At 47.4% G+C, this 261,671-nt stretch overlaps 15 protein-coding genes across 29 annotated transcripts; 11 read left to right on the top strand and 4 right to left on the bottom strand.

Annotated features, from left to right (window-relative positions):
- Positions 1 to 3,003: 3,003 nt before the first annotated feature.
- On the top strand, positions 3,004 to 14,816 carry AOC3 (amine oxidase copper containing 3). 2 transcript variants are annotated; one of them, XM_013951478.2, is made up of 6 exons: positions 3,004 to 3,100; positions 3,388 to 4,017; positions 4,129 to 6,003; positions 12,830 to 13,115; positions 13,537 to 13,666; positions 14,203 to 14,816. In XM_013951478.2, exons 3-6 carry the CDS (start codon positions 4,437 to 4,439, stop codon positions 14,485 to 14,487), a joined length of 2,268 nt encoding a protein of 755 aa, XP_013806932.2. In that variant the 5' UTR covers positions 3,004 to 3,100; positions 3,388 to 4,017; positions 4,129 to 4,436; the 3' UTR covers positions 14,488 to 14,816. The 2 variants fall into 2 exon arrangements, with proteins under 2 accessions (XP_013806932.2, XP_013806933.2); XM_013951479.2 differs by lacking the exons at positions 3,004 to 3,100; positions 3,388 to 4,017; positions 4,129 to 6,003 and adding an exon at positions 9,053 to 10,722.
- Positions 14,817 to 16,438: 1,622 nt separating this feature from the next.
- On the top strand, positions 16,439 to 18,914 carry G6PC1 (glucose-6-phosphatase catalytic subunit 1). The gene is made up of 5 exons (XM_067311925.1): positions 16,439 to 16,870; positions 17,064 to 17,173; positions 17,596 to 17,704; positions 17,893 to 18,008; positions 18,131 to 18,914. Exons 1-5 carry the CDS (start codon positions 16,641 to 16,643, stop codon positions 18,634 to 18,636), a joined length of 1,071 nt encoding a protein of 356 aa, XP_067168026.1. The 5' UTR covers positions 16,439 to 16,640; the 3' UTR covers positions 18,637 to 18,914.
- Positions 18,915 to 20,176: 1,262 nt separating this feature from the next.
- Positions 20,177 to 29,161, bottom strand: LOC106491766 (alanyl-tRNA editing protein Aarsd1-like). 2 transcript variants are annotated; one of them, XM_067311900.1, is made up of 17 exons: positions 29,063 to 29,161; positions 28,381 to 28,494; positions 28,173 to 28,239; positions 27,679 to 27,777; positions 27,219 to 27,308; positions 27,032 to 27,085; positions 26,012 to 26,134; positions 25,778 to 25,937; positions 25,194 to 25,251; positions 24,665 to 24,821; positions 24,461 to 24,577; positions 23,570 to 23,700; positions 23,326 to 23,392; positions 23,041 to 23,132; positions 22,345 to 22,399; positions 21,755 to 21,849; positions 20,177 to 21,583 (listed from the first exon to the last, which is right to left on the bottom strand). In XM_067311900.1, exons 1-17 carry the CDS (start codon positions 29,068 to 29,070, stop codon positions 21,448 to 21,450), a joined length of 1,623 nt encoding a protein of 540 aa, XP_067168001.1. In that variant the 5' UTR covers positions 29,071 to 29,161; the 3' UTR covers positions 20,177 to 21,447. The 2 variants fall into 2 exon arrangements, with proteins under 2 accessions (XP_067168001.1, XP_067168000.1); XM_067311899.1 differs by lacking the exons at positions 27,219 to 27,308; positions 27,679 to 27,777; positions 28,173 to 28,239; positions 28,381 to 28,494; positions 29,063 to 29,161 and adding an exon at positions 26,645 to 26,830.
- Positions 29,162 to 29,701: 540 nt separating this feature from the next.
- RUNDC1 (RUN domain containing 1) lies at positions 29,702 to 34,513 on the top strand. Its single transcript, XM_067312146.1, has 5 exons — positions 29,702 to 30,067; positions 30,887 to 31,045; positions 31,316 to 31,514; positions 31,783 to 31,890; positions 32,624 to 34,513. The coding sequence occupies exons 1-5, from the start codon at positions 29,726 to 29,728 to the stop codon at positions 33,487 to 33,489; spliced, it is 1,674 nt and encodes a 557-aa protein (XP_067168247.1). The 5' UTR covers positions 29,702 to 29,725; the 3' UTR covers positions 33,490 to 34,513.
- Positions 34,514 to 34,734: 221 nt separating this feature from the next.
- Positions 34,735 to 37,016, top strand: RPL27 (ribosomal protein L27). The gene is made up of 5 exons (XM_067311907.1): positions 34,735 to 34,834; positions 34,967 to 35,049; positions 35,133 to 35,302; positions 35,894 to 36,004; positions 36,926 to 37,016. The coding sequence occupies exons 2-5, from the start codon at positions 34,969 to 34,971 to the stop codon at positions 36,972 to 36,974; spliced, it is 411 nt and encodes a 136-aa protein (XP_067168008.1). The 5' UTR covers positions 34,735 to 34,834; positions 34,967 to 34,968; the 3' UTR covers positions 36,975 to 37,016.
- A 690-nt stretch (positions 37,017 to 37,706) lies between these two features.
- Positions 37,707 to 41,459, top strand: IFI35 (interferon induced protein 35). Of its 2 annotated transcripts, none has more exons than XM_067311940.1 (10): positions 37,707 to 37,754; positions 38,037 to 38,068; positions 38,286 to 38,381; positions 38,854 to 39,012; positions 39,377 to 39,490; positions 39,829 to 39,973; positions 40,203 to 40,327; positions 40,425 to 40,614; positions 40,798 to 40,904; positions 41,176 to 41,459. In XM_067311940.1, the coding sequence occupies exons 2-10, from the start codon at positions 38,054 to 38,056 to the stop codon at positions 41,365 to 41,367; spliced, it is 1,143 nt and encodes a 380-aa protein (XP_067168041.1). In that variant the 5' UTR covers positions 37,707 to 37,754; positions 38,037 to 38,053; the 3' UTR covers positions 41,368 to 41,459. The 2 variants fall into 2 exon arrangements, with proteins under 2 accessions (XP_067168041.1, XP_067168043.1); XM_067311942.1 differs by lacking the exon at positions 37,707 to 37,754 and adding an exon at positions 37,763 to 37,809.
- A 743-nt stretch (positions 41,460 to 42,202) lies between these two features.
- Positions 42,203 to 49,802, top strand: LOC136994334 (uncharacterized). Its single transcript, XM_067311766.1, has 5 exons — positions 42,203 to 42,380; positions 42,460 to 42,563; positions 43,482 to 46,424; positions 46,765 to 46,973; positions 47,466 to 49,802. Exons 1-5 carry the CDS (start codon positions 42,203 to 42,205, stop codon positions 47,533 to 47,535), a joined length of 3,504 nt encoding a protein of 1,167 aa, XP_067167867.1. The 3' UTR covers positions 47,536 to 49,802.
- On the bottom strand, positions 48,564 to 57,739 carry VAT1 (vesicle amine transport 1). Its single transcript, XM_067312159.1, has 6 exons — positions 57,368 to 57,739; positions 56,117 to 56,324; positions 55,517 to 55,687; positions 55,342 to 55,431; positions 54,099 to 54,340; positions 48,564 to 53,044 (listed from the first exon to the last, which is right to left on the bottom strand). The coding sequence occupies exons 1-6, from the start codon at positions 57,737 to 57,739 to the stop codon at positions 52,943 to 52,945; spliced, it is 1,185 nt and encodes a 394-aa protein (XP_067168260.1). The 3' UTR covers positions 48,564 to 52,942.
- A 3,094-nt stretch (positions 57,740 to 60,833) lies between these two features.
- On the top strand, positions 60,834 to 81,457 carry RND2 (Rho family GTPase 2). Its single transcript, XM_067312119.1, has 5 exons — positions 60,834 to 60,943; positions 61,030 to 61,117; positions 74,449 to 74,558; positions 78,671 to 78,805; positions 79,974 to 81,457. Exons 1-5 carry the CDS (start codon positions 60,842 to 60,844, stop codon positions 80,220 to 80,222), a joined length of 684 nt encoding a protein of 227 aa, XP_067168220.1. The 5' UTR covers positions 60,834 to 60,841; the 3' UTR covers positions 80,223 to 81,457.
- Positions 81,458 to 115,767: 34,310 nt separating this feature from the next.
- On the bottom strand, positions 115,768 to 144,866 carry BRCA1 (BRCA1 DNA repair associated). 2 transcript variants are annotated; one of them, XM_013951467.2, is made up of 22 exons: positions 144,553 to 144,866; positions 142,327 to 142,380; positions 141,906 to 141,986; positions 141,298 to 141,386; positions 140,153 to 140,298; positions 138,535 to 138,640; positions 137,510 to 137,555; positions 136,865 to 137,010; positions 132,975 to 136,349; positions 132,214 to 132,299; positions 130,518 to 130,692; positions 127,240 to 127,369; positions 126,909 to 127,075; positions 126,101 to 126,426; positions 123,661 to 123,748; positions 122,389 to 122,466; positions 121,877 to 121,917; positions 120,699 to 120,782; positions 120,240 to 120,294; positions 118,750 to 118,823; positions 118,174 to 118,234; positions 115,768 to 116,981 (listed from the first exon to the last, which is right to left on the bottom strand). In XM_013951467.2, the coding sequence occupies exons 1-22, from the start codon at positions 144,630 to 144,632 to the stop codon at positions 116,878 to 116,880; spliced, it is 5,592 nt and encodes a 1,863-aa protein (XP_013806921.2). In that variant the 5' UTR covers positions 144,633 to 144,866; the 3' UTR covers positions 115,768 to 116,877. The 2 variants fall into 2 exon arrangements, with proteins under 2 accessions (XP_013806921.2, XP_067168271.1); XM_067312170.1 differs by lacking the exons at positions 120,699 to 120,782; positions 136,865 to 137,010; positions 137,510 to 137,555; ... (4 more) ...; positions 142,327 to 142,380; positions 144,553 to 144,866 and having other exon boundaries at positions 132,975 to 136,216.
- A 272-nt stretch (positions 144,867 to 145,138) lies between these two features.
- Positions 145,139 to 165,993, top strand: NBR1 (NBR1 autophagy cargo receptor). Of its 3 annotated transcripts, none has more exons than XM_067312213.1 (22): positions 145,139 to 145,159; positions 145,535 to 145,645; positions 147,937 to 147,999; positions 149,338 to 149,356; positions 149,755 to 149,777; positions 150,609 to 150,827; positions 151,357 to 151,431; positions 152,667 to 152,884; positions 153,965 to 154,129; positions 154,654 to 154,854; positions 156,402 to 156,561; positions 157,039 to 157,326; positions 157,785 to 157,937; positions 158,430 to 158,505; positions 158,969 to 159,079; positions 159,622 to 159,807; positions 159,940 to 160,074; positions 160,681 to 161,038; positions 161,343 to 161,437; positions 162,019 to 162,097; positions 162,899 to 163,004; positions 163,661 to 165,993. In XM_067312213.1, the coding sequence occupies exons 2-22, from the start codon at positions 145,544 to 145,546 to the stop codon at positions 163,835 to 163,837; spliced, it is 3,009 nt and encodes a 1,002-aa protein (XP_067168314.1). In that variant the 5' UTR covers positions 145,139 to 145,159; positions 145,535 to 145,543; the 3' UTR covers positions 163,838 to 165,993. The 3 variants fall into 3 exon arrangements, with proteins under 3 accessions (XP_067168314.1, XP_067168313.1, XP_067168315.1); XM_067312212.1 differs by lacking the exon at positions 145,139 to 145,159 and adding an exon at positions 145,205 to 145,259; XM_067312214.1 differs by lacking the exon at positions 145,139 to 145,159 and having other exon boundaries at positions 145,467 to 145,645; positions 163,664 to 165,993.
- A 314-nt stretch (positions 165,994 to 166,307) lies between these two features.
- TMEM106A (transmembrane protein 106A) lies at positions 166,308 to 174,449 on the top strand. Of its 3 annotated transcripts, XM_067312075.1 has the most exons (9): positions 166,308 to 166,368; positions 168,168 to 168,407; positions 168,837 to 168,900; positions 169,346 to 169,505; positions 169,924 to 170,064; positions 170,644 to 170,687; positions 171,272 to 171,325; positions 172,770 to 172,939; positions 173,990 to 174,449. In XM_067312075.1, the coding sequence occupies exons 2-8, from the start codon at positions 168,188 to 168,190 to the stop codon at positions 172,888 to 172,890; spliced, it is 804 nt and encodes a 267-aa protein (XP_067168176.1). In that variant the 5' UTR covers positions 166,308 to 166,368; positions 168,168 to 168,187; the 3' UTR covers positions 172,891 to 172,939; positions 173,990 to 174,449. The 3 variants fall into 3 exon arrangements, with proteins under 3 accessions (XP_067168176.1, XP_013806937.1, XP_067168174.1); XM_013951483.2 differs by having other exon boundaries at positions 172,770 to 174,449; XM_067312073.1 differs by lacking the exons at positions 172,770 to 172,939; positions 173,990 to 174,449 and adding an exon at positions 172,224 to 172,763.
- A 1,293-nt stretch (positions 174,450 to 175,742) lies between these two features.
- On the top strand, positions 175,743 to 178,293 carry ARL4D (ADP ribosylation factor like GTPase 4D). Its single transcript, XM_067311891.1, has one exon. The coding sequence runs from the start codon at positions 176,227 to 176,229 to the stop codon at positions 176,827 to 176,829; it is 603 nt and encodes a 200-aa protein (XP_067167992.1). The 5' UTR covers positions 175,743 to 176,226; the 3' UTR covers positions 176,830 to 178,293.
- Positions 178,294 to 195,263: 16,970 nt separating this feature from the next.
- On the top strand, positions 195,264 to 211,019 carry DHX8 (DEAH-box helicase 8). 5 transcript variants are annotated; one of them, XM_013951471.2, is made up of 23 exons: positions 195,264 to 195,382; positions 195,774 to 195,859; positions 196,470 to 196,542; positions 196,972 to 197,057; positions 197,703 to 197,812; positions 197,921 to 198,232; positions 198,526 to 198,670; positions 199,299 to 199,502; positions 200,025 to 200,112; positions 200,461 to 200,558; positions 201,092 to 201,239; positions 201,667 to 201,848; positions 202,266 to 202,460; positions 202,686 to 202,871; positions 203,419 to 203,629; positions 203,958 to 204,139; positions 205,022 to 205,162; positions 205,438 to 205,593; positions 206,461 to 206,598; positions 207,039 to 207,167; positions 208,280 to 208,476; positions 208,617 to 208,796; positions 209,325 to 211,019. In XM_013951471.2, exons 1-23 carry the CDS (start codon positions 195,271 to 195,273, stop codon positions 209,542 to 209,544), a joined length of 3,579 nt encoding a protein of 1,192 aa, XP_013806925.1. In that variant the 5' UTR covers positions 195,264 to 195,270; the 3' UTR covers positions 209,545 to 211,019. The 5 variants fall into 5 exon arrangements, with proteins under 5 accessions (XP_013806925.1, XP_067167931.1, XP_013806926.1 ...); XM_013951473.2 differs by lacking the exon at positions 195,264 to 195,382 and adding an exon at positions 195,404 to 195,533; XM_067311830.1 differs by lacking the exon at positions 202,266 to 202,460.
- A 6,083-nt stretch (positions 211,020 to 217,102) lies between these two features.
- Positions 217,103 to 235,770, bottom strand: ETV4 (ETS variant transcription factor 4). 3 transcript variants are annotated; one of them, XM_067311879.1, is made up of 13 exons: positions 235,655 to 235,770; positions 235,185 to 235,283; positions 235,004 to 235,100; positions 234,813 to 234,860; positions 228,884 to 228,937; positions 225,119 to 225,245; positions 224,346 to 224,504; positions 223,718 to 223,962; positions 221,404 to 221,478; positions 221,229 to 221,297; positions 220,835 to 221,004; positions 219,672 to 219,773; positions 217,103 to 219,018 (listed from the first exon to the last, which is right to left on the bottom strand). In XM_067311879.1, exons 2-13 carry the CDS (start codon positions 235,227 to 235,229, stop codon positions 218,797 to 218,799), a joined length of 1,413 nt encoding a protein of 470 aa, XP_067167980.1. In that variant the 5' UTR covers positions 235,230 to 235,283; positions 235,655 to 235,770; the 3' UTR covers positions 217,103 to 218,796. The 3 variants fall into 3 exon arrangements, with proteins under 3 accessions (XP_067167980.1, XP_067167982.1, XP_067167981.1); XM_067311881.1 differs by having other exon boundaries at positions 224,346 to 224,420; XM_067311880.1 differs by having other exon boundaries at positions 235,004 to 235,097.
- Positions 235,771 to 261,671: the final 25,901 nt, after the last annotated feature.

The following is a 261,671-nucleotide window of genomic DNA, read 5'->3' as shown; positions in this document are numbered from 1 at the left end:
TAAGAGTCTAGAACCTGCTCCATGGCTACTGCTGCATCTCTGCTGAGCAGGTGTCTACAGTATCGTCTTGGGGCAGGCACCTTGAATACCACAGCTGGTACATATATTCAGTGCATGGTGCATTACTCTCTTGGTTCCTCTGTGCATGTGATGCCCAAGGAAATATAGACCTGTCCTTTATCCCCCCGAATCAAAGCTGTCCTCACCTCTACCCAGAGGAATGTCCTTGTTTTCATTCCATGTCTGTCTGTGTCTGTTATACTACAATCTGGGTTGCAGAGACCTGCTCTCCAGTGTTTAGCACTGTTGTTCCCTAAACACTTTGTCCGCCAGCTGGTGGTTTCCAGGCCCCTTTTGTGAGCCTGCTCCTTGGGAAACACAGAACTGTGCACCTGGATGGAGGGAGTTTCATCTCCCCTTCTGACCTGGGTGCCACTAGGTGGGGCCCTTGATCCAGTCTGAGGAGCGCTGCCTGGCCTGGGCTGAGCCCTGGGCTCCTGGGTGCGTTCATCCAGCCCTAAAATCTTCATCCTCTGAGAAATAGGAGCAGCAGCTTGTGGACAGACACGTCCTGCAGGGCTGACTGCTGCATGGTGCTTCCTGTGGTATGGGAAAGTCCTGCTGGTGTCCAAGCTGCTCGTAGGAAGGCAGGAATAGAGCTGAAAACACAGGTCCCCTGGGGCCAGAGCTCAGGAGGATTGTTGTTGACAGGGCCCAACATGGTGCGGCATGAGGGGTACCTCCTCACCACAGCTAGAAGAAATAAAATACCCAGGTGCCCTGTGCCAGCAGTTCTGCGGAAAGAAGGAGCATCCAAGACAGTTGTGTTGGCAGGTGTTGATAGGGAACATGGGCTCATGCACAGGACCAGGGAAGGATTTGTTGTCTGCGATCTTCACCCCTCAGTCTCTGTGGAGTGTTTTTCTGCTTTGCTCTCCAAAAGCGGCAACATGCCATCAGAGCTTGAATTCAGCTTCTTGAGACATCCCAGCTTAAGTGCAGTTACTGTTAAAGCTTTTGAGAGGAGAATAAAGGCACAGCAGTTGTGCGCAGACACAAACACTGCCAGAAACACAGCCAGCCTGAATAAGGTTCAAGCAGTTTCCACCCTTCTGTTTTACACAAGCTGACCACATGAGATGCAATAATGGGAGTGGGAGTTTTCCAAAGTCTGAGATCTGGTTTGGGGTATGCTTAAGACATACCAATGCCAGGACTGCTGGTGAGGGGTACTTTGTACTGTACTCTTTACCCACCTGCTTGGCAGTCACTGACTCTGAGTTTCCCTCAGCTGCAAGATGTCTGTCTTTAGTTTTGCTTCCTGTAAATTTCAGAGACTATTTTTGCCATCTCTACCCTTCTGTGTGAGCGAAGGACAGCAAACTCCTCCCTTCCCTGTTCTGTTTGGGAGATGTGGGCAATTTACCAAATATAAGAAGTATGGATGGGCAGTACCTAAAAGCAACCATGTGGCCAAAATAAATATCAGTAGGATGTGAACTCTCCGTGTTAGGTGTGGGACAGAGTCATGGGTTAATCAGACTGGTGGGATGAGGTGTGGGAAGAGGTATGTGCACCAAACACATCATAAACAAGTTAGCTGCTGTTAGTGAGACCTGTCATTTTTTAAATTCTAGGTTAGCTCTAAGCTGCTTCAGGCAGTGTCTTTTAGAGAAGGTACTCAAGCAGTTCAGTGGTACATGTGGCCCTTAAAGATCCCTGATCACTTTTCATCACTAAGGTGTTGACACAGGTTTCCCAGCTCAGCAAACTCAATTAATTACTGTGCTTCCTGAAATTTCTACTGCAAGATGGAGGTGTATTTAGGGTTGTTCTGTTTGTTGTGAAACAGAGCTCCCATAGAATGCAGGTTGATTCTGGTGTTGCTTGTAATATGCTTTAAAAGTCTTTGTTTTTAAAAGTACAACAGAAGTAGATGGTATTAAATAATATGTGGTATTAATCGTGACATCCGTGGCCCATATCCTGTAATGGGGCAGAGGCAGCACAGAAAGAACTTCATTTGTGCCAGATGTATCCTGAAGACCTGGGGTGTGTGCTGTGGGTTTGTTTGTCATAGGGATGTCATTATAGATTAGGGTTTATGTTTTTTTTCCTTCTGTTTCAAACACCAGACATGCACAGAAATAACAATGTTCCCATACTTTATTTTCAGACATCTCACAGGCAACTTGTAGGACTGAGTCACGATTTGTGGGGCAGTAAGGCCTATGGAGTTTATCCAGTTCTCTTAAACCACTGTTATACTGCTCAGAAAAAGATCTTCTCTAATTGCAGCCTGTGCCTTGACTGTTAGGGACTTGTGACGTAAAACCAAAAGACAAAGTTTGAAGGAGCAGTCAAAACTAAGAGATCTGCTCTTTTGTACTTCTTTAAGGAAATGTGAACGTGGACATTGTACATGCAGTCTCAGAGGTTCCTGCAGCAGTCTCAGCTCAGCTGTGTAGGTGTTTGTTGCAGCAGAACACTTGTTGAATTTCTAGGAGGCAGGAGGTGTGTCCTGGCTCTGCTGCTAATCTGCTCGACTGGGGCAACAGCACTCCCTCTCTTCTCTCTGCGCTATTTGTAAGATGGGATATCATGTACCAGACTTGCACCGAAAGGGAATTTTGCTCTCCAGCCTAACCCCAAGTGACCCTGGAAGCCTTGTTGACCTCAGACTGAGAGACTGACTTGAAAGTCGAAGTTTCCTTGCTTAATTTGGAGCTATTTAGAGATATCTTACTCTGCCATTAGAGGCTGGTTGCAAGTTGATGAGAGGAGCGTACCTCTGAAACCTGTAGCTGTTACATCCCTTGTAACCAAGGCTCTTTTCTCATGCCCTGTCTCTTCCCATTGCTTGTCTCTGTGTCACCAAGGGGCCATGTAACTTGACTGTTGTGGTTCACATGGGCCTCGCTGGTGTGACTGCCAGTGAGGCAGGAATGGTGCTTGCTGGCATGAAGTGAACATGCGTGCGTTTCTCTTGTCTTCACAGCTGCAGCCTCGGCTAAAGAAGTCTGAGGGCTGCCAGTGGTGGTGAGGATAATGGACTGTGTCCTATAGCAACATGGCCTTCTGCCTACCAGTGTGGTATTTGGTAAGTGCTGCAGGAGGACAGTGAGGAGAGACTGAGTCCAGGGCAAGATCAGCTGCAGAGGAAGAAATTGAGGCAGTACCAAGGGAGGAGGGCCTGTCTCCCACCAAGAAACTCTGATGGGAGGAGAAAGGGAAGGCCAGGGTGAGGTGAGGTGAGGCTGGCAGCAGGAGTGGAAATGTCATGTTGAATCTCTAGCCCTGCTTCCCTTGCATTCCTTATGCTTCTCAGTACCAGCTCAAGGACAGGCAGGGATTGTACCTAAAGCTGTGCATCTTGTTCACCCCAAGCATCTACCCTGTGGCAGAATAGAGTACTGAGTCCTGTTGCCTGGCCATCGCCTTCTGCTCAGCCCTTCAAGAGTGCTGTGAAACCAGTAAGGAGACCTCATCTATGACAATGGCTGAAAGCAGTTTTCACAGCCTTTGACTGGTAGGAATCCTGGAGGTGGCAGCTCAGCCTGGGGAGCAGGGTAGACTGGCAGCATAGTGATACCTGGCACTGCCATCACATCCCTGCTTGGATGCCAAAGGCAGAACAGAGATTGGGGTGTTTGTCCTGGTCCTTGAGGGAATTTCTCAGAAGCTGCACCTCAGTTCATCTTTGCATCTGAGGTAGAGACAAAAGCTGCTTGATCTTGTCTCAGTGGAGTGTTGGGGGGACTAACTGGTTAATAGCTATTCAAAGGTGCAAACTAAGAGCTAATTGTTCACTGTGCAGTGGGACCTGAATCTCATCCCAAACTACATCTCTCCATGCCTGCCAAAGTTTTTCTACTACTACACAGATGGATGTGTTTTCAGCAAAGGCTTCCATGTGGAAGATTTTTTTTTTTAAAGAAAGCAACTCTTAACTAGCTTGAAATCATGCTGCCAGGGAGAGTGTTTACAAGGAAGCAGCCTGATAAACAAGGAAATTCGGTGAGTTGTAAAGAGGTGAAATTCTACAGTGTGGCAGCAGTTCTCAGCTTGTAAGAGCTTCACAATGGTCCCAGCCACCTCAGGCTGACTACATGATCTTCATTTTTACAGGCAGCCTCAGGAAGTCGGGTTGGACTGAAAAAGTAACCGAATGATGTGAAATTTGTCTGAGTCACTGACCCTGCATCTCCACTAGTTCTTTCAGGGAACTGTTCTTGGAGGAAGACGGAGCACACTGCAGCTGAGAGCGAAGAGCTGCCCTTTCTGGTCACCACGAATTTCAGGTCTCCTCCCCTAGCCTCTCCCAGTCTTTTGTACTTTCTGTACTAATCTATCCAGTGCAGCATAAACTGACAGAGGCAGCAGCTAGAAACCCTGCTCTGGAAGCTCTCTTAAAAGCCGCAAAATCTGCAGCAGAGATGAACATGAAAGCCGTGCTCATCCTCCTCGTTCTGGCTTTGGCCACAATATTTGCCCTGGTCTGCGTGCTGCTGACCAGGGGAAGGGCTCCCAGCATCTGCCAGCACCAGCGCCTGGAGCAGGAGGACACCGACAATGGCCAGAGCCTAGTTTTTGCCGACCTGACCCCGGAAGAAATGGTCCAAGTGGTGCGGTACCTGCAGGAAAACCTCGGGGTGCCTCTGGTGGACGCCTCGCGTGCTTTGCCCTCCGACAACTGCATCTCCTACATCGACATGCAGGTCCCCGCCAAGGCGGAGGTGCTGCGGTTCCTGGATGGCGGGGGGGCTCGCCCGACGCGGGAGGTGCTGGCTGTCCTGTACTTCGGTAACCAGCCAGACCCCAACGTCACGGAGTATGTGGTGGGTCCGCTGCCAACGCCAACGTACCACCGGGACGTCACGGTGCAGAAGTACGGGGGGAAGGTGCCGTACCACCGCAGACCAACGTTGGCTGTTGAATACAAACAGATTGCAGGGTTTTTAAGGAGTCAAGTGTTCCCCACAGCTCCATCTTTCATGCATCAAGTAATTGAATATAACGAAACCAGTTTAGCAGTCATGACAACAGCTCCCCGTGGTTTCCAGTCTGGAGATCGGACCACCTGGTTCGTTTTGTTTCAGAACGTGAGCGGGTTCTTCCTGCACCCCGTGGGGCTGGAGGTGCTGGTGGACCACAGCAGCCTGGACATCTCTCAGTGGGCGGTGAGCAGAGTCTTCTACAATGGGCAGTACTACAGGGACATGGCGCAGCTGGAGAGCGCCTATGTGCAGGGCCGCATCAGTGTGGAGAAGGTGAAGAAAGCCCCACGGGACGGGGACTTCTCATCCATGAAGCCGCGAGCACCTCCTGCCACAATGTTTCCCGTGCAGTATGAGCCCCAGGGTCCCCGCTACAGCGTCAGGAACAACCACGTTGTCTTCCAGGCTTGGAGCTTTGCCTTTGGGATGAGCGTGAACACAGGCATGCGCCTGTTTGACATCAGATATCAGGGGGAGAGGATTGCCTATGAGATCAGTGTTCAAGAGGCCTTGTCAGTGTATGGCTCCAACTGTCCTGGAGGGATGTCAACGAGGTACATGGATGGGAGCTTTGGCATTGGGCGCTTCAGCTCTCCCTTGGTGCGAGGTGTCGACTGTCCGTATTCAGCAACTTACATGGATGTGCACTACCTTGCTCAATCCCAGGTCTCCAGAATTGGTAAAAATGCCCTCTGCATTTTTGAGCAGAACCTGGGCTCCCCTCTGAGGCGCCACTACTCCAACTTGCAGTCCTTCTACTATGGGGGACTGGTCAACTCTGCTCTGATTGTTCGGTCCATTGCGACTTTGGGCAACTACGACTACGTGTGGGACTTCATCTTCTACCAGAACGGGGCCATTGAAGCCAAAGTCCAGGCCACGGGGTACATGAGCTCATCCTTCCTGCATGGGGATGGTCTGAGATATGGCAATAGGGTTTGGGAGCACACGCTGGGCACAATACACACCCATTCCATCAACTATAAAGTGGACTTGGATGTAGGAGGTAGGTCTGGGTCTTGTCTTCCTTAATGCGGGTCATTATATCGATAAGCCACAGAGCTGTGGGAGGGGATTGGCCTCCTAGTCTGTAGAGCTCTTCATAATTGTCATCATAACCCTGCTTTTTCCCTCTCCTAATCTCCTCCTTCACTGCAAAATTACTCTTCTACACATAAGGTTGTCTGTCAAAGGCACAGAGTTGAATGCAATGGGAATTGTCCAGGAGCTCTTTGCTCAGCCCAGGGAAAGTATGAAAGGTAGCAGCTGAAAAACATTTGCGTTTCCTTGAGGCCTCACAGCTGGCACCGTGTGTGTTGCCAGAAGCATGGCCAGGCAGACAGGGCAGAGACACCCCTGTCTGCAGGGCTGGATGAGTGAGCCTGCTCTTGCTAGGTCTGGTGCTGCTCCTGGCACTCTCTCCTTGTAACTTGGGAAAATCCCTTCCTATGTCTCGATTGCCCAGTGTAAAGCAGGGCAGCTGAACTGGTGTGCTCCGGGGCTGAACTTGTGCAGCTCTATTCCTGCTTCTCTTTTGTGGAAACACTTGTAACTTGGATCCTGAGACTCGGACTGCAAAGCCACTGCAGTGAGCCAGTGAATTTCCCCTGCTGCTACAGTCATATTTTCTGGCAGTGGATCCCTGCAGAAGAGCTATTTCAGTCTGCGGACCAGCTCTCTGCTGCACCATCTGGTGGACTAAACAATTAAGTGCTGACATTGACTGCCCCTGGGAAGGCTCAAGGATGTTTGGGGTGAAAGATTCAGTTTTGCTTCCTATTTGAAGGCTACTCTTGTAACTGCAGTTCAGCAAACTGCTAGGGCAGTGGTGATGCTGAGAGCATAGACAGACAGTGTTAGATGTCTATTATTGAAACCTTGCTCATGTAAAAGGTAGAAAAAAGTTTTACATCTGCACAGGACCAAAGAGATCACTAGTAGGTAGTGAACATTAGCCCAAGAAGAAATGCCAGTCTAGTAATGCACACTGTCTGCTGGATTTGTGCAGAGCAATCAGAAACCTATATATGTTAAGCTGCAGTTAACTCCAGTGCAAGCATTCGATCTAGGCACACGTTCTTTGTGTGAAGTGGTGTTTGTACTGAGATGCTGCTACTGTCATTATGGTTAGAAGCAGGGCTGATATTGGTTCCCCCCTTGTAAGCAAGGCTTGAAAACATGCTAAAACACGGTTCCTGCATGGTGGCAAGGCCCTCTTCTGTGACTGCTGTGTCCCTTGGCTCCCTGTTTTGTTTACAGACCCTGAGCCCTGGCTACAGCAAAGTACTGTTGGGACGACTTGTGTAAAATCCCAGACGTGTGCCATTTATCAAGGGAATGAGAATGCTCATCCAGAGCACTGAGACTAGTGGCAATACAGGGTGCTTGAAGAGCCCTAAAGAATGCACAAGTTCAGCAAGTCAGGAAAGACAAAACTGCAGCACAACAAAAATATATCGTTCTCCCTTACAGGTTTTGTATGTCCTGAGCTGAGGCTGGTATGGGACCTGCGGGGAAAATGGGCAAGTATTTCCTGGATGGAAGTGTGAATGAAAACATAAATTGTTAAATTAACATGATCTTGATAGCAGTGGTAGCCAGGGCAGTGGTGACTTCAGCCCCAGCCCGGCCCCTCCTCCTATGCCTCTAATGCATCGGAAGAGTGCAAAGTGCTTGGACCATGATCTCTGGCTAGAATGCCGTCCATGAATGCTTGTAGCGTAACACTGGCTGCTGCCTCACGCAGAGCTTGGGCCTGGTTTGGGGCCGCGCAGGGTCAAGCTTGCAAAAGCTGGTGGGCCGGTCCAGGAGCAGCTGAGGGCAGACCTGGGCCTGCCGCTCCTGGGAGGGCACCGCTGGCCTGGACGGCGGAGAGCGGCCAGCGCCGGAGCGGCTGCACCGCCACGCGGGCGCAGGGGGGCAGCCTCCAGCCCCCCGCGTCCTTGCGCGGTGCCTCGGAAGGGCTGCTTGGTGCCGTCCTGGTTGCCAAGGCAGCTCTGCGCAGAGAAGGGTTCTTGAGCTGCCTGGGCTGTGCAGGTGGGAATGCTGAACTGTTTCCTGCAGGTCACTGTTTTTGTCCATCTCGGCTCTTGTCCAGGGATCGTGTCAGCTGCAGTGGTGTTGGGGTGGAGGAAGAAGGGCTGAACGGGGACAAATCTCGCCTGGTAGTGCCTGTGTAGCCTCTGCTCTTCCTCCTGCAGCCCCTCCAGATGCAGCCTGTGGCTTGCAGTTGCTGCCCAGGGTTCACCGAGCGTTGCCTGTTCTCGCCAGGGAGCTTTCTCCTGTCTCGGCCAGCAGTCCCCAGCTGCTGCCAGTCTGCCTGCAGCCAGAGCCAGAACCGGAGCAGCCAGGCCTCTTCCCTTAGGGGTGGGAAAGACTTGGAGGCAGTGAGAATGGCAACAGCGAGAACAGACCGTGCAGAGGCACCCGAAGTGCCAGCCTCGGCAGGCTGTTTGGGAGAGAAACTGATCCCAGGGCCCTCATGTGCGGAAGGCGTCAGGCCTGCTGAGCCTCCCCAGCAGCGGTGCCGCGCTCACGTCAGCCTGTGCCCTGCACCTGGCTCCAGGCGTGGTGTCGGAGCCTGTGCCTCGACACCGCTCCTTGGAGCGTGCATGCACTGTTGTGGCGCAGCACCAGCCGGTGCGCTGTTGACAGCGGGAGTAGGGGCGATGGAGGGAGGGTGGCGGGTTGCTCGCTCAGCGGAGTTTGTGTTTTGAACTGGGCGTTGTGTCCTATCAGCTGAATGCAGGTGTGCCGATGGTGCTAAAGGTGAGGGCTGGTGAATCTGTGCCTGCATGAGGCAGGATGGGCTGCCTTGCTGGGAGAAGCAAAGGCCCTTGGGCAGACCAAGGCCCAGGCTCTTCCTGGTGTTTTCTCTGCAATGGAGAAACCAGTCGGTAACTTGGGGAGCAAGTCAAGCATCAGCTCTGTAGCTCACTTCCTTAGCGTGTCTGCGGTGGGGAGGAAACAGGCTGAACTGGCTGGGACCTGTGATCTGGGAACTGAGTCACATGTGAGCTCCAGGATTCGTCCCCACCTCGTAAGTGATGCCTTTACACCCACGGTCAGGAGCAAGACTAGAGTCTGGTCTGCCTGTGAGAGCCGTATTCTGGATGCTGCAGCCAAACCCTACAAACTGTCTCTGCACTTGGAGAGATGAACCCAAGACTCCCCTACGTTCTCCTGGTCGGGGCTGCAGTGATAATTTTCATTCTCTCCTGCATGTTGCTGAGCAGGGGGAGGCAATCAGCAAGCTGTGAATCCCAGCCCCGCAATGTGGAGAAGACTGGGTCCAGGAGCCAGAGCCTGGTTTTTGCTGATCTGACCCCGGAAGAAATGGTCCAAGTGGTGCGGTACCTGCAGGAAAACCTCGGGGTGCCTCTGGTGGACGCCTCGCGTGCTTTGCCCTCCGACAACTGCATCTCCTACATCGACATGCAGGTCCCCGCCAAGGCGGAGGTGCTGCGGTTCCTGGATGGCGGGGGGGCTCGCCCGACGCGGGAAGCGCTGGCTGTCCTGTACTTCGGTAACCAGCCGGACCCCAACGTCACGGAGTATGTGGTGGGTCCGCTGCCAACGCCGACGTACCACCGGGACGTCACGGTGCAGAAGTATGGGAGGAGAGTGCCATATCACTGCAGACCGATGCTGGACAGTGAGTATGAGCAAGTGGGAATGTTCTTAAAGACGGTGGCATTTGCTGCAGCCCCAACCTTCCTAAAGGAAGTGTTTGAGTATGATGGCACCAACGTGGCGTTTCAAACCGCAGCCCCCCGCGGATTCCAGTCTGGAGACCGTAGGTCATGGTTCATCGTGTTTCAGAACGTGAGCGGGTTCTTCCTGCACCCCGTGGGGCTGGAGGTGCTGGTGGACCACAGCAGCCTGGACATCTCTCAGTGGGCGGTGAGCAGAGTCTTCTACAATGGGCAGTACTACAGGGACATGGCGCAGCTGGAGAGCGCCTATGTGCAGGGCCGCATCAGTGTGGAGAAGGTGAAGAAAGCCCCACGGGACGGGGACTTCTCATCCATGAAGCCGCGAGCACCTCCTGCCACAATGTTTCCCGTGCAGTATGAGCCCCAGGGTCCCCGCTACAGCGTCAGGAACAACCACGTTGTCTTCCAGGCTTGGAGCTTTGCCTTTGGGATGAGCGTGAACACAGGCATGCGCCTGTTTGACATCAGATATCAGGGGGAGAGGATTGCCTATGAGATCAGTGTTCAAGAGGCCTTGTCAGTGTATGGCTCCAACTGTCCTGGAGGGATGTCAACGAGGTACATGGATGGGAGCTTTGGCATTGGGCGCTTCAGCTCTCCCTTGGTGCGAGGTGTCGACTGTCCGTATTCAGCAACTTACATGGATGTGCACTACCTTGCTCAATCCCAGGTCTCCAGAATTGGTAAAAATGCCCTCTGCATTTTTGAGCAGAACCTGGGCTCCCCTCTGAGGCGCCACTACTCCAACTTGCAGTCCTTCTACTATGGGGGACTGGTCAACTCTGCTCTGATTGTTCGGTCCATTGCGACTTTGGACAACTATGACTACGTGTGGGACTTCATCTTCTACCAGAACGGGGCCATTGAAGCCAAAGTCCAGGCCACGGGGTACATGAGCTCATCCTTCCTGCATGGGGATGGTCTGAGATACGGCAATAGGGTTTGGGAGCACACGCTGGGCACAATACACACCCATTCCATCAACTATAAAGTGGACTTGGATGTGGGAGGTAGGTCTGGGTCTTGTCTTCCTTTGTGTCCTTACTTAATATTTTTATACCCCCAATACTGAGCATCTTGTGGACCTTATACAGGCGTTTCTTTCCAGGTGTGGAGCAGGACACAGCTGTCTCTCTTCTGTTCTTAGAGCAGTGAAAACTGTTGTAATGTGGGGGGGAGGTTCTACTTTCTCTGTCCCATGCAGTTATCCCTAAGTTCCATGTAGGGCTGCAGCTTCCCAGGCTGGATAAAGCTGGCACTGTGATATGGCCAGCTCATGCCCATTAGTAGGACGGAGGTGGTTGCCAAAGCCTGTGGTTCCTGCATTGTCAGTTCTTCTGCGCGCAGCCCGAAGCAGTCTGCTGCGAGGTCGCTGGCATCGGCACTTCTGCTCTGCCGGTTCTACCCGCATGAGCTGGGTCCTGTGCTCTGGCCCAGGCTCCTGCAGGCAAACAGTCCCTGTCCCAGCTCTGTTGGTCTTGACACCTCTGTGACTCTGCGGAAGCCAGGATTTTTTCCCTCTGGTACCTTGCCCCTCCTTAGCCTCTTCTGACACCCAGGTGTCCTGAACACCAAATGATAATCTGAGTTGATCAGGCTGCTTGGCTGGGGTGGATGTGATTTCCAGCTCGCATTCCTGTTTCTTTTTACAGCTTTTTCCAATTGTTCTTGCTGGCTGTGTGCGGGTTGGACAGCCAGCTGCTCTATTCCTGGAGCTACAGGCAAAGCAGTAAGATCCTGGGCAGGCAGCCAGTTGTGAACATACAGCCAGCTGCGAGCTCAGCTATGCTGCACTTTGCCAGGGGTGCGAGGCATCCTTTGCTCACAGCAGCAACTGGAGCACACGCTGCAGTTTATTAGATCTTACGCCACCATTTATGTACTGCACCTCTGTCACAAATGTGCCCTGTCCTCCCCATCCTGCTGAAATAGCATCTGCTACATGCCCTTGTCATATATTTAAAAAATTTCCCAATTCTATTATCATTGGGAAACACAAATTTAAAGACTGTTCTGTGTGGTTTTGGGGTGAGTTTGAGTACTTGGATCAGGACAGAGGATTGCAAAAATGGAAAAATATGGAAAAGGCAGGCAAAATATCCAACTATCACTGCTATCACTGAAAAGGAAGGTGTGGGGTTAGAAGTTTTGCTCACTTCATAAAAGGGAAGAAAGCAAGAACCATGGTGGCTGCTGGGTGTGGATATTTTTCTGTAGGTTTTGGCTTCTGGCACTGACCTCCATTGCAGCATGTTCAGGCAGGTCTTGGCCCAGGACTCCAGTCCTGCTGGCTCTGTAGCACAAGCAAGTCCCAAGGGTCTGGTCAAATCTTCTGGGATGGCCAGAGGTTCTGCTCTGAAGTGGCTTTTATGCAAACTAGGAAACTCTGCATGGGACAGAGGCGAGCAGGACGTGTGAGGGAGTTATGCCACCCGCCCAGACTGGGGAGCTTGGCAGCGGTTTGCAGCTGGCCTGCCTGACCTGGCGGCTGGGGGGCCAAGCACAGGCCCCTCTGCCAGCTCCCCCTGGGCACTGCCATGCTGGCCCTGGCCCTGGAGTGCTCTCAGCCAGCTCCTGCCCATCTTATCCCCAGACTTATTTGCTCTCATGCCTCTCCTGTTGGTCTGAGCCTCTGGCTGACGAGCCTTGTTTGTGGAAAGACCTGAACTGCACAGAACTGCTCCAGTTCTGTGATGTGCAAATGTGCTTGGAGCCTGTGTTCTCTGCAGTGCTCCCCTGCTTGCAGGATGCTTGCTAATGAGCAGAACAGCAATGGCTGGGCCATCGGGTGCTTGGGTTAATTAGGCTGGGCTTGTACTGGGAAGCAAACTTGTTCTTCTGCACTGGGATGGGACTTCCATCTTCTGATTCCTCAGAAAGGGCGAGAGTCTGCGTGGGCAGTAGTGTATGCCCCAGAGTGGTGGTGTCTGGGTTAGATAAATGTACAGTCATGCTGCCATGGAGCTGCAGAGCAGCAACTGCTCTCACATGCAGAAAACAGCACTCAGAACTTGGGGTGCGGAAGGGAGGATGGGGAGAACAAGCCCTGACTGCAGTTGTCTGTGGGAAGCAGGGGACTGCAGGGAAGCTCCTCAGTGGCTTTCTTTTGCTTTGTAGGGGTGAAAAACTCTCTGGTGGCCCATGACATGGCATTTGAGATGGCACGGGCCCCCTGGAGCCCAGAACAGCAGATAGAGCGGCCACGGCTCACCAAGAAAGTCCTGGACACAGAGGACCAGGCTGCATTCCAGCACCAGTCAAAGATGCCCAGATACATCTACTTTGCAGCCAACAGCAAAAACAAGTGGGGTCACCAGCGTGGTTACAGGATCCAGATTGTCAGTTTTGCAGGGGAACATGTGCCCGAAACCAGCTCCATGGAGAGGGCCATCAGCTGGGCAAGGTCAGGCTGCTCTCCTAACAGTGATGCCAGGTTCTCCAGATTGCGTGGACCTAGCAGACGCTCCCTTGGACTGGGGTTAAAGTCTTGAGATCTGCAGATTCTCCGGGGAGTAGCGTTTAGCTGTGCCCTGCTCCAGGGGGCTGTTACCTGTGTGCTCCCTGGGCTTTCAGCACCCTGGCAATGCTTTTGCCATCCCTTCCTTAGAATGGGTTTCTGCTTCACCTATGATGGGTGCCCACGGCATACACTGTCCCTTGGACTCCAGGACAAACCCCTTGTCCCCCTTCCCATCATCAAGGGTCCCTTTGGTCACCCTTGTAAGAAGCTTTGCAGGTCCTAGCGCTGTCTGCTTGGGAATGGCATCTCCCTGCCCTTGCCTGCAGCTGCCACAAGAGGTTCCCATCTCTCTTCTGGTCCTCAGGTACAAGCTGGCTGTCACTAGGCGAAAGGAAGAGGAACCCACCAGCACCAGTATCTACAACCAGAATGACCCGTGGACACCCACTGTCGCCTTTGCTGACTTCATCAACAACGAAACAATCACCAACGAGGTGAGCCGGGGTCTGCAGTGCTGAAGCTTGTAATATCTGGCCACGGGCTGAGCGGGAGCATTGGAGCTGCCCCAGAGAGACCAGCCGAGTGATCCTAGGCATTGCTCGCAGGACAGTGGGCTCAGCTGGGAGAGCAGCAGAGTCTCAGGGAATGAGGAAAGTGGGTTCAAGCACCCCTTTTCTGTGTATCTGGTCGTCACTTTGATCGGAGCATGCAGATCCAGAGTGGGGGCTCACTTCCACTCATGGAGAAATACCAGCAAAATGTGAGGAAAATCTCCACAAGGATAGGGATTGGCCAGGGGGATCAGAGCAAAGGTCCCTCTGCCTGGTGGAGCAGGCAGGTCTTTGGGGAAAGGAGGGAAATCTTTCCCAGGAAGGAGGAGCTCAGAGTGTGGGAATGTGGGTTGGGCTGGATGCCTCAGAAGGTCCCTTCCTGCTCTTTCTATAACTTTCCATGGCTTATGTGCAGATTTCGGTCATTCCAGCTGTAGGTTCCGGAAATAATCAGCCGTGTAACTCCCTTCTCTGCCTAGGACCTGGTTGCCTGGGTAACCACTGGTTTCCTTCACATCCCACACTCCGAGGATATTCCCAACACTGTGACGGTGGGAAACTCTGTTGGCTTTCTCCTGAGACCTTACAACTACTACGACCTGGACCCTTCCATATACTCACATGACGGCGTGTTTTTCACCAGTGAGCAGGACTTTACTGCCTGTGAAATCAACTCTGTTGCATGCCTGCCCAAAAAGGCCTCCTGTTTGCCAAACTTCCCCCTGTTCACCTATGACGGTTTCCAAAATATAAGCAGGCTTTGATGTTATAGGATGGGGTTAGGAGACACAGTCAAAGGCACTGAGTTGACTGTTCTGTCCCCTATTTTCATTTTTGTAATGAAGTTGTCTCAGTTTCCAGTTGTACAATAACTTTGCTTGTTATCATTGCTTTTAAATAGTGCCCTTTAAAAGGGAGGCATAACCTTCTTGGCATGCTGCCAGATGGGAGCATGCATTGCCCTCTCTATTAACTGCCAAATTTGAGTCTGTTGCAGGAGGAAAGTGGGGAAAAAACGCCATCCCTCTGCTGTAGCAGCAAATGCTGTGTAGTGCCTATCTCAGGTTTAAAGAAATGAAATCTAATTGCAGTCTGGTGCCATCTCAAGTGTCGTTCCTCATCTTCCACGCCGTGCCTGGCCCTGGCTGCTGCTTCTCGCCGGTGGAGCTGGAGGTGCTGGTGGACCATGGGGACCTCGACGGCTCCCACTGGCTGGAGCGGGTGGCCGCGGCTCCACGGGGTCCTGGGCGTCACCGCAGCTCGCTGCACCCGCGGCTCTGTGCAAGGCCTCACTGCGTCAAGGACCGGCACGTCGCCACAGCCCTCTGGGCCCCTGCGTGTGGGGAAAAGAGGGGACAAACAAGGCAGTTAATGTGTAACGGCTGTACCCGGCGGGCTCCCCGGGTGCCGGCCTTGGCTGCTGCCCGGCACGCTCAGCTCGTGGACCCTTGTCCGGGTGCCACCGGCCACGTGCCCAGTGCCAGGGCCGTGGGAACCGGCACCCATCCCCGCGGCGCCAGGCCTGCCTGGGGCTCGCCAGCAGACTCTGCCTGTGCCGGCAAACGGCAGAGCGCTGGTGCAGGAGGGAGAGCAAGCAGCATCCGCCGGCAGCCGCCTCATTCCTGGCTTGGCACTGACCAGAGCACGGGGGGCAGCAATGCATCCCGGCAGCCCCGTCCGCTGGAGGGGGGTGAGTTTGCACAGGCAGGAGCTGCTGTGAGCATGGAGGAAGCGCAGCCCCACGCGGTGTCTCCGTCGCCCGGCCCAGGGTGGCCGTGAGCGCGGCACGAGGCAGGGATGCTCCATTGCCCGCGCAGCACGAGGATGCTGTGTGTGGAATGAGGATGCTCCGTGGCCATGCAGCGTGGCACGAGGACGCTCCATCGCCAGCCCCATGCAGCACCAGGGCCGCCGGCCACCAGCCCCAGGGCACCCGACCTCCCTCCTTGCCCTTGGCGGCGCGGGAGAGGAAGGGCTGCCAGCAGCCCGTGGCTCTCGGCCCCAGCCCAGCCGGGGAGGAAGGAGGCTGCTGGTCCTGTCTCCTCTTTTCTTCCCCCCTGGCTGTGGCCCCAGTTTTGTATTGCAACCCCCCCTGCCCCCAGCAGGGCTGGTGCCTGCAGACCCCCGGCACCTTCTGCCCATTTCCTGCAGTGAAATCTTTCAGGGAGAATTTATTGCCATCTCAAAAACTACTTGTGATGCTGGAGCCAAGTTTGTTGAATTCCTCAACACTGGCCAAAGCCGGTCGCGGGTGAGGATCCCGAGCGGAGCGGCCGGGGTGCCTGCGTTGCAGTAATCCCCCTTCTGTGCATGCTGCGCCCCGTGCGCTTGGAGCAGAGGCCGGGGCAGCTGCTCCCACCGCTGCCGGAGCCCCCGCACTGCTCGTTTCACTCCTGCGGCTCCGCCACAGCACTGCCAGCCTTTTACCGTTAAATGCCGTAGGGCAGGTCTCTAAATCGATTAACCGCCTTAAGAGGACGTGTGTTCCCAAACAGCGCGCTTCAGCTTCCCCCCCCCCCCCCCCCCGCCCGGAGGGGGACGTGCCGCTCCCGTCTCCAGCTGCAGCTGCTTCGCCCTCCCTGCACGGGAGCAAACGCTGGGGTGGGCTGGGAGCAGCGGGGCTGCTTTGGCGGCGCAGGGACGTGCGATCCGGCGGGGGCGGCGGAGGGTCAAGGGGGCTGCGGGACCCAGCGCCACGCGTTCCCCACCGGCTCCCCCACGCCGTTTTCCCCTTTTACGTAAGTTGTTCCTGACATGTTTGTAACAACCCCCCAGTGATGCACCTTTGGCAAAAGTGGTTCTGGGTCCAAAGATCAGCGCAGGGACGAGTGACCTGCGGCGGCAAACAAGAGCTGCCGGATATAAAACGGCAGCGGCGACGCGGGGGCAGCCGGAGCAGGGCTGCGGGCAGCCGAGGATGGAGGCGGGCATGAACCTGCTGCACGACGCGGGCGTCCGGGCCACGCACCAGCTGCAGGTCCGCTTCCAGGGCTCCCAGGACTGGTTCCTCTTCGTCTCCTTTGTGGCCGACCTCCGCAACACCTTCTTCGTCCTCTTCCCGCTCTGGTTCCACTTCTGCCGGCCCGTGGGCATCCGGCTCCTCTGGGTGGCCGTCATCGGCGACTGGCTCAACCTCATCTTCAAGTGGTGAGTGGCCCCATCGCGGGGCCGGGGCAGCCGGCGCCTGCTCGACATCAGCCCCGCGCTGCTGCCGGTGCTGGTGGGATGCCCTGCACCACTTGCTGCTGATGCCAGCAGCTGGCTGGGGTGCGCACCGCGTCCGCACCCGTGCCAGTGCCCGTGCCCACTCCGGCAGCCCCGGGTCCTGCCTTCCTTCCAGGCTGCTCTTCGGGGAGAGGCCATACTGGTGGGTGCACGAGACGGACTATTACCACAACTCCTCGGCCCCGCAGATCCAGCAGTTCCCGCTCACCTGCGAGACCGGCCCCGGTAGGAGCCCCCGCAGGGCCGGCGGCGCGCAGGGACCTTGACCCGCGGCACAGCACCAGCGCCTGCCACGCAGCCCCTGGCCTCTCCTGCCCCGGCTGCCCTGGCTGCACTTTGGCCACAGTGCTCGGGGAGCTTTGCACGGGGCAGGGGGGGGCGGCGCGGGCTGCACTCGTGTGCCCTGCGTGCTCAACGCGTGCCGGCAAGGGCAGCCCTGTCCTCTGCCCCGTGGACGGGCTGGGAGCTGGCGGTCGCTCCCGAAGCCCTGGCCCTGCTGCACTGTACCATACTGTGCTGTGCTGCACCATGCTGTGCTGCACCCCCTGGCGACACAGTCCCCCAGGTCCTGGGCACCCCGGCACAGGGCAGCTCGTGGTTTCTGCTCCAAAGGGGGGGGTCTCACCCGGAGCTCTGCTCTTGTGCAGGGAGTCCCTCAGGCCATGCCATGGGCGCCGCCGGCGTGTACTACGTCATGGTGACTGCCCTGCTCTCCATCGCTGCCGGGGAGCAGCAGGCGAAGACGCTCAAGTACTGGTAAGCCATGCACCGAAATCACCTGTGCAGGGCAAAGGGTGCTCTGACAACCGAGGGCACAGTGGGGCCCAGAGCACATGCGTGTTATAGTGGGCACCAGGCAGGGAACCCCGGCTTGGCTGGCCCCGGTGCTGCCGCCGGCCCGTGAGCACTGGCCGCAGCGCTGACGCAGCCGTTGGGTTTTGCAGGGTTTTGTGGACGGTGCTTTGGACGGGCTTCTGGGCCGTGCAGGTCTGCGTCTGCCTGTCCCGCATCTTCATCGCTGCCCACTTCCCGCACCAGGTCATCACGGGGGTCATCTCAGGTGAGCGCGTCCCCAGCTGTGCCACTGTGCCATGCCATGCCACACCGCACCGTGCTGTGCCGCTTGTGCCGCGCCGCCGGCTCCTGGGCGGGTGCTGACAGCCGTATCCCCTCTGCCGCCAGGCATGGCCGTGGCCGAGACCTTCCAGCACGTCCGCTCCATCTATAGCGCCAGCCTGCGCTGGTACCTGGCCGTCACCGCCTTCCTGCTGGGCTTCGCCCTGGGGCTGTACGCACTGCTGCGGGCGCTGGGGGTGGACCTGCTGTGGACGCTGGCCAAGGCGCAGCGGTGGTGTGCCCGCCCCGAGTGGGTCCACCTGGACACCACCCCCTTCGCCAGCCTGCTCAGGAACCTGGGGGCACTGTGCGGGCTGGGGCTGGCCCTGCACGCCCGCGCGCCTGCCCCTGCCACCCGCGGCCCCCCGCCGCTGCCCTTCCGCCTGGGCTGCGCCACCGCCTCCCTCCTCGTCCTGCACCTCTTCGACGCCTTCAAGCCACCGGCCCACGCGCAGCTGCTCTTCTACCTCCTCTCCTTCTGCAAGAGCGCAGCCGTGCCCCTGGCCACTGTCGGCCTCGTCCCCTACTGCCTCTCACGGCTCCTGGCCCCCAGGGGCAAGAAGGACGTCTAGGGCGGGCGGCCCCGCAGGTAACACCGCTGCCGCGCCGGGCAGGGGCGCCCCAACCGCTGCTTTCTGCCCCAAAATCCACTCGGACTGAACCCGCGGACGCTCCCCCCGGCGCACGCGGGGCCGCGGATGAGGCAGCTCCCCAGCGGAGGGGCACGTGCTGGCTTGGGGGGGGCAGCGTTTGGAGATGGAGCCCCAGCTTGCACAAGCTGGGCCAGCCCTGAGGCTCGACCGCCCCCACGGTCCTCCGCGTGCCACCACTCACTGCCATGCAACGTAGCACGGGGTATGCACATGCATGTTTTATATATATATGTGTGTGTGTATGTATATATATATATATATATATATATATACATATACATATATAAAGTGTGTGTGTATATAGATACATATATACATACGGGTGTATCTGTACTCATGGCTATTTTATTAAAGCCAACAGTGTATTTAGTCTGTGAGTTGGGGTGTCCTGATGGCTGGCGAGCCGGGATGGGGGCTGATTGCCGGGAGCAGCGTGCCACCCCACAAGGGCTGTGGCAGGGAGGCAGACGTCTCTGCCGGGGGCTGCGCATCTGTCCCCTGGCAGCGCTGGGGCGGCAGCGCCGGGTTCCCCAGCTCCTCCCTGCCTGTCACCCTCAGGTGCTGCTGGAGGGGACATGCTGGGGTGTCCATGGTGGTGCGGCTCTGCATTTGCTCCCCGAGTGTTTCCCCACTCACCCCCATGGTCCCGGCTGGCGAAGGGTTTTGCCCAGCAGGCGTTAGTGCTTGTTAGCTGCCAGGAGCCCCTGCATTCTCTGGGAGCTCAGCAAATGCCTCCCAGGCTCTGGGCTGGTCCCTGTGTCACCACAGCCTGGAAAATGCAGCATGGAGGAAACAGAAAGCCCTGAAGCCTATGTGGAAGTGCGCAGATCTGTCCTGGCCCAAGTCCAGCCGTGCCATGCAGGGCAGGGAGCAAAGCTGCTTTAGCACAGGTTTTCCCAGGCTCCCAGGTGCGCTGTGTGCAGACGGAGGACACGCGCGTGTCCCATGCCATTAGGGCAGCGAGCGCAGCTTTGGGACCAGCCAGCTCCTCTGGGGCTGGGCTGAGCCGCAGTGACATGGAGCCAAACTCCTTGGGGCAGCCAGCTCGGCTCAGCCCGGCCCTGTCCTGCCTGCCCACAACAGGAGCTGCTGGCCAACAAACCCTTGACCTTTAGCCTAATCCTGCTGTTCACAAACAGCTCAATAACTGGCAAAGGAGATGTTTTGCTCTTTTCTGAATGACAGCTGCAAGCAGCTATGGGAGAAACGGTATGTGTGGTGGTTGTTGCTATCCTGTAGGTTTATGATAGAGGTTTCCTCCTCTTCCTTTAATTTCTGTTTATTACCAACACTTAGACTAAACCTGTCATGCCAGTTCTGTTGGGGGGGGGGGGGGGGGAACCTACCTGCCATGTGCTTTTTCACACTGTGCCTCCATACCATCCCTTTTGTTTCTGCAGCCAAGCTTGTAACAGCTTCCAGGAATCATCCTGGCAGAAAAGGCAAACTGAAAAAACACTGTGGAGTAGTTTTTTTATTAATCCCAAGGGCTTCTTCTGCATAGATGTTGCTTACTGTGTAGAAGAGTAAGAGTAACTATTGCAGAGGTGGGAGCAAAGCCACCACTTGGGAGTAGAGAATGGTACAGTAAGCTCAAGCTTATGGCAGCAGAAGTGAAGGAAATGTTTAGGCACACACCTACAAGAAATGCCCCATGTACAGCTGCCTGCAAAACAAAGCACTGGAAAGCTGCTTCTATCTGCATTTAATTGTCATGCACAGAGTTAGCACGTATGTGTTAATGTGGTTCTGCCAGGGCCACCTACAAATGAATGAAATTTGCAAGAATGTACTGCAGTAGGACTTTAAGACGTAAGCATGAAGTCAGGGTTACCTGACAACTGCTTGCATCAGCTTCATAGCTGGGTCAATAGCTGGCTGCCGAAGGGAACTGTGGAGTCCAGAGGGCAGCAGGCTGCATATTAACCAGCAGTGAGGGGTGCTAGCAAAAGCATTAACACAAACATGTTCAGTCCTCCAGCATTTGCAGAGATTTCTAAGTAAACAGGAAAAAAAAGTCTGTTCAAAAAAACATGGTGACTTGTTACGTGCAGAACTGGTGCTACTTCCCTTCCTTGCTGACAGGTTTAGCTGCAGCATCTTGTCATCTTGCCTCCCAGTTTCATCTCTGAGGAAGTGACAATAGGCAGCCATAACAGGTGAACAGCTTAGTCTGGTCTTTTAAGGGGGATGTCTAGATTTCAGCAACCCTCTAATTCCTGCCATTCATTCCTTCTTCTCCCTACAAAATTTCAGCAGCAAAAGCTTGATTCGTTTTCTCTGCAGCTGTTGGTGAATATCATATTTAACCCTCTGCTTCTTCCCAGTATTCTGATTTTTTAAATGCATCCAGCTTATTATGAATAAATATGCTCATAAAGTAATTACTCCTCAGCAGCTTGTATGAAGTAAAAGCCACAGTGCACTGCAAACAGGAGGGACCCTCTCCTGGTTTGTAGGAAGCCCACCAAATGATTATATAGTGACTTCTTTTAATCACTTAAGAATATTACTACTCGTCTGGGGAAATGAAAGAAACCTTGCAGCATCATGGGCCAGAGAAAATAGTGGATGGCAGATCCCCCCCTCCCCAGCTTTCCATGACCACCATATCTGCTCACACAGAGCGTATGCCCAACAGCTGTTATTTTTATGTCTTCATTCTCCGGGAGGAAAGTTGGTGGAGATTACGCAGAGCAGGGAAGACAGCCGTACTTTGAGAATTGCTTCTTACACTTCAGGGCTTTGACGGCTGATGAATTCCTGGAGCAGTGCTTGCACTTCTCCTCGCTGACTCATCTTGGTTGCCTTGCCCTGAAAGCGGCCTCGCTTCCCAGCGCCTTTGCCTCCCAGCAGCTCTGCCACCCTGCAGTAACAACAGCGTATGCTTGATGCCCTCACTTGCAGAGAAGAGGGTGGCCTTCCCTAACCTGCTCCAGAGAGCAAACAAGGATCCATGCCCTAATTATACTGCTCAGCTGCTTGTTTGCTACATTAGAATTCTTACTAATTTTAAAGAAGTCACAGAACTTGTTACCTGGGACCTAAATTCTCAACTGCTTCAACAGGCCCAGCGAGAAGAAAGAGTCCTGCTTCTTTTTCATCTCCCACAGTCAGGAACAGCAGGGTTTCCTGTGGACAGAGACATGGGCCTTGCTCCAGACCAGCCAGTGTCCTCCTTGTCCGGAAGGAGGACAGAGACTCTGACAAGTCCCATCCAGACATGTAAACAAGTTACAGGCCAGTGCTTGCTACTGAGGCAGAGACTCAGTTTGAAGAAACTAAAAGGGAGTGGGGCTGGGGGCTTTTGAACCTGTTATGCTGAATCACATGTTATGGGGGACAGAACAGGGACTGGGGTATCCTAAATTAAAACAGCTGATGTGGTTCTGTACTGCTCTTCGGCAGACAGTCTTTTCTACAGTGCTCTGAATTTTCACTGTTGTATTTGTTGGCCGTTGAAGATTTCCTGCCTACTGAGGCTGCTGGGGTTGATAACCTTGTGTAACTTTTGGAAGGAAAGACCTCACGGCTGTTGTACAAACAGAAACCTGGCCAGCCCCTGCCTGTGCTACAACGTGGATGAAGAAGTTCCTGGCGTCAGGTTAGTCTTTATCAGTAACTCACCTCTGTCCCAATCTCATTAGCGATGATGTTCATAAATTCAGAGTCACCCTCTTTCCTGTATGGATAAAAAGTCACTTCAGGGAAAGGCAAAAATCCCACCTAGAGCCCCAAATATCAATCACAAACCAAAGACAGTGACTACCCAAGCTTGTTTTTTGTTAGTTTTCTATTTTGTTTGTTTTTCTTAAGAGTAAAATTTCCCACTGGCTTCTTCTGCCATCAGAGAAGTTGCAAGCTAAAATCTGTGCGAGCAGTCTATGCTCAGGCCTGGGGTTTCAGCCTCTTGTTGTTAGGAGGGAGATTAATTTTTTCTATATATCTAAATCCTTGTTGTACATTCCTATGGACATATATGGAAATTACTTAAGTCTTTATTTTTAACAGATGGAGCTCTTCAGTTTTATTGGAAAATATCAAGGTTAGAGAAAGATCAGATAGACACAATTATTTCTTTGCTATAAAACCAATAGAATTCAGTGACTGAATTACTAACTTATTTCTTTAATTACACAACCTTCCTACACCGCAGGTAGCTTAATATTCTATTTACCTTGTTTATATTCTTCCCTGAGGAATATTTGACTTCTAAGCAATAATTGTCATAAACAAGCTTGAACAGGTGTCAGAGAGATGCAACTGCCATAAAACATGAAAGATACCATGGCCTCTTACTCTTTACTCTGAACTCCCCCATACCTGTGTAACACAAACAGCTCACTTTGAACAGGTTTGCTTTTGAAGTCCCGGGCTATCAAGACAGCAATGTCTCTAAGCAGGTTCAAGTTATTCTGGAAGAAAAGCAAATAAGCTGTATTGCAGATGGAGAAGTCAGTGTGAGGACTGAGCCGTGTTCCCAGAGATGGGAGCAGTTTTTGTAGTATTCAAAAAACTGATGCCTAAAATTCTGTTCTCAGTTGTCATGACTAACGCTCAGGCCAACAGGACCCAGCCATAATCTGCTTTTCTCAGCCATCCTCATACCTTCTGAAGCAGTTTCACAGAACTCTGCAACCTCTTCACAGCCTCTACGTGCTCACCTGGTCCATTTCTGAAACAACAGGGAGAATTTGGATTGCTACTCTGAAGGACAAAGAAAGGATTTATTAAAGGAGCAAAAGCAGATAATGTATCATTAGAAACATTGGGTAGATGTAGCCTTAGGCTCGTGCAATATTTGTCAGAAGGAACAACAAAGATGAAAGAAGGAAAGTGGAAAGGATATTACTTGAGCAGTGAGGTTAGAGCCTTCTCAGTGCTGTGACTTTGTTCGATTGACTTCAGCACTCTATTTCCTGCCAGGAAAACCAGGTTCGTTTTGTTCTTTTTCCCCTTTTCTGTGCCAAGGAGTTTAATAACCTTAAAAAGAAAAACACCCTGGTCAGAAAAGGAGAACAGTATTTTGCTTATACTCAGAGAGGTGGACAGTTCCTACTAGACTATGCCTTGTTGTGAATAGACTCTCTGCCAATGAAATTAAACTCATTAAAATCTGCTGTCAGGTGTACACAAAAAAAAAGACGGTGATAAGGTGGAATTAATTCAATTTGCTGGACGTAGGACAAATTGTCTCTGCTGGGATACAGACTCTGATTCCTCACGCAATAGCATCCAGGTATGGGATCTGAAAGGAAGACCCATTTGACCCACTACACTGTTTCCCCAAATGACTGAAAAGACAGAAGCACTTAAAGGCAGCTCTAGAACCTTATCTCTGTCTCCCTGCACAGAGGTTTTCTCAATCACAACAAATCCTCATGAAATGTCAGAGCTTTAAGCAAGGGAACAAATGGCTAGTAACGTGGCAACACACCATCATACTAGCACTGTACCTCACACCTTCCATAAAAACATCAGCAGTTCAGAAAATATCATTGCTACAGGCAAGAACCAAGTTCTGTTACAAAGAACCAAGGCAGCGTGTTTCCAGGACTGACTGGACAGAGACTGCAGAGCTGTGTATGGCCCTGCTGAGCCTCACTCAGCACAGGGCTTCCTCCCCACCACTTTATCACCTAGGACAATTTCCGTCAGATGCTAGATCTCAGGGATTTTTGCTGTGCTAGATCTGAACATGTGCAGTCACGCTCCGGAACGTAACTCAGCTGCAGCCCCCTACCTGCAGGTCACTCAGGTTAGAGACATGAGTCCCACAGCACATGTTGGAGTCTATGCCTTCGATGCTTACAACTCGCACTGGCCCTGTGTGGTCATCTGGCAAACCTCGGCTTCTCACCTAGCAAAACGAGGAGCATGGCAAACAAGATGACATCCGTGCTGCAGTTATTTTGCTCCCACATCAATTCCCTCCCCCATTACTCACTGTTTCAACTTCAGGGTCATCTGCAGCCAGTTCCCTCACTGTCACGGGTACCCTCTCCCGGATTTTCTCATTCACGCTCCTCTCCAGGGCCTCTATTTGCTCTGCAGTCATTGAGGGGGTGTCCAGCTCAATGACACTTCGCTGGCGGCCCAGCTCCCTGCACAGATGAAGAACATCTGCCACTGTAGCTAAGAGCAGCTGGAAGAGCAGCCTCCCTCTGGGCGGCACCATGTGCCATGCAAGAGGAACTGTTGGGAATGTGGTGACTGAAACAAAACATACTTCCTTGCTCTCCCTGTACAAAGCGCCAGATGCATACTAAAAATTTGGAGAGGGAAAAGACAGAGCAAACACTTTGCACAGCTTCTCTCCAGTTCAGTCACTTCTTCCAGGCCCTCTGTGATCAAGTGGAATGTCCAAGAGTAAACTGCTCTATGGATTTATTGGTGTTCATCTCCTCATGGTGCAGCACAGTGGCACACACCAAACAAGCTAAGACTGGGGTTAAAAGGGGCCTTTCCCTGCTCACCATGAAGTTGTCTTGAATCCAAACATCAGATCTGCAATGGCAGTAATGAGATGCTGCCCTGGAAGAGAAGTGCAAGCAACAGCCTTGAGTTCCATTGGACGCAAGGAAAGAGATTTTCAGTCAAAGTATATTTTTACTGCTGACAATCTCCTAGACATTTGCAAACAAGCCCATGCATATGCTCAGAGCCATGGGGCTTATGCTACTGCTTAAAAGCAGACAGAAAAGCCAGCAAATGCCTCACGGGCCTTGGGCACCCGAGAGGGCCATGGCGCACTCTGAAGCCTTCAGAGCAGTCTGCGCATTTCCTTCCAAACCTGCTCAAAGTCAATTTGTTTACAAGCCAAGGAGGAGCTTGCCAGGGAGGTGCTGCCTTTCTGAGTGGTCCCAGGGCCAGGCTGTGTGTAGAGAGCTGTCAGGCTGCGCATCCCCAGCCCAAGTTGGGGCACAAGCAGGCACCAACTGGACCCCCCCAGGGCCCGGGGTGAGGCAAGGCCAGGCTGCCCCGGGCCCGGGCTTCGCGGTGCCGCCACCCCGCAACGGGGTGCTGGCGGCAGCCTCTCGGTCGGGCCGGGGGCCGGTACCTGAGTGCTGCTGCATGTGGTCGAAACGCCGCTCCCAGTCCAGCGAGAGCAGCACCTGGGCGCCCGGCTCCAGCGCCGTCCGCACGAAGTGCACGGCCTCGGCGCCGCGGCGGGTCACGCGCAGCACCGGCACGTCGCCGATGAGGCCGCGGTCGTCGGGCTGCGGGCAGGGAGGAGTCAGCGCCGCCGCCGCGGCCCGGCCCGCCGCCCCGCCGCCCCGCGGCCCGGCCCTACCTGCCCGCCGCCCTCGGGGAAGAGGATCGTGTCCTCCAGCACCACCTGGAAGCCGCGCACCGGCTCCCCGCCGCCCTCGGGCCGCAGCTCCGCCGCGCCGCACGACACCACCCTGGTGGCGAACTGCAACACAGAGACGGCGGCGCCGTGAGGGCCGCGCCCGCCGCCGCGCCCGCCGCGCTCGCCGCGCCCGCCGCTACCTGCCGGGCCCAGCTGTCCCGCTGGCACTGGAACACCATGGCGGCGGCGGCACCACGACGGCGAGACACAGGGGACACGCGCCGCGACGGCGAGCCGCAGGGGACACGGGCCTGGCGGCTGGGACGGCGACGGCGAGCGAGAGGGGACACGCGCCTAGCGTTCGCGGGCGCCCTGTCGCCAGTGGGCGGGGCCTGCGAGGTGACGTGCGCCGCGCGCCACCGCCCGCGCGCCGCCCCCGGGAGCGCGCGCGCCCGGCCCGGCCCGGCCCGGCCCGGCCCGGGGCTCCGTCCGCCCGGCGGCGGCAGGCGGCGCGGCCGGCGCGCTCCCTGCCGTCCCGGCGGCGGGCCCGGTGCGGCGTGTCCCGAGGGGGCGGCTCTCCCGCGCGTCCGGCGCAGCGGCGGCTCCAGCAGGCAGCAGACAGCGGCAGCTCACGTTTATTGACCGTCCCCCCGCGTAACCGGCCCGAGCAGAGCGGACAGCTCCGCCGCCGTGCCGCGGGCTCCGCTGGGCCGAGGCGCCGAGACCACTCGCAGCCCAGGCCTGTCGGTGCATGCTCCGGTGCACGGGGGAGACCCTCTGCCGGCTGCGCTGTCCGGGAGCTGGGCCTCAGAGCTCGTCCTGGAGGGAGAGAGGAGCCAGCTGGGGGCGAGGGGGCCGGGGAGGCGTGGGGGGCGCCTGTCCCTGCTCCTCGCTCTGGGGCTGCGCTGCCCCAGGAAAGCAGCTGGAGCTGCTGCAGGCTGGCCCTGGGCGAGCGAGGCCAGAGGCAGGAGCTGCTGTAGCTTTTTTCCTGGGGGGAAGTGGCCCATTAGCTCTACTCACGTCAAGATCGTCCATCGCAGGGGGGGGGCCTTTGTCCGTGACCTTTTGTAGGAGCTGGGTGGGAAACAAACAGTCGTGGCAACGCTGAGCACCCAGTTTCTCCCGCCACCCGCCCCGAGCACCCACCCCACATGGCACCCGGGGACCCGGAGGCCACGGCGCTCCCAGGCCCTGCCAGCCAGCTCACCTCCGCATACTGCTCCACCATGGCCCTCTCCACCTCCTCATCTCCCTCCCAGTCTCGCCAGTTGTCGAAGTCCACGGAGAGCCAGGCTGGCTGCAGGCAGAGAGAGGATCCCCTCAGGGAGCAGACGGTGCTGAGCCAGACCCTGCGAGGGCAGATCCTCATGGCCGGAGAGGACTGCTCCGTGGGGCGAGCACAGGCCATTCCAGCCCCAAGGCGTGGGGACTGGCCAGGAATGGGAATATGCGTCCCTTCAGCTACCTGACCCTGCTTGTGGCGAGGGAAAGGCCCAGCTCTGTGAGAGCTCTGCATTGGGGTGCCAGCATGGGGACCTCAGTGCCAGCCTGGGGGCAGGTTTGGTCCCTTAGGAGCTGGGAAGCACTGTGTGGGTGCAGTGCATGTGCTGAGGCTGCACTGGGGAGATGGCTCCAAGGTGGGGTCCTGGCTGCTGGGCGCCACGCACCTTAATGTTCTCCTTGGTAATGCGTGGCCAGGCCACTTTCTCCTTCCACTTCCTTATGAAGCACGTGATGGAGCGGTCGGAGCGCTTCTCCTGTGAGTCCTGCGAGAGATCAGGGTGTCACCTGAACATCTGCTCAGCTCCACTCTCTAATCAATGTGCACAGGTTTAAAATTCAGCCATGTTCAAGCTCTGGGACACAGAAGGCCATGGAGAAGGGATGTTTTTGGCCCAAGGCTGTACTAGGAGTGACAGACCCAAGATCAGGGCTTTCCGGCTTGTGCTCACCCCACTCAGCCACCCATCGCCTCTGGGGAAATGGGCAGCACTGCTTGGCGGCATTCACCAGCACTGGAAACCTCTGCAGCGTCAGCAGCACCCTGCCTCCCCGGGACAGTTCAGCTCTGAGCAGTGCTGTTCAGGACTGCACAGGTTGTGTTAATTTTTTAGCCTGACGTGGGTTGTCAGGGAACGGTTTGCTGAGGGACAGGCCTCACCTTGGAGTTCACCCTGGCATACAGGTTGATCTCATTGTAGAATTCCACTCCGTCTGCATTTTTGCAACTGCCAAAATACAATAACACAACCTGCCTTAGGACAAGGCTGGGGCCACGCATGACCTGCTCCGGTGGGGTCCTCCCTGCCCTGCAGGGCGCTCGGAGCTCAGCGCCGTGCCCTGGGCTCCGCGGGGCAGTGGCAGCTCACCTGAACACCAGCCGCTGCTCCTCGATGACGACTTTAACGTCCTGGCTGTCCTCTACGCAGAACTCGAGGAAGACGTACCGCGGGCGGTCGTACCACAGCGTCTTTGCGGGTTGCCTTGGAAAACATGAGATCAGCGAGTGTTTCCATGTCTTTGCTCCATCGGCACGCCGCAGGGACTGGGCGGGAGGCACGGGGCGGCGTTTTGGGGTAGCTAAGGTACCTTGGGTACCCTGTACGGGCCAAACACCCGGCCTGGCGACTGCAAGCAGCGAGAGGGAGAGGAAGGGTGCGTGCTGCGGGGCGGCTGCGAGCCGCCTCGTGCTCCCCGGCAGCACGTGTGCCGCAGCCGGCAGCCAGCGCGGTGCAGCGGGCGGCTCGCCCTTGCTCCGCCGGCACCAGCGCGTCCCCGGACCCTCGGCACCCGCCCAAGCCTCCCCCGCCGGAGCGGCCGGGCAGGGCCCACAGCCGGGCAGCCGCCCCGCCGGGGCCACCGATGCCCCACGGCGGACGGTGCTCGGCACAGGGGTGTCGCGGGGCCCAGGCTCCCCGGGACACGGATAACCGGGCGGGGGGCGCGGGGCGTCGCTGCGGGGCCTCCCTCTCCCGCACCGGGGGCCCCGCTCCAGGCGGTCCGGGGGTCCCGGGGGGCTGCTCGGCCCCGGCCCCGGCCGGCCGCACTCACCGCGCCATGTCGCTGCTCGCCCCGCCCCGCCCGCGCTATTTCGGGCCGGGGGCGCGGCCCGGCCACCGGCCGGGGCGCGGCCCGGCCACCGGCCAGAGCGCCGCCCCGGGCCCCCCCGCCGTGAGCGGCGCCCCTGAGCCGGGACGCGGGCCGGGGCCCTGTCGCCCTCCCGGTGCCGCTGGGCCGCCGCCGCCGCCGCGGGGCCCCGGCGGCTCCCCGGGGGCGCGGGGGGCCCCGGTGCCCCGGGGGGGCTGCGCGCCGCCGCGCCGCGGGGAGGCGCTGTGGTGCCGCGGTGCCCCGGGGATCTGCGCGCCGCCGCGCCGCGGGGAGGCGCTGTGGTGCCGCGGTGCCCCGGGGATCTGCGCGCCGCCGCGCCGCGGGGAGGCGCTGTGGTGCCGCGGTGCCCCGGGGATCTGCGCGCCGCCGCGCCGCGGGGAGGCGCTGTGGTGCCGCGGTGCCCCGGGGATCTGCGCGCCGCCGCGCCGCGGGGAGGCGCTGTGGTGCCGCGGTGCCCCGGGGATCTGCGCGCCGCCGCGCCGCGGGGGGCGCTGTGGTGCTGCTGCTGGGGGGGGGGGCGGTGCTGTGGCCCCGCCCCGCGTCCCGCCCCGCCCCGCCCCGCGGCGGCAAGATGGCGGCGGTGCGGCGGCGCCGGTAGCGGCGGCTATGGAGGCGGAGGGTGGCCCGCTGGGCCCGGGGGAGCGCTGGGCGCCGGTGGGCGCCGTGTCGGCGGCGGCGGCGGAAGAGGAGGCGGAGGAGGAGGAAGAGGCGGTGGAGGAGGCGGCGGCGGGCGGGTCGCCGCGGTCGGTTCCGCGGCTGCGGGCGGAGCGGCGGCGGCTGCACGGGGCGCTGCTGGCGCTGGCCTCGCACTTTGCCCAGGTGCAGTTCCGGCTGCGGCAGGTGGCGCGGGCCGGGCCCGCCGAGCAGCAGCGCCTGCTCCGCGACCTCGAGGACTTCGCCTTCCGCGGCTGCCCCGCGCCGCTGGCGCACGGCCTCGGCGACGCCCCGGTGAGTGCGGCCGCGACCGGCGCCCGCGGGCTGCCCGGCGCCCCCCGGCCCGGGGCGCGCTCCCGCTCCTCGCGGCCTCTCTGGGGGCCCGGTGCCCGCAGAACGGTGGCGCTCGCTTAAGCGAAAGAAAGCACGGTTATGTTTCAAACAGCGTAATTCGGTGCCTTTCCCTCCCATGCTTTCTGCCTGCAGGGGCTGGTAAGTGCTTTCGACCTGCCTAACTCTCCCGTAGCTGTAACGGTGATGCTCTTTGCAGTTGTGCTATGTGGTGGGAAAGTCTGGTGGCTGAAGCAAGGAGGGGTCGTTGTGGCCGCTTCTCCCCACGACGCTGCTGGAGCTCACTGGGTGGCAGGGCAGGCAGTGGGCTCCAGGAGCAGGGTTTGGAGGCAGGTCTGTGTGATGTCCTGTTGTATATGCGTGCAGGTCTCCAACTGCTTGGAGCCAGCTCTTGGGGGCATGCGTTTAAACCTTGCTTTTTGTGTTACTGCTTCACTCTGAAATGTAGTAGTATCTCAGAAGCTCCTTGAAACATGACCGTAATTTTGCTGCCTAGACCAGTGCTTCCTGGATTTCGGCTTTGTGGGATGGCACAATGGGTACAGGAGGTCCAAAGACACCCTTCCCTTGTAAGATGAAGTGATGTGACTGGTACCTCTAGAGCCTTGATGTATAAGCAAATCTTTTTGTCAGGAATAACACACAGTGTTTGCTAGTTAAGTGCATGAGCTGAAGCAAACAGTCCTTATACCATGATCCTGTCCTCTAGGCTTGCCTATGATGGTAAATGTTCACTCTTATTTGCCAAAAACTTTGTTTCAGAGTGAGCGAGAGAAGCAGGAACGAATTGAGGCCCAGAAGGAAAAGCAGAGAGAGCTGATCCTGCAGCTAAAGACACAGCTGGATGACCTGGAGACATTTGCTTACCAAGAGGGCAGCTATGATTCTCTGCCACAGTCTGTGGTTATGGAAAGACAGCGGGTGAGGCCCCCTATGTCCTTCTGCTGGTGTCCTTTCTTAGCATTCATGAACCTCTTATAGACTGTAGGGTTTGGTCCTTATTTCTTGCTGGCAGCTGTAATACAGTATGAGTAGTTAGTCTGCGTGCATAAACCTGACCCACATCATCTGTCACAAATTTCTATGTGCAACAAAGGTTGGCCTGTTTGCAAAATATGAATGGGTAAAGGAGTATTTTGGAGCTCATGGGCCACATGATGAGATTGTGCTGCTCACTGTAGTGTTTTGCAGATGATTATAGATGAATTAATAAAGAAGCTGGACATGGACTTGAATGAAGATATTGCAACACTCTCTCCAGAGGAGCTGCGACAGCGTGTGGATGCTGCCATAGCGCAAATTGTTAATCCAGCCAGGGTGAAGGAGCAGCTGGTGGAACAACTCAAGACACAAATAAGGGATCTTGAAATGTTCATCAATTTCATTCAGGGTCAGTGCTGAGTTATATTTAGACAAACAAATGAAATTGCTTTGTAATTCCCCGACATAGTTATGAGGTGGGAGGTCACAGACATCAGAGGACATGGGAAGGTTTTCTGGGTCATGGGGAAGTACAGATCTCTAAGATGATGGTGAGGAGAACTTGAGACTGACTGGCAAGGTGTAGAGAGGTTTAAGGGAATATTGACCTTAACACTTGGGGTATGCAGTCTACATTCACAGCAGTGTGAAATAATAGTGTGGATTTCTTCTTCTAGATGAAGTTGGAAGCTCTGGTAAGGCAGAAGATGGACACTGTGAATGTTCAGGCAGAAAAGATGGCAGTAGCTCCTACAAACCAAATACACGATCTTCTGGAAATAGAGGTGGGCCCTGCTTGGCTCTGAGCTCTCAGCACTGCTCCTCCTGCCATTCATTTGCTGTTCAGCTAGCATGAACTGGCACCTAGTCACTTTATATTGCTTTGCTTTTTTTTCTGGCTGTTAATTTCTACTCTTTCCTAATCCCTGGATGGATCCAGTGCTCACTGTAATTTGAGACTTTACCTATCATATGAATTTGCTGAGCTAGCAGAATATACTGGAGGAAATGCTACTATACCTTTACCTTTTATAATCTTAGGCATCTGTCTCTAGTCAGAGACAGAATGCTGGGCTGGATGGACTTCAGGTCTTACCCCGTGTGGCCATTCTTTATTTAGTAATGGTCTCAGGAGTAAGAAGAGGATATTGGCCTACTGAGACAAGGAGCTTCTTGAAAGTAGCCAGTGGTCTCCTTCAGCAAAGGCTTTGATTTGATTGCATGTCCCTGCTGGAAAAGCTGGTGTGGGATTTCTTCCCTGTTGTAGGATTTAAGACAGACCTGATTGTTGAGAATGGGCCATGCAATGTTTTGTACTTTGTTTTTTGGTTGGCCTCAGTGCTATGAAACTGGAAAAGGCAGCATCAGTTCTGCTGCCAGAAACTCCTAAGGAGAAGCAGAATCTCTGGTGGAGGAGGAACAGACACTTGTACTCCTTTTGTGTGTATGAACGAGCAGAGATAAGTTGATTCCTTAATGAGAGCTTTTTTTTTTCCCCCCTCTTTTCTAACTAATCAGTGAATCCAGAAGATGCCAGAAAGATGCGAGAAACAGGCCTGCACCTCATGCGTCGTATGCTTGCTGTGCTACAGATATTTGCTGTTAGTCAGTTCGGTTGTGCTACTGGTCAGATTCCTCGCACCCTCTGGCAGAAGGACCAAGCCAACAAGGACTATTCCCCCTTAATTAAGAAACTGGAGTTGTCTGTAGACCGGGTGAGGCAGCTAGCAACGAAACACCAGCAGGAAGATCATGTTATCAGTTACTCCAGCATGCAGGATATTCCCTTAGGAGGGAGAGATGAGCTGACTCTAGCTGTGCGGAAGGAGCTGACCATTGCTTTACGAGACCTGATGGCTCATGGGCTCTATGCCTCCTCTCAAGGAATGAGCCTGGTGTTGGCACCCATTGCATGCTTAATTCCTGCATTCACACCGTCACCGCAGACCATGCATCCCTGGGAACTGTTTGTGAAGTATTACAACACTAAGAACGGACAGGCCTTCGTGGAGTCTCCGGCTCGTAAGCTCTCCCAGTCCTTTGCCTTGCCTGTGACAGGAGGAGTCGCTGTTACCCCCAAACAGAGCCTGCTGACAGCAATTCACACGGTCCTCACTGAGCATGATCCCTTCAAGCGCAGTGCAGACTCTGAACTGAAGGCCCTAGTGTGCATGGCACTAAACGAGCAGCGCTTGGTCTCCTGGGTAAATTTGATCTGCAAATCTGGAGCTCTGGTACAATCTCACTACCAGCCATGGAGCTACATGGCAAACACAGGCTTTGAGAGTGCACTCAACATTCTCAGTCGCCTGAGCAACTTGAAGTTCAACCTCCCAGTTGACCTGGCTGTCCGGCAGCTGAAAAACATCAAAGATGCTTTTTGATCTACAATAAAAATACATCATCCACTTTCCTCAAGTAGGCAGCTGCTGGGCTCAAGAAGCCTGGCTTTTTTTAAAACCAGATTTGGCTCTTTGAAATTAATATTTGCTTTTTGGGTAATCTTACAGTGTCTTGATGCTGGAAATCTGCGTTTTACAAGGCTGCCAATGCAAAAATGCTGGAGGTTGGGGGCTGTACAGCACCTCACCTTGCCCTGTTTCTGCAGCTCTGAATAGCAAAATTGCTTCACTGATCAGCAGATACCCCTAAACATTTAATGTTTTGGGCTGGCTGCCTGGAATGTACCAGAATCCTGTCCAAGGGAGAAGGCCCCTCAGAATACAGTGCAGCTAACTCCTGTGCTGTATCTGCATGATCATTTCTTAAATCTGTGATCTAAATGATGACACTGTGAGACACCTCTCGCAGGAAGAGTAAGGCAATCTGATGGATGCTTGGCTGCAGTGCATTGGCTGCTTAGGCTTGATGGTTTGCCTGGGAGTGAGTGATTTGCTTTTCCCAATGTGAATGTACAAGAAAATTGGGGGCAAATTCTGCTGAGCCACAGGTGCCTGTGAATGTGTACCTTCTAAACTAGTGGCTCCGGAAGTCCACAGGAATGGTGATGTTCTCCAGGCTGCCAGGTGATGGGACTGACATTCAGGTTGCTTTGTGCAAGAATCCCAGAGCTCCTTTTTGAAGCTTGTGTGCAAACATCAGGGTACCAGTAGCCTGGTGTTTTACAGCAGGCGTGTTAATTGCTTTAGCAAATGTATGTGTGGGACGAATCCTTTTCCAGTTACTATGTTTTAATTTGTGTTAGATACTGGCCTTTGGTGCTGCAAGTACGCTAGCTCACTCGGCTCTGTAATATTTATAATCAGTTTCAGGATTTTAATTTATCTGTGATTCCTGGTGGTACAGGCGGACTTCCTCTGTGCTTTGTGTAACAGCAGAGCTTTCTGCTGAGGGCGAACTGTATCGTTGCAACGAAATCGAAATGAAATCGAGACAGCTGCTCGCCTACCCTTGGAGTGCGATAACTCCCCTCCCTCGCGGCGGGCTTCCTCGCGGCAGGCCCCCCCGCGGGGCCGGGCCGCCCCTCGGTCTCGGCGCCGGGGGTGCGGCGGGGCCGGGCGGGAGGTGCCGGGGCCCGGGCGGGGGGGGGGGGGGGGGGGCGGGCGGGCGGTACTGCAGCCCGTTGCCAGGCAACGGTTGGGGAGGTCGGCCCCCGCATGCGCGGTTCGCTCTCCGCCAGGGAAGCGGAAGTGACGTGAGAGGTGAAAGGTTGCCGGGGCAGGGGGCCCTTCCTTTTCCTGCCTAGGCGCCATCGGCGGCGGAGCCTCGGTGAGTGGCGGCGGAGCATCCGCCGCCATCGGCGGGGGCGGCGGGCCGGGGGCGGCCGGGGGGCGCGCGGCGGGCCGGTCCGGACCCGGTCCTGTCCTGTCCTGTCCTGACTGCGGCGTGCTGTCTCCGCAGAGATGGGGAAGTTCATGAAGCCGGGGAAGGTGGTGCTGGTGCTGGCCGGCCGCTACTCGGGGCGTAAGGCCGTCATCGTGAAGGTGAGTGCGGGCCGGGCGCCGCGGGGCAGCCCGGGGCGGCTCCTGGCCGAGCGGCGGCCCGTGACCGTCGCGCTGTGTTGCAGAACATTGACGACGGCACCTCGGACCGGCCCTACAGCCACGCGCTGGTGGCCGGCATCGACCGCTACCCGCGCAAGGTGACCGCCGCTATGGGCAAGAAGAAGATCGCCAAGAGGTCCAAGATCAAGTCGTTCGTGAAGGTGTACAACTACAACCACCTGATGCCCACCAGGTGAGCGCAGTCACGGGAGAGCTGCCAGCGGGGCGGGCACCTGAGCTGCTGGTGCCGCCCCTAAAGAATGAATGTGGGGCGCACGTTCTGCAAAAACCTGGTTTTGTTCGGTGGTGGTAGGCTTGAGGGATGGCAAAACGGGAGTGAAGTATTCATGCACTTCAAGTGGTTAATGCAGCCGGCTTTTACTGCAGCCACATTTGCTTTCCATTGACTTGATCATGGAACCTCAGCAGGTGAACTACTGAAACAGTTGTGAGAACTTGATGGTTGTAACAGAGCTGTCATGACCCAGTAAGCTTGCTTTTTCCTTTTTACTTGCAGCTTCTGCTGTTACGTGCTGCTAAGTACAAAATGCGGGACACTTGCTTGTCTTCTGTCAAGAATGCACCTTTTTCCTTTATATACTGAATTAAATGTTTCTGGATGCTTCAGTGGTCTGGTGCTTTCCTGAAATAGGAAAATTTGAAATGCTGTAGTTTCTTAATCTGGCACTAGTTTGTGCATTTGACAGGCTTCAGTTGTTCATTGTGTTCTTGTCCTTACACCAGATGCCTTGATTGTTTCCAACCTTGCTACTCTCTTCCCCAGGTATTCTGTTGATATCCCTCTGGACAAAACAGTTGTCAACAAAGATGTGTTCAGGGACCCTGCACTAAAACGCAAAGCAAGGCGTGAAGCAAAGGTGAAATTTGAGGAAAGGTGAGTTGTCAGCTTGTCTTTTCAGTGGCAACAGTGCTCATTCCTTGCTTTAGGACTCGTGATCCTGGTTGAATTCCAGGGTGGACACCTCTGTCCCAACTTCCCTGAGTACATTTTGTTGGGTATCTGAGTTCTTTGTACATCTTGCACTTGTTTACACAACTGTCCCCTCAAGAAACTAGACCCTGTGGGCTGAAAGGCTGTGCGTTTCACTGAGATTGGGGTGCTTTATAACAGCAGTGCACTTGTGTAGGCATCTATGCCTATGCTGCAGCCTCATGGGGCTCTTCAGGTGCCAGATGATTTCTTGCCATCTTATTGCCTTGAATTCATTGGGTATCTGTCGCTGGCTTTAGTGCAATGGGACAGCACTGATGCTTTGCCCAGAAGTGTTTGTGGTTAATGTCTTTGCTCCTCAGCAGTCAGTTTGGAAACTCCTTCAGTAAAAGGAGCTGTGCCACCCCAGCAAAAAGCAGGGCTCCGCTGCTGACAGCGCAGGAGTGCTCTGTGCAGGGAGCTGCATGTTTTAAAGCACATATGCACTGAACATCTCTGCCCGTAAACGTAGGCTGTTTTTTCTCAGTGCAGCTTCTGATGGGTGTGCTCCTAATAAAAATGCATATGAAACTGCAGTATGCTTTTGTACTATTTCTTGGTGTGGAATCTCCTGTAGTTTGGGTGTCCTTCATGTGAAGGCTTGGTGAGAAAATCTGGAAGCTGCTATTAACTGCCACTGGGCCTTTCACCGGTGGTTTAACTGTCAAATGGGGATGAAGAGATGAGGTGAACTACTTCTGGGTAATCGGAGCACTGATTATGCCTGTGTGGGAGGATATGGATGGATAAGTGAATGTTTTGGGCTGTTCCCTTTTTGCCTGTTGGTATAGAGTGTCCTCTAATGCTCATACTCCTCTTTTTCAGATACAAGACTGGCAAGAATAAGTGGTTCTTCCAGAAGCTACGATTCTAAACTTGTATCAAGGCTGCATCAATAAATGTTTACTAAAAAACATTTTGTTGCTTGTATAAAAAACATTGCTAGGCATTTTTCTTGGTGATAAAGACTTTCTTGCTTTGTGTTTCCTTCAATTAGCTGCAAAGCAATTGCAGTCCAGGCAGGTTTAAAAGAATTTCATGGAGCATTATATGACCTGAAATAGGGGTGGAACATGTCTCTCTGGGACTGTCCTAAGGCTTTCACTGCTTTGCAGAGGAGCAAGAGACAATTGTTTGCCCTTTCTGGTGCTGAAGTATGGTGGTTTTACTGTTACTGCTACTTTTATTCCTGTCAGTATTTAAAAATCTCCCCTTGGAGAAGGGGGATGTGAGATTGAAGGGTTAATTCCAGATGTTCATTCCTCCTGGTTCTGGTCCTCTGGGAAAGAGAGGGGCTTGTGCAGTGCATGTGGGCTGTTAAATTGTTGTTACCTGTGTGAATGTTCTATCTCTGGTTAGCGGCAGTGGTGGAGCCGCACGTGCGAGGCAGGCGAGCGCGTTGGGGGCAGGAGGGGAAAGGCGAGACTGACCGAAGGGGGTTGGTTTGGCTGAAGTTGTGCTGCGCTGCAGGACGCGGAGCTCGGGAGCAGCCTCGGCCCCCGGCAGCGCCCCTGCGCCCGGCCCGGGTGGCGCTCGCGGCCCGCGGGTCCCAGCAGCACCGGGGGCGGCGGGGCCGGAGGCGGAGCCGCGGCGGAAGCGAAAGCGAAACGGGGCCGAGCGGAGCTACGGGCCGGGAGGCGGCCGCGCCGGGCGGGTGGGTGCCCGGAGGCAGCGGGGTGTCCCGGGCCAGCGGGCGCCAGGAGCCGCGGGTGGGCTGGGGCGCCGGGCTGGGATGCCGGGCTGTCCCTGGAGCACAGGAGCCCCGGGGGAGGGGGGGGGCGGGGTGCTGTGTGGAGGCGCTGGGCTGCCCTCGAGCACAGGAGCTGCGGGCGCGCAGGGCTGCTGTGGGGAGTAGCATGGGGGCAGCTGGGTGCTCCCCAGGGTGGTGGGTGCCAGCGGTGCTGCAGGCTGACATGCCAACGTTTTCCTTCCTCAGGCCCAGGCACTGCAGGAATGGACCTGAAGGAGGTAGCCCAAGCTCGCTGCACAGCCTGCGAACGCGGCATCGAGCCCCTGGGGGCTGTGGGGTGGGATGAGGGTGCTCTCAGGGCAGGGTGCGGGGTCCTTCATGGCAGTGCTGAGAGGGAGCCCCGAGCGCGACGGGGGGCTGCTGCGGCATGCAGACGGGATGTTCTGGGGAGCGGCGGGTGTTGGGGCAGGGCTGCTAACCCCTCTCGGCCCTCAGGAGTCCTTCATCCAGCTGTCCGTGCCTGCGGAAGCAGAGAACAGCCTCCTGGAGATGACCCCGGAGCGAGTCCGGCAGGAGATCGAGCGTTACAAGGTACGCTGGTTGCAAACCCCCACGCCTTTCCAAGGCTGGAGCTGCCACGCTTCCTGAGCCAGCCTCTTCCAGCACTTTGCTATCAGCATCAGCCCCAAAGCCTCCCACTTTATCTCCTCATATGGCCATGGCAGCTGTCCTGCCCCAGTGAATGTGGCAAGCAGAATATTCCCATCATCTTGGTGGTGGCTTTTCACATGTTATCCTACCTCCTTGCAAGCTCTCTGCATTTGGACTCTGACAGATTTCTGTTTTTTGTTTTTTTTCCCCCCTTGGACTGTGAGCTATCTGCTCTGCTCCTGTATGAGCTGGAGGTGGTGGTGGGGTGTACATCCATGGTTACCTGTCCTGGAGTCTGGGGCTCCACTTGGGGGGCAGCCTGCCTCCCTCCCAACCAAGCGGTATGGGCTGGGGTTGGACACAGCCGCTCGTGTCTGCAGGGCATCTCACTCTGTCTGATGGTACATCTCAGGAGCTTTGCAGTGCTCTGGAGCAAGACTGCGTGGAGCTACAAACAGCCAAGGAAGCTGCAGAGCAGAGGACACGGGAGCTGTGGAAAGAGGGAGAATACTTTCATAAGCATCTTGAGCAACAAATGTCTGTGAGCAGGGTCTGTGTGGCATCCTGCCAGGTCAGTGGTTGGAGGATTTGTCTGGGGCTTGGAAAAGTGGCAGGGGATGGCCCGGCCACATCACTCACCTCACTGCTCTAAGATAACTTTGCTCTGAACCATGTGGAGGTCTCACGGACCATCACAACAGGCTTGTGCTGAGCAATGGGCCTGCGCTGCGGTGGGTGGGAGGAATGGCCGTGGTCAGGAGCAAGGAGCAGTGGCAGGGCTGCAGTGGTCCGGAGCAGGAGTAAGGGATGTATGGGTGGGGGACACACATCAAAGAGCAGTGCTCTGCTTCGATCAGGAGTAATGCTGATCAGGGGTAACCCCCTCGCTTCCCTCCCGATGGTTCCCTTAGTGCTCGTCGTGTCTTTCCTTCCAGGAGACCATTCATTTAGCAAAGGAGGAGAGGAGCAGACTGAGGCAGGAGAAGCAGATGCTGGAAAAGAGACTGGAACAAGTGAAGAGGAGGGGCCTCGCGGAGGATTTGGCGACAGTAATTTGGGGGTGGGGGGGACACACCTGACTCTTCGCACACGGCCGCTCGTGTCTGCTCTCAAGGGAGGCAGCCTGGCTGAGCGCGGCAGCTGGCAGGGCCGCAGGTGACCACAGCTGGGCAGGGGGACGACTGGCCTAGCTCCTATGAGCAGGTGGGATCAAAGTGCCAGGTGGCTTTGGGACCCTGGGCACTGCCAAATCCTAGGAGAGCCTCTGCTAAGAGTCTCCAGCTGTTTTTTCTGAGCCATGAGCTTGTTTCTCGTCGGCGTCTTGGCAGGGACAGGCCCTGTGCAGGGTCAGGTCACCTCCAGGCGCTCTCTGTGTATTCTGCCCTAGCTGCTGCCTTCCCTGCCAGAGAGGAAAATGGTGTTTAAGGGCCAGGTGACGGACAAGGAGGACGTGAGCACGCTGACGCTGACACCGCTGATCCACTACCCGCTGCCGGGTGGCTCAGCCCTCATTACCTTCGAGAAGCCAGAGGGTAAGAGCTGGAGAGCGGCGCTGCCACCGGCAGGTGCCCGGGTCCGCGGGGCCTGCCCTGCATCCCTCCTGGGCTGGCCTTGCGGCTCGCCCAGCCCCGGCCCCGGCGCGAGCGCCATGGCCCCCTGCACGCACGGGCACGGCTGGGCCCCTCTCCAACGCTTTATCTGCCCCATGTCCTGTCCCGCTGCTCGCTGATCCCGGCACCGCGGGGCTTCCCCGGTTTGCAGTGGCCCAGAGGATCATGGAGCTGAAGGAGCACGTCGTGGAGCTGAGCCACGGGGAGGAGCTGGACAAGTGCCGAGTGCAGGTGCGGGCAGAGCCAGTGGAGCTGCTGCTGCCCTCGGCCCTGGAGGTACGGCCTGCGTTGCCCGGCTCTGCATGGCCCCACGCTGCCCTGGCTGGCACGCACCCCCTGCCAGCGCGCCGACTGGCCCGTGCCCCCCCTGCAGATCAGCCTGAGCCGGAGCTGCCGGCGGATCCTGGTGTCTGGCCTGCCCAGCCTGGGCATCCCCGAGGAGACGCTGCTGGACAAGCTGGAGCTCTTCTTCAGCAAGACGAAGAATGGAGGTGGTGAGGTGGAGACCTTGGAGTTCCTGGATGACACCAGCCAGGTGATGCTGAGCTTCGTGCAGGATGGAGGTGCGTGGGGTGCGCCGGGCCACCAGCAAGGGGGGATCCAGCCAGCTCTGGGGGCCATGCATGTCAGGGGACGGGCACAGGAGAGCGAGCTGGGGCCGGTCTCGGGGTCTGTGCCGGGAACTTAACCTCTGCCGGAGCTCAGCAGTGGCCGGGGCACCTCAGGGCTTTCCTCTCCTCCTGCAGTGGCGGAGCAGCTAATAGCTAGAGGATGTGTCCAGTTCCCTATCAGGAAAGCAAAATATGAGATCAAAATATCGCCCTACGTGAGCGGAGACATCACCAGTCTGCAGGTAAGGACACAAGCCCTGGAGCTAAACGGCACCCTGCCAGCTCAGAGCGAGCCCAGCAGGGGCTGGGGGCTCCCGAAGGTCTTTCCACCCCCCCGGCCCATCAGCAGCAAGCCGGAGGTTGCTGGTGGCCTCAGCCCTGCGCTCCCTGAAATCGGAGTAGTTTCCAAACCCTCTCCAGAAAACGCCCCAGGAAAGGGAACTTTTTCTCTGTGTGACGCTTTGCGCACGTGGTGCAAGGCCTGGTGCAGCTCCCCTCCTCTGCCCTTGCCAGCTCCGGCCGTCCCGCTGCGCCAGGACCGTTCTTCTCTCGGGGATCCCGGATGTGCTGGATGAAGAGCTCACGAGGGACGCCCTGGAGATTCACTTCCAGAAGAGCAGCCGCGGCGGGGGAGAGGTGGATGCCCTCAGCTACGTCCCGGAGGGGCGACAGGCCGTGGCCGTGTTCAGGGAAGACGTGGGCTAGCCCTCGCCAACGCCGCCTGGGAGGACCCCGGCCGCCGGCCGCTGCCGTGCCGCGGTTGCTGGCCCCTGGGCCCCGTGCGGGAATAAAGCTCTTGCAGGGCAGCTCGGTGTGGCGGCTGTGCGGGCTGGGCGGGCGGCCGGGGCGCTGCGCGGGGCAGGTGGGCGGCCGGGACCCCGTGAGCGGGGCCGGGGATTGGGGCCGCGGGAGCGTGGGCAGAGCCGGCCCCATGCGGGCGAGGGGCGGCGGGGAGCTGCGGGGGTCGGGAGACCCCCGGGCACCGGGTCGGGCCAGCCGGGCCCCACGGCCCTTGCTCAGCCGTGCCCGTGGGGCCCCTGCCGGGACACGGAGCCGTGCGGAGCCGAGCGGAGCTGAGCGGAGCTAAGGTGAGCGGAGCTGTGCTGTGCTGTGCTGAGGTGAGGTGAGGTGAGCCGAGCTGCGCCGGGCCGGGCCAGACCGAGCCGGGCCGGGCCGGGCCGAGCTGATCCGAGCCAAGCGGGGCCGGGCCGCGGCCCCGGGGCGGCGCCGGCGGGTCGGGGCGGCCCCGGGCGGCGCCGGTTTCGCTTTCGTTTCTGCGGGCGGCGGCGGGGTCGGGAGCGGAGCGGGGCGGCGGCAGGTAGCGGCTGAGCAGGGCCGGGGCTGCGGTCGAGCGGGGCCGCGGGGCGGTGACGGGGCCCGGGGAGCGGCCGGGGCCCCCGGGGCTGCCGCGCTGTGCCGAGGGCGCCCGGCCGCCGCCTCGGGGCCGGGTCCAGGCCAGGCGCCGTGTGCTCGGGGCCTGCGGCGCGGCGGCCTCCGTCCTCCCGCTCCCCACGGCCTCGTCCTCCCGCGGCGCGGCGACATGGCGGGCCGCACGGTGCGCGTGAGCGGCCTCCCCGCCGACCTGCCGCCCGACCGGGTGGCCGACAAGCTCACCATCCACTTCCTGCGCGCCCGCCACAGCGGCGGGGAGATCGCCGATGTCCGGGTGCTGCCCGGCGCCCCGGCCTGCGCCCTCGTCACCTTCGAAGAGGCTGCAGGTGAGGCGCGGGGAGCCGGGCGAGGCCGCGGTGCCCGGCCCGGCCTGGCCGCTGACGCCTGCCGCTTTCCCCCGTGCAGTGGCCCAGCGGGTGCTGGAGGCCCAGGAGCACGTGCTGTCCGTCGGAGGGAAGCGCTATCCCCTGGAGGTGACCGCGCACGCCCCGGAGCTGAGCCCCGACGAGGTAGCTGCGAGCCGCCCACCCCGCGCCGGCACACATACGTGGGAAGGGGCACCGTGCGCCTTCCTGCCCTCCTAATGAGATTTAAAGCAAATTCATTTTTATTCATATTCAAATGAGGAATTAATCTTTTTTTCATGCTAATAACACAGGGACAGCCGAGCAGGCTTTGCACTTGGTTGTCTGGTATTTGTGCCTGTCAAAGCAAGGGAGAATAATAAGACTGGCGGGGAACACTTCCCCAGCCCATCTGGTGGCCCATGGGGGGATTCTGTTAATGCCTCTGCCATGTCATTAGCTGGATGGGCAAAGTGAGTATTTTTCCTCTCTCTCTCCCTCTCAGGAGAGGTTAGGAGACACACTGGTGCCCAAGAGGCACTGGTGAGTTCTTGTGTCTTCCTCCGGTTTCAGGAGGGTGGACAGTAGCCATGTCTCATGTCTTCAGGTCTGGGTGATGAAAGCACAGGTGTGACGGTTAGCCAGCCTGGCATTGGAGACCTTTCCCCAGGTCTGTGGTGCCAGACTGCTTGAAGGACTACAGCTGGAGGGTGAGGAGCGCAAGAAAGCAACTGCATGTCAGATGGAGAAGGGATTGTATTTGAGCCAGAATAGTGAATTTCTTGGTTTTGAACTGTTTGCACAGCTCGCAGCATGTGCAAGTGGGGCTGCATCTCTGTGCAGTTTGGGTAGAAGGTCCAAAATCTGCTTGAGCTGGCTGGAGCTTTCTGTCCTGCCTGTGTTATGCTCCCACCTAATCTGAAAAGCCAGATGCTGGGAGATGGGGGTGGCAGGTTGTGTCATCTCTTCTGTCATAATAATGCAGGGACTGTGGCAAGTGCCAGGTGCATTTACCTCCCCTGCACCTTGGAGGCGGATTGTTGTTGGTCCTTGCTTTTTCACCCCCTTGCCCTGTTTCTGCAGATCTTCATACATGTTTACATGATAGTCGACTATGGGAAGCTTCCTGCTGGCAAAACCCTTCTGAGGACCTTGCATAAAGGCTACAGCAGTGTGCAGATCAACTTTGACTCCAAGGACACACACTGCATAGTCAAGGGACCATTCACTGAGCTGCAGGCCTTCAGCAGAGATCTGCTGTGCAGCCTGAACATCAAGAGCCAACCAGTTGGAGAGATTCTCCTGCCAGGATCCAGCCATGAGGCCCAAGGCACCAAGATCCATGATCAGCAGCAAGTGCCCGTCTCTGTTGAATCAGCACCAAAGACAGTGAAACTGGCACACTGGGACCAGGCGTGTGAAAAGGCAGCTGAGGTCCCATCACATCGGGTTCCAGTGGATGGGGAAGCCATGGAGCAGCTGGAGGACTTTTCCCTAGTGATGGACTCAGATATTTACTTGTACATGCAGAGGTTCTGTGCTCACGAGTACCATCGTGTGCTACACCAGCATCATGTGGATGTGGTGGACGTTAGCAGCGATGGCATTGTCATACTGTACCTCCAACCGTCTGCAGGTGTGTCTGGGGACATGGATGCCTTGGGACAGGCCCGCCTGGCCCTGCAGCAGCTCTACCAGCAGTTGGAAGTGAGCCTGCGCAAGGAGAAGATTGACAAGAGAGGATTGGATGCGGATAACCAGACACAGAGGACTCCTCTGTCACGTGAGCTGCAGAAACTGTATCCCCAGCTGCTCTGCCATGAGGATGAGAGGCAGCTTTATCTTATTGGAAACCTGGTTGATGTTTCCCAGGCCAGGCAGTATCTTCGAGATTTCAGCACCAGAAGAAAGGCTGCGCACACAGTCAGCAAGCTCAGCAGCTCCTTGCCGTCACACCCGGTGACCTCCCACACCACAGAGGCTGCACTGCACAAGCCCAAAAGCCCCATGGATGCCTCACCCTCAAGGCTGAGCCCAGGAAGGTTGGAGCTGAAAGGCGAGCCCAAGCTCGCTGCCAACTTCAGCACTCCGAAAGCTAGCAGGTCTCAGGCCAGCCCAGGGATTTTGCTGAATCAGGACTCTCCACTGGTGGGACAAGCACAGCTTTCTGGAAAGCACTTATCAGAGACAGATGCCCTCAGTCCAAGTGACCCAACAGCACTGAACCAGCAGGTGCAGCCTTGTGTCACTGCAACAAATGTGGGCTCCGGGTCAGCAGGAGGGTCTCAGCAGAAGGACCCCAAAGAATGGGCCCGTGTGAAAGGAGGGGCTGTGCTTACAAGACCCAAGACCCTGTCTCCCTTTGAGAGCAACGAAAACAGTATTTTGCAGCATTCTGGAGACTCTAAAGGCTCAACTCTCATCAAGCACCGACCCCTCACTAGCCTGTCTGGTACCTTTCAGTCCCTGAATCTCTTTGACACAACAAGGACCTCTTCCACTTTGGATGCTAAACCCTCTGAATCTAAGACCTCGCTGCGACGCTCCAATAGCTTCTCCCTGCCAAAGTCAAAGGAAAGCAACAAGCCTCAAGACACTGCCAGGGCCATCAGTGGAGGCAGTAGGGTGAGTGAAGACATGAGTCTGGACTCTCTGCAGTGGTCTTACCTGAAAAACGTTTGCTGCTCTGCTATTGATGAACTGTGCAGGGATGGAGGTGTGCAGATCTCAGAGCATCGTGCTGGGGACTGCACTGTGCTGACATTGCAGGCAGAGGACAGGAACAAGCTTTGCAAGGCTAAATGGAAGGTGGAAAAGCTTGTGCAAAAGTGTCCTGACCTCGTGTGTCAAAGTATGAGTTACTCAGAGCTTGCTATAGATGGGCCAGATGACAATGCCCTGAGTGAACTGTGCAGCCTCTTGCAAGGAAGTTCCCTCAAGGTTGGACTAAGCAAAGACAAATACAAGCTATATCTTGCCTGCCCCAAGGAGATGCTATCAGGAGTGACTGAGGCCTTCCAGGTGTTTTCTTCCAGGAGACTGTGTGCCCTGAAGGCTTCCTCCGTGTCTCCAGGACCAGCAAGAGCTCTGAGTGCAGAGCCGCCAAGTGCCATCCAGCCAAGCAGAAGCCAGGATGCCATGCTGGGTGCAGCCCTTCCTGAAAGCCTGGAGTCCCTACATATGGGCCTGCAGCACCTGGACATTAATGATAAAGCAGCCCACTCAGTTGAGCTCAGGGCTTTCCAGCTGCAAGGGCCTGAGGAAATGAAAGCTCCCAGCCCTTGGCAGTTCCAGCAAGCATTGGGACAGGAGGAGACCAATGACTATGCAGATCCTGGGGCTGTGCAGGGAGGAAGCAGCCGTCTCAGCCCTACTGGAGTGGATAACCAAAGTCCTGCTGGCCTGAGGGAGTCCCAAGAACTGCTGAAGACAAAGCTGTCTACAGGGGAACCTGACATTGCACGGCTAAAGCAGGTTTTGCCAGACAGATTCCAGTTTGCAAGACACAAGAGCAGAGGAGGCCGCAAGGAAGAGAGGGGACATCTGCGGTCACCAGTTCCTGCAGCAGATGGTGCTCCTCACTCCTTGCCCACCTGGCTCTACAGGACTTCCACCCCTGAGCTGCACCAGGCTACAGCAGAGCAGTCACCTGCAGCAGAGCCCAGAGGCCAGGAAAGGGCCCTACTCCCCCTTGGCAGGACCAATGCGGAGGAGGAGCCTGACCTCTCATCACTGCAGACCAGAGGTCCCAGCCCTGGACAGGAAACCTGCAAGACCCCTCTGAATCGGTGTGATGCCTGCCAGGACTCGTGTGTGACATGTCAGGCACCCTGTGGCCATGCCTTGTGCAGGACATGTTTTGCAGCAGACAGTACCCAGCCGGCTTGCTGCCGCTCCACCTCTGTTGCCCCAGGCTGCAAGCTCTCGGGGACATTCAGGCTCTCCTCCCTGTCGCAGAGTCTGCCTGGTTACTATCGAGACCTAACACTTCAGGTTGTTTACAACATCCCTGATGGTGTGCAAGGGGTAGGTACCCAGCCACAAGGGCCTTCCCCATCCTGCTGCAGGCAATGTAATGGGTTTGGGGAGTGTGGGGCCGGGGGGGGGGGTACAGCTATAGGTCCAGTCATCATATACAAAGTGGGAGAGGTATTGCATTGTGGAAGGCAAAATTTCTACACAGGGTTTGGGAGAAGCTTGCTGCTTTTGAAGAGTGTATGAACTCCAGCTTTAATTTAAGGGAGTATCAGCCTACAGGGCCACAAACTTACTTCTGGATATTTTTGAGCTGGACAGAATCTCAGAAGCTGGATCTGAGGGGGCCACACTCAGGTTGTTGTTTAAAGTGTTTTCTTCTCATTACAAGGTTGGCGACCCCTGCCCAGGACACCCTTACAGAGGGGGAACTTTCCATGCCTACCTGCCTGACAACAGGGAAGGGCAGAAGACAGCAGTGCTGCTGAAGAAAGCATTTGAGCATGGGCTAACCTTCCAGATCAAGTCCTTCAATGGAGAGGGAAGAGTGACATGGGGCCATATCCCACACAAAACCTCCTGGGATGGAGGCAAGGCCAGGTATGGCTCAGCTAAATCAAAGCCTTCAGGTATTCCTTAGCAATGACAGGGGCAGAACCATGCACCTCAGCTTAACAAATCCCAGGACCTGGGGCTCTTCCAGGTTCTCACAAGGGCAGAGTTGGTACCTTCTTTGCTCCATCTCGCAGGGCAGCTGTGATGTGGCAGATCAGCACTGGCACGCTCCAGCTGAAGCTAAAGCCCTTACCCATCCTACGCTCCTAAGGCCCCCATGGAGCACGAATTCTGGGCCCTGATCACTTGCAGCTCTTTTTCCTGACTTCTCTCATGACATCTCCCTGCACTCAGCTCCAGGTGCCAGCTGTGGCAGTGCAAACAGCAGCAGCTAGCTGCTGCTTGTCCAGGGAACAGGACTTCCATTCTCACCCCTATTACAAGGATAGGGCAAAAGTAAACTGTCCTCCCGCCCCCCCGCCAATGGTTTTGGCACCATCACCAGCATTTATACTGCTTCTCTCTCTGTCCCCACAGGAACGGCTATCCAGATGCCCAGTATCTCCATGAGGTTTGCACAGTCCTGAAGAAATTGGGCATCGCCTAAGACTCCCTGTCTGAGCAGTCACATCCCCTTCCTTTGCTTTCCCTTCTTTCCCAGCTGCCATAACTACAGCTCAAAGCTGACAGCTCAGGCAAAAACAGTTGTTTGTCCAGAGTTCCTTGCATCCCCCCAGGTAGCCAGAAATCTGTTCATTAGTGACGGCAGCTCCTTCAACCCCCCGAGCCCCACCTTGAATCTGAGCTTCACTGAAACTCCAGCTCCTACTAGATCCACGTTTTCACTAGCCAGTTAAGCAGGAGCTGGTTTCAACACCGGAGCCAGGCTGAGCCTCATGTGGCTTTCAACAGGGAGCCAATAACTCAAATCCAGGCAGGAGCCTGCTTGCAGCCCAGCCCCACCTTCTGCAATTCTGCTCCTCCTTTGGCTAATACAGGCATGTTCCAGCCCAGCCACCACCCGAGCCTGTGGCAAAGCTGAGCTGTCATTAATTTCAGCTGCTAACTTAGACATTTCATTCCTCAAGCAGACAGCCCCAAACCACAGCCCCTCCCCAGCACCTGCTCTGGGGCCAGCAGGAAGCCTTATGTTCTCTTGGAGGGAACATTAACAGGTTTCAGCTCCTAGGACAGCTGCCTCCCACAAGAATATACAGACATGGACTGTCTCGACATGAAGAAATGCAAATAAACAAGCTTTATTCCCCCATTTTTAGTAGTGGTTGCTCATCCCTTGTCTTATGGTCACCCCAGGCACCTATTTCAGTCTAGTCTGGCCTCAGAGACACCCACAAATTAAAGTGCAGAGGCCAGCAATGGGCTTTGCAAACAAAAATGGCTATAGCTGCCCTCCAGAACAGTGTTACAAGATGGATGCAACACTCAAGGCAACAATTAACATTTGTCCTTGAGAGCAGAGGCATCCTCTCACCCTGGGAGAACTGTTAAAAAAATCGATAAACTGAATGTGTCTACTCACTGCCTGCCTGCAGAAGCAACAGAAGTGCCCTAGAGGCTGAGCTGGGTGCAGAGGGTTCTGCTCTAGCAGGAGATTGAGCAGCATGCCACCGAGGGTTTTGTTATGCTTTTAATTAACATTTGAAACACATAAGGCATATGGTAACATTAGACAGAGGAGCATTACACATTATAGTCATGTAAACAGCATTGGCACACTTGCTTTCTGTCCAACTTGGTTACACGCACAAAGCAGAATAATATTTTTTAAACAAAGATTTTCCAAGTGTCTGTAAGGATGAGTGTCACTCATATCACAGATCTGCAAATCAACATGACTCAGATGGTACAGACCAGACCATATGTTGTAAGAGGCTCAGAGTCTAATGCATTTCACATCATGCTCACATACTACTTGCCAGTCACACTTTGGCATCACCAGGGCTTAGAACACCAGAGACTTAATTTGGCAACAACAGTGGTTTTAAACCTATGATAGCAGCTGTAAGCGGGCCAGGATCCTGCACTGATTAAAGCCTGATGCCCACAACACTTCTTACTTGTCACTGGTCACTCAATTTTCATATAACACAGATGTTCTGAAATGAAATATACAGCTAAACTCCTGCCCCCCCCAAGTATCTTCAATCTTCACTAATGCTACAGATCTTAGTAGGGGTTGTGCTCCTCTGTGCAAGCTGAGACTGCTTCCTTTTCTCTTCTACAGTTAGCATGCAACACAAATGAGCTTGAGAGAAATTAGAGTCAAAAAACTTGACTAAGGCTGCCTGGTGATAGCAAAAGAGTTGCATTTTGTCCAAGTCCAGAATTGCCAAAACCGTCAGTCTGAAAAGGTGACTACAGTAATGACACTGGAGTGGCATTTGAACAGTTACCCCTGTGCTTAGTAACTTAAGCACATACACCCAATGCAGTGCCTACACAGCAGCGCAAGAGGCAGAGGGCAGGGCAAAGGAAGCCTTTGCTTCTGTGCTCAAGAACTCATTACTCATGCTCTTCACCTGGCCTCCTCTCCTCATGGCACAGCCTGTGGGGTCAGACAATCAGTAAAATAAACATTAAACTGCACTTCTGATATCTGGAATGGCATGCACAACTTAAGCACAGGAATCTCCTGTTTCCCTGATCGTACGAGTTTGCCCTAAACAGTTAAGCAACATCTGGAATGGAATGATTTTTTTTTATCCTAGGTTTTTTGCTTTGGTCCTTGGTATGCAACCTGCTGGTTAATTTTAATGAGTTAAGACACTTAAAGTTGTTTGACATAGCTTTCATACTTATTGGCCCATAAAAATGTTTGTCCATAAAAAAGACTACTATAAGAAAAAACCTAGAGCATTCATTAGTGAGGCAGTGAAGAACAAGGTTTTAATCTTAGTCTTTCTGTAGAAAACATTGTTGCTACTGAGGGACAAAAAACAGTCAAAGTCAGTAACTGAAGACCATAGTAATTACTCATAACTCATAGCCTGAAAAGTACTTTAGGAATCTGTAGATAGAAAATATACTAGCAACTACCCTAGGAGAGCTGGGAGCCCTGACTGTTTCCAGAGAGCCAAGGTACAGGCAACAGGTAATGCCTCACTTGAGGACAGATTCTGAGCCAAACAGTCATTATGGGGGAGACAACTGCTTTACAATACAACTCTTCTGGATTCAGGAGCACAGAAGATCCAGGATGGCCCTGGAAAGTCTGTAGTACGTGTAAAGAGGGTGCCACATTCAAGGAAAGTCAAACTATATCACCAGTGTTCACAAAACAGAGCTAGCAAGAATCACAAGAGGTTTTTGGGAGTACTTTGAAAGGCCTGAATGGGAAAGGCTCCGGTGACTTCCTAGTCCTTACAAGCATGTAGAGAAGGCACTGAGATACTGTTTTCTGTGGTGTATCACAAGGCAGCACATGTCAGAGGTGTCCTACAAGAAGCTTCAAGATTCCTGCTTTCTTCCTTCACACTGTATCAAGATGGACTAGACTGTAAAGCCTTGCTATGCTGCCTAATCTAAGGCCATCCAAGTAAGGCACTGGGCATGCACTTTGAGAGTAAAGCAGAAAAAGATGTTACTGTAAAACACAATTGGATAGTTCCCCCTTTATAAATCTGCAGAATCTGAAGATTGCAGTGCTGTGTGCCATTTGAACACGTTGCGTTTTCATCAAGTTGAAGTCAGGTTTCACAGAGGAACAGGTCCAGACTTTTCATCTCATCAATTTAGACAGTCGTTCTGTTGTCAGACATGGTAAAGCAGCATTAGACACTGTTTGATTTCATCTAAATTAGCAGGATAGAGGCAGGTTGAGAGCAGAAGCAGCAAGATTTTGGATTCAGAAAAGGTTGTGCTGTGAATTTCATTAGCCTGTGTCTATGAAGTTCACATATCAAGTGCAAGAAATGGAAAGATACGGATCTGTGACTGCACACCAGCCCTTCTCTGAGGTCCTAGGTGATGGGGCTGTTTTAATATTTAAAAGTTAACCAGAGCAAGTCCTCTGGAGTCTATGTCTATGCATTTCTAATAGGTAGCAAAACTAGGGACTGAACCCCAGCACCTGAAATACAAGCTGCACTGATAGATGGGAGAAGCACCATTTATTCCTCCTGTGGAGGATACAGCTGACAGAGGAAGAAGCCACATTATCTTGCTACTCACAGAGAAAAACCCTCATGGCACTGTTTCACTGCGTTCTTGAGCAGTGCAGGGCTTCACATACAGGGCCCTAGCCAAGCAGGCCCTTCCTTCCTAGAGTTTGGTTGAGCAGCACTCCTAGTAGCAAGCATTTGCTCTTGGAGCCCGAGCTCTTCATTGATGGGCAGCTCTTCTTGGTACCCTCATGTTTACCTTTTCAAATCCAAAATGAAGCCTAAAACCCTGCAGTACCTGCAATCCATGACAAAGTCTCAAACTGCTAAAGCAAGCACAGAGAGCAACACAGTCACCCAGGGCTGAAAACAGAGTACAACAGGAAGGAAGGGCACCACCCAGGACATTAAGTGCTCACAGAATTAGGTTTGGGCCTCTGCACAGTTACATTTCCAAGTGCATGGAAGAAAGAGAAGAGAAATAGAGTTCTAGTCTGGGAGGAGCACCCCAGGCAGTTCCTAAAGCCTTGGTGCTGTAAGAGAGCCTAAGAGTCCCAAGACTGGCAGTTTCAAGGGGAAGAAGAGGCAAGCCCTACTGCAGCACCAAACCACAACACATGAGCTGGTTTGAGTGGCTAAAGAGATAGCTAGAAGAGAACGGAAAGCGCAATTGAAACTACTCAAGATGCCCAGGCCAAGATGCTTGACACAGAGCTAGACAGTTTGCCATCTGTACTTGTAACTCAATGACAGCTTCACTGAATGACTGTCATGGAATCCTGAGCTAGCCCAGGATTCCCTGCAAAGCAGGTTTACAGGATTGGTTCTTGCCAGTTACCTCCCAAACCACATCATCTTCTCCCCAATGCCCAGGGCATGGCACGGCACAAAGCAAGCATTAACAGATGCTCATCCCCGTCTTGCTGACATCTGATTTCACACTGCAGTCCTTGGAAATACAAACATGAGGGTGAAGTTTAGCCTTAATAATATCAGCTTGGAGTCCAACATTAATAAAGCACAGAGCCAACATCAATTGTTCCAGTCATTTCTGAGACACAGTTGAGTCCTTATGGTCTCTAAAATCAGACACAGTTTGGCCTCACTTTACAGTTTGGGATCAGAAAACGGACAAGATCACGGTACCTAACTGAAATTTTTCTTCAGTATTTAGACACAAACCAGACCAGCCTCTCAGGTCATTTGCTGACTGCACAGGGAAGTGACTGCAAATTAAGAGTGCAATATGCTACAGACTCCAAAATGCCAAGCTGATTATTTACAAGGCAAGGACGAGATGACCTGTTACTATCGCACTGGTATTAGAGGCCTGTGAAAGCATAGGAGAAAGAGTGTAATAAGTGTAAATTGCAGAGCAGCCAGTGCTAGAATAATACTAGGCCAGCCACACTTCTCCTCTGGCTACTTAAGAAGCTTCCACAGTTTGGCCCATTCTTTTGCTGAACATGCTTCTCAAAGGTGACAGGGCGAGTGGTACTATGTGGGCTCAGTTTCTGTGAAAATACTCAGCAGCTGCTATAATATTTTACACTTTCATTTTACAGTGATAGGCTAGGCAGTTGCTAATTACTAGCTGCCTGGAAGCTTCAGTTGCACTGCCAGAGGAAAATAAGATTAGTTTGGAATTTCAGTAGAGAAACAAATGATTAGAAAACTGTGTGAAATAAACAGGCTTCAAAACATAAAGCTAGGGCAAGAGGCATATCTGGCAAAGGGCCAGCCATGACAAGAGCATGCAAACCTCATCTGAACTTTAACCACGATGCTCCTGTATTGATGAAGATGAAAGCTATTGATCTGTCCATTTCCAGGTCCCAAAGAGATCAGGGAGTTAAACCATGAATTCACAATCTGCACACATCTCTCTCCTCGTTAGTTCTCTTCTTTCTTAGATTCTTCCTTCGGTACTTCAGGAACTAGGATGACCTTCCCAACATTCTTCTTCTCTTGCATCTGCCTCATGGCATCTGCCACCTAGAAACAACAGGAATCCCATGAGACCCACATCCACCATGCAGTGCAGTCATACCCTTCCTGGGCTCCCTTGGTCCACCCACACTAGTCCGAGGGGATCCATGAGGCGGCTTTCCCAGCAGTCCAAGCAAGTGCCAGACATCTGAGCACATCTGTGCAGATGCATTTTGGACAGAGCTGGGCAGCTACCCGAGACTGCCGACAGGAAACTCCTCAAGAATTCATGCACACCACAGAAAGGATGCTCTACTGTGCAAGCTGTGGAAGACAGCAGAGGCGTGGAAAGGAAGCTCTAGTGACACACAGAGGGAAACACTGCAGAGACACAGCCAACAGCCAGAAGGACAACACTCCTACCACCTACACAATTCTAGGACAAAACATTTACAGATTTTTAAGCAAAACAGCACCTGGGCCAGGCTTGGAATCAACACAGTTTTCCTTAAGCATTTGCCTCAGACTCAGTTGCAGATCAGTAACACCAACAGATCATTACCGAGCCCTTTGCTCCCCTGCAATAGCCCCTGCCTCAGCAAAAGATTAAGAGAAGCAACTGACTCTATTCAGACACAGCGATGCAGTAGCATCGAGCACACCAGAGCTGCTGAAAAAGCTGCAGCTTCCCTTTCAGCATCCTCATTCTGCTTCACTGCCTGGGCTCCCTTCCATCCATGAAAGGGCAGCAGCAACCTTCCCAGGTGTCCGCATAATTACAGCGTGCAGACTCAGGGCAGTCTCCAGTCTGATGTATAACCCTATCGCTTCATGGGCTGCTGCTGCCCACAGAACACAGCTGAGCACCTGCTCTATTCCACAGGGACGCTGTCTGGCATTGTCCAGCTCTGTGCATTGGAGCAGAAGACTGTGGCCACCTTCCTTCCCCTTAATATCTTAAAAGGGAGGAGGGTGCTGAATGGCTGAGAACAGCTGGCTGTTAGCAACTTACAACAGTTTAGCCCCCACGAACAAGGTGCTCACCTCGAGCCAGAGCTTACTGTGCAGAAAACACAGTACTTTCCGGGTGCTGGCAGCCTGTACATTAGCTCAGACTCACCTGTTCAAAGGGCCATACAGAGTCTATCTTGGGCTTGATCTTGCCTTGGCTGTACAGATTAATCAGCTTGGTTATAACACCTCCAAGAAGCTCATACTCTTCATCCATGTTTCCAAGGTCGTAGCCACACACAGCCTTGTTATGGTGTAGGAGCTGCAAGGCATTGATGCTGAACTGGTTCCACCAGGTTTTAGCCATAGCCATGAGGTTCTTCTTCTGCCCAGTGATTAGGTTTGATACTCCTAAAAAAAAGACAAGCCACAGATGAGTTGGAGTCAACACAACATGAAAGGCAGCAGGCATCCCATATAACAGGTCAGATAATACCCACAGTAACAGCTGCTCACAGAGGACACAGTGATGGAGAGCAGCTGTGAGAACTGGACCATATCAGGATCTGCCCAATCAACCATCAGTGAAAGCATGGACCTGTTCTGGTCACAAGGTATGCAGACTGTGGAGTATCAGCACCCATGTACTGCAGAAATAAAGAACAACTCCTCCTCCCTTAGGAGGGTGGCAGCAGTACAGCCAGATTGAAGCACTGGCAGAGGCAAGAGAGGGTTACGTGCCCCATTCAGCCACACTGGCAGGACAGAACTCCCTTCTGCCATAGCCAAGCTTCCCAAGGGAAGCTGCATGCTGCAACAGTTAACTGCTGGAACAACAGAGGCAGCACTCTGATGCAAACGTCTGGAATCCCACTGGGGGCTGTGTGAGTGCTTTGTCTACAGGGACAAAATCACAGTGTTTCAGGGCTGGGGAATGGAGAGATAAGTATTCAGTAACTTCAAACCTCATCACCCACACATCCCTTAATAAAAAAGCCAGTTTCTATTAGTGGTGTACATTAAGTTAGCCCAGACAAAGCAGCTGTGCCAGTGTTCCTCCATGAGGACATTCCAGCTTCCCCTGCAGGCACTTATTCACACTCGATGAGCGATCTGCTCATGGGAGGGCAGAGCACTGCAGTCTACGACCAGAGCTCTCAGGACAAGCCACAAGTCTCCCTCCCTTCAGTGCCCCACCCAAGTGGGGCATCTTAAAAACCCTGATGAAATAACTGAACTCTAACTAAGACAGCAGCAAACAACTGTGATGCTCCCTCATGGCCTTGTGACCAAGCCCAGAGCAATGCAGAGCATTCCCATGCAGATCACACCCACCCTGCTATCACATGGTCCCTCACAAACGGGAGCCCAGGCTTTGGACACACTGCTCAGCAGACAGCTCTCACACTCACCATAAGTTATGAGTTTGCCCATTGGCTTCAAGAGGTGAAATGCTTTGGATGTATCAGATCCTCCCAGGGGGTCCATGACAATGTCAACACCTAGAGGGAATTGAAAATAGCTAGAAGTTTCTTTGTACTTGAAAGAAATGCAAGACAGTTGTAGAAATCCTCCACCACACAGTACCTTTGGGAGAGATTTTCCGGACCTCTTCTACATAATCTATCGTTCTGTAGTCAATCGGGTGAGCAACGCCACTCTCCCTGAGTGCATCATGTTTGGAGGCAGATGCTGTGCCAAAGATGGTGACGTTTTCTACTGTCTTGCACAGCTGAACAGCAGCAGTTCCCACACCACCTGAAAATAAGCAGAGAGAAGGACTTAGAAGCAAAGAGGGAATCAGAGCAGCTGAAAAGCCTCTGGACACGTAAATTATCCCTGCTTGTACCAATCCTGCAACTCCAGTAGGGCATGGAATAAAGGCTTTGTCTGAGGCAGACCAAAACTTGCAAATCAGGCCAGGGAAGAATAAGTCAGGCTTCTGCAAAAGGGGTTTAGCCCCTTAACACCCCCGCCAGGGCTTCGGAGGCAGCAAGACCAGTCTGACTGTGCAGTAGTTTAGTTTCCAGGGGATATGCCGGTGTCTGGGTCAATGTGACACCTGCATCTCCGGCAGATGATATTTTGTCAGCACTATTGCCATTGCCTCGTGACCTGTGTCCCCCCCATTAAGAAGCTGTGTATTGAGGCCAAGAGTCATGGCATGGGCTGGCAACAACTATTTACCTGCAGCCATGTGGATGAGGACACTCTGGTTGGGTCTCAGGTTTCCAAAGTCAAAGAGGATCATGTAGGCAGTAATGTAGTTGACAGGAAAAGCAGCTCCTTCCTCGAAGCTCATTCCCTCAGGCATCAACCAGGTCTGATTGGCCGGCACATTCACGACTTCTTGCCAGAGTCCTGATCTAGCCAGTACCATCACCCTATCACCAACCTAAAACCAGAAAAACCACAGGCTCGTCTGAAACGAGCTCTGGGCTAGCAGAAGAGTCACCACACCCTTGCCCTCTGCACACCAGCACCAGCCACATGCGCGGCATACCCAGCGCGCAGGTCCCCAGTGCCTGCGCCGCTCCTGGGCTTGGACGGGCGCCTGCAGCCTGCGCACCACTAATCAGGCAAAGCACAGCATGGCACTTCGCTACGGATCTGGTCACGTGCCAGATGCTCCAGAGGGACTGCAGGCTCCTGCAGCTCAGGCTTACGCCCGACATGCTGCCCAGCTTCCCCATCCCCAGACAGGATCCCAGCAAGGCAGAGGCAGGGGGCTGTGCCCGGCCCTGGTCCAAGCTGGGAGCAGGAGTCTGAAGGACCTGAAATACTTCTGCTGCCCCTGCAAGGATCACTCTGCCAACAGGCAAGAGCCTTGGGGCAATACTTAAATCAACAGGATCTATCCTGGAAAAAGCACGTGCAACTGCAAGCAAACCTTCGTGAGCAAAGCCTCAAGCGGGAAGGCCGAGACGGCCCTGAAACCCACTCTGGCCCTCCAGGCGGGGGACATCTCCCGCGCAGCGAGCACCGGGCGGGCGGAGGCAGGGCCAGGAGGGCTCGCGGCCACGTGGGCTCGGCAGTCACCCCTGGACGGGCCAAGGCATTTCCTCGAGGGGAGGGACCGTCCCTAACGAACCAGGGTTTTCGGGAGACCGTTCGGGAGCTGCGCCCCCAAGGAGCGTCCTAAACCACCGCGACCAGCGCGGCCGAGCCGCCCGGTACGTCCCGCGCGGGACCGACCGGCTGGGAACCGGGCCGCGCCCCGGCCGGGCTGCTCTATGGCGAGCGGGCTGCAGCGGCCCCCCCGCCCCGCTCCCGGCTCCACCGCCCCGCCGGGCCGCCCCCCCCCCGCCCCGCCCCGCCGGCCCCGCAGGGACGCGCAGGGCCGAGGGCTCCGCTCCCGCCGCCGGGGCGGGGCAGGGCAGGGCAAGGCAGGGCGCGGCCCCCCGCCCGGGCCCCGCCGACCCCCGGGCCGCCCCTCACCTGCCGGCCGCGGACGCCGTCGCCCAGGGCGCGCACGGTGCCGGCGCACTCCATACCGGGGCAGTAGGGCGGCGGCGGCTGCCGCTCGTACAGCCCCTGCCGCGCCAGCAGGTCGGCGAAGTTGAGGCCGCAGGCGCGGACGCGCACCGAGACCTCGCCGGGCCGCGGGTCGCCGCCGCGCCGCGCCTGCACCTTCACCTTCTCGTAGCCGCCGAAGCCCGTTAGCACCAGCGCGCGGTGCTCGGCCGCCGCCGCGTCCCCGCCGCCCGCCGGCGGCTCGGGGGCGGGGGCCGGGACCGGGGCCGGCTCGGCGGGGGCCACGGCGGGGGCCGAGGCCGGGGCCGGCTCGGCGGGGGCCGGCGGGGCGGACATGGCGGCGCGGAGCAGGAGCGGCGGCGGCGGGCGGCGAAAACCCGGAGCGGGGCGCGGCCGCGGGAGGCGGAGCGGGGCGGGGGCCGGGGGCGGCGAAAACCCGGAGCGGGGCGCGGCCGCGGGAGGCGGAGCGGGGCGGGGGCCGGGGGCGGCGAAAACCCGGAGCGGGGCGCGGCCGCGGGGGGCGGAGCGGGGCGGGGGTCCGGGTTGGGGAAAACCCGGAGCGGGGCGCGGCCGCGGGAGGTGGCCCGGGGCGGGGGCCAGGGGCAAGAAAAACCCGGAGCGCGGAGCCTTGGCAGGCGGCCCGGGGCAGGAGCTGCCGCTTCGCCCCGCTCTGCCAACCCTCTCGTGGCCGCAGGCTGCAGAGCGCGGCAGGCGCTTTGCTTTGACGCAAGACTCCGAGCGAGCAGGCGGGGGTCCTGCTCGGCTGCCCCACGGTGCTGCAGGCCCCCGCGGCGTGCCAAAGGGCGCTCTGGGCCGGCGGCGTCCCTCCGACCCCTGCCCGTCTCTGCAGCTGGCGCAACGAGAGCCGGACGCAATGGGTCCGCAGGAGGGGTCTCCTCAGGGAGAGGCCGAAGAGGGGCTGCTCCCCTCTAGTGCAGTGCTGCAGAGGCTGCAGAGCCCCCGGGCACGCCGAGGCCACGGCTGTGACGGAGGGTCGTGTCCTGTGGACGTGCTCTGACTGCGCCCTTGCCAGCAGCAGCCGTGTCAGCCGGGGCCTTCTTGCTCCAGGCCTGGCACTGGCTGAAGGATGCTGCTTCCATCTGACAGCGCTCATGGACTGCTGTAACGAGCTTTGGCTTGCTGAGATAAATTAAATTGCTCACCCAGACATGCGGACTTCATTAATGCCAGCAGCGAGTCAGATCAGCATCAGTCTAGCGCAGAACGTAAACAGGCTGGACACATGAAAGGGGATTTGTCTGGGACTTTTTTCCCTTCTCTTAACCTCCCTAATTGCTGTTGATTTGTGTCTTTGCTGCGTGCGTTCAAACTCCGCTGCTACTCCACCTCTTCGCCTTCTGGGGGAATCCATCAAATAACACACTGTTCAGGGCTCAGTGATTTAACTATTGAATGTTAACAGTTAGCAATATTCTGCAGTTTTGCCTGGCAAATTTATAGCTTTTTCACATATTTGACAACTTCAAGGAGATACTTAAGAATAGATCTGATGAGAAATGAGGGTTCAGGCGTCCCCCTTATTCCCATTCCAGGCTTACCAGGGAAAATCCCAGAATGGAAATAGGGTGTTGCAGACCAAGACGAATGGCAAAGATGCATATGAAGCAGCAATGCACCCACCGTAAAGACACGGACGGAGCTTCATGTGCGTAACGGGATGGGCCTGAGCTCCACCGGTGCTTTCAGGGGTGACGCTCGGGCACCTCTCGTTAGGTGCACGCCTGCGTCCTGCAGGGGAGCAGGGCCACAGGACAGAGAACAGGACATGGGTTCACTTGCTTCATCGCGTCTAAAATTAGGTCCAGAGCCCGTGACTGGCTGTACAGGAGTGGGCTGGGGGGCTTGCTGTGGGTGCGGGACCTGGGCGTCGCAGGCACCAGGTCTCGGCTGTGGGGTTTTTGGGGAAGGCTGGCTTCTTCCCAGACATTTCCCTAGTACAGGTCCTGACGAGGCCCTCTGGTTGCTTTGCACATCAGTACAGAAAATAACACGAGTATCACACAGCCAAGTTAATTTGCACGAGCAACGCAAATCCCCAAGAGCACGGCTCTGCGCGGGAGGATCCAGCCGCCAGAGAAGCATCGTCAGGAGCAAATGTGTGGGAGCCATCTGTCGCCTTGCCAGACGCGGCGATAGTCGCAGCAGGCTCACAGCACGTCTCGCTCCGTGTCCTCCTCTGACAAGTTGCACTGTGACTGTAGGTTGACTAACAGATATTTTGCAAGTGTTGCCTGCCAAAAGGTGCATTGCATCAAATGGGACCCGAGGTTCAGCAGCGGCAGTGCCCCAAGTGGCTCTGAGCAAAAGGTGCCGGCAGCTGCTCTCCCTCCCCAAGGGATGTCACACGGGCTGGAGGGGCTTTGCAACGGCCTTGAGCATTTGGGTTGGAGAAAGTTTTCTGTGTCCTCTGAAGCAGGGTCACAATAATCTGCTGCCTGGAAGCAGAAACACTGTGCAAAGCGGTTAGCAGAAGGGTGTTTGCCAGGGGAACATCTGGCTCTACACTGCACCTATGGCCACCCAGCACTCTTCTACCTTCAGCTGCCAGCCCAGCGCCTTTCGCTTTGCTTATGTGTTCCTCCACATAAAAGCTGAGCGACATGCACACGTACAAAAAGGCAGAGAAACCCCACAGGCCTTACAAAACAAGGCGCAGTCCTACGCGATCTCCTCCTTGGGGAGGGGATGAGGAAACGTGCGTGTGACAGATCTTCATGGCGTTGCTCAAGGCAAGACGAGGAGGCAGCGAGGTGCTGCAGCAATGCACATTGCAAAGCAGCAGAAAGAGGAACCGACTGGAAAGCCTGAACTTTATTTAATTTGACCAGTTGACCATGTCATAGACTTGCCTTGGCTTTTGCGGTGCGTCGGCTAACTTGGCCCCGTGGTAGGTCCCAGGACCCGGGAGCTCTGTGGCCAGCGGTGCGAAGGGCGCAGGCAGCCGGCTCGCTGGCATGCGGCACGTCCGGCCGGCGCCTGCCCGACGGGTGCTCAGAAACCTGGGGCACGGCGCGGCGGGCCTCCCTCCTCGCGCCACCTCCCCGCTCTTCGCTCATCCTGGCCTCACGCCCAGCACCAATGTTTATAGACGAAAAACGACTGTGATTTCAGGAAAAACCACCTGCCCCCTCAGCCCATCAATAAACCCAGCTCCACCGCCGAAACGCTGATTCCCGCTGCTGCAGGCTCGCTCTTCCCCGTCCCTGTTTCTCCCGCATTTTGTGACGGGCGGCTGCTCCCCGACGCGGGAAGGAGCCTCCGCCGCGCCCGGCGACGCTGCCCGCGGCCCGGGGGGGGGGGGGGGGGGCGGCGCGGCCCGGCCCCGCGCGGCGCCCGGTTGGCGGCACCGGGGCGGGGGCGGCGCCGGGGCGGGGCGGCGCCGGTAAAGCGGCGGCGCGGGCGGCGCGGCCCCGCACCATGGAGGGGCACCTGGCGCGCTGCAAGATCGTGGTGGTGGGGGACACGCAGTGCGGCAAGACGGCGCTGCTGCACGTCTTCGCCAAGGACTGCTACCCCGAGGTGCGGCGGGCGGGCGGGGGCCGGGGCCGGGGCGCGGCTCCCCTCCGCTCCGCTCACCTCCCCTCCCCTCTGCTCCTCTCCCCCAGAGCTACGTGCCCACCGTCTTCGAGAACTACACGGCCAGCTTCGAGATCGACAAGCAGCGCACCGAGCTCAACATGTGGGACACCTCAGGTGGGCCGGGGGCGGCGCGGGGCTCCCCCCGGGGGCCGCTCGGGGCTCCCCCCCGGGGCTCGGGGCTGCGGGCGGCGCCGGGCGGTTGCGGCGGTCTCGCCCCGGCGGGGGGCGGCGCGCTGCCCCTCGCGGGTTCCTGTCGCCTTCGCGCGGGGTTTCCGTGCTGGCCGCTGGCGCAGCCTCCCCGCGCCTCAGCGCCTCGCCGTCCCTGGCCGTCCAGGGACACGAGTGAGTAGTAACAAAACCAGTTCTGGGGCGCGAGGTGAGGCGGGGAAGGAATGGGGAAGAAAGCGAGCGGCGCCCTGCGACGGGAGACCTCACCTCGGCGAGGAATGCGCTGTGGGAACGCGCTTCCCTTTCATCGCTCTCCCTGTAACAAAGCGCTCGGCGCTTTTTGATTTTGTTTCGGCCTCTTTGTGTCCTCAGCCGCGCTTCTGCGGGAAGCCGTAGGTGCAGCTGTCCCAGCCCTCCAAGCGCCCTCCCAAACTTGGTGCCACATTTCGGTGGGGGCGTCGGTGGCAAGTGAACTGCCTGATGCAGAGATGATAAAAATATTGGCATCTAGCAAAGCTTATCTGTGCCTTTTACTGTACCTCCGACAACCGTCTTGGCCGCTGTGTGCACGCGGTGCAGCCAGCGCTTGGCTCAGTTAGTGCATGTGTGTCAGGCTTGCTGGTTCTTTCCCCTTTGTTTCTGGAGTCTTAATGAGAAATGAGGTCTTCTGGGTGTCCAAGAGCAACAGTGAATTAACACATGACCTAAGGATTTCTTTGCTCTTGTACATTCAAATTCCTTGCTATAATTTTGCATCTATCAGAGCTGTCGGATTGGCCCAGCTTTATCTAGAGCAGTGGCTTTACTGAGTCTTGGACTAGCTCTAATGTTTAAAATGTGTTTCTTGAGTCTGTGCTGGGGGCTTCCCGGCCGGGGAGACATTGCTTGTGCCTCTTTGTTCATCTGGAGGTGGAAAAGGGTCTTTCCCTTTGCCCGCGCGAGGCATGCCGTGCCGTGATGTGACCGGCAGATGCTCTCGGTGCCGCAGCAGTGGGAGAAGCGCTGAAGCGCCGAGGCAGCAGGGTCGGCAGGGCCGTGGCTCTGCTCCGCCAGGAGCCGTGCTCAGCGTGGGCAGCCAGTGCTGCCGAGTTGGCGTGGCAGCATGAAGCCCTTGGACCCTGCAACAGCACAGCCCTAACCCTGCCCTGGCCCGAGGCCCCCGCGGCGAGCCGGGACTGGGTGCGCCCGGTGGCCGGCTGCGTTTGGGCTGCTCCCGCCGATCGCCTGTCCCCGTGCTCGGGGGTTTCCCGGCGGCAGCCTGCGAGAAGGGCCTGGGGGCATCCTGTTGGACATGGACCAGCTTTGCTCTGAGGGCCGTATCTGAGATGAGAAACTTCAGCCTCAGAGTGTGCGGAAGCATGTTCGATGCCCTGGTGGTTTTTAGGAATTCTCCAAAATGTTTGGCTTTGATCTTGCACGTGTTAGAAGGAAAGGACATGGTAAAGGGGCTTTGAAGCAGTGTATATGTATCTGACACCTGCACCTGATGCTGTTACGCTTTCATTTTTATCTTTTTAAACAAAAGCTATGTGTTTGTCTTATATTCCTCTCTCTGTAGCCGGAGGAAAGGGACTTTGATTCTTTCTCCCTTGTCCTTATGAAAAATGTAAGCCCTTTTTAACAGCTTGGTTGCAGATAGAGGTCACTAGACAGTTTTCCAGATAAATTGCCTTTTGTTGCAGCTAGAATTTGAAATTCACAGGAGCTAGCTCTTTGCTCAAGTCCTGCGAAGCCATACACAACCATTTTCCCTAGTAATCAAACTATATTTTTAGCTGCAGACTGCAGGCTGCTGTTGAATTTCCATCACCCTTTGGCGACACTTGTAAGCAGAAGCTTTGGTGGAAGAAGTTTTGCTCAAGACTAACTGAACCAGCCGGGCTGCCGGGCCCGGAGGGGGCTCACTGCCCCCCTCGTGCAGGACAGCAGGCGCCAGGGTGCCCTTCCCTCGCTGCTGCTGCGCTGCCCACCACCTCTCTGAAGCGGCTTCGCAGGCAGGGGCTTGGTGGTGGTGCTGAATCCCTTCCTGCCAGGCAGGGCAGGGGGTGCTGCAGAACCAGGTGTGTTTTGAGCACCTGCCGTCTCTTCGATAAGGATCTGGAACTGAAGCTCGCATCCCTCCGCCCTCCAGAAACCTGGACGGAGACCTGGGCAGGTGAGCTGACGCCTGATTTAATTTTTTAATTAACCCTCGCAGTTGGTTGTGAAAGGGTTTAGGGACTGCAGAGGCTGCGCGGGGTGAGCTGAGCATCGCTGGAGTGGGAGCAGCCCGCCGGGAAGCTGGCCCCACGGTAAATGCAGGCTGTGCTGCATTAGCAGTCAGTAAATCTAGTTAGAGACGTTATCGTGGGGTGAACAGAAGCAAACGAGAATTGAATGGCTCCGAAATTGTACGGGGGCCTCTGATTCCCTTTAAATGTCTTTTAACCCTTTGCCCACTGAGTTTTTCTGAGGCTGGAGGTGACTCTAGGGAACCTCCAGCACCAAGCGTCCTTCACGAGGGTGAAACCTCTGCTGCCTGGGGAGGGCAAAGGCTCCGGCGCGCTGCAGCGCCCTGCGTCTCCGTCCCTGCCCGGGAGAAGTGAGCGCAGGACCAGCTGGACCCCGCTCCCGTCACCTGCGGGTGCCCGTTGCAGTTTGCATTTGTTTCTATTTGAGTCAGTGCCATGTCCAGGCAGCGTGAGAGTGAAATTGCTTCAGGTGCTGTTTTACAGCACAGCGGGGATGTCCCATTCCCCCTGAAAGCCTTTGCTGTGTGCAGTTTTTTTCAAGCCTCCATTGAAAGGCAATTTGACCTCTTTGTGTGGGAGGGAAGGAGGGCAGGCGAGGATCCGCCTGTCATCCAGGGCTCCGGCTGCAGGAGCTGCAGCGCTCCAGTACCTCCACTCACCAGCTTTACGGAGACACGTGTCTTTGCTGCTCTTCGGGCTCCCATTCTGGCAAATTCTTCTCTTTGCTGTCTGTTGGCTGAATGTCCTTGGCACAGAAATGACTTCTCCGCACAGCCCGGATATCTTGGTGGCACAGGGAAACTCCTGTTTGACAGGATGCCTGTTGGCTTGGGAATGCTGTTCCCAAAAGGGCTGGGTGCCTCCCGGACACGCAGCACCGAAACCTGGCAGGAAAGGTTTCTTCCTCGCCTCTGTGCAGCCGGGTGCTGGAAGGGCGGGTGGTTTTCTGACCGCTAACAATGCTTTGCAAAGAGTGGGCGAATTGCACATGCTTCAGAGGTGTGAAAGGGAGTGCAATGACTACGAGGCGCTGCTGGGAGTGGGGCTTTTCGGAGTGATGCGGTAGCTGTATTCTCGGTAAGATCAGGGCTGTTCAGCCTGGGAAATCCTGCGTCTGGCACGGAGCAGCAGATGCCTTCGGCAGGTCCCTCCTGCTCAGCAGCGCGCGGGGACTTGCTGCCCCCATCAGTTGTGCGACTGGCCCCTGGCCTGGCCCAGGCACCCGCACTCTCCCCACCGCCTAAGACGAGGCTTAGCCCGTGTATGGGCTTTATTTCTCGGGAGGAGGCGGCTCGGTGTGCAGCAGCCTGGGCGCAGGTCTCTGTGGGGGCTTTTGGCTCAAACCCCTTCATGCCGGAGGCTCCTCCTGCCTCCTGGGCTGATGGCCTCTGGCGCAGGCTGGCAAAGCTGTGACGTGACCCAGGGCTGTTTGTCTGTGTTTGGTACCGCCGTCTTTGCTGATGCAGATCGCGGTGCAGAGCAGAGCTGCCTGCCCCGGCAGGGCTGTCTGCGCAGGGGCAAACGTTCGTTGCCCTCTTCTGGCGCCGCTGGCGGGGGCTTTTCCGCCCTCTGCGGAACGTCAGGAGCTGCTGCTGCTGGGATCTGCAGTGTTTCTGCTGCCGTGACCTGTGGCATGGCTTGGATCGGTGCCTGGGCTGGTGAGGGTCGAGCGCTGAACGGGCCGAGGTTGGCGGTGGCAGCTGAGGCTGCTTGTGCCTTGGTTCCCAGCGCCTGGCTCTGATGCCACAGCCGCCTCTTCCTCATGCAGGAGAGGCTCTGTCTTGGGAAGGGTTCGCTGCTGCTTGCACTCTGAGGCAGAGAAAAATGTGAAGCTGCCCTTTGCATACAAAAATAACTCCTCCCATGCTCCCTGTCGAGGCTGGGAGTCTGCAAGTAACATACTTGTGTCCCATTTCAGCACAAATACATAGTTAAGCCTAAAAATATGTGCAACTGGGTCATATTCTCAAGCAGGTCAGTAAACAGCGGGGCAAAAGTTCGAAGAGTTGCAGCAGAAACAGCCACAGAAATGCTTTTGCTTTAGCGGGAGGCTGAACCTGCAGCGGGCTGGAGTCTAGCTGCTCTCGGCAGGTATGGCGCAGCCCGGGGCATCGCCCTGCGGGGCTGGGCATGGTGTGCCGCGAGATGCCACGAGGCTCCACGGTGGAGGCTGCTCCTGCAGCACCTCCTGCCGTGCCGGGGAGTGCCCGGGGCCGCACAGTCCCCTGGCTGCTGTGCCGAGCTGGGAGGCTCAGCGCCCGCCGGCCAGGCTGCTGTGCGTCCCGGGAGTCACAGGAGGAGGGTGCTGAGTGCCAGCAGTGATGACCAGCTGGCTGCTACTGCCTCCTGGGCGAGGAAGGGCTTTCTGTGGAGCGGATCTGTCCCCAGCTCTGACCCAGACCCTTTCCCATGGCGCGGAAGTGGCGGCTCTGGAACGCGGCTCTCCCCTGCGCAAGGAACGTGTCCCGTGAGCATCCCTCTCCCCCCGCCGTGCCCGTGCGCCTGGGCAGGGCTGGTGAGATGGCAGCAGGCTGCATGTGAGGCTCCTCGGCGCGGCAGGGAAGTGCTGTGGCTCTGCCGTGTGTGGTAGTGACGAGGATGCGGCTTTCCCTTGGTGCCAGGTCCTGAAGATAAGATCTCCACTCAATTAAACCGCACAAGTTTACAGGCCCAGCCTTCTCTGTGGGGAGAAACCTTATCTGGTAGCCAAGCAGCCAGGAGGGATCTGCTGCTTATGCACAGCAAACTTGAAATGTGCAGCATTGCATAAAGATAATTGCATTTGTTCAGCTCTCAGACAAGTTCCCTAAAGCCCAGAGCATGTGGTGGATGTGTTGTGGGAATCTTGCCACTCCTCTTCCTTGCTGCAGCCTGTTGAGTAGATGACAGGCAGGTTGTGGTGGTGCCAGCTGCCCTTGTGACACTGCAACGGTGCCAGGAAGGGATGTGGAGCTCCCGGTTGTCCCTCTTGTCAGCTGCCGCAGGCTGGATCTCCAGCGTCCTTCTGCAGAGCCTGGACCGGCTACTCGGACTGCCTCTGCAGCCACCGCCATCTCAGACTCCGCAGGGATGCTCCCCCGAAGGTGCCGCTGTGACTCTTTCAAGGAGCCTCCAGAGCTGCCTCCAAGTTGCGGAGTTTGCACATGTGTCTGAGCAAGCGCCTCTAGCCCTCTGCGTGCTGCACATCGGCGTGAGAGTGGGTACAGGGCTGGGCAAGGCAGCAGCGCCCTGTGCCTGCCTTGCTGGGGGAGTCCTCTGCCAGTAAATCCAGCAGAACAGCCTCCTGTTAAGTGACAAGTTTGCAGTAATGAGATCTGGAGAGGGGCCCAGAAATGCCACCTCAGCCCGTGCAAATACCATTCCCTTCATCCTGATCACGTCCATCCTGAAGACATGCCAGCTGGGCTGTTTTGTAATTTACTCATTGACTTTTTTAAGTGCATCACAAGAATTAGGAGCAGAGGTTAATTGTCCAAGCTGATTAGCTGTTGTTTCAGTCATGCACTTTCCAGATGATTGGTTGTTCTGTGTCATGGAAGAGTTTCCTCTTTCTCTGGACTTAGGGGTTTATGGTGAAGTTGCACAAGCAAGAAAAATGGTACAGCCAAGCCAGAAGAAAAGCTTATGTAAAAGACTTGGGGCTGGTGGCCACACTGCTACTTCTGTGTCCCTCAGAGGATGGGACTACAGGTGCTTGCAGCAGTGGCTGGTGGTTCCCTCTGCTGCTTTCCGTCTCCCTCTGTCACTGATGGGATGCCCCATCTCTCCAGGAGAGACGCAGTGTCCTGTGCACTGTTCTCGCTGGCAGGCAAGGCCTTTTGCGCTTCAAGGCAACTGGCTGGCCCTAGCTTAGCTGCCCAGAAGAAAGTGGCCCTCCTGTCATGAGGCTCTGCCATGCTTGAACTTCTGAAGAACAAATTGTGGTCTTCACTTGGGTAAAACCTTTCTGAAGTTCTGCCTGTAGGGATGGCAGAAGCTTTCTTTGCAGAAGCTTTCTTTGCAGCAGATGCACTGTCAAAAGCCCTGCCTGCTTGGCTGGGATGGAAATGGCCTCTCGGAGTGAGACTGCAGCTGGCTTTGTCTTGCTGCAACGTTGCTGTAGGTAATGCCAAGGAACCCAGGGCAGCAGATGGGCACCTTGCGGCTTGCAGGGTGGCGGTATGTTGTTTATCTGCCTGGCGGTTCCCATGCAGACAGTTGTGTCTTCACCGCCAGGTGGAACCTGGCACGACCGTGGTTCTGTTTGACTCTTTTGCTAAGTCTGCTCTGCTCTCAGTTCAACTCACTTTAATCTCTAATGTCACTAATCGCTTCTTGTTTCTGAACTGTGACCCCTGAGTTCCTCAGATCCTGGCTTCAGAGTGTGCTGCTTGCTTTTGTCGGAGCCCCTGGTTACTCATGTGTCTGTGTTTGTCACCAGTGCTTTAATTCCTGTCTCTGCCTCTTGTCACTGTTCTGGGCTGGACTGTAATGAGCACTGTATTAGTGTCAGAAATACATTTCTTGAATCAACGGGATCTGCATTTTCTTCCCCTTTCAGACAATAACCAGCCAGGCAGGGGTCAGGGATCCTTAACCCATCTCCGAGCCCCAGCTGAGCCGGGACCTGCAGGGTGCTCTGGAATATGCTGCTGCTCATTGATCTTCCAGCGAGAAATTTCTCTGATTTTTCTTTCAGGAGAGAGGGTCTGGTTTCACACTGGGAGGATGAAGTTGGTTTCTGAACTCCTGACAGTTCAGATCATTGTCTCCTTGATGTGCAGCTATTGCAGCATCAGAAGCTGCAGTAGCCAATTTCCTGGCCCCTGCTTGTAAAGCCCATCTGCACTAATGGTACAGGCAGTGCGAGGGGCATTTACATGTTCTGGTCTGTTGTGTGCCAGGGATGTGGAGCCATTTATCTTCACATGTTGCTTTCTGCCTTTATAAAGGCATCTCACGTCTTCAAGGCAGGGACGTGGGTCTGCAGAGTTTGCCATGCTCCTGGTTCCATGTGAGCGACAGACTGGCTCTGGGAGACTCCTCCTGGGATGCTGGAGGCAGAGCTCCCTGGATCTAAGTGGGTGACCTTGCAGACCGCTGCATGGCGGAGGAGGAGATGTCTTGCGGGTTCTTGCAAAGCAGGATGTGCCAGCAGTAATTCCAGAGGGACTGGCAGCTGGAGGCATGTGCGGGACACCTTAGAGGTGGAGGAGACCATGGGCAAGGCTGCTGTCAGTAGACATGAGTGCATGTGAAGCTGCCTCCTTGTAAATGAGTATCCAAGCCCAACTTTAGTTGGGGAGGCTCCTGTGCCAAGTCTGTGATCTGCCTATTTCCCTTAAATGCTGTCTGGGCCTTTGTATGGCCCAGTTTAGCTCAGTAAAAAGAACATGGAAGAAAAATTTCTTTCAGTCTGTACCCAGGAGGATGAAGGGACTAGCCACAACCTCTGGGGCTGTTTCACTGATGCTGCTCTCGAGTGTTCCCCAAAGCTGGATTCCTTCCTCCCTCCACTGTAAACTCTGACATTATTTCTCTGGGCTTATTTCCCCCTTTCTAGCAATGGGGAGGTATTTTAGGGTGATTCTGTGTCCTCTTGGTGCATCTGCAGAGGAAATGGCAGCTCTGAAGTATCCTGGATTTCTTAGAAAACCAGCTGAGATTTTTGCAGGCTCACCATGGGGACTGCCTGGCCTTTTTTACTCAGGGTGTCTGGGACAGCTGCCACTTCTGCCTCTTTCATTCACTGTCAGGTTTTCAATCCAGCATTTTTATGCTTCCCCCTTGACGGGCCCTGGGAGGAGACAATAGCTGGGCTGTTATACCGGAATATGTGCCTTTCTCATGCAAATGAGCTGCATGCATTGGGCGAGTGCATTCAAAGCGGTACTGGGGCGAGCCTCTCCCAGGGAGGCGGGTGTGGGGTGCGAGGAGGGGAGCACCCAACTGGCACCGCTCCCAAGCTGCCCCAGCTATTGCCCTCTGTCCTCAGTGGTGGCTTTCTCCATGGGCTGCTGCGCACTGCTGCAGCCCAGGCGGGAAGCTGCTGGGTGGATTGTTCCATGCCCAGCACGTCTCTGAATTGCACAGAGATATTTTTCAGTTTTAAAGGTGTGATATAAATAAAATATCATGTTATTATTAACACCTTCATCATCATCTGCCCTGCCAGAGAAGCAACTCATCATGAGAGCCATTACATTCACTGGCACTTCATGTAATATTAACCAGGACGGCAGTGTCTGGAACACGAACGTGGGGAAGGGAAGTGGTGATTGATCCTGTGCGTCCCTGGTCCCCAAGCAGACTCCTACTGCAGCTGCATTGCTCCGCTCCAGGCCTGGAGCGCTCCCTGCCCAGCCTGCGAGGGTGAGGAGGGGGCTTGGAGTTGTGCCCCTTTATTCATAGCTTTTGCGTGTAGTACACCATTGCCTGGATAAATTTATTTGCCAGCTGGAGTTTTGGTTTCACATCCAGAGAGCCCTGCTTAACCCCAGGAAGTGCTGAGCACATATTCCCTGATGCATAGTGACTCCAAAGGGTTTGAGCCCCAGTCTTGGGAAGTGCTAGAGAGCCAGGGGACTGGTGAAGCTCTGCAAGGAATGGCTTGGATCCGTGGCAGTGGAAGGGGTTGTCTCCTCGCATCTGATGCTGGCTGAGAAGCGGTGCAGACCTCTTGCCATGGCTGGGGGTCAGGACACTGTGGCAGCTTGGTCCTCTGGACAAAGGCTTGACTGCACTGGTGGTGGGTTTTCTCTAGCAAAGAGAACATCCTCTAGAGTCTCTTTAAAGTCTGCTGGGAGGTAACCCGATGCTCTTTGGGCTTGTTGATGCAGCACTTTGGAAAGTTGGGATGAATTTCTGCTTCCTTCTGTGAGGATGCTCTTGGCTGTCCCTACAGAAAGCAGCCTGCGCTGCAGCAGTTCTGGCTGTATGGGAAGAGCTTACAGTGAAACCTCCAAGTCAAGTGCAATGATGAATATTGTAGGCCTTGGCAGTGCTCTTCTGTTTCAAGCCAGAGCTGGCTGGGGGTGGTGGGAGCCCCTTGTGGAGCAGATCATGGCTCTACATGCATATTTGTTTTTCTGGTTTGAAATGTGCTGTTGTTGGATGGAGGGTGCCCATGTGAGGAGGCTCATTATCTCTCAGAACAGCTAATAAGGAACAAATGAAGATTAACACTATGTTGTTATAGATGAAACAGCACATTTCTGTCCCCTGCCCAAGAGCAGTCTCCCTGGCTGAGTCACAATGCCAGGCATTTCGAGGAGCTGCCAGCTGATAAGGAAGAGGAGCTATTCATGGCTGGATCTGCCTCTGAATTTCAGACAACAACAGTGTGGATTTTATTTTTAAGCTGTTTTTGGCAGCCAACTTGCTCCAGTTTTCTCTCTTTAATCACGACCAGATGCACATAGGTCCTGTTTCATGCAAACCTGGGTGCCAAGTGGGAGAATGACTCATGTGGTAAAGGAAGGCTGGATCTGCAGACACACAAGCCTTGGGTGCATGTGTGCTTGGAAGTGTCAGACTGTAGGTCTCTAGGGTGTCTTGCTGGAATATCTGAGAGGTACTGAGTACTCAGAACTAATAAAACTGGAGACCTGGAGCTGAAGGAACTGAGGCTTTTGTGTTTTGGTTTCTTTTCTAAATGTCAAACTCAATGAAAAATTAATAGATGCAAAAGCTAAAGCAGTAATCCCCCAATGAGAATTCCCTGTTCAACAGACATCTCTAAAGAAAGCTAGGAATTACCTAAGTCTGGAGCACAGCACACCTCCCCTGCTCTGCTGGACACCATGGACCATCCACCTCCCTCGGTCCCCTGGGACGGTGCAGAGCTGCTCTGCAGCAGAGGCTGTAAGCATTGGCTCTTACTAGCTGCCAGGAGGACTTGTGAGTTGAGCTGCCCGTGAAGGTGCCAAGGGCCACTCCCGCTCTTTGGAGTTGGGAGCAGAAAGTTAATGAATACGAAGGCAATTTTGATCTCATTAAGAAAATGAGGCTCTTGACTTAGAGCAACCCTTCCCTCACCTCCTCCCCATCAGTGCAGGGATCTCTGCTCCTGCGGCTCATGGATGGGGAGAACGCATCGCCTGGCACCGGAATGGGGACAGCGGCAGCCCTGTGATTGCACGGATAAAGCCCGGGCCAAGCTCGGCTGCTCATGGTGCGCGGGCTCTCACCCGGCGGAGTCTCCGGACTGCTAAGGGAAGCAGCAGGTTGCTATGATACAGTTTGCAGTAGCAATGCCTGTGTTAAGGGAGCCAAACCCACCTCTACAACAGGGAGCCTTCCTGGGCTGCGAGGGGACAGATTTATCTGCAATGTTTATGTAAAACTGAGGAACCGTAGGGAGAGGATGTGTGTGGGAACGCTTTCCTGCCAGGCGAGGCGGGGCCCCTGCCTGGGGCAGGCACCCTTCTGTGCACGGGGAAAGGGTACGGCCCCGATAAAGATCCGGCGAGTCTGAGCATGCAGAATCAGTGCTGGATCTGCATCCTGTCTGGTAACCTGCAGCAGGCAAGAGGCTGAAAACGGTCTGTCTGAAGGGGACCTTGGTACTGCCTCTGCTTCAGTGGGAACAGGATCACCTTGCTGTGCTGCAGGAATACGGGAGGGAGCAGTTCACTTATGCCAGCCTGATCCTGAAGCATCAGCAATCTCCAAGTCTGGGACGCAGGGTCCCCTGGCCCACCTTGCCTTCTCATGCACCAGCCTGGATCTTCTGTCCCCAGAGCTGGCGAAGGCACAGCGGGGATGGGCTTGTTTCCATGGAGAGAGCATGACTTTCCCTCTAGGAAGAGGGCTGGGTTTTCTGCAGAGGATCAGAGTCTGTTTCTTCTGTGCTGGATCTCAGCTGCTTCTCTTTGCAGTGACTTTGCATGAAAAAAAAGATCTTGGCCGCAGCTTTGCTAACTGGCAGTGGGGGTGCGGATGCCTTTATCCTCTGCAGGCTGGCAGCAGCATGGCTGTCGTTAGGAGGAGCTGGACGTACCTGTTGTAGATCTGGTAGTGAATCCAAATGCGCATCAAATCTGAGGGCACTTGCCCCAGTTTGTGGTAGGGATGGTGGGACTGCACGGGCACAGCTGGCATGGTGCCAGCTGGAGCATGCCCTGAGTGCTGCGGACTGCACAGGTCCCTGCACGGACTGCCTGGGATATCCTGCTGCGAGCTGGTGTCAAGGGGGGAGCGAGGTGGTCAGTCTCCTTGGAGCTGGGTAGGATTTGAGGAGACAGCACATCTCAGCACTCAACCTGTCCCCTGTGGGCTTTGGGTGGAGGAAGAGGTGGCCGCAGCAGGGTCTGCTCTCCTGGCTTTGTCCTGTGCAGCGATCGGGGAGTTTGTGAAGCGTCTGGCGTGCAGCAGGACAGCGCTGAGCGCGGCTGTGCTGTGGGCGCCGTGCCCTCATCCGTGCTGTGCATCAGCTGCGAGCCCCAGCGCAGCCTGAGAGTCCGAGGCCCCTGCGGAGAATCGGCCCTTTCTCTCGCACGCTTAGCCGAGGCAAGGACGGAAACATAAGCCACCATCATCCATAATTCATCAGGTGCCGAACTTCATCAAGGAGCCATTTGACACCAGGGCTGGGTGCTCCACCCTCCTCCCAGGGTGGGAAAGTGCTGGCTCCGAGTATTCCCAAGGGGCCGCGCAGGAAGCGCATCCTGTTTCCTCAGCCTCAGGGTGGGCGAGTCTTTTTTCGGAGGAGGCAAATTCAACAAGGACTCTGGTGTCTCTGCTTCCCCTTTTGATAAATAAACATCTGCTTCTCATCCCTCCAGGAAGTTTCAGCCATTGTAAAGCCAAATATAAAACTGAAACAGTGTTTTTAAGTAGCAATGAGCTGATTGCTCCATTACTGTTTACTGAGGCATTTACAATCATACACAGAATGCACTTCAAATAAAAACATTATGGGACAATGACTTTAATGGCTGAGATTTGCATTGAAGGTGTGTGTGTGAGAGAGAAGCCGTGCTGGATTCGGACTGGGCATTCTGCCTGCTCACTGAGAAATCCTACAGAATACAGAATCATCCTCTCTGATTTATAGCTTGTTCTCCAAATCCTGGCACATCTTTCATGTACAAAAAAGAATCTGTCTGACTTTTTCCAGTGTAAATCCAGTGCAGAAGGCAGGTCTTTTTTTACCTGTCTTAAATTCTCACAGTCTCTGGGAGCAAGCTGCCCACTATAAAAATACCCAGGCAGGAGGGAGTAGGAGCACAAATGCATTACTGCTATTTTGCTCTAGTGAGAGGGCTCCATAAAAATTAATGCAATCCATGTCTGTTTGAAACGCACACAGATGAACCAGCTACTACAGCAGCAGCATTCCTTGTCCGCTACCTCCTCTCGGCTACACCTTGCTGCCATTAGTGCTACAGCAACTGCATGACAAGTAACAGAACAAGTATGCAAGGGTAGAGAGAGAGGCATGTGTTGCTCAACAATATCACAGCCCTTCCAGGCTCCTTTCTCTGTGGAGAGCCAACACGCCCTGGCAGCACAGCTCCACTGCCTCTTGCTGACCAGATGCTTACTCAGGAGGGAGAGGAATGCAAAAGTTGCATTTATTTCTAGTCTCCAAAGTGATAAATCTAAGAACGCAAGGACAAAACCTTGGGATATCTCAGGACAGCTGTCTTGCTTTTACTTGGTGTAATTGCAGCAGGCTCTCTAGTTCCAATGGTTTCTTGGTGTTTGCAGGGAAGAGCCAGGAGCCAGCAGAGCTTTAGGAAAGCAGGGTTGCATGGAGAGCATGGTTTTCTCTGTGCACCTCTATGGCATTTGCCCTAGTCTATGCTGTTCTGAATGAGTAGTTTCATCAGAAGGACCTTGACCCTCAATAGCAAGTATTTGGGGTGTTGGCTGGGTGCTGATGTGCAGTTTTTGTCTTGTATTTCTCAAGAGACCAGCTTGCTAACCATGATGTCCCCAGTTCTTACTGGAATTAAAGATCTCTTGCTTGACAGAGAAGGCTAGGGCTTCTAGCCTGCCCATATGGGTGGTCAGTGGAACGAGACTTTCTGCTCACAACTCTCCTCCCTCTCCTCTCTGCAGGCTCAGCATATTATGATAATGTCCGTCCTTTGGCCTACCCGGACTCAGATGCGGTGCTCATTTGCTTTGACATCAGCCGCCCAGAGACCCTGGACAGTGTGCTCAAGAAGGTCAGTGCCTGGCGTGTGTCCTCACTTGTGAGATGGGGTGTTCTGCAGCAGCATGCATGGCTAGTTTGGGGTCCTGCTCTCAGGTGCTGTGATCAGGGCCAGACCTTAGCTGGAGTTGGCATACTCAGACGAGGATGGTCTGCTGCTGCCAATCCCCATATCGTCTGTAGCAGAAAGCAAGATACTTCCATTTGAAAGGAGCCCCGTGAATAATGTAGCTCATGGTAGCTTGCAGGGGAGGTATCTGTGTGTATGCACATGTACAAATGTGGGGACAGAGGGAAATGCAGGGCATTTGTTCTGTTTTTAATGAAGACCTTGGAAAGTGTCGTGCATCCCTTGTTAGCGTAACCACCAGTCAGTGTGTTATGAATTGCTTGCAGCAGTTGAGAAGTGGCCCCTGGTGCCTGTTTCCATGCAAGCAGAGTACTCAGTTTGTTGGCTGTCCCCTCAGTTCAGCATCTGCACAGTAGAAAGGACAGCAATCAATCAGTTCCCTACAGCTTGATAACAAGAATAAAGAGCTGTGGGCACTGAATTTCAAGCCCGTACTTGAATAAAATGAAATGGCACAATGCCACTGGACTGGAGAGCACGCAGGGCCTCGAACGCTGTCAGCCCCGACAGAGCTGACTAGCCAAGGTCTGCATTAGCAGCTGAGAGTTTCTACCTGCAGGTTAACACCTTGCAGGAGAGCTGCTCTTCCTGGCGGGCAGGTCTGCCAGCCCCCCGGGAGCCCTGCAGGGACGCGGCCCATGGTGCAGCACCCCTGGCTCACTCCAGCAGGCCTGGGCATGCTGAGCCCGGCGGGGAGAGGTGGCATCCGTGCGACGGCACAAAATCCAGCAGCGCAGAACGCTGCCCAGGGGAGCTGCTAAATGTCCTCCTGACCCTTCACATCCCAGAGCAGCACCCCTGGTCCTGGCCACTCGGTGCTTCATTCCAGGGCATTCAGGGAGCTGCGGTTTCAGTGCGCTCTCCCTGCTGTGCAGGAGGACTAGTTTGCCACTGCGTCCTGTCCCCGAGGTGAGTCATGGCTGGCATCTAGCTCATGAAGCTCCCTGAGATACTGAGGAGTGACAGGCACTGCCGAACTGTAAGTGATTCCTGTTGTTTTTCTCAATGAGCCCCAAGCTCCTGGGGCTGGACTGGCCACTGTCTGAGCAAGTCACATCGTGGTGACTGCCCTTTCGACCTCTCTGCATTTTGCCAAATGTTGTGCTGAAGCAAATACCTCTTATTCAGCGGCTGGAAGGGCTGAGAAGCGGAGCTGGGGCTCCAGTGTCCTGGTGAGGGGACAAAGACCCCTCAGACAACACGGTCAATGGCTCAGTGTTCAACTCCAAAGCAGTTCCCGGTACGGAGCTTGCCGGGTAGAGGCAGGCATGCTTCATGTGGACTCAGAGAATTCACTCCTCAGCTTGGGAGTCAGCAGAATAATAATGCAAGCAAATCACTTGCACCTTAATAAGCTACAAACCCACTAATAATTAGCTGGAGCTGGGATTTATTTATGTGTCTCTCTGCAGATACTCTTTATGTGAGACTCTGCACTGCTCATTGCAAGGTCTTCCCTGTGCAGCCTTACAGATGCTTCAAATACTGTTAGGCAATGTCTTTTTTGGTACAGTGGCTTATAATAAACCCTAAATCACAAGGGATTTCTTAAGTGCCTCTGAGTAGATGCCTGGTTTCCTTCGGCGCAGGCTTACAGCCTACAGAGGTGAGGAGAATTCCTAAGACACCATGCAGTTGAAATGGGGTTTAGCTTTTGATATCAGGCCACTAAGGAGAATAACACTGCCTCTTCCAGCTGTGGGCAAAGATGCTAATTCAGCAGAGGAAATCTTTATTATTGCTGCCCGTCTGGGATGCAAAATTGGAACTGGCTTTTGATTTGTAGGACCCTAGTTTATATAAACAGCATGTACAAGTGAAGGGGAAGGAGCCACCTGAGAGAAGGCAAACAAACAGCTATTCATTTTGTACAAAGCTGGTTTTCATGGGGTGGTGCCTTCATTCGGACAGGTCTTGATAGTGCAGCAGATCTTAGCTCCCCACCAGGGTGTTGGTTGTGTGAGAAGAGGGTCACACCACTCCACGGACCAGGGAATCCTATGTCATTACGGACACCTGTGACCTCCTGCCTGGTTAGAAGTGACCCTATATAGCTCCATCTCTTTGGGGATTTTTACCCTTGGGTAAATTAGGATATTTGCATTCCAGCTCCAAAAGCATTATAGCATCCTCCTCTTCCTGGTGCTTTAGCCCTTGACAGCGTATGGCTGTGACACCAGAGACCTCCACAAGCTGGGCAGCCTGGCGTGCTGCCGGCAGGGTGGAGATGTGTGTGAGTCCCACTAGACAAGTGTCCCTGGCAGCAGGGGAGGGCAGTTCCTACTGAAGCAAATATGAGCCAATCTCCTGGTGGAAAAGAAGTCTTTTCCTTATTTTGCAGTTGCTTTGTTCAGATATTTGACCAAATGTAACTTGTGTCATCCTTAGCACTTCCTTTTCCCACCAGGTTATGGACACCAGGTGGTGGGCTTTTTTTCTTCTTCTAATTGCCTAGGGTATATGCTTTACAGTCAGCTACTGTGGCAGGAAATTGCTAATTCCAAGTGACACCTTTAGCCAGGGGTATCTCTGCTCATCATCTGCCCGCTACTTCAAAAGCACTAGACACATAAGCAGGGTGTTAGCACACTGATGGCAACTGTACAAGTCTCCTCTGGCAGAGGTCACAGGTGATAGTTTTATTTACTGCTGCAGACACTTAGCTGCATATTGAGCATTCATTTTTGGAGCTCTAAAAAATCCATTAGTGCCAAGGAAGTGGATGTTTGCCCTGACCTTTCATTACTTCAGCTCTTTATTTCCCTAGCTGTAACTACGCTCTGAATGTCTTAATGTCTTTAAAAATGTGGCTTCCAATGATAAACAAATAATGAGTGTGCTGTGCAAATAACTCCCTGCTGACTGTGCTCCAAAAGACTTGGCAAGGGTGACCTTTGGAGTCCCAGATCTGTGCACCAGACCGTGTGGTCATTATTTTTCCATAGTCATACCCAGGAGAGGTCTCCAGAGTCCTAGGGCAGGAGGTGGAAGCTTAGGTTGAGCCTGTTTGCAGGGCATACTGGAACAAGTGCGCAGAAAGTTATCTGAGAGGCACTGTGATTATTCCCATCCCTGCCTGTGACAGTCATTAAAGTGCCCTGATGAGCTAATCACCAGCTGCGACCCCAGTTTGGAAAAGCCATACACACCACAGCGCTCTGGCTTTGCCTCTGAAGCCTGCTCTCCAGGCCGATCCCATTAGAGCCTCATGTTGTAGTCAGAACATTGAAAGCTGCCTGTCCCTGCGTTTCCTGTCTTCAGCACAGTGTCCAGAGCTGTTCCCAGCTGGCACACTCACTGAGGATGAGGGCACGCAGAGCACCGCTAGCCTTGGTGGCCACCATCCTCTGTGTCCTTGACTTACAGCCCTTTCCCGCTTCCTGAGATCTGGGCATGCAGGCCTCAGCGTGGACAAAAACTGCTGCAGGACTGGGATCGGGCACTACAGGCCTGAGGCACACGAGCATGAAACAGGCATCGCAGTGGCTACAAGCAGCAGTCCGGGGCTCTGGCTGATTCTGTTCCAGGTCCCACGCGGAGACGTGCCAGGTCAGGCTTCTCGGCAGAGTGTATGCTGATGGTTAGAAGGTGCTGGGGGCCAGGGCTCCTGCACGTCGTTCCTCTGATGAGAGAGGGGAGTGCAGCTCACTGCTGTGCACAGCCGAAGCCATGAATCAGGGCTTCGTGGTCCTCTCCTTGGCTGGGAGGCACGGAAGAGCTGTGGCTGGAAGGTGCTGTCTGTTATGAGCTGATGTCATGATTCTCCTGGCCTGCTCTTTCCTCCAGGGCTGAGGGGGTTTAGACGGGGCTCTTGGCCTGGTCTGAAAGGGGCTGGGTGCAAAGCACTGAGACCCTGCGATTGCCTTTGAGTTTCCAACCTTTGTCCTTTCGCAGGCTGCCTGTTGCCAGAATTATCTTGATGTGGAGGGGCCAGTCGGTCTCCTGCAGTGGCTGTTACACAAGCTGCCTCTGAACGTCTTCTCTCTCTTGTGCAGTGGCAAGGGGAAACTCAGGAATTCTGCCCCAATGCGAAGATTGTGCTGGTTGGCTGCAAGCTGGACATGCGGACAGACCTCAACACACTCCGGGAGCTTTCCAAGCAGCGCCTCATCCCTGTCACGCATGAGCAGGTGTGTCTCGGCAGCCAGCCCCGTAGGGTTCCTGGGGAGTGAGGCAGGGGCTTTTTTCAAGGCGTATTAGTACAAGGAAGCTCAGCAGCAAGTGACCCTCTGTGCCAGGTCTTGGCCTGAAGCTGTTTTGATCTTGGCTAATGGAGCAGACTCTGAGCTGCTCATCTCACAGCACTCTTCTCCCTGCCCTCGGGGAGAACTTGACTTATTCCTGATGCTCTGCTGAACAACCTTCTGGTTAGTAGCTGAAATGTCTTTCCTCAAAGGTGGTGGAGATGCCTGATTTGACAAGCTGAACCATCTAAACGGGGGGGCACAGGACGTGTTTCTGTGTTTCTTAGCTTAGCGTAGCTCTTTCTGCTCTGTAAGTGGCTTTTCTGCTTAGGTTCTGTGTTGGGGGCAACCACTGCTGGCGAGGAGGCAAGTCATGGCTGGAGGGTCTGCTGCTGGACTGCTCTGTTCCCAGCTCCTTATTGTGAAGACCCATAACCACTTCTGGGGGCCAGATGGTGGCCCTGATGAGAGGGGTTGTGCAGACCCTCAGCTGAGGGGGTAGCACAGTGCTAGTGACAAAGGTTAAGCACCTCAGGGTCCGGCACCCTCAGAAGTCTGCTTCGTGCTTGGGCCCCACCAGTTCAAGGAGCAGGTGCCTGGCTGGCTGACAGCCAGACTTCTGGTGGAGAGCTGGGCTCAGGTTCCTTCTCCCACAGGGGAGGGGTGAAGCCTCCTGCTGTCAGGCCTGGTGGTGGTAACAGCTTGCTGCTGAGGAGCTGTAATGACCTGCAGTCGCATCCTGACTTGGGCATGGAGAGGTCTTCCAGGCTTGCCAGCCCTGCAAGGGCTCCGTGCAGGGAGCCGTGGGGAAGTGGGTACACCTCTCCTTCAGAGCCAAAGCTCAGCGCTGCTGGGAGACCAGCACGCAGGCATGTGGCACCTGGCGTCACTGTCTTCTCAGGAGGCCACGCTCACACTTAGTGCTCCTGCACACACTTGCGCTTTATTTGCAGAGGTGATGAATAAACATTGTGAGAGCAGCTCCCCGCTGTGCCCATGCTTTGATTGGGCTGCCAGCACAGGCCGAGCTGAAAGCGATGTAAAAGGATGCTCTCTGCAGAGCGCTGACGTCCTAACCTCCTTTCCTCCTCTCCCCACCCTCTCTGGATCACAGGGCAGTGCGTTGGCACGGCAGATCGGGGCAGTGGCCTATGCAGAATGCTCCTCCAAGGTCTCAGAAAACAGCGTGCGGGACGTGTTTCATGTGACCACGCTGGCCTCGGTGAACAGGGTGCACAAGAACTTGAAGCGCAGCAACTCCAAACGGGGACTGAAGCGGGCATCGCAGATGCCTGGCAGGACGGACTTATTGAACGACACAGAGATCAGGAAAGACCGAGCCAAGAGCTGCTCCATCATGTGAAAAACAGGCTGTAAATAATGTGTGTGTATTGTCCATTTTGTACAGTAACTGGCCCAGACAAGGGCATGGTGCTGGCTGCAGGGCCAGCCTGCCTTTCCAAAGCCTTTCTCAGTCTCTAGGGCTGAGCAAAGGTCCTAGCTGCAAACCAGGGTGCATGAGTCACCCCCCCACCATGGAGACCTTTGGATTGGCTGTTGCTGTGCTGATTGCTTGGGGTAAAGGAACCACTTGGCAGAGGAGTATTCAGGTGCTGGAAAGTCTGCGATTGGGTGAACGAAGCAAAAGGGATGGATCCCAGGTGCGTGTCACTCGCCTGCACACATGGCCTAGGCTCCATGTGTACGTGCAGCTATAAAGACACACGCAGCATGGGGCAGTGGGCTGTGTGGGATCTGGAGTGGCGGGTGGGGAGTGGAGGAATTGTGAGCAGCAGAGTGTGTTCGGGGAAAGGTGCTATTGCAATCATCCTTTAGAAGAGAGGTGACGTTTGTGTCGGTGCTGCCTTCAGCTAGGCTGGACGGCAGGTCACCAGGGAAGGTGCAGGTCTGGGCCGGAGCTGGGAGGGAAGGCACCCTGGGGAGGAATCTTAACCTGATGAGACACCATGGTAGTCTGCCCCCTGCAAAGGAAATCAGTACATTGCTCTTTTTGAGTTATTTTAAATACTCAAACTCCACTTGAACAGTGGTGAAATACAGCAGGGTGGATCTGGCTCCAGGGGAGAGGTCTATCCCAGCAGAGGCATCCTGAGAATTGTGGTTCCCTTCAGCAAGCAAATGCTCCTCGGGAGCTTGTGTCCCAGCTGCTGACAGCCTCGTTAGTCACCGAACTGCTCCTGCCATGGGCAGCTGCACTTCCGAGGCACATCGCTTCCGAAAAAGCAGACTGCAATAACTATCCATATCCTGTTCTCCACCCATTTCCAGCTGCAGATTGTGTTGCATGGTGCTGTGTTTGTCTGGTTCAGATAACCAAAAAGATTATATGTGTATCTGCACCCTGCCTCCACTGTGGCAGTGGGAGGGATGGTGCTTCCTGCTCTTCTTGCCATGCTGTACAGCCTGCTGCCAGCACTTCTCATTGCTTCTGCTGCTGCCCTCTCTAATGCCTTTGACAACAGTGTTAGCCTTGACTGGATGTCACATAGACACTTTAAGGAAAAAAAAATCTGCTCCATTGCCAGATTCAGCTGTCAGTGGGCTACAGGAAACAAATAAACATCACTGGAAAATGCACTGTGCTTGACTCAGTTTTTAATAGCCAAACCAGGCATCCTCTCAAAATATCTTACTGCCTCACTTCTGTTTGTGTCCTGACATAATCTCTCTTGAAATACACTCACACTTGCACACATGTGATGCACTTAGCTGCATGCATTCATTTTGGAGCTGAGCCACCTGCCTGAAAAACCTCTTACTCCATCCTGGATCCCTAAATACTGTGCAGCATTTGCAGCTTGTCTACGCCTGAGCCACCAGTTTGAGTTGGTGTGAGGTGCCCCCATCTTCATTGTGCTGCAAGTGAAGATAGCTTTTGAGTTAATATTTTGTATCTGCTCTCCCACACAGGGCTCATGAAGGCTAATTGGGCAGCTGGAGCAGCTGAGTTATAGCACAAGAAAAGCCCAAGAAATGGCTGGCTGGGGTTGTGCTGGGTGCAGGCTGCGGGAGGATGCAGTCTGGGAGGAAGGGAACTGAGCGAGGAGGCACTATGCCAAGACCAGCCTCCAGCCCCACCAAGCTTTTCTCTTTCTCGGCAGGGTCCCCAGAGCCCTCACAAACAGCAGGGAACAAAACCAGTCACTCTTTGATCAGTACCAAGCAACGGCTCACAAGTGTCATTACTAAGTCCTCTTTAACCTGTGTGCATTTGAAATTACTCTGTCTTCCTTCTCTCCATGTAAGCACAGAAGTATTTGGCAAGCATGTCACCCTTTTTGTGTCATCTAGTATCTTTTAGGCTAAGACTGCTTTTGAACTTAATCTGGTATTCTCTACAAATGCATTTCTGGTCCACTGATTAATTCAAACTTCCAGTGGCTCTATATTAACTTGTTAGCTCACCCTAGAAGCAAATCCCCGGTACTGGGTAGTGATCATCGAACCCGAGCTGTGCCAAGTGTCTAGGCATATGAAGGAGCAGGCTGTTGCTATAAAAAGCGGCTGTAGGCCTCCCTGGTATGTCAGCTGGATGTCCGCTCCCCTCCAACTCCAGCCAAAGGAGAGGGCTGGAGATCAGCAGGAAAACCAGCGAAGCCGGCGGAGGCACTGCAGGCACTGGGCTGTGGAGCGGGACGGCCGCGGTGCCTGACAGAGCGGGCGGACGAGTTCGGCAGGCCACAGCAAACACCCCTTTCGCCCACGCAAGGAACCGCGGAGCAGCAGGACTTTCCGAGCCGGGCACAGCTGCTCGCACTCCCTGGGCATGCCGCGGCAATGCTGCTGGGCAGAGCAGCTCCTCTGCCAGCTGCCAGCAGCAGTGCTGCCTGGCGGCTCCGCGGCAGCCGGCGATGCTTTTCCATTTCCCGGGGTCACTGGTGTGCAAAGGTAGCTTGGCCCCCAGTGGCCCTGGCTGTTAGCTCTGCTGCAACCGCGACTGTGCTCCGCTTGCTGCCGCTGGGGAGTTCCTTTTTTTTTTTTTTTTTTATAAACTGAACTTTTCAGGCTCTTGCAGCTTAAATGGCCCTCAGGGATGGACTGTGGCAGTGTAGAGACATGTCCCAGCAGCAGCTCTGCAAGAACCAGTCAGAATTAATGGCAAGCAGAACCTCTCAGGAGACTAAGGCAAGTGAAACAGTCTCCAAGACCATTTATCATAAAGTAGCTGAGCTGGATCCCTGGGTAGGGGGAAATAAAGATGTTAAAGCCCATGGGGGTAGGTCCTTATATCCTCAGTTCCCAACAGCAGTCTCCTTTCCTCAGGCATATGAGCATTTCTGCAGCTGCAGGTAACCCAGATGCAGAGCCCTGGACAGCAGGCCAAAGGGATTTTAGGGATTTTTTTCCTTCCCTCTAGGTTTGCAGGAGGATGGAGCACAGCAGTTGCGCTGTCAGTGCACTGCTGCATCCAGCTGCCTCTGCCTGATACCCAGGACAGCTTGAAACACTTGTGGCATTTGCCGTGCGCTGCCTGGAGCATCTTAAGGTGGGAAAAGGGCTTTCGTGATGCCTGGCTTAGGAGGGACAGCCGACGCGCTGCCCGCTCAGAGACGCGGAAGGCAGGAGGCCAGGCTGGCAGACCTAAGGAGGGTTACTGCAGCTCGAAGGCTGCCCGCGGTACGCGCCCTGGCAGCCGAGGTGAAGAGTCCTGCAGCAGCGCAGGCTGAAAGCAGAAAGCTGCACTCGAACTCGCACAGCGCCTGGTACCGCGGCCCGATGGGAGAGGCATCAGGGCTGGTCTGTGGGGCCTGCGCGGCTGTCCAGCGTGCCAGGGCTGCTGAGCACCCTGCAGACCGGCTCGCCCAGCCGCCTCCGCCTCGAGAGAGCTGTGGACGCCCGGGAGCTCGGCAGAATGCAGCTGCACGGTGCCCGAAGCCCTGGCAGTCAGAGGTAATGGCTGTACCCCACACTTTGGGGTCTGGGGTCAAGGTTAACAGGCACCGAACCAAAAGCAAATTGACATTCAATAAAGGCTCCCCCAGCGTATTGAAAATGCACGGAGATGTGGCTGGGTCACTGCTGACACGCAAAGCTTTATAGATCAGAAGAACAAGGCAGGAAAGGGCCTGACCGCGTGAGTCAGCAAGGGGCTGGGCGGGCAGCGGGCAGCTGGAGCCAGCAATCATCACAGCTTTCGCACAGCAACCTGCCTGCACCAAGAAACACAGGGGAGGAAGGAGGCTGGAGGTCCTGCTGACCTCAGAGCAAGCAGTCAGCACCCTGCTGCCACCTTTGCAGTGTATCCAGAGCTCATCTGCCCCGAGTGGGAGGGAGCGGTGAGGAGAAATGTGTAGCAGTGGGGGGGGGGGGGGGCGGACAGAGCACTAATAGGGCATCCAGGAGCCGGAGCCACTTAACTCCTTCGGCATTGCTGTTGCCTGCAGGCACCTTGTTTTTAGAACACTTCAAAGCTAATATGGCAAATGCCTGAACGTGCTAAACTGGACAGAAGGGATTAGTACAGCTGGCTGTCCATCCTGGGATTGGAGAAGGAGCAATATGTGCCCAGGTCAGCCACTGCACAGCTCCTGCAGGGCTTTGGCGAGGCGGTTGCTGGTGGCATGCTGCAGTGCCTCTCCATGTCGGAAGGTTTTGCAGCCGCTGCTGGTTGTCCCAGGTCTGCAGGCTGATGCAGCCTCCCTCCTCCAAGCTTGTCTCCCAGGCCCAGGAAGCATTGCTTGGCTGTGCACAAAGCATCTGTAGCAGCAAGGGCTCCCAGAAAGTTGTTCTGGGCATCCCAGTCCTTGGAAAGCAGGTCTTGTGCAGGTGTGGGGCCTCAAGATCACCTACTTCAATTTACTGATCTGTTCCTATCGTGTTGAATTCCTTGCTGATGTAGGCATACTGGTGTCATGCAGTGCTGTCAAGGCCAGAGAAAATGGAACGGATTTGTTGACCAAGGCTCGCAGCTAAGAAGTAATGGGCTGCATGAATAAGGTCACTTTACAGTAAGTGGAATCTACAGTGCCACTTCCCACAAGATCCCCCAAAGTAAGGGAAGAAGGTCATGAAACTCAAAATTGTCTTTAACAGAGGGCAGCTGTATGTACGTATATATGGTCTTCCTGCTGCTTTCCACAGAACACATTCAGGCGACATGTCTCAGGCATATTCAGCACTAAGCAGTGCTACTGCAACTGCAGTGCCAGAAAAGCAGCTAGTGTTTGGGGTAACATGAAAAGGGCAGGATCTTTTGTTGAAAACTTCTGGTTCTGGTTCTGTGAACATGTTTATTTTCTGTACTGAAGAGAAATGTCACTGCTATGCCCCCACTCTCCTCAGTGCAGCTCTAGCTAGCTGGAAGCCTGCGGTATGGAAATGATGCTGGAATGAAAGTGATTCGTGCCCAGCTGCTTCTAGGACAGCCAAGAAAAGACTAAAATGAAAAAACATGTCGCAGCCAAAAAATGTGCATTCTGCCAGAGTGAACAGGACCAGAGCTCAGATACAGATCTTGCCAGAGAGAACAGGACGGGAGGTCAGACGCAGATCTTGCCAGCGCCAGAACAGACACAGAAACGTACAGCCTGCGAGAACCTAGCGGAAGCGGAAACATAGGTGCTGCCGTGGCTGAACGGAACCCAAAACACGCATCTGCCACACTCACATCTGAGACCCAGCATCAACTGTCTGAAGCCCTCTCCAAAAGCCTGGGCTTCTGATTTCAGAGCGAGCTTGAATCCTGGACAACCGAGTGTCCCCGTCCCCTCCTCTCCCTCCAAGAGGGGACCATAAGGGTGCTCTTCGCAGTCCCCTTTCAGCAGGCAGCTTAATATTCGGGCAGTCACTTCTCGACCAGCTTGCTTGACTATAAAGAGTATTTGGACTCCCACAGTGGTTCATTTAACCAGACTTTTCAAAGGAGTCTCTCTCACCCTCCCTCTCTCTCCTTCTCAAAAGAGGAATAACCAAGATAAAACAGGAAGCAAAATGAAAAGAAGTAGAGAAGAGGCAAAAAAAAAGAAAAAAATCTGAAGGAGGAAAGGAGAGACACACACAGAACAGACCAAACGAAGCCATTGCTGTGTCCCTGCTCCTCCAGACCAGACCAGCAGCCTGTCTGGGAGCAGTGTGGGAGATTTCTTTTTAATATATAGGAGGGCGTAGACAGAAAAATACAAGGGGAAAGCTGTCTTTTTTTTTCTAACATGGGAACAGCTCTGAGGAAGCTGTTGGGGTTAATGGCAGGTAATTTGGTAGTAAATAAAAGGCAACAGTGCCTCTGTACACAGGATGTAACTAAGCAGCGTCTTGGCACCTAAAGGTCAGAGAGCCCAGCACTCCCTTTGCTTTAAAAGTGCCGTAAGGGATGAGGCCGCGGTGCAGCAACAACAAGGAGCGCTCGGGCTTCGCAGGGTGCGTGACGCTAACTCTCGGCTTCAAACACGCACAGACCTAACCTGAACGCGCGCGGCCTCACAGCATATTCGTCCTGCCTTCCCACGGGTGCAGGAGGGCCCCCACACATGGTAAGGGGGCAGGAGCCGCACGAATTGCAAGCTGGGGGACCTCGCAGTCAAGCTAGCTTAGGAGACTTGCCATCTAGGCTCCGGCACCATCCATGGAAGGAGGCAGTTCAAAAAAGGGAGGTTTCCAGCCCGAAGAGAGCCCTTGGTCAACTGGCAGTGCTGGGACTCTGCGAAAGCTGGCTCTGGCTCGCACGGTGCGAACCCTCTCCTCCCTCTAAGCTGCCCGAATGCCAGCTTTACGCCTTGTCCGCTGGGTTACGCTGCCCGGTCTGGGCCAGTGCGAGCCTGTGGTTCACAGACATAAACCGAAGGAGGTGCTTCTCGGGAGCCCACGGCAGGAGGATGGTCACCGCCGGCCCGAGGCATCTCCAGACCCGCACGTGCTGCCTTTGGCACATGAGTCAGCACAGAAAAGAGGGAAACAAAAACAAGCAGATGGAAGAAGTGGAACTGACACATAAAGGACACAGCAAGAGAGGAGGACACAAGGCTTCTAATTAGAGAAAAAAACAATTTCAGGTCACAAGCTTGGGTATGGCAGAGCCAGGAGAAGCAGCAGCTCTGGCCCCACAGGCAGTCAGCCCTAACCCAGCCCAGCACAACACCTGGGGGTTCCTTACTCCTGCGCGTGGCTGAGGGCCCTGGCTGCAGTCCCTGACCCCGAGACGGACAGATCCGAGCCTGACCACTGAGCTTCTGGAAGGATGTGACGGGGCTCGTCTAGGATATCTGAGCTCCACTCAGGAGAGAGTGCAGAGCTTCTTGGGAATGCAGACCAGGCACCGGGGCAGCATTGCTCCTCCTGCCCGGCACTTCTGCAGAGCCCCGAGGCTGCAGCTCACCCCCGGTAGAGACCAAGCACTTGGCCAATGCACCCACAAGGTCCTGGGGCTTTATCCCTGCAGCACTTTTATGAGATACAGAGACGGTTGCTTCTCTTGCCTCATGGTATAAGACTAGCAAGCATATAAATGGTTAATTCTTCGAAGCAATGTGAAGCCTGATGTGAGAAAGCTAGCAGCACAGAGCCACCCTGGTCCCTCCTTCACAGAGAGGGGTGCTCGCCCTCCTTAATGCTGATAACATAGCTTTCCAGGCTGAGAAGGGTATTTGGTTGTTGATTAGCAAAGGCTGCTAAGTTATCTCGCATGCTGAGAAAAGTGCATTTGTGTGTGTGCTGGATTCATTCACAACAGCACTATTGTCTGCAGCCAGTAAGCCCTGGCTACCATGGCGAATTAGCGGGCAGAAAGCGGCGTTCCTGCGGCACCCCTGGTGTCACCCAGGGAAGAGGGACACGCTGCCAAGCAGCTTCCCAGTGCTGTGCCTGCCCCCAGCTGGGAACGAGGACTTTTCCCTCTGCATTCGTGCAGGGTTTCTTGGGTTTGCATCCCTGACACAACACAGGAGCTCCTTATGCTCACTGGAGGCAGGTCAGTTAGGACAAGCTGTTGCGGCATCAGTGACAGGAGGCCACAAAGCAGCACAGCTGCTCCCCGGCACTTGACTCGGAGCACGTACTGCAGCCAGCAGTGCTAATGGGCGAGCCTCTAGCCCCTTATTTTCTCCTGTCAGTCCCCTACTGCTGACACCCCAACTGTTACCAGACTTGGAAAGGCTACTATAGCCTGCCAAAGTGTGTTCCTCTTTTACCCTAACTGCATTCTGCTGCTTTTAGCCTCTGCTGGGGATGAAAAGGGATCCCAAAGGCATCCAGTCACTTATATAGGCTTCCCATTTGATTCAGAAGCTGGCAAGGTCATGAGAAAAGCATATCTGCAGATTACCATAGCATTTCTCCTTCCTAGGTGGACCAAGACAGGGAGAGCAGAAACAAAAGATTTTTTCTTCTGCTAAAGAACAGAAGCCCCTAAACCTGAACCACTAAGAAACTTGCAGTTCCATTCAGGCATTAGGTTTGTATTTTATCTACTCTGGCCCTCCCTGTTAACACAAGATTTCTAAAGTACCCTTTACAAACCACCTCTTCCTACAGAAAACCAGAAGGAATTCAAAGGACAGAATTGCCAGGGGGAGCTGTGGTGAGAATATTTAATAGGTCAGAGCAGCTGGGAGACATTGTAATTGCAAAATCAGGTGATACTCATTTTCTTAGAAAATCAAACTGCAACAGCCTTTCCTTTCTACAGCTTTACAAATGTTTTAGTCCCAGCACTGAGTTCCCAACAAATCCGGGCTGAATCTGAAGTTTGGTGTCTAAAACAGAGTACTTCTGGAGGGATTTCCAAGGACAGCCTAACTCCCCATCAGAAAGCAAGGGAAATCAGTCACCTAATCTGTACCTGTGCCTCTAAGGCTTCTGCATCAACATCATATCCACAAGGCCTTCTCCAGAAGTACTTTCTTTGGTTTTCACAGGCTCTCAAAATCTCTTTCTTTTACCAGAATCCCTGAGGGGCTACAAATATGGTTCAGAATACTACAGAATTATTTTATCCTACAGAAAAAACCAATATATTACAAACAATCAACAAACAGGTTTTTAGATCCATCTAGTCTGGCCTAATAAATGAAAAGATGTAGGGACAACAAAAAAGATATATTTCTGATGCGTATACCCACCAAAATTTTTAATAACACACCAGCTGATATGGTAAGGAGAAAGCTGTAATTCTGGCTGATCTCCGCAGCCCAACAACTTATCAGGGAAGCCCTAAATAAAAAATAATGGATATTCTCTTCAATATTAAAGACCTATTATACATACTGCACATCTAAATCTGCCTCTGAGTAATAATGAAGATAAAGATTCCAAAGAGAAAGAGTTAAACTACTGGATTAAACACTAGAAATATAATTAAATTTGACACAATGTGGAAATTGAAAACAATTATTGGATTACAAAGACACAGTGCATGAGTCACCAGGAAAGATACTACAGGAAAATAGTAATAAATGGTAGGGACTTCATCACTTTGGTGAATTACTAAAGTATTTTGAAGGAAAATACTATATGAAATGCCATACCCTGAAGTTCAGGAGAGGACTATCTCTATGAATTAAGGCCTTTTTTTCGGTTCCAGTTTTCAGTTACAAATGTTTTAATGATAGCTTAAAATATACAAGCAGTCATGTTCTCACAGGGGCTGTATGCAGAGATGTGAACCAGGAAAAAACAGCAGCCAGGAGCCAGGATCACTGGTGGAGTGTCACTGCCCAGTTACACCCTGCCTGTGCAGCGGGCAGCCGTGGGGCTGACACCAGCCTGAACGTCACTGCCTGTGGCAGGCAGGCACTCTTTGGTTTCAGCTGGATAAACGGTACTTGGCTGTTAATCATTGCAGTTGCCTTCAGGCCACTCTGGTAACTAGATTTTTATCAAGCCTAATGATAACGCTGAAATCCTTGAAAGAGCCAGTTTAGCCTATATACTTCTGAAGTAACTGAAAAAAAACCCAAAAACCTATTCACTGCAAGTGACAACACCATGCCCAGGCTGCCTGGCACAGAGTCGGCTCATTCGCAAGCATCCACAGCAGCCGTTTAGCTGGGCGCAGGGGGTGTCCCAGAGGCTGGTTGCTAACACCCACCACACGCACGGCACAGGAGCAAACTTCTGGCCCGGAGCTGCCCCAGGCTGATGGTCCTGTAGTTTCTATTCCTTAGCCACTCTGGTCAGGTTTTGGTTATGATCGCTTCCCCTCCCCTTCTCCCTCCCCAGCATCCCTGGAGCATTTGCTGGTACAAAATCACAGCGTTATAACTGCAGAATAGCTTGCTCTCTGGGTCAGGATTGCATGGGGTTTTCCTGAGTTTTGTCCAAGGATGGCTCCTCCTCCCTCTCTCGTGGCTCCGTGGGAAGCTGCCCCACCTCGTAAATCAGCTCCTGAACAAGTGGGACCCCCAGACCAGCACAGCATGGACTCTGAGGGGCAGATTAGAGTCTGGGAGGAATTATTCTGCTTTATTATAATCTTATCTCATCAGTGGGTCTTCTAAAGCAATCAGCAGGCAAGCAAGTGAAAAATAAGAACCTTAATGTGAGGCTTAGTCCAGCAGAGAGTGACAATTTGATATATAATTCATTTCTGATACAGAAAACATTGCACTGGTTCTTAGTATAATGCAGATCAGGTCCACACTACATTTGAGTGGTGCATAGGCCAAAATGGTGTATTCACTTTTAGGAATCAATCTCTGCTGAGAGTTTAAAATAATGAAAGAAGAACAACTCTTTCCCCAAATGTATTTGAATAATCCTGTAACTAATTCAGCTCCAGGGCTTTCCTATTGCTTTTTCTTTACAAAACAATTCTCATTTCTGGCAGTCAAAAAACATTTTTCACATGCAGTTTTCTCGATAGCAAAGAGAGAGTGAGGTTTGCATGAGCACTGGTCCAGCACAGGTCTGTCTGCACAGGCTGTAGTATCAAGCACCTGCAACTGCAATTCTGCCACAGGCTTGCAGGCTAGACCAGCTTATCTTGTAATTTCTGCAGATACAGACACATGCAGGATATGTTATATACCCTTGGTGTCATACAGAAGGCAGGTAAACTGGTACAGGGACAGGAGACGGGTGATGCAGTGATTCCATACAGATAATATTTTCCTATTCTCCGACTCAATTTTGGACATGTCTCAGCATGACACCGACATCTGCTGTGTTACTGAAGATGCTGTCAAACACACATAACTAGCTGCAATTAATGACTACCCTGCCTCATTTCTGTGGTATGAAATGGAAGTATTAACTTCAAGTAAAACCAAATCTGGCTTCAGAAAATTTTCTTTTTCCTTTCCAAAGTATGTTTTGCAGTTTCTAGTGGATGCAAGATTTTCTATTGATTTCTGGGTTTTGAGTTGTTGTGCAGCGTCACCATATGCAGTCAAAATACAGATGTACTGCATTCCAGTAGTAAGCATATTTCTTTGAGTAGATAAAAATTATCCTTGTGTTTCAGCTTGCTGAATATGCGTCTTTGTTGGACAACTTGAAGTGATAGCACCAAATCAATGTAAGATCATTACTTAGTCATAATCATGGTAAACATTTTATTAGTTTGGTGGTTATTCAGCAGCTGCTTGTTGCTTCCCCATTTCTCATCCACAAGGATCTGGAGAGATGGTTAGGTTTTGATTTTTAGAAATGCTGCATACTCTGGGTTTTCCAGAGACTCGAAATGGAGCTGTTGCTGTCACCAGTCACATCCTACCTGTCACTTTCCAAGTCTGCAGTAATGGAATTGCAAATTCTGATTACAGAAACAGGACATCCAGAAGTATGCTCAGCTGGTAGAGATGCTCAGTAGGAACAAGTTGCTAATTGTCCCTCCACCAGCTTTTGTGTGTGTTTTTTTTTTTAACATGTCTGAGATCAGAGGATGTGTCCACATGCCAAGAGTTGCCAGAGCAACCAGCAGACTATCCTGGTGGTCTGCAAAGAGGGTTCAGGCACAGGGAGGACAGAACCTGAATTGTGTTCTTACCCTAAGGAGCTTCCTCACACCAGAATCAACTGGAAAGAACATGGTTCCTCTCATTATGCATATGGATAAGTAAATGCTGTTTAGCTATTTCTGTACAGCCTATTCCTACTAGATGCACTGAAAGAGATTTTGCTGTTGGGATTGCTAAAATGACAGCTTTATGTTAAAAGTTTACCTAACATCTGTATTTGAACAGCCCACCCACTGAATACTTAGCTTTGATTTCTAAAAGAAAAGCAAAACCTCCTCTCTTAACATAGTTTGACCATTAACACTCCCTTTCTATTATTTAAATATTGTCATGGTCGGTTGATAATACCCTTGAATTCTGCTGGAAGTCAGTAAAGTGCTATGCATGATCAAAATGAATGATGTGGCATATGGCCCAAACTCCTGTTCTGATTTCTCTAGTATAAGGATTTTGTTGACTTAATCATACATGAATTTTCTTGTTAAGCTTGATACCAGTTTCTAGGGACTGTTCTGGGGAAGCAAAAGGGGCCATATCATAGGGAGGCATTTAGGGAATTATGAGATGCTGCAAAATACATGTAGAGATAGAATTGCGAGAAAGAAGCTGTGCTGATCATGACACCCTTCCAGTCTGGAAATACTGCTTTGTTGAACACATTCTGGGCTCAAGCAGCAGTGTTCAGAAGAAAAGACTGAGAGAATAATATCCCAGATAATCCATCCATCTCTTGGCCTCTCCCTGCCCTGTGGGGCCCTGGGGTAAGGGTGACAGGTTCAGACCTAGGGGGCATGGTTTAAGTTAACTCCAAAGCACAAAGAGGGACAACACTCAGTTTGGTCAGAGGCCCCAAAAGGAATAAGAATAGCGGTTCTGTCCCCCAAGGCTGCATTGTTCCTGTTCTCACTGTCTGCACCACAGCGGCAGCCAAACATGAAGGTGGTGAAAGAACTCCTGCCATGCTGTGAACAGCTGCTCCCAATAGGACAACCAGTGTCTCACCCTTTCTTATAAAAAACCCCCAAAACATCAGGATCTAGTTGTGGGTCCAAGCCACAGAAACAAGAAGGCTTGTAAAAAACAACCACTACATATATTGTTTCTAAAATTCTTATAATTTTTGAAGCCTGAAGCATGTTTTTTGAATACTGATGGTTGATAATCCTGAATAAGCTAGTTTAGACAGTACATATGAATCCAATGAACTACTAGGACTGTTAATAGCATGCAATGTAACAGCCAGCTTGTCAGTTCTAATCCCCTCTTCCTTTTTAACAGAGCTATGAGTTCAGAACAGGTTCTGACTTCTCCTGTTAGAGCTGATTAAATGTGTGTGCAAGTAGGTGCTTTTCCATGAGGCAGCACTGGGTCATCTCTGCTCTGCGACAGTCCTTCCAGTAACTTTGCTGATGAGAGGCAATTCATCAGTATATGTGAAAATGACAAGAACTTTAATAAAAACTCTATTATGATTCCAAATTGGGTTTTAAGTGTTAATTAATGGGCACCTTCTGAGGCAGGATAACATGTTACAGCGACGATTTCCTGTCAGTCCAATCCCATCTTTATTAATTAATCTAGTATTTAGTGTAATAGCATTGACCATAATGAACCTAAATTACTAAAATGAAATATATAAAGCCTTTATTCATCATTAATAGCATCTTCCTGCTGTATTACTTTAATAAAGCTCCATAACCTGTAGAATTAACAATCAGAGGAGCCAAGGGAAAAGGAAATAGAATGGAGGATCAAATAGAAATAAATGAGAGCATTGGAAGAGTTTATTCTTTCTGTTTCAATTTACTTTCAAGTTCATGAACTGCAATATGGGCATAAAGTCTTTCCAGATTTAACCACTAAGTCAAGGTCCTGTTGCATTAAAAGGAAGGGCTACAGTAGGATTGCTGAGACTCAGTACACCTAACATTTATTTGAATATAAAATGTCTTTTCACTTTCTGACACTGAAGTGAAACTTGCACCAAAGACTCCTCAAATGGACAATCTAAAATGGAAATGTGACCATGGCTCACTGCACTTAAGATACAAAATATATTGGGTAAAACAAAGATTCTAACTGGTCACAAGAGATTTTCAACCATGAGGGGGCCAACTGCTCGTGCCAGATTATTAGCCATACTTCTAAAGTGAACTTAGCTAAAGGGATGCCATTATTTGGAAGGGAAGGGTTGCATGACATTTCCTCATAGTCTTGCACAGTTATGCTGGAATAAGCTTTGTTATCTTATAAACAATGTATTGCCATTCCAACGTGACATCTATGATACTCCAAACATCTGCTCTTTCCTAAGTGTCCAGGATGGCCTCAGAAGCCTGTGTGGATGCGGCACTAACAGAGCTTTTATTACTTTCTTTGTCTGGCTCCAGATACATCAAACGCCCCTCCGGTTCCCTTACAGTCGTGGCTGTCAACTTCTGTTGTAACAGCAGCTGTAGGAGTCTAGGAATGAATGTTTGATATATGCTGCTGATTTCACGTGCAGCCAAATGTAAGCGGTCCCTCCAACATCACATACATAGCTCTTTCCTGCTGACTTTCTGTTTTTAAGCATGCTATTCTTTCAGCACAAAAATGCATTTGCTTTCAATACATTTTGTAATGTTTATATCCAGTTCTAGACTGTTTAGGCCTCCACCCTTCCAGGAATGAAATGAGATCATTTGCTCCAAAATCGTTAGCCTCACGTCTTTGGCTCTGATTTGACCTTGCAATCTCCACACTCTATTACTTAACAATGCATTTTTTTAATAATGGCAGTATGAGCAAATGCCCATACATTTGTAGGCGCATGTATTACTGTAAGTTTGCTTTTATTATTTGATTATCACAGCACCTAGACAAATCACAGTCTTGTTACATGTGGTACCAGTTTGTCAATTTTTGCATGGCAGAGGGCTGTTAAGCCCAGGCAAAAGTAGAATTTGCATCTATTCCCACATATATCTTATAAAAGGACATAATTGTTACTGCTGTAGAACTGTGTGGTCTCTAGATAAAAATAACAGTGCCTTCATCCTTCCCATTTGGTGTGCTAAACATTTATTGTTGCTGTACTTCCGCTAGGCATCCTGCCTTCTTTGGAACAGTAGCGCACTTTTGAATTAAATGTTTCCATTTTTTAAGCCTGCAAATCTCTAGGTCCTCTCAGGCTAAGACATTTGAAAAACCGTCCCTTCCTTTCAACAATCCGTTATTTATTAGTACTATTACTATTCACAGACTCCTTGTCTTTAATAACAGTGGCCACTGCACTATGTCTGTTGAAAACTTCAGGCAATGAGAAAAAAAGAAATCCACAAGGAAACACGAGGCTAGCAGAAAGGCTGCAGACATGATGCTCAGGCTGGTGCCGAGTAAAAATCCGGTTTTACGCTGAGATTCCGAGCTGGCACTAGCAACGCAGGTCCCAGCTTGAAGTGTGGTCCTGAGTTTGACTCCATGATTAAACGGATTTTGTTTATGGACCTTTTCTGCCCTGGGGAAAGCCTCTGCTTGGGTGATATATATGTGAGCAGAGTGCCTAACTAGAATGATGTATTGCACCAATTCATCAGTCCAGCAGCCAATCATTCTCAGTGATGCATCTTTATAAGAGTATTTCTCCAATGACAGAGCCATGCAGCAACCAAGTGGCCCAGGACCAGGACTGGTATAATTCAAACTCGACAAATGTTCCTTGCACGGAGACACAACTTGGTACCAAGCAGAGGCAGAACATTGTTTTGCTTCCTTGTCGTAGGGATGGTTCCCAGCAAGACAAAATTCCTACTTCTACATTGTCCCCAGGCAAGCAGTCTATTGCCAGAGCCATTCCAAAACCTGTTTCACTACCCTTTTCCCTGTGAATACAGGTTAATTCTTGCTGTCCCAAGTCCAACCTTGCAACTCTGTCACCACTGGAAAGAGTCCAGCTTAGATGTATTAAAATATAGTCAGGTGTGACATAAGAATAGTTAGAAGTCTTTAACTGGCAGGAAGCGCAGTAGGTAGGACTCAATATTGCGAGTTAAGAAGAGTTATGTTCCTACAGGCTGTGAGTTCAGCTCTGACGTCCTAACCAACACGCTCGCTTCCCCTCCTTCCTAGTCTGTGCAGACTGTGAGCTCTAGGACAAGGGGACTGTTTTCACCGCATTGGTACCACATTCACACAGCGGAGTTCTGGGTGGAAGGGCCCAGGTGCTACCCAGATACAAACAATAAAGCCAAAAAAGGTCAATGCTATTTCAATTCCTCTCCCCACTTTTCTCTGTGAGCCCCTCTCCATTCCCATTTTCATGGTTTCCATTTTCTCAGGCTCCCCTCTCTTTTCACTTCTCTGACCCTCTTTTCTAAACATTTCTCTAATCAGCTAGAACTGGGTAAATTCTTCCATAGACTTGGCTGCTTCTAGGGTTAAACTGGGCACTCTGTGAAAAATTGGCCCGTTTTCCCTGGAAAAAAAAAAATCTGTCTAAGCAGCAGCTCTCAGAAGCCCCCCTTTCTTTGATTTTCCATAAAAGTCCACACTTATTAGGGGCTGAGGACGTGGGGAAAGTGATGGCTGAATCATCTGAGATCTGGGGGAAAAGGAAAAAAAAAAGGCCTCTCCAGCCACAGAAACAAAAGGACAAAGAGAAAACTCCACAGATGGGAGCCCGGCTGTGGAAGGGAATATACAACAATCAGCAGCAGCTGAGACAAAGAAGTGAGACCTTCGCCCAGAGCTGGCTTATCGGGAAAATAATGCAGCATAAAAGGATCAAAACCACATGTCCATATATTCAAACATACTTTGTAAAAATACAATTCTGCTCTCTATAATTGCAAGGACTGATATGCCTTCCAATATAAAATTAATTTTGAGGGTTGAACTATGAATATACCAAGTTGTTTTTTTCTCTTACATTTTATGACATACTAGATTAACCAAAAATGCAAACATGCTTAAAAAATATGGGCTGTAGTTTGCAACTGTGGGCGTTTTTATTTATTCTTTCAAATATTTTTATTTTCCTTCTGTGCTTTTGTTGTCACGTGACTCAGCGTCAATCTCATATTTAGTGCTGTGACTGCACCAGAAAACTAGCACACAAACATGCAATCTGTTGCATTTCAAACAAAAAAAAGTAGTAGATATGATACATATACAGAAAAACATCTGTATATTTTTATAAGCTGCCTTCGGAAGTGAACCAAGCAATTAGTATTAAGAGTTTCCATTAAATCTTAGATTTGATGGTTACTAGCAATGCATATTCTAAAATCTGTCAGAAAGAAGTTATCACATATTTTGAGGCCACTTTGTAAGATCTACTCTATTTAGTAAATATTTGCCTTAACAAGCGCTTAACAAGAGTCTTTTCCAAGATGATCAATCTGTGTTTAGGCTTGCTGGTGGAGGCGAGCTGAAAGCGATGCCAGCGCACACAAGCTGAAGAGAAACCCCAGGGACCCCAGACGAAGAGATCCCTGGACACAGGAGCCCCCGCACCAGGTCACCAATCTGGGCAGAGAAGACACCCCACGCTACAGCAAATTATGGCTGCTGTGGGGCACCGCGGCTCCCTCGCACAACGGACACCGTCAGGGCCCTCGGCCGCTGTGGGGCACCGCGGCTCCCTCGCACAACGGACACCGTCAGGGCCCTCGGCCGCTGTGGGGCACCGCGGCTCCCTCGCACAACGGACACCGTCAGGGCCCTCGGCCGCTGTGGGGCACCGCGGCTCCCTCGCACAACGGACACCGTCAGGGCCCTCGGCCGCTGTGGGGCACCGCGGCTCCCTCGCACAATGGGCACCGTCAGGACCCCCGGCCGCTGTGGGGCACCGCGGCTCCCTCGCACAACGACATCGTCACAGCCCTCGGCTGCGCTCCCTGTGAGGCACCACCGCGCATGCGCGGCGGCCACCAGGGGTAAAAGGCGGGAAGGCGGTCGGCCCCTCCCCCTCGGCGCGCGGGCCACGCCCCCTCCGCCCGGGCTGCCGGTGCTGGCGGCGGCCGCTGCGGGGCGCGCGTGCGCGTGCGCGGGGAGGCGCAGCGGGTGCTCCCGGGGCAGGAAATGGCCGCCGTCGCCCGCGCGGCCTCGGGGCGTGGGGATCCGCCACCCCCCCGCCCCTGCAGAAAGGTGTCCCGCTTCTGCGGAGATTCGGGGCAACCTTACGTCCTGATCGTCAAACAAGGCACTAAACCGCCAACGAGCCATCTTCTTTGTCTCCTGAGAATATGCATCTCTATTGTCCCATATTTACAGGCAAGGATGCAACTTCATTCCCAAACTGGAAATACCTTCCACTCTTGGCCAGACTTTTTGGGTCAGGTCCAAGTGAAACATTAACAAATAACCACCACCTCCTTGGCACAGTTTCCACCTCCATCCCAAGACGCAGTGCAAATGTCTTTGTACCCACCATGCATGCTCACTCTGCCTCAAAATAGCAGAAAAAAGCTGAGGCATGACATTTCCCCCCGTCCATCTTCCAGTTTATATTTCATTGACATTTTTCAATATTCTCCAAGCAAATTATTCATCAAGCCAGATAACCTGTGGAGAGAGGGCATTGCAACACCTCTGTAGCTGTTGGGCCATCAATAACCTCCCACGTGGATCGATGGATATTTTCCATTAGTGTCAGTCAGCCTGAGATGAGGATGGAAGAGCAGCAAGGATACCGAAATGACTTTCCTCAAGAACTGCGTGGGATAGAGGACTGCTGAGCGGCTGCCTCCTTGCTCAGCTCATTCGTGGCACAGGGATGCAAAGACAATACACGGATCGCGTGACAAGGCCTGGAGTCCGCTAACTTCAGGAGCGGCTATTACATTAAATCTATGCCCTCTCTATCTGTAGCTTGTTCTTTAATAAGTAGCTTATTCATGCTCACCTATTTAAATATATTTACAGGATTACAGGGAGCGAGTCCCCTGTCAGCCCCACTGTGACACAGCTTTGACTTGGCATCGTGAGGAGCCCCTTCGTGTCCATGCCCACAATCTCCTCTTGATAAACTCCATTATTGGAAATTCAGGAACAGTTAAAGTATCAGCAGTAATTTTAGGCAGAACAGGATAGTGTAGAAGAGTACGGAGATCGGTAAAGTCCTTTTGAGATCTAGGGAAGGGCCTTAACACAGAATGAAGCAGTTGGGAGTCATCATTGAGCCTACAAATCTTGGGAAACCAAATGATCCTCCTCTGTCTTTCCCTGCAGGTGCTGTTTTGAGTTATTAGTGAATAAAAAAACTTTTAGCAGCCTGGAAGTCCGTTACCAGGATGCTAGAGGTTAAGCCTTCTTAGAGAGAGGTCTGTGCCAGACTTCTTAATAAAAGCTAGCGTTGTGACTCTGACCTCCACTATTTCAGCTTAGATTTGGGTTTCTGGAACGCTACCATGTCCCAGACACAGTTCACAGAGTCCAGAAATTAACAGATTAAGAATTGTTCGCAGAACAATGAAATAGTCTCATGAAAAAAGCATGTCAAATATAATAGAAATTCTTAACAAACCTCAAAATACTTGAGGTTTTTTTTTTTTTTTTTTTTTACTGAAGGGCAGGCAACTACATTTAGGAGGTATCTGCACAGAGAAGTTACCTGCTGCAGCCTGATGTAATGTGGAACAAGTGCAAGCTAATCAGCGAAGGACAAAGTACCCATTCTGTATTGCACGGCATGCTTCTGAAAACATGTTATCAGTTCAGTGGGTGAATATTTATTACCGTTCATTAGCACAGCAAAGTATGTGCAGCAGTGGTCAAAGAGCAGAAATCACAGACGGAGAATTCCAAATTATTTTCTTGTGATTTGTTTGCATTATCTCTTTAGTTCATAACAAAATGGACTGCTTAGCAATTTCCAAGTGTAATACACAACAGTAGTATGCCTTGGTGGAAACGCAAGAAGGTATAAGTGAGAGCAGGCCTCCCTCTGGATCCCACTCATATGGGCTCCCTGATAAGCTTTAATTACTGACTTGACCTTGGTCTTTGTCTGAAGAAAGAATATAAGTATGAGATGCTGTGTAATTGCTGTCAGAAGTGGTTTAACTCATTAAATGTCTACATGAGGAACCTTTTTCAGTTCCCAGTGTTGCCAAGTGGGCTCTAAGGAAATTAAAATCGTAGGTCTTTGTAATCAGCCTTAAAGCCAGCCAGGGGATAATTAATTGATGTATCTGACAACATTAAGCTAGTACATACTCCTCTGCATCACTGGTCAACATTAACTATAAGGGTGTCACAAAGAATAGCACTGGAGCATTTGGGGGAAGAGATGCTGGAATAAGGAGAGAGCAGAGGGCTACAGAAATCGGTGGAGGGAAACACACCTAGCACCTTCTTCAGACAAATAGGCAGCTTCCTCCTGAATGCATCCAAGTCTGAATTTATTCACAAGTGTCCGGTGGCCTTGCCCATCACAAAACCATGAATTTATCCTAACAAACCACCCTGAAGATCAGGAAATACTGTTTTCCATACCTTACAAGTGGGAATGGATGCACAGAGGGATTCATTCAGGGTCAAAAGAAGATTCTGAGTAGAATAAGAAACAAAACTTTTTTTTTTACCCAGAAAATTGAAGAACAGTGTCCCCCCTGCAAGAGTGAAGCTGGTTTCAGTGAGATAACAAATTTTTAGGAACTTGCCTGAGACTCCTGGAAAGTACCCAGAGATAACAGTGAAGAGTGGTGTAACAACCTGAACAGAATCGCAGGGAGTTTTCCCATTCAGAAGGCTAATCTCATTCTTCTCGCAGCAGATTTGGTCTACCTGGGTATACCTGGGACGTTCAGCAATACCATACAAGCCTTCGGTCTGCATGTAGCAGCCTATCTGAAATCCCTAGCAATAAACAGATGTCTTTTCTTGTGTCGGGTACGTTCACCAGCTGTGCAGATGTGTAGGCACCCCTGGCATGCCTGTGCTCAGTGAGTGCAGAGAGCATCCTCAAGGCTTCCTGTCAGTCAGTAACCCCGGAGGTCCAGCGTTGGACCTGACCATCAGGAAAAGCATGCTGATTGATTTTATACAACAGCTTGGAATTGAGCTAAATCAAAGTGTATTCTAACATAGATGGGGAGATCCCTGAGATAATTACTGAGTATACTGAACACAGTAGTGTTTACCTACACATTAATGTGTCTACCCATATATTTATCTGTGAGATTATCAGACACTCTCACACTGCCTTTTGCTTCCTCTCATTTGTGCCTGATTATTTCTGTATGCTCATTATGCAGCTTCTCAAGCTGGGCTCTTACCTTTACACCCCAGCCTACCCTAGGACTTAATTCTGGGGTTAAGATCTCTAATTAGCCAGAAGTAATTTGACATTTTCATTAAAAATGCCAAATTCTCTTTCGGAAGGAAAATGTTTCTACTCCATTGTAGCATTAGGAAAGCTGTACAGGAAAAGATGGGCATTGCTGGAGTTCTCCATTTCTTAGCATTCATTTTAGATGCCCTTTGGGTGCTGAGGTGGTTTTCACTGCCTTTATCTCCGACAGCCAGTGTTTTTTACTTGCAGAAAATTACACTTAACAAGTATAGAGATATAAACCCAGCTGCCATCCACAGGAATGGTTGGAGTGTTGCATTAGCTTTGCTGCAGTAAGGCAATTCTGCAAACTTTGCTGCAAGTCATGGTTTCTAGCAGCTGTTGTGTTTCTAGTTCCCTCTGTTGTGCTGCCTTTTTACCCCTCAGTTACTTGTCTCCCCTGTAGGTGTTGTCAGAACGATACTACTTCCCTTCAAAACCCCTATTATTTCAGTAATAAGTAAGCAAAATCTTATCAGTGATGAAATTTGTACTGATTGTTTTTCCATAATTCTCCAGACAGTGATCCGTCAGCCTGCTCTTATGATGGGAAAGGCACATTGTGCTGACTGGGCTTGAATCCTTCTCTGCTAAGGTTTTATTGGTTTGTTTGTTTGTTTGTTTTTCCCACGCTGGAGTGGTATTTTCACTTTGGAGCTAGAACCGCAAAACAGCTTATTATCCCTGAGCAGTGGAGGAAGCTGGAGACAAGAATCTAGTTAGTAAATAGGTCAAACCAATTTGTGGAAATGTAGGTGCCACCCTGGCTGGGTGTGCATAGGGACTGAAGAGCAGTTTCATATTTAGTTTTGTAACATTCAGTGCTGACTGCTCTGAAAAATACGAATGAAATATGAAGGAATAAGCTTTCCTATACATGCAGGTTTCTGAATGGTTTGGGTTTTCTTCCTCTTATCTAAAGAGGCTCAGTTCCTCTAGGAGATGGAAAAAAACATCAAATCTACTGGTTCCATGCACGCTTTCCATTCAACATGAGGCCTCTGCCGATCTGCATTCTGTTGGAGTGCAAACCCTGAGCAGGAACAGAAGCCCAAGCGGAGGACTTGCTCTTCTCACTGCAGCTCAGGCTCCTCTCACATCAGGCATTCACAGTAAGGGGTGCTGCTTCTCTCCCGCTTCAGGATCCCTTTACCAGGTACTGCTTGCTGACAGATCTGCAAACTGCTGATGGCCCCTGCTGGTCCCCGCTTCCCAAAGTGCCTACAGCCCAAGGGGGCTGGCTACACTTGCTGACCTGTGAGGTCTCTTCCCATCCTATGTTCTTAGGAAACGCAGAGGAGCCCTTATCAATAGTTTGGTAAATGCTCCTAGAAACTCTTCTTAGAAACCATTTTTCCTTTTGTCTTCTACATACTCTCCACTTGCTTAAAAGAGCCAGGCAGGTTCCAGTCTGCTGTGGTTACAGAAAGCAGCTGCTCCGCTCAGGCTGAGAGGGGAATTGAAGCCTTAGCACTAGTAGCAGCTCGTGGGCAGGATGGCTTCAGAATAGCCACGACACAAGAAACAGGCTCCAGTTCCTAGCAGCCCCAGGCATGAGGATATGTCTCTGCGAGTCTTTCCTTCTTAGCTGCCAGGGCCTTTGCTCTCTGTGTGGGTAGGAACTCCATGTGCAGCTGTCTCTCGTGCAGGAAACCCCCCAGCCCCTGGCAGAGTACAATGGTTCTGGAGAGCAAAGCTAAGACATTTGCAGGAGCAGAAAGACCTTTAACCAGCTGCCCCATGCCTTTGATCACCACAGCAAGCCCAGCAGGGAGCATCCCATTCCTCTCCTCTTCTCCTGCTCACTGTCCCAAACTATTCAGTCCCTGTGGGTGTAAGATGAGCTCTGGAAGACACCAAACTTCCTAGAAAGATAAGAAACTTTCAGAGCAGAAGCCTGCTGAACTAAGGGGCCAGCAGTGAGACAGGAAAACATCTCTGAAGAAGCGGACTCAGAAGAATAATGCCTGAGAAAGTTACTGTCTTTGTCCTTGTTTGCTTAATGAAACCAGTCAGCTGCTCATTGATCTGCAGGCAGCTTTTCTGAAACTGGGCATGGGGAGTAAACGAACATAACCAGGAAGAGATTTTCAAAGGCATCTGACTGCTGTTGTGGGCAGTGACATATGGAGGGCCATTAAAGCAATTCCATTAACTTACGGAAACCAGCTACGTTTCCTTACTGGGCTGCACAAGCACTGCAGAACTGTTTACCCTCTCTCTCCACTGCTTCGGCACCGCACACACACACATCCCACCATCACTCCACCAGCAGCTCCCATTCATACGTCAGAACCTAGCTGCTTTGGAGTAGCCTTTTGGGGGACTGTTTTCCTTCGTTCTGGCCTGGGCCGTGCAAATGCAATAGATTTGCCCTACTCTGGCACACTCCCAGCACCAAGCATCATTGAATACTATGGGTACGGGCCATTGCAACATGCCTGGGAGATGCCATCTGATCCTGGGTAACTAAATCCTGCCTTGGAGTTTCAGCACACACCCTTGGTCCCCTGAGACCTCCTACAAACACCCTCTAATGGTAATCACTTTCTAGTGCAAAGCCCTTTGATGTTAGCACACAGCTCCCTAGATGGGCAGGAGATAAGGGGAAGAAACACAACAGCCACCTCTGTGCTTCTTGAGTCTTAGCAATAATTGGAGCACTAACTGAACTCTTGGCTCCCGTGAGGTTTGTGCACTCCCTGGGTGTGGTTGACTTGCTTCACTCATGTCTCATGCGGCCCAAGGATCGTTTGGCATTTGCTAGGGCTTTACAACAATGTAATTTTTGTAATGTAATTACACAAAGCATTAGAGGGCTTTTTTTGAAACATGCAGAAAGGCTGGGCCCTCAAACAACTCTGCTAGGCTGCACATACCTTTTAGGTAGTCCCTTCTCTACTCCAGCAATTTTTTTCATCTGTTACTGAATCAGATATTAAGCACAGGACTGGTTTCACTTATTTTGTGCTCAGAGGAAGACCAGGATTAGAACAATAAGATATGTAATAGGGATGTGTAATGGGGAAAAATGCAGCATGTCAACAGTGATACGCAAAGGCAGGCTGGTGCAACACTACTGTTGAAAAATGGGAAGTAAGTATATACAAGGTGAACACAGGGGCAAGACTACTATAGTCTGGTATTGCAGGGTCAGGCTGCAATTGGTGTGTGCGTGTGTAGGAAGGGATAAATGCAAGAACCTCCCGTTGTGCTCAGCTCTAGCCAGTACCATTAACCTTTCAGGGTCATGGCAAATAGATAATTTGAGGAAGGAATACCTAGCTGAGAGTGTGCATCAGCCCAGGAGTGCACAGAAAAGCTACTGGAGCTGCTGGCAATATCACTGCTTTGTTTTTCAGTGAACAGTTTCTGTCTCTCTCCTATTTATAAAGCTCTTGCTTCTGTTTTATCAATGCGCTGTTCCAATAAAGTGCTCGAAACCCCTGTATCTCCCAAGTGACAGACAGCCATTGTTCTGAGGCGAGACGCAAATTGCAAGTGAATCATTTGTCTTTTCCATGCAAGTGTTTACTCTGACCCCAGCTGATTCCTACAACTGTCACCTAATTAATCACTTTATTTCATTTAATCAATCAGCCTATTGTAATTAATTGAAATGTATGTATGCGGGATGGCAAATGGTTCTCTCAGGAAGGGCTGTGATGGAATGTGCTGTCAGCAGCAATGCTCTGGAAAGCTCGTTCCACTTATACCAGCGAATAAATACCAATGCTGATGACTTCATGGTCTGCATGTTAATGCAGGTAATTAAACATACTTATTGTGGCAGGTAGCAACATACCAGGCCCTAGCCTGGGGAGGCTCCACAAACAGAGCCTCCTCTCCATCTCCAGCTATTGCCTGTGCTGCGTGCATGTATTCTTGGTGCTTGATTCACCTCTACAGAAAGGTGGGAAGGAGAGGCGCAGAGGAGGAGCCAGGCAGGCGAGATAACAAGGGGCAAGACACAGACAAGATTCCTCCTCCTTCTGTCAGAGACGGGTAGTAGGTTAACACGTGGGCGATGGGACAAGATGCTGGTGAGCCTGGCGCAGCCTGTACGAGGCTCCGCAGTTTCATCGGAGTCTGCAGAGCAGCTCCCGCTGCCAGGCAATGCAGGTCATGCCTGGGAACTGCGGGACAGCTTGGGGAAGCTCTGGAGCCAGTGTCCAGCACGAGGGTACCAGAGGCCTTGAGGAAGGCTCGAGGTTCTGGGGGGAGGAGGTGATGGAGGAGTCCTCAAATCCTCGCTGGCAGCATCACTGAGGAAGCACTAGCCGGAGCTCGATCATGCACTCATTGCTGACAGTAGCTGAAACATGGTCCAGTGGCTATACCCGAAAACTACGTCCGACACTCGGAGTAGTATCTGAATAGCATTTTCACACTAAATAAGCCTACCAGATATGCAGTCTCTCTCTCTCCCTCCCACAAGCCCTTGAACAGACGTCCCTTTGAACATGGCCCTGCAGGCAACCAGAGCCCCTAACCCGCGAGGAATCACGCCATTGGCTATGGGGCACAGGCACGAGGCGGGAGCACAGCGGAGCTAATAAGAGGAGCCTGGCACATTAGATGGGCAGCAAAGGCGTATGAAAGCGGAGGCACTGCAGCGGGTGTCAGGTGAGGTTTCAGCAGTGCTGCACAGGGAAGTCGCTGCCAGCCCTCCCGCAGCACGACTGAACCCGCCTGCGCGGCTGGCAAGAACCGACTGGGAATCAAGAGGCAGTTCCAGCAAAGATGCTGGTTTCCATGGATTTCATCTGATGCAGGTGTAAGGAGAATTACACCGTGTCCTTTTGTATGGTAACTCCCAGCACAGAGGCTGAGCCATAGGTTTTTAACCGCTGACTGTTTTTGTTATAATCCTCCAAAATTGTGGAGATATAAAATGATCTACACATTAGGTATAACTGCATGTCTTTACTGCAGGGGTTAACATGGTATGGATGAGATTTGTTAACCTGTGCTTGCTTTCCCCACAGCTGGCCAGATTCTCAGCAGTTTGGTTTTCATTTACCATAGCAGAAAGCCTCGCACTTTTTACAGGATTGATAGAGGAAATGCTCAGCCCCTGTAGTCTGGTTGCCAGAGTCAAATTAACATTACGAAGGGGTCAGTGGCTTTTAGGAAACTGCATCGTGATCAGCAAAATAAAGGGCTGCTACAGTAGAACGGGGGTTTAGCAGGCAGGTCTCTACCAGAAGTTCTTTATTAGCATTGCCAGCATGCACCAGTACAGGCACACAGCCAGCTGCTTGGCTAAGGGCAGAAACAAGCCACCCCTCCTTCCTCTTCTCCTTCGTGTCTCAAGGTGGGTATGAACTGCAGGACACATCACACAAACCTCAGCACAATTCATCAACCACACACGGGTGCGTGCATGAAAAAGAGCGCTTCACATGTCTAAGTTCAACAGCTCTCGAGAAACAGTGCAGAAGGCCACATGATGCACTGAGCAATCTAACGTCCATATCCTTTGTAGGGACTCAGCCATGAGTTTTCTTCCTGGGACAGGGGAAAAGGGGCTTCTTTCATCTGCTCATCTCGAGTATAAGCCTGAGGCTTTTGCTTTTCTCTCACCAGCACTGATGAGTTTCCCCACAAGAGATTGCTAAGGAGCGAGAGCCTCGCTCCATCAGAAGTCCTCCAGGCCAGGAACGAGAAATGTGTGAGAGCACAAGTAGAGGGGGAAACTGCCACCCGCTTCCAAAGAAAATTTCTGAAGAGGTTCTCATGAATAGGAAAAAATAAACAAAGGAATTAAGAGCTCGTGGGAAATGGTTGACCCAGCATCCCTGCAGGAGACATACAAAGAGCTGCCCCGATTCACTGCATTCACATCGGATCAGTCTGCCCTTTGTCCAATCCTCCCTGGCAAATGCCTGAAAAGTATCTCAGCAGCAGCTTTGCCAGCTTCACAAGGATCAATCTTCCTGCAGGGTTTCTTGCTGTTCTGCACCTCTCCACCAAATGGGCTCCCACCCAGAGCCTGACTTGACTGGGAGAGCTAAGCCAGGCCCTAATACAGCTAATGTTGTGAGCAACTCTGTACTGTGCAGAGGAGCCGACTCGAGGTAGCAGCAAGCAGGCACAGTACCGTGTTGTGCACCAGCAACAGCTCGGGTTGCACCGGTGCTTTTGTCACACTTAAACTGCATTTTGGCAGGATTCATTAGCAGGACACAGCCACATGCTGATAGCTGATCTACCTCGGGTCCACCATCCAGTTCCTTGAGGGTTTTCTGCTCAGTAAAACCCTGCACAGCATGACATGTCCAGCTTTCCAGCCTAATACACACCTACTGCAGGATGGCCCTGACCCAAACACTTCATCTGCTTAAGTTCAGTACCATCCCTTCAAATCTTCAACAGGCTGCTGGAACAGAGCCCAGCAGGTAAACCAGCCGCAGCCTCTGCCCAAATCCAGGTAGCACAGTTCTCCCCACCTTCAGGGCTTGGCATTAGTGTTTGAGCCTCTGTTTGCAGATGTGTCTTCATCAGCTAGCTGAGCTGGTGGCACATACATGTGAACACAAGTGAGCATACTGTGCACATCTGCAAGATGCATGCACAGAAACTCTTTAGTAATGGTGCATGCAGCAGCATTAGCACTTCTGGACATTTTGGATCACAGGGAAGAGAATACAGAGGTTGCTTGGGAGCTGCCCAGACAGACGCAGTTTCAGATTGCGTTAGCTGACAAAGCCATAACATTTAGGAATCTATCTGGTGCATGGATTGTGACCAGACAGAAACAGAAAAGACTGTAACAAGCACGAGTGGATTGACTACATGCCCCTCCTGTCCAATCAGGACATGCACTCCTGCATGGCAGGTGCAATTGGCCAGGACAGCTAATATTCCAGAGTCACAAGAATTAGTTGTGCACCTGAACAATTTATGGATAAACTGTCCAGGAGATATAGGGAAGTCAGCTCTCATGTTGCAGGGTACCATCCATACAGGGAACTGGAAGAAAAGAAGTTAGTTCCCCTGTACAGCTTAGTCCAGCTGAGCATGGCCTTTCCTCTGTACTTTTCATCCAGGCACTGGGCACAGGCCAAAAAAAGAGGGGAGGGGGGCAGGGTAAGGGAAGGTTTCTCTTGTAACCTGCATGTCACCATAATGTCAAATGTCCATGCCAGGCCAGATGCCTGTTCTGAGTTGCATCCAGGTCTCCTGTCTCTCTAAGAGCTAAGCGCTATAGTTATTGAGCCGGCATGGCAGCAAACAAGGTAGAAGGGGAACCTGCTACTGATTTGACCAGGAACATAAAGGTAAGACTACTTTGCATCCTGCCTTAGGGAAAGAGACTTGTGTTCTGCTAGAAATCACAACTTTACAATCTCCTGAAAGCTTTTCTGTAATTAGACATTGCAGCTGTAGCACTCAACATGTGAATAAGTCACAGCTTGCAGAATCTGCCCTCCCTCGTATCTCTGTGAAGATAAGTACCTGTTGCCTGCCAAATATTATCCTCCCGACATTCTTAACATGAAAGGCTCCCAGCCCAGTGAGCTCCAAGCAGAGCAAGGAAATGCTCTGCTGAAGTGCACTTTACATCAAAGCAGCAAACAAATAGGAATTGATGCTTTTTAAGTCTAAGCTAAAGCTTATAAACTGCTACTAGGCACATAATAAATAGCACACCCTTTCAAATAGAGATGAACCTGTGATAGATAAGATTGAGTTCAGGGTCTAAAATGTGTGTATGACTCAAAAGCAACTGTACAACCCTCCTCTACTCTGTGAGGTCCAGTTAACACTCTAGTCCGTGACTAAAACTACCTGGTTCAGATCCTGGCCCTTTCACAGACTGCAAGGAACAAATCCTTATGTTCAGTCCTAATCTTGCTGCTATCTGGCCGTCAGCTGAGGTTGAAAATGGACTGCATGCATGCAACAGGCAAAGCAAGAGACACTCTGCTGTTCCTGCCTAGCGCAGGACGAAGAGACTGGTTCATGAAGGACAGGCACCAAACACTTCTCTGCTTTCCTCAAGTGACTCCTAAATTCAGACCACTGCTGCTGGGAGTGCTGGCCGAGTATCTATTAGCAATTTGTCTTTGTTGAGTCTTGGCTATTCTGCCTATTACAACGGCCCTAGCATCAGGTAGGCAGAGCAAGCCCCAATCCACACTGACAGCTTCCCTTTGCTCCAGCAGCTCTTACCAGATAGTCTGACTGCCTCCAGGGAAGTCAGATTTCTTGACCTTTCAAAAACTCACTGCTGTGCTTCACGGGCGAATGACTTGTTAAAGCAAAGACAAATGTGCAGGTGTTGTTGCACAAGTCTCACACAGCATCTTATGAACCCAGCTCAGGACTGCAGACCAGCGTGCCGACTGCCTCGGCCGAATGGAGCCCGGGCACCCGGCCTCCCTGCGCTCTCTGGCCTTACCCTACATGCCGTCCCTGCTTGCCTGAGACTGCTACTATCTTTAATCATTTCACAAGCACTAGACTTGAAGTCCCCTCAGAAAAGCCCTTCTCATCTCTTTCCTTGAAAGGCATCTGTCCTTACTGCCTATTAAAACAAAAAACAAACAAACAAAAACACACAAACCACCAAAATCCCAGTATTTCAAAATTCATCTTCTTCAGCAGATTCCACTTTGTTCCAAGTCAAATGCTTAGGGGCACTTAACATATATCTTAAGCAAAGACAGACTTGTAGTGCAACTTGTGCTAAAAAGAGTCCCTGCACAAAACCTGAAGAGTCTGAACACGGCTCTCGCAGCCCCCGGAGCAGTCAGGTGCCCAGTGAAAGCCAGTGAAGACCCAGAACAATGCCGGGAGAGAAGGACACAGCCCATCCTTTCCCTGCGTGGCCTCAGCTCACATCGTCCGTCCTGTGAGCACAGTGAATCCACGGGCATCCTCTGGATCGTTACAATTATGCAAAAGGCTTTTATTCATAATACTAGCAAAATAAAACTGACACCAGACCCAAGATGAAAACAACCCACAAATCACCAAGAATAATTACAGGAACACACTGAATATTTGATTTACCATTAACTCTAGTAATGAGTTAGACAAGTGTTCTAATTGCATTCATGATTAAGCTACTATCTTATGAATGGCTTCAGATCTGCAGGGAAATAATCCTTTGTGTATGGATCCTGAAAACAATCTTTCCTCTGCTTTAGAGTAAACAAGTTCAGCAAAAAGCAGTACATGGAGCCATCGCTGCTCCTCAGCGCTCTCAGCAGGTCAGGAGCTGGCATGCGTGCGACTGTTCAGAGTGCAAAAGGAACAGTTGCAAATATGAGGCACCCACAGAAACACCAGTCTTACAGCAGCAGAATAAAGCCGTTGTGGAAGATACTGTTGCTGAACAAATTCCTGCCATCCCAAGCCACAGCAAGCCCTTGCTGGTCTCCTCTCCCAGGGAAGGAGCAGCGTCTGGCAGACACCATCTATATGCTACAGTGCTCCTGGTCTAGCTGTGAGCAGAAACAAGTCACGGAGCAGGGGCAGTAATATCTGTCCTCAGGTAGGTGGGAACAGGAAAGGATCAAACATGTCTGTAAAGAGTTTTGAGATCCGCCGTTTCATATGACTGCTGTATGACTGAGCCTTGTAACTTGGACAGTGCCAACACATCATTCTTGCTGGGGCCCGCAGTCCTGAGAGCTGTGAAACACTTCCCGCTCTGGAAAATGAGGTCTGGTGGTTAAAGGAAGCTGACTGAACTTTATTCCTTCTGTCAGCTTGCACAAGTCCCAGTGCAGAAAAGGCTCAGGCATTCTCTGTAAATCAGTGAGGACTGATGCATCTCTGCCAGGCCATGCAGAGAAAGATTCCAGGCAAGGAGTGCTGCAGCCCCACTGGAATCCGCCCACCCCTCCCTGCCACTCTGACATCCTCCAAATTCTGCCATGGAGCCCATAAGCAGGGAGCTACTGCATTAACGATGCATTTTGGCAACAAGGCCTCTTTCCAAACAAGACTGACCAGGTGAAGCTGCAAGGCAGGCGGTGCAGGCTAGAGAGCCCCCCTTCTTTAAAGTGTCAAGCAGGAAAGAGAGAGATCCCTGCAGAGCCAGTCAGGGCCCAGACTGCTGCTGGGAATCCCAGCTGCTGGTTTCTCTTGCCTTTGCCTCCTACATATGGTAAATAGATTTGCCACTTGAATATTCCTTTAGAGCAAGCCCCCAAGCTCATTTACAATGCATAATGACTACAAATCTCTGCTAGTAGATGCATTTAAAGTCTCTATATTATAACAGAGCAAGAGCAAACCCCTCCTCCACATCCCTTTGGAGCTGAAGGGACAAGGTGCCATCCATAATCTGGCAGGAAGGGTTGGTAAGGGTCCCCTGCAAGCAGCCACTGTCACCAGTGACCCTGCCTGTGCAGTGACAATCTGCACATCATGCCACACAGTCTTGGGTGGGAACAGCAGTGCTCTGCCACTGCCCTGCGCATTCAGGCTGTAGTGAAGACTGACATAATTTGGCAGCTCTGTTAAAGAGGATTCACAATTAGCTCCCCCACCCCCCACCCTTTTCCAGGCTAAACAAACCCAGCTGGAATTTCTACCATACAGATCCTCCCTGCACATCAACCTGCAGCATACGTGCCACGCAGGTGTTTCCAGCCGCAGCAGCTGCAGCAGCCTCAGATTCCTGCACATTAAAGGACTCTGAATGAGGAACTGGATTGAGAAGGAGAAAGAGGAGAGGAAAAAAAAACAGAGTGACAATATGACTCAGCCTCATGCCCTTAGGTGGGAGATGTCTGCTAGGCAGGGAGGCAGGCACCACCATCACTGCAGGAACATTTGAAATACAGATGTGCTGCACCATGCTGCAGGGGGAAGTCTGCTGTTTTGTTCTCTTAAGGGCGAGAAACTCCCTTTGAGTAGCAGATTCCTACATCAAAATTCAATATTGCCAAACACAAAGAGCTCTTAACTATCAAGTAATTTTATTTTTACTCTGATGCTTAATTACCCCCTACAGACCACAAACCTCTCCCCGTTGCTTCAGTCTGCAGCCTCCATAATACGAGGCAAACAGCAATTATACGCTTATTCCAACAACATTAATGTAACCTGAGTGGGGCTCTGTCTGTGCACTACTGCATGCTGCCTAGCAGCAAAATATAAAGGACAGTCTGAATTGGTAGTAGGCTCCTTGCTCACTACTGCTCTCCACATCAACATGGCTGATAAGGATGCATGACAAAGCTACACCTAATTAACATACATGAATTTTAACCAGGAATCCATTTCCATATATTAGAAAATAAGCCCTGGACAGCTTGTGCCCCCCATGGCTTGCTGACAGTTTCTCTGGAAAGATAAGGCAATACACAAATACTTCAACTCATTTGTTCCGGTAGAAAGGCAGGAACAGAGCCCCAGGACACCTCTGCAGGGCCTGAGGCTTTAGGCTGTGCTTGATCTCAGGTGCTTTAGTAGACAAGATCCAAGGTAAATATTTTTGACCAACTTGCTTTGTCTTACAGCTGTGATTCCAGCTCTACGTAGCTGAAGGCCTAGTGGAGCAAAGAACAACAGAAGTTGCGTGCAGTGGGGGGCCAGGCACTAGGCAAAAAGCATTAGGCAGAATCAGCTGGTAAGGATTCGGAACAACACCTTCAGGGGGAAAGGGATGGGCTGCAACAAGGCTAGTGCCTTGGCAGCGAGACAAAGCGAATCTGTTACTGCCCAAGTGCCAGGTTAGCTCTCATTAGCAGTGGACGTGCTTGGTTCCCCTAAAGAAGTAGGGAACGCCTCTCCCTGGCATTAGGAATTAGTTAGCATTTAATAGCCTAGAGAACAGGGAAGAAAACAAGCAAACTCTCCCGAAGAGTACAGCCCAGCAGCTTCTGCCCAGAGCAGAGAACCCCCTGTGGCCACCTGGACATTCCTGTACCAAACTCAGGGCTTGCCCTGTCTTCCTGGCACATCCCCTCATAGTCGGCATCCTTCAAGACATAGCAGCAGTAATAAGGTAGTTTAATAAGTACTGAGTACTACTAAAGAAAGAGACCCATTTTCCCCAGGTGCCCACAAAAGAATGAAAACTGATATCAGTGCCATGAAAAGGCAAGCGACACATCCCACTTATTGCAGAATAAGCATCACCACAGTTACAGATGTCTAGTTTACAACCCATTTAATGACCTGAAGTTTGAAAACCTATTTTACACAAAAAATAATTTTAAGTTTCATTTTACAATGTAACAGCTAGTTGCATTAACTTACATGAACATCCAAGCTCATGCCACTACAGCCCATCCCTCTCCTACCTCCATGACATTAGATTGGAGTGCAGCATTTGCCTCAGAGAGCCTATTTCCAATCGGTTTAGCTAACAGAACAAACTAGCAGTTAGTCCTGCCCCCTTATCTGCTTCACATCTTCATAAGTGTAGTTGAACATTGCACTGAACTATGAATTAGTAACTGACATGCAAGCAAATGTAAAAAAATTGCACAACCAGACAAGAACAGTTTCTCAAAGAAATTGTGAAGCAGAAAATAACTGCCAGCTGTCCTTGGTTTGGAAACAGTAACTTTTCAAAAAAAAAAAACCAGTCCCCAGAACTCTTGAATGAGAGTATTCATTTCTAAAGCAAAGTCTCTTTACCATGGGAGGGTAGCAGGGAAGAGAAAGGATGGAATGAAGACAACCCCCAAACCTTGCTGATTTTACTATCAATTTCCAGTTAGCTCAGATGCTCTCTCCCAGACAAGCTTGGACTTTGCCACCTTCTTACAACTATTTTTTCACAGGATAACCCTCAAGTTCCCCTTAGCAGCTTACCTGGTAAGTCACATCCCAGAAAGTCTCCAGAGCAGCTTGCTAGCAGTTGCTTCACCCTCTGCTCTCAGAAGTGGGGGTGCCATTACACATTGCATTTAAATTCCATCTCAGGTGAATGATGGAGCTCCAGAGCATCAGCCTCCTCTACCTTACCCAGTTGCTTCATCTAGTCCACTGACCCATCCAACTCTTTTAGCAAGCCAATTATTGTCAACACCTGAAGGTTATATCAGTTTGCATAAAATAAGCTGCTGTTCAGCAAGTAAATCGTTAGCACAGTGATAACCAAATCTGGTGGGAGAGGGGGAAGGGAAGAAAACTAACTGTTGTGCTCTCTTATAATTTTGTTTTAGCATGTAGATATTAAAGAATATTGGCGCTTTAAGAATTCAAAGACTTTTTTTCATCTATTGTACACAAAGGAGAAAAAAGTTACAGAATGAGCAAGACTTCGATAACTAAGAATGAATCTCAGGCTGCCTTAATTACGAACAATTCAGACTTTTACTACAGACCTCTGCCTTACTGGTAGGCATAGCAAGTTTTATTGATAAGGAACTTTGTTTCACATATGGTGTATCTATAATTGTCTGGGATTGAAGCTTTCTAATTGATAGAAAAAATGTTTTGAGGCTAAGCTTACTAAAGAACTAAAGAAACTTGATGTGTGTCTCCTGTAGTGTTGCAGTGTGTAAAAAAAAAAAAAAAATTTCATGAGGAGTGGCAGAATGTCAATGGTAATTTATTAAAATTGTTTTGTTCATCTGGTTTTCAGGTTCAGTTAAAATTATTCTTGCTCTCTCTACCATTTCCCAGTCCCTAAATTCAACTCTTATTCTGTGAATTCTCTTTTGGGTCCACAAGCCTCGCTTTTTTTTGTCTCTAGAAGTTCTTCTCAGAAGCACTGTCCACAAAACTCCCAGACTCCCAGGGCAACTTAGGAAGTGTGGATGAAGTTCACTGAACCTGGTCTTCAGTTAAGCAGCATTCCTACTGGGAGGAACGATGGGAAGATTTCATTTTTAAAGGGAAGTCAGAACAAGCCATGCAGTGAATTCAAAGCTTCAGGACATCCAAAACCAGATAAAACATGCCAGACAGCAAAGCTACATTTTCAATTAAGTCCTGTGGAAGCTGAAATCTAAATAAGTAATTCTCAACTGGAGTCTCAAAATAATTGAGCTTTTCATTCAAAGCTTAAAATCAGATGCAGCTTACTACAAAAGTTCACACATGGCACTTTATTAGAAAGTTGCCAGAGACATAATCAACCCCAAGGGAGAAAGACAGCATCCCAGGTGCGTTATGCCTGCTGACAATTATCTAGCAGGAGCTAGTACCTTACTTGCTAGAAAGGACAACTCTTGTGTCCAGATCAGAGAGACAAATTCACAGTGGCAGCTGCAAGACAGTCTTGTTTGGCCTTTGCCTCTTATCTAAGAGGCAGCATTTAGCCCTCGTAGCTTTAATCTTCTGAAAGGTAGATTAAAAAAAGCCAATGTGGGCTCCAGAGATAAGAGGAATGTCAGCCTGAAGGTGAGGCTGTGTTGAGCAGCCTCGACAGTTATGAAACACTGTCACACATAGAAGAAAACAGTGATGTACGTCAAACTGAGCAAACGCTTCCAGCACTCATGCTACCAGTAGCAAGCACTAGTTGGACTACATTTGCCTCCAACTGGCAGCTGCAAGACACTTGATAACACATCTGCTTCTCATGCTGATAGAAAATACAGTTGTGCCTCCAGCTCTGAAATTCTAATCTACATTTATGAAATCTCCTCCAGCAAGTCTCCTTCCCCACCACAGCAGGAGGTTAGACACCAGGAATATTGTCATATATGTCTCAATGCAAAGACTGAATGACTGATCCACACAAGAGCTGGACAATTAAGTAAAATACTTGCCAATCTCATTTTATTTACTTTGAGTGTTCCAGTATTTACAAACATACTTTATATAACTTTCTAAGACAACCTAGCAGCTTAGAGCCCCAAACAGTTTTCTGAACTCAGCTACAATTTTTTAAAAGCAACTTTATGAAAACAGTTTCTGCTCTGAAAGTACAAAATTATTTATGAAGTTGAATTGCTTGGCAACAGAAAGAAGCAATACATTTTATTCATTAAAAAGTAATATATTTTCTTTGTGGTCTCATTTTGCAGGCAGGGATTATTAGAATCGATTCTTTTAGGGCTTATTATAGGTCACTGGGATACTAAATTGCATCTGTTTAGTATCCCTTCATAGGTTCTGCATGTACTTTTCAGAATTAAAACTGACACAATTTTGGTTTAGACTTGCGTTTTGAGGATTGGTTTATGCTGAGAATCAAGTGTTGACTTTTCAGGGAACTTGTAGATAATTTTTCTGGTTAGAACATGTAGGCACTTTTGTATACAACAGTTTCAACAGGAGAGCTCTTTGTATAGTTTCCAAAACAACCGTAATCCCTGGCCTAAAATTAACCAGGTTGATGCATTAGTGATCACAAAATTAAATTTCATTGTGTTGGTATATGCTCATCCTAATACAGGGTATGTACTTATGCAAACAAAAATATGGATGTTACTCAGTGGTGCAAGCTGCATTTTGATTCAAGTCCTGAGCCCCATATAACTCTTGTGAGGACATTTTGGAGACAGTCACTTAAGTATGTAAACAGGAACTAGCTGGGATGGTAAATTATGCATCACCATTTCTCTGAGGAGGCCCTGTTCTAAATTTTCTAGTTAGTTTCTGATTTCTTTGATTTGTATCAGATGAGTTTAAGGACTATTTTGAAATTAGAAATGTTAATCTTTTAAGAAGAGTAGGTAATTCCATATTTGTATAGTAATGCTGCTTAAGTAATTTTATTGTTACTAAAAATGTAGTTGTTTTACTCCAAAACAAGAACATGACTCAAAGATAATCTCTGCATAAGTAACTTAATCCTTAAATATACCAAAGTACCAGCACTGATGAGAATTTCAGAACAATGGCAAAAGAACTGCAGACCGCCCTTAGGACACGAGGTAAGCATCAAACTCCTGGCACTCATAGCAAGCAACACTGTCTAATACCCACTCTCGAGTCACCACAGCAACATTGTTCTTTTGCTGGATTGCTGCAAGACAAAGACATAGACGGTAAAACCAGTATCGGTGAATCAAAGCAAGTTTAAGGTGAGCATACTGATGTCTTCCAGATTAAGCTATTTGCTTTATCTTTCACATTTTCAAAACCTTGATAAAAAGCAAGATTCTAAAAACCCTATACTTCTTAACAATGCAGGTAATATAGCTGCTCCATAGAGAATGGCTGTTTGGCAAGTAGTCAGGCAGGAAGTTTTGAATGCCATAGAATAAGCTAAGAGTGCAGGCTTTGATATCTTTTAATTTAGGATCTTGGTGACAGAGTCTCAGTTTCTGTCTGCTCAGGCATACGGAGTATGTGACAAACAATGAGTGTCAGAGAGAAGCAACAGAATATTACTGAAGTGCTCCCAGACTCTATGTTTATCACAGTTTTGAGAAATGGAGAAGAGGGGAAACAAAAACAAACAAACAAAAAAAACACTGAAAAATGCCCTTCTGCCAAATTAATGCCCAATAGTTAAAAACATTTGTAAATTCAGGGTTTTTTCTTTTCCCATTTTCCCAGTGCCACGGAAACAGCTTTTTATTTACATTATCTTCCTGCCCCATTTTTCTTTTGGGCTCTGCTGTAGCCTAATAACTAAATTGCCTCTGTCTCATGGAAAAGCAAGTTAGTGCGGAAAACTTGAACTTTCAGTCTCATCATTCCTCTAGGATCATTTTGATTCCATGAAGGGGGGGGGGAAAAAAGTATCAATTAATCCCATGTAGTTGGATGTTCTTTCCTGACGAAGAGAATACTGTCCCACTGCACCATCTGAGGCTTTCTGCTACATCTTACTAGTCCTCCATGGGCATGCCTCTCCACCTTTTAAAAAACTAGCTGCAATCAGAACACTTTCTGTTAGGCTGACTCTGAGTATATGCAGGACACCTGAGCCAACAGCATATGGACAATAGGATCACATTTACATCTCATCATAACAAGTTGCCATACTGCCTGACAGACCACCTTTCAGGACTCCATCATTGACTCTTGAGATAAAATAGTTTGTCCTTTCAGACTTTTCTTCCACAACATTCCTCCACCCTCAGATGTAGTAGGATTTTATTCTGATTCCACTACAGAACTTCTCTGGTATTTAAGTACTAAAAACACAGAAGTGATAAATCATTCAACATGTGTACCATAAAACAGTACATGACTCTATGTAGTTTTACCTCTGTAGCCTGTGTTTTCCATCCAAGCAGCTGGCTGCACAACCACGACAGCAGTAGAATTCTAGGATTTCAAGAAAATAAAAATGCTACTGTTACCTGTTTCACATTAAATCACTCTCCCACCTATCTGCAGAGTGGTAACTGGGTTGACTCTCTGCTTCAGTGCATCATTTCAAAGAGGACTTTAAGCGGTCGTAGGGGGAGAAAGACATCAGTTTAAGATTTTTCTACAAAGTCTGTCCAGAAATGCTGTGTTAAGGCACTAAAGGCTTTTTGCCCTGGAAAGTGGAGCTCAGTGCTGATTTCAAGGAAATTAGTTATGTGACTTCCACAGAGTGCTCTGATCAGTTCTCCACTAAAAGCTAGCCTGCCTCTTAATACAGAGTGGCCAGGGTTTAGAACAGAAGAATTGCTGTCGGGCAATCTGGCATCGCTACTGCGCAAACAGCTCTCACTTAACATACCTGTACACACCAGTCTTTGGTAAGCCCATGAAGGCCATGTAATCTTTCAACATTTTGGGTATTATGGATAGTGAATAGTCTATAGTTAAGTGTAACATTCATTAACACTTACTGTTTTGTGCTTGAACAGATGAAGTTGCTTCACTACAGAGGCACCACAAAGCTCCACCATCCATTCTAGATGTTCTGAACAAATCAGATAAAGAGTCTGTTACTACAGTGTTTTATATTACTTTCAAACTGATACTGTTCCCTAAGCCCTAATCATCCATGCCTTTGTTCCAAGATACAAACTGTACCATCTGAAATAAATGTAAGCCTTAGCAGAGAATAAGTCTTTTCACTTTCTAGCCCACTGAAGGCATCAATTACATTGAACTTCTTCAGCAAGGGTAACAATATCATGATGGGATCAAGTGCAGCAGGCAAGGTGCAGTGGAATTCCAAGTCCCAGATACTTTTGTGAAGTACTTCTCTCACCCTTTAGTCAGGACAAAAAAAAAACCCCAAACCCAAAACTAAAAGAGATAACTAACAATTTATTTCTTCTTAAGGACGTAAGGCATGAAATTAAAATTGGAATCACAAGTTAGAACTATGATTATCGCTCATTAACAAAGGAACCAAAGTATTTAATTTCCATCAATTTGTTGAATTGATAGTGAAGAAAGTAAGCAAGTCTCTTAAGTAGAAGAGCCATAATTGATCATCACTACAGCAGGTGAAAGCACTGCATCCTCTGTAGTAATTATTGTAAATGTCAAGAGATGTGGGATAATTCACCCAGCCAAAAATGAAATTATATTGGATAAATCAGACAGTATCTGTTGTACAAAAAAGAATAAAGCAAAAAAGGGAAGAGAGGTACAAATATATTTAAATTAAAAAAAATTCTAGTTTAAAATTTCAAAATATCTACCCTTTATTCAATTTTAAACTAAAAAACAAAACAAACAAAAAAAACACCCCTAAAAAAAAAAAAGCTATCCTGCTCAGCTTTTCCCTTGCATTTAAACTACTGGTTTTGCTGTGTTTTGCTTTTATACATCTGCTGCTAGAGAAAGAAGATTACTCAGAGGATGTGTCAATTGCTAGAAAGACAATACTTAGGAACCTTTTACTAAGACAGAAAAAAACCTCCAAAAACTAGTGTTCAATAGCATATAAAACAATTATCAGACATCATGGTACTAATGTATTTTTCTTCATTTCTAGAGAATCAGAGTTAAATTAGATAAAAGGCCTTTTTTAAAAAACAAGAAAATTGGCAGAGCAATTCTATGATTAACCAAAATAAAATCAGAATTGGCAAAGTTTCCCACTAAAATTTAACAAAAGCATCAGTTATCTTTAAAAAGAAAAGAAAAAAAACCACACACCCCTGCTGAGGACATCCAAATATAAGAGAATACCATTGCTATCTAAGGGAGATAGAACTGGATAAAGCTGTACCTCATGTAGGTACTTTGAAAGTTTTTGTGTAAGAGAGGTACATGAGTATCCAAAAAAAAGGTCAAATGCAAAACTCTGGAGAATGCACACAATTCCCCTCCGAATATTTGTCATGCTGAGAGTTCATTCAATTCCAGCAAAATGACACACCTGTGGTCATATCAGTGAAAGGTCCATAGCAGCAGATCTCAAAGTCTTTAAAGATCTGAAGAACAAAGAACATGTTAACAGAGTACATATGGTACCTTTCCAGGACAACATTTAACATGCTGGCTCATTGCGCCTCTAGGACTGGTTATCAAGCTATCATTGTTGATTCACAAAGCATATCTGAAGCTTTCTGTAACTTACAAAACAAAAGAATCTTACCAACCTGCCCCCCACCCCCACCCCCTGCTGGTGTCCTATACTGATGTTATAAAAAGATATCATTCACTCTAAGCATAGAGAGTTACTTAAGGATTTTTATCCATGAAAGATGAGCTCTGTCAGCTCTGTACATATGGTGCAGCAGAGGAATCAGAAGAAGTTCCAGAAATTCAGCTAGCACAGCCTTTTATCTGAAACAGTTAAGGCAGGACAGAATTTTCCTCCCTGATACACTCATACCCTTTCAGTCAGAGATTGTCTAGCCCTCTTTGGGCCTTGGTGGTTTCTCCCATTGATCACATCTCCTCTAACTTCAAAGTTATCCTGAAACATAATAGCAACAAGCAATCAGAAGTCAGATTGAGAAGACTGTCCTGGTCAGAGCCCTGGATCAGAACAGAAAGAAGCTGTCAGATTTCAAAACTGGAAACGTTACAATTAAATGTGCATGGAAAAATAATCAAAAGGCTTTTCCAGAAAAATAATGGAATGCAGTAACCAGACTCCTGCAGCACTGGTCAATTTTTTGAAGAAACAAGTTATAGTCAATGCAGCAGACTGTCTAAAAGAAGTGGCATGCTCCAAGATTAAAATTAAATTATAGAGTAAAGTCTCATTTGATAGAAATTAAGTATCAGTACATAACCTCTAAACTTCATTTATTTAATTTTCAACAACTATTTTCTTTCAAGGCATTCATTTAGCATATAGATTAACAACAAATACATTGTTGCATTTGATAATTTCATATCTACATCTGTCTCAGTCAACTCCTTACTCTCCACTACTCTCTTGAAAGCTCCCTAAAAACTTTCATGCAGTCTAATCTTCTATAAGAATATAAAAACCAGCAGCATATTTTCAGTTTAGCTTGAAAAAAAAGTTTTGGTTTTCATTATAATAGGATCCTCTCCTCAGTGCTTCAAAGCAATATGGGAATGCTTTGCAAGACAATGCTAGCAGCTGTCCCATATTCTAGTATTTCCAGTTAATTCTGTCACAACTGCCCCCTTCCTCCCAGGGCATAGGAGGACCATCAATACTTAAACACTTAATATAGCTTTGTTCCAACCTAATTCCTTTAGGCAGACAATAGACATTTTCCTCTATGTTGTAACCTGTCAACAGCAGTAGAAAGTTTTTGAAAAATATGTCTATAAACTGTTCCAAAAATAAAGGAGAAACATTATGTCTTCAATAACACTGAATACCTATAGCCCACCGAACTATGGCTTTTGCTCCTAGCATTTGGTAAAACCAGGATCTCAGTTTTCACAGATGAATTTCTAACTAGCACAAACACCTCCCAGCTGCCATGTATTAAATGTTTAAACAATGTTTGAGACTACTAATAGGTCCATCGCTGTAACAACACCTTTTACACATTTGACATTTCACTGTTAAGATAAGAGACCTACCTCATCAAGTATTCTTCCTTCTTTAAAAGACTGAATTACCCCTAAACAAAAAGATCAGAACAGGGCAAGTCATTTTATCCAACAAAATTGTTCTTCCACTGCCAATAGTCTAGCTTCACTGACATATTAAATGCAAGGTATTTTGTATTAAGGGAAATAAATTATTTAACTGAATACTCTATGATGCATGAAAGTACTTAATGAATTTTTTTTAATCTTTCATAAATAATGCTAATTCTGCATTAACCAATACCATGCAGCTCAAATGTTTAAATTAGGAGGGGGAGAGGAACAACCAAATACAGCTATTTGAAAGCAGAAAAAGTATTCAGAGGAGAAATAAGCTTGATGTTGCTGTTAACGATTTAAGTATTTAGATGAAGCTGCAAAACATCAGATGCCAGCATATTCAAGACATCAAAAGATACAGTGCTGTTTTTTTCTGGAACAAGCGAAGAGCATTTATGGTAGAAGGGCTGAGATCAGTTTGCTCCAAGAAAAGTTATACTTACACTGATAACTAACTACCCATTTTCTTCCTGCAATACCCAGAAAATACTTCAATGTCCGTTCACACACCAGATCCATATCTGCAGAGCAAACAAGTATATGGAGATTTCTTTCAGTTTTGCCATTAATGAAAAACTGTTCAGATGATTCGCACCTAAATGCAAAACCCTTTTTGTTAAGTGCAACAGCTAAATACCCGAGCCATCTACGGAAAGGCTGAGAAATTCCAGTGCCCTAACATTCCCCTCCCAAGTCTGCTAAATGCCATTTGTATGAAGATAGCACAGTCTGTCTCTCCAAAACATATGGACAGGGTGTTTATGATAGGCTTCTTGAAGACAAAAATTGAGTCCATAGATTTGGAGTGAGAAGATTTTCTGGCTCCCTTTCTACTTTAGTTTTCAAAAGCAAGAAAGGCTCGTGTGATAGATCATATCCAAGCATGCATCATCTAGAAGTGCTTCTATAAGCAAGACACAAGCCGAGTATATAGCACATCCAATCCCAGACCTGGCAAAAGAAAAAAGAAAAAAAGAAAAAAAACCCTTTTGTTCAAAAGCTAATGATATATTCAATAATGAGCTTAAATATAACCTATGCTTAGACATATCAACTCAGTTTCTTCAAACTTTTAATAATAGGATTCATGAGTCCTAAAAAGAACACAAAACAATTTAAGTATCTTAAACATGCAAATAATTGTTACAGTGAAATTGTAGTGCTGCTTTGTTTCTATGGAAGCATGCCTGCCCTATCAGTTACCATTAGAAGTACACATACAATTAAGCTCCATTTTTATCTTCTATTACAGACCATTGTTTCTTTTCAAAATTTAAAAGAAAATGGCATTTACAATCCCTGCAATGGGTTAGGAACCTAAGGCAGCATTCTGTTTTCAGAATGTCTGTATCCTATTTTTTCAGGAACTGTGTTGCTTTCCTTGTGGTTCTTTCTGAATGACTTGATGTTAACTTGCTGTTAACACCTGAAAACCATGAGCAAACAGCTGGAGAAATAACCATTACTTAATGTTAACTTCAAACCACACAAGGAAGCAAAACACACACTCACCCTGATTCTGTGAAATGGAATAAGAGATTTGTGTTCCCAAGTTTAAACAAAAAATCCTGATAAAGAAAAAAAACAATGAATCCCTTCTCCTAATCAGACTATTTAAACTATATTGCTGAATTGTCTGCTTGTTGGTTAGCCCAGAGTTAATTATTTTATATGGCCTGTAAATACGGGTTTTGTTCACACATCTCCCAACAAACCTGTTTTCATGATGACATGGGTTGTTCCTTCAGTAATGTGATTAGATAAAGTGCTCTGAGTTTTTCTGGCAAACTTCTGGACCACCAACTGAAAAATAGTTAAAAAAAATTAATAGTTAGCAGAACAGATTTGAAAAAAATTCAGTTTATGAGAGTATAACATAAGGTAGTTATGTTAAAGTAATGGTCTTATTTGTGGCCAGCACACAGAATGTACATTTCTGTTACAGATACAGTAGAATCACTAATTTTGACAGCCTTCAGCAGGCTAAGGTAAAGAAGAGATCTCATTAGTCAATAGCCTAAGAACCAAAGAAGTCATATCCTCCTGGAAATGCGTCTTAGAAACAGGTTCAAGCTACTGATGGTCACAGAACAGGAAAATATGAAAGATCAGTAATATGACTGTCTACGTGAAGCTTGCAACTAAGACACCTGTTGTTGATAACTGGATGGTCTTTTCTCAGCAACAAATAAAATTAACAGTCAGATAGCAAAGGCATTAACCATGCAGCTCGTTGGTCCAGCACCATTTACCAACCAATATCAACTGATTACAACTTCATTGGCCCCACATGGCTTCCACTAAGGAATAAAACTTGTACTAAAGTTTCTACAATATAAAACATACTATAACCAAACTGTTTTATTCTCATGTTGCTTTAAGCAGAAGGCCACATGATTCAAGAAATACTAAACTACAATGACTAATGATATATACTACCTCTACCAGCATCATTAGCAATTCAGGACTGATTAATTACTGAAATCCTCACTATGGAGCAGAGTTTGGATAAAGCAGCAACAGCTGAGATCAGCCTAATGCAAGTTTCAGAGTTTATTATGTGTAATATTATGAAAGCTGCTGACAAATATAAGTTTAACATGTTTTAACACATTTTAATACACAAAAAGGTTTTCAAAGTTATTTCCTTTTTAGTTAAATCAGCTGTGCATGCCATTTGTGCAGCTTAAAGCTAGCACACACAGCTAAATATTTATTTTTTGTTTCTGAACAGCCAAGCAATGAAACACTGAACAAAAAAATTTCTGTATAGCTGAATTTTTAGTAGTTATTAATAGTGATGTTATTCCTTAACAGAAGATGGTTGACAAAAAACGAAAAGTGTAGGAAGGCATTTTTCTCCATTCTCATGCACAATAGTGGCCATCAGACCACAGAATACTGTATGCAAATAACTGAGGAGAGTGCAGATCAATCAATCCCTTGTGATTACATTCTTAAGGCAAGTAAACTTTAGAGAAAAGGACTGTAATGCCTAGCATTCCAAGTAGTAGTATCACCAGGTTTTTGCAGAGATTGTGTAAATAAGCTGTGACATGTGATTTTACCCAAGAGAGAACTAATTCCAAAAGTCAACTGGATGACTTACTACAAATTTAAGCAGCACTGCTTTACACCATTTGTTCTGAATAAAGCACAAAATATGAAGCAACTGAAACAGCATGATATTATGAAGGTGATATCTAAAGTTCTTCTGACCTGTATATGCATCTCACTTTAGACTGAGAAGTGCAGGCCTTACAGCATTCATTTGCCATGGCAGAAAATACACCACCAAAAGCCACTAACTGTTAGACTGCAGTCTATTTTTTAAAATGCATTTACCAAATTATTTCAGCCAGGGATATCCAAATCTGGATAGGTAACAGAGTAGCTTAACTGGTTGCCTGGTAAGAGGAAAAAAAACAAAAAACAAAACCACCCACACATTTAATTATCCCATAGCTGACATGCTGACTTTTACTAGGAGGCTGTCACATTGTAAAACCATCATACTTCAGCAGACTCTGTGCAGAAAACATGCATCTTTATTCAAGATGACATGTGAACGCACGCTTAAAGGTTATCATGTGCTGAAGTCCCCAGTCAATGAGACTTCCTTATGCATGTTTTTGTTCAGGAAAACATTTAAGTTATTAACACAAATATTTTCAGGTCTTTAGAGTGTTCTGAATAGAGAGGGTCTGGACTGGAACAAGGAATGTGGCAATGTCAAGATAGAATTATACCAGAAAGGTATGGAAGAGTGAACATTTGCATTCTATGGATGTCTGTTATTTTCAAGAATTCAGAAATAGCAAACCCATTCGAAAATTAGAAAAAAAACAGGGCTTTCTAGAAAGAAGGTCCCCTTGCTTTGGAATAATGCATTTTTTTCCCCCTAGTCTCTATACAGCCATTTAAAAAGTTCAAACTTTATTAAGCTTAATAATGCCATTTATAGACAGCATTCTTCATATTTCAGGAGAGAAAAAAAAAAGTCTAATTTGAGTTGCTGTATTACTGATCTATAATTCCTGTAAGATTAGTTTCTACTTAGATCTCTCTATGCTGAGGCTAAACGTTTCTTCAGGACTATAGTAGTCATCAGGCATGACTAACACGAGATCTCTAAAAATTCTGAAATATACTTACATGTTCACTTCGATTCAGACCCGATGCCACAATTGACATTTCACGCCTGTTAGTCACAACTGGACTTGTAGCATTTTCTTTCCCAGCTGTATTGTGCAGAACAGATGTAGGAAAACACACACTTCTCCCCTGTTTACATCCTTGATTACAGCTTCTATTAGCATTCTGAGCTACAGCAGAACTATTTGTTGCTTCTGCAGTTTGAGGGTGGAGAAGCCTTATGGAGGAGGAAGAGCTGTTTGGACTCCTGCTCACATTTCCACAGAGATCTGGTAAGACAGATGCACTGTTTCGCTTGGCCCCAGATTTCTCGTCAGCTGCATTTTCTGAAGGAAGAGAGGAATCACTCCTTGAAACAGTTTCATGCTACTTGTAGTCATGTTGGAAGACTGTTGCTCCACTTTTCACGTTTACATGATGCAGTCATTTCCTCTGCTTATTTGTTTACAGCTTCACCTTTGCCTCTGTCATTACTTTTTTCCTGATCTATAGCTGAGATACTAGAATGCTGTGAAACTCTGTTAGCAGCATAACCTGCAAGAAGCACTGATTTATATGCAAGACAAACAATAACTTCCATTACTGTGAAAATATTGTCTAACCCCATCCTGTTGGCAGCCATACATTTAAACAGCTAGGTGATCAAACAAAAACAATCAAAAAGTAGCATCTTTTTAAATTGATGAGGAATATATAAATTCACAAGAAAAATTTTTTTATCTTGCTGGTATGTAAAACATATCAACAACATGGGAAAAAAGGAAACCCCCCCCCCCCCAAATTGTATTAAATCCCTCTTAAATGTTACCTGATTCAAGCTGACACTGGCTACGCTCTTTCACTGCTTCTGGCAGGGTTTTCTTCTCTTGAAAAGGAGCTTTGTTCTTCAGAACACTGTCACACTGAAGGCCTTTCTCGAGATCTGGTCTCTTTAACAAGCAAGATTTAGGAGAGGGAAGCAATAGTACTGGAGACCTTGAGAGAGAAAAATTAGTTGTCAATTCTTTTTACTCTTCTAAGTATTAGAAGACTATAGCAACAGCTAAGTTCATGCAATTTCTCAAAACCTGAGAGAAATTTGTTTCAAAATTTTTCTTTTTTCTAATACAAGACAAGAAATAAAAACAAAAAGCATTTACCCTTCTTCTAGCTCTTTGATTTTAATGTTGGAAGAATCACTTGACTTAACATGGAAATCATCAGGTGAAAATCCCTTTGAACTGCTGCATTTGTGAATTGCAAAATTTACTTTTGAGGTTGACTCTGTCCCTTTAAAAAAGAAGAATAGTTCTTAAACAAGCAAAATAAAAGCAATTGTTCTTAACTGTTTCTTCAGATGAGAATTTGAGATTCAAGGATTATAGTCCTGATCATGAAAAATGCAACTATATTAATTTGACTACTGTAAAAGTTATGTCTTCAAAACTATAAAAAACAAGTGTCCCCTAATGAAAATCTACACAAAATACTATGCTATTGAAACATGGCTAACAACTACATTTTATTTCACCTATTAAATCATTTACAAAACCAAGACGTCAGCTGATGTATTAGTTGGAAAAGAGCAGCATATCAAATAGGCCAAAGGCAAAATTATACTATTCGTGCAGTTTATTTATGAATCTACTCAACACTTTACCATATCTTTGTTCACAAGCAGTAGAAAGGCAAATATTTAATAGCTGAAAGAGGCTTGTAATTTTTAAACAAATCATCAATAACTGTAATCCTTTAAGCTTTTACAGGTCTGAAATCCATATTCTAACATAACAATGTAAACAAGTACTGTTTTAATTAAATTGTTTTAAGTAATTTTCCAGTCTGAAAGAAACTAATCATTGATTTGCTGACTTAATCCTCAAACATTCTATTTATAGCAGAAAATTGTTATGAATTCGGCTTTTGGGATTTAGAAATGTCACAGGCATTTCAATTTACTCTACAAAATAACAGGATATTCCCAAACTGCAGTAAGGTTCAATGGCATGCAATTCAACCACCCTAATTAACTAAACCCAGATTATAACCAGTCTCCTGGTATTAAATATACCATTAAAGTTTTATCTTTTGGATATCTTCAGAAGTTAAGATAGAAGGATGAAAACACACTGCAACTGTTAAGTCAGTAATGCAGAATCAGAAGATGATCACAGAGAATTTCTTCCACAATAAGTGGTCTTACTTCCTGTTAGGAGCCCAAGCATCAAAGCAGCAGCCAGGGTAGGAAGATGCCTTTGTCTCAGATGTTTGAATTAATTGAAGGAACTACTATGCACCTTTCAAGGGTTTAGCCTCTTCACCTTTTCTTGGCTCCACCTTTTCCAAAAAAAAGTTTCTTTATGCAGACTTCACTGTTCCCCAGACAGGCAGTTAGCACCTTACTATTTACAGCACCAAACCAGTGCTTTCTAATATGTTGTTAGTACTAGGCCTCTATCCTTACTCCGTCATCTCTCTTCTGTCTTATGAACTCATCCAACCTTTCTCCAGCCTTGTGGCAACGAAGTCACAAGTTCATAGAACAAATGTAAAAGAATGTATACAGAAGCTTTCAGAACAGCATACAAGACTTAAGTCACTGTACTAAAGAACAAGATGAGAGAGTGAAGATGCTTACTAACAAAATTCGTAAACCTGAGTGTGTAAAATAAACTGAAATATGTATATTTTTTTTAGTTTAGTAGTTAAGAAGCAGTTGGTTACAGCTGTAAGAAAAAAAAAAAACGAAGAGAAATGCTATTAGTTAGTAGGAGCCCCTTTTAACTACAAGAACAGAATCCTCGTTTAAAAAAGAAGAGAGTCTACAGATGAGGTTGACCTTATCTAACGACACAAAACCATTAAGAACCAAGCCATACAAATTCTAAAGTCACGCTTTCTAAGCCTCAATGTATAAGGAACTACATGGTAACAAACCAGCAATTAGCTGAAACTTCAAATAAAAATCTTTGTACTGAACAGGAATGGCATGCTGCTGCATACTGCAAAAGGACTTCAGTCTTCAATGTCTAGTAAATGATCTAACCTGACATATAGAAAAAATACATCGAAGGAAACATATTTTAAATCACTACCATGGCAACAGAGCCTATTGTTTTTCATGCACAAGCTTCTCAGTGACGACAAAAACTAACTTATTAACATACAAACAGCAGAGCCATTTGTATAGCTGCACCATACTGGCTGACAAACAATTTCAGTTTTAATTTCTTAAGGCTGAGGTTAAGTCTAAAGGTCTCATACATCACACTGTACACCACCACCTTCCAGGAGACCAACAGGAAACTACAGGTTGTTTTGAGATATTTGACTAACCCACATGGCAGTGATGAAAACCCTTTGAATTTAGATAGAACAGGCTCCACAGTGAAAATCATACAGTGTAAAAGCATGATAAGATACAAAATGGTTTGAATTCCAGGATGTCCAGTTATTCTAGTTGCCCTCAGCAAATAAAGATAACTGACTGAAACAAGACCCTAAAAATAGAAAAACATTTTTTAGCAGCAAGGCAGATAGTAAAGCACTGGTGCAATCAATCTAAGTGTTCAAGAAGCATAACATCTTTAGATATCTTTACATCAGCGCTGGGTGACTTTCTAGAACACTGATCCTAGTTCAGCAGTGAACTTCTACACTTACTATCGGCTTTGTTCGAAGAATGCTCTATGCTCTGTCACGTAAAAGTTGTCAGACTAGTAATCTCAGTATTTCTTTCTCACCTTAACAAACAAAAGCATTAAATAAAGCCCTCTCACCACTGCTTACATAGCAGGCAGCAACTCACCCTATCCTCAGTATGCAATAAGCCTTTGGTGATTACTGAGGTATTCTTCAGCCTTTATATACTGTCTTATGCACTTTCCAATCAGCAAACTTGTGTTCAAGTCTTGTTCAGGGGATTTATGCCCCACTATAACTTTTTCTCTTCTTCTCTGTCAGCAGCCTGACCTGTACTGTATTACTTTTGACAGCCAACACATACCTAAACTCATTTCTGTGTTCTTTGATATGCTAAAGGACAATTTCTACTACAGCAATAGAAGGCCATATCCTTTCAGTTTAGCCGCTCTCCCAGCCCCTTACCCATTCCGGTGAAAGAAGACAGAGCGGAACTGGAATTGACAGAACAGCAACACGGATTAGTTCTGCCAAGCCACAAGGCCTACACAAAGCACTTATAAAATTAAACTGCATAATCTTACACAAATCTGGAACAGGGAAGTTTTTAGGCTATGTAGTGCATAAGTCATAAATAAAAAAAGATTTATCTCACTGAATAGCTGAACTTAGGTAAAATTCTGCTAATGCATTACTTTAAATCAACACTGCCATTTTTCATTTACCACAAATTGAACTAGGAATAGTCACATAGTTTTTAGTTAGAAAGCTAGAAAAGGTTCTCATTGCTATTTACCTCTTACTTGTCTCATCTGTTCTGTTCTGAGTGCTCCTTCACTACTAGAATGTGGCAGCTGCTTACATACGGGTGAAAATTCAGAGTCCTGACTTTCATGCTGCTTTAGCACTGCTTCAAGTACAGCCATTTCTTGCTGAAGTTTTTTTAGATTGTTTTGCATAGCATTCTTCTGCTGCAAAAGATACAAGATTATGTCAACATTAGCTAACTCATTTTTGAATTTTAGAATTATTTTCTGTAACAAATACTTGAAAATTATATACAACAAACTGATTTTGAATTAATTCTTTAACAAGTGTTTAGGAGGTAGTTTTTACTGTAATGAACACATGATATATCAAAAGAAAAAAGAAATGCACAGTCATTTTGCTGTTCAAATTATTTCAGTTTAGATTTACCATAGTTCAATCAATTACTGTCGGGGGGGGAGGGGGGAGAGGGAATGAACTTTGCCAAAAATTTCTTTCAAAGTCATTTTGCTCCAATTGCATTAGCCAGTTAATATAAAAATGAATAGTGAGCATCAAGTATTGAGCCCCTGCACTTTCCATCATTATTGAAAGTCCTGAAGACGGTTTAAATAGAATAAAGTATTTCATCCTACTCTCCTTATCTCTGAAAACTACAGTACTCTACTAAAAAACATGCACTGTACCTTCTCATAAGAGCTGGGGGTTCAGAGTATCCTTTTAAAAACCTAAAGTGTTCACTATACTGAATAAAGTGGTTTCTACAGCACAGAACACTACATTTCTAGCTCCAGCACTGACACCATGTGGAACTTTCTTGTTACTGAATCAATGCAAAAACAAACAACCCACCAAACAGAAAAAAAATTCATACTGACATTATTCTATTCAACCCAGACAAATCCTAGAATCTCTATCAATTAAGCTACTTCAGGAAGCAATGCTCTGCAAATTGACCACATTCTGCACTGATGTAGTACAGAAGAACTACCCATAAAGGAGGAAGATGTAGTTCAGTCTTCTCTGAAATGCATAAAATCCCATCAGAATATAAACTGTGAAGAGAGAGAGATTTAGGATAAGACCTGCCTGTACGTTCCGGAAGACCAAGGAAAAAAATATCAATCAGCTAATACATAAAGTCAGGCCATTGAACAGCTGTCAGAAAATTAATATCATAGACAAGATAATGTGCTAGACAGAGACCTTCCATTGGATACCACTTGTTGGGTCTTATAGATATACTATTCTAGTATAGAATGGTTTGATTTAATCAGAAGGTAAGACTTCATGCTTCTAAACATAATAATGTTGGAAATCCAGTCCTTACCACAAATAGTTATAAATTCCCATCAGTTAAACCTATAAATATAGGAAGCACAGGTTTCCAGCATCAGTGAAGCATGGCGATTAAGTTCATTAATAAACAAGTCCCACAATTAAACATCATAATCAAAACCACGGAACAAAATATGGCCATCAGAATGTGATGTTAGCATGGAAGACAAAGTTGGACAAGTAACACAGAAGCAGTTCTATAGTTCTTGATTAATAACACCTTCGGAAGTAACCTAGCTACAGAAGGAATGATGCTGAAAGCAGTTTCCCACTGTGTTGACTTCACAGCTTTTGTGTGCTTGCCTATATCCTAGAATCCAAACCGGCAAATCATACTGAGAAGGTACATTAAGTACTTTTAGAATTTAGTGCATGAACTCACTTACCTGTGTAGTAAGGATTTCAGCCTGAGAGAATGGTCCAGACGAATCCTCTACATGACTTGTTTCACTATCATATCCGGATGCTTCACCTTGAAGGAGGCATAAGAAAATCTGAAAGTTAGTTAAAGAAAGACAGAAAACAAACAAACATTACCAACAGTTTCTCTTACCGCACAGCTCATTTAGCCAACTGTTAGCTATAAAAATAAGATTTCAAAAGTTTCAATAACACTTAAGTTAAAAGCACAGCTCTACTTCAAGTGAGCATTTTAAAGAATACCATGTCACACATACAACAAAGTAAATGGAACTCAAGGTAAGTGTTTCAAGAGTGATGAAAGAGTCCTAAGAATTTATGAGAGTCATAAGTTTGAAATAAGCACTACAGAATTCTACAGCCAAATATATTTTGAAAACATAATCTGGGAAAATAGCTTAAGTAGGCTCTATGAAACTTCGCCGACAGACCCAAATATGACATTGCAACAAGAAAACCAGCCTTTCACTCAAAAATTAGCTTCCATCAGATATACTCAACCTGACCTCCAGTGCCCCATTTATTCATTTTTGCTCTGAACAAAGAAAACTAGGGAAACTTAACTTTTAGGAAATAAACCATTGAGGGGTTTTGCTTAGATCCGATACATTTCTTTACAAGAGCAAGCACCATTTAAAAGCAGAACAAAGTTCCCATATAATTACCAAGAGCTTAAGTACAATGACATTACAAACACAGCAGCAGAGATAAAAATCTTGTTTTGTACCTAGGTTTGCTCCCATGTTTGGGTCTTCTTGGTATTCATCTTTCAAGTTAGTTTTTCTTTTCTTCAGCCCTCCATTACAACTTTGAAAAGTTTCTTTATTGTCATTCTGATTGCTCATTTGTTTGGATGCAAGAACTAGCGTTAAAGGCTTCTTCAGTTCTTGTGCTCCATCAACTGACTCTTCAGACAAGTTGGACTGGGAAGAAAATAAGTTAACAGAACATTCTGATTCCTGGCTTGGAGAAACACACCCAGTACTTAGGGCAGCTCCTGGTGTTTTCTGCATACTACGGTCATTATGACTTCCACTGTGAGGCAATGTGCTGGGATTTACTGAAGAGCCTACCACAGATGTCATCTGTTTATTGAACTGCAAAGGCGTGCTTGCTGATTTGCCAAATATTAATGCCTGAAAACATGGTAAATTTTCATCCTCACTAGATTCTTCCTCTGAAGATTGAAGCTTCTGCACTCTTCTTCGAGATCTCTGAATACCTTGAGATATAGGCGTAGAATTTACACTTCTACCATCCAGTTCTTTTACCAGGGCACTGTCACTTCTTTTAACGAACACAGCAGATCTCTCTTTCCTATCAGTTTCACAAAAGCTGCTGTTCTCTTCAATATCATCATCAGAGCATAGTAAGCCATCAGGGGTTTCAGACAGGCCTGGAAAATCAGTACTAACTTTAAGAGGATGTTCTAGAGCCTCTGAAATTAAACACTCAGGCATCCCTATGCTGGCAGTTTGCGTTGCTTGTTCTTCATTGCTCTTTGCTTGTTTTCTTTCTCTTATGCCATCTTTCTTTTCCATGTCTTTGCAGTTAAATTCAGCAGGACTTTGCTGACAAACTGTAGAACAAACCATTGATGGCTGAAAATGTAATAATGGTCCTTTGCCTTCATCAACTTCAGCATTTTCTGCTTGATTACTTTCTGAACTGAAGCCTATTTCATTAACTGTGTTTATTCTTTGGAAAACATGCTCTTCTGTATTACTCTGATCACTTTGGCCTTTATTACTTTCGAATGGATTCTGACTTAGCTCACTTTCTATCACTGTGTCAGCTGACACTGTCTTATTATTTGCCTGCTCTCTTTTTTGCTGTTCATTTTTATTCTCAACCACAGTACCACCTATTCTTATTGGTGATGTCAGATTCCCTTGATCTGCAACCTGTGAAACATTTTCTCGATGTTCCCCAGTGTGCATACGTTCAGTGTTACTGACAAAGCAAGACACAGGACTAACACAAACAGATTCATAGGTCTTAAGCTTTTCTTTCTCACAAACCCTATTCAAGCTTTCAGAAGCTGTTTTCTCTACTTGCAAGTTTTCAGTTTTTAAATATTTGCTATGCTTATTTTCTACCTGATCAGCACATGATATCTTTAAAGTTTCAGAAGCAGCATCTTCTATTACGCATGCCTTCATGGGACTAGGATAAAGGGTAAATGATAGTCGTTTTGAATGCCTAAATATATTTCGCAGATACTGTGTGTCTAATTCACTATCTTCAGCTTCCTTGGTCAGTTCCAAAACATTTTCAGTCATTAGTGATTTTTCATTTCTAAAGTCCTCTGGAACATTATCTGTATAGTGTCCATTGTCCTGAGGAAAAGTAGTACATGCTTCAGTTGCCTTCTCTTTGGTCACCTGGGAAGCAGTTTGCACAGCATTCACTGAAGGAGGCCCAAGGAGGAAAGGGCTACCTAGTATTTCACCTTCTTGAGAGTCTGTATCAGGTACAACAGAACCAAAATTTGAATGCTGACATGAAGATGTAGGATTGAAGGGACTTTTTCCAGTGTTTGCAGTGTCAGATGAATTCTTTAGACTAATCTGTATTTCATCAGCTTCCAGTTCAGCACTCTTCAGATTAGTGGCTGGCCTATAACTCAGTATATCCTGCTGCTCACCCAGGTCTTTGCATTCAGAAGAATGAACCAACACATTCCTTTGCACACCAGAGAAAGACCCTCCACTTCTGCTGTCATACTTTCCTGCTCCCTCAGTTAGTATCCTTCTTTTTCCTGTTTCTTTTGTCATTTCTTCAGCAAGTAACTGAAGTCTTCTGCTGCGCCTGACTTGTCTGTGCTCAGAATCAACTTTTCTTGGCTCTTCACTGCTTGGATAGCTATCAATCTGTGGCTCAGCTGGATCAGGGGAGCCTGAGTTTCTACCAACTACTAATTGTAGAGCATGCATAGCTCTAGTCGAATGTCTGCATTTTTTTGCTAAAGAACTTCTTGTTTTTTTAGTGCTCTTCTGATCACAGTTATTTGGTTCTAGCGCTCCATTGGATTCACCAGTCACTTCTTCAGTAGCATTTTTCCATATGGATTCTCCTTCCCCAAGTTCTGCTAGTGTATTATCCTTTCTTTTCTCAGTCACAGAACTCTCATTAACAGCAGAATTTTCATCATGTTTTTTCTTTTCAGTCTCTCCAAGGCACCAGTTAACACTTTGAGGGCACCCATCTGCCTCTCCCAGATCTTTTTTCTTGATGAAGTACTCAGGTTGCAGGACACAGGCAGTCTTCCTTTTACGTTTTAGTTTGTCCATTGTAGAATTATTCAAGCATTTTTCATCAGCAGCCACATCTTCATTTTTTGCAGTAGGTAAAATCTCTCTCAAGATAATAGGGGGATTTGACTTCCTCTCTCTCTTGTATGTTTTTCCAAATATTTTGTCTTTGATGCTATCTGCTGCTGGTTTTGACAATTTCTTATTTTCTTCAATGACTGTAATTTCCATGCAGTTTACCATAAGGTTAGTCTTCTCTGAAATACAGGAATCTTTATCTGATAAATATGCATCTCCTTCAGCTGAAGTATCAGTTGCTTCAGCAGGACCATCCTGGGAAGAACCGGAAGACAGAATCTCATTGCTTTTTGAAAACCATTCATTGACTTTCTGAATGCTTCGCTTTAATCTCTTCCTAGAAACCTGATTCAGGGTATCACTGTGAAGCGTCTCTGGCTTCTCCAGAGGAGGTTCTTCTTCAGGAAGAGAATCATTCTCAGGTTCACACATTTCCACATCTTCCACACATTGCACAACAATATCTATTTCCTTGCTTTTATCCACCTTGCTCTCTGAGCTATCTTCTAAGTCAGACTCTTTGCTTTTACTATTGCATTGAGTTTGCTCTGCATCCATTTCTTCCATGTTTTTAAAGAAAGACGTGCCCCCCTTCCTCAAGGGGCTGGCATTACCCACTCTCTCACACTGCTCTGCAAGTAAGTCTGCAGAAAGAACATTTAAAGGAGAACTCTGGCATTCAGTCACATTCACTTGGCCAGGTTTGGCATGTTCAGTGATGTTCTGAGTGCTTTTCTTGCTCAAACCTTCCTTTAAGGAATCACTTTCACCTGAAGATGCAAAAGTATCGTAAATTATTAAGCACTATTTTAATGTACACAAGAATAATGACAAGCTTAACAGCATCTATTTTGTTTTAAAGAACTGTTCTTGTTATTGTCCCTCCAGCCCCAAAACATAGAATATTACACTGCACACAATTCTCCCTCTAGAGAAAGGAATAGAGAGCAAACTACATGACATATATTCATCCAACTCCTTGCATGAATTGCCAGACAGTGGTCACAAATATGTATTATGAGGGATAATATATTGGCCTAAGTAGGATAGAATTAGTTTTGCACTTGATCAAGTTATTTTTCCACTCAGTTTCTGTGCACAAAATGCCCATATTTTAAGTGTCTAGTCTACAGGCATAGTCTCGTACTACATTGTCACTAGCTGTAGGCATCAATAAAATTACAAGATACAGGACTGCAAAATAATGTGAAATCAAGATACTAGCTTAAGATCTTTCTGTCAAGTTTTCCTCTTGATCATTTTGTCACAGAAATAATGAACACACCTATGACATTTGGCAGAATTACTTCTTTGGCACGCAGCTTAACAGGCTGTATTTTGCAAGAATATTCATTCCCCTTCTCAGAACTCTTAAGTTCTTCTAGCTTTTCTTGAGATGAAAGCTGAAGCACTTCTTTGTCTCCTAACCTGCTGGAAAGGATTGTGAAGAAAGATCTAATTGCATTACAAGGCCAACCACAATTTGATATAATAGGAGATAATACTCGATTTTCCCTTTTTGCTCTTGGAAGTAGGTTTCAGAGAAACCAGATTGCTCAGTAAAGACAATCATGCAAAAATGGCACTTGCCACACCAGCTTCCCCAAGTTTCAGATCATTTCTTTAAAAGATCCCCCCCCACCTTCCTGCATTTAGTGTTTATTTTCTAAAGCATACTGAGTATTTTTTTCCTCTAGATGCTCCAACATCTATGCAAGTGACAAAACATTTAGAAAATAGCTTTAAAGCACATCATGTGACAAACTGAAGGGAGCCAGCTGCCCATTCTACCCTAATGCACTCAAAGTTAAAAATCATTTGAGAGCTTGGAGAATTCTATCAGTCCTTTGCTAAGAAACTAAAGCATAGGAATCAGAATCCTGAACTGTTGTCTTTAGAAAATATGAATTGCTTAGTTACCCTTACTTACCCAGTATTGCCTGCCTGTTTGAAAAGCTCTTCAGATGAATCAGAGCCTAAAAACAAATCAGCTGTTACTCTGGTTGGAAAGATTTGAGACAAATGACTTGTCGGATTCAATGTTTATTATCACAGGAACACATATGCTCGGTTCTTTCTAGGTATAGATGCTTTTAGCTTTTATCATGTGAAATCCAGTTCTGTACTGGTGATTAGACAAAATACCAGTATGGTATTTTATCCAATTATAGTGAATTCTATGTATAAGAATCATGTGGCTCCAGCATAAAACACTTTTTCCAGGCAGAGATGTTTTTAATACAGTGACTGGTAACAGAGAAAACTAAGAATTAACCTCTGTTTTCCTAATTTATACAGAAAACTGTTGCTAGTATTTAGAATTTAGAACTGGCAATCAGAGTGATAGATTGGAAGCTCTGTTTCAGATCCTTTGATTGATCTTGGCAGAAGCAAGAAGGAAAAAATATGAGGCAATGAATACTATCTGTAAAAAGGAGCAATACCTTTTTTGAAGGAACAGGGAGACCAAACTACACATAGCACCTATCCTGTTTCAAGTGGGAGTCCACACCAGATAAAGTCCAGACCAAATACAAAAAAGCCAAGTTAGACAGAAATGAAATATTCTTCTCTCATTCTCCATTAGATCTCTTTCTTACCTCTGGTTATTAAATAGAGTCTCAAGCCCTGGTGAACAAAGCTTAATATTCTTTAGAAAACACTGGGTATCATTAATTATAACAACTATAACTATCTTCATATCTATAAGCATCTTTTTTTTTTTGGGTCTTGTACATTGATGCTTAAATGTTTCCTATGGCAAGGTGTTACACAGCATAATAAACTCTGTAAAACCTTCAGTTTACAGGCTTTGACTTGTCCATGTATTTGTCCCTTTGTTCTCATTTTGGGAGTTAATTAGTGTTTATAAAAAACACTGAACTTCATCACCTTTCATTACTTTGCAAGTATTATAGAAAAGCTCAGCTGGTGTGTATCCACAGAAGCTCTTACCAAACTCTATATATATCCCTGTATCAGAGTCACATTTCTGGTTTCTGTTTCTCAAGGGACACCTTTTGACCCTGGTATCTGTAAGTTGTGGATCCGTGTTAGCTTCCTGCTGATAGAAGAATATAAAGGAATAGTTATTTATATCCATCATATATATGTTATAAAACTAATACATAACTAACACATACAATATACTATAATATATATGTATTATATATATGGGAGGGTGTAAAGACGACAGGGCCAGACCTTTCTTAGTTGTGCCCAGTGACAGGATGAGAGGCAATGGGCACAAACTGAAACACGGGAAATTCCACCTGAACATAAGAAAACAATTCTTTATTGTGAGAGTGAGTTGAACTCTGGAATAGGTTGCCCAGAGAGGTTATAGAATATCCATCCTTGGGGATATTCAAAACCCAACTGGACAAGTCCTGGGCAGTCTGCTCTAGCTGCCCCTGCTTGAGCAGGGGTGGACCATATGATCTCCCGAGGTCCCTTCCAACGTCAACTATTCTGTGATAACAGTAAGTTAATTTCAAAAATAAACTGTTATTATTCAAGTTACAGCAGGATGATACGTATGGACTAAAGGGAAGTATTTAAATTGGCAGCCTCTGTACAAAAATCCAGTACATGCATCCTACTGATATAAGTATTATAAGTTATATTTATCCTACTGATATAAGTAACAGAATATATTAATTGAAACAATTCATGTACATGCATTTAACAGCTCAAATTGTTTCCATTAATGGTTTTATATTTAACATTCTATTCGCATCCAGCAGATAAGACAAGAAGGTTTAACAATGCACCATGAACCACTAATACACAAAGCAATCACCCTCTGTTGGGAAATGTGGAAATGTCTTAAGAATTAAGACTTATATTCATGGTCTTACCACTAAAAAGAAAAAAAAAAAGGCTCTACCATTGCTTAGACTAGAAAGCTTTTAACTTTGCTAATAAAAAAGAATAGTTCTTAAACTGCACAGAATCAGCAATGGTACTCAAGTAGAAAAAGCCAACAATTTCATTGGAATATCAAACCTCAGAGATATAGAAAATACAGCTTTTCTCTTTTATTTCTGCATTTTATTTTCAAGCTTCTAAAAGGATGTTATAATTTCCGAAGGATATTATAATTTCCATGAACTTTGTTTTTAATAAGTTTTTTTTAAAAAAGGGGGGGAAAAAATATGTGTGTGTGTGTATATATATATATACACACACACACACACACACACACACACACACACACACACAATATATATGTTACCTTGCTATTAGTTATTTGACTACCTCATTAAACAAATAGTAAAGAAAAAGCTTTCAACCTTCATTTCAGTGAGAGGATATATTATGGCCATATTATCTTCTCTTTTAAAAAAAAATAAAGTCATTTTATGTGAACAGCTTTTTAAAGTAGGTTTCCAAAAGCAAGACAAGATATTCAGATGTCCCTGTCCAGGAGTCATACTCAAGTCAAATAGGGATCTGAAAGGAAGCCAGAAGAGAATCTCCTATTTCATTAATTTATTTATATATATTTACACACATTCCAAATAAAACACTAAGCAATACACAAAAGCAAACTGGGTAAAAGAAAGATTACCAAGGTACAATTTTCTTGTCCATTTTCTTTAGCTCTTTTTTTCCTGTTTCTGAAACCTCTACTTTGGATGATAGAACTTTCTTTACACAGGGCCTCAGCAGCATTGGCTTCTATGGATGTTTTAGAAAAGTGATGACTGTTTAGAACTGAAAAATGACAGTAGAAAAAAAATACAGAAGTATTTTCTTATACTGAGCATGACAGCAGGTATTATATATTCAGCAAATAGCCTTGTATAAAACCTATGTAACTAGCACATGTACAGTTAAAATGCATCACAGAAATCCTGAAAGACACTTGGCTAAGTTATGATTATATTATTATTGATCATATTACCAAGATTATTATTACACTAATGAAATAGTAAAGACTTTTTTTTGAAGAAGAAATTTTTTTTACAAGTTGCCTTGAAATATTAAGTAAAAGCCTGATCTTGTTAATTGACTTTCCCAACTAATTTTGCTTATATGGATAATCTGGCAGGAACAGGATCTAACACTAATGGTTTTAGAATGACTGAACAAGTTGGAAAAAATATTTGAAAAGAATTTCCAAAAGCCTTCAAAAAAAACTGAAGAAAGTCTAGTTTTTATAGCACAATTTCGTCCTTGCTATGAAAAACAAACTTTTTTTCCAAAATATAAACAAGCACGTCTGACTTGCCAATACTTTATACAAAGCACCGAATACTAGAAAGGATAAACATGCATTCCAAAAGAATACACTTGAATGAGATAAGTTAATACATGCTATTATAATACTCCCTAATTCAGGCTTTCTAGACCTGTAATTTTTTAAAAATTAAAGCTGCAAGATTGGGTGTAGTAACAAATCAAGAACAGATCTTTGCCACACAATTAGAGATTATCTGCTACACATTCAACCATATTTCAGGCACTGAAAATAAGATCAGAAGCTGGAGTCATCAAATGCACAGAAAAAACACTCAAGAAAGCTCAAGATGCTATTTGTAGGCACACTTAGGGAACTTTTAAGGGAACTTATGCTTCTAAATCCAAGAAAACACTTCAGATATTTCCTCCCATATGGCATTCTGCATAATGAGTAAGATACCAGGCAAATAATTATGATATAAATGCCAAAATCTTATTTCAAAAAGGAGCCAACACTCAAATAATACTTACACTTCACTCCCGTGTCAAGCTCAAAAGCATGGATCGTTTCCAACAATCCTTCAATTAGTTGCTTAAATCTGGAATTTTCCTGAAGACTTCTGAAATAACATCACTATATAAGATATCTCTAAGACAAAGCTATGGGTAAGCTACTAGTAGTTCTCCTAGAACTTAGACTAAACAAAAAAGGAATATAACTGCAAAGGGGAAGATGAGACAAAAAAATTGTTGCCAAGGAATATCAATACAATTCCCCCAAACAGCCATTACTACTGGAATTAAAACATTATCAACAGAAAGTGAAAATTTCATTGTATTTTTCCTCACGTAGCTTTAGCACAGAGGAACTCATTATAATGACTGAACAGCAACAATACAGTCTATACTTGACAGCACAAGCATTTGCTAAGAAAGGTGTCTCTACCTGCGATCACTGAAAAAAATTTATATTGAGGTAAGACACTAAAGAGTTTTAAACATGTAAATATTTTGTTTGATAATCATCCTTCGTTTGTTTTAATTTCCAGCTAAGACAGTTTTAGGACAATGAATCATATTTTCCTTAGACATCACACATATTCTTCTCATCCCCAAGCCCCTTTCCAAAGATATGTTACCTTTTGGTAACTTCAGTCTTGCACAGAGGACACTGTATCACACCTTTTTTCTTTTTGCTGAGGAGTTTAAACATACAGAACCTAGGAAAAAAGAATAGTCATGATAGTAACTAAAATGGAAGGATTTTTTTTCTTAAAAGCTGTGCCTGTCTGTGCACCACTTAGTATAAATTCTTCATTATCAAACTGAATGCTTGTATTCTTGTTCTGGTGTTACGATGAATTCATCAATTCCCTTCTGACACATCTGTGAAACTGCAGTACTTTCTTACTCAGAATGGATTTTTCCCCTTCAAAGAGCTAGACATTAATTTATCAAAACACAGTAAAAAACATTAGCAGTTAAAAAAAAAAAAAGTAGTATACATGGAGAATAAGAACAGATTGATTAAGCATTGCAGTTATAAGTTTGCAAACCTACCTGCAGAATATGTGATCACATTTTGTGGAAACTGGCTCTTTTATCACGTCCAAGCTACCAAAAGAAAAAGGGAGAAAGAAAACAAGAACACAGAAGTTATGTTTAAAACAGCAGCAACAAAACAAGATTCAGAAATATGGTCACTTCGTCGAACATGGGGGGGGGGGAACAAACATGGTGGGAAAGAGAAGTAGGACACATTTGACTATTTTGACTTGAGATCCAAGCATAATAACAAATGTTGTCGTTACATGATATATTCACAGCCACTAGTTCTCTTCAGCCTTTTCTTCCTCTGGCAAGATGACAGTGTTTTCTGGAGGTGCCAGTTCAGCAAGGCAGGGGGCTGGCTGTTGGAAGCCCCTACAGGCTAGGCTTCCTTTTGAACACCTCTCATGGCAACAGCAAAAGACAGCATAGTTTGGAGGTGGGGGGGAGGGAGGGGGGAAGAGATTCAGGATCCCACTGGCCTCTTTGCTATGCATGTATAAACCATATGCATAGATGTGCTGACACATGGTGCATATTTAGATTATTCTTTCTTTTTCTGTTTTTCTATTCTAAAGCCATTCCTGTCTAGTACAGGGTGAAAATTAACATTCAACCTGATGTGAAAGCTCTAAGAAAAGCTCTAAACAATTCACTTGCTCAACTCATCTTAAAGTACAACTTACCTTGAACACATATTAAGAAAAAATTCCTTTTTTAAAAAATACTGCTTTACATCTAGACTTGCACTCTGCTACAAACCCTAGTTGCACAAGAAAGTTCTCACAAGTTCCATAGACTCTGTATGTACATGAGAAAGACAGAATTCACAGTCACAGAAAGGCTAGAAAAAAAGAAGAAGAAAAAACTATGGCCAAAATAAATAAAACACTATTATTGCAGAACAGCCTAAGTAATAAATGCTCATAGGAAAATATACAGCAACAAGAGCCAAAAGCAGCCCCCAAATTATTCATGCCTGCATTATTCATTCCCCAATCTCCTTCATGCATTTTTTGGATGTTTTAATATTTAAATTCACTACAATAGAAAAGGAAGATTATACCTTTACGCCTTAATGTCACATGGAAATAAAGCAAGACAGGCCCAACCTCCACAATATTCACAGCCTTTTGTCCAGTTTATAATTAGAACAACACTGGTAAGTGCTTTAAAATCCTGGTTTTTGAACTGCCATTCACAACATCTGTCTTGCTGCTTAAGCTAGAGTACGCTCTTTATTTTTTATTTAAAACAACAAAAACTACTGCAGACTTTGAAAATCTCCATTCTGTGCTGAATTCAGCTTCATCCCATCAGTCAGCAGTACCAGACTGCATAAAATCACTTTAAGATATTTTGCTGTCTCAGCAATTTTCACATGCAATAAAGAACAGCAGATGCAGGAAATAGTTTCTATTCTCACTCCTGTAACATTGTTCGTAAAGTCAGTGAGTAACCAAGCCAACAATCCAATGGCAACTCTTCAGCAAAAACACTGTGATGCCTCTTCAGTAAGGATATAATGTGGATATATATTTTTTTTTGTGTAGCTTTTTAAACATTGTACATTCTCTACTCCATGCCATTGTGATAGATGTTATCACCAACACGGAAATTATTTTGGTTTTACAAAGGCGGTAAGAGAAAATATTTCCAAATAGATTTAAAATGAAAGTATTTAATAGCATTTGCCACCATAGACAAAATAAATTTCAGCAGTTTGGTTCAAGGGAAGGAAGAAGCTTTTAAAAGCTTATCAGACATTCCAAATGTCAAGGCTTTCAACTACAACCTATGCTATTTTAGTATTCCGTATTAAAGAACTAAGGACCTCACTTCTGTTGCAAAAACAAAATACATAGATCCCAGCTGCTTTACAAACAGCATTCTGATCCAATCAGCTAGTTTTTTTTCCCAGCTGGATAGACGATGGACACTTTTAGGTTATAATAATAAAAGCAGCATTTACTAGAACATATGAACGAAATACAGGTTCTGAACTCTTTGAAAGTGTCTGTGCTTTCTCACTTGAGCCTTACAAAATATCAACTTACTCTTAATATCAACTCAATACTTACTCTTAAAATAGTATTCCTTACGCTTTCTAATGACACATAGAACTGACTACGCATTTGAACAGAAAGGAAAAAACAACCAGAGATTAAAAAAAAAAAAAAAAAGCAAAAGACTTGCTGACTATCCTATAGCGAAGTTCGTATCATTCCCCTGCCATACCATATCGGGCACTCCAAGTTTTTCTGCATAGCTGAAAGGACGTTTTGGACATCTCCAACGGCAATCACAGATAGGTCCATCCCTCACTTCCAAAAATACTCTGCAAAAATAAAACAGAAAAGGTGTCGGCACGGCAGCCGGGGAAGGGGAGCCCCCGCGGCAGCGTCACCGCTCCTGAGAGCGGAGGGAAACCGTCCGACCCTCGCGGGCAGCAGCCCCTCCAGGGCCAGGAGGCCTCCGGTCAGCGGGCCGGAGCACGGAACCCGCCGCCCCGGGCCATCGCCGGGGCAGGGCCGAGACGCGGCGCCGCCGCCGCCCGGAGCCGCTCACCCGCCGCGCGACCCGCCCTGCTGCACTACATTTCGCGCCCTTTCCATCACCTAGGAAACCAGCGCATGGAAGCAGCCAATGCTACGCCACGATTGCAGCACGTGGCCCGAGAGCGCTCTCTTATTCGCTCTTTTACGCCGCGTGACGCTCCCATCCCGCCTGTGGCGGGGCGGTGTAGAGAAGGGGATGGCTGATTGGCTCTGCCACCCCCACGTGACCCCTACGCTTACTGACTTCATCGCGTGGGGGCGGGCACTGTGACCGGTGCGGCTGGGGAGTGCGTAGGGGCGCCAGCAGTCGCGCGGAGGGGGAGAAGGCAGGCTGGGCGCGGCGCGGCAGTTGTGGGCGGTGGCGGGAGCCGTAGCGCAGCCTCGGAAGTGAGTGTCCGCTCGCGCCGCGCCCGCCCGGCTCCGGCCGCCTGGCTCTGTTTATTGTTTTGGTTCCAGAGCGCCTGGCGCCGCCCCTTGGCCAGTCAGGGCTGCGCAGCGCGTGAGTGGCAGGCGTGGCGGCCAGTAGCGGCGCGCCGAGGGCGCAGGGCAGGCCGGGGTCGGTCCGCCATGTTAGGGCCGTCACCCCGGCGAGGAGCGGGCGACGGCGGCCGGGCCCCGCGGTGGCGGCCGGGCGGCCTGACGCGGCTCCTTTGCCTCCGCAGGAGCGCGGCATGGAGGCGCAGGTGAACCTCTGCGTGAGCTGCCGCGGCGAGACCCAGAGCTTCCTGGTGTCGAACTCGGCGCACACGACGTGGGCGGACGTGGAGGCCATGGTGAGCGCTGCCCCCGCGGAGGGCCTCCCGGGGCCCGGCCGCTGCCCTCCCGCCTTCTCCGCCGCGCCCCCCTTGCAGAGCCCTTTCACTCTGCTGTGGTCGTCGCTTTTGTTTTGGTGTTGACAGGAACTTCTACTCCTGTTTTATACTCGCTATGGAGCGAAAACACTCTTTTGGATAGAACTTTTAATGGGTCGCTTCTTTTTTCTGTGAGCAGGTGGTCCTAGCTATGTGCTTTGCTCTTTTCTACCCTCACAGATATTTGGTTTTGGCACTGTTTCACTGTAAAGTACTTGGCTGTGCCTACTGTCTTCAGTTCTTATTCCCATTCAGGTAGATCTGGCGAAATAACTTTTTTCTGTTTCTTGTAGAGAATTTTCATGAAGACCTACCTTTGCTCTCTGGGACACTGAGTTGCTAATATACTTTTTTTTTTCTTGCTTGCTTCCTGGTGCCTCATGTGTACTACTTTGGATATAATTGTTTATTTTGTTAGTAGGTCATGCACACTTAGACAGCTTCTTATGATGTTCTGCATATTATATACTAGGTAACTATTCCAAAGGATTTCTGTTTGGATGTTTATTTCCAGTGCTGTTTAGCGAAAACTCCTCCGAGGGTGAGATTGATATTGTGCAGTAGGGATTCTCTTGTTTATGATGAAGTTGCAGTGATTTTTTTATTTTTTTCCCCACCTCCATTCTGTAGCAACTGTTCTGGTTTTTATTTAGCTTGATTAAAACCTCTTAAGATGCAACTTTGAGAACAATGTTTTATTTTCTGTCTCTTTTTTTCTTTTAACTGATGTATTCAATGTATGTCATTGGAGGTTCCTGCATTGTGTATTACTCGCTTTCAGAGTCTGAACTGTATCATATTTGCTCCTCGCTGTGTTTCAATCCTGTAGAAGAGGATCTGGTTCTGATTTAAAATACTTGGTGGCAAGTAGATGCTACCGGAACGTCTGAAGTAGTTGGAATCCTAGTTGCATCAAAGCTGAAAGCAGATTGCTGTGTGAACATGGCGTTGCCCTTAATCTTATGTAGTATGAGAGTCAGGGTGCGTTTGTTCCAAGTGTGGTGTTCCATTACAATAATGTCACTTCTCTACCCAAGGAAGTACCATTGCATCTCTCTGCACTGTTGTGTAAATGTATTGTCTTAAGGCAGTATGAGATTAACTGTCTTTCCTATTTCTTTACTGTATTGTTACATGTGTCTGGTGTCCGTATTGTTAAATGTGTACGGGATTACCAGGTGTCTGTTTCTAGATTGTCTATTACCATAAACTGTTCTCAAAAAACTCAATGTAGAGAAATGCTTGAAACTGCAGTTTCTTCTTGGTTCTCTTAGTGCACTCTCACAAATACTAATTTGGGAGATATTATTTTTGAAGAGTCTGCCTGTAGCACATACATTCTATAATGATCGTAGCTATTCCGTTGTGCTCACATGCTGCTATGTAAGTCCCAACCATCTGTTAATCTTCTAAGGCTGCTAGTGTCCTTCTGTTAGATCCAGACTAGCAGAATGTATCTCGTACATAGCAATCTTTTTCTGAAAGACTCTTCTTTTGAGGAAAAATATGGCTTGTATAGGTAAATGATATAAAAGCACACATGAGCCTCAAAGACTGTTATTCAACACAGGGAAACAACTGCCTTTGCTTATGGTTCATTTGATATTGTTGCACCTGTCCTATTAATGCAAAATACAGAAATAGCTTTTTCTCATCATTCTGAAATAGGTACGTATAACACATTACATATCTATAGCGCATCAGCCAGCGAATAATAGCATGAGCTACTTTGCTCTTTTTGGTACTTGAATTAATCCTAGTTTCTCAAAACACAAATAGGTTTGTGAAATAAGGCTGCTCATGTGTGTATGCTGTCTTCCAGGTGGTCTTTTTACGTAAAAGTTAGCATTCAAGGTTATTGGCTTTGGCCTCTGTGTATTGGAGTGTTTATCATGACTGAGTTCATTAACCCAGAGCAAGTCCTCTTAAAATGGAAAGGTTATTAAATGCTCTTGACTTTGGGAGTAAACATTAACTAGGGAAGGAAAAAACAGGAAAGAAACTTATTTCTCACTTTCATTATAGAAAGTTAGTAAAGTTTGGAGGCAAGGCATAGGGGACAGTGTTGTTGGACTTCAGTTTCAGTTGAAATAAATGATGTTTTACTAGGCGCATTCTTCTGAAGTGGCAGGAGGGTTAAACCATTTTTCCGATTAATCATGATTAACTGAGAACTGCCATAGTCCTGTCTCATGTATTCTTTTTACTTGCAGGTGAAGGTTTCATTTGACCTGAACAACATTCAGATCAAATACGTTGATGAGGATAATGATGAGGTATATATATGTATATATGTATTGTTTTCCTGCACATATCAAAGTATGGCTGGTGGTGTGAGCCTTTCTGCTTCTTGATAGTTTGTACTGGGTCCTTCAGGAGCTTAGGTTTCACGGATCAGAGGTGACTTTTTTTGTCCCTTTGAGAAGAGAATAGCTACTAGTCCTCTGTTTTCCCTCTTAGTATAGTATTCTTATTTTAAAACATTCTTTAGAAGTTGCTGCCTTTCTCTTTCCCACCTCTGTAGCCCAGTAGAAACAGTCAGTGGTTCTATGTGCTCTGAGGAAGGGATGCTCCTGTTGAGTTGTGTGGGTTTTTTGTTTGTTTGTTTTTTAGTCAGAATCAGGTGGTTGTAACTGTTTGTGTTCACAACCATGGCAAAGCCCTATCTCTTCAATCTATACCCCTTCCCCTGAAAAATGTAGGTTTCCTGTCACTTGTATATGTTTACTTCAGTGATCTGGTGTGCTCAAATCCTCTGCTTGTTTTATTCCAATGCTGTAATCTCTAAGCAGATTACTGACTCAAAAGGAAACTGGTTACTTTTAGTTGTTCACATTGAGTAACTTCCTGCTTGGTATAACCTTGCCAGCTGATAGTCTTTGTTTATTTAGAGATTTAGATTAGAATGTAGCTCTAAAACTGAACATTACATCTGCAAAATCTGTGTTCTGCTGTTTGATTCATAGCTCTAAGTTGTGGAGATCGCAGCTTTTTTCACCTGAGGGGAAATGACAGGATGTTTCCAGAAACATTTCAGGGAAAGATTCTCTCCTTATTTTCTAATCTGTATCTATACAAATATATACTTGCATCTGTTAAAGGTCTCTCTTAAATACTAATAGAGTTCAGAATCATGGAACACTGTAGTGATTAACTAGGTTCTTGTACTAGTGATTTCTGTGTGCATGATTGATAAATGGGCAGCAGTAGATGATGGGGTTGGCTTGTATCTAAATCAAGAAAACAAAGTGTTGCATGCTGGGTGTTAGTAGCACCTGTGTCCAACTGGTATTTATGTGTATAGGGAGCCCAGTGATATTCGCAGAATCTTCTCCAGCTTATGTACAGTAGATGAAAGCATGCTTGTTCTGGATTGCAGTAGTGCCAGGGACCTCACTCATTGTGCAAATCTAATAAAGAACATGTTCTGCTCCAAAATGTCACAATATAGGTTAATAGTTAAATATGGCAGTGTTAAATAACAAATATATGAAGAAAGATAGTGGCATTTTAGAAAATCTGAATAAAAATAGATTTATTTTGAAAACACATTAAACTTAAAAAGGAATCACACGAATTATATCAGTGGCTCTTACTGCTTTTTCTCTTTGCAGGTCTCTGTGAACAGCAAAGGTGAGCTACTGCTTTCCTGAAGTGAAACAAGATTTGTAAACAGACCCCAACTGTTTAGGTTTTTGAAGAAGCAGACGAGAATGCTTGCTGGGTGATTATGGGTTTTATGTATGACTCGGGGTCAAATCCTTCCCAAAGGAAAGAATTCTTGATCCATAGGAAGTGAATTTTTGAAAATGAGGAGTTGCTGAATGGAATGTTAAATCTGTAGGCTGTGAACGCATGTTTGCCTGTCACCATATGTATAACCTCTGTAAATTGTTTAAAAATAAAGCTAGTGGTGAAAGAAGGTATGAAAGACATTCCTCAACATAAGGGCTCCCAAATATCATATACTAAAATTACATGTATTATTTAAGATAGGCAAAAATTCACATTTTTTCTTTGTTTTTCTTTAGAGGAATATGAAGAAGCTCTGAAGGTAATTGGCCTCTTTGACCTTTTAAATACATTAAACTTTCTCCTGTGAAAATTAGTGTAGCTGAGAAAATCCAGCATTACCTGTAGAAATCAAACTGCTCCATCTTCTAGCTGTGGACATTAACTTGAATGTTTCACTATGTTTTTTTTTTTTCCCCCCCCATCCAGACTAATTTTGATTTGTATGAATCAGTTCAGTAGGTGGTTGTGATTCAGGGTCATGAACACACAATTCATTGGCCAAATGACTGGCTTTCTCAAATGCTTAGACAGTAAACCTCTATGTTTGAAGATGTTGGGCTCCTACAGGATCCCTTTAAAAATCTTGCCAAACAAAGACTCCAGCTTTGTACTTCCAGGCAATAAAAATGTCATTGGTAGAATGCTTAGTTACTTAAGTAGTTAATTTTTAGACCAAATAAGAAATGTATTTCTCTTATTAATTAGTATGGTACTAATGTTTTCAGAACTTTTGTTCATGCTCTCAATTTCTAATCAGAGAGTCACTTGAAAATGCTCATAAATAAAAATTTACTGTGAGTTCCTGGACAAAAGTTCTCTGTTTACTGGCTTACATAAACAGCTTCATTATAGACTCAAGTCCTGCAGAATATCTGCCTAATTAACTTTTCACTTATCATAAACTTTCTAGTAAGCAAATGTATAATTAAAAAGGTAGAATAAAATATCAACTGACTGTAATTTGACATGTTACTCAATTTTCTTGTTTCCCCCCCCCCCAATTTCTTCAGTGCAGTATAGTGTTGCATTATAATAGAATTTTGTATGTTACTTGCAATTGGAGAAAATAGTGCATGCACTGTTCACTTAGATTGCAGTTAAACAAGGAAATCGACTCCAGATGAACGTGTACGAAGGAAACCCTTCTCCAGAAGGAACTTCATATTCTTGTCCTCTGCAACTGTGTGAAAACGCTGTGTCAGAAAAGTTGGCTGTCCTTAAAGACAGGAGGAAACCTCTCTCGCACTATTCCATGATAGCTCCGGGATTAGAGGAAGACATAAAAAATGAAAAGGAGGTAATAAATCAGGTAGGATGCAGAGCTGGACTATGTATTCATTTAAAAAAAAAAAAATGCTAAGTGTAACTCACTTCACAGACTGGTTATCATCTTTACCCATATATGAAAACTTTGTTCACAACTTGGTTGTGATTTGCAGCTATCTGTACTGATTGAAGGTAGCAAAATTGAATGTCTTCAAGAGGACGATTTGATGCAGGATTTAGAAATACAGGTTCTTTAATGCTGACTGTTTTTCAATATTTTGAAAAACAAAACAATCTGACTCTTGAAGCCCTGATTACCAGCTGGTAACTTCTGGTTGACTTTCTTTGGCTTTGATGTGTAATTCCACTCAAATGCTAATAAGGCAGAAATCTTTCAGGACAATCCTAGTGGCTTGCTTGTGTGACTTTTTCACTGTTCTCCTGAAATCTTGAAATGCTGTTTGGGGAAAGCTACTTGAGGGGAGAGCTATTTGAAAGTGGTTACTTGCTGTATTGGTTTGTTTACAACTTTGCATACTTACCATTTGTGACTTTTTTCCCCTCCCTCCCAGCAAAAGTTGAATCACAACAGAAAAGGAAGAAGAAATGAAAATCCTCCAGAATGGTTTACTAGCTACTTGGAAACAGTAAGTGCGTTTTCTTCTGGATTTTAGTGTTCTTAAAGGATTACATAAGAGATTATAGGTGGAAAAGATATTTGTGATGCTTAACTTTATACAGCTGATCACATTTGCTCTCAGTACTTTTGAGCAAGTTCTTAAAGTGCATTTAGGCATCTAATCCCATGGCTTTTGTGGGGATAAACGGAAATCGGGCATGGACTATCTAGATGCCATTACACTCTTAAAGTATAGATGCTACCTTAAAAATTGATACATGATATTTCTTGTCACACCTGGATTGTGTTTGGTTTATACATTTGATAGGTTCGAGTATAGTTTTGAGTAGTAGTATTTTTGACAAAGGCTGGAGTAGTTTAGATGTTCTTCCATTTGGTGTTTTGAAATTCTTCTGCTGGAATCCATGTTGTATTTCAGACAGCCATAGGAACTTTAATGGGTAGTCATCATGAGATAGAGCATGAAATAAGGTGTTGCTTTTGGAGAATCTTGTTTGACCAGTTTCAGTGGGGTAATACTAATACTTAGGGTTTCCTGAGATTTGAAGCACAGCATTTAATGACCTTGCTTTCCTTGACTGTTCACTTTAAGAAAATACTTTCCAAGAGGCCAATGAGTATGACCTATAGATTGGTAAAATGTGTGTTAATTTGTTTTGAGCAGCAATAAATATCACAGACTGAGAAGCAGCTAGCTAAGAATGATAAGAATTAATCAGCTAGTGACTTCTTGAAACTTAAAGGTACGATGATGCAATAGTATATGCATTTATCTTTAAGTTTTTTTTCTAGAGTTTTCCCTTCCTTTGCAAGCTCTGAGTACAAACTAAAGAGTTTGCGTACATTGGGGAAGTAAATGGTTGTATTTAAAATATTCTTAGTGGATGAAGTCAGGACTTAGAGATGAACAGAGACTCTAGAAAGGAGTGTTGAAGATCTGTTAGTTGTCTAGGAGATTCGTGTGCTTCATTTTGTGCAAAGCTATGGAATTATTGTAATAATTATACTGTGAGCATGAGTATATGAACTTCAAATTTGGCTTGATAAACCTGAGGGCTAGTATTTTCTAAAATCCACATCTTTGAGGAACGTGATACTTGTTCAATTTGATCTGGAATGTGCTGTAGGGGGGTGGACTCTGAACTGCTTTATGAATTATGAGGTGGGAGATTTGGGGCAATGCAGTCAAATTTCTGAAGCTGCATAGGTGAGTCCCATTCATGACTACCTTGTTTTTTTCAGTTCAGGGAACAGGTAGTTAAAGAAACTGTTGAGAAACTTGAGCAGAAGCTATATGAAAAGCTTGTTCATCACAGTCAGCCTGCAGATTTTTCTGAGAGCTCCATTACAGCAGCACCTCCAACTTCGGAGACCAAGTCAGAGAATGGCAGCCAGTGTGACTGGCTGATCTCCTGCTGCAACTGTCAGGCCCGAATCATTGGAGTCCGCTATCAGTGCAGGTAAAAATCTGATAAGAGATGGGTATGTGGGAAATCTAACACTTAAGGCATGTGAATGAGAATTTGAGAAACTCTTCTGGTGTCATAGACTTCCATACGGCTAGTCTGTGTAGCACGATATGCATTTTGGGATCCCTAGTATGTGTCTCGTAAACAGCTTATGTTCTCAACTGTTGCGATTAATCCTTATCTATATAAGAGCAAGATTGATACTGCTTTGATAAAATATGAATATTAAAATAATGTAGAAGAACTTTAACATTTTTTTATATCCTCAAAAAATGTTCTTACTTTTTAGCATTTAACACTAATGCTGTAATTGCAAAGGAAAATGTTTCAGTTCAGTGAACTTTAGGGGGGGAAAAGTGGATGGGGGACAACTTCTTATAATAACCAGTTTTTAAAAATCCATTATTTGGCTCTGCCAATCAGTGAGATTGAGAGGTCATGCTTTTTAAATACATTCCCTGTTGTCAATTAGTTAATAAGAACTATGTTTTGATAAGTAATTAATAAGTGAGGCATCTAAAGTGAGGTTTTATTTGAATGAGGCAGTTGCTGTAAAGATAACTACTTCAAGACTAGGCAACAGCAGTGACTGGGATGCCAATAGGGGTTTTCCTTTGGATGTTTTTGTTATTAGCAGCAGGAGGCAATCTGTTCTTACCAGTGTTATTCCTGCAGCGCTACCTGCTTTACATCGCTGAAAGATAGATGAAAGCTTCAGTTGACTTATCCTTCCCTTCCCAGTACAATGCTGTTTCTGGCATTGGATTTCAGTATAACGTTTGCTATCCTTTATAGCAACAATCCATTGTCCGTTGCTTGTGCTAAAGAAAACATCATGTTTTTCAATGTGTACTCAGGAAGAAAATGGGTACTGTCTTCCAGCTTTGACAAGAGGAGAGGTTCCAGGTATTGATGTCCATCTGAGAGCCAGCTTCTGTTTCACTCAGTTGCTACTTACAGTGATGGTTTGATACTGAGTTCATTTCTTGGGTTAATTATCCTTCCATATCTTTCTAGTGCACTAATTCTTTGTCTGTCTCTCAGTAATCTTCTGCCTTCTCTGCTTTGCAGCCTTTGTCCAGCCTACAATATCTGTGAACAGTGTGAAGCAGGAACATATGCACATGATCCCAATCATGTCTTGTTAAAGCTGCGAAGACCTATGCTATGTATTGCTGAGAATTACGGCCTTGCACAGTTTTCACCTCGCCTCCCTGCTACTCTGGAGCAAGTTAGGTAAATGGTGGCATGTGTCAGTCCTTGACAAGATTATCCTGATAGCAAAGTGGAAACACTTGTATTGGGGTGCTATTCTGTTTTTTATGAATCTAGATTTAGAGAGGACTGTAAGAAATGGAAATGGTGCTCTGAAAATGTAGTGTAAGTGGCTGAAAATAGCAATGTACTTTATAAATAGCTTAAGTCCAAGACTCTTATGGAGCTTTTTTTAAGAAAATAGAAAAGATAGTTATTCTGTGTAGTAGAGACTTTTGTGTAGTAGGAGGGGTTGCAAACTTTGAGACCTTGCTGTTTCTTTGAGCAGTGTATACTAATCTGTCTTTAGGTTTGCACTTTCACTGAGGCCATGCTAAGTATCTTCACCAGCCACTATGAAGATATTCTTTAAAATCATGAATATCCAGTCTAGAAGAATGAGACATTCCCTGAAGTGTTCTCTTTGAGACTTAAGACTGTGTTGGCTGAAGTTAAATTATAATCAACTTAGTATATTATAACCAGGTGGCTTACTCTCTCTACAGGCTCCAGAAACAGATGGACAAAAGATTTCTGAAGGCAGAAAAGCAAAGATTACGAGCAGAGAAGAAACAACGAAAGGCAGAAGTCCGAGAGCTCAAAAAGCAGCTCAAATTGCACAGGAAAATTCATCTGTGGAACTCTGTCCATGTCTTGGAAACTAGTGGTTCGTCTACTCTGAAGTCTGAGAGTCTCCAACCCTTCATGTAAGGGATGTTATCTGAGCATTTTTTTTTAGTTACACTAAGAAATGATGGAACCAAGTTAAAGTAACAGAAGATTATGAAATCAGTCACTCATTTAAAGTATCATTTGCGATTGGACTCCATGAGAATTTTGTCTAAGTGAAATTTGCAGGGTGGAGGGTTTTTCCTGGGAGGAGTGTGGGACAAACAAAGAAAGCAACTGATGTTTATTACTGAAAACTTAAACAGGTTTATGCAGCTATAGGAGGAAGGGGTGTGCCCAGGCTTATATACACACATGCTCAAACACAGAGTATAAATCAAGGTTGTTGGTACCTTTAAAGAGTCTATCTTCCTAATTCTTTCCTCTTGAAGTCAAGTATATTCTGCATGCTTATGTTCATTCTCTCTCTCTCTCTCCCTCTCTCTTTTTTTTTTTTTTAATGGACTTAGGCTGTGGCATGTTAGACAACAACCTTTCATGCAAGGCAGACTGCATTACATTTTCCCATCTGTTTGGTTTTATGAATGTACAGGTATAAAACTTGTACAGTTTATTTAATTCATCCCTTCCAATTAGGGCATTTCTGAGAGTTACTTCTACCTGTGGAGAACTTAAAATAGCCATTTTTGCTTCCTGTCAGCTGAACAGAACTACTACAGAAACAGAATTCAGACCAAAGTTAGCAGTGATTTTTTTTTTTTCTTTTCTTTTAGATATTTGAAAGTTGGCATTAATAAAAGCTGCTTCACCAGTCCTTTTTCATTGCACCCAAACTGACAGTGAAGCTTTCTATTACACCTGTTTTTGAGTTCCCTTCAGGGAAAAACTGTGGCATCCTACTAAAAAACAATGTTGCTTGTGAGGCCAAGGTACAAGACGCCAGCGCTGGACTATAACACAGTCCTTGATTCAACATCAGAAAGATAAAGTAACTTCATTCTCTAACAGAATAGCCATTTGAATTTCAGCTGTTAAAACAGCATGAACTAAAGGCTGCTAAATTTGCTCTCATATTTCCTGAGCTATGTTGAGTTTTGAACCTGCCTATCAAAAACGGGGAAAATACATAGCAGGGAATGACAATTTAACATCTAGTTTTGACTGTGGTTCTTCAGGCACCTGCCATTTTTTTGTGGTTTAAATGAAACTTTTCCCCCGTTACAGATTAGTCAATCCTACTAGATTCTCTGTGAAGACAAACACTGGAGTTCAGACTGGAAAAAAAAGTCCTTCGAGCACACTGTAGAGTGTAGGCCAAAGTGCTATAAGACTAAAGCAAATCAACTGAAGAGTGAACTCTTCTCTCTTGAACTTGAGTACCGTAATTATAATACATAGTCTTCCAAATGACCAAATCTCATTTTGATGTGTTCAAGCAAAGGAAAGCACAATACTGCGTGATGTTTAGAGTTATGATGGAAAGAGTAGCAAAAAATGTTAGAATTTTGAAGCTGTACCACAGCTTGAAGAAGATGAACTAAATTTCCTCCGTTTTAGTCAGTGAAATACCTGCAGAAGCCCCTAAGCTGTTGTTTTTTCTTCCCTCCACCCACCCCAAACCCAGGAGTTCTAGCCAGCCCTTCCAAACAATTGTCCCAACATTGAGTGCAGTATTTGTGGATGAGAATTTGCCAGATGGGACTCACTTGCATCCAGGAACAAGGTTTATCAAACACTGGCGAATGAAAAATACTGGCAATGTCGAATGGAGCTCAGATACAAAGGTATCTTTCCTTTGCTATTGCTTTTACTCATTAAATAGTTCTGGAAGATAATGTTTGTATGTTTTGAGATTCGAGTTCATGATTTCACTTGGCTTGTTAGTTCTAGGGTAATATGTTGTCTTGGATACTGCTTACAGCTACAGAGTATGAGGGAAGCAATCAAGATTAACATAGCTGAAAAGGTCTTCTAGTGCTGTTCTAATGTTACAGTTTAACCTTGTTATAATAGGTAGCTTGCCTTCCTGACTCCTAAAAAGCCTTTCTTCTTTGAGTGTAGATCAAGTTCATATTGAAAGATGGATATCTTCTCACTCTGCAGTGACTGTGACTAGTGTGGGGAAAATGCAAGCTTCTCTGCAAACTGTGGGAATTAAGGAGCATTTCAAGTTTATCTGCTGAGAGGCTTCGTACAGCTGCTGAGCATAGAGAAGGGAGGCTGCTGGTAAACTTCATTTTTGCTTTTTCTTTTTATTTCAGCTGAAACTTATGTGGGGAAACTTGACCCTGGCATCTTCTGAAAAAAAGGATGTGCTGGTACCATCCCTTCCATCAGGGCAAGTAGGAACTGTTTCAGTTGAGTTTGTGGCTCCCAATATAGAAGGAACCTACACATCTCACTGGAGACTGTCACACAGAGGGGAACAGTTTGGGCCCAGGATCTGGTGCAGTATTGTTGTGGATCCCTCCCCAGCTACTGACTGTCTAGAGAGCAATTGGAAGGATTCTGACTTCCATCAAAAGGATAAAGCTTCCAGTAACAAGCAGGCAAGTATCTCAACCTGTTCTTGAAGCAACTGTGAATTGCCTAGTAGAAGGAGCAGTTTATATTGTTCAGCACAGTGACTGTCCCTAACTGTATTGATCTTTTGGGATTCCTTTAGTTGTTTGTTTTTTTGTTTGTTTTTTGTTTTTTTTTCTCTATAGAAAAGAGAAACACTGCCTTTACTGCAGTAGTAAGTTCTGAAGTAGTAGTTCTTTCTTTGACAGGCATGGGATTGGTTATCAGTCTGTTGCAGCTATTTATCTAGTTTTTGAGCAAACTGCAACGTTGCAGGGTTCCCCTTCACTCTGAATCTTGTCCTTATGGCCCTAAAATGAGTTGAATTAAGTCTCTTTTTCAAGTTACTTATGTTGTTATATGCAATGCTCAGACTTTACATTTTATGTAACTATTTTGTTTGCTATCTGCCTAATGTGCTCTGGGATACTGTTTGCTTTTGCAGGATGCCTCCCTGAGGACAGAAGCAGATGCCCAACTGATGGGCGAAGTCATGGAGCAGGCTGAAATACCTCTACCAAATATTCCTTTAAAGATCAGAAATCTGCCAAGTGAGAGAGAATTTTATATCCCATCAGTTGATCTCCTCACTGCACAGGTAAGTACTAGAATTCAGGTGGAGATGAAACAAATGCTTAGTTGCATCTTGGTTTTGATATCTAGGTACATAGCCATTCATAAGAATAGATAGTTTGAGCTTTAGAATTGCCACTCCTTGTTTTCAGGATAGTATATTGCATTTTATATAGCAGAACTATTTCCCTGAATCAGTACTGGCAACTGACTGGCACTGTACTGAGGATCTTCTGTCCTGCACATACCTTCCATGATGAATTGCTGGGTTGGGTCTTTCTGTAACCTTTAACAAAGGAATACTCTAGCTTTCACTCTTCCTGACCCAGTTTATATACTGTCTTCTATGATGCAGATGGACCTATGGCAAAACTGCCCTCTGTCTGAGATCATGCCAAGTACCTACCAAAATAGGGTAGATTTACTTGTAAAATAATGGGATCTGATGCTGAGAAGCACCAAATGAGATTCCAGTTCAGGATCTACTAATTAAAAACTGTGGGATTTCTTTCTATAGGATTTACTGTCCTTTGAGCTACTGGATATTAATATTGTACAGGAATTGGAGCGAGTGCCACACAATACTCCAGTTGGTAAGGACCTTCTGATATTCTGGGGTGTTGTCTTTACTGTTCTGCGTTACTACTTATTCCATGAAAAGCTGAACTTACTTGTGCAAAAGGCTTATTTGTGCTTCAGGCTAGAGTGAGTGTCGTCTTGGTTCCCCAGTCTTTCCATTTTAATTCTTGCTGCACCCTCAAAGAGATATTTGGCGGATCTCCATATTTTCAGTTTAGACTTCTCTCCACCTTCACATCCCCAAAATCATAAGATCCCAGATATTGAGTAAGGCAGCTGTTTTCTTTGCTCAGCCAATGTAATGTAAAGCAAGCTGTCTGTTTCACCAAAAGTATCTTGTAAGGTAACTGAATTTCTTCAGTCTTGGAACAAATATTCCTAAAAAAAGATAACTTCTTAAAAGGTTGCCCCCTGGAAGAGGGAAGGAAGGTTCCTACTTCTTTAGTACCAATTATCTTTGCTACCTTTGTTTTTTAGACATGACTCCATGCATGTCCCCTTTGCCACGTGATAGCCCCTTACTGGAGAAACCTGGCTTAGGTCAGATAGAAGAGGAGAACGAGGGGACTGGATTTAAACCACTGCCTGGTAAGCAGTAATCGATGGGGGGTGGTGGGGAGGAGTATGTCATAACTTTTGTGCAGTCACCAGGTTGGTATGTTCTAGTTACCTAAAGAATTCTAATTCCTCTGCGTATGTGGTGTGTGTGGCTTTCTTGTGTGTGGGTGTTGTTTGTTTTTCTGTGGGGAAAAAAAAACACGTTTGGCTCATTATGCAGTCTCTAACAACTCTTTGTCTTAGAGATTGGAGTCTAACATAACTAAAATTCAGGAAAAAAAAAATTCTTTGGATTTGTCTGTTTGCTAGAATTGTTGAGATAATTAATTGAAAACTTTCTCTTTGTACTTTGTACACTGGGTTATACTCAAACACTCCAGCTCTGGCTTCCATACTTCTCAAAATTCTTTTCACATTTAACTTGAAATGAACTCTAAAATCTCTCAATTTTGAGAAGGAAGTAACACTGAGAATTGGAGTTAGCCATTTTACAGGAAGGACAGGTTGAGAAAAATTCTTCTGGTATTTACATTGCCTTATAGTGAAATTAATCTGTCACACTTCTTTCAAAGGAGTGACTGAAACCTGCTTTACTGCTGATGCTTGCATGGTGAAAATGAGAGCTGAGCATCCATTGAACCAGGAAGAAGGGGAAGAAGATATGAGTGGGACTCAATTTGTCTGTGAAACTGTCATTCGCTCTCTAACCCTGGATGCTGCACCTGACCATAAGCCCCCACAAAGGAAATCTGTGCGGAGTGGGTACTATTAGCTAGCTTCTGTAGCTTCATTTTTTTGCAGCCAAACATTTGCTGCAAATTGCCTTGTGTTGCAGGTGGTGATATTATTTTAATTGTTTTTCCTGATTGTGGTTCTTTTTGGTTTTTAAGACTCTTTGCAAACATTAGAAGATGCCTTCAGTTGTAATGTGATAAGTGAAGAATCTCCTAGGATAAAAACTAATTACACTTCCAAAAAAGAAGTGAAGCTCCACCACTTTGAGGCAATGAGAGAAAATGTGTGTGGTAAGTAAATTAGGTAAAGATGTAGTCTCTCTTTTTGAATATAAGATACAGCTGTAAGAGGGACTACAATTAAATTCAGATGTAAAAAGATCTCTGACGCTCTTCTAGAAAATTAATCCTCATTACCGCATTAGAAAATTGGTATCAGTACTCTGAACATACTGCAATTTTAGCAGCTTTCTGTTACATAGTGAAATTGAGACATAAGGGTTCCAGCGAGGTGTTCAGATGATAGGTGCTCATATGATAGGTGCTCATACACTTAAGCATGGCTGGTGTCTCCATACTCTGTGCATGTAGCTTCAGAGTACTCCTTGCTGTGAACTGTTTTTGATGCATGGTGTTCAAGAGCTGAAAACTGCTCTCTTTTCAACTTCTCAGTGTAGGTGTTATTCCTGTTGAATGCTGCATAAATTTAATAAGATCTATTCCTTTGTCACACTCCCCACCCCTGCCCCACTCCTCAAAAATGATACCATTAATATCAGCAGCAAGGGTTTACAGTTGTTCCTGAGTACTTGTCTTTTTATCTGGGAGAGTACTGTCTTTGTTATACAAACAAAATGGACTTTTTTTAATACTTAACCTTTTTCTTTTCTTTTTAAGAGGAACTCCCATTGTCTGATGGGAAAGCAAACACCTGTAGTGAGTCTGGCAATTCTGATGACGATGATGCTACAGATGATGTTCAAAGTCAAGGCTCTTCTGCTTCATCGGAGGATTATATCATTATTCTCCCCGAGTGTTTTGACACCAGCCGTCCTTTAGGGGAGTCCATGTATAGTTCTGCTCTTTCTCAACCCAGTCTGGAAAAAACAGGAGAACCTGAAACACAAGCAGGGAATCCAGAAGGTGGAAGCCAGCCACAGAGCCACAGCATCAGTGATGTTTTGACAGCCTCACAAACATTGGCTGTAGTACCTTTGACCCCAGAGATCATGGATGCCGTACCACAGACACACATGTATGCATTTTATTCTCTGACCAGAATAAAATGGCTATGTTAGAGTTGCTGCAGGCTCTGCAGGACATTGTGCTTAAACTCAGTGTCCAAATAGAAATTGTTGCAACAAAAACGGTGTCACATATATTAGAGTGAATGTGCTAAATCCTGGAGCTTCTTACAAGCTTGTACTTGCTGATTAGCTGAACCTAAGAGAGGGAAGGAAGGGAATGTATGAACCTTTTTCCTACAGATCTTGACTTACCTAAGTACTTTCAGTACTCTTGTTCTAAGCATACATAATTGTTTTGCTTTATCTTCTCAGGAATCTTGCTTCTCTTCAGAATCATGTCTTCCAAGAATCAAACATACCAGCTTCAGAGGAGGTCTCTTCCACTCCCCTTGATCAAATAAGAGAAGGTATTGACAGTGCTTAACAGCTGTGTCTGTACCCTTTTCTCCTGCTCCTTGTGTCTAGTATTGGATTTGGTATCCTGTTATTCTTGAGGAAAGCAGAAACCTACCAAGTAACAATGCTCAGGTTTTCTCTGGGCATTGAAATTTTACCATACGGAAGACTTGAATGAAGAAATAATTGGCTTTGGGGATCAGCTTTGGGAAGGTGGTGTGTTCATTAGAAGTGGTGGGAGAGTACTCAGAGACCTTTGCAGATGTTTGGGAAATTGAGTTCCAGAGGAAGGTAATGAAAGGGATCTCATGAGCTATGTGTTTAAACTGCTATTACAGTCATTGGTAGCTCAGTCAGCAGTTCATCTCACGTTGAAGTAGACACCCATTGACTAATCAGCCAAATTACTTCTGGGATTCTTCTGACTATTGACTGTAGTGAGAATCTTGGACATCTAGGTTTGCATCTAGATAACTAAATTTGAAAGTATTAATTCTAGACTGAATCCTCCTCTTTTCCATTTATATACATAAATTGCCTCTCCAACTCATCATTAACTGTGCCTGTTGATAGGATTTGATTTTTCTTCTAGAATCCAGAGGTGAAGATAGTCATGGACCAGAATCTTCTGGATTTATAACTAGTAAACCGAAGTGCTCAGAATACTCAAGGTAATGAAACTGTAGCTGTTTTCACAAATATTGTTTATTCTATGGCTCCTCTTTTAAGACAAGAATTGCTAAATTAACACAAGCACCTAGCAAAAAGCACTGGTTTAGAGATCTCATGTAGCCAGTATTTTTAGAGGAAGGGCTCCACCACCACCACACTTTTTAGGAAACAGATACTTAACTATATAAGATTCTTTTTGTAAGATCTCACTTTCTACTCAGACACAAATAGGAATCATCCAGAACTGGTGAGCAAAAGCAAATGAAGATGAACTCAAGGTGAAAAGGTGAATCCTAAAATTCTGCAGTGTTCCTCCCCTCTCCCCCCCCCCCCCCCCTTGAATCTGAAGATTCCAGAAATATGGATGTGGTAAGCTATGCTACGAAACTAAACATAAAATACTGAGACTGGAGGAATAAAACGGACAAAACATTGAGCAGAATATTTAAGTGGCTAAGAATCCAGACAGAAGTCACTCTGGCCTGGAATGGATGTTGTAGTGCACAGCTTCCATGTATAGAGGAACTCTTTTCTGGGTGAGAAATTCTTTGCTTAATTCTTTACGACCAGTAGTCATGCTATGGAAAGAAAATTAATGTACTTTAGCATAAAAACAGAGTTTAAGTATCAGGAAAGAAGGAATGAGCTTCCCAGATAGAGAAAACAACCTATTATCCAAAGGAATCGTTCAGACTAACAACTAAACCTCAATTGGCCCTTTAACAGGGAGAGACATACCCTGTAACTGAAACATATATTTGACTTTACTGACTGTAAATTAATATCTAACTTCTCTGCAGACACCCCCAAGGAAGCAGCATTGCAGGAGGACTAGTTAAAGGAGCTTTGTCAGTTGCTGCCTCTGCCTACAAAGCACTATTTGCTGGGCCGCCCATTATAGAACAGGTAAATTTCTTTTTTTGTATACTGTGTGAGATTTATAAATGCCAACCTTAAAATTACAGGTGTATATCTTATAAATGTTTTAACATGGTGTATAGTACTACTTCTTGATGTAGTCCATGCATTGGAATGCTCAAAGACTGAGCTTCCCTCTAGTCTTGAGTAGGATTAGATCTAGTAAACTTTATTTAGAACACTATTTTTAATCTGTCTCCAAGAATGGTAATACATTGACTGTCTTTACTGGCCACTGCACTCCACTGAATTCTCTATGGCTATTTGGGACCTTAAAATTGTGTGGTGGTGCTTTATTTAGTTATTATTTATTTTTATTATCAGACTGACTAAGGACCACTGCAGCTAAAACTAAACGTTCATTTTTAAAAGACTTGTTAGTAGGCCAAAGCCAGTTTACAAGGCTTAGCTACTATAACTATATCTGATCGTGTCACATGCCCTTCTCCCATTTAACTGACGAAGCTGATTCAGTGTGCCCCTAGAAGAATAAATGGGTCACGAATGAAAAAAGTTTGTTTGCAGAGATTACAGAGATTGCAGAGATCCTATTACACCTTAAGATCTTCATAGCGTAGCCTAACCCGCAGTATGCATTCAGGGGAGAGACTTGCAAACAATTCTGAATTTCCTTTTGTTTTAAGCAGCCTACAGTTACAGAAGAGCACACTGCCACTCTTCTATCCAGTCTGTGTGAGATGGGATTCTGTGACAGGCAGTTAAACCTGCAACTGCTGAAGAAACACAACAACAATATGGTTCAAGTGGTAACTGAATTGCTTCAGATCAACAACAGTGACTGGTATGGCAGTAGATGCTGAACTTTCCTGGTGGAGGGAGGAATCGCCTTCACTGAGCAGACTCATTAAACACTGCAACAGTAGCAGGCCGCTCCTCAGCTTCTTTCTGTTCTGGGGTGTGGCTAAAAATTTTGGGTTCTTTAATGAACTTTTGATTTTTCTTTTTCTCTTTTTTTCTTTTTTTTCTTTTTTTAAATGGAAATGTCAAACGGTACTTGTCACAGCATTTTATCAATTGGAAACCAGATTGTCAACTTTACTTTGGACCTCATAAATGAGTAGCCTTTAAGTCTCTAATCTGATACTGAATCCCTTTTATCTGGGAATCCTGCAGAATGACTTAAACTTCCAGTCAAGTGAAAACTTCCCCTTTTATTGAGTGTGAAGATATTTTTAAGGCAGCTGGAAACTCCTGTTGATTGTTAACAAGCTTTGGAGGAGGAACCAATGCCAAATGCTGCTGTAAAATGTAGTCTTGCCTAATATACAAGAGATGCCTGCAGCTAGCAAGTTGCTTCTGATACGATTTAGTAGCTGACTTTTGCCTGATGTATGATAGTAATATAATATTTAAACCCTATACAAGTCTTTTTAGAAGAAAAAGGTTGCTCATACATTTTTCATCTTAAGCCATGAAACAACTTCTAAAGTCTGAAAGTCTAACCACTTTTAATCTGAGTATCAAGAGTGTCATTGTTTCATGTAGTAGAATGAAGCATGAAAATGAATTTACCAGCAGCTATTGAACTATCTCTAGTAATGATAGTAATGTATCTCTAACAGAAAATATAGCGTACATAAAATATTTTGTTAAAGTGTAATTGTAGGAAAGGCCTTTCTAAGAACCTTTAGAGACTGTTTGTAAAAAGGTTAAAGATTTGACCGCTTTATTTTTTTTCTAACTCAGTGTAGCACAAGCCTTTTATTCTGCTAATACTACATAGAGGAATTGAAGAATGTTTAGAAAGCCAGACCTGAACTGGAGTGCAAATTCTAGTAAGGTTTGGGAATGTGAAGAGTGCCTGAGGTAGGGATTGGGTGACTTCTGGTTTATTTTGAGAATAAGTTTGAGAGTATTAAGTGTACAGTTACCCTTAATGGTTCTAGCTGTCCACATATTTCCATTGACATATCTGTAGGATTCAGTTTCTCACAAGATTTTGCTTTAGATGCCCATATTTAATTTGGAAGTCTGAGAATTCCCTTTTTAAATATACCAAGAAGAGATTAGATTCTGAAGAATCACAGGAAACCAGCAACATCCACTGCTGTGCAGTGGTGTATCAATAGATAACTGCTTAGAAGCCAGTCCTCTGAAAGCAACAGCAGTGTTGGCTACATTCTTACTTTCAAGCGCATTTTTTTCCTTGTTGCAATAAGAGACCATTGATCTTAAATTTTATATTACCACGGCTTCAAAATAAAGTTTTTCTGTTGTGACAGGATGTAGCTGAAGCAGTATTAGTATTATTGTGACTGACCCAGTAATCATTAGTAGTAAATTTCTTAAAGACTTAATACCCTTATCTAAAATACCATAAAAATGATTGAAGAGAAACATGTATCGTACCATTTTTGTTTTAAACCTATTTTTATAGATGGTGGAAGATAGAATACTCTTAAATGTTTATTTTGAAATACAGTGGGTCTATTTTGCAGTGTTTCCCATCTATCTTTACTCCAGTATAGCTCTTATCTGCTGTGGACCACATAAAGATCTTCCTGTAACTTGAACCTACTGTTTTTCTGCCATGACTTATGCGTACTGTTCTGAGTACCTTTTGGCTTATGCTTCCTCCAGAACAAGGAGGAAAGGGCATGGATGAAATACAGTGGCTGGTGAAGTTTCTAAGCCTAGTGGGCTTGTCTGCTTTTGATCAGGATTTCCCAGCAGGACACATGTTCTTTCTGAGTGTATCTTCATACTTTGAGGAATTTTAATGTTTTCTGTAAATTAACAAAACACTAAAATGGTTTGAGGAAAAACACTTCATTGCAGACTGAAATGTGAGGTGTGAAATGCTCTTTTCTTTTAATTCCCCCCCACCCTAATGCTTAGTTTATTCTTTATTAGATTTTAGATGATGTATGCTCAGGCTTAAGATATATTTCTGTTGGCTTTGTATATTTTGTTAATGAATGCATGGTATAATTTATAATATATTCTAGAGTGCAGATTTGACCTCTGTATCTTATTTAGGATGAGCACTTTAAAGTCAACTGTGATGGGGGGAGGAGGAGGTGGAGTAGGGAAGACAAACTTCACCTCTGTCCTTATAATAAAACTTCTACCTGGCTGGGTGTCTCACGGGCTCTTTACAAGCAAGGGGGTGGTCAGGTGGGAGCCCAGCGGGCAGGGGCGGCTCCTGGCCCGGGGGTGGGGTGGTGGAGGCAGCCTGGGGGGAGCTACCTGCCCAGGCCCGCCCCATGGGGCTGCCTGGGGGGCTGGGCCTGTCCTGCTCCGCCCCACCCCGCGCCGTGGCGCTTTCGGTTCCGCTTCCCCTTCCCCACCAGGCTGGGCAGGGCAGGGCTGCTGCCTGCGGCACCGGCCGGTGAGCAGGGGTGGCCAGAGGGGCTGCGGGGCGGCTGCTGGGGTGGCGGGCTGGTGGCTGTTCCTGTTCCGGGTGGGTGCGAGGGGCAGGGCCCATGGAAGCTCTGTTAGCGGTGGGGTGGAGGTGGGCCTGGCCGCAACGATGCAGCTGTGCTCGCAGGAGCTACTGCTCTCCTGAACGAGGAGCTCACAGCCCACCCCCCCCCCCCCCCAGCTCCCTGTTGACGGTGCCTTGGGGGAGCAGGAAGGGCTGGTCCCTGTGAAATGGCCTGGGCTCCATCACCTTCGCAGGCTACTTTTCCCTTGCAGCCCCTGGGGCCCCCTGCCCAAGAGTGCTGGTGTGCGGTGTACGTTATGGGAACCCGGAAGATTGTCTGAGGGCAGTAAGCAAAGGGGTTAAGCTTCTCCACACACTGCACCTTGCGCTTGGCCTCTCTGCTATCCACCAATGAGTTTCCTAGCTTTCACGGTCATTTGTCCCAACTCTGTGAAGGGACTGGCACCTCCTCCTCACTGCTTGTTCTTGAAAAACTAGTAAAGATTAACTGAGGGTATGGGAAAAGCTGCAGCTTAAATGCTTAGGGAGCTCGGAGGCTGCGCAGATAGGGCCTGTAGTACGATGTTAAAGGGGTCCTTCCCTTGTTAGCTGAAAGGCTAAAATCCTTCAAGCATCTTTGTCTTTCTCTTCCCCTTTACATGCTGCAAGAGCATAGGGAACACTTTGAATTACCTCAAGCCTCCAAGCAGTGTCTTGCAGAATCTAATCAAATCAAGGTTACAGGGCTGCTGAGAGGTTCCTCTGTGACCCTTCATGGCTAAATAGGCCATGCTGCAGCCATTTCCTTCCTTCCTGGTTCTTCCCTTGTCAACAAGAGGAGTAGCAGCTGCCGCTGGAATCAGCTCATCTCGTGCTCTTGTGTTCCCAGATGCACCCAGGTTTGTGGGCTGAGGATGAACGCTTGGCCCTGCAAGGCTGCAGTGGATGTTCTCCACTGCCAGATGGTGCTTTCTCCTCTCCAATATGTTTTACAAAAAAGAGCCCTGCAGGGATCTTTACTTTCAGCCTTTGGATCATCTGGGCAAATGTACAACTGCTGTTTATCTAGGCTAAATATGCTACCTCTGGGTCATTAAAACAAGACTGTCTGGAGGAAGGGCTGGCACAGATAGGAAACTGTGTTGAGCTGTCTTTGTGATGAAAACGTAGCTTATTTTTCTCTGCTTGGTGTTGTTAATGCTTTTGGGAGGATTGCTAGGAGCTGATGTAGAAGTTTCTGATTGCCAGGAGCCTGGGAAAATTAGTTCAGCTGCCATTTTGGTGTTTAAAAATAGTCCATTGGGCACTGTTTGATTTTAATCAGGCTAGTGTTAGTAACACTGTGTTTGCTAGGAAATACCAAGGCCTTAGTATTCAGGTGAGTTCCCCGTTGGACATAGATGAATAATGACTATACGAGAACTTTGGAGTTCTACTATTGGGCTGTGTTGTCATCTCAAAATGTTCAAGTGCTTTGAGTCAGCCTTCCTCCTCTCTTACAAAACACCATGAGATGAAGAAGAACCTGGTGTGTTATAGGGTGGTGTTCTTGGACTTTTTCCTGCAACCAGAGTGGCCAGAAACTTCCATGTTTAAAAGCATGAGTTACATGGAGTAACTTTTTAAAAGCAACTTCAGAGCTGTACTTAAAGAAATTTGCCAAATTATATACTTGTGATCTATTATACATGCTAATAGTGCTGCTCTTGGAGGTTGGTTAATAAAGATAACTTTCCTAAAGCATTTTTGTGTTGGACACTTAGTGAGAATTCTTCCTTCAAGCATGGGTGAAAAACTTTCACAGTTCTGGAAAGCATCTGACCAAAAGGAGAGTGAGGGCAAACTGATCTTACCCAGGCAAAAGGATGCAGAAGATGAAATCGCCAGTTATGCTAGTATCAACGGAGGAGACCCTGCTATGTCCTGTGTGCCCTGTGTGGGCATTGCAAGTCGAAGCTATGTCAACTGTCCAACATGTCAGGGAACAGGAAGGATCCCCAGGGGTAGGTGATTCTTCTGTGTGCTGTGCCTGCTTTTTGAGCCTCCTGAGGTTGGTGTGTGTCTTTTCCCAAAAGACCTTCGTTGAATCAGCTGGTCTTTACTGCATCCAGTCCACAAAGAGTGTCCTGCCTCTTTTAGCACCTCAGGCTCTCCAGTGAGATCTGTGGGCTGCCCCTCTTGGGAGAGAATGGGGTGGGCAGGCAGGTGCTGAATTACTCAAAGCCTGCCCTGGGGCACCTGGGGGATTGCTGTTTCTGCCCGGAGCTGGGAATGTTCAAACTGAACTCTGTTGCATCACACTCACCTTCTAAACTGGACAATGTCACTAGTAAGGTGCATTGCACAGCAGCTTAGTGTCAATCTGCAGTCAATGTGCTTTATTCACTTGGGTGCTCAGTGCAGTCTCTGATCTGCTGCCCCACCTCTTTCAGAGCAAGAGAAGCAACTGGTGGCTCTGATTCCATATGGTGACCAGAGGCTGAAGCCTAGACGAACGTAAGTCCTGTTAAACTCTGCCCCTTTCTCATCCTTTGAATGTTTCTTCTGTGTGTGAAGGGAGGACTTGGTCCTTTGGGAAGCAGTCTATCTGCAGCTGTTTGTTGGAGGGTGTTTTCTCTTTGTGCTATGACTTGCAGTAAGTTTGGTGTTTACAGTGTCTGTTCCACAACAGCAGATGCCTGGATGATCCTCTGTGCAGGAGGAAATGTGGAGTTATGGGAGATCTCTAGCAATTCCTGTCTGCTTCCACAGTCACAGGCAGTGTGTCACTGTGTGGGAGCACCCTCCTGCTTCTCCCATCGTTTGGGAGTTCTACACAAACCCGCCCCAGCTTTCTGGCACCCAAACTCCTGTTGTCTCCCTCCACCGAGCTGAAGCTGGGCTGCAGGTGCTTGCAGCTGATGAGCCAAGAGAACGATGTGGCCATGGTACTGTTTTGCAGGAAACTATATGTATGTCTTGCTGTGACGATCTGCCTGCTGATGACATCTCTCAGTATCTTCTTCCTGTTTCCTCGCTCCATTACTGTGCTGCCTGCAGGGCTGAATGCCTCCTCCATTGGCTTTAATGCCACCACCACCAGTATATATCTCAACATGACGGTGAGTTCTCAGCTCAGAGTCAAATGGTGGGCAAAAAGGGCAGGGCCTCTCCTTATTATTCTCTGTGCCGCTCCATGCAGAATAACTGATCGCTGTCTCTAGTTAAAGTCTGGTTGTCCACACCAACTCAGTCCAGTTTAGGGCTGCTTAAGGAGCAATGTCAGGAGTGTGTTAGTGTCAGAGCCGTGAGTAGCCTGGTTGTGAGTAAGGGCGTCATGCAGAGTGGTCAAAGGGGCTGTGCAGGAGCAGTATGGTGATTAATTCTGGGAACCAGGCTGGGTATATTTCTCAGGATTGGAAGGGGACATGTGGTCCAGTGCTGCTGTAAGGTTATAGCAGGGATATATTTAAAGTAGTTTTGCTACAGTAACATACAGCTCTGCTGCAGGGTGGTTTCTTTTCTTGTTTCTCTCCCTAGAATGTGCTGAACATAACTAATAACAACTTCTACCCAGTCACTGTTGTGCAGCTGGACATAGAAGTTTTACACCAGTCCCTGGTAATAGGGAAGACCACCATGAAAACCCTGCTGAATATCAGCCCATTACAGAGTGGCCAGGTGAGCTTTGCTGCCTCTTGCAGTTCTCCTAAACTAATCTGGATGTCCTGGATGGGGTGGGGGTGCTTCTTCTATGCCTGACCTACTCCTTTGTCATCTGCCAGCTAATTGCCCAAAGTCCCTCCACGTGCAGCTTCTGTTTCTACTTACCTGTCCCCACTACAGAAGGGGACTTGTAGGAATTTACATGTTGCTGAATTTGAAGCTAGTACGTTTCTGGGCAAGGAATAGCTGCCTGCTGCCCAGATAGTGGGCAGGGTTGTGTGCTTGCCTTAAAATGATGGAATGTTTAAGAACAAGTTAGACAAAACCCTAGTGGGAACAGTTTGGGCACAGCTGATCCTTCCTTGCTGTAAAGGGCAGGCATGTGGCCTAGATGACCTTTTCAGACCTAATTTCTGATTCTATTTTGTTACCCACTATTAAGGACAATTGCTAGGCTAGAACTTGAAATTCAGGTTCTGAACTGGGGAGAGTTGGACTCTCATTAGTTGCCCCTACTTCTGCTCTCTGGACTGTATCCAAACATAACTATAATTCTTGTGTGTTTTCTGATTTTTCTTCTGTTCACATTTGCAGATCTATTATATGGTGGCCAGTAGGATATTGGACAACAATACCTAGTGAGTAATTCTTGAAGATTTCTTCCCTTGCTTAGTAAGTGATATTAATATTTAAAGGCTTTCTACAACTAGGCTTGTTGTGCTGGTCCTATCTCTTCAGTGAAACTGAGTGTGTCTTTTTGAGTTTAATGTGTGCAGCTGACCCAGACACAAATCTGGCACATCCATTTTAAACTATTTTCCTTTCTTATCTGATGGTGTTCACTGCCGACTGTTGGCTCAGCAGTGACAGCGTCATTTTCCTATATTCTGACAAGTAAGTGATGGTATCAGTTTGATGTCTAGGTTGCAAACTTTTGATGCTCCATTTGTGAGCAGCTAAATGCATCTTGTGCCGCCCACACTTCTCTGCAGATAACCAGCAAGCTATGCAAAGTTCATAGCAATCACAGCTTCTGTGCAGATAGGTTGTATGTATTGCATATTTGGGAGTCCCATGATTACTGGATCCAAAGTGACTGAGTTGTCAAAATCTTCTAAGGACAGACCTTTTCAGAGAAGCAGAGAGACAATGGAATAAATGAGGACCAGGAGATGCATGGTGCAGGCCACTCTTATGAAATAAACTCTCTTTTCTCTTTTAGTAACATCTGCACCTGGACAAAAATCAAAGTCCACAATGTTCTGCTGCATATACAGTAAGTGGTGCCTGGTTCAGAACTAAAACTAATATTCATGCGACCTGCATTCTTTCTGAACTCCCTTCAAGGTCAGCCAGTCACTGTTTTTGGAGACCAGAACTGGCTGCAGTGTGAATGTTGTGTTACCCAGATAAGTTTGCTGAGGTGTAAGGGGGAGATAATTCTCCAAAGCTATTGGTGCTGTGAGAAGTCCCCTCGATTTAGGCTTGCTTACAGCACAAGCTGTTGCTGTTGCTTGTGTTACACGGCACATTGGCCTGACCAACTTCCTTTCCTAATGCTGGTTGTAGCTGTTGAAAAGGAGTAATTTGACCTGGAGCTGGAAGCAGGGGCTGGTTCCTGCCTGCCTGCCTTGGGGTGTGGGAGGCAGACTCAGTCAGCCTGGTCTCTGTTGGAGGGGCTGGCAGCAGCTGCAGAGAGCAGGACAGAGCAAAGCAGGTTTTTTGTGTGGATCCTGTTGCCCAAAGCAGCTCCTGTTCAGGGAATGGTCCAGGGGACTATGCTCAGCTTGATTGTGATTGAGAGTAAGACAGACCCTGCTGGAAAAGCAAATGCAGGTTATCTGTTCCTGCCTGCGAGGGGGAGAAGTACAACTGCGGTTTTGTAACACGGCTCCTCCTGGGACCTGCTGCTACTGTCCTGGCCTGTGTCGCAGCTAAATAGGCAGAGGAGACAAGGAAGTCCTTGCTGGGCGTAGCATTGCTAGTATGCCCCTATGCAGCCACTGAAAGAAGAGTGATCTTCATTGAGTTCAAGCTGCTTTGGAAAGCTGTGGGCAGAAATTGTCTCTTGGTGCAGTCTGTGTCCACTAGAGGGACCTCCCTGCCCATCTGTGTTGACTGTGTCCTTCTTAACTGATGCTCTCAGCTGACAGGACCCTTGCTTTCTCCACCAGCAAGCTCTCCATTAGCCAGAGGGTGAAGAAGATGTTGGTGATCTTTACGATTTTCTGTACTATGTCTCATCCCACTGTTATTGCCCATGGATGGATTGCACAGTACTGGGAGAAACTACTTAATGCAAAAGCTCTTGAGGTGGCACAGAAAGACAGCGACTGAATGATATGCTTTTGTCTAGCTAAGTCCATAAACAGTCACCTGGTATGTCTTGCACTAGCACCTTAGGAACAGGTAAATGGTGAAACGGCACAGGAGTGTTATCCTGGAGCAACGAGTCTTTCTAATATTGGGCTTCTTGAATGGCCAAAGCATTCTTTGCAGTGGTGGGGAGCTTGTAAAGGCTTCCTTAAACTAATGCAGTCTGAATGATGTTCTCCCTCTCTGACATGTGAAATGGAGCTGAGGATATGTGATAGTGTTCTGGACTGTATAATAGGGACAAAACAGGATGGCAGCAGAAGCACACCGTGGGACCCTTATATTATGGGGATTTTTGTCTGGAACAGTCATGAGTGCAGCTCCGGTCTGCTCTTGCCTTGCAGGGGCACCCTGACCTGCACGTACCTGTGCCACTCAGAGCAGCTGGCTTTTGAAAACTACCAGTACGTGGACTGCCGTGGGAATGCCACGCTACCTCACCCACTGCACCACCCCCTGCTGTGACAGGGCCAGGCTGGCAGACCTTTTGGATGCTGCATGCTCCATCACAAAGGCAAGTCATAGGGAGACAAAATTCTGGGGCTTCTTTTCAATTCATGACTTAAACAGGAGACTTTGTGCTTTCCTGGGATGAGACATCTCCTCTGCAAAGATAGTAACATGCTCGGCCTTATGAGTGTGGAATATACTGCCCTCAGATTTGCAGCTTCCTTTCTTCGATGCCTTATCATGACTGACCCTTCAGCAGAGTGACTAATACATGGGGTGTCTGTGCTGGCTCATCAGAATGGGCCACATTCATGATCTCTGCAGTATTTTACTGCTACATTGGAGCCAGTGCCCTATTAATCAAACTAACTCTAGCTGTTTCCTCCTTGCATAATTTTGTACTATCCTGAATGTAAGTATCTCATAATGCACAAAAGAAGGACTGTGATGAGACTTTTTGGCTGGATTGCATCTCTATCACCACTGTCCAATGCTATTTGCACAGCCTGCTCTGTGAGAGCATGAAACGGGACTGATGTCTCTGTATCTCTGGCTCTTAATCAAGTGCATGTCATGCTGAAACACCTGTGTGTGTGACTTTTGGATGGCTATTGTATTGAGCTGTCCAGTGTAGGAAGCAAGAATGCACTGTCTTGATTTTATATATGTATTTTTAAAAGCAGCTCATCTACTGGCTGCTCTTTAGGAGGATCCCTTTCAGCCAGGAGAAAATGCATTTCGTAGCATGGAGCAGAAAGATTGCTGCTTTCCAGCTGGTCATGAGAGGAAGGCTATTGGTTTTTGGTGGCCACCACATGCTGTTTGCTGTGCTGCTTCCTTGCATGCTCTGGCATTTAATGCTTTCAACTTGAACAAGCATGAGAAAGTTCATCTCTGACAATAAAAGCTCAGCCTGCACAAGTGTCAGAAAACAGCTGAGGCTTTTTTTGTCTAAAGCTGTAAAACAACCCAATGAACTTTATGGGAGGAATAGCTCTGGCGCAGCCTTCTTTCCTCCCAGTGCTGGGAATGTAGCAGTTGTATCCCCCATATGATGGATGGGTTATAACCTATGCCTGGGGTTTCAGTTTAGCTAGTGCCTGATGCATTCTAGGTGGTGAAGTAGGAGCCTGGGAGTTACTGGACTAAAAATTCTTACTCAGAAGCAGTTCAGCATTTTCCTGTACCATTCCCACTGAAGGAGAGAATCAGTATGTTAGAACAGTTGGAAGGAAACCTCTGACCCTCACTTCAAAATGTGCTTCCCAACCCAGCACTTCTTACAGAGCTGTAGCAGGGTGTTTCTCCTCACATCATCCGTTGAGATCACACTGAAATGGTAACTAGTCAACTAACTCCCTCCAGCAGGGATGAGGAAGCTCCATGTGCCATTCTGGAATCCTCCCTGCTCTTGTCACATCTCTGCAGTAGTTTTGAATTTGCTGTATTGTTGGTTCTACCACACTCTCCCTACCTCTGCTGTTCAGTTTTCAGCTGTGCTTCTGCAGCACTGCTGTTATGCACTTTCACCATCTCCTTCTGTTCACAAATAAAAGACATTGTACAACCAGAAAGGGGTGATTTGTCTTTGCACAGCAGATCCTCACCTCTGCTGTAGCCGCTGTACAGTTCCAGTGATACAGCTAACAAACAAGTTGCTTCACATGGGCATGAAGGGAGATGGAAGGTTTTATGGGATGAAGGCTTTAAAAATGGTGCAGAGCTGAGACCAATTTTTGGGACATACTTGATGAGGGAGTGAGGGACAGGACAACAGAACCAGAGCAAGCAAGGTTTGGGGAAAGTACTTGCTGCTTAAGAGAGACTTCCTCTGGGACACTGTGATGTTTATTTTGCATTAGCTGTTACCACCTAAATTGGTGAAATCATCCACTGATTCTGTACGCTTGTGGTGTTGGATTCACTGTACTTGTCTGGTGTTCAGAGTGGAGTTCCTGGGAGCTGCTCCTGGGCCCCCTGGCTAGTCAGCCCTTACCATTGTTGCATGTATTGCACAGCCTGAAAGGGCAAAGAGAAGTTACTTTCTTGTTTCTGCTGTATAATGGCAGCGTATGAAAATTACTTCTGTTACTCAGACTGCATGAAAGATTTTAAAGTGAACTATTTTCTCATCATTCAAACTAAGCTTCAACTGGGAGTGACTTAAATGTGCCACTTAAAGAACAAAACAACCACCCAAATCCTTATAGAGCTAAGCAGAGATCTACTGTAGCTGTGGTAGATGTTACTAACTGCAGAATAAAAACAAGGTTGGTTTAATTATAAGCATATGCTTATATCTAAAACCCACTCAGCTGGACTCCCACGTATTCAGGCTGTGACTCTGAAGAGACCAATGTATGAGCAACAGTGAGGGTGACATGCCCCTCTCACAGTATAAAGGCATCTTACAGCAGTAAAAAAGCTCTGGTTCTTGTCCGTGAGTGGAAGCTAGTTAGCTGGTAACTGGAGCACTGCAGCATCACGCTGTGACTGTTCACAGTGCTTCCACAAAGCAAGCTACACGGTGCTTTGGGCTAGATCTGCCCAGTGCTCCTGAGTAGCAGTGCTGCCCTGGCAGCTGCCGCTGGGCGTCCTTCCCCGCCTCTCCCGCGGACTTACAGAGAACCGGCGCGGCAGCTTCGCGCTGGCCTTCGTAGGGTAATGACAGGAGCAGCGGCAGCAGCACGGTCGAGGCTCTGCAACAAGCACCGCGTTAGCCATGCCTGCGCGGGCGGGAGCGGCCGCGGGGCGGGCATCCGCGACCTGCGCAGGGCCGGGCCGCTCCCCACCCTGCCGGGAGGGCGCCGGCAGAGCAGCAGCCCCGCGCCCGGAACGGGACAGCCCCGCGATCCACTCACCGGGCGGCGGGGCCTGGGCGCTGGCGTCGGTTCCGTGCTGGCAGCGCCTCTCGGGGACGTCCTCCGTCTACGAGGCACAGAGAGGGCGGTAAGCTCCGGCCCGGCCCCACGGGCCCGGCCCGCCCGGCCCCGCACACACCCGCGGGAGCGGGGCCCGGCGGCGCCGCTCCAGCGCCGCCTGCCTGCGCCGCGCCTCCCAGTGCTGGGCCGACATGGCGGCTCCTGGGCGGCGGTAGCGGGCGCCTGGCAACGGCGCGTGACCCCGCCTCCGGGTCACCAACGGCCGCCCCCGGCCGCGCGCGCGGATTGGCTCCGGCCGCGTGACGACACGGAGGGCGGGGCTTTAGGGGCGCGCGCGAGCCCGGCCGCTCCTCTCAGTAGGGCGGTCTCCGGGGGCGGGGCCGGGCGGTCTCCGCCGGAGGGGGCGGGACCGGGAGCGGGTTCGTGGTCTCCTGGCGTGGCCGTGCTCGCAGCCCGGGGCGCCGCGGCCATGGGGAACCGGCTGGCGGACATGGCTCCGGTCCCGCCGTTCCTGCCGCCCTTCCAGGCGCTGCATGTGGTGGTGCTGGGGCTGGACGCGGCCGGCAAGACGTCGCTGCTGTACCGGCTGAAGCTGCAGGAGTTCGTGCAGAGCGCGCCCACCAAGGGCTTCAACACGGAGCGGGTGCGGGTGCCGCTGGGCCGCGCCCGCGCCGCCACCTTCCAGGTGTGGGACGTGGGCGGGCAGGAGAAGCTGCGCCCGCTGTGGCGCTCCTACGCGCGGCGCACGGACGGGCTCGTCTTCGTTGTGGACTCGGCGGAGGGCGAGCGGCTGGAGGAGGCGCGCCTGGAGCTGCACCGCATCGCCCGCGCGGCCGAGGCGCAGGGCGTCCCGCTGCTCGTCCTGGCCAACAAGCAGGACGTGCCGGCGGCGCTGGCCGTGCCCGAGGTGGAGCGGCGGCTCGGGCTGCAAGAGCTGGGCGCCGGCACGCCGCGCTGCGTGCAGGGCTGCAGCGCCCGCGACGGGCTGGGGCTGCACCAGGGGCTGCGCAGCCTCTACGACATGATCCTCAAGCGCAGGAGGCTGCAGCGGCTCGGCCGCAGCAAGCGCTGAGGCGCCGGGCGGCGGCGGGGCCCGGGCGGGCGGGCGAGCCCCGCTCGGCGCCGCGGCGGCCCGAGGGGTCGCTGCTGCGTGAGCCCGAGCAGCGACCTTGGACTACAAGTGACCCTGGGCTGCCGGGGTTGGGGGGGCCTTGGCGCCGGAGCCCTCTCCGAAGCCGGTTGCCTCATTCTTAACCCCCTCCGTGAGCGTGGGGCGGCGGCTGCTTTAGCTGCCCCGTGAACCCTGCTCTGCTCCTCCTCGCTGGAGCAGCGAGGGCTAAGGCCAGCTGCCTCTGGGGGGAGAGGGCCCGGGGAGCCGGGAAGTGCTTTCTCCCTGGAGGCTTGACTGGGCCACAGCTTCGTGTGCAGGAGCAGGGACTGACCCGGCCCTTGGCCGCTCACGCGGGAGCTGCCGCAAAGCGTTCAGCTCCGCAGGGGCTGCGAGGGAGAGTAACCGGGAGAAGGACTGGTGGATGCCTGTGCGTGCAGGGGATGATGCAATGATGCGGGTGTTGTGTCCCCGTTTCTCTCCCCTCACCCATTACAGAGAGAGCAAACATGTCGCCACGTGGATTTGTTATCACAGCCGACCTCCCCTTCTCCGTCTGCTCTACGAAAAGGATTGTGGCAGGACATAAACATTGTGGGGAGGAGAGAGGCAACAGACGGGGAGCTTCTCTATGTCCATATAGGTTCCTGGCAGAGCAATCTCTCAATCATGTCACCTGAGACTTTTAGTAGAAAAGAAGCCCTCAAATATTCCTTAATGAGTGTGGTTTGGGTTGTCGCATGCAGTGTCTTCACAATACCAAGGAAGAGGCTTGAGTCTTCCACACTGCTCATCTTTGCAGAGACCATGTGGGAATTACTTCCTTTCAACAAGTAAAAGCAGGCATAATGGAAGTGTATAAAGCCACCTGTGAGCTGCAGAAAGCAGATCAGAAGCAGCTGTTCTCCATATCTCCAGACCTGGAGGGGGTCAATCGGTGACACTATCAAAAGGTTTTGCGTGAAATTTTTGCTGCCACAGGATGCCAGTGACTCCAAGAATCGGTGAGACCTGAAGAACAGGTTGATGCTAAAAGGCTTTTAAAAAGAACTTAAAATTTCAGGGACAATGCTGATCTCTAGTTATTACATATGCTGTCCTGCCTCAGTCTGCAGCGTCTGATCCTGCTGGTTTCAGGAGCAGGAGACCAGCTTCAACAGCTCTGTGCAGAGCCTTCTGCACCCCAGCACTTGGGTAATTCTCTGCTCAAGTCAATGCAGCTGCTGACTCTGATCCTAGGCTTTCTGCTGAGGTGAAGTACTCTGCAAAGCACAGATTATCCTGGCTGTGCTCGCTGGATAAACTAATGATTCGTAGCTGAGCACAGAGTTGGTTCCTGCTCCCTAGGAAGGAGTGTGTAATAGTGGTGTGTGGCACACTAACTTTAGTCTGAGAGTATTCAGCAATAAATAATGGTGATGCACCAAAGTGTTTTACCTTTTGGGAGGTGTGTGGGGGGGCTTGCCTTTTTTTAGATTCTAGATAGGTGTTTTGTGAAAACAAATGATAGGCAGCATTCTCTACAGGTTGCAGCTGAGCTGCATGAGAACTGCTCTCATTCCCTACCCACTTATTCATATTCCTGTGCTCCTTTAGTTGCAGAGGAATGCTACTAAATAGCCTGCTTTTCCCGCTGGTTACTTCCCTGGGAAGGGTAGCCCTTGGTGCAAAGAGAAACCTTGAGCTCAGCAATAGCAGGCCATGGGTCACTGATGAATACGGAAGTTGTTGAACTTCTCTACATAACCTACTGCAGTCTGAACACGTTGCTTAGCGCTGGGAATTAGTTTTATGGTTTGGATTGGGTATCTGGGGGAGAGAACACTTAGGTTATTCCCTGACATGGGTGTATATATAATAGGAACACTGGCCATCCTTCTGGCCTAGTGTAGCTGTAGTGTAAGGCCCTATGGTCAGCAACATAGCAGACACAAATGGGTATCTTGGCAGAGGCTGTTTCAGTCTTTGTGCCACAGCTGCCATGCCATGGTCTGGAGTATTGGCTGACCTGGATGGAGGTCCCCTGGTGTAAATGTCTTCCACATGATTACAGAGCTATCCAGGAGCTCAGCGCTGGTGCAGTGATCCAGCATACAAATAGCCTATTGGAACTGCCTGACCTTTGTGTCCCTGCTCAGCTCCTGGCCCAGCTGGCATGGGAGGGAAGAGAAAAGCCCCTGGAGCACTTCAAGTGAGATGAGATGCTTTGATGGTTAATGAAACCCAGCCACATCCTGAAGTGCAGAGCTGGGTGTTCCACTGGGATGTGTCTCAGCACCTAATCACTCTCTTTTATGTAAGAGAATTTACTGCAAACAATTTAAATCCCCTCAGGGGTGTTATATAGTCATTGCTCTGCATACCTGGCATCCTCCCTCTGCACCAGCACCCCACCCTTAGCTGTTTTGCTGACTTGCTTTATCTCCCTGAAATCAGCAGCACCTGCAATTCATTGCTAGCTTCAGCAGGGGGGTGCAAGAATTTGATTACTTGCAGGACCAGGAGGCCACATGTTTCCTCAAAGAGTTTCCCATGGCATTGCCTGTGAGTTCAGGAACCTGGTGCTGATGAGCTACCACTGTGTAAATCCCAGGAAACGCTGCATGGCAGGGGCAGGTACCTGCGAAGCTTCAGCCAGATCTAAAGCCTTCCAGCTGGGAGAAGGGAGGGGGGAGGACAGCAGAGTTTGCAAAATCTTAATGAGGTTAATTCAGGCTTTGTTACTGCTTTGTAATTTTGTGATTAACTTCTACAACTGACTGCTTTTGGTGATTAAGAGGCATAGCAGATGCTCCAGATAAAACCTTTAGGTGTTTGACAGCTCAGCTGTTTGTGAGCCCCTGTAAGGGGGAATAGTAAGTGAGTTTACAAGAGTGAGTATTTTCCCCAGAGCAGTATTAGCAAATCTCTTGATTTCCAGGGAGGAGAAGACAGCTTTACCTGGGCTAATCCACACAAAGGAAGACAAATCTCAGGTAATGTGTGTGAGTTATTCTGTTTTAATTGTGTTCTATGCAAATCCTGGAACATGTTTCAATGGAAATGGCCTTGAGGTGATATGGGAGGAAGGTGTTGGTGCAGGGAATTGGGGTAGGTCATCACTAGTCATCCCCCTCTAGAGTCTGCAGACTCTTAGAGACTGTTCCTGTTTTGTTCATCTCAGTCTGTGTTGTACTTAAAAATGAATCTTCCAGCCTTCTCCCTGCAGTCTGTAGCCATTTATCCATCAAGCTTCTACCTGCAGGAAGCAAACAGTTCTGTACCTTTTTGTTCAGAGCAAGTAGCATGAGTGTTTATAATGGTAAGTGCTTAGAAAGCAGATTAATTATGTGGGCAAATCTTAGGCATTTGCTCCCTTATGCAGAATAAAAGCTTTTGGCTATGAGAAGTATTGTAGCCATTCCACGGGGGCTGTGTGATTTGCCTAACATCCCACAGATAGTCAGTAGAGCCTGGAAAAGCAGTGCCTGTTTTCTTGTGCTGCAGATCTGGGAGAGATGTTGAGGCAGACAGTGCTGTGTCTTCTGCCACGCCTGTACAGGACCCTGAGTGCAGCTCAGGTTCTGCACAAGAGTGAGTCAGAATACAGCCTGTGATCAGGAGGACAGGGCTTGTATTCCAGTAGATTGGCATGAAGAAGTGTGCTCTCAGCTTCTTGTCAGATAATTTTTGAAGTGTGACAGTACTACAAGCTCCCTGGATGACAAACCCCCTCCCTTTCTATGGAAAAGAAGAAGATGGAAAAGGGTGGAGCATAAAACTTGCAATGTTGCTGACTCCTTCATGTGATATTTAGCATCTGGGTAGTATGAGAAAGTTGCATTTTCCTAGAGGTCAGACTATTAGCAAGCATTTCCTAATAGAAGGGGAAACTTCACAGCAGCAAAGCTGTACTGGCCTTGCAGTTCATTGCGACAACACTTGCCTAGTGGGGGAAGGCAGGGCTGGCATCTCCCTTAACTCTGATGCAACTCTGCTTGGCAAACCCAGGAGCAATTTTCAAAGGAGCTTCAGGCAGATTTGCATTAGGGTTGCATTTGTGTCACAGTCCCCTGGTTTTGTCATCAAGCCATGTGTTAGCCTCTCTGTTTAAATACAGTCTGAAATCCAGTGGGAGGAAACCCAGTAAAGACCAAAGGTACTTGCTGTGTGTTGACCCAGCCATCTGGGCACATTTGGATCTGTTGGTCATGGTAGGAACACCTAAAAGGTTAAACTGTAGGGATTACTGCACAAGCCACTGAAATCTGCGTTTCAAGAGGGCTGAGCCACTTAAGGGTAGGAAGATTAAGTCAGTACCAGACAGAGCTGGCTCCAGGGAGACAGCAAGGAATGCAAGAGGTACTTCTTCCATTTTCTGGATTTCCAAGCCTTTTCTCTCAAAGGCACCCTCAGCTTTACTTTCTATTTTATTTGCAGTGTCTTCTGGCCTTGTTGCTGCAAAACTTTTATTGTCCACAGAGATGTCAGAAAAAAATATCTGCTGTGCTTGCTGTGAATTGTACCTTGTGCCTTTCACAGGTAGGGGCTGTCCAGGCTCAGGGATACACAGGTGGTTTCCATGCAGACCCTGCCATGGGCTGCCTTCTGTCCCCTGCATCAGGGCAGCAGCTGAGAGATTTGCACTGGAGGTAGCTCCATTGACTTGAAATCTGCTCACAGTCTAGAGGCACAAGAAACAACTGATGCATGAAATCAGCTTCAGTCAGGCACGTTTAGATGCAAATTACAGTTTTGGCCCAAGGTGATGATGTAGCAGAGGCCCAGTCTCGCACAGTCCTGTGCTCTCACATGAATTTTCCAGAAATCGCCAGCTGCAGAGTATGGTCCATCAGTTTTTATAGCACTTTGGGCAATATTTCATCCAGCTCCTTCTATTGATCTGTGCACTATGGTTTAGTCTAATTAGTCCAGTATTTGTCAGATATCTCAGAAGCACCCTAAAACCAGGGAACATGAATACTCATACAACCCTACTGTCTCCAAAACAGTCCTGCCAAATTAATATTAGTTCTTAGTCCCCTCACATCTCTGGGGAGCAGCTCTGTCTGTCTGTACTTTGAGTTATTTTTTTGCTGGATAGACAGAATGTTCCTCTGTCCCAGCAAGAAGCAGTGTTACTCCCTGAATAGGTTGTTTTCTGAGAGCTTCAGTAATGTTTAATAGGCGCAGTTTATTTGCACAAGGTATAGGTTAACCAACAGAATCCCCAAATACATGTACATAAATGCCCAGTTTGTCTCCTCTGTCATAACATCTCAGGGTTCATGATTTCCAAGGTAATGCACACAAAAAAAAGCACAGACTCTCTATAGAGGTATGCCACATGGAACTGTTGAAATCTAGTATATCATGGATTGCCTCAACAAGTTGCCTGGACAGGTGTTAAGGCTGTATTTGCTAATTGTTGGTCTCAAAACAACTTGCCACTTACATGCATGCACTTTGTGCAAGATGGCAACAGATGTGTATGCACTTTTTGCCTGCACATCAGTGCTTTGGTTGCTAGAAAAGCAGTTTCAGTGTAGATAGTTCACTAAAGCTATTTACTGACACATTTGGGGTGTTGGAGAGCTGCAGCCATGAAGCTGCTGGAGTCACCTGCAAGATGAAACTGAACTCCAGAAGCACATGGAGACTGATTCTTCTGGTAGTGAAGGAAAGCTCATCTTAATTTCTTATTCCATTTGCACTAACATTCTTTGCATCCTCTGTTGGTGCAGGGAAGGAGCCATGGCCAAGATGCAACCTAGAGATCTGTTTCACTCACTGGCAGAAAACTGTTTTACTTTGTTTCTGCAAGTGAGAAGGAATGGAGGTCTAAAGAGAGGGAACATGAGTTTGAGGATGCTTTCTCGAGCCAGAACATCAACTGCCTGTAGCTCTCGCAGTGCTTTGCTTCCTGGAATTGGGAAGCACTCGAAGTACTCAAGCAAAACACTGCACTGAAGATAGCTCCCAGCTCTGACTGGTCTCCCTGTTCTGAGATACATCCTTATGGCCTTTCACTGCTCAAATGACTGGCAGTGACAAAACCTGCTTCATAGCACTGCATGCTCTCTGTCTAGAAATGATCCATCAGCAAGACTATCCTGCTATCAAAGGAAATGTAACTTGTTCCTGCTTTATTAACTTGATTGGTAACAAAAAAGCCCAACCACTGAACTCCTAATTTAAGGAACAAGGTTTCAGATAGGATGGTGTGCCCAGGTACCTTCAGATGTAGTATGGGCTGCAGGTGGCAGGTTATGAAAACTGTTCAGCCTCAAAGCTGCCTTTGTATTAAGGAAAGAGCATTTTCTGTTTGCAGTGTAGCTGAATTGCCTTCAGTGTGGAGAGTGCTGTAGGGCTCATTGCTCCTTGGCTGTTCCTCTTCTGTGCTAGTCCTGAGTGCTCAAGTGAATGAGGTTGGTTAGGTTTCTCTACATTAGGGCTACACTCCAACTCATAGGAAGCTTTGGGAAGGCTGGTTTGTTTTCTCCATGCAAGTAGCATCTGTCCCTTTAATCCACATAAAATGCAAATCCCATTGTGCGCATGGAAGAGATGGGTGAGTGAAGGCTGACAGTTACTGCTTAGGTTTGGGAGTAGGAAGTCCTGGGCTCTATGACCACATCTGCTGAAGACCAACTGTGTGCTCTCTGCTCTGTGAAGGAGGAGTCATAATCCTAATCTCCCCAAAGCAGAGTTGGGAAATTAAGTCTTGAGAATGTTCCATGTGCAGAGATCTTATACAGCAGTGAAGGTTTAAATTAATTGTAATTATTATTAGGAAAGGTTTGTTGAAGTTTGCTTTACGTAGAACAAAGGAGAGATCTTAACCATTTTATTTCCAAATTTGCCGCAGGAAGAGTTTGAGGTTTATCTGAATTTCACTGATTAAACTAAGCTGCTATTATGTGGTGCTGTACTGTTTAGAGATTAGGAGACAGGTGTGCAGCACAGAGCTCTGTGCTGCCATTCATCCAGCCAGTAATGTGGCCCACCTGTGTAAAACGGGCTGCAGCATTGTCTCTGGCAGCAGAAATGAAGATGTTTGCCAGAATCCTGGATTCATGAAGTTATGGTTACAGTTTACCTCAGGGCTGAGTCTGCCATTGGCTCAGTAACACTATAGTGAAGCTGTCCAGTTGGTGTTTTGCTGAAATGGTGATAACCACCCAGCACAGCAACAGCACTTCCCAAGCTTGCTCTGAGCTCTGCAGGCAGCAGCCATGTGTTCTGGTAGTTGTGCATGAGCACAGGCTGCCGGCAAGGTAGTCGTGGGGAGTCCAGGGACAACCACTCAGTTTGCAAGAATAAAACAACATTTAGTCTTGGTGTAGTTGTTTAGTATCCTATGAGATAAAAAGGCTGAGCTGAGAGGTCTGTTACCTGGCAATTGCGGACAAAACAGGCACAAGGCTGCCTCTGCTCCTACGCAATTATGCATGCATGCAAATCGGTTTATCTAACAGAAAGAACAATTCGGGCTGCTGCACTTGGAATATCAGTAAATCTTCTTTATCTTTTTAAAATGCAAACAAAACTGATATGAAAGATGAACTTTCAGAAAACCCTTGAGTGTTTCCTTGGTTCAGCGATCCTGTCTTATCTCTCCCTATTCCCACCCACCTCTAACGAGAACACCCCCAACTTGACACCTGCATAGGATTCATATTGGGAAAGAAAACCACTCCCTGACCCAGACAGCTCTCTCTATTCCAGTCACACACCCATAGTGTTAAGACACAAAAAGCAGGAGCCAGAGAACTCCATGACCTTCTCTGTGAAGTCTTTGAAAGCAAGAAACCAAATGCAAAATGCCTGATACCTCAGCACTGGAGTCTGATTGTATTAAGTCAGCTGTCTGATAGCGCTTCCTAGTCTTCCTGCTACATACACACAAGACGGAGAGAAGGGACAGAAGCCTCAGGAAATGCAGATCAGTTCAACAGGTAGATTTTGATCTATGTCCAGCATCACTGCTGAATTCAGTCTGTGACGAGTTTGGTGAAGATAAAATGATGAACAGTGCAGCAATCATAGATTGTAGGACCCCAGTCATGGATGAGGAATCCTTGTGCTGACTCTATGCGAACACAGAATATTCTCACCTGAATGATAATACTGGGACTTTGGGATGGGGGTTTCCACTAAATCCTTCAGAAGACCATGGCTGGGAACCAGTCATATGCAACAACGTGTGAAGTAGAAGTTCCATTCAGGCACCTACAAATATAATTTGGAATCCAGACAGGGGAACTTTCACCATATCCCTTGCAGAAATGTGTAACCTGGAGAGGTGCTTGTACCTAAGGCTCAGGAAACATGAAAACACTGAAATCTAGTATGTGGTAGCAGTTGAGTTGTTCTGTAAATATCCTACCATCCTCTCAGTTTACTCTGCCTTTCTTCCCTCCTCCTCTTCCTTGTTGTTTTCCTACATTGCTTGGAAAATAGCCTCTCATTTCACTCTGCATGCTGACTATCTAATTGCTGTGAGGTTTGGGGGAATTATCATTGCACAACTAAAATGCAAAGTGTGCTGAACTCCTGTCCACGTCTGTCTTTTGTTGCTTGTTAACTTCCACTTTAATCCAGAATGACAGAAGCAATATTGACCTAGGAGTGTGTGGAGATCCTCACATTTGTCTGTTCAGTCATGATATGAAACCATTTCAAATCAACCAGATTTGAGAGAAGTGCTATCCCTTCCCCCCTCCCATCCATTTCCAGCTGTCTGTTTGTATGTCTGCAGTCCAGAAATTCCTTATATAATAGCTAATCTGTAGGGCACAGAGGAGAGGGGGCCTGGGCTCCATCTGTGCATCGTATAGATTGGGACCTGTTTGGCTGATTGTAAAGTGTCTTGGCAGTAGCAGCTGCTTGTAGCTAATCTCTTGTGATATGCTTTGCAATGAGGCGCTTGTGTTTGGAACAGCCCCAGCTTGTCTGATTACAGGAAGCTCCCAGAATCGCATCTTCACTCTGTTCTTGTTATACTTGATAATCCACTCATTGGACCCAGAGTGGTGCAAGCCCCTGGTCTGCATGAGGAATTGGGGATTATTGGAGAAGTTCTTAACTGGGAAACAAATGAGTTTTGTGCTTTTTCCTGCTTTCCAAAACAGGACTTTACTATGCCTTTAATGCTGATTCTGGAACTGCATGAGACTCCTTCTATCCCTAGCCCTAGATTAGCAGGTTCTGCTTTGTGTCTGATGGTTTAGCGCCCAGCTAAACCAGTGCTAGTGAACAGAAAAATCTCAGATTGGTGCTTGCTCAATGTGTACCACTAAGAAGCATTGTAGAGGAGCTCTGCTAAGTATTGTTAACGTTTGGGATTCATACTGTTTACTAGGAAACATGTGGTAAGTTATTACCATTAGAAAAAAAAAAGGAAAAAATTACAAGAAATACCTGACTCATTTTTCTGCCCCACCCCTGACACATGCTGCTCAAGCCCAAACAGTTCCTTTACCTTCTCCTTCTCAGGAGCCTGATATTTGCATGTAGTTCACTGTCTCTGTTGAATCACAGCTTGGATTCTCCCAGCTGCCTGTGCCAAGCTGAGCTTTGTTGAGCTGCTGCAAAGGTCTGTCTTTGGAACTGGAGTTCAGGGAGATCTGAGGTGTGGGTTTGGTGACATGCACTAGCTGATAGTGTTGCCTTTGTGCCTGTCATCTATATTTAATTGATGACAAATAGCTAGAAACTGGGATAAATGTTTTTGCTGTTTAGCTTCAAAATCAATACAAACAATCAGCATTTTATTATTTCTCCTCCCATTCCTATGCAGAAGAGAGAGCTTTTGTATTAAAGCACACTGTTTTATATCCTTATTACCTAACAAGGCTCTTGTGACCTTGCTGTTCGCATGTGTGAATTAGGAAACGTTTCTCCCTCTCTGGTGGAGGACTGTAGAAAATATGATGCATTTATAACCATGCAAGATTTTGTCAGTAAGCAGCTACATTGTTTTCCTACACATCCACAGATGCATCTGCACTTTAGCTTAATTGATCCCCTAGCATAGGTTTCCGTTAAAGAGCAACAGGGACCTGGGGACAGACAGCCACTCAAACTCTGCTGCCACATGCAGCTGTTCAGATAGCTGCACTGCTCACTAGCCTCATGCCCTTTTTCCAAAAGCCTCCTCAGTCAGTTTTTTTGCTAAATGTTTTGACTTAAATGCTTCTTCATATACATGTTAGGAATCCTTAGCATCCTCAGAGTTGGGAGAGAGTCTGCTGCTTTTTGAAGGTCTACTGTATTCTTGGTTCTGCTCCCTGGACATCTCTCCTAGGTCAGTTTGAGAGGGAGGAGAAATTGGATCAGGATGTGTCTTTTGCTAGGCAGAGAGGTGGCAGGGTACGGGTCCTTGATATTTGCTTTTTTTAATGCTCTTGGATCATCAGTGAGTTTTGGGGGTCATGTAACACTGAATTTTTTACATTTAGAAACTCTCTGAGGAGGTTTTGAGACACTGGAACTTGGGTGAAAATAGCTTGGATTTGGTATGACTCTGAACTCTCTGCAAAAGATTTCAGTTTGACAGGTGAAAGAAGGAGGCAGCTTGCAGGCTGAATTTCTGTGAATATTAGGGCATTCAGAATTTTGGAAAAAAAACACATATATTATTTCAAATGTAAGTACATTAAAAAGAATTAATAAGGCACTGGCCAGTGTTCCCGTTCTGACACTGCAGATGGTTCTGCTGAACCTTGCAAAGCTGAGTACACGGCAACACCCAGCCAGCTCTTGCAGTGGTGGGGAGGGATGCAAGTGAGCATGTGTTCTCCAGCCAGAATAGGCAGGCATGGTTTTCTGAGGAAAAATAGGCCTGGCTCCCTCCCATGGCTACTGGACAAACCCAAGCTGCCATGCTCTAATCGCTTCAGCAATCAAAACAAGGCCTCTGTCCCACACGTTTCTCTGGCTGCTGCCAGTGGATTGGTTTTGCTCTTGCTGTGGCAGCACCGAAACTGAGGAGGCAGCTCACATTCCTGGGAACACAGGTGTGCCTAGCAAAAAATAAGAGGTGCTCCCTAGGCACTATCTTGTGCAACAGGCTGCAGCTGAGCCTATGCTCAGTGTCTTTTACAAGACTAAAAAGTTCATACAGACTTCAAAGACTGGAGAAGCGGCCTTCCTTGCTGCTAGTGCAGATGATCTAAATACTCTGACATTAATAATACTGATTTTATTCCTCTCATATCATTAAGTAGGCTGGGATACAAGCTGGCAAGTGTGTGTGTTTTGAGGGGGAGCACCCAATCTTTGCAGATGGACAAGCGCTGTAATAAGGCTGAGGCAAGGATGGTGGGCATGAAGATCTGAGTAGAATATTCAGCAAGTCAGATGGGGAAGACGGCTTTGGATTGTGACAGGGATGGATTAGGTGGTTGTGTCATGATGGGCATGCAGCAGTGAGGGGAGATAAGCATGTTACCGTGGAGCAGGAGCAAGACTGGCAGTGCCAGGAGATAGAAATTGGTGCTGTTAGGAGGTCAGCCTTTCCAGGTATAGATAGGAGAGATGCAAGCCAATGTGAGCCAAAGGGCCAAAACTTCACAGTGCTAAGCCAGATGCAGACATTTCAGAGACAAAGTTTCTAGCCTGTGCAGTTTTGTGTCTGTCATTTTCCCCAGGTCTCCCATATCTGCAGCTTTTGAGCTAACTGAAAATGGCAGGGTAGCCACTAGCAGCTTGATATGTGCATAAAGCTGATAAAAGGCTTTGGATGAACAGGCACAAAAGTCACCCGAGTCTTTTCTTCCCTCTGCATTTGTTCAATTCCAACAATCTAGACATAGCCAAGAGCAGCTAGGGCTGTAGCTCTTTTGGTGGCTGCACAGAGCTCTGAGTCTGTCACTCAGCTGTGCTTTCCTTCCTGTGGAGCCAGCTGCACTCGACCAGTCCTAGCTTGGGCTTGCAGGAAAGTTCTCTCCATTGTCTGTCAGATGCAGGCTGTCCCCAGGCCATGGAATTCCTTCAAGGCAAAATTCCTCCATTTCCTTGTTAGTAAATAAATTGCAGCCTCTTTATCAGATGAAAATAGGCTCACAGCATGACAGGTATAAGCAATTTGCTAGCAGTTCAGTATCCAGAGAATATCTGGACTGGGCTGAAGGAGAAAGTCTGGGTTTATGATTAAGACACTGGCCAGAAAGGGGATGTCTAATGCAGTTCCTGCTGTGTCACATGTTCCCTGTACAGCCTCTGGTCAGTCACTTTGTTAATGGAGCATCCATAAGGTATCAGAGACTACTCCCAGTGAATTAAACAATGCCTCTGAAGGGCTCTGACACACACTCCATGGCTGGGTGCCAGCTAAGCATCTAGATGTATTTCCACACTTTTGCTGCAGCCTGAAACCTGCACTTCACAGGCTCTGGCATGACTGCACTCAGGCTGTGTATGAGTAAGGGCACTGCTATTAAGCTCTTTACTGGAAGACCCTACCCAGAACACAGCCCATGCCATAAATTAATGAGCTTTAACCTTCCCTGGTCTCTACAGCGATAGCTGCTGCAGAAACCCCGAGCAACACAGAAAAGCCACTGTTAGTGAGTCAGGGATGTGTACCTGGACTCCTCCTCTTAGGGAATATGGCTTTAGGGCTTCTCATTGACCTCTGACAGGATACTACATCAGGCAACAAGCTCCCAGGAAGGCAAAAGCTCTGCTTGGCATTACTGCAGACAGAACAAACCAATTCATCTTGTTTGCTTCTCTTTAACATCATCCTTCTAATTCCCTCTTCAGCTCTAATACAAACACCAGTTGGTCTTGGCTCACAGGGAAGGCTCACAGTGATTAGTCCTCATCACTCCACATAAGCCATCACTATTTTTGGCTGCGCTCAGGAACGGAATCATTGTCAGGCTTCTCTGGAGTGATTTCTGCAGAGTCTGGACCCAGGAAAATACTGTATGGTATAGGGAATGCATGAGGATGAAGAGTTACTTCCACTAGAGTAGGAACTCCTGATCAGCTGTCCATTCATATGAGGCTTGCGGAGTGCTGTGAGCTAGGAGATGCACAGCATTGTGGAAGTGACTAAGCCAGCGATTAGAGCTTTCAAGTACCTCCTCTCCCCTGTGACCACAAGGCTGGGACTATGGGGAAAGGGCTGAATAGGCAGCTGTAGAGATGGATGCAATCAAAGCTCATTCAGCCCCAGGATTGTCACCTCTGCAGTGCACTTGAACCCCTTCTGTCCCAAGTGACAGGCTTTTGAAAACACTGACGGATGTCAGCCTGGCTGCTCCACAGTGCTCCACGTCTATTGCTGTCCAGCAGTCTCTCCTGGGCCCCCATTGTCTCTGTGCTCAGTCAACCGCAGGCTCTTCCTTTTTAGCTTGTCACATATGCTGGCAGCATGAAGTTTTTGATTCTTTTCTGCTTGCCAAAGCTTAATTACTAATAAGTGCCTGCCATGTGTTGGAGTTGCCACCCACATTCATCTGGAGTCCCTTACTTTAATTGCTGTAATTTGCTGATGAATGCAGTTTGCAGTAGGGCTTCGGTTGAGTCTAGTATTATTGTCTCATGTAGAACATTTCCCAAAGTATGGAAATTCACTCTCTATCTAGATTTTCCCAATAATCCTCTGCAAGTGGTCAGGAGGTACACTAAGTAAATACTTGAGGTAAAATGTGTCTAGCACAGTAATTTAAATCTCAGCACATGATTTATTGTCTATAAACTGCTAGATTCATTAAGGTGATAGTGCTCAGCTCACATAAATTCCATTCTAATTCTGGCCTTAGCAAGAATAACATTCCATTGTTTCACTAACGGTTCTAGAGGCTGGACATATTTTCCCATGTTAATGAGCCTAAGCTGCTAACATGTACACACAATTTAGTGAGATTTCTCCATGTTTGTGTACACAGCATTTTTCATTTGCAGGCTGTGCGCTCTTCCACAGAACCAGAGGCAAGGCATAGATTTCCATCCTGACAAGGGACTGAGAGTCTGGGAATAAGATTTAGGAAGCTGATACTGTTAGTTGGCAAGATTTCAAAGTTTCAGCGCATAAATCAATTTTCTCTGCTGGATTACAAACATGGTTTTGAATATAGAATATTTGATGACATGTTGGTATGTTACAACCCTCTTGTTTTGGGGTTATTTAGATAGTACATACTGGGAAGGAGGTTACTCTTCCAGAAATCCATGTCAGAAGGGTCTGACATGTCAACCAAGCCAGAAGGACTGAGCACAGGCAGGGCACTGATTACATCTGCAGCAGCCCAGTAGAACAGAAAGTTAAAGCTTTGGTGAAATATACAATGAATCTAAGTATATAAGTCAAAAAACTATTGCGATATCCAAGAATCCAGAATAACCCAGTACTGAGACATCACTTTAACAGTGCTAAAAAGACACTGTTGCTGGTATCAGAACATTTTGCCTCATTCAATTTATGTTAATAATTTAAGAAATAGATATGCAAATGAGGGCAGTTAACAGCTGGCTAACAATGATCTCATCCAAGCAGAACCTGTCTTTGTCTTATCGAGAAAGCCCACCTTGTGGGCTGTGATACACCCCAACACCCCTGGGGAGTGATGGATGGGTTACTTTGTTTGTTTAGTAAGATGCTGAATATTTTATGGGCTGCCTCATTTTTGTTTCTAACCCTGCCTCCCACATTCCCCAGTCTGTCACTATCACAGGACAATTTAATCACTGTAATGAGGCTGTCACAACGGAGTGACAACAGAGTTGGTTCTGCTGCCATCTGTTTCAGGGTGGATGTGGAGAAGAGGGGATTATTCCTTCTCTCTGCTGCTCCACTCTCACATCCATCTTTCTCCACCTTGTTAAATCATAAGGCACACATTATTCCAGGGTTAATACTCAGCAGACTATCAGACTAATCTAACTGTTGTCCTGTTTCAATGTGGCTCTGGGTCATCTGGCCACTGTCAAATCTTAAAATCCTATGTCTTCCTAAGGTCTCCTCTTTCCACTGGAAGTTGCTTGCGTATTTTCAAATCCAAACTCTCTCTTATGTTATGGCAGGATCCAACACAACTGGTTCTGGAACTACCACAGAGCAAATAGCAACTTTTATCTTGGGCCTCAGACAGGAAGATTTTAACTGAGTCAATAAGCCCACTAGTCAATAAGCCCACTTGGGAAAAGAGTATCTGCAACTCTGATTAAAGCTTTATAGGGACAAGGCTGTTGTGTTCTATGCTGTAACTGCTTTTTGGATGGCATGCACTCTGAATGCTGCATACAACAGTCTTGAGTAACAGCTGAGCATTTCCTGAGCAAGCTGGACTCATTCCTGGTATATGTGTTGTCCTCTGCTCCAGCTTTCTAGCATTGAAATATTATTCCTCCAGTCCATAAATGTTTGAAAGGGCTTGCCCAGCATGACTCTAATATGACTCTTCTGTTAATTATACTGGCTTTATCTAGAAAGTCTCTGGGTATGTAATTTCTAGCCTGCTCAGGTGTGAAACCCCTGGCAGGATCATGAAGAAGCTCTGTCATTTGGCAGGTATGTGATAATCTCTGGATTACAGAGGTGTGTCACTTCCTATGACCGTCACACCTCTTAATTGAGGCTGGCAGAGCATTTTCAGAGGCACATCCTGTCCTTCCACCTTTCTATAACTGTATAAATCACCCTGTTCTGTAATATGCCTAAATCTTTATAATTTTTCTTGCATCAGTTTCTTGCCCCATACTTAACTGTGCTTAGCTCAATGTTCTGTGCTCTGACCCAGGAATATGGTAACTGAAAAGCTTATTTCTCCTCAACATGAAGCTTAAGAGTATAGAAGCAGGACATGTCATCTGATGTGGCAAATTCCATGAGCTTATTGGTCATAATGACTGGGAGATTAGAACCATTTAGATGGGTTTTTGTAACAGCAGAGCCCCAGCTATACCATTTCTTAAGAGATAAGAGCTTAGTACAAGTTCTTACATGAATAACACAGTTTCCAGTCTGAATGAGAAGGCTGTGGACCAAAATATTTTTCTAGATTGAAAGGGTTCCCTGTCAAAAGATAAACTAAATCCTGACTGTGGAATCAGAAAGAAACTTATAGAGACAGGATGTTCTACTGTGATCAGCCAGTGTGCTGCTTACTCTAAAGCACTGCACTTGCCAGTCAGAGGCAGGATGGTATATCATGTGGAATTTGTGAACATGCATTGGCAATATTTTTCTAAACTGGTCCTCTGTATGCTCATTTTTTGACTCTAGGCACTTTTAAATTAATCATAAAGTAATGAAAGGGCATATTTGGTGTTAAGCAAGATGGAAAAGAATATATACATATTCTGCTTCAGGCCAAGCTGGTTTGGGGGGCAGAATTGGAATCTGAACTGATTACTGACCCAAGTACTGAAACCATTCATCACAATGATGTTTTTGGTGCTACACAGCTCCTGGCTGCCTACCCCCACAGTTAGTTATCTCTAATGGATGGCTGTAACATTTCTCAATAATAACTGTAATTGGAGTTCAAGTTCTCAGGGCATAATTAAAAGTCACTTGCCCCTGTCTCTGCATGCCAGAAACGGCACAGCATTGCACACCTGAGATACTCTGGATTGCAGCCAGCTTTTTATGTTTAATACATTGAGGTGTGCCTAGTAGAGTCCTCCCAAAGATACAGTTCCATCTGTTTGACGGGTAGGTATCTCAGCTAGGCTGCCTGCCTGCCTGCTGCAATGGGTACAACATTCTTCTAGATTATCAGTCATTGCAAGGCAGTAAATTTAACTCACAGTCAGAGAAAACTAACAGCATTAAGGGGGGCGGTTCGGCTCAGAAGCCAGCAAGAAACACTCAATGGTATTTGCAAATGTTGCACAGCTAATGTGTACCATCAGGAGGTGTTTTTGTGTAATAGTAACACACCAGTCCTAATTCAAATACCAAAGTCCAGCTGTTGCCCTAAGGATGTTGTGCAGATAGGAGCAGTACAGGTTAGCAAACTGCATATTGCACCAGACCACAGGTTTCCTGAATTCTGCTTAGCTTTGTAAATGACCTGTTGTGTGACACTAAGCAAATCAAATATTTCTCTCAGACTGCTTCTATACCTTCTCTCACCTTAAACTGCACACTCTCTAGAACAGAGATAATTTTTTTCCTATAGGCAAAGACATATACTCACTTTAGAAACAGATATTCCAATTCCCAGCTGTTCATTATGGTTTCTCAACTGAACTATGTCAGCAGATCATGCAAGCGCTCTTAGTTTACTTAAGTGCAGCAAACAATGGAAATCACTTAAACACTATCTATAAAAAGTCAGTAAAAGTCAGGAGTACAGTACAGACAGGGGATTATATTAGCATCAGATATATCTTCTCAATCTTCAGAAGAAAATAATACAAACTGTGATATATAAGATTTAGACTGAACAGGCAGCAGAATATTCCATGTGTTGAAAACACGGACCACACATACGGAGACACAATGAAGACTAGATGACTTAATGATTACAAAGGAGCTGAGATTAACCTGGCTGATAAGCAGTTTGTTACATGGCCAGATGTGGTAAAAGGGGAATATGTTCCTATAGAGATCTGTATATATCTTCATCTGAGAAGCTTCGGTTCTTCTCCGAATGTTTCACTGAAGCTGACTCTCTGACCCAAGGATAAAGTATGCTATTGAGGTTTTAGATTTGGGTAAGGTACCCCTGGCAGATAGGGCTCTGCTACTGCTGCCAGCTTCAGCAGTCAGAGAAGAGAGAAAGAAATATGAAGAGGGTTCTGCTGGGACCACCAACTTCAGCAGTCAGAGAAGAGAAAAAGAAATATGAAGAGGGCTCTGATGGGGCCACCAACTTCAGGAGTCAGAGAAGAGAAAAAGAAATATGAAGAGGGCTCTGCTACTGCTGCCAGTTCAGGAGCAGGAGAGGAGAGTAAGAAATATCAGTCAGCGCATCTTTGGAGCCTGAGGTATCTGTGAGACCTCAAACGCTGGCAGTGCTGACAGAACAGGCCGACCCTGGCTGCCCTGTCACTTTTTTGCAGTGGGCTCTCCACTCAGGGCAGCCCTGGCGTGACTCCTCGCAAGGGGAGCCGACCGGGCAGAAGCCCTGCCGCCACCTCCCTCATCCCTCCCCACCTGCCGCCGCCAGCCGCAATCCCCGTCATCCCTCCCAACCCTCCCCCAGCCGCCTCAGACCGCGCGCGCCCCGCAGCGCCGCTGAGGTACCGCGCGGCGCCTTTTCCCGCCTTCGCCCCCATTGGCTCCCTCGCCCGCCACAACCACAAAGATGGTGTTACAGACTCCCCTCACGATGGGCCGTTCTAGCACCGATGTTCGATGTTCCTCTCTATGGTCAGCCCCAGCGCGACCTGCGCGTGACCCCTAACGGCTTCCGCCGCGTCCCGGATGCGGAAGTGGTGCCGTGAAGGGAAGGGGCAGACATGGCGGACCCGGTGGCTCTGGAGGAGCTCGCTAAGCTCGAGTACTTGTCGCTAGTCTCCAAGGTGTGCACCGAGCTGGACAACCACCTTGGCATCAACGACAAGGACCTCGGTGAGCGGGAAGGTCGCAGCCGGAGACGGTGCGGGCGCCCCCCACGCGCGGCAGAAGGGCCTGTCCCGGCGCGGCCGTGACAGCAGCCACCGGAGGGGCTGCTACAGCTGCCTCCGTCGGCTGGGACGTGTTCTGCGAGCGGCTTTTCAAAGTTAGGAAACTGGTCTTTCTTCAAAAAGCTTGTCGCGAGCGTGAGAAAATGCTTTGATCTGGGCTCCGGAAAGGACTCGGAAAGGAAAGGGCTGCTGTCCTGAACAGTGCCACAGCTTTTCTGTGGGTGGATAAGTCTAGCAGAGCCCTGGGCTGCCACTGGAACAGCTCTTACTAGAATGTGGGCTTGCACTGCCTTTTAATTATTTGCTCTGATTTCCTTTATACTTTTTCTTTACAGCCGAGTTTGTGATAAATCTTGCTGAGAAAAACACTACGTTTGACACATTTAAAGCTGTTCTTCTAAAGAATGGTGCTGAGTTCACTGTAAGTGAGATCTCGACATTATTTGTACGTTTTTGTCCTGGCATATTTTATAGAGCCTTTTTTGTTTGAAAAGAGAGGTACGAGGCCTGATTATTGATTTTTTTTTTTAATGGAAAACTATGCAAATATATAACTTTTGAGTATATCTATCTGATCAAGCCTTCCCCTCCTTCTCCACTTTCTTAACACTCATAGTCCTTGTGAAGCATCCTTCTGAGGACTTACTTGAAATGTTTATCATCTCATTGCTGAGCATGCGAAATACGGAAGAAACACCTTGTCATGAAGACAAATATTAGTATAAGTCTTTCTGTGATATTCAGTTCCTGGGTTCATGAGTTCCTCAGCAATTACTGTGGTTGGATTAAGTAGCTGATTAAAAAAAAAGATGGGTGGAAAAATCAGTTAAATGGAATTATCATAATCACTTTCAGATTCAAATTATTGTATTTGTTTTAGGCTGTACATGAAGCTTCTTTTAAAAACAAAGCCTGCATCTTCAGAATTGAGCTTTTTTGCCCTCCTAACAAATCCTCTCTTGAGCCCTTTATTAATGAACAAAAGTATTGAAGTCACTTCTCAGAATAAAATATTTTACTGAATTTTTCAGGATTCCCTTGTTAGTAATTTGCTGCGTCTCATACAGACAATGCGGCCTCCATCAAAACCATCTACAAGCAAAGGTATGGATAATCTCTCTCTCATCAGTTCAGTAGAACCCCCCCCCTTTTTTTTCCCTTTTTTTAATATATATTTGGTCAGATCAAAGTAGTTATTGTTCTAGTCCTGTAAGACAATGCATATCCTATTGTTGTAATGGGTTTCTTGCTATTATTAGTGGTAGGCTTGCAAAGCTGTTGAGGCACTTTAAAACATATTGAGTACAGTATTTAGAGAATTTGTGATTTTCACAGATTCACTGTTAATCATAATTTTGTTTGTAGGAAGATAACATTATCATCTTTGAATTTAATCTCTGTGACAACTGTGTTAACCTTTGCATTCAGATCAAAATTAAATTTTATGTTCAATTTCAGAAACGTTAAGGGTAAATCATTATAGCACTTCTAAGGGTTTTGTTTGTTTGTTTGTTTTTTTAATCTCAAAATCAGAGGCAGTTGTCAAACCCAAATCGGAGAAAGAAAAGTTGAAGGAATTGTTTCCAGCCCTTTGCAGGCCAGACAATCCCAACATCAGGGTAAGGTCATAATTTCAGATGTCTGTCATGTACATGGAAACATAACACTTATTTTCTACATTTTTCTCATAGTTTCAAGTTGTATTTATGTTAGCATTTGTATCTTCTGCATGAATAAAAATGGACCATGAGAAGTGAAACCCAGAAGAGGCAGAAAGCTGATATTATTGGCTGCAGTTATCAGGAATTGCTGTTGTAGGAGTTGCAGCATTGATACTGTTTTGCGGGATATTTGAAAAAAGAGGCTCTTGTGACATGAAATTTATAGCCTGACCTTTTTGACATAATGTTCAGAGCAACTGATCGTGAACTAGATGAAAATCTTGGACATTGAAATACTACCAGAAACTTGTATTTTGTATTTCAGTAATAATTTAGATGTTGAGATAAAACTCTTCTTTGTATAAAAGCAGAATTGGCACAACATTGTGCCAAAATGGGGGGGGAGTTTTTTGTGGTTTTTTTGTTTGGTTGGTTTTTTTTTTTTTTACAATTTTTTTCCTTCCATATTGTGTATTCTGTCTGATCTTTCTTTATTCTATATTCATTCTAAACAGAAACGCACTTGATTATTCTTTGTGTAGGTTAATTCTTTGTGACAGACTTTTATCAGCCTTCCTATAGAATGGTTCTCTGTCCTTGCAGAATATGTTGGATGAAGATGATGTGAAAGTGGCAGCTGATGCACTAAAAGAGCTTGAAGCTCTAATGCCTAGTGCTGACAGACAAGGCAAGCAAAGGAACAGCGACCACCGGTAGGTTTCTAGTGTGTCTTTGGCGGATGGGTACTGGCACTTAATATTGTCTACCTGTTGTGTTCTTATGTAGAATTTCAGTGTAGACTTCTAATGTTTGTTTGATAGGGCAAAGAAAAAGAGGAAGAGCCGAAGCCGCAGCAGGGACAGGAAGCGAAGGCACAGGTCTCGTTCTAGGTCTCGTTCTAAGACTCGGGACAAGAACAGGGGAAAATCCAGATACCGCTCAAGGAGCAGGAGTCAGAGTCCCAGCAGGGATCGTAAGGATCGAGAGAAATATGTCGAGAAGAGCAATGATAGATGGAGAGACAAGCATGTAGACCGTCCACCACCTGAAGAGCCTTCCATTGGTGACATTTACAATGGCAAAGTGACAAGTATAATGCAATTTGGATGCTTTGTGCAGCTGGAAGGACTAAGGTACCCTCTGATCTTCACAATAAATCTTGTATTATTCCATCTGTGTTCTGCTCTCTGATCATGTCTTAAAGAATGTAGGATGCTGCAGTAAAGTAAACTGAGTTTTGATGCTAAAATGAAGTTCTGTTTCACAAAAATAAATTTGACAGGGGAGAATGCTTTCCTCACGAAAAACGGTTTATGAGCATACACAAAAATTAGTTGCAAAATATTTTAAACCAGCCTCTGAATGATGTTAAGGACTGTTTGAGTATTAATATACAACATCTCATGCCCCTCTGTTGCACCTATAGGAAGCGCTGGGAGGGCTTGGTCCACATCTCTGAGCTTCGAAGAGAAGGACGGGTTGCCAATGTTGCTGATGTTGTGAGCAAAGGTCAAAGAGTAAAGGTCAAAGTGTTATCTTTTACTGGATCCAAAACCAGCCTGAGCATGAAGGTATGAAAGATATTCCATAGTCCTTAGAATAGAGTTCATGTGATGCCAAACCTTTTATAAAGATTACATCTGCTTTTGCTACCTTATGTATTACTGAAAACTAATACATAACCCTTCAAGTGAGAGTTAAAACATTTGAATTACGGTTCTGTATTTAAGTGGCTCATTACTTTTCACTCATTTTCCTTAGGTTCTTTTTTTTGTGCATTTTTGATGTAATGGTCCTAAAAATTTGTTGAACCAAATGAAGTGGTTGATTTGACATGCTAGCTACATGACAAGTCAGACCTTATGCTGTTTTTATGCTTGTCTTCCTTTTTCTGAACTAGAGAAGCATTTATTTTTAAATAAAATGCACTGCCATTGCCAGGGCAGAATATATTCCAGACCTTGGGATGTACTCATCTCTGGATACCAGCTGAAAAAAAAATATATATTGCATATATATATATATATATATATATATGTGCAAACTAGCATTTTCTGTATATGGGCTGTGTTTGGCAGTAGCCTCTTGGAAAAGTGGGCTCTGCTTTTACTCCTGCGTTAGAGGAAGTACCAGGCAGGGTTAATAGATAAGGAGAAGTGCAATATAGGTAGAGCTGATTGATTAATCAATCTAATGTAGGATGTTGATCAAGTCACTGGGGAAGACTTGAACCCAAACCGGAGGAGAAACCTGGTTGGAGAAACCAATGAAGAAACCTCTATGAGGAACCCAGACAGACCCAGTCACCTTTCCCTGGTAAATGCTCCAGAGGTGGAGGATGATACCCTTGAAAGGAAACGCCTCACCCGAATTTCAGACCCGGAGAAATGGGAAATAAAACAGGTATGTTTTGTATTGAGTGAAATGGGGTGCCAGTCAGTATAATTGCAAGGGGGTTTCATAAACTAAGCTATAGCTCTTTGATTATTTTTTTAACTTATTCCTTATCTCTAAATCACTGCTTTCTTGCTATCTGGGGCTTCTAGTTCTGCTTTAACTTTGAAGTTAGCCCTGCTTTGAGGAGGAGGTTGGACTAAGTAACCTCTGATCCCTTTCAGCCTAAATTGTTCTACGATTCAGTGGGATCCTGGTCTTTATCCTATGATTTTTAAGATGGTCTTTGATTATCAGTACAGTCCTGCCATGCCTAAATCAGCTGTCCCATACTTTTGGTATTTAGAATAACAAAAAGATTATTTGTTTAGAGACTGAATGACTCGGGGAGATATGTGCCAGAATGTAGGACTGTTCATTCCTTTGCTCCTTATTTATAACTCTGGATGATATCGTTAGAACAAAAACCTTGCTGGCATGAGTGGTGTTCATACATGGGGACAAATTCCTGTTCTTTCATTCCTTCCCCAGATGATTGCAGCTAATGTGCTTTCCAAAGAAGAGTTTCCTGACTTTGATGAGGAGACTGGGATTCTTCCTAAAGTTGATGATGAAGAAGGTAGTATTTCCAAGTAGTCTTATTGTTGTGGTAAATTTCTTCTGTTTCTGGATGTGTTTTGATTCAGAAACAGATGATGATATAAGTGGATGTGAAGCATGTCACAATTTGGTGTCACCTTAAACATTTGGAACGAGGGTTACTCCAGCCTTCTCATTGTTAGTGACACTTGGATGTGCACTTGACTGTCTGTGTGTACTTTTTGTGGTGTTTTCACTTTTGAAAATTGTCTAATTACGTCATAATCAAGAATGCACAGGAGGTGCTGTTTTAAGAGGTACTCTTATTCACATGCATCTGAAAGATGATGTTTAACTTTCCATTAAAACTGTAATTTGTGGGTTTTAGATGAGGACCTTGAGATTGAGTTGGTTGAAGAAGAGCCACCATTCCTTCGAGGTCATACTAAACAAAGCATGGATATGAGTCCCATCAAAATAGTAAAGGTAAGAGATTTCAAGGGTTGAAAACAGTGTACTTGATTTAATTAAATATTTGGGAATTCAACAACCAAGGTTCTACCTGAACATTTCTCAGAGCCCTGAAAAACATTACTACTAAATTGGAGATCCTTTCTTTACTTATAAAGCTGGGTTATTAGTTAACTGGTAACAGTGAAGTAGAATAATAGAACAGAAATGCACATTTAGCCTGCAGCAACTGTTTCACATATGTGTGTCAGAACTAATTGGTATTTTTCTGTTCTGCTGTTTACCTTTTGAAGGTAGGAGGCAGTGGAGAAATAAGTTTTTTATTGGTAGTGCCCATAATCCTCCTGACTAGACAGCGAACAGATGTTCTATATTAGTCATGGCCATGAAAGTTCTTGAGGTTGGGCAAGTGGAAATACTCTGGAACTCAAATATATAACAAGTTAACAAATCTGATTCAGAAGAGGCTTCAGAAGGACAGTGCTGACAGAGAGATAATTACAGGATTGGGCAGTGCTTGAAATCCTAACTCTTTTCTTGCTCTTCAGAATCCAGATGGTTCCTTGTCCCAGGCTGCAATGATGCAGAGTGCGTTAGCTAAAGAAAGGCGGGAACTTAAACAAGCCCAAAGAGAAGCAGAGATGGATTCTATCCCTATGGGACTCAACACACACTGGGTGGATCCTCTTCCTGATGGTATGTCTGAACACATCTAGGTGTGACCCATGCCTTTTTTGTGATAGTTGAGCAACACAGGAGAAGTGTTTTGATGTCTAGTTCATGATACTATTGTGTTTGTTCGCTTCTCAGCCTTGTTTTTAAAGTGAAGAAATTCTTTTCCATTTAAGTTTGGGAAAGTTTCCATTTAAGAATGGGAATGTCAGTGAAAAGTACAGGGGTATTCCACTATCCATCAGGGATGGACTACTGAAAAGTGTGATGGGTAGCGAAGCAATATTTCACACAGAAATTGTTTTAATAGAGGGAGGATGCATGCAGGATTTTACAAAATACAGAAACTTAAATGCACAGGAAAAGTGTGGAAGATGGAGCAGTAGGAGCAAGATCATTGGACCTGTGCTGTGTGAACCTAAATGTGATGGTGAAATTGTTTCTTTTCTAGTGGATGGAAGACAAATAGCTGCAAACATGCGAGGTATTGGGATGATGCCAAATGATATCCCAGAGTGGAAGAAACATGCATTTGGTGGCAACAAAGCTTCTTATGGTAAAAAAACCCAACTTTCCATCATTGAGCAGAGGGAAAGTCTTCCAATCTTCAGACTGAAGGAGCAGCTGATACAAGTAAGACCCTTGAAATGACATTGTTTTTTGAGCAAGGAGTAATTTAATATAAATGTTTTTGTTTTATCCTGTTGACAGGTGAATAGCCAGTTAAAAAAATTAAGCATGGAACAAAATAATTTTTTAAAAGGTTTATATATATATATATATATATATAATTTTAATAATGTTCCAGATATTTACTGATATAAGTCAAAATTGAAAAGAGGATCACAAAGGGCAAGGAACGAGTCAGCTAAGTGGTTAAGCAGCTTGCTGACTATTGGTCAGTAAGAACAACAATTAAATCATTTTTGGTCTGGGTCAGCTAAAACAAGAGAAGTAGGTGCTCAGTGTAGTCCTAGATACACTGTGTAGAGATTTTTATTTGTTTGTTTTTAAATTTTAACAAGTTTTATCTAATATGACCTTTTTTAGGCAGTGCATGACAACCAGATTCTGATTGTTATTGGAGAGACAGGATCTGGAAAAACAACACAGATTACCCAGTACTTGGCTGAGGCGGGGTATACATCGAGAGGAAAGATTGGATGCACTCAGCCTCGCAGAGTGGCTGCAATGTCTGTTGCAAAACGAGTGTCAGAAGAATTCGGCTGCTGTTTGGGACAAGAGGTGAATTTCCTTGTTGAAGGATGTGCTGGAATAAACACAATGAAAAGCAGGAAAAATCAGTAATAGAGTTAGTTTGTGTGTCCGTGTGTCTGTGTGTCCATGTGTCTGTTCCTTGGTAGGCTGGAAATGAGCTGACAGTAATCAACCCAGGAACTAATGGTCTGCAGCTTCAGTTTTAATGTAAAAGGGGTAGAACATTGTTTTCTATTCAACTCTTCTTTCTAGGTTGGCTACACCATTCGGTTTGAAGACTGCACTAGCCCTGAAACCGTCATCAAATACATGACAGATGGTATGTTACTGAGGGAGTGCCTGATAGATCCTGATCTGACCCAATATGCCATTATCATGCTGGATGAAGCCCATGAGAGGACCATTCATACAGATGTTCTCTTTGGACTCCTGAAGAAGGTAATATAGGCTTTGATTCTTATTGCCTTGGGTTTCTCTGTGTGTTATGTATGGGTAGAGACCCAAAGTGGAAGGCAAAGTTATCCAAACCAAGTTCATTCATGTGCCTTAAGAGACTCTTCTGAAGCAAAACTAATGTTCCTAAGGGTTTATAGTTTGAATGCTCATAAGACAAGACTCTGTAAAGACAAAGCAAGCAAAATTCAAAAGAAACAGTGAGCCTTGGTACTCTAGGATGCTCCTAATGATGGCTGAGCAGTGGAGTGTTCTTGCTTTGCTCCTGCTCTGACAAAGTTATTCTATGATAGGTATTGCTAAGAAAGGTTTGAAATGTGACCTTAGTAGGTTGCATAAGTAGTTGTTTGAAATTCTGGATTCTAGAATGAGCTGCTCTTCTGCTCATAGCAGTTCTGGAATCTGTCAAAACGCCTTATGTGACTGGTTGTTTTTCTTTCTGCAGTATAGAATACTTTTTTGACTTAAGTCAAATGCTATATGTTAAAAGTGCCAAAGGCAATAAATGACTTGAGAACTTTCTTTCCTATAGACGGTGCAGAAACGGCAGGATATGAAGTTGATAGTGACATCAGCAACACTGGATGCTGTGAAATTCTCTCAGTATTTCTATGAAGCTCCAATCTTCACAATTCCTGGCAGAACATACCCAGTAGAAATTCTGTACACAAAAGAGCCAGAGACGGATTATTTGGATGCCAGTCTGATTACAGTAATGCAGATCCACTTAACAGAGCCACCAGGTAAGTGGAGAATGCTGCAGGGTGATTGGTGATTCAGGGACTCTTAATACCTTTGAGCAAGGTCTTTCTATGAGGCACAGATCAAGCATCAATAACATGAGTGAAATATTGTTCTCAGCCCTACCTTCTGTTGTTTGCAACCACAGTAAATAAAATGCTCAGAACTGAGGTTGAGTGAAGAGTAAAGTATGTTGTTTTTGGCTAACGGTTGTTGCCCCAGGACTACCAAAGGTTGGGGAACTCTGCTTTAAATGGAAGAGGTGAGCGATGGAAATCCAGGAGTTGTACTGAGCAGAATTGATTTTGTGGATGTGTACTCCCTGTGTAGGTGACATTTTGGTGTTTCTAACTGGTCAGGAAGAGATTGACACTGCCTGTGAGATCCTCTATGAGAGGATGAAATCTCTAGGACCTGATGTTCCAGAGTTAATTATCCTGCCAGTATATTCAGCTTTACCGAGTGAAATGCAAACCAGGATCTTTGACCCAGCCCCACCAGGAAGCAGAAAGGTAATTTCAGCGAAGTGTGGCTTCATCTTCTACTGATACACCCCACTATTAAAAAGTATTACAATGCTGATCAAACTTTTTTTTAGCATTTCAATTCTGTAAGGTATAATTTTGGACAAAATCGTGTAGCTTTGGAGAAAAGGTGGTTTATATGTAGCTTAGAGCATGTTTTCGGTTGCCTGGTTTTCTCCATTACTTTCTGTCTTGAAAATATTTTTCTCTTTTTCTCATCTTTTTTTTTTTTTTTCCCCACAGCACTTCCAGTAATATCTCACACACAAGTGTGTGTGCATACACACACTTGTGTGTGTGCGTGTGTGTAAAATATATCTATATGTATTCTAAACCTTTAAAAACCTATATAAAAACATCTAGTGTAACAAAGATCTCTGTGGGGTGTTCTTGGTGCTTCTTTTAATGCTGCCCTTAAAGAATATTAATATCAGTGAAATCTAAATAAAATTTCTTTTGGGTGGCTGTAAATTTCCTGCCAACTAGCTAATAAATACCTAGAAATTTAGTCTATGGAAGTTGCTTTTCTAAGTGTGGACTGTATTTTAGTGATAGGCAGAAATTATCCCTGAAATCATTGCAATCTGCTTACAAAATAATGACCATGTTCTTAATTATGAATTTTATTATGCTCTCTTCCCATATTGCCCGAACGTAAAACAGAGTCCAAATGTTTAAAACCTGTCAGGTTTTGGCTATAGTTAATACTATTTTGTGTCCCTCCGTTTCTCCTTTCAGTGTAAAATTAATAGTAGTTGCATCTATAACAAACTGATCATACCATGTAGAGTAAATTGTTCAAGTTGAGCAGCGTGATTGGTTTGCCACCTAGACACAGAACTGATTCCTGAATTAAACTGTTGTTTGCAGGTTGTTATTGCCACTAACATTGCTGAGACCTCTCTGACTATTGATGGAATATATTATGTAGTTGATCCTGGCTTTGTGAAGCAGAAAGTTTATAACTCCAAGACTGGAATTGACCAGCTGGTTGTTACACCAATTTCACAGGTAGGCATTTTGTGTTTGACGTTTTTTTCCTGCTGCTGTTGTGTAACTTGATGATGTGTCCAAGCATGTGGAAGCAAAGTGAGGCGATGATAAAACCAAGCTTTTGCTATCTCTCTGAATTGCACTTGAGACTGTGACTAGGGAATACATACTTCCCTGGGTTGTACTGGAAATCTTTTTAGAATAATACAAAGAAAATCGCAAACAATCATTTTATCTTTCACTTGTTTTCACCTGTGCCTGTTTGCACCACTGAGATGCCTTGTTACCTCTAGGCCCAAGCAAAGCAGCGAGCAGGAAGAGCTGGGAGAACAGGACCAGGAAAATGCTACAGGCTATATACAGAGCGTGCTTATCGAGATGAAATGCTAACCACCAATGTACCTGAAATCCAGAGAACAAATCTGGCTAGTACAGTGCTCTCCCTGAAGGTAGGTATTTCACTGACTTTCAGCAAGCCAACCTGATCGTAAGTCTTTCCATAAATTAATTTCAGCCTTTATGAGCCTCTTTAAATACTTCAGTAATTCCAGACCCTTCTAATAAACACGTGTATCTTGGAAGGGATACTGTATCACATGCAATTTTTGGGCACTATAGCTTGCTCATGCGTTTTTCTCTGGAGGTTTATAACATTCAGTATCAACCTAAATTAGAAGTCTCGGCTGCACACAACATTTAATTGCAAGCAGTTTGAGAAATAGGAATTTTATGGCCATTGCACATTCAGTTATGTTGTTAACAGGATATAAGATGCATGTTCTGGAGTTGGTTTTGATCCCCAGACATATGCATCTTCTGACTGTGTATATGTGTAAGTGCATTTAAGTATCAACTCTGGGAGTCCACAAACTGAATCTAGCGCGGTACGTAGCTGCTAGGGAAGTTGTTGCTCTTTACCCCCTTTCTGGGAGAAGGGGGAAGGCTGGAGACTTATTTAGTATCCATTGTAGCTGTCATCCCACCCTGACTTAAAAGGCAGGAAGTCACACCCAGCTTTTAGACCATGCGTCTTCTAGAGTGGATCATCTTGTTTGGAAGAGCTTTGAAACAATACCAAAGAAACATACCAAGAGAACTGAATGAAAGCCATGGGCCAGTGCAGGATTATCTCAAGTGTTAGACTGTAGCCATGTATTCATGATGGTGGTTGCAGCTGAGTTAAGGGCATGAGGGTGGGGTGGGTTTAAAGCTCTTCAGTGCTACTTTGTTTGATGCTTATATATCTCTGGCTGGGTTTTGGTTTCCTTCTTCTCTCCAGTGTTTTGACTTGAGTTTTCTCCACTTTTGCTGTTCAGGCTATGGGGATCAATGATTTGCTTTCCTTTGACTTTATGGATGCTCCCCCAATGGAAACTCTCATAACTGCCATGGAGCAGCTCTATACCTTGGGAGCTCTGGATGATGAAGGACTGCTCACTCGACTTGGGCGCAGGGTAGGTTGTATAGGATATTTCTTAACACTGGCTGGTTTGCATGTGTTTAGAGGATGACATGGGAGTAATTGTTAGGGACTTGCCTGGCACTGTGTTTTCTCTTGTTCTTTCTCCTTCCATTGTTCTCCTTTGTTGTGCTGGTAGTTCTGCCCTTACCATAGTTACGTATTTTCTGCTTCTTTAAGGAGCAGATAATTTTTCTTCTTATAAATAAGGTTACTTTTATCAATGTCTAAAAATCTCCTGTAAGTATTGGGATGATTTTTGTGATTGTGTATATAGTCAAGGTAATTTGTTTCATGTTCAGTAAAGTTATTTTGGGTAAAGCACATTGCTTTGATTGGGAAACACTGAAGAAAAGTCACTGGTATCTTTCACACTGAGAGATCTCAAGATTTTTCCAAGACTTTGCATGGGATCCTGAAACATGTGTCTTGCAGATGGCAGAATTCCCCTTGGAGCCCATGTTGTGTAAGATGCTGATCATGTCTGTACATCTGGGATGCAGTGAGGAAATGTTGACAATAGTCTCTATGCTGTCTGTACAGAATGTATTCTACAGGCCAAAGGTAAGGAATGCAGCCAAGAGACAGCAGTGTTAAAGTTTGGATGGTTTTTTTGGGTGTTGACTGCCTCAGGTGTTAGAGAGTGGGCATATTTGCCAAAACAGACCTGTAGCTTGGCTGAACTGTTCATTCATACATTACATATCTGACATACCTTTTGGTTAAACACTCTGTAGCTGTGGATATTGGTTGTCTCTTTGTGGGTGGGAAGATGAAAGTTAGATGCCTCACATTCTCTTTTTCCTTCCCAGTAAACACATACAACCCTAAATCCAGTCTGCCCCTGCTTTTGAGTTCAGAATGGCTTTGCTAGAGGGAAACCTCTCCATCTCCAGATAAACAGAATGTGCTTCTTCATCACAGTCCTGTCCTGTGCTGATTGTTCTCATGTCAGCAAGCAGCAGACTGTGGTGCAGTAGGATTCCTCCACAGAAGAGTCCCATAGAATCCATTATTTCTTCATTATGATACCCTGCTGCAATTTAGTCCGTTAACTTCAATTTTGATGTATGTAACCACAGTGTTTGATTCATGTTTTATCTGTAGATTGGAGAAGTCAGGAGAAGTGGGTAGATCAGCAGAGTCAAAGCTGCTATTTCAGCAGCTGTGTTGATTACTCATTGAAGTTGCTTCCAGAGCAATAAAAGCTAGCTACTTCTGTGTATGCATATACTGCCTACAATATAAGGGAACCGTCTGCTTTGAAGTATCCTTTCAAAAAAAAGGGTCTGAAATTGAATAAAATGTGTCAGTAAAAACAAAGTACATCATCTTTTATGATCAAGCCCTTTCCTCCTGTGGGAGACAGTCTTTCAGAAAGCCTAGAGGAGGTCTGTCTTCAGCAGAAACAGTTCTAGGCTTTCCAGATCATACAGCCGTAGGTTTGTCTTTGTGAGAGCAGTCCTAGACCTTCAGATTCTTAGTGATTGGCCCGAGTGATTGGAGACATTTACCACTCAGAATTTTGTGTTGTCTTTCCAGTTTTATATCATCTGTTTCTTGGTAGCCTTAAAAAGGCATGGTATGAGTGACAAGGAACCAGTGTCCTTTTTCCTGTTACACAAGGATGGTCTCTAAGGCATAGATGTCTGATAGATACATATTTTATGTATTAGGATAAACAAGCACTTGCTGATCAAAAGAAAGCCAAGTTCCATCAAACAGAAGGTGACCACCTCACTCTGCTGGCTGTGTACAATTCCTGGAAGAATAATAAGTTTTCAAATCCCTGGTGTTATGAAAATTTTATCCAGGCTCGGTCCTTACGCAGGGCACAGGACATCCGCAAGCAAATGTTGGGCATTATGGACAGGTGAGCACATCCAGAAGGACAAGTACTGACTTTTCTTAGTGTTATTACATTGTAGTAGCTAAAGAAAACCTGCAGATCTGATGTTAGCAGCTGCACCCACATCTGGGGATCTCTCTAAATTTTTTCTCCCTGTCTGGTAGACACAAGCTGGATGTGGTGTCCTGTGGGAAGGCAACAGTGCGAGTCCAGAAGGCCATCTGTAGTGGCTTCTTCCGAAATGCAGCAAAGAAGGATCCCCAGGAGGGTTATCGGACACTCATTGATCAACAAGTAGTCTATATCCACCCATCCAGTGCTCTTTTCAACAGGCAGCCAGAATGGTGAGGAAGGGGACGTCACTTAATTTTCCATTTCAGTTCAGATTTTATAACTGAGAAGCCTGTAGTGTGCACTATTTGTAGAAAACAAATCAAGCTCTAGGCTTCTGATTTGTCAGCAACAAGCAGAATGAGAATAGTTTCAAGTCTGTCCTTGGCTCCTTCTGCTAAATTTTGTCTGTGCAGATGAGAGACTTACTTTTAGAATCAAGGCCAGGACTGGAGCCTGCAGTTCTGTGTGCCTGTCTTGTGAAAGTGAATTCAAAACATTGAGCACTGAGAGAATGGGAATTGTTTTACATGGAATGAAGCACTTCCGTGCTGAAGAATAGATGTGAAATAGGAGAGGGAAAAGAAGATAGCTCTTCTGGATGATTCTTTTGGAGCCCACATTGGAGCTTGTAAGGAGCCTGATTCTAAGGAAGGGAAGAGAAGGAGATCAAGAGGCGAGCTTAGATATTCCAGCCCTTGCCCTGCCTCCTTCTGTTTGGAAGTAGTAATTTCCCAAGTTGCTCTCTCTTTTCTTCACAGGGTGGTGTATCATGAACTGGTGCTGACCACCAAGGAATATATGCGTGAAGTGACCACTATCGATCCCCGCTGGCTGGTGGAGTTTGCACCAGCTTTCTTCAAGGTTTCTGACCCAACCAAGCTGAGCAAACAAAAGAAGCAGCAGCGGCTGGAACCCCTGTACAATCGCTATGAGGAGCCCAACGCTTGGAGGATCTCGCGTGCATTCAGACGCCGATGAGCCTAGTTCTAGCATGGACTGTTGTTGGTTGTATATTCGTGGGACTGCAGTTTTTGCATTGTTTTGGGACGCTTGCAATTGAATGGTTACTTGCAAAATGATTAGAAAATAAGTGTTTTCAGAGCAAAAGCACAAGGGGGCGTTGCTTGCTCATGTCAGCTGCCTCTCAGAATCTACAGCTGCATGACAAATGTCCTGGCTCTCCTCAGTGTATTGCATCATTTCAGAAATAAATCTCAAAACACTTTTTTAGTCATTCCCCTTTTAAGAGAGAAAATCTTACACACTGAGCACAACAGCAACAAAAAGTGATTAAAAAATATTTGTTCACCAACCTAATCGTGTTCTGAATGACCAGACAAATAGGGCTGGAATATGTTTGTTTCTTTACCCCTACTAAAAGGGATTTATTTCAGCTTGTGCTGTTGAACAGTGACTGTTTTTACTGTTTTAGGCATTTCTCTGTCCAATGTAACTATTTGATTTTTATGCAAGCCATCTGTGGTGAGCTATTTAGTATCTGTGGCTGCGGGATAAGGTAAAAAAGATCCCCTGAAACCCAACTAGAGGGTCTGTTATACTTGGACAATGACACAGGTCAGACTGCAAGTCTTATCCTTCATCACCATCTCCTGCGTGCTGAAGGCTAGTATATCAAATGGTAATTAACCACATCCACTGTGTAGCACGGCTCTGTCTATGAACCTAAGTGGTTACAGATGTTTAGACTTTCTACCCAATGTGTCATGTTTTATTTCCACTGGCAGTGTTTGGTGACATCACAACTGTTGAGGGCTTTTTGTTTGTTTCTTTCTTTCTTTTATATATAATCTCTTACAGCTAAAACTTCAGTAAAACACAGTGGAACGGTTCCATATTAAAAACAGATCGATTACCCAGTGTGTGCTATGTCACGTTGAAGCTATCTGTAAATGTCTCCCCCCCCCCTTTTTTTTTTGTTACAAATAGAACAGAAACTTGTTATTTGACTCCATAGCTGGAGATACACAATTTTTATTTTATTTTTTTCCCCCAAAGCTGGGATATTTGCTAGTTATTGTTGAAAAGAGTAGAATGAAGTTGGCTGGTTTAGTTTTGCATTTGATTGATCTGAAGAATGTTTCACACTGAAAAGTGGATACATTTGAACTCTGTATCTATGTACACAGGTGGGCAGGAATGTTGTATATACTGTTTTATTATGTTGTATAAATACCTAAGGCTCTCTGTTAACATTACATCTTTATAAAGTTAAGTAAAATTAGAAATTTTGTAAGTTCAGAGACTTTTTCATTATGGCGCTGTGCAAAGAAGGTTGTCCTATTGACTACTCTTCAAAGCATATTTTTATTCCAGCCTGTTACCTGCACCTGTTACTGTTTTCCATTAAAATTTACACTTGACTTTCAAAAGGCAATGAAAGATGTAAAATAAAAAATGTACATACTGGAAGTCCCAACTGGATAACATTGGAACTTTGAGGTATTTCTGTTCCAAATTTGTTTTGTATTTGCTTCCCTAGCTTAGCTTCTTTCTGACTTTTGGTGGGGAAAATGCATCAAGAGGGAGGATTTTTTTTAAGCCAACAGTTGTTATCTGTGTGAATTATTTCTTTTATTTGTGTAACTTGTCAGTAATATCCCTTAATGCATTTACAGAAACCTTTCCATTTGGATCTCAACTATTGTTTGGGAACACCCAACATCCAAAATGAGACTGAGAAGCAAGAATGCTGGCTTGCAGACTTGCAGCACTTCCATGTTTATTTTAAGCATGTTTTATCTACTTGATATGCTCAAAAGCCTCAGAGCAGTAACATTCCAGTGTCTTCTGCTGTTTCTATGATTTTTTTTTTTTTAGTTTGCTTATCTTGTGTCATGCCAAAAAGAGAAAATAAGCTGCCTGATGCACTTTGTTCTGGCAATGCTTATGTCAACTGAATAGGTATATTGGCTCTTTGCTGGAGGAAAATGCTCCTTGAACTTTGCTGGGGGAGATGCTTGGGTGAGCATGTGTGCCAGCCTGCCTGTCTGAATTAACTGGTTTATCTTAAATGATTAAAGAGCAGATTTTTTGGTTCATTTTGAGTTAAAACTATAGGACTGATCACACAAATCTCTTATTTAAAGGTAGAAGTCCTGCCAGCTGAGGCCAAGTGTCTAGTCTGGAATGTTTTTGGAGGTGTTGTATCAGCATAACTGCTAAAAATTTCTTGAATAATGTAAGTTCATTTGTGTGCACAATACCTGCATGTGTGTCTGGGTCAGCAGTCAAAAAATCCTTGCCATTTGCAGCTGTTGTTGTGCTGCAGATCCTGCCCATCTGGGATGGAGGTGTCCACGAGCGTGCCATGAGGGAGGGGCTGTGCTGGCTCCAGCCCCAGTAGCAAGTGCAGCCGCTGGACCGCCGGGCTTGGGTGGCTCTCCGCTTCCTGCAGCATTCGGCAGCTGGTGTTGAAACACAGGCTTGGGCTGTAAATAGGGGGGAAGGCATTGACTGCCAAAGCATTGGGGTTAACCTTATCCCTGCTGGCAGAGAACAAGCTACAGGTAAACAGAGGGAAAACCAGGGATGCAGACAGGGTGAGAAGAGCTAAACAAGAATAAATTGAAGGAAAATGCCTAGTGCCACTCCCAGGAGAGGCAGGCAGACTGCTATCAGCCTTTGTGGGGGGTACATGAAGGCTCTTGCCCTGTGCTACTGAGGTGTACTAAATGTCCCAAGTTATTGGTGCTTTATTTGTTTTTTTTTTTTCTTTTTTTCTTTTTCTCTCTTGTCTTCTTCCTGGAAGACCAAGGAGCAATCTGAAATACTGAACAGTTCCTCTGAGGACTTCTAAGCTGGCTGTGAACCCCTCTGCTCCTGAAAGACGCTGTGGCTTGAGGAACACCTAATGCAAGCAGCACAAAGTAAGCGTTGCAGTTCCTGCCCCAGATGCTTTCCCCGAGCGCGTTGTGGTGCACTGCCACAGGGCAGTGAATCTGTCTGAGCGGACAGAGCAAAGAGCACTTGTCTCCAGGTCCGGCAGCATGTGCCATAGGCCAATTTCCATGTGTTAGCTTGTTGTCACAAACAAAGGGTTCGGAGCAAAAAAACCCCTACTTGCATGTACATGCGCACGCTCACTCACACATCCAAAATCAACCTTTTGCCCTTAATTCAAGAAAGATAAATATGATTTTTACAGCCAGCCCCACACATGTTCCATCTGTTAGAGTAACTACCTTAACCTCATTAATGGGCTTGTTACCAGAGCCAGTGTGACAGTAGTGTGCTGCTTACACAAAGGGGGTTTTGTTTTTTAGTAATTCAGTTTTCATGAGATTTTTGTGACAATTGCAGAAGGCTGTGATACTGACCCATTAGCAGCTTCATGGAATTTCTCATTTATGAATGCAGTGTTCTCTTAGGCCAGCTGGGAATACAGCGAGTGAGTATCTAATTCTAGCAAATATGTTTTATATGTGTATGTTCTGTAACCTACATAAATCTTCTGGCTGGCCTGTTCCTGTACCGGCAGTGGAGACGCTGGACTGCGCTGGGCTGGGTGGGCTGGTTTATTACGATTCAAAACGGTCTTGTAGCTGGTCGGCCGGTGGGTCTGTCCCAGCCTGGCTCTGCTCTGAAAGCCATGCTGAAAGCAGTGCTTCCTTGTCTCCTGTCTGTGCTCAGTATTAGTGCCCCTTTGCTAGAAAACCTAGGCAAGGAGGTGGCCGTGTGTTACTCTGGATCAGTCAGCGGCAGGTTGCTACAGTACCTGGCTTCATGCCATGGCTTGGCTGCTGCAAGACTAGGAAAGTGGTCAACAAACATCATTGTTATTTCAGAATTTGGATGCTTGATTTGTACCATTTAGGTCAGCCATAGTGTTTGAAAAGACTGTTGACAGAAAGCCAGCGTTAGAATTCCTTCAAGTCTAGGAAACAAAATTGCATCAGAAGCATGGGGAGAAGCCTGAGAAAGTTTTGTGCCTCCTCTGCTCTTTGTTAATTGGAGAATTAACCAATGCCTTAAGTGCCTGGGGAGGCATTTAAGACTTAAACATGCAGGTGGGAAAAGCTTCCTCCTCTGCCCTACACATAAGCCAGGGTGACTGCAAGTGAAGGTAGACTCACAGTCATGAGGTGGCTTTGGTTTTTATGTTAATTAACTTGAACATGGGGTTTCTCTCCCACACCTGCATTTGTGTTCAAGCGCTTCTCTACAGCCGTGAACATCTGGACCTCGCTCTGAGGCAAGGTCACCAGGGATCCCTTGGCCACTTTGGCACCCAGGATTTAGGGCTGTCGCCAATCACCGGACCGCAGGCAGTTGGCCCGGAGGGAGCCGCGTGCCAGGCCAGGGCTGGGCTGCCAACGAGCTCTGCTGCAGCAGAGGTGAGGATGTTTGTTCACCCCAGTGAGGCGAGCAAAGCTGGGAGAGGGCCACACAGGTGTCGGTCATGGCCCTGAGGACCACCCAGGTGACTGCTGCTGGTCTAGAAAGTTGAGCTGCCCTCTGTTTGAGGGTGACAGTGGGTGGATGCTGCTCTCTCTCTTTATGGTCTTTTCTGCATTTAATTGGACTGATGGTTCAGGGATGGGGACAGTGGGGTGAGCCCTCCCGGAGGGTGCCATGAGCGGCGTGAGCTTGGCGTGAGCGTGGGGTGGTCTCCTCACGACATGCAGAGCCCGTGCTGTCACAGTGCGACCCTTGGGGGCCTGGGCACCCCGGACCCGCCAGCTCCCGTGCCCTCAGCACCGGCGAGCAGAACCAGGCAGCGTGAGGGATGGATGGCACTGATCCAGCATGGGGGGCTGCGGGCTGCACTGGGCAGCCTGTCTCTGCAGGCACCCTCGGCGTGCCGAAGGCCCTGCCCCCCTGCCCCCCTGCCCCCTCATCCATGTATCAGCCATCAAGGCATGGAGAGATCTATATTAATGGTACAAAACAGTCTCCAGCATTGTGGTAGATTACAGTATTACTGTGACTGAAACTCAGAGGAGCAGAGGGGAGATGCGTGTGGGTGTCGTTAGGGCCGATTCATTTATGAGAATGAATCTCCTGAGAATGTCAGCAGAGCTAATGCCAGCATCCTTCCCAGGAGCACAGTGCCTCCATAAAACGTTACAGGGACTCAAACGTCCCGGCGTTGCTGCCCTTGGAACCCCCATGCTCTCCTGTGCCTTGGCGATGTGCAAAGTACTGACCCGGGGCCAGAGCAGGCTTCCTGTGCTCCAGCTGAGCCCCCAACATGCGTGGGCACGAAGGTGCTGCCCACAGGCGCACGCTGCTCATGCAGAGCTCGACTCTCCTGCCGGGTCTGTGCAGCAGGGCAGGAATGTCACAAAAGGGAGCCAGGGGTACCTGCTGCTCTCCTCGCTCTTTGGGGCGGCCCCGCTTGGTTCATGTGGCTTTTGCAGTCACGACCTGGGCCAGGCCAGACTTCATTACCTTTTTTGACACTTTTGAAAGTGCTTGGAGCAATGTGACACCCCTCCCGCCCTATCTGCAACCCCTGGATCTGCTGTCGAGGCTTTGCCTAGCCACATGGCATTAGCGGTCTGTGTTGTATATGGCCCAAAAAAGAACAGTCCAATTCTCATAACTCTTTTTATTCCCTTCCCATGTACTACTCAACCCATAAAGTAAGCTTTGCTGCTGCCCTTGCTCTTCATTTTCCCTATTGATAGTTATTTCAGGGCATGAAATCTGTTGATCCAAGTATTTTCTTGTTTATCCTCAGCAAATTGTATCAGAAAGTCCCGTAGTCACACTCTCGAGGTCCTTCAGCTCTACTTGGCAACCCATCAATGCTGGGGTTAATTCTTTTGTCCTAGACGACACACTCTAAGGGCACGTCTGGGACCTGCTGTAATGTTACACATTAATTATTTAGTATGACCAGAAAGGAACTTTGCATCATGTTCTGGGTAATAGATTTATGGTGCTTCCTGCTGGGCTTTGCACCGCTGCTGCAGCAGGAGCAACAGCAAGGCCACGGCAACAGCAATTGCTCTGGAAAAAAAGAAAGATAGCAAATAGAAGCAAGCTCCTGGTCACATTCATTGGGAACGAAATCCTGCAGCAGGGTACACCCCGTGCCTACATTTCATCTATAGAAAGCAGAAGTGCCTCTCTTCGGAGGAGCCGGACTCTCCGGAGGGAGGAGGCAGGTGTCACGCCAAAGGCTCCGGCACTTCAGCAGGATGCCTGAGGCTGCAGCGAGGCTTGGCAGAGCTCCCGGGGCTGGCAGCGCCCTCCTCCCTCCTCGCGCTTGCCGTGGAGGTGCACACGAGACGGGCACGGATGCCGGCTTCAGACAATAAACCTTCATGCTGCTTTCCCCAGCCTCTTCATGGCATTTAGCTCTGGCGCCTTGCTGCCGGACATCAACTATGACTGTGACTGCTCTGATGTCACTGTGTCTCCAGGAAGGTTGTCCCTGCGTGTGTGTGTGCAGCCAGTGCTGGTCGGGGGCCTCCGATCAAATACAGACTGCAGGACCTCTCCCACTGCACCCGTTGGACCTCTCCTGCTGCGTGTGCTACTGACCCTTCCTGTGCCCTTACACCCCTGATAACGAGGGACTTTTGCTGGGCCAGGTGGCTTGCTGGGAGCAGTTTAACACACGCAAGAAGCTTACAGCAATGCCAGGAGGAACGTTAAATTCTCACTGGGTTTTCTTGCCTTCGTAGCCTGGAAAGTAGTAAAATACAGCATCATCCTTTAAATCTAATTTTGTATTTACAAATCCAATATTTCTTCCATGCTATGCCTAGCAGCAGCCAGCCTTGGACTGAATTTCCCTCCTTCAGCTGGTCTGCCTCTTGCTTTTCTAAAGCAAGGATAACTGCGTTTGCAGTATGACAATAAAGAAACCATTGCTTGCCGCTGTCCAGAAGGCACATAACTGCTGACAGTGCTCAGCAGCCACTCCTGTCACGCTGGCCCACAGGCAAATCATCGTATTGGGAGAAGAGAGAGAAGGGCTGTTGTTGATCCTAAACTGTCATTTGTGAGGGCTTTTGTGACAAAATTCTCAGACCCAATGCCCTGGGTTGTCAATGCCCTGGAGAAATACTACTCTTACCTTAGCAGCAGATGCTTGGGGAAGCTCATAACAGGTATTGCTCCTCAATAAGATTCAGCAGTGAATCATGAAAAGCAACTGCCAAAGGCCAGGAGCCTGTTAGCTTGGTACAAAAAACAGTAACAGTGAAAATAAAACATTGCATGCTTTTAGTGTGAAACCTGCATGGATCCAACTCGTGGAGTGAGAGCAGGACGCAGCTGGGTTCCTGCCCTCTCATCCCCTGCCCGCAGGGGCTGCAGGTGGGTCCACCCTCCTCTGAACTTAGGGGACCGTGGCCACAGGGTGGCTGATTGCTTCACACGTGACTGGCTGTGAGTAGGTCAAGGGAGTGCAGTGTTCATTTCTTGAACTCCTCCAAGATCCAGAAGTAGATGCACATCCCTGGACTCCCTGGATCAAGCTACACAAAGCTGCAAGCTGGTGCCAAGGAGATGGGCAGAGCAATCTCAGAAGGGAAGGAAAGATTACCCAGGGGCACAGGCCAAAGATATAGACCAATTTATTAATTATAGTATTTTTACACTCATAAATAATAAAGACAGATTATGCCAATGGGGGGGTTCCCTTCATCCTCACTCCTGGGACCCCGGGGGAAGAGTGCTTGCCCAGTGGGAGCTGCTGGGACACCGAGCCTCTGGGCCGCACATGGCACTCAAAGGCACCAGCAGAGCAGGCTGCCCTGAGGCTCTGACCTGTCCTCAGGCCATCAGAGCTGCTTTTCCTGGCCCTTGCTCCCGGGAACAAGGCTGGCAGAAGCCACGCAGGGGAGAATCACTGGGGAAAGCCCAGCTTTCAATGAATGTACAGAATTCCCTCTCTGGATGACCACAATGGCAGCGCTGGCAGTGCCCTGCACTTGATGGCTGGCGTGTCAAACTGAAGCAGCAGGAAGCAGGCTTCTGCTGTTTGGGTACCCCATACTGCTCCTCCTCTAACTGGGCACATGGCTGGAGCTGCTAATTAGAAGTGAGGCACCCATCAATGGGGATGTGGTGCCTGTTATAGATTTTCCCCATTGTGGAAAACCAGCCAGAGTCTAGTTAAGCTGCATGTGCTGCATTGGGCTGCTGAGATGTCCACCCTACAGCCACTCCAGGACTTCCCTCAAACATGCAAACATCTGCAGCGGTTAAGCCTAAATTCAGACATTAAGAAATTTGTATGTTTTAAGTTATTTTGTAAAGTATTTTCTTAACACACCTTCACCAGGTTCTTTTCTTGCCTCAGATGATTTTCTTGCCAGGCCCAGGATGGGCATACTCAGAGTCTGAGGAAGTTTGTTGAAGAAGTTACTGAGTTTGGAATAGCCAATGGCCAGAGCCAGACCTCTGCGAGCCAGACACTATGAGGAACCGGTGGCTCCGGTCTTGCTGCTTCCTGCGCTCCCCCTACCTGAAGGTGATGTTGGCTTGGAGCTGTGCCCCAGACTGGTGCAGCCCAGCAGCTCTGCCGTTCTCCCGAACTGCGTGTGGTGCCACGAGCTCCAGGACTCTAATCCCGACCAGTCCCTCCCACTACCCTGCTCAGACAGAGTCCTGAATACCAGCCAGCCCTGGCATGAAGCAAGTAAGGCAGGAGCAAGCACACACAAGACCACAAGTATTCCCCATTCCCAAAAAGGGGTTGTTAGTGGTCTGTGACCACTGCGTTGCAGCCCTCCCAGAAAGAAGGCACGTCTGCCCTGGCAGCGGTGTGTTCGCGTGGATCAGAGCTGTCCCTTGCTGCGGGCAGCTCGTACAGGGCTTCTGGACAGGTGCTGGAGGAACGGAGTCAGCAGCAGTGTTGTAGCATCCTCAAATCAGAGACAAAATCCAGTAGGACCCCATCTCCTCCCTGGCCGAAGAGAAGGACTGCAACAGGCTCATCTGCTCTGGCCAGAGGCAGCAGCTACCTGAGACACTGCTGCAGCTGGGCTCCCCTTCTTGGAGGACGTCTGCGTCTCTGAGAGCTAGTCCCATCCTGCCACCCACGGGGTCTCATCACATGCACACAGGAGCCCTGATGATGGCCAGCTGCTTATCCACAGGTGGACCCGAAACCTTTCCCTGACCAAGGCAGGTATCCACAGTCTAGTGCAGCCCCAGGCTGGCCTGGGGACATGCATATACCGACCAAATACTAACCAAGTGTCTCCTTATATACATATGCGAGGGTGTCCCAGCGGGCTCCCAGCAGTGCTAATACACATAGCCTTTGCCGTAAAGCTGCGGGGGAAGGCTCCCAAGGTCCGGCAGGTAAGGCGCATTCTCATCCAGGTGAGAAAGGGGCACTGTGTCCTCCTCACTGATCTGCCGGTCAAACTCTGCCTTCAGGGTGGGGCGCTGATTGTCAGGAAAGGCCAGAGAGAAGAGGGCTTCGGGCTCACACACGAACTTGTACACGTAGCGTTCTCCGGCCACCTGCAGGGAGAGACAAGCTGAATGTTGCAGGCACCCAGGCAGCACCAGTGCGACGCTCCTCAGCCTGGAGAAAGCTTGTGGAAACATTTGGCTGCTCTAGCCCTTTCCCCCCGAGACACGTCGGGGTTGCAAACTTCTCCTTACGTTGTGCTCCTGCTGCTCTGGTCTCCCCGGGAAGAGTACCTGGGAAATGGGATGCTGCCAGCTGTCTCCTTGTTCAGGTGGCAACAGCACCAACAGTCCCTGAGCAGTCTGTGCCATGATATAGCTACACTTGCCATTGTCCCCTCCCATGCCCTGGGTCTGGAGAGCATCCCTGCCGCATGGGAGCAACCCCCAGGTAGCGTCTCTTTCTCTCACCCACAGTAAATCTAGCCAGGTGTATGTCCTTGCAGCTGAGTAAACTCCCACTCTCTCCCAGCTGCAGATACAGATAAAGAAAGAAATTATGTGTTTTTTCCTATATGCTGCCTGGATTCAGCACCATTACACCTTCCTCATAGGATTTTTTTTCTTTGTCTGCTGCAAAGAGAAGTCCAGGGGAAGGAAAGCTCAGGAAGCCTGGCCAGCTACAGCACATTCAGTACCTTCCTGTCACAAACAAGAGAAGCATCACGAAAGGCATAGAAACTTCAGCTGCTTTGCAAACTGACCTTCTGCATGATGCCCTTCTCATAATAGTAGCGAAGGGACCGACTCAGCTTGTCATAGTTCATGGCTGGACGGTTCTTTTGGATGCCCCACAGCCTGGCTACCTGCAGAATAAAGCACCAGAGCGCGTGAGTGTCTGAACACTCCCAAGGGCAGAAGAACCAGATCCGGCAGATTCTCTTTTGAGGGAACAACACTGCACCAAAGCACATACAAACATTTACAACGGTTTTATAATAGAATCAAGCAAAAATTATTTAGCCGCTTTTAAAGAGGAAGAATAGAACTGATAAACTGAAACATCCTGTATCATAGACAGGCATTTTCCTTGCCACTGCAGAGCTCATTTGCAGTCACCACCTCTCCTTGTTCTTCAGGGCTTTGAAAGCTTGAGGATGCTGAAAGGCTGCTTGATCCTGTGCTACGTTTTATCTGAAAGGATCAGGCAAGTTGAGCAATAGCCCATGCATAAGAGAACAGCTCCACTGGAAGACCAGCGTGCCTCTTCCCACTACATGGTTTTTAGCTTCATCTGTGAGACTGAAAAATCTGCTGTAAACATGTTAGCTCAGCAAAATAACTCATCTGCACTGATGGTGCCCACAGAGGCTGATACATAACAACAGTGCTAAACACAGCTCTAACAGGGACGAGACACAAACAGATATTCCAGGCACATCTCCCAGCTATTGTCAGGTATTACTGGGCTTTTGGGGTCATGATAGCATTAGAAATGACACCTTAATTAATACCAGTTGTGATATCAAGATATCTTGAGACTAGGACATGGTTTCTTCCAGATTTTTATGAAAGCTTCTGTGATCAGCAGGGCTCAAAGCCCCATGTCTCGATGTCAGCCCTGAGCGGGGAGTGCATGGACAGCACAGACTGCTGCAAGGTGGGGAGCGAAGCAGCCCAGGAAGTGGAGGCCATGGGAAATGTGACTCGCTGCATTGCAGAGAGCCTAAACTTAAACCTAGCCTTCGTTAAACCTGGTATTTGTGTCACCTTAATGTTTTGGCCTCCTCTGAAAACTGTGATTTGCTGAAGGTCTCACTGGCAGGCCAGAGCCTGCACAGGGCAGAGGAAAAACCACGTGGGAATTTGCAGCCTCGGAAACGGTGGCTGCTCCCCCAGAGCATGGAGAAAAGCGAAATGGTGTCACCTCTTCTGGCTCAATGAGCTTGAACTCCATCCCTCTGCCCGTCCAGGCAATGAAGTGGGAATTGGTTGGATCATCCAATAAAGCCACAAGGAATTGCCAGAGCTGGAGCGATCCCCGTCGCTGGTACGGTGGTCCTTCCCGGTACCCTCCAACTTCCTGCTTGATGTCTCCTGGTGAGAGCAAACAAGGTATTTCTAATGATAACAGCCCTACACCTTCTTTGCAGAGGTTCTGCCTTGTAAAAGAGAGCTACAAAGGTGAAGGTGGCTGTGAGCTGCCCCAGGAGAAGCTGCAGGGTGTCCCAGAGTCTCTCCCATCTCAGCTCACATTTACCGAGGTCTGGGACTCTGGCTGCAAACCCACCACCCAAACTGGAAGCCATTCTTTCTCTGACCTTCAAATTTTTCTGGAACAACACAGACATCATCAGCAAAGGCCCTCATCTGCTTGTCATAGCTGTAGCCTACAAGAGAAAGCAGCACGTGCAGTTGGAGACACAGAAAGGCTGGTGCTAGAGAGCAATGCAATGCAGGTGCGGGGGAAAGGAAGGCAGGCACTGAGTTTCTCACCTAATGAACCTTCTGTATTTGAATGGCTTGGGTAACTCTCGACATTCATGTACGTGGAAGGACAGCCAGGAACATCTACAGAACGATTAACAAGCTGATTTCACTGCAAAGCACACACATAGGCAGAACCATCTTGCTCTCCAGACATGGACAGGTAAGTGCAGCTGCCAGACCAACATCCAAATTAGGGCACTCCTAAAGGGCTCATGCCACACCAGGTAACTTCCTAGCTCTCGGCCATCCCACCACAACTTCATCTGCATTATGCTTCCTATCACGATTACAGTATGGCATCCCTGTGATACTACCACATGTTGTCCCTCAGAGTAGCAGAGATTTTCTGTCCACACCCACACTCCACTCTCAGTGCAAAATCTCAGAGAATAAGGCAAACTTGTATGACACCTCTCCTTCCTCGAAAACTTAGTTTAAGATAATTGAACTCTGCTACAGCTGTTGCAGGTGAAGAAGGCATTGCATTTCTCTGGGGGCACTATGCTGACATTAAAGGACAGCAGCAACAGCTGAATGTTTACTACAGAGTGTGTCTCAGAAACATCATTTCAGGTATTTTAAGTCTCACTGGCTTTTTCACATCAAAATAGGGAATTCTCATGAACAATGGAGAAAGCATAAAGGTTAAAACACTCTCAGTTTAAAAAAAAGACCTTCTGCTTGTTTTCAAGCTCTCTGTACAGTATATGTTGTTACTGGGCACTGCAATTCATAGCCTCTGTATCCTGTGTTTTCTGAATCAAACCTATTTTCTACCTATAGCTGAAATGGAAGCTGTAACTGGGAGCTTTGGAAAGATTTACCTTACGTTTCCCTTGTATGCCTGTGTTTGCCTTAGGCAGACATTTTGCTGCTGCTAAGGGCAGAAGGGTACTGAGCTGACGGACTGTGCATTATTACAATCGTAAACTATGCTCACAAAAGTGTTCTTCTATGGGTTGTGCATTTTCTTCCCCCGTCTGGACAGAAGGACCCAGTGAAAGTGTGGTATCAGCATGGCCACAGAAACGCATTCTATACCCACATGGGAGCTTTTTATTTGTGTATTTATTTCTTCTAAAGGAAACAAATTCAAAAATGACCATTAAAACACCAGGAAACCAGAAGCAACATGCCTGCTAGAACAGGGTATTGCGCAAGTGGTATCAGAGTAGCAAGAATCTGGGCAGGTCTGCTGAAAAATAACATTTATCTCTTGTGGAAAATAAGAGAATTACTTGATCTGTCTGGTATCTGAAGAGCTATCTTTGGAATTTATAGATAAACTTTTTTTCCCCATCGTGATCCTCTGAAATCTCCAATACCTGCTCTGTGTGCCCTGTTTCTCTGGGAAGTAGCAGGTGGAAGTTGACACTATGAGAGTTGCAGACCAGCTGAGCTGCACTTAGCCCAGCCAAGAAAGACCCGGCTCTGGGCTTGTGCCTGTCCTTGGAAGTGGCCAGTTCATTGCTAGCTGCACAAGTCCAGGGCAAAGATCTGTTTGCCAGAACAGGGCTGGCTTATCTTGCAGTGTAACCTCCAACCTGGGGCATGGGCTCTCCCTGCCCGCGACCTGCTGCAGGCAGCAGTGCGCTGCCTGGCGTCTCCAGCACGGCCAATGTCAGCTGTGGTGAGACGGCAGCGGTGAAAGCTGACACCCGCCAGCCCAAGTCTGGGAGAGCAGCGGCTTCTGACTCCTCCATTTTGTGAATGAAATTCCTCCGCCTCCATTCAGGGCAGAGGCATGCGGGGCCAGATGGTGTGGGGACAGCAGCTGGAGGCTCCACAGTGCAATCCCTGCACCCAGCGCCGCTCTGCCCCGCTGCCAGCGCCTGGAGGTCACCCTGTCACCAAACCTCCTGCTGCAGGGACCCAGGACGGGCTTTTCTGTACAGGCCCAAAGACATTTGATTCTCTCCTTTCCGCTGCCGTTTACAGGTTTTCAGTATAATTTCTTCAACACTGACCTTGCTTCGTTCCCTCTCCACCACCCACCAGTCCACACGTCCCCCTGAAGACTACACTCCCTACAAAATCGGGAACACTCTTTCCTCTGTTTCTGATGGTAAGTGGGAAACTCCTGGTACTGGAGCTCACTGCACAAAGTTCTCCAGCACATTAATCTATCTAGGTTAGGGATTTTTACATAGTCACTGCTATGGTCTGACTGCCTTCCACGTAAAGTGAATAGTAATAACACTCCTGAAGACAAAGCAGTACCGTTTCAAAGCCCAAACGACCAGCGACAGTTGTTCGGCCAGCAGCTCACTCACCCCCACTGATGCCCGGCTCACGCAGTCCGAGAGCTCCTTCTGCCTACCTGAGTCATACGCGTAGTCAGCCTGCTCCTGCTTGACCACCACGGCTGCCGGGTACTGACGGCTGCCGCCCCCCTGGCTCGCCTGCTCGTACCGCGGGTCATGGTACTCCTGCTTGAAGCCCTGCTGGGGGTACTGGAGGCAGGGCTCAGGCACCTGGCGCTGGTAGGCGATGGGGGCTTCTCGGGCCATGCCCTGTGAGGAGGGGAAGGAGCGACACATCTCCACGGCTGGGTGGTAGGCAGAGCTAGAAGAAGGGAGAGGCCATGGGATGGCTGTTTCTTGGCCGTCTGGTCTGGCCCCTGGTGCAGAACGGCTGGGGGGACCTTGGGCTGGTGGGTGGAGGCTCTTACTAGGGATGTGGGAGCTGCAAGCACAGCTGGGCAGGGAAAGCACCCCACCGAAAGATGTTTCTAAGAGCAACTACCCGGTCCATCGTTCACCGGATCTGATGGGCTTAAGGCCTCTGATGTCCTCTGAAAACCAGGGCAGCAGCTGTGGGTCCCAGGTATTTTGGGCAGGGGGATCCTGTGATTGCTGGAAGCCGAGAGCTTTAATCCAGATGCCGCAGCCCCTTCTCCCCAGACCACTGAGGAGGGCAGTGGCTGCCTCCTCCCAGCAGTCACTCACCTGTTTTCCATGAGATATCCACAGCTGGAGGTGGAGTGGGGTGGCCCCACAGGGCTCAGGAAGCTCCTGTCCTGCCTAGGGAAATGTTGAAGCGGTGACTGTAGCGGGGTTCCTGGGTTGGGGGACTTGATTCCAACTTGTCTGGTCTGATCATAGGCACTGGGACAGTCAAACAGATATTGGAGCATTACAACTCTCCAAGAAGGACTTGTGGCAGCACCCAGGGAGAACACGTCACAAGCAGATATGTTGTCCCACCCATCCAACCACTTAGGCCAGAAGCATAAAGTAGAAGCTTCTTCTTTTCTGATCATTGGTTGCTCCCATGCGTGACAGCAATAACTCCTCAAGCAGCAAACTGGAGAAGGTGTCCGTTCTGAAGAGGTCATACAACAGCTCAGGCAAAGGGCTGGGACTGTGGGTGGTAGTGTCAGGGAGCCCCTCGTGGGACAGATTTGGGAAAGGAGAGGAAGAAATGGGGAGAGAGAAGCATGTGACAAATGTCAAGCCTGCTCTCAGCATCAGGGCAGCTGAGAAGCAGCGCAAGGGAAGACCCAAGAGGCAGATCCAGATTTACCCTGTGTGGGTCTGAGCTATCCGCTCCAGCAGACTGCAGTCTGAGCAGGATGCCACCAGCTGATCAACTGGTTAGTTTGCATCATAGCACACCCAACAGCCAGACCAGGCTGCGGTGATAACACCTCCTCACTGGATAATGCAGTGCTACTCATTTCATAGCAGCTCCTGTCCCTCCCCTGTGCCAGCTGCATTACCTGGTGTAAAGGCACTGCTCGCCATTGCGGTACTGGAAAGGCTGCTTATGGCTGCAGGACAGTGTGGGGTCCAAGGAGGGACTCTGGGGCTCCTTCTTAACCTTAGCAGGAGGACTGTGAAAAGCTACTGTGGGAGAGAAATGAAAGATCAAGTTAAAACGTTTCTTGTTTTTGGAGACATGTTTACATCAACCAACAACAAATTGGTTCAGATGCCACCACCTTGCTCCTTGTTCAACTGGCTCTGAGAGAAACAAAATACCAATAGACATTCACTGGAGTTTCCTGAGCTCTGCTCTTGATATAATGGGGTTCATATGGTACATCAGCCTTAAAGGAACAGATTTAAGAGTGCTAATATACTCTGTGATAATCCAGAGCACTCAGAAGGATTTAGAGTGGGTAATTTCCTAAACTGTTCAAGGCTGGGACAGACATTTTCTGTTGTGTCCCAAGGGACAGCATGTGCATATTACAGTCTTCCACACACAAAAGCAAAGCTCTAATCTGCATCATGTAAAATGTTCTCTCATTGACGTACCGGGTAATCATGTCTTGTGAACAACATTGCATTAAATTATAATGCACTAATACTATGTCATGCTATAGACTTCATGGTGATATAGTTTGTCCTGTAGGACTATGAATTCAAGGTTTTCTTAGACACAGCTACACAAGCTGCTGAAGGTTGTCTGTGGGAAAATACTATTATGTATATTGCATACTGTTACAGACTTTCACCAGGCTAGCTTGTACTCAGACACCTTACACAAGTACTGTTTTCAGAAGTTCCAGCCAATTCAGATAGCTAAAATCCTTTTTTCAAAGGAACTGAGTCAGCGTTAAAGCAGAGTACAGAACAGAAATCTGACTTCCGAGCCCTTGCTTTCACTATAATTCACCTCAAAGTCAGAAGAGGAGCTGTCAGGTCCTCTCAGCAGCCTCCCCTTGAAAGGTCTGATTTCATGACTTGTATCAGGTTTATACTTCAGCACTCACGAAAAAGGACAGGCACTTCTGCAGGAGACTGCGATTCCTGGACGGGAAGCTGCCAGGGTGGCGCTCAGCAGCTGCCGATATAATTTCCAAACGCAGGTTTCCCACTGTTGAATCTCTTCTATACTAACAGTCCAGCATCTCCGGAGGTGGGATTGGGGGAACCTCTTAACCCCTCTGCTCATCCAAAACTCAAGTGATGGAACAGGAAAAAGGCTCTGCCCCGTTTTCAGTGCACTAGTTGCTGGTCATGGGTTGATGCAGGTGAGGAGGAATATCTCTGGGCTGGTTAGGATTTCATGAGTAACAAATGTGGGCTGCAGTTTGCAGCACTGGGAAGTAGGATGTGGGTATTATTACTTCTTATGCCTAATTAAATCCAGCAGGGAGCAAAACTTCCTTCACTAGTTCCTCAGAAAAGCTTACGCTGGCTGAAGGACACATTAAGCATCTTATGCCTTTGCCTCTGAGCTCTGCTACTGCTGCCAGGAGGTCACTGGACTTAGGAAGGAAAGTGACCTGAGAAACGGTTCATAGGTCTGGGCTTGTTTTCCAAACAAGTGAGATACCTGCCCTCCGTATCAAAACTGTGAGCTCTGAATAAGGCCAGCTCTGGCCCTTGCTTGCCAGTTCACTCCCACCTCTTCCAGGTGACACCATGCTGCTTGCAAAGAGTGGGATGTCCAGAGCTGTGGCTACAGTTTTACAGGAGGGAAATTACATTCTGACCTGTGAATAGCTCAGACTTTTTCTGAGTTTATTTCAGCACTAACCTGAACCATATATGCATCTACCATCCCAGGCCACCTCTCTCTGCACATGCAGGGCTAGTTGTCCCTCAGAAGTGCTGCAACAGACAGCTATCCACAGGGCTGGAGAAAGGGTTGCAGGTGCCTCTCTGAGCTCAGGATGTTACAGCTGCTTTCTATCGCCAGTCCCTCTCTCCCCCAACTATATTCCTCAGCATAAGAGGGAAAAACCCACAAACCTCACTCCTTTTGCCTGCCCTGGGTTTCAAGCCCATCTTTAATCCCTACATCACTCAAGGACCCAAAGGGATCCAAACAGCCTGACAGAAATCAATATAAATAAATACATCCTTAAGAGTCCAGAGCCTCATGTTGTTTCTGGCTCCTGCTCAGGGACAATGGGGTGTCCCACAGCCGGGCCTGAGTAGGGTGGTGTGTTCACAGACAGCTCTTGGCACCATCCAGACAGAAAAGGGGCGTGAGTTCACCCTCTCGGTGGGCCTGGCCCACACCAGGGATGGATTTGGTATCCAAAGCCTGACACTTCTGCATCTGTGCAAACAGTCCTGGCCCAGGGAAGAGTGGCAAGAGAAAAGCGTCTTTCTATGCCTGGAGCATCCGTTCTCCTTCTGTCTACAGCAGCTCTTTTCAATGCACAGAGTAAACAGATATATAGAACCACACTAAAATTGCTAATGTGTCAACTGAGCCTAGGAAAAAAAATTTGCTCTGTCCAGTACACTGAACTCCATTCAAGCCTCAAGAAGCTAAATGTGCTAGGAGCGGCCAACTCTTTCCGGCCTTTAATAGCTGGAACAGGCTATCGCATTACAACCGGCTCATTCATTCAGAGTGAAACATGGGACCAGCCCTCTCCTCAGCTCCAGGTCAAAGAGAGGAAGAAACAAGTCGTATGACTCAGAGCAAGCCCAGCTGTGCTGCAGAGCCAAGTCCAGGCGAGGGAGATAGACCAGAACAATCAGGAAAAGCACTTCATTTTAGTTTTCATGGAGAAAAACAAAAAAGGAGGAAGAATCCTGCTCCTCCCCAGGCGGAGAGGGGCATCATTGTGGAAAGAGCACCAAAGCTGACTGCACCAGCTTTAAACGGACATCTCTGCTCTCAGTGAGCTGCCAGAAGTGAACATGCCCAGGGAATGGTGCGACATCTTCCTGCAGCTTTGGCATGCCTGTCATGGTCCAGGCTCTGGGTTCCTGCAGCTGCTTGCAACGTACAGCTATTCCACACCGTCTGTACAAATTTCAGGCGTGTAGTTGGAGTCAGCCCCGCGCCAGCTCCCTCATGACACAGTGGCATGCAGAGAGGACAGGTCCAGCATGGGGAGGGCAGACAGGGCTGCACAGCAATGGCGCAGACAGCTCCTGCAGACACCTGCCCCCGTGCAACAGCCGGCTCCTCTGCAGTGGGGAGTGCTTTGACCAGTGCTCAGAGCAAATGTTTGTGGTATAATTTGTACACTTTTGTGCAGACACATGCAATCATTCTGCTAAGAACAGAAAAGTCAGGCTGGCCAGCAAAGCTCTTCAGGGTACTAAGCCCTCGCACCGTGGCTTGCAGCAGACAGGGCCACAGCTTCACAGGGACCATCCCAGCAAGGTGTGCTCTGCCAGGGGCCACGGAGGCGAGCAGAGCCCATGGGAGTCACCGCACCCTTCATCCCACGTACCATCCAATGCACTTTGCTCGGGGGAGTGGACAATGCCACAAATTTTACCTTTGACTGTCATAGTAATGCTTTTTTTTCTCAGGGATGTTCAGGGATGCCTAATTATTCACACATACAGCAGCTACGATATACATTCTTTGAAATCCCTCAGCATATGCACTTGCACTCTCCGGACATGGACAGTTAGTCTGTTTTTTTTGTCACTGTCACAACAATGTAGGAATGAAATGAGTACCTGGGCCTCACTCTGCACATCTCACCCACATATCTGTTTAGTTTAAGCATATCCTGCCCTCCTCCCCTGAGAGGTGCCCTCGCCCCCACACTACTTACAGTTTTCTGAATGAAAGTCAGGCACAAATTGCTCATCGCTGTCTGGAACCTGAGCTGCCGGGGGAGCAAAGAGAGGAGAAGAATTAGACCGGGCACTTTGTGTGGTATAATTAACAGTAAGGCAGAAATCGGTCTATGCAGGGGAGATCTGAGCTTTCTGCTGGGATGCACTTTAGTGACTAGGGCTAGTTTCCTCTTGGGATTAATGAATACAGCTCCTCTGCCTGCAGATTTACCCCTTATCAGCCTGTCAGTTTCTTTCTCTCTTGCCTTGGAAATAAAAAAGGACAACAGCAAGCCTATTTGCTCAAGGTTCACATTTTTCCTTAGAAACATAATATGCAGGAATTTTTAAACATTTATCATAGCAAGAACAGCTACTAACTGGTAAATTTGGCAAGGCTACGTCAAGGTGATGAGAGGAATGGGAAGCATCTACCCCTTCATATAGAAATCATCTTTGCAGTAGCTCCAGAATTAGCGGCTAGCTTAGCACTAGTGGAATAGGCTACAATTTGTAAATCAGCAAAAAGAAAATATTTCAAAGAAAAAAAAATAGTATAACCTGGTAGAAAGAGAGGGAAAGGATGATTAATAATACCTCATATGTGTGTATGGTTTTGCAAACAGGAAATATAAGAGGAAGCGCTCATAGGGAACCTGACTAAGCAGCTGCTCCTCCCCTGCACAGCGGTGCAGGAAAACCCCTGTCTAGGGAAGCTGCCTGCGGCCAGCACTGCCAGCACTGCTCGGAGAACAGCAGCAAGGCCTGAGGCATCTGAATGCCTCAACACCGTCTAATAAAGACATCTGAAGCACCGGAGACCTTGCTTTGGTTCCTTAAACAGCCTGCCTCACTGGACACGATGTTGCTGGCTGTGATAAGCAGTGAAAGAGTTAACAACATTAGCATCTCAACAGTGTTAAAAAGCTTCAGGCTTGCTGCCTCCTTTAGACAAACTGGAGAGGCTCACCATATTTATCTGCTGGCATGAAAAGCCAGCAGCACACTGTTTATACATTGATGCCTCTTCACAAACCAGAGGGTCATATTTATTAATCCTGATGGATCCCAGAGAGATTGCTCCAACATGCAAGCTCAAATAATGTGGCCCATAGTGCTACTAGACAGTTTGGACACAGGAATTTCAGCTACAAGTTACGCTACAAGTCCTCTTCTGTTTATATCTCGGACATGCAGGGTTTGGTTACTAGCCTTTTTTGTTTCACGGAGGAGACAGCTACACACAGTCTTCGCCATTCCCTGCTTTCCTTATTTGCCAAGAGAAGCTTTCACCAACGTTGCCCTCAGATGTTCACAGCAGGAACAATTTATCCAGATGTCCCAACCATTAGTTTAACTGTGCCAGGTTACCCCACTCCACAGGGCGGTTTGTCCCCATTTTCCCTTTGCAAAACCTACATAAGCCAGTCAAAACAGTGCCCTTGGACAGCCTGCCCAAAGCCCAGCACACAGGGTTTTGTTGAAACACATCTCTCATAATACCATCCTTAGACAACGGGAGGCAAAGTGGTGATTCAATCCAGCTTTTACCTTAGCAGCAGCAACATCTGCATTTATTTACAAGTACCTTAAAATCTGCCCCATCACAAAAAGAAAAGGGATTAAGGAAGCTAAAGGCACACTACCCTGATATCAGAACCACACTACTGACCAGAATTCGGCCTGTATTTTGATACACAGCTATTTCTTCTCCATTACTCTGAGCCCACTTTACATTGCAGTTCCAGCTCAAGGCAATCCACCCGGCATTACTGCGCTTCCCCAGCCAGCTTCCTGAAGACAGCTGTGCAGCGCTGGCCATATTCCCCACCATCGCACCTTGCTCAGATGAACATGCCCTCCACTCCCACACAAAAAGCCTGCTAAAATCTCAACCTTCCACCAAAGCAGGAAGATCTAGTTATCCTCTAGGAACCTGCATTTTCTTGTTCCTTTTCCCACTGAGGCCAAACATATCTAGACATACTGGCACCTCCTCTCCACCAGCCCTCCCCATGTCCCATGTTTTGGTGGGACTATGCTGTACCACTTGGCATAGGAGGGAATTTTTTTTTAAATCGTGTTTGTCATTGCTGACTGTCAGCGGTTTACAAATGTGCACCTCTGCACTAAGCAAACGGAGGCAGGTTCTACACCCAGCTATGCTGAGCCCAGCATCAGCCTCTGCTGGAAACTGGACAGGACAGGATCCTCCTCCAGCCTCCCAGGCACTGTCGGACGCACAAGCTCAAGCCCCAGCCCAACCACGAACCCCCTCCCCAGTGGTCAGACACACCACACACTGCAAACGTCATTGCAGGACTTCACAAAACTTAACCAGGACAAGAGCATTGAGATGTCCTAGTTTGAACTGGCTTTGCGTAGCAGGTCCCGGCAGTCTGCTTGCACTCCACCAGCGTCTAAGATGCATCTCAGCATGGTGTGCAAGAGCTGCTTTTGGTATGGAGCATACCAACAGCGCATCACAGCAAGGAGAACACATCAAGTGCACAGGCACAAGATGGACCTAGGGCCTCTGCCTGAGGAAAAACTAAACATTTTCTGAATAAAAGTGGGGAGAAAGGAAAGGAAAAAAAATCTCAATATTTATGTCATTTAGCTTCATGCATCTGAAAAACTGAATTTAGGCAGTAGAGCTCAAGTATGATCATCTCCAAGGATAGACCTGTGTTGGAAGACAGCTCTGCTTTTCTTTGCTAAGATACTTGTAAAGAATGAGAATTTTGAACTGGGCTTTTTACACACGGAAAAAAGATGATGTCACTATTGGCTTTTGCTCCTTTGCCCACTTGAAAAAGATTTTTTTTTTTTTTTTCCACCAAAAGACGGATGGTGCATTTCTGGCAGTGCTGCAAGGAGCGTGTCTCAGGCTTGTTCTGCTGGGAGAGGCAGTCGGCGGAGAGCGTGCAGGCCGAGCAGAGCTCCAAGCCCAGCTCTGACTGGGCCCTTCCTACAGCGTGATCAAGTCCCAGGGTATTTTTGGTATGGATGCAGACTATGAAAAAAATTAGTTACAGTTGTCACCACTCAAGAGCAAACAAAAAGATAGCCTTATGAATGAAACCACATATCTTAAGAAATACATATCTATGTGGTTTAAACTTTTTAAGATTTTGCATATGGCTGAATGCATGGTGTGTACTTATATTTACAATTTGCTTACTTCATGGATTTTTCTTCCCCTTTAAAACTAACATCAAGATCTGTAAAACAGAATAAAATAAAATAGCTAAATTTCTAAACTACATGTGGTAGAGACAGAGAGTACATAAAATATTTAATATTTTCACTTTATTTTCTTTTTATTTATTTCTATTTCAATGAGTCATATTCTGCATTGTTTAGAAAGGAACTTTTAAGTTTTCAGTTGTCTTCTCATGAAGAAATGCTAGCAGAGAGACTCATACACAGGACGAGCCAAAAAAGTTATTTTCACCATCCAGGAAAATAATTTGTAATATTGGTGAATATAGGAAAAACAATAGTTTACTTCAGAGGGCAACTTTTCTTGTTAAAAGACTGGAAATGGGGGTCACCATGCTCAAAATAGATTATCTTCAGAAAGATCTGAGAAAATATTTTCACATATATGTAGTCTAAAATCATGTTAGTTTGTTAAAACACGTATTGAATTTCCCAGAGATTTCACTTTGACTCTGACTAGGTGCTATGAGCTATATAAAAAGAACCTTTCTATGCTATAAAAACATAAAATAGTTATTGTTGGGCATTTCTTGCATTGCAGCTGGCCAGTCAGTGACTGGCAAGCCCAGTGTTGTTCTTGCATTTGGCCTGGAGCAAAAGCTGATAAAGACAAGAAGATAATGGGGCTGGAAGATCTATTTGGTAAAGTCAGACAAACAGAACAAAACCAGACATCTACAGGGTTTTATTCCCTGGATCCTACTGTGACCTTTCAAAGACAATGCTTGTTACAGAGCCATATCTTAGGTCTTCTCTAACTACCATATGTTATGATTGCTACTCCTGGGGTATGGCATACCTTCTCATTTAACCTTCTTCCCATGAAAATCTTACCTTCTTAACTCCAAATATTCAATAGTAATTTAAAGAAAAATCTCTGAATTTCCATCCAAAAGTTTCTTTGAATTTTAAAAAGCACTGACTGCCATGGGAAGGGTTTTGTGTTTTTTGTGGTTATAGTGGTGAAACCAGGTACCAAGAAACCTGGAGTCCATTCTCAGCTGTGTGACTCTGAGGAAGCCGTAGGGATGCGCTAGGACTCAGCTGCCCTAAACAGAAAATGAAGACTACAGTGCATGCTGGCTAGATGTGTTGTGAGGACCAGTTCTTAGAAAATGGTAAAGCTCCTAAAATTCTTTGAATGAAAGGTGTCATAGAAATAAAAAGTATTAATACTTATAAATATCAAATAAAGAAGTCGAAACTCCGAGGGATAAGAAATTTTTCCTGTCCCACAGGATGCAAATAACAGAGCTATTAGGAGAACCCAAATTTGTTTCTATCCAACACTGTAGTCACTAGGGAATTCTTTCTGGAATTGGAAGGTATTGGGTAGGAAATAAAGTTTTTTTGCTCCTACATTTTTTCCTAGAGTTTGCATTATCCTTTACTAATCATGAAATAGAGGTTACCTCTTTTCATTCAGTGTTGTGAGACCATAATGTGGCCTTTCTTTCACCCCATGATATTTATGAATTAATGCTGCAAACACTCTGCTACTGGCAATCCTGTGTCAAGCAATTCCATACAAAGTCTTTGGCTAAGTGAGAAAAATATTAATCAAACATTAGAAAGCCTAAAACTCAGAATCTACCAGAATCCAATTCTGAGGCAACCTTATCTTACTGGCAGCTCAAGGTTTTTGAAGATTTAAGAGAAACTAGTCTAAAGCAAGTGTGCACACTCAGCACTTCTATTAGATGAGCAGCTATTAATACCTGTTTTTGTCCTGTGATGTAAGCTAGATGAATATTTTAATCCTGGAAGAGCTTCCAGATATTGTTTTGCATCCTTACAATCCTCACACTCCTGAATATTGCTCAATCAAAAGCATTTCTTTTCAATGTGAAATGAATATAAAACATTTTTTTAAAATAATCTTATTCAGTTGGCAAATATCGTTTTTGGAGGCTTTATTCTCTAAAGAATGATTTAATGGATTGTCCTTCACTAGTGGTAAAATCAGGGGAAATAACTTTGCTCAAAATACCAAGCATATTCTTATATTACTATTGTTGTTAAACATTTGTTAAGTGTCGATATCACAGTAGTTTTATATTTATCAAGATTCTCTACTTGATGATATATATTGAATCTTTCAGAAGATGGGCTGCTTGCAGTGCTGGAGCTAAAGCAAATTGATCAAACTGCTTAAAACTATTTTCACTTTGAATTAATGGAACTCCTCAGGATTTGAAATTTTCTCTTCCTTGAAGTCAAAAGGCAAAACAATTTAAGCATCAGAAATAAATGGTGTTTTGAAAGATGAAGAAAATCCAGAAAGGTCTCATCAGAGAATTATCTTTTAAAAAACTGTTAAGAGCAGCAGTTTATTCCTCAAATTAAAAGAACGGATTATTATTTAAGAAATCATCCATGTTTTGGCAACTAACAAAGGTAAGTGACAAATTAGCTCAAAATCCCAGCAGTTGCAAGTAGAGGCTGAAACAAAAATTTTAACTAGGAAAATGGGCTAACAGCCAAGCTCCATTCATAAGCAAATACCCAGCACAATAGTGTGATTCATGATCCTTCATTTACACAAGCCAGAGGTTGGCAAGGATAAAAAAAAAAATACTTACTGTTTGGAGCTAGGCAAACAAAGCAAAGGAAGAATAGAACAAACATCAAAAACAGACGACTGAAAAAGAAAAAAATAAAATAAAATAAAAAACAGCAGAGCAAGGGGAAGGAGCCTACCTTCTGTCAGCCAAGTCTCCTGGAACTGGCTCAGATCCTGGAAGAGGTCTGCAGGAGAAGTGAGAGGTTTGCTCAGTGAAGCGCTGGAGGCGGACGGCGGGATGCTCCCGCGCTCGCCACGCCGGGAGGGACGGGGGGGCTGGTCCCAGCCCAGAGCCTTCTCTATCCCTCACCCCCCCCACCCCACTCACCTTCCGACTCCTGCGCCGGCGGCAGGCCCGGGGCCGCGGGTCTCCTCCGAGCGCGCGTCTGAGCTCGGCAGCCGGGAGCCGCGTGGCCCGGCGGCTGCTGCGGAAAGAGAGATCAGCCCGGGAGGTCCCTGCCCGGAGCAGGCCCGGGCCCGGCCCCCGCGGGGGGGGGGCCGCCACTCACCTGCGGGAAAGTGAACGGCACCTGCTGGTCCAGGTAGCCCTTCATCCTCCCGGTCGTGCGCTACCTCGCGGCACGGAGCTGCCGGCTCTCGGCGGACACCTGCGGAAGGTACAGGCGGCAGCTAGCGGCGGGAGCGTCCGGGGGCAACCCGGCGGAGCGGCCCGCGAAGCGACCACCACCTGCCGGCCCAGCGGCCGCGGCGGGACAGGGCGCCCTAGCCCCCGCCGGGCCGACCCGCGCCGCGCCGGGGGAGGCTGCGATCGCGCCGTAGCTCCCGAAACTTGGGCGACGAGGCAGGACGGAGACCCCCCCGTTCCTAGCCGCCACGGCGATCCCCGTGGGGACGACGCCCACCGCCCGCGCGGAGGGCGTCCCCCGCGCCCGCAGCCCCGGCGGAGCCCCCGGCCCGGCGGAGCCCCCCGCGCCCCCGACCTGGCGAAGCCCCGGCCCGGCGGAGCCCCCGCGCTCACCGGCGGCGGCCAGCGGCCCATGCGGAGCCCCGTCGCGCTCCGCCCCGCGCCCCGGTGGCTCAGGCGGTCGTGCGCCCGGGGGCGGCCTCCCATTGGCGCATCGCCTCACTCACGGCTCGGCTCTCTCGCTCCTTTGTTTCATTGACTTTGTGAATGAAGCCTTGGGCTGGGGCACGCCCGCCAATCCCGGCTCTCTTTGGCCCTCACCCAGCGAAAAGTGGGAGTCGCTTTAGCCTCCAGGGCCAATCAGATCGCAGCGCTCTGGGATTCATTCAAGAACGGAGCTCCCATTCATAAAAAAACTCCCGAAGTTCATTCATGAAAGCCTGCGAAGGAGATTAAACCACGCCGAGCGTGCATGGCACAAGTACGCATCGCTCACTGTCTGACTCCCACACAGAGTGACACACGACCAGGCCTGCCAGCTCTCACACGCACTGGAGTCATTTTAAAACAGTCTTTAAAGTATCTTCAGCTCTGTTCTGAGAAAGTTTTTCAAGTTTCAACAAGATTTTGAAAAATCTCATGTATGCATCTGGAGATAGAGCAATGAAAGCTAGCCCTGGCTACCAAAACCAGTTTTACTGTTATAAATATTAAGGGACAAGAAACAAACATCTAGTCTCTGAATCTGCACACCATAAAAGTATTTCTGCATGTTTGTGCACAAACTAGGTGCTGCTTCCTGTGCCATGTGCATGTATGGTGTCCTGTCAGCTCTTCTATTTTTTTTTTCTTTAAAGTTCCATGATCATATTTAATGTTTGCTGGTCCTATTTTTCCTACAGAAATATCAGTAACTGTGGGGACCCAGTTATAATAAGATAATCATTAATGGAATTTGATCTCCTAGAAGAGAAAACTCAAGAGAAAAAGAAGGAAAAGGGAAAGTAATCCCTAATGCTTAATGGAAACTATACATTTTGACATGTTTTCTCTGTAACTAACACCATCAGTGTGACACACTGGTATGCTTATCAAAAGAGGGATATCTGTTGTGCAGAATAATATGTTTAAGAATCCAGTCCATTATATATTGCAATCCTTCTGCTAAAGCATACTGTGGCTCCAGTGTTACCAGGACCTCATGCTGTCAGGAAACCTTACAGAAATACAGTTCTGCCCTGTCTGTGGGAGCAGAATGAACAACATGCTAACTCTCAGGCAGTTTACAAGCAGCAACTGCTCCCACCTTCCCAGACATTGCAAACAGATGGTTTAATGCAGCACTGGAATATTAATACACTCCTGACATGTGAAAATCTCTGAAGTATGTGAGTAAATGTTCTGGATATTTGCAGTTTTAAAGAATTTGTGTCTGTTCTGTAAATTTTGTAACAACCACCTCAGACTGTCAGTTTAATCTAATTTTACAGCAGAGCTAGAAGAGAATACTTCTCCCACTTAGGTTGTTGTTGTGCAGTTATACCTTAAATGCCTTAAAAGTTTAAGAGTCAACAGAGAATTATGCTTTGCACTTTTTGCTATACGTATCATAGCAACGTATCAGTTTGCCTCTTAGTTATTAGTGGTACATTTCCTGGGTGAGAGAGAATGGAACCTTTGTTATTTCAGATCTGATTTCAACACATGGATGTGTCTGAACTCTAAACCGGATGGGATTTTCTACTGTAATATTTGTTTACTTTACAGTGTTCTAATTTTCCATTCTTCTGGCAGCAGCAGAACTGCTGATGCCACAGTCTTTTTTTTTAAGCCTTGGGCAATTCATTTAATCTCTGTATGCTTCAAATGTAGAGATTATGGTATATTTTGGTATTTTGTACCTGCTGGGGATTTAGACAAGGTAAAATCTTAAGTATCTGCATGATATGTTAGATATGACGGTGAAGAGACTATAAAAAAGAACAAAAAAGATATGTGTACCTCCAAGAAGAGCTTAAGTTTAAAATAGTCATCTTATGTTATTGCATCATGTTTGTCTCCAGCAGCCTGGGAGCCCATCTCAGGTGAAAACGGGGGTAAATGGGTCAATCCTTCTGGCTGTGCCTTTGCAGCCCTGGCAGCGGGCCTCCAGGTCCACAATGGCAGCAGGGCCTGGGAGGAAACTGTATGGGGTAGGCTGTGGTTTCAAGAGGAGCATTTGGACATGAAAATATCTCTTTACAGTCATATTTAAATGTGCATTATAGCCTAGGTCAAACACTTAAGTTGCAAAACAGGACTGAGGCCAAGTCTGTTGGCCCTGACAGTGTGTGGCAAGGGGCTAAGGCTGGGGTCAGCCACAGCTGGTGGCCACACTGTCTCCATTAGAGAAATCCCTGGTTAGAGAGAACCCATTGCAGTTCCCAACACAAAGCTGTTTCAGGAAAGGCTGACTCCTCGCAGCTCAGGCACGAGATTCTTTCCTTCCTTATGCAGTTCTTACCCACATAAAAATTTACTGGATTTGTGGGATTGTTCACAATTTTTCAACAGCATTCAGCAGCACATTTCTCCACATGTGAATGCTTTTCACAGTCACTGGGCAGCAGTGAAAAAGGGGTTACAGTTTTGCCTGCTGAGTGGAGACAGGCTTTTTCTTTAGCGTGCCTCCACACGTATTAGCAAGTAGGTGTTGGCAGTTTGTACTTTCCACACTAGTGAAGGGCAGAAAACTGCAACTTTACATGCTGCAAAGTCCTGTCCCCCTCATCCCAAGCTGGCTAGAAACACACAACACCCTGAAATTCAGAATATTGCATGTCTATGAAGACTAACTCAAAATTTAGCTAATTTTATGACAATTTCTGTTAACATCACATCTAAATCCAGAGCGTAACATTTTCAGAGCAATGTGGAAAAGAATTCTGCCACCAGGAGTGAAAAGACAAATGGACGATGAGATGGGAGGTGGACTAAATCCAGAACTGCCTTCCTAGCCTTTGCTTCGCCTCTTCCCCACAGAGGGTATCTTCAGCTGCAACAAGGCAGAAAGTGTTTTATGGATGGGCAACTTATGCTCTGGCTTAGCTTTTTTATAGAACTTTTCCCCAACTATAATTTGCCACATGTTATAATCCATTCCTGCTTTGCTGGTATTGACTTGGAGACACGTCAGCCAGAGGCACCAGGAAGGCTCAGCTCTCGAGTGCCCAGGTACCACTGCAGCACAGGGTGGGTGCAGAACCCTCCCAGGGCCTGGCGTGCAAGAGCAGCTCAGCCCTTCGCTCGGGCTACCCTGCAGGTTTAAATAAGCCCTAGGGACTGTCACAAGGGGGCTGTTGGCTCTAGAGGGCCTGCTTTTCCCGTTTCAGGAAGCATGACGGAGAGGGATTGCTGGAGCTGAGTGCGCCTCCCTTTGAATCCAAACTGCACAGAGAGAGACCCAGGCAGGAGTGTTTCGCACAGGCTCACTCTCATCTCCCCTCCTGCACACCTCTGTGTGGGAGCACAGTGCTGTTCACAGTGGTCTGTGAAACCCAGTGGGTTGCAAGAAGCCTCCCATTGCAGCATGGAGCGTTCCTGCTGTTGGTCACTGCCCCGCTCTGCTTTGGGGCAAGTCCACCCGTGGCGCAGAGCCAGGCACTTGTCTTCCCAAGGCCTTGCTCAGGACAGCGGCATCAGCTGAGGATATCCAGGCTCTAGGCATGTCACCTTCAGGATGAATTTTGCATCACGGTTTACACAGATCCTTCTAGCTAGTCAGAGTGACTGCTGCGCTGAATGAATGCATACAACAGGAAGAATGAATCCAGGTGCAGCCATGAGTGCACATGTGTGAATAAGAAGGAGCAGAAGGGCACAGGACAGACATGAGCCACAGTGACTGTGTGCATTCAAAATAATAAAGCCACCAGTTGTACTAACCAGGCAGCAATGCTATTTTCTGCTGTGACTGAAATGTGTTGCCAATACTATCACCTACTTTTACTATTTATTTGAATTAAATTAGGATCCATACACCCCCATTTGTACTGGGACCCCTCTGTAATGTGACAGTGCATACATTTTCACATAGGCATGTTTATTTGGGACTGTACAGTCCCAAATACATGAAATTTTCCTCAGGCCCATAAAAGTACTCTACAGAAAAAGAACTACATGAAAGTTTTTCAAGGGCTACACAGATGTAGGATCTCAGCCAAAGCTTGCAGTTTTTTAAATTATTTTTGAGCCTGTGCAAAATGCCATACAGCCTAATTAGAAAGATGATATTAATTAGGGCTAGACATACTGGAAACTCAAGGGAAAATCACTGAGAACTCAGTGCTTCCAGATTAAACTTTCTTATTATAAGTCTTATGTTATTGCAGCTCTTTCTCCCACTAAAATCTGCTCCCAGAGCAGTTTCAGGTTTCATCATCTTTTGTTTGTTGAAGTAATTTTCTAGCAGCAAAAACCTAGAAAACTTGAATCCCAGTGCTAAGAAGGTTAGAAAGAATATGGACACGTGGAACTAAATTGCTAAATTTATCCTTCAAAAAAACCTCATGATTTTGAGTGAATTTCAGGAGATTTGGGGACTTTTCTTCACTTTCAAGCAGCTGAGTCTGACAGTAGTGTGAACAGGTTTCTCGTGATCCTTTTGTCTTTGGGCAACCTTCTGGCCCCACTGGGCAGAGTTCAACAGGCTGCTTCTGGGCTCCAGCTTGCGATCCAGGCAGTAATCGGTGAGAAAGAGAAGTATAAAAATTACAAAAATGAAAAAGATATTTTTCCTCCACTTGTCTAGCCAGTTTAGCCTAGTTATTTGAGAGATTTCACTTATATTATGAGTTCCTAGGCTGGAAACAAAAAAATAGCATATCACTAAGAGCAAAGAATTCGTTAAGCCACAATACAAAAGATGCAGTGACAGAAAGGCATACCTTTAGGGATGAATCATGCTTTAAATGAGCTCACCTGTCCACCTACCTATCTCTCTGCCCTGTATCCTCCCCAGTGAGCTATATGTATCCTTCCTTAAGTTTTCATAAAATTGAAATATTAAAAACAGCTGTTGGTTAATATAAGCTACATGCCCTCTGTATTAAGCAGGGTATAAGAGAACAGTGAAGGCAGTGAGGTTCTTGGGAAAGCTGCTGACTTCATATTAAGAAATATTCAGGATCTGCAAAAGGTTAGTAAAAGTTACAGGTACTGAGTTACGTAGCTTGCTTGCTTGACAGGGCTGTCTCCACTTCTCTTGCACTTGTTTTACGGGTAAGTCACCTTTATTTTCAAAGACTAAATAATCAAATGTGGGAATATGATTCTAGAGTCCCTATCTACAGGCTCAGAAATTATAATTTAGGGTGGATAGTTACTTTGTTTTACTGTCTCTTAGAGTGGTAGTGTTTGAAGGGCTCTGAAGTGATGTACAAACCAGAGGTGCGCTGGCTTTTGTTCCCTAGGGGTTAACCATGGGTTTATTCCAGCAGTCCAACCCAGATGGCCTGAGACACTTTGCTGGGCTCATAGCATTTTTTTTTTTCCCCTTCCCTTTCCTTAGGTAGCAACAAAGTGTTGTGTCTAATCCCTCACCTCCTCCTGCATCCACCCCTGTGACTTAACTATTTTCCCCTATTGTACTGGTTTGAGGAAACCCAGCCCTGGGGTTCAGGTGTGTCCTCTGCAGTCCACACCAGCTACAGTGGGTGCAGTGTCATGCTCCCCATTGTGGCCCTGACCCAGATGGGAACAGATGGCAAATGGCTCAGAATGGGGCAAACTGGAGGCTGAAAAAACTCTGTATTACAGGATGGAGCATGAACAGACTTGCAGTTTTATAAAAATAATAATGAACAGCTGGGTGAAGAGCTCAGGTTTCTTAACATCTGGAGTGAAATCAGTTCAGACGGTCTTCAATACCCTGTTGTTCCCTGGACAGGAATATCCTGAATAAGGTGTTAAGTCTGCTCATTGCCTATTGATATTACCCATCTTTGTCTAGTAAGGTGATGTGATATCTGAGACAACACAGAAATTCTTACACTGGGAACATTTTCCAAATAGCCGTGTACTGCTCCAGCTCAACTGCACAAGCGACAGTGCTCAAGAGCGAGGCTAGGAAAAGGAGCATGCTCCCTTCGCTGTGCTAATCTTCTTCTGTCAGCCACTGCTGCTGCGTCCTTTGCTCTTGGGCACATGGCAGGAGTTGTCAGAATGGCTTCTTCCACTGTGGAGAAGCAAAATGCAAGGGACAGCCAATTTCCTGGAGGAAGCATCACTTAAAGCAAGTTCCTAGAGGGAATGACTTGGAGTCACTGCTTGCACTGTAATGACCACTCCAACCACTTGCAGGTGTCATGCGTGCATGCTTTCCTGCTGGTTGTTCCACTAGTGGAAAATGCCTTGGCTGTGTCTCTGGCTAGCTTACATCTCTTCTGCAGCACAGGTGATAGTGGTTTGTGCTTTGCCAGGAAAGATCTGCAGGCAAAGCACTCACAGCCCATCACGGCTCTGTTGCCTTCACCCATTGCTGCAGCCATCTGTCCACAGTGCTGTGCTGGGGCTGTGGCACTCGCAAGCCTCTGTGGCCCATGGGGCCGTGGGCAGAGACAGTCGCCCTGGGGTGTGTGCAGCTGTCTGCTTGGTCTGACAGAGAGACTTGGGCAAGAATTGTAGGGAGGACTTTCCTAAGCAATGCGTTCAGGAAGGGACTGAGAAAAGCCCACGGGGCTCAACAACTAACCCTGGCTGCCATGGGACAGTGCACTCTGCAGGACATGCTGCTCTGCATGGGACAGCATGTGTGAGTTCTTGTGTTGTAACGTGCTGACTGCTCTGCAATCCCCTCCAACCCTAACGCATACAGCACTTAACCTTTTCAGGTGTCATAACTGCTCTTGATGATCTTTCAGTGATATAAATGGCTGTTTATATCCTTGAACTGCTGTTTTTGTCAGATTACAATAACAAAGTGGTGAGGCTCTATGACTATTAAGTTACGGTCTCCTTCCATCAACACAATTTCATTTTAACGATGCAATCAGATAACTCTGTACATGATTATCTCCAGAGATCAGAAGCTTTGTCAGGCGGCTAAATCATACACTGCTCTTGGTCCTTTTATTTTGCAAACTGCATCATTAAGGTTAGCTACAATGAGTAAGAAAAACATCTCATCCAATTTCCTGGAAGGATGCTTGGCAGTATCCCCATCATAACTCACATTGGGACAAAAAGTGAAACAAAGCAAGGCTGTGCCCAGGGAAGTCCCAGAGCAGATCTGACATAAGCAGTCCGTGTTCCTAGAAACAGGGCGGATATAACTGGCAGAAGACTTGGAAAGTCTACATTACAGACACAGGTAATTGATCAAAGTCTGAAATGCATGATGTACTTTATTGCTAATAAGCTCTCTCTTTTTCCAGGTATGAATATGTAAACTGCAAATTTTATTTTTTTGTGTGTGTGTTCAGTCTGAGGTTTCTCTGCAATCTGCAAGAAGCTCCATGGTAGCATGAATATTTATCACTTGAATTTCACCTTCTAATTTCAAGATGTTGTTGTACAGGGGTAGTATGACAGGAAATTTCCACCAAGGTGTAGAGCTTTGCTTATAAGACTTGCTGTGCCTTTCATATCAAGGTGACTTTCTAGAGTAAATGCGGTCCCAGTTCACAAGGACGTGTCTGGGCAGGTTTTTGCACCATTGTGGCTGTCTTAGACTTAACACAGTGACTCTGGTGGAAGCAGTTTTCTGTAAGATCTTGTGAACAAAATGCCCTTTTTAGGTATTCATGCCAGCTACTTCTTATAATGCTCTGAGTGAGAGAAGACAGTCCAGGCACTTTGTCTGCAGGAAGGAAGCAATTAAATTATTAGCACTTTGAGAAATTAAATGATATAACTTATGGCAGAATAAGTTTAACAAAATGTTATAATGTAAGAAAACAATTAAAAAGAGTTATATAAGGTTGGGTGGCTTCCTTATTGCGATAGAGTGAGCAGTTAATTGATTGTCAGCTTGTTATAATGTACCAGGGCAGTTGTGGCAGCAGCTAGAGAGGACTGCTCAGGATGGCTGGAGATGAAGTTCAGAGAAAGGGAAATATCTTCTGGGGAAATGGGAGCAGGCAGGAGTCTGCTACCCCCGATGATTCTTGTTTGCATCCTGTGGGGAGAGATGAAGTCCAGAGGACTTCCCTGTCTTTCCTTTCAGCTTCCGAGGCCCAGTCCTGCAAGGTTATATTTACTCCTCCTCTTGACAGTGATGTGGGAAGCAGAAGTGCTCCAGAATTGGAGCCCAGAAATGGGAAGTGCCCAGGGGCTGCCCAGAAGCACCAGCAGTGGAGCCAGGCAGCCTTGCAGGTGCCTGGCTGCCAGTGTCCTGTCCCCTCCTGGCACTTTGCAGGGAGGGCGAAGCCCTGGGCTGGCAGTGCAGCCTCTGCCGCAGACCTACTGAGGGGCTAAGTCCTCTTGCCTATGTCCATAGCACTCTGCTCAGCACAAAGAGAGAAAATCGTAATTTCTGCCCAGGAAAGCAGCTGTATTAGAGGTAAGGAAATTAAGCTAGAGCTAGCAGTTTGGAAATAGTCTGTATTGTTGCTCTGAAGAATCTACTTCCTTAAGTCTTTGAAGCTAGCTCTGTGATGGCTGGCACTCATGGGGTTAACACTGTGCTTGGGCAGTACCAGCTCTTCTGCTTCCTATTTAGTATGGCTCTTACCTGGGCTGTGACCACCTGGATCCCTCCCTGCACCTTCCTGAATCTCAGAAATGACACCAAAAACCCTAAACCAGTATCAGGTCACAGGTGGCATCTGCCAGGGCAGATCAGGAGCATGTGCATGCAGGAGCAGCTTGCCAGCTCCTGGCCGGTCCCTCCCTGGGGCCAGGAGGAGCTGCGGCAGGGTCTGCTGGGGGGGGACTCCTGCTTGCAACCACCACTGTCTGGCTCTGGGAGAGCTCTCTCTCCTTCTGTGCCTCAGTTTCCCATATGTGAAACGTGGATAACTCTCTATTTCATGGAGACTGGGGATGCATCATGAATTAGTGTTTGCAAAGTACTGAAAGTTCCCAGAAGAGGGAAGTGATTGAATTAAATGCTGTTGCAATGAAGATTATAAGCATAATCCTTTTTCTTTACAACACAGTTTATCACCTTCAGTGCTCTAATTGTAAAAATCATAGCAGCCTCTCTGCAAATGTTGCACTGAAAGACTTGCTCATGGAGTCTGCGTTGCCCAGGAGTCAAATGAGGAGTTATGCCTCTGCTGTAAGGTGTTTGAAAAAATGCCTGCCTTAATTACCAGTTTGTGCTTCTAACATACATGACCTTAAGATCCCAAGCTTTGCCTCATTTGGGTTAAAAGAAGACAGCAGTATGAAGGATGAAAAGATAGGAGTATGAGGGGACTCATGGCTGCAAATTCTGCTTTCTCTCCCTTTCTGTGCTCTATTCCTCAGTTTTCACTGTTTGTGAAAATTGTCTGCCCTAGAGGGGGGAAACAAACAAACAAAAACAACCCAAACCCTCAGTTCTGTCTCGGAAGTGGTGATCTCCTGGCTTCATCTGTTGTGGGGATGCTGGTGGGGCTGCAGTGACTGAGCCATTTAGTTAGGGGACATTTGAGTAACTGCAGGTGTGACCAGTGCTAAGCACGGTGATGCTGCTGCAATAAGGTGCCATGTGGGATGAGCAGGAGTGTTTGCCAGCAGCACTCAGTCATGCAGCTGACTTGCTGTACTAAAGGAGGAAAAAAGGATAAAAGCAACTGAGTTCATAAGGAGGTAACGAAGGTGCTAGTAGTTACAAAGCACCCAACCAAGGCAGGAGAGAGGAGCCCAGACTTCACTTGTAGGTGTGCAGAGCGGGCAAGAGTACTAAAGCAAGAAGCATAGCTGTTAGCAGGTACTAGCAACTTATCCCATTATGGCTGAAGTAACCACCAATAAAACCTAATCAATGAAATCCCTTTTAAGTTGGTTGGATCAGTGACCCAGAAAATAGCTCCCCTGCAGAAAAGGAAATGATAGTCTATAAAATGAGAAGTCAATGGGAAAAATCTATTAAAGCGAGTGAGCCATCAGGAGACCTTTGGTGTTAACTGAAACCTTTTGGAAAGAAGCCACAAAACTCGCAGCAGACTTTTAACCCTCCCAATCCTGTCTTGAGAAGCCATCTGTCCTGCTCAGCCCAGTAGAGGGCAACACAGACAGCCCAGCTCCAGCCTGGCTGGTTTGCTCCTTTGCGGGGAGATGCTGTCAGATGAAGAGGGATGCACAGAGATATCGGGAAGATCAGGGGCTCAGCTGAGAAGCCCACAGCAGAGAACTGCAGGCTGTACGACATATGAGTGTTGATAAGGGTGATCACTGGTGCAGTGATGGGCTCAGCTTGCTGGCATTTGAACTTGCTTCTCCCACCACCACTCAGTCAGTCCACAGCATAGCTAGACTCCCCGCCTGGGCTCTCTGGCCAGAGAAGTCAGCCAGAAGGCTAGTGATCAGCATGGCATCTTGAGCCTGGGATGGTAAAGGGTGACGAGTCTGGTGAACCCACAAGTAGGATTATGAAGGAAAGGGTTTTCTGGCACACAACCTGAAAATATTCCCCGCCTTCTTCCCCCCCCCTCCGCCCCCAACAAAACCTTACCCAACAAATGAAGTAAAAAAAAAAAAAAAAAAAAAAAAAAAAAAAAAATGCAAGTCTTTTAACTTCTCAAAGGAGTTGTCCTTGTGTCCCAAAGCAGCTCTCGTGGCCAGCTCTAGACAGCACTGATTGATTGTTAAGACTAGGAGAAGACAAAAAGCAGAGTTTCTGCCTTGCTACTGCCTCTTCTCAGGAAATTGCTCTGTTATGTCAGAAACTAAGCAGGGATCCAGCAGACATGGGGACATAATTAAATCAAGCAAAACTGGGAAAAAACATCTTGAAGGACTTTAACAAAGACTTCCTAAAAGATCTAATCATTCAGATGGTGCCATACATTCAATTTCAGCTAAGGTGTTCCTCATGAAGGGCTGAGGACATATAAGAAAACACGGCACTCTTCTTTGGCTCAGTTAACTTGTAAAATATTTTGAGAAAGTGCTAGATCATCTCCTCCCACCCCCAAATTCCCTACATAAAAATAAATGAAAAGAAATTGGCTGATGAAAAATAAACCAGGTGTCTAGGAAAATTAGTTATCTAGATCCCAATCAATATTATAGAGTTTATTCTGGCAACGTGAATTGAACTAAAGAAGTTATAACATCCATCTGGAAGCAGAAGTAGCAGTCAAACCTGTTCCCAAACTTTCAGCTAAAATTAGTATTGGAAGTGATGAAGCAAATCTCCCTCCCTCTGCCCTGGACACTTCTCTCCACTTGCTGCTTCTCACTTTTTTTTTTATTACAAATAAGCCTAAAAGATAGAACTTGTAAGCATCAAGACACTGGGTGAAAAATGCATGTAATCTCTACATATCCTTTTTAAAAGTCTTAAGAAAATCCATAGAATTAAAATGTGAGAAAATGTGTTTTCTAAAGAAACTGCCTTGGGCCTGGCAGGTCACAGAGCTACAGAAGGAGACAAGATTTTTCTGCCTGCAGTAAAAGTTGTATTAAAACTCCTGATTCTGAAAGTTTGAACAGAGGATCCTACTTTACCAGATTTTACCTTGTTTTCTTTATAAACTCTTTAGTCCTGGTGTTTAGCCAAGTTCCTGCTTGCCAGAGGAGAACTTGGTGCTTAGTGAAGGGAAGAAGTGAGTCATGCATTTACAGCGCTACATGTTTTCTGAATGAAGCCCTGGATGGGGTGGGGTTCATGCTCTTTTCCAAGCAAACAGCTATCCAGCATACTGAAAATCTAAATATACATGAATATAATGCATATATTCCACATGGAATGCATTTTGAATTGATTACTCAAAAGAAGTTTTAAGTCAGCCTGAATCTGCCCAATAGAGCAGCCTGTTCTTGGTCTTGAAGGGATGTCAGTGGCAGGAGATAGTGTCCTCATTTTCTGACTGCAGATGTATTTGTACAGGGAAGCCAGGAAAATTCCCCTCCTAACCCCACTGTGTGTAATGGTAAAAGAAACTAGGAACTACCACTAGCCTAGGGCTGTGGCCTCCCTGAACATGGGGAAGGGGGCAGCTCTGCCAGGTGGCTTGGGGTAGGGGGTGCCTGCACTGGGGTGACCTGAACTTCCACTCCATATACCTTTCCCCATGACCCAAAGCTTTGTTTCGCTCTTGGCATTTAATCCTCTAGCAGACTTGGATGAAGTCAAAATACTTGTTTGGCTTTAAGAGGCTTCTACTAGAATGAGGTAGGGTGGTGATCCTGAAGATATGCGGAGGCAGCCTGTCCAGGCTGCCTCTCACAGGGCTACAGCAAACCAGGGCATGGCAGCACTGCCACATCCCGGCCATTCAATGCAGCAGCTGAGGGATGAAGACATCATGCTGCTTCCCCACCTAGCAGCATCCGAGATGGTCTGAAATGTGAACGTGCTGCATGCCTGGGCCCTGAAGAAAGAAGGCTCCACACTGTCCTGGTCTCAGGGTGTCAGAGGCCTTTGTGAAAAGGGGCAATGCTTTGTGCCCCATGGGGGAATGCATAAATTTTAGAGCAGGGAATCCTAAACTCCGTGCCTGAGCCCCTGCACCAAGAAGATTTTGCAGCCCAGAAGCAGGGGTAGCTGAGCCACAGCCTTTCCAATGTCTGTGTGGTAGGAAACGCTTCCCAGCCCACATCTTGGGTGCAGCACATGGTATAGCAGTCAGGATGCTACATGGTATGTTAGGAGGGACAGAAAGGAGTTGTTTGGACCATTGCTTAATCCTGTTTGGCATTTCCTTGACCATCTGTGTAGACACTAGTCACCCCAGCTCATCTTTCCCTCCTGCCAGCGAAGGATCTTCATGCTCTTTTACTGGGGTGTCCCTTTCAGCAAATCCCATGCGTTGCAGAACCTCCTGAGCAAAGACAACCCCCTGTGGCTTCTGCTGTTTACTCCAGTGAAGAATGAAGTGATTAATGAGGCTGGAACATATCTCTTTTCCCCAGGATACAGAGAGAGGCACAGCTGAATAAATATCCCACATTATTTTGGTCTGCCTGGTTGGGAGTTAAACTACAGGTAGCAAAGAGCACTGCCAAATGTATTTATTGCCACACTCTGCATCCACTAACAATCTCGCAGATGAGAGCAAGGCAGGAAGATTTATAACGACAAGGTTACGTTCCCAGATTTCCTCGTGCTGGAGCTGGAATTGCTCGGGGCTCCCTTTGGGGAACAGGGGATGTCCCACAATCTTGTGCTCTTCTGCTCCTTCAGCATGTGCCTTTAGATGGAGTCTATGTTATACATCGCAGATCATCCAGTGCAGGCTGTTCTTGCATCATCAGTAAGCAAATTCTGCCCTTACACAACATTTTGCACTACTCCATAGAAATAATTCATTCTCCCCAAAATCTTTCTATATTTTGGGGTTCATATCCCCATGGAATAGTGTGCAAAGACCTTACTGTGGCAAAGGCAGATAAAGCGTTAATGCACTTACCACCCAGCCAGCAGATGAAGGTACTTGTAATCAAGATGGGGTTGAATCAGAAGCACAGGATCCCATGGAGATTTCCTGCAACTGCCACTGCTGGGCCCAGCCTCTTGGTGTGGAGGGCAACAGGGCACCCCAGCCGCCAGGGTCCGCATTTAGCCAATGGTCGTGCCGGGCTTGCAGGCAGCTGTGTCTTGTGTAGCTAAGCACAGGACACAAAGTTAGCGGGAATGGAGAAGGAGAAGCATAACTAGAAGGGCAAACACCAGTGAAAATATTTTAAAGGGAAATTAGAATGAAATTGAATTAATTTATTTTCATGTTGTACTTAACTTCTGAAGTGTGTTAAAGTGCCTTGGATTAGAAAATAGAGTAATTTTTCTGTAATCTTTTTTTTTAAAGCCCATAGAGAAAACAAAGATGTTGATTTAAGATATACAGCAAAAGGCCCGGGGAAACCTGCTGAAGGCTCCTGCTGTTTGGGGTCGCAGGTCACATTGCATAGCCTGCTGCCTTGGGATCAAGCTCAAGGGTCTTGAGTGATGGAAAAAACCTTTGACGCTTTTTCTCAGTAAGTCTAACTTGCTAACACGAGCCAGCTGAGTGAACACAAACAGAGGCACTGTAACTAGCACAAATCCCAGCTTCCTCTGAAATTTCCAAACCTCTTTTTTCCTGTCAGATTCCAGACAGATGAAATTTTCCTGGCATAGGCCCATTCCTGGCAACATCTCTCTCCTGAATCATGATAAATCAGGACTTGAGGTTTAACTGATTGACAGTCTGGGAAAAGTAGGTGCCCAGCTCCGTAGATCAAATACAGCCCCATCTGCCACCTTTCTGCCTTCTCCCTCAGGTCTGCATTATTTCTCATTTTCTGGAAATCCAGATAGTAATTTGATTCCAAAAGTGGCTCAGCCCAAATGATACTGTTGTTCATATGATAGTGTCAAGAATGAATACATTCCTCAGATCATAAATCATCTCAACCTGACCCCAATTAACTACAGACCCTGGATTTCATTTCTCTCAGTTCTTAGCAGCCATAACAAATTAGGTCATTCTGTGTCAATGAGACATTGGAGCAGACACCACTGGGACAGGCATGGGGGGCTCAGTGATCCAGTTATGCTGCAGGAAGGGCAGAGGAGACGGAACGGGTCATATCCTCCTATCGCTCCATAAACAGGAGCCATGGGATGCTCACCAGCATATTTAAAGGATTTAGCAAAGGATACAAGAAAACTATACCTCATTAGATTTTATTTACATTTTGGCCACATGGAAAATGAGGCAATGTTTGACACCTAAGGCTACCTGGTTTGCCTGAAATGACCTGGCTGTACCTGCCAAGCCCTCGTGCAAAACTCCAGCCAGCCAATCAAACAAATCCTGAGCTCAGATGCACATTGGAGACATCTGGACTGTCCTTCTGTATTAAAGACTCCTTCATTTTTATGCAATGTGCTGCAAGGATTGCATGGGGCTTGGGTAAAAGATTGTGTGTCTGAGTGTATTAGAAGTTGCACTGTTGGATAGGTGATGGTTGGTAGATCTCACAGACTCTAGAAAGTCCTTCTAACTGGTACAGCACCAATGAGAAAGATGCATGGTTCTGGGGAATAACAGACTTTTGTGAGATTGTTATGACCTAGAAAACAAGCCTTGAAAAGGAGTGCTGAATTACTCCAGAGGTTGAGGTTTATATCTCAGGTTTGAATAGGAAAATCCAAATGACTCTTTCTTGTAATCTTTTGTTTTCAATGTGTTGTTTTATCAGTCACTTTTATCTTGTTGATTAAATATTAAGTCATAAAAGTGCAATAATAATGCAATATTGGTGAATGTTCTGAAATTTCATCCCTTTTCAAGGAGAATCAGACCCATTCTGTAAGCACTACTGGCAGGAGGAATTTCCTAGATGCCCTTGAGCCCTTCTCCTTTGAAAAGTCCATGTGATAAGATGAAAAGAGATGCAGAATCAAACCACAGCTGCATAAGCCCTTTTGAGAAAAGATCTAGCTATGGAAATGTCACTCAATACAGCCTAGGACTCTCTGGGGTTCAACACTGCTAATGTCCCTAGCTCACAGGCAGCTTGTGTCCCAGACTGGAGCAGATCACTGAATTCCTTTATTAACATACTGTTTGACCCTTGGTTATGGCCTAGATGTTATAAAGCATGGCAAAAAGGAAGCTTCTGCAGAATGATCTTTTACAAACTGTAACCAGGGAAAGAATACAGAGTTTGTATTCTGAATTAATACCTTTTTCATTTATAGATTGTAGGTCCTAAGGCTAGAAAAATCATAGGCTGAATGTGGATAGATAACTGTGTTTTCTGACATAACTCCTGGCGGACAGCAGGGGTGCTGTTTGCAACGCTGTCCTCCCCTACTGCACAGAGAGTGGAAAGCCAGCAGTTTGAACGCACAACTTATTCTGACTGCAAATACATTTGCATTTGCTTGCGCTCCCACACAGAAGAAAACTAAAGGGAGCGTTTAACATGTGTAACACAAGACAGAAGTGACCACAGCTGGGATATTTTCAGAGAACAGAGCCGGTACTGAGCAGCGCAGCAGGATGCGCCTGCACACACCGACCCAAGTACCTGGCGCACGCTCAGGACAGGCACCCAGGCTGACTCCATGCCCACAACCGGGCTTTGAATTCCAAGGCTTAATTGTTGTATAAAGGTGCGTTTTGAATGTATGTGTCATCTTCCCACATGCCCTTATAATGGTATCTTTGGTGTTACTATGAGGCTGATTATGGCGACCAGTAAGGGCCTGATTTAAATACGCAAAATGGGAACAAAGGTCATGAAAGCAAGGCAGGGCTGCCAATATTCAGCACGTTTGAACATCATTCCCCCATAAACAGCTGTAGGAAGGATAAATATGCCATTAGTGATGCCAGTCTGGCAGGTAGTGGGGTAGGCTATCTAGTATTTAATAGCCAAAAATTACTTGTCATTTGACCCTGTTGTATACCATTGTCTACTTCTGAACAGAGTAATGTAGTTTTTATTTGTGAAACCTCATACCCTTAAATGCCATGAGCTCATCCTTTTCTTGGCATCATCTCATCTTGATTCTGGCAGAAATACAGTGAAATTTCATCAGAGAGAAGATGGTAATAAAAGAAAGATCATTTTTCTCCTAAAAATAATGCTTCTCAAGTTGGTCCTAGAAATTGCGAAGGAAAGTGAAAATTCAGTCCAAGTTTCATATTTGAACTTATATGCAGATTCCAAATCCAACATTATTACCCTTACCTTGTTTTCCAAATGACAAGTTATATTCTTAATATGCGTAAAGGATGGCGAAGCAGCTGCAACTTCTTCTCAACACCCAGGTGCTGGTCTCCAAAGGGCAAGGTTTTGACTGGCCACAGAATATTTGACCCAAAATTGTGGTTTCATTCTCCACTCTAGAAAGTTTCAGGCACAACTTCCTCTCCAGCTGCTCTCTCAACTTGTTGCTGGCTGAGAACTTCTCAAAATATGAAAGCAATGGTTATGTGTAAGCGGTGGTGAGGTGCTGCGGGTCACGCTCTGAGCAATGAGTGGAGTTGCTCCTTACAGTAACATCAGGGTAAGAACAGCATTGCCACGGAGCTGCCAGGCAGGGGCTACCAAGATGTCTTGCTTCTCTTAGCTCTGCTCTTCTAGCATTGGACAAGTCTGTCAATCCCTGCTTTGCAGTTAGAGAAGCATGGCACATGAAGATTATTTTTGCTTTCTTCTTGGTACATACCTAGTTTAAATGGCAAAATACCTTTGAGACAAGGACTGCTCTGATCTTCACTGAAATCTCATGGTGCTATACAATACAAAGGGTAAACGACCTGGAATATTTTCCACTGAGTTTGTTTCCATTATGGCTTTCTCTGATGCTATGAAGAGCTCTGCTATAGAATTAGGAGGGTTTTTTTCCTCTAAATAATCTTGCAAAAACACAAGAGAAGGAAGAATTTAATTCTTGCAGCAGAATGACTTTTTTCATGCTTATTTATCTAATGTTTGAATGGTTGGAAATGTCTTCTCAGTGTATGCATTAAAGACTTCCTGCCTGGAGTGTGCAAAGGACTCGGAGCATTCACAGGATATTAAACAGATTCGTAATGGAACCCAACAGTATAAACATGTCTTCAGTGCAGACAGGAATGCCACAAACCCTTATTTCGCGTAATGTAAAACATACCCCAGTTGTGTCTGTGTTCTCTTCTGCAAATAAACAAGGGAGAGATGTGTCTAAAATGTTTCCCTGTGAGACAGACAATTTCTCATCTCATTCTTTCATTCCCCTTTTTATAGACTTTTTTTTAAAAAAGGTGATACTTTTAAGAACACTTTGTTATAACTCAGTGCAGGCAAAGTAAGGCTGCTTGCAGGCAGGGAGTAGCCTGGATACAAGTATGTGATGCTGGACCTTTAAAACAAGAAATTTTCATATTTTAGGTTGTGTCATTTTCTTGGTGGAACGCATAGAAAAGAGCATGGGGTACATATATGTACATGTCGGCATATGCTCAGATTAAAACAGGCCAATGACTGGAGGTGTATTTTAACTTGGAATTATTTTTCTCTTGCTTTCTATTTGCAAAATCCTTCACACAGATTCTTTCCCCCAGCAATCCTGTGTTGTCTGACATCACTTTGTTCCCTTTTACATCCCCAGGCTGTTTCTGAGAGCAGCCAGCCACACACCACGTGAGAGAAAGAGCCACCATCTGCCTCTGCTGCTTGCATATAACAGGGACTCCACCACATTTAAAATCTGATGTGCAGTGTAAAAAGAACAACAACAAAAAAAAAATCAGGAAAAAAATCAGAAAGGAGCAGCTGAACTAGTGCTGTTGCAGAAGAACAGCAATGGAGCTATGCTTGTACTTGCCCATATGTTCTGTAAGGGTTCAGGTGAATTTTTAAAAGTTTTTCTTATTGCCAGATAATGCCAGAATTCACTTAAACTTTCCCTTTCTCCTTACCAGTGTGAGTGAGGGCCCTGCCAGGCCTAATCAGGCTCCTCCATTGGTCTCGTGACCTCCTTTCTGAGGTGTGTCTAGTCGGTGCTGGGCATCGACCTGTTGGCCGTGGCTCTGAGCAAACCTGTAGCCGTCCACCAGCCGCGAGCCCGTGTGCCGGGGACCCGCGTGGCTGAGCAGGTCCAGCGAGGAGCTGGGACGCTGCACGGGGCTTCGAGGGCTCGTGGTGGCACCTGCAGCTGCCGCTTGCTGTTGTCAGAGAAGCTGTGAGACCTGCTAGCCTCCGGTCCGTCTTGCAGAGTCCTGCCCGAGGGCAAGAGTAGCAGGGGATTCCTCTGATACTTGCATTTCAGTTCTTTCCTGGACTCCCCCTGTCATAAGCAAGGGCAGCAAACATGAGGACATTTAAAGTAGCATAACCAAGGAATGTAACTCTGAGACTTTCCAGTTGGAAATGTGGTGATCTTTATTTTCAGCTGCTCTTTTCTTGGTTAGAATTTGTAATGCTTCAGCTCCATTGGAAGCCTACTTCCAGTTTTGTGTGAAGATCAGGAGTTTCTCAGCCATAAATTTCATGAAAAATGCCCTATTATTTCTTCTTTTAGGGATGTGCAAGGCTGGAGATTGCAGCCAGACCTGAGAATATGAAATTAAGTTTCTTGAGCAGAAGCTAGCTAGTGGTATACAAGCTTAGACTGAAGTTAGCCTAATACGGTCACACCAAGGGAAAGAAGAGTAGTGCTGACCTTGGGAGCAAGCAGAGTCTGGTCTGAGCAGAAAATCTCAAAACATTTTAATGAAGTTCAGCTTCTTGAACTACACTTTTTCCCAGAATGTCCTTTTCAATTAACTTCAGATAGAAACAGTTGTTATTAATTTTCATGCAGTGATGCTTCTTTTCCCTGGAAGAGAGCTTCCTAGACCATTTTGTGAGGGACTTACAGGGCTCCATAATATTTGTCCACTCCCAGAACTTCCTGCCCTCCCTGGAGCCTGATGCTCAGACCAGAGCCCTGTTCTGCTCCTCCCTGCAGCTAAGGAAGTGGAAGGAGCAAGGAAGACCTGATGGATTTTCCTCTGCTGAGCTAGGATCTGTGTGCAGATTCTCATCAGTTACATCTCTCCTTGGATCGTCTCTAAAGAGAGAAATATCAAATGAAAGGAAACCAGACCAAAGCATAAATCTGCAGGGATGTTTGTGCAGTGAGTATTGAAAGGAGGAAATGATGCTTTTTCTCTCTTTTTCTCCTGTCAGCCAGCTTTACTATAGCATTGCTGGGCCAGCATTCACCAGACAATAAGTGCCCAAGTGTAGGAAATTCTCTGCATGGGGACTGTGGGTGACAGGTGAGCAGAGGGTATCAGCATGGGGCACCGGAGTTGCTCATTGAATTAAAAAGTAAAAGCAGTGCAAAAGCCTGTGTGTCAGTGTAGATGTCATCTGTTTCTCACTTCACAGCCAGGAACCCACAGTAGGATTGAGGGAGGCTTGAAAAATGTTTTCCCCTTTAAAAAGGAAAGAAAGAGAAACATGACTCGAATCTTCATGGCATGAAGTCACCGTCCACTCTGTTACTCACTTCCATTATCTCTTTGCAATCCGGTCCCCAAGGACCTTCCAGACAACCAGCTGCCTACCCCTGTGTAAAAGTGAAAAAAAAATTTTTTTTGAAGTGTAGAGGCAGGGAATGGTGCTTGAAAAGCCTAGTCCTGGATGCAAACCCTTTCTCCATGTGCAAATTAAAACAAGGTGGCCCTGTGCAAGGGGAGGATGGGGAAAGGAGGCTGTGGGGCTCTGCAGCACCTGCCCATCCCCAGGATGGTGGTGTATGCTGCCCTGTCATAACTCACAAATGCAGTGTGAAAGGCGATAGCCTGACACTACGATTGTTTTACAGCCAGCACCAGGCAAGCAGCAGTCAGACAGGAGCCCTTCTGCTGCAGTCGCTGAGAGAAAGTGGGTTTCCTGTCTGCGCGCTTAGCTGTGCTGCAGGGATCCAGTACTCAGAGTCCAGTCACTAACGCAGACATATAATATTTCTCAGAGGGGGCATACGCTTTCCCTAGGGGATGAGAATTACCCAAAATATGAGATAGTGGCTGATGAAATGTAATAGGAGCAGTGCCGGAGCAGAGAGAGCATGGGCAGCCGACGGGCCCTGCGTCCGCTCCACGCAGTGGAGAAGTTGGGCTGCAGCTGCCGGATGTGCTGCGTGCGCCTGGCTCCACTCAGGAAACACTGGTGGGAGTGGGATCTGTAACCTCTCCTCATGTAGAACATGTCCCAGTCAAACGTCTGGCTAGAAAGTGGTTCCTAAAACGGCTCTTCTGCTTTCCAGACAGCATGAGCCAAAGGATTAGGGTGAGCGTTAGTTACGCTGTGTTTGCCCACGTAGGGACGTGCGTGTGGGACCTCGAGGGACTCCCTCCCCTGGCAAGCTCACAGAGGGGCAGGAGGCTGGCAGGGAGCTGCAGGAGAAACGCACCCTCGCAGCTGCTATCTATCTGGCACCCACGTGCTGCCCCCAGGCCCGCTGCCTTCGTGCCAGCAGCAGCAGCGCTCTCAGTTAAAATCCCGTCACTGCTGGACGTGAACATGTCATTGCCACCGCTCTTTTTGTGATGCTGCAATGACTGCATGCGAGTTCAGCAGCTAGCACAGTGCCAGGGGTCCAGCTGGGGGTGCTTTGCATGGCACTGCTCTCCGTGGCATGCATCCCCTAAGTGCAAATACCAAGTGGCCCACAGACCAATGTGTTATGTAAAATGTACATGATGCTGCATGAGACAGCAGCTCTAGCAACCTTGAGGAGGCATTAGGACTCTAGGTTGTATGCAAATTGTTGGCTTTTCCATGTAAAACGCTGAGAAACCTCCACTCTTTCTGCCCCAGATTTCTAGTCTAAGGTATTTTCAGCCAAATGGTTCTTCAGCCCCTGCAAAAATACGGTTCTCTGCCATCTGGTGTGTGTTAACCTTTGCACTCCTTAACCAAACATTAGGCTTTGCTAGTCATATGATAAGGTGTATCCAGTGAAAAGAGTGGAATAATGGCAGGCGCTTTTTTTTTTTTTCAATTATATCAATAGAGACTGTTGTTTCTGCGGCAGAGCAGTGTCTCATCACAGATTAATGTTTTGGTGTGACTTCTCTGGAGATTCCCAGGAAGCAATGGACTTAAATATTCATAATCAAAGTCACAAATATAAAATGCACAGGAGAAACTGTGTTCGAGACCTGACCACACTTGGCCTCAGGAGGTGGGGCAGGATAATTCAGACTGAAACGGCAGGATTGCTCTCATGGCTCGTGAGAAGGACACACCAGCCAGGAGGTTGCGTGTCAGCTCTCTTATGTGCCCCCACCAGCAATATGCATGTCTGTATACAGAGTCATCCCACATGCCAAAGCTTTTCCCTCTCTGTCCACACTTGCACAGGTCAGCTGCACAGACAGCACTCTGCAGAGCGAGAGCATTGCTGCATTTGCATCACTGGTTTAGTAGTGTAAGATACCTGCTTTTCTAGCCTGGGTTGCCAGGTATCTAGAAGAGAGACCCAGTCACCACACCACCCAGCCTGATGAGAAAGGATATGCCGAAGCCAGATATGCAACAGCTGAGGCAGTAACTATCAACAGCTAAAGATTTAGATTATATCTTGGCTGAGATGTACACTGAAATAGAGCTTGACAGATGACAGCCATATCCTATGTAGACTCCCCTCTGCCCCATTACTCAGTAAAATAAGATTTCCTCATCAGGCCTGATCTGGAGCACTTCCTGCCACAAGAGCTAAGGTGAACATTGCACTGGTGCATCTCTAGAGGAGCCCACCTCAGTACAGTGATGAGGAGAACGAAAGGGCAGAAAAAAGCTGAAGTGTTGACATACTTGTTTTTATCAAAAGAATTAAAAGTGGTTTTAATGGGAGAATTTTTTTTCCTTTGTAAAATATGGAATTGGATTTTGATTTTTCTGTCAGATTGAATTCACCTTAGCTCCAGGAATCATCCCATACCAAATGTCTCCTGTGTGCTCTCTCTCTAGAGGTGTGTACCCAGGTATAGATATACACCTTGGTTTTGCTGTGCATCTTTGCATTTTACTTTTATTGGCTAATCGCTTCTCCAGATTATTAAATATAGGAAGAGAAGCATGCAGTTTTCTTCATAGGTTTCCATCATAGCTTTCCTTTCATTGTCTCTACTTTGTGCCTATTCCACACTCTGTTAAAGAATAGCAGGGAGTTCTCTGGAATATGTCGAAGTATCGTGTTGGAAGAGGCAGGTGTGAGCTCCGTTTGCTCATTTTCAGTACCCATATTTTGGGGGATAATATAGGCTGATTATACAGGTTGTGTACCCAGCAATGCTTACCCGGACTGCTTATCTTTGTTTATAATGTCAAAAGAGAGTGACCCTTCTAAATTTCACATGCCTGCTGCCCAAATGTGGACAGCTGGCTCAGTGCAGACAGAACGATTTGTCTCATTTCCTCTGCAAGATAAATCGCTTCAGGATTTGTTAGACCCTTTATAGGTCAAACTAGAGAGCAAGCAGTCAAGCAAAACCTTAGAGGAAACTTGGGAGATGCACCCAAAAGACTAATCTTGACCCTTTTCTGGATGCTCTTTTAGATTATTTTTTTTGGTCTCCTTTGGCATATCCTCTCTTAGCTTCTTGTTCAAGACGAAGACCTGTCTTAGGCTTCTGGTGAATAAGTGTCATCATAAATTCCTGGAATCGGCTCAGAAATTTCTGAGACTTGCTAGCTAAGGTCTGCGCTGCCCTGTTGTCTTCATCCTGGAGAGAGAGGTACTTTTTATGATCACAGTACAATATAAAAACTTCAGAAAGGGAATGCTTATTTTCTTCTCTCCATCCATAATAGCACTATTGAGCTATCACCTTCTTTAGATTTGTCTGCTATAAGGAGCTACACCAACATATATTTTTTTACCAGTCTGCAGAAATGATGGCTGCACATGCATTGTTTGATATCACTGGTTAACTCTGAAAACAATTAAGCTTTTCAACAAGAGTCACTGTTGTTGTTATGGAGATATATTAGTTTAGAAGCCTAGTAGATGCACTGCCCTTATAGTAGTATGGTAGTTCACTATGGTAGTCCTATTTGCCCTTCCACTGATTAATCCCAAATATATAATGCCACATTCATCTGCTCATCTTTAAAAAGACTGGCATCTCCCTACATTAAGCCAATCCAAATGCAGGGTCCTCTCTTGACCATTTAGTTTCGTGCAACTAAATTTGCATGTGAATCCATATACTTTCACCTTCTACTCATAGCTTCATACAGACTAAATCAGATTTATCTCTGAGTTGCAACTAATTAACATGAGAAATCTCACAGCTGGAGCTGACACATCACAGCTGGAAATTAAACTCCAGCCCCAAGTAGCTCCACTCTGTTAGTATAATTTTCAAGCAAAGTAGTCTGTGTTTTCAAATCTTTAAACAAGAGCCAGGATGCAAGCACCAAACTGTCTGGGACCCTGTTAGTGATGCTGGTGTTAGAGCAGGAGATACTTGGAGGCTCTGGTGCCAAACTGTGGCCCCAGTAGCTTTGTAGGCGCTGCTATGAAGGGACTCCAGATCATCTCTGACCTACTCAACGGCACAATACAAGCACTGAAAAACACAAATAGCAACTAGTGTTTAATCTCTAGTTTTGAGAGAGGCTTAATGTTTCATTGGAAAATTATGCTGTGCAGCTCGTCAGCATCCCCGAACTACTGCAGGTAGTGGAAACCTGTGTACAGCATTGAGTAAGCTTCCATCAAAGTCTTCTGTGCAGGGAAGGAAGCAAAACTTAAATCATGATTACTTCAGACAAGGAATGTCTTCTCAAAAGTGCTGCCAGGAGGGTTTTTGTGAGATGTATCTCAGCTTCAGGAAGTGCTGTCACCAGTTCATGGCTTACAGCAACCCCCAGTTCTGCATCTTTGAGGTCGCATTGCAAAAATGTAGCAAGTTTCCAGACTTCTTTGTTTTTTGGGGGGCTTTTTTTGGACACTTATGAATGCCAGGACCAGATAGCCTGATAAAGAGAGACAATGTCCACCATCTGCAACTTTGGCGTCTATTACACAGGAAAAAAAATGCCACAGGAAAGGGAGCTCAGGAAAGGCAGGTAATGAACGTCATGTCACATGGCTGTAACTCGGCCAGACTCACAGCGCACAGGGGGAAGGGAGTCATTATCTGCCCCTGAAGGGTCACAAATTTACTTGGACGAAGAGCAGTGGTTCTGCTGGAGAGAATCCTATGGGCAGGCAGCCTCTGGATATTTTGTCTAGCTTGCTCTCTCTTAGCACCTTGTTTTCCCAGTCCTTGCAATAAGCATCTTGGAGGAGATGCAGAAGACATCACAGCTTTTGCCTCAGTCACACCCAGCCAACTCAAACAGTTTTACCATTGTGGTACACAACTATGCTCTCTGCAAGCTTCGCCTCTTACATTGTCAGGGAAAAGTATGAGCAGGTGGTTTAAGAAAACATTAACAGGGATATGTCATAGCTTTAAAAAGTGTTTGAAGGGAAGCGGAGCTGTTGCTTCCAATTTTTCACTCTGCTGTCTCCCTGATGAAATACAGTCATATCCACTTAAGTAATACCTTATGGAAAAGGAAGTGTCATGTTTTTATTGGACACTTTTTATTACCAGCCTCGGTGAAAAGTGCAGTTGTGAGCAGCTATCCCATTCCTTAGCCCTTTCACCAGCTTGTAATGCTGACAGAGAAGGGGTCTTTTTCAGGGAGACAGAGATTTGCAGCAGCAGGGGCTATGGTATGTGGAAAATAAACCTGAAATGCTTAGGGCTGCAAGCAGCTTCTCCAGGCATAAGTATAATTTATGAAGGCCGATGCCACTGTTTGCTCTGTAAGGGCCTTTCACTACCTGTGGCTTATGATTTAGGACAAGTTGCTCATTTAGTGCAGTCAAGTTCACATCTGGCTGCAGTGTTGCCTCTCTCCTTGATGGGCTTAACATGGCCATCATGAAGTGTAGGGAGCTCCCCAGCAGGGCTCATGGCAATCGCACAGGTCGTGCAGCAGTTTCGGGTATCTCGGGAGAAGCCGGTCTGGAGGTGGGCGGGGAGGTGCGGTGCAGCCTGCCCCGGGCGCGAGCATCTCCCCCCAGGCCTCTGCTGGGGACCTGCAGACACTGTGGGCCATGGTAAGGCTGTTTGGGTAGATACGCTCCCTGCTGGGAGAGTCTCCTTTAGAAAAGCATGAGATGTTTGTGATCACCTGGCCACAACTAGCAACATTTGAAATAACAAACAAACAAGAGTGAATGAAAATAACCAAACACAGAACTTCTGCTAAGCAAAGAAGGGAGGAAGCACTTCTGTAACAGCCCTGGGTTGGTATCTGGCTCCTGCTGGTGTTATGTGCACCGTGCTCAAACCCTGCAATGGCAGAAAACCGTTTCTCTTGGGTGGAGAGAGATTTTTGCTGTTTGCAGTAAACACTAAAGTGCTCACCACGGGTGACACTTACCACAAGGTGACACTCTTCCAAGTACAAACCCCTTCCCTGGGCTAGGCAAGGGCTGGCTCATGTGAAACTGCGTCACAGC

The sequence above is a fragment of the Apteryx mantelli genome, chromosome 28, assembly GCF_036417845.1.
Source record: "Apteryx mantelli isolate bAptMan1 chromosome 28, bAptMan1.hap1, whole genome shotgun sequence".
NCBI classification, from domain to species: domain Eukaryota; kingdom Metazoa; phylum Chordata; class Aves; order Apterygiformes; family Apterygidae; genus Apteryx; species Apteryx mantelli.
This window is presented reverse-complemented; position numbering and strand designations above follow the sequence as displayed.

Coding starts and splice junctions, on each gene's coding strand:
- AOC3 (XM_013951479.2), top strand. CDS start 9,153: ATGAACCCAAGACTCCCCTACGTTCTCCTGGTCGGGGCTGCAGTGATA. Junction 13,116..13,536: donor AGGGCCATCAGCTGGGCAAG/GTCAGGCTGCTC, acceptor TCTGGTCCTCAG/GTACAAGCTGGCTGTCACTA. Junction 13,667..14,202: donor ACGAAACAATCACCAACGAG/GTGAGCCGGGGT, acceptor TTCTCTGCCTAG/GACCTGGTTGCCTGGGTAAC.
- G6PC1 (XM_067311925.1), top strand. CDS start 16,641: ATGGAGGCGGGCATGAACCTGCTGCACGACGCGGGCGTCCGGGCCACG. Junction 16,871..17,063: donor CTCAACCTCATCTTCAAGTG/GTGAGTGGCCCC, acceptor CCTTCCTTCCAG/GCTGCTCTTCGGGGAGAGGC. Junction 17,174..17,595: donor CACCTGCGAGACCGGCCCCG/GTAGGAGCCCCC, acceptor GCTCTTGTGCAG/GGAGTCCCTCAGGCCATGCC.
- LOC106491766 (XM_067311900.1), bottom strand. Junction 27,086..27,218: donor TGGTGGAGCAGTATGCGGAG/GTGAGCTGGCTG, acceptor TTTCCCACCCAG/CTCCTACAAAAGGTCACGGA. Junction 24,578..24,664: donor ATGACCCTGAAGTTGAAACA/GTGAGTAATGGG, acceptor TCGTTTTGCTAG/GTGAGAAGCCGAGGTTTGCC.
- RUNDC1 (XM_067312146.1), top strand. CDS start 29,726: ATGGAGGCGGAGGGTGGCCCGCTGGGCCCGGGGGAGCGCTGGGCGCCG. Junction 31,515..31,782: donor GTTCATCAATTTCATTCAGG/GTCAGTGCTGAG, acceptor TTCTTCTTCTAG/ATGAAGTTGGAAGCTCTGGT. Junction 31,891..32,623: donor ACGATCTTCTGGAAATAGAG/GTGGGCCCTGCT, acceptor CTAACTAATCAG/TGAATCCAGAAGATGCCAGA.
- RPL27 (XM_067311907.1), top strand. CDS start 34,969: ATGGGGAAGTTCATGAAGCCGGGGAAGGTGGTGCTGGTGCTGGCCGGC. Junction 35,050..35,132: donor GTAAGGCCGTCATCGTGAAG/GTGAGTGCGGGC, acceptor GCTGTGTTGCAG/AACATTGACGACGGCACCTC. Junction 36,005..36,925: donor AAGGTGAAATTTGAGGAAAG/GTGAGTTGTCAG, acceptor CCTCTTTTTCAG/ATACAAGACTGGCAAGAATA.
- IFI35 (XM_067311940.1), top strand. Junction 39,491..39,828: donor TCGCGGAGGATTTGGCGACA/GTAATTTGGGGG, acceptor ATTCTGCCCTAG/CTGCTGCCTTCCCTGCCAGA. Junction 39,974..40,202: donor TACCTTCGAGAAGCCAGAGG/GTAAGAGCTGGA, acceptor CCCGGTTTGCAG/TGGCCCAGAGGATCATGGAG.
- LOC136994334 (XM_067311766.1), top strand. CDS start 42,203: ATGGCGGGCCGCACGGTGCGCGTGAGCGGCCTCCCCGCCGACCTGCCG. Junction 42,381..42,459: donor CACCTTCGAAGAGGCTGCAG/GTGAGGCGCGGG, acceptor TCCCCCGTGCAG/TGGCCCAGCGGGTGCTGGAG. Junction 46,974..47,465: donor TGGGATGGAGGCAAGGCCAG/GTATGGCTCAGC, acceptor CTGTCCCCACAG/GAACGGCTATCCAGATGCCC.
- VAT1 (XM_067312159.1), bottom strand. CDS start 57,739: ATGTCCGCCCCGCCGGCCCCCGCCGAGCCGGCCCCGGCCTCGGCCCCC. Junction 55,432..55,516: donor CCGGAAAATCTCTCCCAAAG/GTACTGTGTGGT, acceptor AATTCCCTCTAG/GTGTTGACATTGTCATGGAC. Junction 53,045..54,098: donor CTGTATGGCCCTTTGAACAG/GTGAGTCTGAGC, acceptor TGTTGTTTCTAG/GTGGCAGATGCCATGAGGCA.
- RND2 (XM_067312119.1), top strand. CDS start 60,842: ATGGAGGGGCACCTGGCGCGCTGCAAGATCGTGGTGGTGGGGGACACG. Junction 61,118..74,448: donor CAACATGTGGGACACCTCAG/GTGGGCCGGGGG, acceptor TCCTCTCTGCAG/GCTCAGCATATTATGATAAT. Junction 74,559..78,670: donor TGGACAGTGTGCTCAAGAAG/GTCAGTGCCTGG, acceptor TCTCTTGTGCAG/TGGCAAGGGGAAACTCAGGA.
- BRCA1 (XM_013951467.2), bottom strand. CDS start 144,632: ATGGACCTATCTGTGATTGCCGTTGGAGATGTCCAAAACGTCCTTTCA. Junction 130,693..132,213: donor CTGAAATCCTTACTACACAG/GTAAGTGAGTTC, acceptor TATCTTTTGCAG/CAGAAGAATGCTATGCAAAA. Junction 120,295..120,698: donor GACAATCTCTGACTGAAAGG/GTATGAGTGTAT, acceptor TTTGTTCTTCAG/ATCTTTAAAGACTTTGAGAT.
- NBR1 (XM_067312213.1), top strand. CDS start 145,544: ATGGAGGCGCAGGTGAACCTCTGCGTGAGCTGCCGCGGCGAGACCCAG. Junction 151,432..152,666: donor TTACTAGCTACTTGGAAACA/GTAAGTGCGTTT, acceptor TGTTTTTTTCAG/TTCAGGGAACAGGTAGTTAA. Junction 160,075..160,680: donor AATGAGAGAAAATGTGTGTG/GTAAGTAAATTA, acceptor TTTCTTTTTAAG/AGGAACTCCCATTGTCTGAT.
- TMEM106A (XM_067312073.1), top strand. CDS start 168,188: ATGGGTGAAAAACTTTCACAGTTCTGGAAAGCATCTGACCAAAAGGAG. Junction 170,065..170,643: donor GCCCATTACAGAGTGGCCAG/GTGAGCTTTGCT, acceptor TCACATTTGCAG/ATCTATTATATGGTGGCCAG. Junction 171,326..172,223: donor AATGTTCTGCTGCATATACA/GTAAGTGGTGCC, acceptor TTTCTCCACCAG/CAAGCTCTCCATTAGCCAGA.
- ARL4D (XM_067311891.1), top strand. CDS start 176,227: ATGGGGAACCGGCTGGCGGACATGGCTCCGGTCCCGCCGTTCCTGCCG.
- DHX8 (XM_013951471.2), top strand. CDS start 195,271: ATGGCGGACCCGGTGGCTCTGGAGGAGCTCGCTAAGCTCGAGTACTTG. Junction 207,168..208,279: donor ATGTATTCTACAGGCCAAAG/GTAAGGAATGCA, acceptor TTTATGTATTAG/GATAAACAAGCACTTGCTGA. Junction 208,477..208,616: donor ATGTTGGGCATTATGGACAG/GTGAGCACATCC, acceptor CCTGTCTGGTAG/ACACAAGCTGGATGTGGTGT.
- ETV4 (XM_067311879.1), bottom strand. CDS start 235,229: ATGAAGGGCTACCTGGACCAGCAGGTGCCGTTCACTTTCCCGCAG. Junction 228,938..234,812: donor GGAGACTTGGCTGACAGAAG/GTAGGCTCCTTC, acceptor CTCCCCCGGCAG/CTCAGGTTCCAGACAGCGAT. Junction 221,005..221,228: donor TGTTCCAGAAAAATTTGAAG/GTCAGAGAAAGA, acceptor TGCTCTCACCAG/GAGACATCAAGCAGGAAGTT.